This window comes from Leptosomus discolor, chromosome 13 (assembly GCF_034619465.1).
Source record: "Leptosomus discolor isolate bLepDis1 chromosome 13, bLepDis1.hap2, whole genome shotgun sequence".
Taxonomy (NCBI): domain Eukaryota; kingdom Metazoa; phylum Chordata; class Aves; order Leptosomiformes; family Leptosomidae; genus Leptosomus; species Leptosomus discolor.
The window spans coordinates 13,288,920-13,577,277 of record NC_141403.1 but is presented as its reverse complement, the minus strand read 5'-3'; the positions used below and the strand labels follow the sequence as shown (position 1 = coordinate 13,577,277).

The 288,358-nt window shown below is 42.1% G+C and overlaps 4 protein-coding genes across 9 annotated transcripts; 2 read left to right on the top strand and 2 right to left on the bottom strand.

Moving 5' to 3' along the window:
• The first annotated feature begins 87,785 nt into the window (after positions 1–87,785).
• LOC104340930 (low-density lipoprotein receptor class A domain-containing protein 4) lies at positions 87,786–163,765 on the top strand. 6 transcript variants are annotated; one of them, XM_086472615.1, is made up of 13 exons: positions 91,435–91,589; positions 111,178–111,197; positions 118,727–118,736; positions 144,101–144,334; positions 146,548–146,680; positions 148,166–148,288; positions 149,596–149,711; positions 151,615–151,796; positions 152,400–152,564; positions 153,652–153,769; positions 157,221–157,322; positions 159,839–159,872; positions 161,780–163,765. In XM_086472615.1, the coding sequence occupies exons 1-13, from the start codon at positions 91,485–91,487 to the stop codon at positions 161,815–161,817; spliced, it is 1,380 nt and encodes a 459-aa protein (XP_086328741.1). In that variant the 5' UTR covers positions 91,435–91,484; the 3' UTR covers positions 161,818–163,765. The 6 variants fall into 6 exon arrangements, with proteins under 6 accessions (XP_086328744.1, XP_086328742.1, XP_086328743.1 ...); XM_086472613.1 differs by lacking the exons at positions 91,435–91,589; positions 111,178–111,197; positions 118,727–118,736 and adding an exon at positions 143,201–143,230 and having other exon boundaries at positions 144,058–144,334; XM_086472618.1 differs by lacking the exons at positions 111,178–111,197; positions 118,727–118,736; positions 144,101–144,334; ... (7 more) ...; positions 159,839–159,872; positions 161,780–163,765 and adding exons at positions 87,786–87,818; positions 102,608–102,661; positions 103,922–104,598.
• MIMS1 (mitochondrial inner membrane scaffold 1) lies at positions 124,020–131,329 on the bottom strand. The gene is made up of 4 exons (XM_009961019.2): positions 131,275–131,329; positions 129,579–130,039; positions 127,128–127,239; positions 124,020–125,848 (listed from the first exon to the last, which is right to left on the bottom strand). The coding sequence occupies exons 2-4, from the start codon at positions 130,013–130,015 to the stop codon at positions 125,615–125,617; spliced, it is 783 nt and encodes a 260-aa protein (XP_009959321.1). The 5' UTR covers positions 130,016–130,039; positions 131,275–131,329; the 3' UTR covers positions 124,020–125,614.
• Positions 163,766–195,881: 32,116 nt separating the features above from the next.
• MC5R (melanocortin 5 receptor) lies at positions 195,882–197,919 on the top strand. The gene is made up of 2 exons (XM_009960090.2): positions 195,882–195,897; positions 196,718–197,919. The coding sequence occupies exon 2, from the start codon at positions 196,800–196,802 to the stop codon at positions 197,775–197,777; it is 978 nt and encodes a 325-aa protein (XP_009958392.1). The 5' UTR covers positions 195,882–195,897; positions 196,718–196,799; the 3' UTR covers positions 197,778–197,919.
• Positions 197,920–233,772: 35,853 nt separating this feature from the next.
• On the bottom strand, positions 233,773–234,732 carry MC2R (melanocortin 2 receptor). Its single transcript, XM_009951577.2, has one exon. The coding sequence runs from the start codon at positions 234,730–234,732 to the stop codon at positions 233,773–233,775; it is 960 nt and encodes a 319-aa protein (XP_009949879.2).
• Positions 234,733–288,358: the final 53,626 nt, after the last annotated feature.

Genomic DNA, 288,358 nt, shown 5'->3' with positions numbered 1-288,358 from the left:
ATGTGGTTATATTAAGCAGATGATGCCTATCTTCAACTGAAAGGGGTTCGGTTTGGTTTGGGTTGGGTTGGGTTTTTTAAGATGGCAGTTACAGTAAAGTGCAGTGCAGGTGGCTCAGCTGCAGAGGTGAGACGAGCCAGGTCTGGATAACGGTGCTCCTGTTGGAGAGTGCCTGGGTTGTCCTAAAGGTTCTCTCTCCAGAGCTGTCTGGTCTTACTCCTTGCTTCTCTCCAGACTGAAGAGAGAGGCTGCGTAACTTAGGTGTAACTGTCCTGAGTAGTAATGTAGGGTGGATTGGATTGGGTTGGGATTTTTTGGTTTTGAGGCAAAGCTGCTGTTTGCAGTGATGGAGCTTACTCAGGCTTGAAATCAGCATAAGCCCTGCTGGACAAATAGTACCTACGATGTTCCTGCTGCAGTGTTCAACCAGGCTCTATGCTGATGGCGATTACCAGGCAGATGTCTGCTCCGCATAAAACTTTAGTCCCTGTACTGATCTGACATAGATTTTAATTATATTTTATAGGAGGGCGGCATGCCTATGCCATTTTGGAAATGTTGCGGTCCTCTTCTTAGACTTATAGCTACTTGTTATATCATAAAATACATGCCCTAAAACGAGTGCCAGCACAGTGAAATCTCCTTGAAGAATGTTTTAGGGGCAGACACATAATTTGAGCTGATAACCATGGATGGTTGTGATGATTAAAATATCCCTGAAGGTTAGAATCTGTCTTATTGATTATACTGGGCAGTGTTTCTGGGTAGCGATGCCAGTTTGAATGGTAGTTGGACGCAAATGATTCTTCTCTTAATGTTTTATAAGCAGAGCTTTTTTGAAAAGTGGTGGTTATGTGGGCTGTTGGGTTTTGGTTTTGGTTTTCTTTGATAGGACTGGGTTTGTTTTCTCTGTCCTTTGCACTGTGTCTGGAATTCAAACTAGAATGAGAATGTAATAAAAATCATACTTGGTCAATGACTTTGAAGTAAAGAAGGAAAAACTGCTGAATTTTTAGTGTGATGGGTTTTCTTGGGTTTTGGAGGGGTTTTGAGGGTTTTTTAACCTGAAACACCAGCTTCTCTTATCTATTTCTCTTCTCTGATTCAGGAAGGGAGTACTTTACCCTCAAGCACACCCAAAGTCCCTCAGGTCCTAACGGTTTTTGTCCATTCCCTTTTCTCTTTCTTGTTACCTAAGGAAATGAAGTGATTTGGCTGGTTCAACCATTCTTTGCTTTTAGCATTTCCATAGCTGCTGGCCAACTACCTCAGGTTTTTAAGGTTAATTTGTCTTCACTCTTCAAGACAACTGGCAGGGATGTGGGAAGGATGTGGGATGTGGCAAGCAGTCTGCCAGCTTTCTTAAAGCTGCAATAACAGAACCCAGCATAATCTTGAAGGTCTTACTGCTGCCTTCCCTCTGCTGCGGTACAGGAAGGTTTTGGGGGCCTAAGAGGGTGAAATGTCTCGCAGAGATTTGTGTTAACCCAGGAGAAGAACGCTGTTTTGAAGGAATCCATTTTATTTTAATGTTGCTCTGCATTTCTGAGTTTGGTTAATATGGTAACTCATATGAATAATGTATAGATATAGCACACCGTTTATGACCACCTGTACGCAGTGGTTTGTAATACAGCTAGTAAGGAAGAGAAGCTCCTAGACATGCAGTAGAAGAATGCTGTTCATTAAGAAGTCATTGGGGACAAGTAGTTTAATGCTTCCAAGTAGCCAAGGCAGTTGCATATACACAGTGAGATACATAATGAAGATTAAGCCATTTAGTGTTAATTAAACTGAAGGTAACAGTTATATATGGTAGCAAAGAATGTTTTGGATGCTTTTGCCCATGTAGAAGCCGTTGTATCAACTTCACAGAATTTAGGGCCTGAAGGACTTAATTAGGTTGTCTAATTTGAGGGTCTAAAAGGCCTTGGAATTTCATTTGTATGCCCTCCATAATATTGACCTCAGGTGTTTTAATTCAGATTAAATTATTGCATGCCACATCCAGACAAAAAGATCAGAATAGAGCTCACACCAAAAGTTTCAAGATGCCCATCTGGATAAGCTGGGATATAGGCTTGAACCCTGTGATTCACACACTATGCTAAAAAAGAAAGCAAAAGTGTTGTTAGACATCTGCAGGAGAATTCCTGTGGAGTTCCAGATCTGGGGAGGTGCTGCCAGCATAATGAGGTACAGCCAAATACCACCCACTAGGTTGGGCACTGAAGAAGTAAAATTCTCTGTATTGCCATGAAATATCATTCCATCCTATCCAGTGGCTCTTGCTGTGCCATAGCACTTTGGGGGACTGCTCCAGTTTGCAGAAGAAAATAAAGCTGGGATGCACAGCAGGGGAAAACCGTATTCCTAGTGGCTGAAGTTCTGAAGTGTGGTTGTCATTGTTGCCTTACACAGAACGGTAAGTATTAGTAGCAGCTGGGTGCGGTACTGTTAATTATCTGCCTTTGGTTTAACACAATAAGAGACTGAATGGGGGGGACTCATGGGTTCAGGGGTCAGAACTGATCACTGTAATTATTCCAGTTGACCCTCCTTGTTAGAGTTAGCCATTTAGTTTTTCCTGTAAATTAGTTGGAAGCATATTTTTCAGAGAGAAATACAGTTTTCAAGACTCCGTGTGATGGTGAGTCTACCACCTGGCAACCTGTTCCAGTGTTTAATTACCCACACTGCTAGAAAATTGAGTCTTAATTCATGGTAGTTCATTTATTCTAGATAATAAAGCCTTTGGGGCTCTCTGTCCTTTTAGTAAGTGTTTTTACAGTGCCTAGCACAAAAGGATCTCTGACTCCTGATGGGAGCCTAGGTGCCACCAGAATGCTCAAATAGCGTGTTAACTGGGAAAAGTAGACTGTGTTTCTGTTTACTCAGTCTTAAAGAATGTAAGATTAAGGAGTTAGGTTTCTTGGTGCAGTGACTTCTTTTTCTTCCTTCATATTTCTCCTCCTTATCTTATAGACTATATGGTGGTATTTTCAGTAAGGGAATGAGTGTTGTTTTTCACTTCTGTTGTTTTCTGGGGCTGGCACTAAAAATGTTCCCCTTTTTCAATTTGTCAACTGCATTGACAAATTACCCTTTGGCAAGGAATGCAGCACAGTAATCTTGGAGTATAACTTTTCTGTCAGTCTGGCTTCCTTTATTTCTGCCAAGGGTATTGCTGGGAAACTTGGAGGTATGGCTATGTATTTTTGAAATTACGCTAATAAAAATGTTGATCCGTGCACAGAAAAAGTGTTTCAGAATAAAAGCCCTGGTCAGGCAAAAGAATAGTTAAAGTCTGGGGGAAGTGTACAAGGTGACTACATTTTTGCCTGATTTGGGGGCTGCTGAAATATTATCTCATATAGGTTGGGACTAAAAAGGTGTTAGGTTTTTTGAATCAGCTGCTAGTGGCTCCAACAGGCTCTTGAAAAGCCAGGGATTAGTCAGATGGAGGAATGTCTTGGCCAAAACTCTTTTCTCTGGCTAAACCTGCTGTCTTGGCAGCACCACGTTGTATTCTTACAAAAGCTGCTGTGGAAGCCTGAGGTCAATGCAAGATTTCTTTATGAGTATTGGATCCTCCTGTGACGACTTAAAAGTAGATTAAGAGCTCCTTTCTACTCTGGAATGTAATGGCAAATATGGGCCATTTCTGGGACATTTTGTTTGTTTTGTGAACCTGTTTCTCCAGATTCCATTTTGTTTATCCAATCAGTACAAATGACTCCTTGACAAGGTTCCAAATTCTTGACAAGGTAGGTGGTTTTGTCTGTCATGCATTATAGAGAAGGACTGATGGCTCCAAACAATAGACATGTTGTTCCCATCTCAAGATGTCAAGTGCAAGCATCTTTCAGCTGTGATTACTGGCATGCTGTCTTTAGTTCCATCTGAGATCTCTTAATCTTTCCTATGTTGGGAGGACAGCTCACAACAAAACATTACCTAGCAACAAAAATACCTCAGGTCGATTCAGGGAAAGCAGCAGAAGAGTTGTTATTAATCATGCTGAGATGATGCATTGTGGTTTAAAAAATTGGAAAGGAAAGGCCAGATTAAATATTGACATTTACTGTATTCCAACTGTGTTAGCTTTCACTTTGGCTGACATGAAAACATATATTCACTGAAAATGGGAAATAAAACCCCTTGTCTATGTTCTCCTGGATATCCTAAAGTGAAGGCGGTGGGGGGGAGGGGAGGGAAGATCTGTTGCTTGGGAATGTTGCAGATGCAGCCTTCCAAATCTGAGAGGCTGAAAGGACTTCGGTTCTGGTCCTCAGGGGTACTGGAGTTTGAGCGTCAAGATTATGGGGTAGACTATATTCAATGGAAACCATTTTATTTTAAATGAAAAATTTAATGACCTCACTGTGTTAAAGAATGGTTTAATAAACAGGTATCATAGTAGTGAAAGACCTGAGACTTACCAGCAGCCTACAATGTCCTGTATTTAAAGAGTAAATTTCAGTGCATTTCCAGCAGATGAAAGCCTGACTTTGTTCTAGCCATCTCTGCTCAATGGCAGTAACTTCACAAGGCGAAGTCAGACCTTAGTATAACAGTTCTCCTTGATCTTCATGTCATCTGCCAAATTCCACTAAAGATTCTAGAGAAAGGATGGTATCATGAGCCGTTACTGAAAATGTAGATAGTCTATAACCATATAGGAAAGAAATGTGGTTAGAAATGAGGAAGGTAGCGTTGTATGCAGAGGTATTTTGATGGTAAACTGTACTGTTCTGGAAAGGCTGGGGAACTTTCCACTCGGCTGTTTCTCTTAGAGATGGTAATTTGGAACCAGTCCGTGCATTGCGGCGTGGGTAGTGTGAGCAAACAGTGTCACGAGTGGACACGGGTGGGTGGTTGAAATCGTAATTCACATTTTTCCTTCATATGATCTTCACTGAGCTGAAATGGTGCCAAATCAGTCAGTCTGGTTTTGCTGAAGCCATTATTTTCCTGGTGGTAGCTTTTCACTGTGGCCATCATTTGCTACATGCTTTATGTGCGGGCGGTGAGTGAGGAGGAGCACACAGATCTGTGAAAGGATGAGCGAAACAGGAGAAAGGGCTGAAATAATCTAGTATTAATTTCTATCACAGCTTTTAAATTAATTGATTAGTGCAAGGAAAAGATATTCAAGGCATTACTGTCAAAGTCCTTTTGAAAACTAAAGCTCCATGTTGACAAAAACATACTGCATGGTTTTTTACTGGTTTCAGTAAACAAATGTCTTGTATTCCTCAGCCTAAGAAACAACTTTAGACTCTCTACTTCCAGTTCATCTTTTGGAGAGAGCCTTGTTTTACAGCCCGTGTGTGCAAACTACAAGAGTTTAAGCAGGAAAAAAAAGAAAAATTATTCTCTGGAGGGTTAAATTGCTGGGGGATGATGTAGGCTGGTGTAAAGTTTTGAAGAGATGCATACAATGTTCTTGTCAGGGTTTTTTTTAAGCTGTTGCTCTATCCTTGTAAGTAGTTGAAAAATGTCTTTCCTCCAGTAATAGCCATAGTTTGTAGGTAATGGCTTGTCAGAAACACTGTTGGTTCATAAAGATTAGCTATGTGAAAATGTCTGCAATGCTTTTTCTTGCTTGTCTGCTACCCAGAGGGTGCGACAGAGGAACACGAAAGAGGGTTGGGAGTACATGGCGAGGAAGCAGTCAAGGCATTTTCTTTAGGAAGTAATCATAGAATCACAGATCTGGATTGAAAGGGACCTTGAAGACCTTCCAGCTCCAACCCCTGCCATGGGCAGGGACACCTTCCACCAGACCAGGTTGCTCCCAGCCCCATCCAGCCTGGCCTTGAGCACTGCCAGGAAGGGGGCAGCCACAGCTGCTCTGGGCAGCCTGTGCCAGTGTCTCACCACCCTCACAGGGAAGAATTTCTTCCTAATATCTGACCTAAATCTCCCCTCTTTCAGTTTGAAACCGTTACCCCTCATCCCATCACTACCCTCCCTGATCAAGAGTCCCTCCCCACCTCTCCTGCAGCCCCTTTCAGCACTGAAGGCCGCTCTAAGGTCTCCCCAGAGCCTTCTCTTCCCCAGGCTGAACACCCCCAACTCTCTCAGCCTGTCCTCACAGGGAGCTGCTGCAGCCCCTGAGCATCTTCCTGGCCTCCTCTGGACCCGCTCGAGCAGGTCTGTGTCTGTCTTGTGCTGGGAGCCCCAGAGCTGGACGCAGCCCTGCAGGGGGGTCTCACTAGAGCAGAGCAGAGGGGCAGAATCCCCTCCCTTGACCTGCTGGCCATGCTGCAGTTTTCTTGCTTTTGCAAAACCTCAGCATTAACCAAAACATGTGGCTTTAGGTGAAGGACGTAATTAGGTAATATCTTGTATTTGGTGTTTGAAATTGCTACAAAGTTATCTAACAAATTAAGAAACAATTTGAATTTTGGACTTTTTGTGCTAACATCAGTGGGAATTGAACAATGTCTCAATGCTTTGAAAAGCAACAGGCCAATCTTGATGCAGGTTTTCTCATGTGTCTCCAGACTTTGATGTAGTCTGGTTTGCAGTTGCTGGTGCAAAATCGCTGTTGAAGATTGAGTGAGAAGCTAAGCTGTACAGGAGTGTGAACCACAAAGCAGGTAAGGTGTAAGCTTGCTGAGAAACACAGTTTAGAGCTAACTCGATCATGTCACAAATTTCTGTCAAACTTGGTAAATAATTTTTTTGGGAAGTATTTTAGTATTTCAGTTTTTAAGTTGTCAAAACATTTTATTTCAGTATTTTTTTAAATTCTAAATTTCACATATTTTTTACAAGACAACTTATGTTGGAGAAAATGTAAGTACTAAATGGGGAAAAAAAATAGCTTTGTTATTCACTTAATTACTATCCTCAACTGCCCAATTTCTGTTTGAGTCAAAGGGAGCCAAATATTCTTTAGTCCTGTGGTTATGATGCACAATTAGAACATGGCAAATAAGAAATATTTCAATTACACAGAAGCTTTTTTGCTCTCAGGAAAAGATCCATCAACCTGGTTTTCAGTGATTTGATTTCAGGAAAGCCATGGTTTCTTCCCCTTTTCTCTTCTTCCTGCATTGCTACTGTAACAGGTTGGGGGAGGAAGGAGGTTTGGCAGCCAGCAGGAGTAAGAGCGCTTGTCACCACTTGAGGGGACTTGGGCGAATTTCTTCAGCAGATTGGAGGAAACAGTGAAAAAAAGTTCACATCAGCCTAGAGGTATATGTGAGATTTGCCGAGTGAGTTTTGTGGTAGATGCCCTCAGTACACCCTGTTGTCAAAATCAACTTGAGTTTGGTTTTATTTTTTAAAAGAGATTCTCCCTGTGCCCTCGCTGTATCCACCAGACCTCCCTTTCCAGTTATCAAAACCTTTGCTCGGTAGTGACAAAGTGGCCCAATCCCCTTTCTCCAGCTGCAGAGTGCTGCTGTGAGTTCCCACCAGTGGCAAAGAGGAGAGAGGTTTCTTTCCTGCATCCTAAAGGCATGTGTCTGCCATCTCATCTGATTGTCACAGCTGCTCCAGCGATCACAGAGACCTAACCGCGGCTTTCCTGCTCCGGCTGCTTGCACCCATAATACGCCACATATTAGTGTCACAGAGAATCTGGCGTATGCACCAATCTGCCCTGCTCTCTTTTCTCTGCTTGGCAGGACACCGCAAGGGCAACATTTTGGCTCAAGCTTGGCCTGTCCTGGTGCAGATTGTGTACTCTACAGAGCTGGTTTGTGGCTGGGGCGCTACTTTCTCCCTGTTTTTTTAAGTTATACAAAGCTGCTATCGTTCTATTAAAAAATAACATCTGAAACACTCATTGAAACATGTTCTTTTGTTGACATAGTTGTGAAAATTTATTGAAAGAGCCTGGGCATCCTTGGGAAGGCCAAGTGTTGCAACAGGAATCTTGTCGCAACTGCAGCTTCTTTTTATTTTGTCATTGGACTTTGTCTCCAGAGTAGAAACTGAACGTGGCTAAATCTCTGCTAAGAACCTCTTGAGGGAGCTTTCATACAGAAGGAGAGAATGAGTGACTCAAGGGCACAAGACAGAGGTATCATCAACCTGTCAGGGTACTGGCACTCAAAAGCAGCTGTCCTTGATTACTGTGTATTAGTGACATCATTGCTTAAAATTGGACTTGCTAAAAATAAGTCCAGTATTTTAAAGTGCAATTATCCCTTGTAAAAGATGCTAACTTGAGGGACCCAGAGATGAGAACTTGTTTTGTTGGGTTTTTTTGGCAGCAGCTAGAAGCACGTGAAGACGTGTGTTAGCACTTTGATATACAGTGCAATCTGGTAATGTCCAATACTTGGATGCCATTACTATTTTGCAGCAGGCATATCCAGCCTTCCTTTAAACAGACACATTTTTCTGCTACAAAATACTGGAAAATCATTGTAATGTGTCATCTGTCAAATCCATGCTGGTCTTTTTTTTGCCAGGGCATGGCCTCAGTTGAATATGCAATATGAGAACGTATTCCTATAAGGAAAAGCAGCATGCAGAGCGCATCCATTGTCTTTGTCTTGTCAGCCCGAGTAGATGAGACTTGCTGGGCAAAGAGTCTGGTTTCTTGATCTCAGTAATACCAAGACTACAGATTTCGTTTTAGCTGTGCTTTTCTTCATAGTGAGGGGAGATTTTTTTTTTTCATTACAAATTGGATTTCTGTGCCTGCCCATCCCAAACACTGAAAATGGGCTTCTTTCTTCATGCTCTGGCTTGCAGTCAGCTTGAGAATAGTCACCACGTTCTTGCCAGAGTCATGTTCCTTTCTAGTTCTGACAAAGGTCTCTAGATCATTTTCTGTCTCAGGTTTGTCAGATATCACTGGTATCCGGTGCACGTGAGAGGAAGGAAGGCACACCTCACTTTGGACAGACAGTTTGCATAAGTTTCCTCAATTTCAGTTCTCCTTGCTGTTTGCCGTAAAGAGGTCTCTAGAAGAAACCATGACACCTTCTGCCTCTCCTCTTCATGCAGATTTTAGTCTTTCTCTACATAAAATGTTCCTTTCATGTTTTTGAATTGCTGGTAGTGATGAACCAGAAACAAATTTGTAGTGTAATTGTGATGCCTGAGCAGTTTCTTCAGGAGAAACTACAAAGAACTTGATTGAAATACGTGTATGTAGTCAGAGTGGGTAATTCTCTATTATGTCTGCCCTGAACTGGTTGAACCCCAAGGAAGCCAGTATACTACTTTCATGTGGTAGACCATGTATTTTAAATATTAAATCCAGTGCAAGGAGTGGTTATGGTGGAACCAAATGGAACAACACAGTTTGAAAAGACAACATGTCCTGAAGCATGAAGGAAAGAAGTGAAGAGCTGGAGTGCAGTCTTCTGTGTGTGGATGCTGATCACAAGTGGTAACAGATATTAAACTGAAATGCTCATCTATATACTGGTATCAAAGGGAAAAGAATGAACACAAACATATCCTCACCCTCTTTGATGCTATACGATTTAAAATACGTGCTGACATTCAGGAGATGAAAGGTGAGACAAGGAAAAAAGTGGTTTTAATGCAAGAGATTTGCTAGCAGTTTTCAAAGATTTTGTTCAGTTTTAATAGAGAAGATTGTTTTAACCACGTTTTGAACAGAAGAAAATGACCGTGTTTGATTTTACCCAACATTCATACAATTGTGCACAACAACCAAATATAAATGAGTATTTTGAAAGGCAGGGTGCAGACATCTGCATGTGAGACCTGAAATGGGGACTTGCAAAGTGGTTCTGACCAGGGCACCAATTGCAGTGTGAGCCTTTCCCACAGCTGGAGCTTACAGACCCCTTAGAGGAGAGGGATGTTCAGCCTGAGCTCCCTGCTCTCAGTCTTTCTAGACTGGACAAGTTTGCATGCAACTGTCTTAGACCATGGTACCTTCAAAAGTGTGATCGTACCCATTATGCTGAGAAAACTGAAGATTTAAAGAAATTAATATGGATAGTATTTAGGTGGTTGGAATCTGCTCTTCTGGAGAGAACTCGTGAAAAAGGAGGAAAATACCACTTTGTATTTATATTTGAAGCTTCTAAAATTGAATAAAGGCAACATTAAGATTTTGAATGTTTCTGTATTTGCCAGAACTAAATTTTTGCCCTTGTCTCTGTTTCTAAGCAAGTATGAGCCTACAATGAGCCCTGTTGTATCCTCAGGATATTGTTTTCAAGTAGACTAAAGCTCAAAAGCAAGTGATCCAGAAAGTGAAAATTTAGTATATTGGGTAAAGTTTGGGGGAATTAATTTTTTTTAAGGCATAGATAGTTGTTCTAACTGATAATGAAAGAAGAGAGTGATTAAGGCAAGATTAAGGGGAAATCCTTGTTTGCAGCCCTATCCTCAGACCATAAGTCCATGTCCTGCTTTGCTGTGAAACCTCCCCCCCCCCCCCGACTCTTTGCCCATTTTGGAGCCACCATGTCATGGAGACATTCGTTCATGCAGGATTGTTCCATTTCCCTCTTGATGCTGTTCACAGGCTCTCGAGCTCCTGACTTACTTTGAACATCTCTTAAGTTTTAGGCCTCTGGCTGTGTTTGTGAAGCTCTGAGATGGACAGGCAGACTTGCACTTCTCTTTATGTTTTCATTTTGACATTTCAGGATCTTTTCTGCTTGGGAGGAGAGCGAAGAGGGTGAAAAGACCCCTCTGCTTATTTCCTTGGCAGTGTTTTGTGAGAAGTTTTGTTTGATGTTTGGGGATTTTGTTCATTTCTGAAAGTTTGTAGAAGAGATGGCTGTATTAATACACAGATAAAGCAGTGCCTGAATAAGAAGCACTTGTGGTTGACCATGGTATTGCAGTACTGAATGGAAGGTGGGTTTTGTGGTACAATGAGGGAAAAAACTATTCTGTGAGTGGAAAAGGGGATCTAATACTACATAATGGAGTAGAGAAGATAAGTGAGCAGACAAATTCCTGGTCCTTCAGTAAAGAAGATGAAAGGACAACGTGGAGGCAGCGATGAGTGTGGGGAGGAGTGTGAGGGGGGAGACCAGTGCTGCAGCACGGAGGCAGCCTCACCTGGAGCCCTGTGCCCTCTCCATTCTCAGCATTAGCAGGTAAACTCATGCATATTCATAGTGATAGAAATAATAACAATAATGAAAATTGGTAACAAAATCAAATTAATGTGGTCTCCTGCAGCAGAAATATTTACCCGATGTGTCCTGCCAGTTACAGAGATTGGCATTAAACCTAGACATTACCTCATCTTCCTGGGCAGACAGCCTATTTCTATGCTAAGCAAGTCTGCAGGAGTGAACAACTGAATACCTGCCTGATTAGCTGTGCAGCAGCAGATCCTGGTTAGAAGTGATTTCCCTTAGCGCTTTCTCTCTCTTTTGCTCAGCTGCTTGCTCTCTGGAAGGTTTGTCACCGTGCATTATCAAACTATGTTTTTCATTTTGAAGGACACGTTGCAGGGGAGGTTGGCCAGACAGGTGGGCTAGTGTAAATGCTGAACCAAATCAGAAAGGTCAAGAACAGAAGCAAAAAAGTAAAGTCTGTATATATGTGTGTGTATATCCCTCCCCATCTCTGCATGTGTCAGTGCCAGCTAGGTGAAACTGGATTAATGAGGAAGGGAAAGATAAGTGCTAAGAGGATTGCACTATAAAAGGAGATTTTGGGTTTTGAGAATAGATGAGGGTTTCTTTATGAAAACTTTAATTGGCTACCTTAGATCATTTCTTTAGCTTTGTTCCTGGGTGGCAAATCATAAGCTTCCTGCTGGGTGTAAAATCATAGCATAATTATGACAGTTGGCCTGTGTAGAGTGTCTTCTATCGCAGACTCCCTGCATGCTGTATGTTCCTTAAAAAATTAAGCCTCATAATGTATTTCAGACAAGTAGTCTGACAAGTAGTAATAAAAATAGTAATAGGAAAAAAACAAAGCGGAGGAAAAAAAATCTCTGACAACAGTTGATTTTGTTGCAGCACCTTTAAAAGAGCATCATACTATCCACCTGCTTTGCTGCTGCTACTGTTTTTTCCATAGCAGGGTTCAAGGAGTCCAGGATATAGTATCACTGTTACTGATTTGTTGAAGTCCTCACAGTAATGCCTTTGTGCATACAAGAGCTGTGGATGTCCCTAGGTCACCCCTCTACCACGGTGTTGCACACCAGTCATTTCCCATGTATACATCTATTAACCTTTTAAAGCTGTATGAAGCTGCTCCCCCCCCCCCCCCCCCCCATAGTATCATAGAATAGTTTGGGTTGGAAGGGCCCTTTAGAGGTCATCTAGTCCAGCCCCCCTGCAGTGAGCCACCTTCGTGCTTATTCTTCATTTGGCTCCATGGCTTACATTATGAGGAAGACATGGAGAAAAGTCACAGTGAAATAAAGCCTCTTGTTCTTCTGTTTTGGTGTTCATAAATCCAGTCATTCCGCACAACGATAGTATTTATACAGTAGATTTCTCATCCGTTTTGAACAGTGGATGTATTTCTAAACTGCAGCCTACTCAGCTGTTGAAAATGATGAGGAACTACCTTATGGAGAAAAGGCCACAATTGATCGGCATCTTCCACCTTCTGCCCTGCCAAAACACACGTGGCTTCTACTGGACCCGTTCTACCGGCTGGCCAGGCTCTGGAAGTAACTTTTCTCCTCACAGTTACTGGTCCTAATTCTGAGAAAGCGTATTGCTAAAACATGCATCACTCTCCTGGAAATGGCATGGGGAGTGGAGATATAGTCCTGCACCAGCAGACCTGCGTAACAGCTCGGTTATTTTCCAGGAGGGGAGTTTTCTGTTGGCAAACAGCAGGAAATTGCTGTCTCCTGATGTCTTAAAGAGGAGAAAATCCTTTCAAAATAAATCCTGTGTCTTATAACAGCTGTGATAAAGACACTATAAAAACACAGAACTGGACACTGATTCTCCACTGTCTAATTACTGGTAGAGCTGAATGTTTTAATTTGTAAGGCTATCATTTTGGTTAAGTGGCAGTTGATATTTCTGACAGAAATGTTAAATAAAGCTCACAAAGGAGTAGGGATCCAGATGCTCAACCTTGCTTATGAGGATTTTGTCATTGTTTTCATTAAATTCATTGCAACAGTAGCACCATCTTACAGTAAGGTTTTAAGAGGCAGTAGTAAGAGATGCCATCAGCAAAAAAGGAAGCCGTGTCCTGACATTCCTCAAAGGAACAGCAGGAGCTTATGGCCCTCTGGAGCAGAGAAGGAAAAAGATGTTTGCTTGGTGTCATAAACTATGTCAAAGTTCTGCATTTCATCAAGAAATCTGAGGGAGGTCTCTGACCTAATTGGGGTTTTTTCCTCAGCAATATGAAAGATAATCAAATTCTACATCATTCCTGTATTTACAATACTGCATAGTCAAAAAACGGACTCTCCGCTTGCTCTAGTGATTTGGCCTAGTTTGGTGTAGTCAGAAGACCTTGAACACATTTCAGACAGGTTATTTAAGTGGTAAACAATTCGCAAAGTCAGATTGTCCTCTTTATGAAAGGACAAGTAGACCACAGAGATATTTCTGGATATTAATTTGTAGCTAAATTATAAAAGTCACTGGGCTTCTTGATTTAAGAATTAAATCTTTCATAGCATTGGGGCCAACTAGTGTGGTGGAAGATCGATCTGCCTAAGTTACCAAAGTATACAAGCATTAGCTTGTCAGATAGGAGAAGTGCTGGTACTCCAAACATGAGTTTGAAGGAGTCATCTCCATAGCCCTTGTGCCTGCAGGCAGGAATGACTAACGTAAGAAGAAAAAAGTAGCTCATTTCTAAAATAAAGTGGCATTTTCCATTCTGTCATCTGCAGATGAGAAGAATGGACATTGGGTTATGACACTGCTCTCTAAATTTTTCTCAAGGGAAAACAGAAGCGGAGCATAATCTTCATTTTTTTTCAGAATATTTCCTCACTTAAGGCAACAGCAAGAATATCATTGCTTAAGATGTGACAGAAAATATTATGTTGTTTCAGTAGTCATGTGCAGTGCCAGCACAGCCTGTGCTGCTTTTTGGCCAGTGACCGTGCAAGAGTGAACAAAATTTTTTTTCAGTGTGTCCCTAATTAAATTTTCCTTTTAAATCCCAGGGCTCAGACAAAAAAATGTGTAAGCCATTGGTTACAACACTCCTCTTTAGCACGCGTTTTTGCTTCTGCTCAAGAAAGAGAAGCATCTAGAAGTTGTCCTGTGGCTTTTCTTTTGACCTGACAATTTACATCTCCATCTAAATTGGAAATGTAGCAGGTTGCTAACAGGGAGGTATGGTAGATTCCAGAATACTTTTATCTTATCAGCAGTCTTTGCCTGCGTCAACATGACAGAGCAGTGCTGGCACTGTATACCTGGTGCCAAATGAAGTTACTTCCTCTTTAATATATATTCTTAATGGCCTTGAACTCCCAGATCCATTGAATGAATGGTGTGAACTCTGCATTAAGCAGCTGTATCCTTTCACATGATGATTATAGACTCCTGAGCCTCCACCCCTGCCCTGGACTGTGAGCTCTCTCAATTTTCTTGACTTAGATTTTTTTCTTTTATTTTACCAATACCTTACAAATTCAATGATCTCACTCCATGATATTTACCCTAGGATGTGATGCCATTAAAACCTAACAGCTCTCCTGTTTTAGTTACATAGAGGGGTAAAATACAGATCAGTCAATAAATAAGGAACCGATAAAGAAAGTGCAGAGCTTGCTTTTTTTTTTTTTAATAGCAGTTGTCAAATGGATAGGCAACACAACTTCAGTTCTTTAGCTGCTGTTGATGTCCACCGATCAGCAGTTCAGATCATACACTGCTTCGGATATTGGTAGTCTTGATTTTGCCAGCTCCTTATTGTTTTCGTGATAAAATTGCAACTGCAAATAAACAAAGTCTCTTCTCTTGGTCCATTACATTAGAACACAAAATGAAAATGTTTCCTGTATGCCCTTTGTAAGAGAAGAGGAGATTTTGTATATTGTTGAATGGCATAAATTTATATATTGTCATGTGTTTTGCAGACAGAAGTGGAATAGGCAGAGCTCAGATCTGAGAAGAGACTGCTGAGTCTCTGCTTACCACGCTCTGCCAGCAGCATCCAGATCTCTAGGGGGCTGCAGGAGGCAGGATCCTCACCCTAAGTTTTCAGCTGATTCAGCTGCTGAAGTGCTGTTTGGGGTGGGAGGGTGCAGCATTGCCCACAGTGCACTCTGTGCTCGGCAGTGTTGTTTGTGGTCCAGCACAGACAGGGAGCAAGTGTTGGAAGGCTCCTCCAGCAGCAGGGAGAGGTGCTCGGCTGCTCTTCTGGGGGACAGGGCTACTGCGCTTACATCCCCACTGAGCCAGGAGCTCTGGCCGACTTTCATTCTCCACAAAGCTCAAACTACTTTTTTAGCAGAGTGCGGTGTTTACCAGAGGCTGCTAAGCTCTGGATATTTTCCTCTGCTAATGTTACAGACACTTAGAAGTAAATGAGAATTACTATGTACTAAAACCCTTTCAAAACATTTCTTCCCTGCTTAAAGTTCCCAAAGAAATACAGCTTCAGTGACTGTGAACACTCTGTGTGTGTGCACATGAACACATGTGCATGTAGTTGTTCATTTCCCAGTTTGCCTGCCTACTTCTCGCCCCTCCACAAGAACTTTGGAACCAAGACTTCCCCAAAAGAGGAACAGATCTTAGAGATATGATGGTTTCTTCAAAAGCAAAAAGCAGGTGAAAGAGAAAGACCTTATTAGTGAGCCCATTGAATGAAATGGGCAGGGAGAGCCCAGTGCCTAGTCAACACCAGAGTCTGTGTGAGAAAGGGATGGTATGGATGCTTCAGCTACTGGAAGAAGTACTTCTTTAGTGCTTGCATCTTACTATACATCAGCAATCCAGCCAGAAAGCTCTGGGAAATCAGATGTCATTACATCTGCTGTTCACAGCCCCATGTGTGATTTTAACATTTCTTTTGAAGAACATGTAGAGTGAAGGAATACTGCTGTGTTGGTGTCTTCAGAGTTGTACGCTCTCCAATAGCAAAGCAATTTGTGTAATAGCCACGTAGGCTTGCCTGCACATTTCATCAAAGCTCTTCAGCAAGGTAGAGTTGCTGTTGCCTGCAAAAGCTCAAAGGTACTTCGACTTTCATATCCATTTACTTCTTGGCTTTGCGAAACAGCCAGGAAAGGAACTTGCCAAGTTGAATGAGTTGTCACGGGCCATGTGGTGGTCACCTTTGCTCCAGGAGCTAGACTGGGACCTCAGATTCCTTGAACATAAGCCAAAAAGTCTTCAAGGTGGCTAGTGATTTCAGTTATTACCAGTTAAAGATGGATTGAATTGGCAATTTAGCAACAGAAGACTGTATTCTGGCCGCTTTGGTTTTGGGGGCAGGAGGAGGGGGGAGTGATGTGAGAGTCCAATGGTCCTTTTTTCTTACTAAGGCATTTCAGATGTAGTTCTGGTGACCTGATTTTCAATTCACAAGATCTATTTTCAGTTTTTCTTTTTGTTCATATTCCTGTATCTTGCAGTTAAAAACAAAGATTGGGTTTTTAAGTAACTCAGATACTGAAGGACAGTAGGTTAAAGTTATGTTAGTAAGTTTTTTTCTTAAGCTTTAAAAATTGGCAGAAAGGATGGCTAGATAAATTATGTTATGGTACTGAATATAGAGTTTTATTGAAATGGTTTTGCGATATCCTATGTGCTTAGATACACTATAGAGAGAACAAAAAGTATGTACTAAATGCTGTAGCTTTTACTCACCATTAAGGTGGGGTGTTAGTACATGTAAGAATTTGTATGGGGTTTTAGGATCTGTTTTTCATTTTGGTTACCATATTAGAGAATTCTGAAAGCCCGATTTAGTTACTGAAACATGCTTAGTTTTGGCTCTAACCAAAGGTGGGCAATATTTTTCAATAGTAGTAAGAATGTGGCATAAAAGAAGAGGCATCAGCCTTAGGGAATTTTCCTCTGCTAAAGGGCTGCTCAAAATGTTGATTTTATTTTTCTCACTGAGTTCAAGTCTGATGATTCACGACATTACTTGGGCTGTATTTTCTGATATTCTTGAAAGATGCCATGGAATGTACCTTGAGAGACGCTTAAAAATAGTTTAAATTGAATTAAGAAGTAGATGTTGAGTGGGAGATTAAGTAAGGAGAAGAACATAGTTTCATAGAAAGTCTTTTGATTTATGGAAAATTAAAAAGTAATAATTTGCAGAATCTTACAAGTGTTCATATTTCTCGGCCTGCTCACAGTGTGTATCTGTCTCCATGTACACACAGCTGTGTATGGAATGCCCTCCATGGCTATCTTTGCTCAAATAAAACACTGTTTGCTTACAAGAAGATTTAATGAATTCCCCAAAGACCAGGGTCGTACAGTTTAGCATCAGTGGAAGATGAAACTGCTTCCTGTTTTTTTTCTGGATTGTGCAGTGTTTGAGAATAGGTAAGAGAGCTTGTGTGCTGCTAGGAACGTTGTGAAAAGCACGTGTGAATAGATACAGGTATGTGCATGTGTTTCAGTTGTCATACATACCTGTGACTCTGAGTATCTGTGTGAATAAGAGTCACTTCCAGTCTTCTGAGATTTTTGGATCTCAGGCCAAGAGTTTTTATGCACCTTGACCTTGTGCAAGTCGTTGCTCTTTACATGAGTAACAGAGCAGATATACAAACAAACGATGTGTGGAATGTGACTGTTTAACAAGTATAAGTTGAAACATCTTCTTATCTTGAAGCTCTTAATATAATTCACAAGTAGCAATTTAACTACCATGATACCACTGTCAAAGTGGGGTTGACATCATATCGCTCCCTGGTTTTTTAAACAGCAGATGGAGCGAGACATGAAGAGGTTGTATGCGTTTTCCTCTGTTCTGCAGGTAATCATCATTAAAGTTGGTCTCCAGAGCTTTTAACTCGAAAACCATTAGAAAATTATTATTAGACCATTATTAATGCATGCACTTACTGGATTCAGCTGTGAACACTGTTATGTGTTCATCGGCGTTAATGTAATGTTGAAATCCAGTTAGGTAAAGCTTTAGTGCCTGAATAGGGAAAGATTGCATAGAGGGAAAGGTGAAATGCCACGTCATACTGGCACGCTGCTTTCCCACCCGGCTTCTGACTTAGCACATTTACTTAATTGAAGGAGCGCATCTTGAATTTACTGTCAAAATGCCTGTGCTTCTCTTTATACAAAGACAGTGGTGCGTGATCATGCATATGAAATTGAAAATGTGTGGCTAGATGGCCAGTTTGGTTCACATTGCCTGCATTTCAGTCATTTCAGGTTTGAATACCAGATCTTAAAACTCCTTTGATGCTCTTTGGAACGGAAAAAAGTCTCCTGGCAAAAAATCTGAAAGGCTGCACTCTACAAGTACAATTAACAGAAGCATCAGACTGGGGGAAAAAACCCCAAACATAAATATTCTGCTTCTGAAAACAGAAAACTGGTGCCATTACTTTAGGGCCAAACTGTTGAGACTGCAGCCCCGAGTGTTTGTGCATGATACTGTGTGTGGCTGTTCAGAGCACCCATGTCTTGCAAATACTTTTCTTCAGTTTGTTAAGTGTGTTTTAGGCTCTGAAAGTCTCAGGCATGAGGAGGCAGGGGGAGAGGGAGCAGAGAAAAATGATTGTAACAGGTATTAAAATTTGCACCTTTTTTTTGCTCAAAGCTGAACAAAGACACCGTACAAATCACCAAGTGCCGGAGTGTTAGAAAGAAAGCATTCATGCTACCAAAAGTATAATAAAATTTGATGACTAAAGCAGTAAAATGGTGAATTATCCTTATTGCTGAAGTTCCAGGGAAGGATAGAAGTTGTGTTTGATAACAGACCTTTATATCCTTGCCTTTTTATTTGCTCATCAGAGCAATACTGCACAAATATTATGTCACTTAAGGCACAACATTGTACATGCTAGTCTGCGGTCACCCACGGAATCTAGGTGATGCATCATTTCTCTCACTATTCTGTAGTCTCTGTCATAACTACATGCCAGGTGAAAAGCATCTTAGCACTGAAAGCAATCCAGGAAGGTTAGATGCATCATGAATGGTGAAGACGATTTCCGGTACTTTCATCATTGATGGACTGGAAGCATTTCCCTTCTCAGAAGGAAAGAGAACAGAATGCGTCAGAGGCATTTTGTGGCCGGATTTTATAGTTCTAACAATATCTAGTTTTTGAGTCATAGTAAGATACGTGACTTTAGGGAGGTTGAGGGACAACTCACCTCCCTTTGTACTATCACAAGGATTGTGCTAGCACATGTCCAGAGGTGTGACTTCTAAACTATAGATTAGTAAAACAGGGGAGAGATGATAAGATGTGAGTCTATAAATAACAGATTAAGTCTAAACATTTTTTCTGATATTTTCTTGGTTGAAATGTTTGTTCACATGTGCCTGGCTGTTCCAAATTTACTTTTTTATTTGTTATTAATTAATTGATTATTTGCTGAGAAGATGGTAGTAAAAACAGCCATTAAAATGAAATTTTGAAATCACTGGACAATGATGCTGGTATACATCAATGTTATATATGTGCGTACAGATGAATGGCTGAGATTCTGTTGAGTCTGGCAGTTACTATATCTATTCTCACTGTGTCTGCCCATTCAGGTTTCAATTATCCAGTTTTTTTCACAGAGAAAAAAAAACTTCATTACCGGGTAGAACCAGGTGTGTGTAAGACGTTTCTGTCTGGATATGCGGGTGTGCAGTCCTGGTGTTGGTAACTCATCATTTCCAAATGGGTTTCAAGGACTGTTCTGAAGTCCCAGACCTGACATGCTATTTAGTGCAGGCTCATCGGAGCTAGTAAGAGCATAACCCCATGGCACCTCTGCTGGGGACAAGGTGTCTGGGTGGGTCAGGGTTGGTGGTCAGGTCTCCTGCTGGCCTTCAGACAATGGCAGACACAAGTGTTGGAGAAGACACAGGGTAAAGACAGAAGCATCATCAAAAGCAAAACCAGAGTCAATGTGTCGTGCAGCAATGTGTAGTCTGCGACGATGAGTGTGTGAGGCATTGAGGGAAGAGACCAGTGCAGATGTCGGGCTTCGAGCAGGGTCTACAAGAAGTGCAGGATTTTGTGCTGAGCAGGATTTCCTTCTTTGCATGGGCCCCTCGTCAGCTTGTTAGTTCCTCTTGCAGGAGGCAGTCAGTCAAGGCTGGTTCCTAATAATTTTCAGGAGTGGCCAAATTGCAGAACCTCCGAGGAGCCAGCAGCTGATGACCCCTCCCGAGTCACTGCAGGGGCAGTGCCAGTGCCTTGCTGGTTATTGTGAGACCAGACATTTCCTGTAAGCAACGATCAAGAGGCAGCTGGGGATGGTTGGTGGTTGGTATCTAATGTCACTGACAGTATCCCTTTGCCAGAAAAGTGTTTGATGCCAGTTCAGGGAGATCAGCTTCTCCAGAAGCGACGTGTGTAGGTACCAGCTCTCAGATTGGCAGTGCCAGCCTGATGGAAACACTCTCAGTTCCTGGGCATTTGACACTCCCGCGAAGTTACAGGCTTTTGCAAATCTATATCAATAAGCAGTATGATATGGATGAATTGTTTAAAAAAATGTTTGTTGAGTTTCTTTGAAGTTGTTGTTAATACCTGAAACCATAAAGATGCGAGTTTCTGCTAGGAAATTGAGGGCTTAAATTCTTCATATAATGTTAGAAACAAATCTGCAAAAAGAGAAATGCAGTAAATCACATCAGGAACACTTCAGTGACTGTTAGTTAGGACCTTTCAGGTATAAATCAGCTGTGGAAGCCGAGCAGCAGTTCAGCACTGCGTTCCCTTCTAGGGCACTCTTTTCCCAGGAATGCCCAGGGAGCTCCTGGCTATTGCCAGGTGGAAATGAAGCATCAATCAGTCTCCTGAGCTCCGTCAAATTTCGCGTGTAAGTTACGGCACTGCAGATTTGTTCAGATGACGCCTGTTAGTAAGCAAATGAAATGTTTGTTAAACTGGTTTGGTATTAAGTTGGCACATGCAAAAAGTTCCTTGGAATGTTAATTTCCTATTTTGGGTTTCCTTTCCTGTCTAGGAAGGTAACTGAACTGCAGTTCTACCTAGTTATCCTGCATGATAAACTCCTTTTTTTTTTTTAAAAAAAAAAATTCTTGGCTTTCCAGCATTATACAGACCATTTACGTTAAAAAATCAATACTCTTAAAGTGTGAGGGAGTGGCGATTACAGCATCTTCTGCCTCCACCTTTAATTCTGAGGTGTTGCCTTTGGTCAAGGGAAGCTCTGTACTGAGAATGAATGCTGATAATTAGCACAGTTTCTATTCTGTCATCTGAAAGAGTAGATACCAAAGAATTCATCTGGTTAACACTTTACTGCCTCTTAATTATATATGGTGCTCAGCCTCAGCCTTAAAAAAAGGGGGGGGGGGAAATAGCATCACACAGTTTTTTGACCACTTTTACTATGCATATACACTTAGCATGATGTAGTTATTTTCATGGATGACTTCCTTCTTGACATACTCTCTTTCTATAAAGAATGCTGTGAATTTAGTTTGAATAAAGGAGCTTCACTACCCCCACCCTCCATAAGCGTTTCCTGGGGTTGTTATGGTTTTATGTGGGTTTGGAGGGGAGGGGTGGGGGGTGGGGGATACATGGCATCCCTGAAGAAGAGAATTAAGGTCTTTCTATTTGTCAGCCGTGCATTTCCACAGCCTTTAAACATACAGATTTCACGTCAAACTTGGTCTCTAAATTTCTGTGCTTTCTAAAGGTGCTGCTATTTACAGTGCCTTAGAATCGTCTTCATTTCTTTTTTTTTTTTTTTCCTTTCTCTTAAGCTGTGGTTGTGTTCTCTCGACCTTAACTCTAAGTCAAATGTCTTTCGTTTGGAGAATGATGCTATATTAGAAATGCATCTGATGCATATATTATGAAAGCTAAATGGTTGGGGAGAGGAAGAGGGGCAAAGTGTGTATATATATGTCATTACAATCATTTACAAAATGCTTTGCTTTGAAAATCTAAACCTTAGTCAAATGTAGGTTGTGTAATCATCTTTTGATTTTTCCAAGATCTTATCCTGTAGGTTTTCTACTATACAGAAAATAGAGACTCCCAAAAGAAGTGTAAAGTAGCTTTGTGTATGTGTATGAATTTTTTTTTTTCTGTTTAAATTAGTTGTCTTTAAAAGTTAGAAGTGCCCAATACACTTTATTAGATCACTGAGAATCTTGGCACTGCTTATTCTGTATTTGAGAAAAAAAGAGTTTTATTAAAGCCACATCTTCTGGGTTTGGGGTTGCTTAGTAGGTAAAACTATTAATGGTGGTATGTGAAGACCTCTTGAGGAGAAAGGGAGCACAGGTCTGTGTTACCTGTCCGTGGGCTGTTGAGCTCTCTCTGATTTGGCAGCCAGAGCTGCATTTTGTCTGTTGTGATGCATGCTTATACCCAAACGTGTCTTACCTTTCTGTAGGGGTACTGCTGTCTGGTTTTGGAAGTAGAAAAAGGACAAAAGATATAAAAGCTTGCGGTTTCATGTTTTTAATACAGTTTTTACTATTTTCTCAGGCAGCTACTTTCTTTATATTGTATTTAATCAGCATGGCTTTTTATTTCCTAATCGATCTCAGTATGTTTCTTTCAGTCTTTAGGCTGTTGCAGTGCTACGCTGTAAGTACCCAAATTGCACTGCAACATGGTTTCAGCACCACAAACTCCAGTTATTTCTCTTAATATAATTTTTGTCTATGTAATGCATTAGATTTTTTTTGTATTTGTTCATCTTTCCTGTCCTCACATCTACCTGCATGAGGCTCTGCTCAGATACATCTTGGGGTTTTCTTCTTCTAAGGCAATTACTGTCTGTGCCATTCTCACCATATCCCGGGACTCGGGTATCTTCAGGCAGTGTGGTGAAGACAGGGAGAAGCTGTGGTTTCAGTACTCCAGCTCTCTTTAGCTGACAGAGTATGTTTTGAGGAGTTTTTTCTTCTGCTGCATGTTAAAGCAGACTTGAGGCTTGTATGTGTTTCAAGGCTGGACAAATAAGTAGGGAGCTGTAATTGTTTTTCTGACCCTCCTTCCCGCTGAACCAAGCAGAAATTCTACAGCGAAGTGAATCTGACCCATTATTTTGAATAGTAATGTTAATTGTACCTCATCATCCATTACCTAATTCAGGTCATGCTTTATTTTGCTCAGTTTAAATTATCATTCAGATTTGGTTAACCCAGGAATGCAGAGCAGTGACATTAAATACTTCGTTAATTTGAAGATCTTCAGATTCAGCAAATCGACTTTTAAATATCAGTAACAGAATGATGGAGTGGCTACAGCGTTCTTTCAGCATTGAATAATTTTTATAGACTTGATTGCTCATATTAATGCCTTTTTGGTATATTTCTTCTTGTTTGTTCCCAGGAGAAACTTCAAGTTGAAATAATGGAGTGAGCAATATTTGCAAGTGCCTTAAATGGTAGAGAAATAGAGCCATTTCACAAACAGATTTTTATTTTTTTTTTTTTTTTGCATTTGCATATCCAAAAGCATACGTGCAGTTAAATAACTGTGCATATCCTTCAGGAGTTTTTAAAAGTTCTTTCACTCCACCCAGTCAGAAACCCTTTTGGTGCAACCAGCGACTCTTCCATAATGTACAATGGATCCCCCACTTCCTCTGTCAAACAAGACATGATTTTACATTTGCATTTGCTTTCTTGCAGGTAATGTGGTATTAAAGCTCTCCCATACTTTAACATAGCCCTTCAATGCAAACTGGGCTATAACATTAGATGACCGTTCTTGCAGTGATTGCTCTGCCTAAATTCTTGCCGTTTATCTGTTATTGGTGGCATCTCATTGCCTTTCTGGGAGTCTCTGTCTATCAGAGAACTGATAGCTTTACGAGGGGGATTGCAAAAACTTGTTTTGCTCCATTTCCTGAAATGCTGCCTGTTAGATTGGACCCACCTGGTCTTGATGGGCTTTATCGAATTTGGATGGTAACCCATCATCCCCTGGCATCTTGCCAGCCCTGAAGGATTTGATAGCTTTGCTGGTTTTCATCTTGTACAGGGCTTTGCGCTTCATTGCTAATAGCTGCTATGTCAGGTCCATTCTGGAAGATAACGCTGGCAGATTAGAGTTATTATCATAATCAGATGTGTATGATTTGGGAGTGGGAGGGGGGGAAACCCCTGTAAACTGCTGACTCTATGAAGAGTTTCAGCAAATTTCTCATCTGCAAGTGAAGTACTTCTGTTGGCCTAGTGTGGTTTATGCTGAGCTGATGATAATTTTCTTGCTTGCTCCTCACACTAACTCTGCTTAGTGTATGTTAGAACTTTTTGGTAAAATGACAGGTTAATACTTCATCCTGGCAGAGTGCTATGGTAGTGTGTGCTTGGTGTCTCTTTTTTAACAGGAACGCTCTATGGATGTCTCAAAACTCCCAAATACTCTCCCTGCAGTAGTCTTAGAGCTGTCTGTCTGAGATGAATCTTGTGTTTCACTTACGAATATACAAATTGTTGAGGTCTGTACAGGGGGAGTTAGGTGGAACTTAATGGCTGGTGTAGACTGAATTGAAATTGGGAATCTATGTGGTGAACCCTGCAAACCCACAGATCCTGATGGGTAGGTGAAGTAACCAAGCCAAGTCCATTTTAGCACCCAGGCTCATCATCAGCCTTCTTCTTTTCCTTCTGGCACTTGTTTTCTCTTTTTCAGCTGGCTGTTGGGAAATGTTGTGGCCAGTGCAGCAGGAGGTGGCCCCTGTGCTGTCACTTGGCTATGCATTGCTCAGAAATAGCACACCCTGTTTCACTCCATTGTGCAGAGGTAGCTGGTAAAGTAAAAAAATTTTGAGGAATTGAGGTCTCTCTTGGATTCATTTACCACTGAAATGAAATGGATGCAACAGCGCAAATCAACAGAACTATTAGCATGAGAGAGACGATCTGAGTCAGGCCCTGAAGCCTGAGGACAGAGCCCGGCTCGTTTCAGTGATGCCCAGTGACAGGACTAGGGGCAATGGGCACACACTGAAACACAGGAGGTTCCCTCTGAACATCAGGAACCCTTTTTCACTGTGAGGGTGACCGAGCACTGGCACACGTTGCCCAGGGAGGTTGTGGAGTCTCCATCCTTGGAGATACTCAGAAGCCACCTGGACATGGTCCTGGGCAACTGGCTCTGGGTGGCCCTGCCTGCACAGGGGGGCTGGACCAGATGCCCTCCAGAGGTCCCTCCCAACCTCAGCCACGCTCTGAGTCTGTGATCCATGGAATATGGCATGCCAGGATGCACGATAATGATTACTCACTTACTCACAAACTTGATTTTTAAATATTAAACCTGAAGTCCAAACTTAGAAATACTAATGTCTTCTGATTTCTGTTTCCATGCAGTGTACCTGTAGCTCATGCAGCTACTGCACTTAGAACAACATGGTCAAGTTGATACATAGTATGGGTCTGAATAAAAGTGAAGGAATGTAGAAGTTACATCAAAACAACCCTTTATTTGCAATAAGTAGCCTCCTTTTAATAGGAGCTCCTATTAAGCTTCTGAATTCTCTGTTTCGTCTATATGGTTGTTTTGCTGTCTTTCAGCAATAATTAATTAGGTAGCTGAGCTTTCCTTTAGAAAACAATGGAATTTTTTCACATTAAGCCAATAGCAAGGAAATGCTGCAGAATGTCACAAGAGCCTCAGAAGACAACTTTGTTTGGTTTGGGGATAGAGAATGTGGAACTACACACAGCTGCAAGAAGAGTCTGAGAAGAGTCTCAGACAAATTAGATTTTTTTTCAAAACATCTTCTGTTTCTATCCACCTTCTCATCTAGCTAAAATTCAGTTTCATGTTTCAACTACTGCCGTGTACTTTTCTCTTGCCCTGACAAATGCAGTCTTGCTCATATCCATGGCAAATGCTCCTGCAAAGATTGTTGTCCCGGCTTGTCACTGAAGCTGGTGATGAATGTTGGCATCACTGGTTGATCAGAGGCAGGAGCTGATATTTCAGTGAGAAATGAGATATGATAGGTAGGAAATGAATAGGTCTTGAAAGCAAAGGCAAGCAATTTATGTGCTAGAGGTTTTGTTATAGAGGAAGGGGAATGGAATTGGTGGAAGGATTAGAAGAGAAGACTGTCATGGGCAAACTTTCCTTAGCTTTTTGCTTTCAACGCCGATGCTCTTTCTTGAAAGCTCCTGTAAACATCCTGTGGGCACTCCCAGTATCCTTCTCAGAAGTCTCCCTTGCTGTTGTGTCTGTAGAAATGTGGCAATGATGACGTTAGGGTATTATTCTGACTTACACCACCCGGTAGTTTCCTTGCACTCTCAGTCTCTTGTACGTAAATTCATCTGCTTGTGCCTTCTCATAGAGAAGGGAGCCTTTGCTAGCAGCCCTCTCTGCCACAAGGCTTATTCATCACACTTTGGATACTGTTAACCACTATCTAATGACCAACACCTCCAATCCTGTGCCTACATGTTTGCCTAGTGACCCAGCCTTAAAATTAACGGAATGGCGTCTTGCCCCAGTAAATCTTGCCCCAGTCCAGCAGTCCCTACCAACCCTTTGTTTGGCGGTTTGTTGCAAATTCTGGACCTCCCTTTTCTGATCAGTCTCTGCAGCCTTTTCCTTAGCCATAACCCCTGCAGTACAGCCATCTGTCTAGCTCAATGATACTTTTTTCTTTGTAAATCCCTCTCCGTCCCTTGTGGGTCATGTAAATCATTTAGCACGCTGCTTGTACAGCTCTTTCATAAGCATATAAAGGAAGATGAAAGATGGAGATTTGAGTACACAGTAGAGTCAATGAATGCAGGAGGAGGGGGTGTGCAATGAGGCAGTGTGACTAGGTTATGGATAAGGAATACTGGAGTATTCTCTCACCCAGATAAAGACAATCTCAGCTACCTGTGTGGCAGATTAAGAGGAATCAGGAATATTAGAGCTTTCTGCCCCTGCAGAGCCACTTCTGGCTCGAAATTTTTTTAGCTCGCAGGCATCACTGTATAGGAATAGCTGAACTCTTCTCCAGACTGTTTCAATGGTGCGGTCACTTGTCATCAGCACTGAGCTAGCTCGTACACACTGGTGGCCATTGGGCTGACTGCATGTGGGAGGACATGGGTATTAGTGCACCAAACTCCTCGAGCTCTGGCACCTTGTAGGCACAGAGGCTCAGCTCAGGGCTGGCCTCTGCCTGAACCGAGCCACCCTCTCCCTTGGTTTGCACCGTAGTGTCCCGAAGGGCTTACACTCTGCAGGAGCTGATAAGCTGTGGTAGCCCAGCATGGTCCATGTGGTGTGCTCCACCTTCTCACTGTGAGTTTAGGGGGACCCTCTTTTGTGCATGTCAGAGCCGTGGGGTGTCATGCTCCCACTGGGAGCTTGTCCCATCGCTGGAGAGGTGGCGAGCACTTGTTGCGCTTTCATTCAGTGCGGCTGGGACTGGTCCTGTGTTCGTGTTACAGAGATGAATACTCTTCCTGGAACATCCTTGGCCCAACCAAACAGCTGGATGAGAGGGAGAATGCTCCCTAATTGTCCATAAGTGAACTATTCCGGTTTTCGAGGAATGTTTAAGGGAAAAAAAAATAAATTAAGTGCTCCCTATTAAGCTTCAGCTTGATTTCTCATCATGATTGACTTAAACCCAGAAGTTAGACACTTAATATTCTTGCTGAGTTTTTAACTGTGGTAACTCTGAACAGCCTTCTGATCTGTACAGATGTCGTCATACGCTTTGTGAAATTCTTACCCTCAGCAGCCCGTAACAGCCAATTCTACCATCATCTGCATATTGCAGGGAAAAGTGTTTCCTTTTATGAAAGTAGTCAACACTAATTCTCAAGGCCTGGTGAGCCAAGGTTTAGATTTGATCAAGTTGCAAATTGCTCAGTGTCAGGGTTTGTAGAGACTGCAGAGTCCTAGAATGGCATGGCTCTGTGCACCTAGAATAAAGACACATGCTTATATGATATATTTTGTGCCTACAATAGTGAACAAGTACTAATCCTCACAATATATGGACAGGCAGGAGACCCCTCTGGTTTGAATCTGTGAAGCTGAGGAAGGGTGGCGGGAATTAGCAGAACATGCAAGAGAGCTCTGCCTTTCAGCTAGGGTTGTTGGTCTGTTAAATGATGTGGCCAGATTTCAAATCAGAGGGCTCTTGTTCAAAACCATGCAAAACAACTGACTCAAGCTATTTCACCAAGAATTGTTTCTAATTATTAATGACCTATTGAATATTTTAGATGGACAAAACTATATGGTTGGAAGTAAAGTTGATTGAAAGAGTTAAATAAAGAAAAAGCCCCTTATCCTGACTGCGAAAGTTTCACCTAAGATGTTAGGACAGCCTGTTGTTTCAGATTAGTTGGTGCAGTAGAAGGCACACTCAGCTTTGTTACAGAAGAGGAGGATTAGTGTAATGTTCCTCCTGACTTTCATGATTCTGTAGCAACTATGACACACTCAGTTATTTTGGGTTTAAAATGTTGTAAACAGTAAGGCTTGAAACATTCTTGTTGACAGCATAACATGGAACGGAATAAAATCTGTTGCATCAGGGAGGTCCTAGTATAGCAGTGTGGATGTTAACCTAAACTATATATGACATAAGGTCTCTTCTTACTAGACGATTGAATCATTGTCTAGGATATGCTAAAATTCCTTTGATACTTTACTGACAAAATTGACTCTTGACAATTATGCTGAAGAATTAATTTGATACCATTATCTCTTAAGTTATGGCATGCTTAATTTTGTCTGTGTAGCTCAGACTAAAAGGAGTTGTGGATGTGTTATGGGAGCTGAAACTACATGCTGAGTTAGGACATGATCTGTGCCTGGGAAGCACGGCTGAGTCCTGTGGGAAGGCTAGGAAGCAGAGTAGTCCTTAAATATTCCTTTGACTTGAGCCTAATTTTCATAGATGGAATATGTTTTACTGAGCATTTTGAAGGGCTTTGCAGTTGAGATACAGTTTTCCTTTTTTGATATTCTGTTGAATATTGAGGAACCTTTTATCTTTTGCTCCTGGCTGAAGGTACTTTAGATAATGCTGTGAATAGAGTGCGTGCCGATCCATAATGAAATTTCCAAGTGCAATTTATGTCAGGCACACTGCTTTGACCTTTCTGTTTTGTTTTTGTAGGAGATGTGCAACAGCAGCGTCTAATCTTCCTCTTTCTAAAGTCAGAGCCTGTTTGGTGAGATTTTCAAAATATTCCAATCTGATAAATCTATCTGACAAGATTTATGAACCTGTTAATATTCCTTAAATTAACTCAAGACATCCCATCATCTTGATAATTATGCTTACACAATGTCATGTTGTCCATTAATTTGATTTCATATCTAGCTACACACAGTCTTTGAAAAGTTTTATGCAACACATGCGTTTGTTTACTTTTATCTGTAGTATTGAGCTACTTACCTGAAAATTGTTTTCAGGCTTAATCTGTTCTTGGTAAGGCATGACATGTCTGTGTGTACCGTGTGTGACTGCACCATGTTCTGTCCTACCTCTGCCTCGTCTTCACTGTTCTGCAGCCCAGGGCAGAGATGTGACTCTTCAGGAAATACTAGAGGGTAGCACATTCCTCTGGGGATATTGTGTATATAGAGATGTTGGTAACTGTCAGCTTCAAATAGCACATACAGTCTTCTAGTAAACAAACGTTAATCACCAACAAACCGCAGATTCTGTAAAACAGCGAGTAATATTTATTTGGTGTGTTACAAGCACGTTTTAAATAAAGGCCCTGAGTGAAAAATATTTTGATACACACACAGACTTACCCCTATTTTGCTGTTAAATATTTACATTTATATGCAAGGCTTCACCGTGGTAGTATATATCTCAGCAGGCACATATAAATACATTCCATGCAGTGATTTATCACTCTATACACTGTTATTGCATAAGTGTACACTATTCAAGTAACAAGTCAGCCTGACTTCAGAGCTTAAGTGTGGCACCATCCCAGTTCTTCCAAATGCCTACAGACTCCAGTAAACTGACAATTTATCTGGTGTCTCCACAGTGGAAATTTCTCCGTCCTCAATCAGCGGCTGACTCGATCAGTTGCTAGAGAAGCAAAAACATCTTCCAAAAGCCTTACTAAGCTGCGCTCGAACAGCAGATGCATCTCTGCAGCCTGGGCAAAGCAACTGTCAGCTCTGCAGAAGCTGCTGCAAACCGCTGCATCTGCAACCTTCCCTCCAGCCCTGTCCAGCTCCGCTCTCACAGGACAACGGGGTATGGCCCATGACAAGGATTGCCCAGAGTATCATCCGCCAAAGCTTTGGAAATAGTTAGCAACACCAGCACGAGGCGGCAGCTGCCTCACACAGGTTTTTAGGGGCACGAGCCCTTCTTAACTGAGCCGCTCCGCTTTGCTCACCACAGGACAGGCGGGTGAAAGGTCAGCTTAAATCCCTCTGCTCCTTCCTGCTCGCTTCTCCCTGCCAAAGTCTGGGCCTTGCTGTTGGGCGCGGGGCTGACATCCACATGCGTGCAGGCGTCATTTTAAGGAAAACATCTGTGTTTCCCTCTAAACCATTTAAATGTACAGTCACTTGGATGAGGAAGGCTGGGCTGGCTAACCTTCTGCTTTGTGGTCATGGTCTAGAGGTGTGTTGGGCCAGTGCAACTGGCTTTTGGAAAGCTTAATGCAGTTTCAATGGCAGCTGTGCTCCATTCCCTGAAGCTTGCTTTCTGTTTGTTTGTTTCTAGCACCGGCAGAACACATTTTAGTCTGAATGAACAGAAGCAGTGCAGAGCTTAGCAGGTCTATGAGGAATCCTAGGTATATTAAAAATGGGACTTTGACCAAAATCTAGAAAAATACGGACTACAAGTCTCCTGTGAGTTGCCTGGCTGGCTTTCCGCCTCTAAAATATTTCCACACTGCAAGTTTAGCAGGGATAAACAGGCATTGGTTGGGAGTCTCCAGGAATTCTTTGTGTAACTATTTTTAATTTCCATCTTAGATAGAAAAAGTGTGGGTTTTGTTGTTAACAGCATTTGGCATGATATCAGCTTTAAAGAGAAGCTGCTTCAGAGAGAAGGGGACTGTGAAAAGAATATACCTATCTGTGTCTAATAGAGGTAAGCAGACGCCCTTCTTGCAGGAAAAAGATTGTTTTCCTTCCTCTGTGGTGATTTGCCAAACGGGCCGGATGGGAAGACCTTCTCTGCCCTGTCTCTGGTGTGGCTCTCGCCAGTAGTTCAGCTGCTCTCTTGGCTGGAGGTGCTTGTGGCAATGATACCCTGACAAAACACTGTTGACTCAAATCAGACCAGCCTTCTCCCTGTAAAAGCAAAACTTCCAAGTGAGAAATAGGTCTGATTGCTTTAATCTCTTCGTGTCTTCCTCTTTGCTTTCCCTTTTAAATTAAAGCACATATCTTGATTTTCTGCATACTTGGAAATTAAAATCTGAAGGGGGGGGGCGGGTGGAGAAATAATGATGAAGGAAGAGATAAATGTAGCAAAGGTGGAAGTGATAGTTTATTCATGGTGTTACATCTCTGTTATCTTGATCTGGCCTATTTCAAGACTGCTTTTTTCCCATCTAAGCTCCTTTGATGAGTGTTGATAGTTCTCTCCCACTGCTGTGGCCGTGGCCTGATCCTCTCGCCCCACTTCCCTTACAGTCAACATCCACAGGATGTATATTATAATTTGTGTGGATGGAAGTAGAAGCAGCAAAAAATAACCTTCCCTGGCATAGCAGGCAAACCATCCATCTGTTCTCCACCAGCTCCCACAACTTCTGTTTCTGAAGTGGCTGCACCTATTTTGCAGCTGACTGCCAGGCTTCCAGCTATCGTGCTGGAATCAACAACCCGGAGATCCTCTTCCACTTTTTATTACCTTTCCTTCCAGGAATGGCTCCATAAGCCCAACATATTTCTGGAGTTCTGCTGGGTTTCATTATTACCCTTTGATTTAGAGAAGTGTGAGAGTTGTTTTGTTTTGTTGAGGGACTTTTAAAGGCAAGGTAATGTGGAGATAGCTTTCTGTTCTTGCTGCCAGTTTTCTCGTGCTGTTGAGGAATTCATGTATGTTTAGTTTTGAGGCAGGGTTTGTTGGTTTTTTTTCATCTCTCTGATACTGCTAACACCAACTATTAAATAAAGTTGTGAGCCAGTCTGTCAAAATCATGATTAGCTTAAAGATCACGAGCCTTTAATAAACAGGTTGTTTTCTGAAGGCTTCGCAGCCTACTTGGTCTTTTCTGCGTGACCTCTGCTGGAGGTCTTCTTTAATGGGAGCTGATTCCAAGCTAATCACCTTTTTTCAAAAGCTACGACTTTCAGTAGAGCATCAAGAGACTTGCAATAAAATTGCAAGGGTTGGCAATGCTGACCCTTTTATGCTGTGAGCTTTACAGTATTTTAGGTGGTTTTGTGAGACGTTTACAGTGGCACTTCCCCCCCGCCCCCCCTTAGCTGCCTCGTTTGAAGCAGTTCACACAGCTTGCAACATGGCTCTGTTAAGGTTCACGGAGACTCCAGCTTCTTTCCTATGTGACCCAGACGTTCTGTCCCCTGAAATGTGCCAGACAGACAAGAGGTTACTTTGGGAAATAGTTTGCACTTTTCCCAGACTCTGCTGCTCAGCTTCTGTAACAAATATGTTGCTGAGGTAACGTCAGTGTGGATAGTTATTTGTACATCTTTTCCAAAAGCCCAATGTCTAAGCTAATAAAATCAAGAAACTTTGTCGCAAACTCTTTTTTTTTTTCCCAGGTTTCCTTCTGTCACTGCTTTAGGAGCATTTATTGAGACTGTTTCACAACATAAAGCGTCCTTTGAAGCAGAACCAAGGGACTTCCTTGCCCATGTACAGAGAATTTGCTTGAAGGGTTTCAGGCAGTAGCAAAGCGCATTGCTTTTTTTGCACCGGAGCATGGTTGTATTTCCTCTCACTTGCATTGGTAATAGTGGTAGTTACTAGACAAATGCCATTTAAAATGATGCTGCTCTTTTTTAAGGCACTTTCCCCCCTCCTTATCAAATTGTAACAAAATCTTTTCTTTCCAGGTGTCTTTTTCTCAGTCACAATGTGACAATAATGATTGCAAGATTCATTCCTCTTTGCATGGAGTTTTCAGGCTGTGTTAAACATTTACAGTAGTACAAGTTATTCTGCTGTAGTTCATTATAATGTCCTTTAGGAGGCTTGGGTTTGTGTCAATAGTTGAGCCTACAGAAAACTCTTAACAAAAACTGAGGCAAGTGTAAGAGTTGCAGTGATGTTCCTCTCAGGAGACTTTTTTCCTAAACCGAGGTGGAACTGGAGATGAATCAGGTTATTCCCAGTCCATTGGATCTTACATGCCCCACCAGAGCCTCATGCAGGGAGCTGCTGCCTGCCCCAAAGCGCCTGGCTCATCCTTGCTTGGTGGGCTTTCCACTTCAAGCAGGTCCTTACAAGCGTCAGCAGAGGCGAGCAGAGACTGCTTCTGTAGCCTGACAGATAAGCTCAGGGAGGCCCAAGGTCAAGTATTTTCTTCAAATCCAACAGAGATAGTTTTCCATACTCCAGGTAAATGCTCTCTGTTTTGGAAGGAGCTCATGTTAGCTTTCTCTGATCATCCTTTGCTCCCCCCCAGTCATTTACTTCTGCTTAAAGGAAGAACATTTCTCTGGGTTTGATAGTGATTTATTGTTGTTAAAAACTTAGCGCCTCTTACATGCTCTGCAATTAGGAGTAGGAACAGAAACTCTAGAAACTGGAGTGCTGTGCAATAGTAGAAACTGTGAAAAAAGGCAAGGTAGAACAGACAGCAAGTCATAAAATGGCCAGGCAGCCTGTGTGCTGCTCAGCTGCGCAGAAGCCTTCAGTCTTTGCCTCAAAGCGTTGAAATGAAAAACAAACAAACAAACAAAAACCCCCAAAACAAAACAAAAAAACAAAGGGAGGAATGGAGCAAGGGAGAGAAACAGAGAGAGAAAATGAAGTGACTTTCTTTCAAACTGCCTGAGCACTAATGCCAGAACCTCCCTACCTGATGCAGCCACCCTGACTTTAACCCTGCCCTGTGTCCTGCGCCATACCCGAGCTGTATACTTAAACTGAAAAGTACATTTGTACACAGCCAAACCCATGATTTTCCCAGTGACGCAGCACACCACATAAACTGGTGTCTCCTTTGTTAGTCATTTCTTATGTGTCCTTGGCGGGATGGTCCTGGCTGAAATACAGTGTTAATATGTTCCCAGTGAGTCCTCCTTACCCTAGCTGGAGGTGGAGTTGAAATGGCAGGCAGAGGTACGCCAGCTCTTCCCCTGCCTATTCTGTTTTTTCAGAAATTTAATTTAAGGTGCAGTCAACATTTGGGATGAATGTGAGACATTCAGCAACAGTAAAGGCCTGGCCTTGGTTTAATATAACCAGAGACGACGACAGACTGGTCTCAGGAGCAATGAGGCAGTGGGGCTTGCATCACCAGCACTCTTGGCTTGCATCAAATCTCTCCTAGACACGTCCCCTTAAGGACTCTTCTTCCCAGCAGCAGGTTACATGTTTACCAAAGACTGTAATTGGTTTCATTTTATACAAATTCAATGCGACTCTGATGAATTGCAAATTTGTTGAAGCACCAGGTACCCTGATGCTGTAAAGAAACATAATTTAATTTTTAATTCAAGTTTCATTCAAGAACACTTTTTTTAATATTTCAGGTTGATTTTTTTGTCTGGTTTTTTATTCGTTTAGTTTTTAAGTTGGAAGCTGCCTCAGCATGTTATATATGCTACTGTAGTGGCATTTCTTAGCTAAGCTCAGGGGAAATTTTAGAGGTTGCTGCCTCCTGAGAGCGTAACTCAGTAAGACAGTGGCCTCGTTGGTGAAGTCAGTGCAAGAGCCTTCTGGCTCTGTGCATCTGCCTGCCGCCACTGAGGTTTTGGCAGTATGACTGTTGGCAGGGCCGAACTGCTGAGCCATCACTGAAAATATCTGTGTGGAAGAACAATGCTACAGGAGAAAGAAGTCCTGAATATTGTTACGCTGGATCAATTCAACAATGTGTTTTGTCGGATGGTGGCATAAACAGTTGTGGTGGCTAGCTGTGGTGTGAGTCCAGGTGAGTGGGACCCTTTAAACCTCAGCTCAGTGCCAGAGCCAGCAGTTTGTCAAATGCCACATGCCTGCTACTCAGGCATTTGCGTTAGTGTAAGTGCTAGAGGTGGGAGTGTGTTATGGAAATACCATAAGCCAACCAAGACACAATTACAGGCTCCCGTGACTTCCATCAGTTGTCCTGTATTCCCCAAGTTAAAGTTTTCATGTTAAAATAAGTAAATGTTAAATTAATCAGACTGATTACTGCATTCAGTTTCAGAAAGACGGGTAGCTGCTGGTATTTGTGGATCACTGATTCATCTGGGAGATGCAGGGTGGGTACGTCCCTTGGGAAAAGAGGCATTTCAGTTGTGTCCTTTAAAGCCTTTCTTCTCTTCAAATACACTTGTAACAAAAACACTTTCTGAAAGGTATTCAGTGGTTGTTGAAAGCAGAAGATGTCTTTATGCTGCAGGTTGTTATATGTATTTACAGCCTTTTTTGGGAGCTCAGTGGGAACTATGCTGTTGTTATTTATTGGTCTGCTCAACAGCTGCTGTTTGAAATTAAAGAAAATCTATTGCCATGATTTGCAAAAACGTTATAGATGTCTTGTGTTACGATGAGTTATAAGAGGTAATTTGAGTGAAGCCCAACACGTGTAGACCTCTGTAGTGTGTCAGGAGAAAACATGTAGTTTGCAATATTCAGATAATCAATATGAATGGATCTTAAGTTTCTTAAGATATAAAAGTAGTCTTGTTTGAGTGGATTTCTCATTTTCCTTTGTGATTTCTCAGGTCTGGCCAAAGGGACTGAAGACTCTGGTTTCACCTTTAAGTCAATGGTGGTGACTTCAGCTGGTACCTTCCAGCCACTCTTTCTTGCCCTGAGCTGTGCAAATACAGGTGTTTTCCACTATTGTGAACAATTTCCAGGAACTTACCTGGCAGAAAAATAATTTGGCAAAAAAAGCAAAGAGCACTAGAGCCAGTACTGATCCATACATGCACCCAGTAATTTAAGCAAGCGCTTCCCCGGATTCCCGGTCCTCTGGCAGCTTGCAGTTCTCAGTCAATTCTTTCAGGTTCATCTTTGAAAGAAAGAAAGAAAAGAAGTTGGCAAAAAAAAAAGAGTTGTATGTGAGTCTCGCTGACCGCAGGCAGTATGCAATATGGGAAGCCCTATGAAAAAAGAAAGACCTGCTCCCGAATGCCTGCTTATGTTCCCTCACCGCAGCAGCAACCCTTTGGCACTTTGTCCACTCTTTTCTGTTCACTGGGAGCCTTGCTGCTGGGAACCTTGCTCTCTGCTTTTTGATTTCTCTCCTCTGAAGTGGCCAGAGAGGCAAAGAGCACCTTCAGGTGACTGGTTACTTGCCCAGCATAGACTTGGTGTCCGAACTAGAAAGAGTAGTTTGCCAGCAACTCTTTCCTGTGGGTATGTTCATCTGAAAGGACAGTCCTTGCAGTTATTGATGGGTGCAACTGTCGTTCACATCCAGGACGTTCCCGCTCGGTCTGGTGACTGTAGTGCCAAGGTCATGGCACACAGCATTTCTGAAAAATGAAGAATGTTGAATAAAGAAAAGTACATAACAAGAAGCAGAATTTGTAGGTTACACAGGCAGCTAGCCAGATTATAATGTGTGTGAGAATGTGTGTGTAATTATGTTGTTTCAAAAGATGAGCTAGGTCTGTAGGGCAGGGACTTTCCTTGCATCATATTTAATTTTATTCTCCACACAAAAATATATTGTTGGAATTCATTCAGCATCTTCAGTGATATTTTAGTTTTCTATTGCATGTAAAGATTAATTAATAGTGGGACAATGGAAGTCTTTTTCTGCTATGTTTGGTACTGATCCTTGTCAGTGGGACACTGTGCTTGGTTTTAGTTCCCTTGCTTTGAGAGAAACAAAATTCAAGGAGAGAAAGTTCTGAATGATAAGAGAATTCGAACAGGTAACCACAGAGAAAAGATTGAAAAAAATGGCTTGCTTAGTCTATAAAAAAGGAGACCAGAAGGGACATAAGTCTTTGATATGCAAAATGTCAGTACTGAAGTGACAGTGATCAATGGCTTGCCATAATTTCCAGAGGAAGCAAAGAAATCCATCTAATCTGCCACACAGGTGATTTAGGCTAGAAGTCTGTAAGACCTTTCCATTGCTGAGATGGTGAAACATCGTCAGTGGCTACCTGAGGGTTACTCAATGCAGTGTCCTCACTAGAGGTGCGAACAGCTTAGATAATCATCATTCGTAGGCAATCTGATGCGCTTGATCTTACCTTAGAGTAGCGGGTCAGACTAGTTAATCTCTGAATTCTTCAGGCCCATATTTCTGTGTTTTTATCCATGAATAAAAAACCCTACAGCACCCCGTGGCTAAAACAGAGGACTTTTGTTAGATCACTGTCTGCTTTCCGTGTCTAATTTTATCTGTCTGCACTTGGTCTTGCTGTACCTCCAGCCACATGTTCTTCCCCACTTCCTTGTGACAGTTCTCCTACAGCTGCGTGGTGACCTACACTGCAATGCTGACCCAACAGGAAAGCAACCCCGTAAGAGAGATCAGTTTAATGAAATTTATTCAACTCATGTAGAGTTTATTAGATATAATGCTAACACTTGTAGTAGTGATAGGTCATACTTACGTACTCTGTCAGGAATGTTGACTAGTGGACAATTCAGGATACAGAATCAAGTCTTCTGAAATTCTCTTCAGGTCTAACAATGACTTGGGCATGTCACTTAACAATTTTCTCATGTTTCCTCATCTGCAAAATAAAAATACTTGTCTAACTTGCAAGAACTGTTGTACAGCACTTAGAATTAAATTTCAAGATGGGGTGAAAGTCTGAAAATACTGTATTTTTTTTAAAGGTCAAAACAGCATTTTCTGATAATTGTGGTACAAAATTAACTTGAGCTGGCACAATTTCTTATCTCTGTACACCAAAGTAATTTGTCTCCTGTGAATGTAGAAGGTAGAGTCAGGGAATCTACTCCAAGAGGAATTTCTTAGACATTTATCACATTGAGTGCAGCTTCTATTTTCTCTTTTTTTTTTCTCACCGTATGAGAGGATTAATATTTTCCCAGCTGTTTTTGCCTGCACTCTGGAGCAGTTTATGGTCAAAATTCATTGAATACTATGGAAAGGCTGCAAAGATTTGAACATTTCAGAAATGCAAGCCATAATCAGGGGACTGTGATCACGCTGTCTTTCTCTTGCCCAGAGAACTGGAGAGTTCAGAGCTGCATGAGCAGTAAACACACTGTGTCATCCCTCCTTAGGCTCTAGCAACAACAAGAAAGCCCTGATTGGCGGTTTTGGCACATTTTCCTGAAACCTCGTTGGTGTAGAACCTGCTAAGCCAAAGCAGTAAACAGCTTTTGATCCTCTGTAGCTCCAATGGGAACAAAAGTCTGGAATACAAACACAAGTTCAGGTTGGTTTTAGGAGCAACGCTTGGCAGCCCAAGCAGAAAAGTGTTGTGCTTCTCTGGTGGTGTGCTGGTAGGGTCTGTCCTGTAAATATGTCTGACAAAGTGTAGGCTTCCTCCTGGACCACCAGTGTATTTTATATGGATGATAGAGTGTGGTCCCCTAGGGGTTTTGAAACACAAAGGAGTCAGGTTGCCCCTCATATCTAAACACTCGTGTCAGATGCAGCAGTAAATACGAAGCTGCTCTCAGTGGCTACCCGGCCTCTAACTATAAACTTGTACGATGCGTTACCTGTGGTTTGGCCAGCATGGTGCAGACATCCTGGATTATAACTTGAAGCTGACGCTGCTCAAGACTTCACTGGAATTTTGCTGTTTGATTCTTCCTTAAGTTAATATCCAATTTATGGTGCGTTGTCGTTGCTGGATTACAGTTACCAGCTTTTGCAGTCTTCCTCTATAGTCATGCATCGATTTGCATTTTCTTTAAAACCTGCCTTCCAAGGCTACTGATTACAGAAATACTTAAGAATTTTGGTCTCGCTGTAAAGAAGGTTAATTTCCAGTTGCAAAGAAAAGCTTAAACGCATGATCCCTCAAGGCTTTGAAACTAGATAAAATTAAAGAAAAAAGATGTAGGAATCTTTAAGCTTTCCTGATATAAGGGCTGCTATAATTTCTGAATAGTTTAAAGTGGTAATTCATGTTATGTTGATTGATTCCATATAATACTCATTCGTTAAATATCTGTCTGTGTGTTTACCTGTGTTTTTATTCAGTGCCACCTTCAAGACCCAAAATGAATGACTCCAGGCTCTGGATATTTTTTTCCATTAATGACAGTATATTCAAACATAGGCAAAAATACTAATAACAAAAAGCTTTTTTACTTCCTGATCTTATTGATAATATGTCTAAGTACACTGCTAACTTTTTTGCTGTCCTTAGATTCTCTGAATAATATGTTTAAATGTAATTAGTAGGCTGCTTACCCCTACTTCGCATTCTCTCCTGAAAGATGCTAACCAGAATGAGTTGTTAGTGTAATCTCCCTAACTTCACATCTGTGCTGTGTATCAATAAAGTCTTACCTCATAACTGTTCTTGAAATACAGCTGAACCCCATCTGGATTTTCCGGTTAGCTCTTTCCATTTATGGTGAGCACTAGGAAACCCAGCGAGAACTCTGCAAGACTGCGGGGAGAGAGGACTAGCTCCCAGATAGACCCAATGCACAGTTCTAAGGTTTTCCTACAGAATTTTGTTAATAAAAGGTTTGCCAACTTTGAACTAATGAGAAATAAATGCAGCTTCAAAAGTCATTGACCAGCCTAAGTAAACTCAGTCAAAAACTTCATGGTTTTGATAAACTATAGTTCAGTTGACAGCTGCTCTTCTTATCAGGAGTTCTGATATAACCATTTTTGGAAATTTTCTCTTTGGGAGAGAAATCAGAAAGTTTTATTACATGTAATGAACTTACAAACATCAAAAGGCAATATTAATTCTAAATTAGTTTAATTTAGCAGCACCTTTTTGTTAGTTATTTTGTGACTACATTGATATGCCATTGTTAACTTGACGATCTTTATGCAAGCAAACTTTCCTGTTTTTAAAAGGGAAAAAAAAAAAAGGTGATTGTTCCTGTGTAGCTGTATTTCTTACCAGGCAAGTGCAAATGTGGTAGTGCAGCAATACAGCTATCCAGCTTTTAATGCAAGGTCTCTAGACAATACTTCACTACAGGGTGTAGACATGCTGTTAGAGGATCATGTTTCCATAAAACAACAGCAGCTTAAGTTAGTACATTACGTTTGCTAAAACACGTTTGCTTCCACAGCTTAATCTTGTTTTCATTGGATACAATGAAATACTTTATCATTCAAATAACAAAGTGTGTCAGCAAGTAATTGTATTTGCAAATTTCAGGCCGTAATTATGTGAGCATATGCAAAATTACGGGCAGGGAAAGGGTAACTCAGTTAAGATAAGACTGAAAATTTGGCTTATTATATATACATGCTTTTTGAAACAGAGAGGGAGAGGCAACACTTTCCCTGGAAAGAAAGAAGTCAGTATGGTACTGGCATTGCTCTTTAATGTACTTTGCCAGTATAAAGGACTACTTTTTTTTATATTATTTTAATCCTTTTCCAATTAAAGTTTTCTTTTTGTGACAGTGACAGAAATTATTTGAGAACAAATTGAGAAATAAGAGCTGTAATGATATTACGGCTTTTCTTCTGCTTAGAAATTAATGTTTAACAGTTGACGTGAAGAGGCTGGAAAATAAGTAAAAAAAACCTCAAAAGCAAGAAAATAACCTCACCTCTCAACCTCTCGTTAGTATTCAAGTGAATCTATAGCATAGGACCTTTGTCATACAGCTTTTTACGGAAATAGTGAGTTAGTAGCAGACCCTTCGCACACTCCCCCAGCACAGTAGGAAGGTAGATTTAGGGGAATGCTCCGCAAGTGCAGACAGGAATAAAACCATCTCTTCCCCCAGATCTCAGAATGTACATTTCTGATCTGAAAAAAATGGTGCTTTATTTTTAGGATGAAAGAGGTCACTTTTCGAAACACAAAAGCCCCTTTCTTCCTTCAGTCTTTTCTGTCCCGACCACAAGCCCCCTACCCAAAGCTGCACTGCTGTTCAAGGTAAAGGGAGAGGGATGCCATTCCCCCAGGGGTCTGGTTGGTTCTGCCTCAGAGTGGGTCGGAGGGACTGTTTCCAAGGGACTGGAAGCTGCTTTGCCCTCAGGCCTCCCCACGCCAGCTCCGCACTGCTCCTGGCCGGGAGCTAGTGGCTGAGCTGAAATTTCTAACTCTGGCTCCGTGCTCAGTAGCACTAGTTATGCGCTGGGTGGTCAGTTTGGGTCTATTTTTAGGGTGTGAATAAGGATTACGTTTTTCAGCTGTCTACACCTTTTGTGTAACACCAGACTTCTTTCCCCATTTACAGTCTGAGCAGACTGGGAAACGTGAGTGGAAAAGGTTTCTGAAATCTGTGGTTTCTTAACATCGGAATGGTAAGGTTTGGTTTAGGTTGCAAGGCAATCTGACACAGAAGACTCACTTATTGCACATTAAGTCTCTGGAGTTTAATTTTATTTGCATGCCACATTCCTTAGAGCAAATAAAAAGTGCAAGTTTTGAATCGGTTTAGATGGATTTTTCCCAAACCTCAACAAAATCTGTGATCTCTTTGTTCATAACTCGCTTTGTTAAATTCCATACTTGGACTATGCATGATGATTGTCACTGCACTTCTCACAGCTCTGTTACGTCTACATACATAGTTTATTCTGTCAAAGATGTTTTTTCTCATCCTGGCTTGTTAGTGCAGTAAACAATTGTCACCGTTATGGCAAACTGTTTTGTAAAGGGTTATCTATTGTGACAGCCTCAATCTTTACCTACTTCTCTGGTGAAACATCCAAAAAATAGTCTTTGTATTTGAATGTGTATTTTACGTATTGCACTGCACAGGAGTGATGTGTTTGTTTTGATTCTAGTATAGTACATTTTGACTTCCATCTGGTTCCCTGACGATATTTAGCCCGATTCTCTGCTGTGCTACTCATGCTGCTCCTCTGTTACTTCTCCGTTACGAATACATCCTGAGATTGCAGCCTGTTACAGAAGGCACAGTGCACACATATACAGAAAGGCTCTGTTGGCCTGAAAAGGTTGCAGTCTAAAAATGAGCTTGATGATGTCTAGACAAGACTGTAAGTATTTAGTACCTTTACAGTGCTTTGCATCTTCAAAGCACTCTGCAAACATTAACTGATTAACATAACTGCGCCATCTGTTTTGATGTTTACATTTTGTGCAGGCGAAATTCCTGCTTTGCTTTATTACCTCTTGCAGGTATGTGGCTGTCATTATTATGGCCCTTTAGAGGATGGTAAAGTCAGGTCCGTGCACGTCTACAGTTAACATTTTGCCTTAAAATTCAAGTCAGTGCCATTGGGGCCCCCCTCTCTGACCTGGCTACGACGGTTGGGGTTATTTCCCTCTGAAATTTCAGCCTCTAGTCTGTAGAAATTGTTGTTCCCATGGCTGCCAGAGGCTGCTGCCTCTCTTGTCGCTTTGCTGCTCAACTTAACCATTTTCTCCCCGGCTGCGGAAAGGCAGGGACGCATCCAGCAGCACGGGAGCTTCTGCGCAGAATGCTCCCAGGTGGGGAGCTGAAATAGCGGCTCGGGCAGACAAAGTGGTAGAAATGATAAAGACAGTGAAAAGAAGGAGAAGCCTTTACTCAGCTTTTGGCAAAAGGTTGTTTTTCTCTCCAACTTCACATGTGGCTACCAGCAATGTCATTTTCTTTCTTCTTTTTCCAACCTGATAATGGAGATTTTGTGTAATTGAGGGGTTGTACTGGTTGAACCAGTGTTAATTTTCCATTTTCGGTTTAAATTTCTTCCTGAAGATTTAGGCAAGTATGTTTTAAGACTTATTTAAACCAAAACACTAGTAGCACTGACAACCATCAGAGCTGAAAAATCTTAAACCAAACCCAAAACCCACTCTTCATTTATGTCTTATTTTTCTTTTCTTTTCAACTCCTTCCCATTTCGACGTTTTGCTGCCTGAGTGGTGTTTCAGGTAGATCTCACAACCTAAAACTACCTTTATTTTCAAGCCACCTGCCACTTCGTTTTGCAGAAGAGCTGTAAAGAAACAGTGCTCTGGTGCCAGCCAGGAGAGACGGGCAATGTTTTGATGCAGGGAAAATTGCAAAGATGCTCCGTGAGAGAAGTGGATTGTAAGAGCTGTGTAGCGAGGCAGTGCGCTGGCAGACTTTTGCGTCAGTAAAGGAGTCATCATTTAAAATCTCAGATTAAGCTCAGATTAAATTGTGCCATGCCATCTTGTGGGAATCGGCCGTGACCAAGAGGAGACGTGGCGGCTGCTAAGCGGTGGGTGAGGGCCTGCTGTAGTTGCACCTCATTTCTGAATCGCTCTGCGCAGAGAGGCAGACATCATGCACGGTCCAAGGAGAAGCTCTTTCACAAACTCGATGTCTGGCATAGTTCACACCATGGTTTTAAGTGTGACCTCAAGGCATTTCAAGGAATATCTTTATAAAGACCATAATGACTGTGCAAGAGACTCGCACAGACAAATTTGCAATTAATAAACCAACAAACTTGGAACATTAGGATATAAATACGCTGAAAAGACAGACTTGGACAGACCTAGATGATGGGTGTGGCTTTCCTTCATGCTGAATATTTTTGCAACATTTTTTTGTTTGTTTGCATACTTGCTTCTGGTAGCGACGTTTTGCTATGCTTGCAGGCTAGGATACAGCAGTGGGAACAAAGCTCTGACAAAATGGAAGCCTTCTTTGTCAGACTATGGCATCAGAAAATCCGATGTCAAATGCCACCGGGCGCTGGCTGGAAGCCTTTACAGAAATGTTGAAAGTTTTGTAAAAGTGTGGCACTGGTTTAGAACAGGACTATATCCTGTAACATCCCTGGGGTGAGGTAAGACAGACGTAGTAACTCCCCTCAAACAGAGCCTCTCACTCGCCAGAGCAAGGCTGGAAGGAGCCAGGCATGGTCCTGAGCAGCCGGCTCTGGGTGGCCCTGCTTGAGCAGGGGGGTTGGATGAGATGACCTCCAGAGGTTCCCCTCCCACTTCCACCCTTCTGTGAGCCTGTGATTCAGAGCCTTCCTCCTATTCCTCCCGTTTCCTCCTGCTGATTTGGTTTCTTTCATGTATATGCTGTAGTCCCTTCAGTAGGTTACTCTGGGAGGGAAGAATATGAAGACAGAGAATTGCAGACATTGTTATGAAATTATGTGAAGCCAATTGTACAAGATGGAGGAGTGCCTCCTATAAACTGCTGAGCACCATTCACTCAGATGGAAGGAATTACGCTGACAGCATGCAGCACTCTGTAGACTATGGCTTCATATAGAGAATCCCACAGCAATCAGAGTGAATTTTGCATCTGACTAACTCGATAGAGATGAATTGTAAGCCTGTCTTCCCTGTGATTGCCCTTATTAGTCCAAACATTTTGCCCTGGCAGAAAAGAACATATTTAACAGCATTTCTATATTCTGTAAAGGAAAATGTTTCATATAATTGATGTAGATACTACAGTCATCCTAGACGTGGTTCTTCCAGCTTTTTACCTCCTTGTTGACCCATATCTCATCTGCCCTTTTAGTCCTAGTCTCTCCTCCACCCCTGATTTTTGGCGGATGAAACTGCAGTATCAGTGTCTTCAGTTAGGCTGTAATGAGGTCTTACATGGGGGTGGGGAACTTTAGATTTTTAAGCAATTTACAAGTAATTTTGGTTTATTCTGTAAAATAATGGTGATATGCAAGCGATGGCCTAACATCTTGCATGAAGAAGAGAGGAGGTCTCTCTTACTGCAGCAATATGACGAAGTTTCTGAAAGTCTGTATAAGATGAAAAATATTTTCATGTAGGCACAGAGGGAAGCACTGTGCAAGCATCTAATTGCAACACTCCCTGCTGACTGTTTTTAATATGTGTTGGTTTTATTAAGGATTCTTAATAAGAAGGTAGGCTTTTGCTTAGGCAAAAGATATAACAGAAATGGCAGTTTCAATTCTCAGGTTATTGAAGTGCATGCAGCTGGGGATCCTGTCTGGATGCAGTAAACTAGGTGAATTTGTCCCATCTGTGAAAAATGGTCATAAATTGATTTTGTGGTCCTGTATTGGCTGACTCACCTTTTGTGTGTGTGTATGGCTCAGTTACATCTTGACGTTTTGGCTGCATGTGTTATATTATGCATTGCATTTAAGGGATAACATTTGCATGACAAACTGTGGATCCATATGGCATGGTGTCTTAACATCCTGTACTTTTATGTATTTTCAAGGAACTGTGTCTAAGGAGGTGAGGAGGGGATCTGCTGGTGACTTCTCACTACAAGTGACTTTTCTTGAAAATGCTACCAGCAGACACAAAACGGTCATGGCTCCATCCTAATCAGGATGCAATATAAAAATGACGTAACTTTGTGTACTGATGTATGGTAGCCATACGCCATTTATCCCACTAAAGAGATTCATTTCGTAGCTTTGCAGAGAAAGAGGCACACTTTCTTCTAGCATGGGCAGAATCCAGATTTACAAGTCTGTAATAATGTGACATTTCTGGTTGGGGAGAAGTTACTGTAGATCGTTATTAGCTGTTTCAGCAACTCCTCCTGACCTCTTCAGAGTTCCAGCCCAACTCTGGCCAGGTCTGTGGTAACCTGAAGCTGTGGCTTTACCAAGGATAGTAACTAGTAATGAAATAATTTTACGCTCTTTAGTACTTAGCTCAAACAGTTGTTAGGGGCATGCATGAAGCAAGACGTAGTACTATACAGATGTATCAGCTCTCACTTTAAATGACTTTTAAAATGCATTCTTGGCTTTGTCTTCGTAATTAATGTTTCTATCCCCACACGTGGCTTGGAAACCTTTATACTGGGCTACATGATGACTGACTTGTTCTACACAAATCTCATAGTTCAATTCTCACAACAGGCTAAATATTTCGCTTAAGGTAATTACCTGACTTCAAAGGAACTTTCATAGAAAAGTAATAATATAAAAAAGAGCCTATACGCTATAAATAGGGTATGAAATTCCACATTAAAGATGTGTGTATATTACAGGAATCTTCAGAGCAGTGTGAAATATAATTAGGGCCTTCTACTGAGGCATAAAATTCTCAGTAATACGTGCTAATCTTATTTGCTTGGAATGAGGGGGAATATACCTATCAAGACATCTTTTGAAATATTTGAATTCTTCACATCTGGGTTTCCAGTCTTACTTGTCTGACTTGATATCTTCTTCCTTGTCATTTTTCCATCCTGCAAGGTTTATTTGTGAATAAGCTTTCTCCTCTAGACAGGCAAAATAGGAAGCGTGAACTTTCAGTGGGACAATTAGAATTTTAGTGAAACATAAAACGTTTTTTTAAGAAAAGAGAGGAAGAAGAAGTAAAGAAAGTAAGTTAACGTGTGATTAAGCTATGTGCTCTTCAGAGGGTGTGTTGATTGCCCAAGAGGTCACGCTGTAGTTGAAGGCAAGCCAGGTCCTTCCAAATAGAGCCATTGTTGTTAAGGCCTGTCGTCTTCACCATCTCATTCTTCCTACAAATAGAATTCTGTTGGAAAAGAGTATTTTTAATTAACATACAGCTTTTCTGAGGAAAATATGTTCTATTTATGTCCTCGCTTCCCTGTTCTTTCCCCATTCCACAACTAAAGTGTTTGTCCAGAGTACACCTGCAGAAATAATGCTTTCATGGAAGGTATTGATTTGGTGCATAAGGGTTAATATGTTTATCTCACGATTACTGCAGAAATGGTCTGCTCCCAGTATTGGCCATGCAGGCAGCTTGACAATACAGCAAAGTATTGCTTTTGTCCATAACAGGAATATTTCTGGTCTTTGATCTCTGGAATTTAAAGCATCACTTTCTGCTTGGAAGGTATCGTTACTATTAACGTTGCAGAGATGGACAAACTGAGACAGCGAGCGCCAGTGACTCATCCAGCAAATTACTGATGTAGGGAGGAAGGGACCAAGCTGTCCTGTCCCTGCAGTTTCCAACTGGTGCCGTGTCTGACTCGGCTGACTGAATGGACAGTGGTTTGGAGCAGCACTGTTTTGGGTATGGTTATGTATCGAGACTTCCAAAAGGTAGTTACCCGGCAGAATACGGAGTTTGTCACCTTGCTGTTGTTTCAGTGGGAGAGAGAGAACTTGTATGTACATGGCAATGAAAACCAGAAGTTTACGCCTGTCTTGTGATTTTACCTAGAGTAAAACCAAAACCAAGTTACCTGAATTACCGTTTTACATTAGTTCCTAGTTAGTTTTCATCCTTCTATTGCTGGTTAGACTTTCGCTGTTCTGGTACAGTGTAAAGGGTTCTGAAATGTTCCTCAAGCTTTGCTTGCCGCAGCCAGTTGCCATTGGTCATCATCTCTGTATCTTGCTGCTAAATAAAATCAAATAAAGTCAAAATACACTCACTATTTTCCTAATAACACATTCTGTGTAAGTAGTAGTTCCAGGTGTCAGTAGCAGTACACGTAGGTGAGGGGGAGAGTGGCCTCACTCCAGTGACGTCTCTGTTACAACATGGCAAAGCTCTGTGAAATATTTTTCTGTTGAAAAAAGGATTTGCAATCTAATGTTCTGCCATGTTGACTGTAAAAATGTCTAGAAATCTGGAAGCTTCCAGGAGGAGACCGGGCTGATTCCCTCCCATCATGCTTGCAAGCAGTGCTGTGACCTCTGGGGACCTGCGTTTGCAGGGCTCCCCAGAGTCTCACCTGGGCACCTCCCCTGGGGGGCTGCGTTGGAGCAGGAGGGCTCACAAGTTTGAGGTTCTGTGGCACTTCTGGGGCACCCCAGAATTCCTGAAGGGTAGCCCATAGCCCAGGGAGTGATTATGGGGACACGGCTTCTCCCTGCTCTGCCTTCCCTGAAGTCAAGAAAGCTGATTTATTTTGAAAACTCCAGAGGGAAGCCCTGTCATGAACACTGGTGTTTCCAGAAACCTACTCCTAGTACCACCAAAGATACAGTTTTAAAAATCTGGAATGACTCAAAAAAGAGGGGCAGGGGGTGTGTGTTTGTTTGGGGGGAATTTTTTTTAAGATTTTTTTTTAAATAGAAACTTGGATTCCAGAACTGCATGAAACTGGACTGAATTTTTGATAAGGAAAAGTGTATCCATGCTTATTAGGTGGTGTTATGAGATCCTATTTTCAGGTTGCCCGTTACTCCAGTTGACAAGAAATACGAATTTAACAAGGGACCATTATTTTTTAACTTCAAAAAAATTTCCTTAAATCTGGTGCCAGCAAGCTTAAGATGCAGAGGGACCTTTGCAAATAAATTGTTTTTTATTATTTAGCTGAAGGAAAGTAGGATGATTGGGACCATTCAGGTGTGTTTTCAAGTTCCTCCAAAATTTTTTCCTTCTGACTTAACAGAACAAAATCAGGAAAAAAAGTAATAGGTTGATATCGTACAGACATAATAAATTAGGTCCCGTAGCTGTTTTAATTTAGGAGGATTCTTCTATCCCTGCATCACCGTTGCATTGTTTACTGGGGAAAGAAGACACAGTAATAAACAAACACAAAGACTAACGGCTAGTGACCGCCTGCATATCACTTAGCAACATCAATATTTTTGTGCACAAATAAAGGTCTCCTGCACACTGCCTGCTGCAAGTATGTGTGCATGCGTGTGTGTGTGTGCGCGTGTGCCTCTGTAGCATTGACCTTGTACGCAGAGAGATCAGTTTGTCCGTGATTGGTCACTCCTTAATTTGGATGTCTAGACATTTCAGCCCGCACGAGCGAAAGGCAGACATCTAAAGACGTGAGAAGAGATTCTAAGGGACACCAGGACCTTAAAATAATTCTCCCGACAAACTGCAGATGTATTTTGTTCATTTTAAAAATATATGGTGTAAGTGATTGAACGGAACACATGACTGAAGGCCTTATTTTTTATTATCGCTATTAATTAATGTGCTTCTTGGATGTTTTCATGGCTGTGCTATAAATAGGTAAAGCTTCCTTAAAGGTTATCTGCAAGTGTGAGAGAGTTAATATTATGATTGGTCTGCTGGCTGGGAATGTGTTTTCTTCATTTGCTGAGAACCAGAATCTTTAGAAAATAAATGAACTATGTTTAAATGAACTACCAAATCTTAACTTACACTGTTAAAACTACAGTCAGGAATGTCATCTCCCAGAATCTCCAGATGAATAGGAAATTATTGTCCACCATCTGCGTTTTATTCAAAACCTCCCTGAGTGCGAGTGAATGTGTTTATATCCCCACGTAGGAAGGGCTCAGTTCTGCCAAATGCTGAGAGCTCTCAATTCCCACTGATGCCGCTGGGCATTTGAATGTTTCCAGGGCATTAGCCCTATGTTTGCAAAACAGTGGCATGCACATACATTGACAATGGCCCAAATTTTCAGCTGCTCTTTAAATACGTGTATAAATGGGGCAAATGATCACCCACATCATTTGCATGGATGGCTGTGTTTGGGATATTAGATCTTTGTACAGTGAATGAAAATTTGCTTTTTGGGAAAAACATTTAAATTGAGGACGATGTATCTATTACCTTAAGAATATTTTTCTGTAATAATAAGATCTGGAATGTGACAGAGCTTGAGGGAGCTATTAATATCCTTTGGAAATCTATTTTAGTTTTCTTTGGTTTTAATCCTTTCAGTCATAAATCCCAGAAAACAGCAACTGGTGCTTGAAGAGCAACCAGCGTTCAGAAGCAGGCACTCTGCAGCACTGCAGCAACAAATTCTTTTGAAAACAGTATGGAAATGGTTTGATTTCAGTACGGGTGTATTCTGTCCCATGTCAGAGGACTCCCATGTGGGAATGACTGTGGCAGCATCACAGAAACTTCTGTAGCCAGTATGGATGTGTCTGTATTACAGGCTGTGCTGGTATAAACTATTTAGGTAAGAATCACCCCTGTAATGGAATCAAGGGTACTTGCACAGAAACAACAGACCCCTCTGGTAAATCCATCCCATTTTTAGAGGCAGGCCACAATTACTGTCTATTCCTTCCCCTCTCCCTTCAACAGAGTTTCTCTCTATGCAAATACATTCAGACCCTAGACCTGGTCTAACTTGCATTGCTGATGGAGCTTCTCCTGGAGCACCAGGAGCGCATGTGAAAACACGGAAGAAAGTGGGGGTTTTAGAAAATACTCCTAAAACGCTCTTAGAGAGCAAACTGTACTTTTACATCAAGGTAAAACGAACAGCAGTGGGGTCCTCCGTAATCAGCTTGCCCTTTTTTATGGGCTAGCATGTTAAAAAGTTGTATTTGCAGCATTGCCTGCTAGTTCTTGCGATTTTATTGTATATTCCACAGTTTTCTGCAGGTTTCAACTCTGAGGGTCTAGTGATTATCTGAGCATCTCAGCTTTAATCGTAACGCATAGCGACAAGGAAATTAATGCAGAAAACCCCCTCAGTCAGACATTACAGAAAGGGAGCGTAGTATCTGTTTTAAACAAAACTGATTCCTCCCACACTCCTTCTCTTACTGATTTCCTGCCCACTCTCACACCCCCATGCTCTTAAGCTCTGAGATGTGTGCCCGAGAAGTGATCTGGCCAGGATCAGTTGTGCGCACCTGGAGGACAGGGGACATCACCCACCAGGTTCTCACCACGTCTCTTGGCTTCTGCCTCTGCGGTGCCCTATTTTTGGGGTAGATCTTCTCTATCCTTTGGTTATCAAGCACGTTATTATGGCGTGTCCTTTCACTTCTCAGTCTTGCTTACCTCAGCCTAGGTGAATCAGTTTGCTGCCTCTTTCCTGGGTTTTCCCGCTGCGGGTGTCTTTGCAGGCCGCCTACTCCTGATGCAAACACCACATTCCTCCTTACCTGTCTGACTGCTGTCACTTGTGTCCATGGTTATCAAAATGGTTTGGGGTTTTTTCATAACTTTGCTCTATTGGCTTCCCCAGTGCTTTTACCCACAGACATTTCTGTTCATACGTTCCTCTGACCAGTCTTAGTATTTCTGCTACAAATGCTGCAAAACAGCAAACACAAGATTCTAAGGGGAAGTATTTTAAACTGTGACTTAAAGAAGTACAAATTAAGATACCAATTGAAAAATAAATTGCATTTAATGTTTTTGTAATGTGGTGATTTTATATCTGACTGTCATTTGGGTTTGTCATATCCATAATTTGGGTTGCCCATATTACAGCTAAACCAGGCCAACCAGGACATTTTAAAACATCACATTTTCTTGTAGCGTAGACATATTTTCACAAACAGTCCAGCCATGGCTAAGGGTCACTGTAGGTCCAACACAATTCAGATGCTGCTGCTTTTGGGAGAATCTTAGAGCTCACCGGCCCTGAAAACGATACATGAAGATTACTCATTTACTGGCCGTATTGGCAAAACTGTTTGAGCGGTTGCTGCCTTGTGCAGTCGCTTTGCTCCCATTCCTCTGTTGCCTCCTGTGCTTTGCTGGGGCTCAAGAATTGAGCATCATTTTTCTGATTCAGTTCGGTGTGTGGCTGCTCAAAGGTTTCTACCACTACAGCAGAATGGGTATGGCAAGACAGGGAATACCTAGAAGCTGCTCATCACTCTGTCCTGGGATTTTCTTATGTATGTCTCTGGGTGCATTACATCAAGAAGGAAGTACTGAATACCTAGCCAGCTCCCGTAATGCAATACCCTAATATTCGTAAGCTTCCATTAAGGTCACTTGTTTTGAATCTTTGGAGGCATATTGCTAGGCATTATCCTGTCCTCTAAGATGCTGGTGCTGAAATATGAACTGATGGAAATTTGAACAAATTGTATTTTCTGAATGATTTACATGGGTTTATGTACAATTCGACCAGCCGTATTACTTAGCTTGGTTAACCTGGGCATGTAACGGAGCTGGTTTTCTACCTGGTCATTTGTACGTTCCCATTTGTTAAAGTTATATTTTATGCTAGCAGATACTTAACTTCTGCATGCATTTAGTAAATATGTAACATGTTTTCCCCTATCAGGTCCTTTGACAAGGTATTATCTAAATGAGCTCTACAGAATTGTTTTAATTCCAATTCCTCCCTATTTTTTTTCTTCTTGTCTGTAGTGTTCCCAGCAGTGCAGTAGCCAGGATTTGATTTCTGTCAGAAATGATACTGCTTCAGTCTCGTCTCTGTGAGTCTCCACAGGGAGGTTAGAGGGTGGTTATCCTCCGGCTGGTCTGGATCTGGTCCAGCATTTGATGAGAATGCAAATCCCCTTGAAAGCAGATACCTTCTCTGCCGTGATACTGCCTCTATGCTCTGTGTGCTTCAGGAAGCTTATGATAAGTTTATATTTGCATTGAAATACTGTTATGTTTTAAAAGGTACCCAATTTTTTGCTCTTCTGAATGTTCCTAGTTCTTTCCTGTTCCCTTTTTAACAAGAGAAAAAAAAAAAAAGAGTAACCATAACATGACTCAGGGCCTTGCCACAGCAGTGTAGAAGATCACTGGTACTGCTTTGTTGGAACAGAAGTTTGATTGTGATGAAGGCTTTTGCTGTAGTTCAGCACATTAATTTTTCCAACCGGGGGAATTCCACATCCTCGTCGTTTTCTAAGGCGCCGAGTGGCAGCGTGAGCTTAAGCAAACTGGGCTTTCTCGACCAACCCTCGCCGTCCGGGTACAGCGGCTTTGGCCAGACGGCCCGGTTTGAACGGCCGAGGCAGCTCTGGGAGCAGACGCAGCGCTGAGTTTCTGGAGCAAGGCAGGGAGGGCCGAGGCCGGTGTCGTGGCCCAGGCTGCCCCTCGCCTCCTCTCGCCGGAGGGCCGGCGAGCCGTGCCTGCCACGCAGGGCCAGCTGCTGCGGGAGGGACCGCGGCCCGCGGGGCACAACGCGGCGGCAGGGGCTGCTCTACGGCGGGGACGGCGCGGGTGGGAAGCCAGATCCCCCGCTCCGCCTCCCGTTCCCGCTCAGCAGCTGCTCCCGCTGAGGCGGGCCGGGCCGGCTCGAAACGCCCCTGCGCGCCCCGGGAAGCCTTCCTGCCCTTCCGCGGCGGAGCAAGTTGACATTAGAACGACTGTAAACCAGCCCCTCTCCCCCGATCCGAGTTGGATCTCGCTCGGGCCGTTCAAAAATAGCCGCTCGCAGCCGGCCTGCCAACGGATTTACGGCCGCGCGCTTGCAGGGCCCAGCTATTTCCGTGCGCGGCGGCCAGCGCGGCTCGCTGACATCATGAGGCGGCTATAAAAACCCGGGGCATCACACCTCCCCGGGCACCAGCCCCTCTGTTGATCGCACTGTTGTCACTCCCTTAACAACCGTCGCCACGTCGCGCCTTCGCGTCCTGACGGCCCGCCCCGCCGCGTCCCCCGTCGCCCACCCCCCCACCCCCCCCCGCCCAGGTCCCCACCCCCGCAGGCTCCTCGGGGCCGGCTGTCATGTGTCCAGAAAAAGCCACCCCCGGCGGGGGCCGGGCCGGGGCTGCGGGGCGCTCCCGCCCTGGCGGGCCGTGGCCGGCAGGTGTCCCCGGCGCCGGGGAGCGGCCTCCCCGCTCGCTGCCGGCCGGTTGGAGGCCCGTCCCGCCGCCCTCGGGCTTCCTCGCCCGGGCGGGCCCGCCGGGTACCCCTGCCCGCTGAGGGCTCCCGCCCTCCTGCTTCCCGCCGGCCGCTCTCTCAAGGGCTGCCTGGTTCAGCCGTGAGGAGATGAAGTTGTTTTCGGGGTTCAGGGAGAGAGGTGGGGGGGCTGAACCGTCACCTTGGAGATAAACAAACATAAATCAAATTCCCGTAATGGTTTAATAAAGAAATTAATTAATGATGTGATTAAAACTTAGATAACTTTTTCATAACTGAACGTGTTGATTAGTCCCTTTCTCACCTACCCACCCCCCCATATCAAAGCCTTCCAACCAGCCCTTCAAAGCTGCCAAAACCTACATGCTTCCCCCCCCCCCCCCCCCTAACCTGAGGGGGAAAGGTAGTGAAAGTCCCCAGCAGCTGAGCCTGCGGTGAGGACCCACTTTCAGCAACCGTCTTCCGTGAGCAGGAGACGACATCCTGTAATCCAAACGGGGGGGGGGGGGTGTGGTGTAAAGAGGAGTGGATGGACATCACCGATGCAAAATGCCGGTGGCATCTGTCCTAGCTTGCCAGATTTCCTTCTTCGTTGTCTGCCAGCGTTGCGTTTCACTATTTATCAGTCACCGCTCAGCGAGGCGTGTTCCTGCTCACCAGGTTGTCCACAGCACCTTCTCATTCCTTCCAAGAGCTGAGCCTTCTCGCACAGGTGTCCTCCAGGACCTGCCTTGTCTCGGTGGTGCCCCAGGTGCTCCTGCCCAGCTAACAGCTACCACTGCAGCCCCTGCCAGCATACAGCAGGGCTGAGCTGGTGGGATGAATGCTACGTTCCTTGCCTTTTGTCACAGTGGGTATTTTCTTCTTGATAGACCTTTCCTAGCTGCAGAACAGATCCTTCACCTCATTGAGACATAGCTCCATTAGGAAAATAGGCTGTGTTTTAAAACGTGACTGCTGATATATTAAAATTAGCCAGATTTTTAGGATTTTTTCTTTTCATGTTTACATTTAGAGTACCTCACATTTTAACACTGCGAGCTGTTCTTTCTCTAATGTCTTGTTCGGTTTTGGAAGACTTTGACACTGTAACTGTGCAGAAGATGTCACGTCGGAGAGTGTCAGCTCAGCTCTAAAGTCAACTATGGCCTAGTTTTTGGAGTAGTCAACAGGAAACATAGTGATGAGCATCTTTGAAAGGGAGCCTCGTACCATAGAAAAATTGTTATTTAAAAAAAAAAAGTGTACATGTTTAAACGCTAGACTGATAGGGTCCATGGCTCTGAGTGTGCCTCGAGCTAGCCGAGAGGCTCAAAAGGTTAGAGACATCATAATAGTTAGTGCAGAGTTGGTGGCATCCCTGTGAGAATTTCTCTGGCACTTACTGTAAAGAGGCACTTGTTTCAGTTCCAGGAGAGATTTAGGTTTTGGTTTTCAACTTTTAGTTATTATCAAAAACTAGAACAATATTTTAAGCCTCTTTTTTCTTTTTTAACAGGAGGGGGAGGGTTTCAACAACTCTTCTTTTTGTGTGTATTGATGTAACCTCCAGAGAGGTTACCGAGGTTAGATTTTTGAACAAGACAGATCTGTAGATGTGTTATTACATATTCAGGGCATGCAAAGTGCTGAGCTCTTTTAAGGCTCAACATTTCTGGATGCTGAGAACTTCTGAAAATGTATGGAAGTACTGTGTGTCATTTAAAAAAAAAAAAAAGAAATGGCAGTCTGAGTAACTGAGAAGATACTACAGCATTCTGCATGGCTTGGGAGAAAGGACAGGCAAGGAGTGAGTGTTGTATATTGAAGGCAAGGAATGCATCGTGCTTATGGCTTCTCCCAAAGTCAGGCTTTTACAACCATGTAGACACAGCCTTGGGGTTTTTTCTTGGTTTTGCCACTTGCTTTCAGCTGGTGCTCAGGACAATGGATTCATCCTGCTGTGCCTCTTTCTCTGCTTGCCCTTTGCCTTTTACATCCACCAAAACTTTAATTAGGTACAGTCGCACGATGTGCGTGGGCTGCATGTGGCACTGCGGAGACTCCTAGGTGCCGTGCTGCTACGTGCAGCGGCACTGGTGTGGCGGTTTCCTTACTTTGATGCCACTGAATTGGAAAAACATTTTCAGCTCTGCATGTGTCTGTGTGGGTTCCGTGTATGTAAAGAGTTATTGTACTAATCACCTTATCTCACAGCTGAAGGACTGCATCAGAAAACCGTTAGAGGTCTGGGTTATTGGGGGTACTGGCACCAGCCATTTTCTGTTGGTTTGCAGTTCTTCAGTCTGCAAACTTAGCAAGTTTTCGTTCTGCTTCATCAGATTTATGTCCAAGATATTTTCGTTGTTATTCAGAAGAATTAATTTTCAGGGAAGAAATCATTCTATCCTTTCCTTTCTCCTTCTCATTTCTGAGGGTGCTGGCTTGTTAATGATCCAAGGTGATGGACGATGCCTCTAATATTGCGATGGTGAGATACTTACCAGACCCTGAACGCGTTCATGCTGAGGGACCATATAACACAGAGAAACCAAGAGTGTAAAGCCAGCTCCTGTGAAAAAATTATTTTTAGGGCATAAGAATAAAAAGGTCTTGTACATACTTTTTCTACAATTGTCTATAAAGTGCTTTTACAGAGAAATAACTATCATGGCCTATCTCTTGGCCAGTGAAAAATGGAGGTATGAGGGCTGGACTGATTTGCGACAGAGGTACACAGAAGAATGGAAGGGACTGGATTGCTTCCAAGCCTCTAGATTTTCTATCCATCACCATACTGGTTGGATCACGTTGCTTCCCACCTGATGTTTTTGTCCCTGGTAAGCTTTGAGTTCAAACTGGTGATGGCTTGTCATACCCTACTGTCACCAGCCTGTTTGTTTGAGGGGACGGAACCCACAACAATGAATGAAAAAATGTTATCTTGAGCCTTTCTTAAATGTCAGTATTCATTCTTAAATAAGCTTGCCCTAACTGGCCTTAGTTCTTCTGTTTTGTGGTGAAAAGAGTATTTAAGTGTATTGAATTTCATGCAGTTTGCTCTAGAGATACATATTAACACATGGTGAGGAGTGAATGCAAGTACACTGTGCTCTTCTGTCTGCCATAACTAATAGTATTATCTAGTTGCCACCTTAATCTCTGTTCCTTCCAATTTCTTTATTTTTAATTTTATGGAACTCATGATGTCCCTGTCATCTCGCCTGTATGACAACCAAACAAACCAGTTTGCCCAATAAGCTTGTAGTATCGGTAACGGTCTTCAATACCAGCACAAAACTTTGAGTGGTTTCCTTTTGTACAGTACATGCTATTTAGATTAGTGCAAAGATTCTGGAAACCTTTCTTTCTTAATTTTGTTAATAGACTTGCTTTCAGTGTAATCTCATCTTGCATCCATCTGAAGCACAATACTGACTAATCTCTTCATTTGCTTAACCTGTTTACTAAACCTGGAGTTTCCCAGAGTGCCGAGGATAACACACGAAGGTGACTCAGGTGCAGTTTAAGAATATAGAGCAGCCTGGAAAAAAGGGCTCGAGAATAGCAAGTAGGAGTTATTTACAGCAATTTAAGCTAATCTGTCTGACTGTGTGTGGAAGCTGAATAGAGAGCCCTCACATGAGGGGGCAGTGATATTCAGCATGGGAGCAGTGAGTGAGCTCTGCAAGAAGAGATCTAATACGCCTTTCCTCTGGTGGCCTTCCTTTTGAAGCAAATGTCACTAAAATATGGAACACCAACCACATGAAATTCCCTGAAAGCTTTTGTGTAGTTTTACACACCGTAAAAAGGCAAGGGCTTGCACCTCTCCCTTTTTTTGTAGACAATATTAACCTTTTTTTTTTTCCATAGCTTTATTGCTGCTCAAGATTTATGGTGTTCCGATATCACGTTAGTGAACAGACTGAACTCGAGGACCTGTATTTTAAGTTATTTACAGGTATCTCAAAATTTACTTTTGGGGATGAGAATGTCCTTCCCATATCCAGAAATAAATTACTTCTGGAAAGGGAAATAAACATCTATTTGACTGTGTTAATGCATTGATCTTAAATAGTCTGTCTTTCCCCTGCAGAATGTTTTTTTTCAACTATTTTTTTGAACTAATCTTACTCAGAAACTTAGTTCTCAGAACAAGAAGGACTGCAGAGCTTTGGCATTTGTAAAAGATATGGTTATGAAATAATAAAAACATGGGGTTTTTAAAAGAATTTTCTGTTATATTTACTGTTGATTTTCCTAGTTTCAGAAAACTCCTGCTTCATCTCCCATTGCTGATTTTGTACATATGGATTTTATAATGCAGGATGAAAGCATTAGCAATGTTCACGTGCTTTTGCATTTTTTGTTAATGTTTTAGTTACCATCAATTTCTCCAATCAGACCATGCCATTAACATTTCTCCTATTCAATGCTTAATGGGAATCAGGGTTGAGGTTTCACATGCAACAACCGTATTGTTCTTTGTTCCTGGTTCTGCGTCTGTGTGTGTAACTCACACACACACACATCCTTTTAAAATCTGTGATTACCACTGTTAAATTTTCCTGGAAAAGTGTTCAGAAGGTGAGAGAAAGTCCATGACAAAATGATGAGGGTACAGCCCACACAACTGAATGTCTTGATGCAGAGGGCTTCTTTCTTTGAGCAGACACGCGGTGTCCATCACAAGTACTATCAGCACTTGGGCAGCTCACGTAAATGTTGCATTTCACTGAAACACAGTGATACAGTACTGAAGAGGAAACGTTTTCAGCTTCATTTAATTGTCAGTAATTTTTTTTGTTCTTTGACTGGCTTGCCTTGGTAGCCCGACAGTACCTTTTCTGTCCCCTCAGAATTTTCTGTGCTGTGAGCTGTGCCTTTACAAACGATTTGAACTTGTGGAAGTGGCAGGGGCAACTTTTGGAAACATGTAGCTGCCAAGTTTGCTGTGATGTGATCTTAAAATAGACCAGACTGGGAAAAGAGGGGAGGACTGTCACCAAGTGCCGCTCCGCATGTCAGGACTGTTTTTGCTTGATCTATATCGGCTGGTGAAGTCCTTTGTGAGCAGAAGAAAGAGCCTCACCCCCACCCATTTCCTCTTTTCAGGCTATTTTGGGCTCGCTGTGAAGTTCTCAGTGTACTTTCTCAGCCAGAGCAGCTTTGTGAGCTCCTTCTGGTAAATCACATTCTCGGGGGGGGGGGGGGGGGGGGCGGGGGGAAGGACTGCAAGGGGAAGACAGGAATTTGTCTTTAAACAAGTTGGGTTTTTTTTTCCCTTTGTGTGTGCATGAGTTCAAGAAAATATTCACTATCCCACTACAAGTCGTGGAAGTTTCCAGTATAATTTGTTTGACCAAGTTTACCTAGATAGCTTTCATTCATGCTAGCAGGTGGTATTGACATTTTCTCTTTTGTGTTTTAAGGAGGCATTAAATTTAATTAAGAGCTAGTCCCAGAAAGAGGCATTAGGATCTAAAGGAATTTGTGGAATATTCGAGCTGAGTATTCTTACTAGTTCATGGTTGAAAAATGCCACTGCCTGCCTAAACATACATTACTGATCAATTTCTGTAGGCAATGAGGCAATAGCCTAATTATTTTTTTTTTTTCTCTCTGAAGTTTACACGAGAATAACTCAGTTGTTTTCAGGGAGGTTTTCATTGACTCTTAACGACTATAGGATAAATCAGAATTGGAGTCTCCAATTTTCCATGTGGACGTAAAGAGTTCTCTCCCTAGTTGTCCATTTTCCCAGAAAAACATCTAGAGCAGAAAAGGAAATTCTGAAAGAAAATGTGGAAGTGTGGGAGAACGCACTCTCAGATTTCTCTGCATAGAAAAATCAGGATAATACAAAACATACACAGGTAAAAGGAGAAAAAGAGAATGGGGGAAGGGTTTGAAGGGTTTTATCATGTTTGGTTGGGGATTTTTGGTGTTTTTTGCAGAACTGCACAGTCCTGCAGTTCAAGTGCTCAAGACTGTTACAACTTGAACCTACCATAGGCTGAGCAGTTTAGAGGAGAAAGGATTTGTCCTCATTGCAAAATTTTCTCTGTGATATCATGAATACTAGCTTAATCCTAGGGAATGTTTGGTTGAAAGGTTACAAGTGGTTAAATATAAGCATTTTCCAGAGAACCCATGAAAAAAGTCCTCTTTGTGAATGGAAAAAAATGACTGATTTGATTTTTTTTTCTGATCTCATTAAGTTTAAAATTCAAGAACAAACCAGGAAGAGATTATTTGGATCTTCCTGCATCATAATAAATTATCATAACAACAACAAAAAAAGACTTGCATTCAGTATCTGAAAAATTCTTTGAAGTTTGCCTTTGGGAAAAATGCTCCTTGTGCAGTCACGGTGAGGTCAATTGACGGTTCCTGGCTTCTCAGCATGGACTGATACATTATTATTTTGCATTGTAAACACGTCAGTCTTTGAGTTTGTGCATACCCCAGACAGGTACTTTTTGCTACCATTTTAAAAAGGAATGGGTATTCTCCAGAAGAATCGGTTGTCTTTGCCCCCAAAGTATAGTTTCACTATTGAGAAATAGTCTCAATGCCTCAAGTATCTTTTGTGTTAAATTAGACCTGAAGTTCTTGGGGGAGACTTGAGAAGGAAAGGACTTGGTAATTTTGAAGTTCTGTATGACTTATTCTTGGGTTTGTTTGGTCTGCATCAAAATCCTAAGTAAAAGTCTGGGCTTTACTGTTAACACATGAGAATGATTTGCAGGTGTAAACTTGGAGTCAGTCTTGATAGCACTGTGTTCTCCTGGTACTTCTATCTCATCCTGTCTTTTCCCTGAGCTGAGCAGCATCTTACTGTTTTCATGGCAGTGGCAGCTCCTTAAGCTCTCTTGCTGGTTCTTCCATCACCTGGTGGGCTAGCGCAGTGCATATTGCTACTGTTTTTCTCAGAAATACATCCTTGAGTCTCACTCACTTCTCTGTGCACCAAACCCAAAGTACGCTTTCTTCAGCCATCGCTACCTTTCTCATAAAGGTCCAGGATACCGACTTGCTAATTTTTTTCCCTAAAATTCGTAAAGCTTTAGCAGGAACCCAGAAGGCTGGGAGGGGTGGGCAGAACAGTCCAGCCTAGGTTTCCAAGCCTGACTGCCCCAACATAACTTGTAGTTTTCCTGTTTGTCTGGTAGGACTAGACTTGGAGTCAAATGTATTCTATTTAAGTTGTCTCAAAGCTTGCTGCACTGTTGTTGTGGGGTTTTTTGTTAGTTTAACTCCTTGCTGCTGAAAATATCTCCTGCAACCTCCCGCCTCTCACTTCTGGTATCAAAAAATTTAAATAAATGTCATTTTCATTTTGGTGTGGTGATGTAATTCATTAGAGGCCAATCCAGAGACCTTCATGGGTGTGTTTTGGGGAGCCCAGGCTCAAATTCCTGTAAAAATCATACGTGAAATAGTTCTGTGTGAATATTTCTCTGTAGGCAGCTTGTTTTATGATGGTGGGTCATGGAGAAGGCTGGCTGTCGGGGCTGGGTACACAGGAGGAAACGCGTGGGGTTTCTTTCTGGGGGTGGGGGAAGCATTTCCACCCTGGTGAGCCCAGCACCGACAGCCCAGCCCATCCCATGCCGCTTTATGAGGAAGGTTATTGTAAGCAGCCAAAGTGTAGAGGGTCATAAATTCTGGGATGCATCGACATCTTAGTCGGTGCCAGTCTGCGAGCAGGAACTTTTCTCAGCCAAGCACGCTTCCAGGTGGCCGGGGACAAGACAGGGCTGTGTGTTTACAGCCCCGACAGCCTGTTGCTAGAGCTTGCTACCGCTGCGCAATAGCCCTTGGTTGTAGTAGCTGGGTCGTGACATTGGCGTAAGATACTTGACGCAGCTGGGCCACGCCAGTGCCAGATATGAGTCCCGTGGTATGAGCTGACCCAGCTGCACTGAAAGTCTCATTCTTTTCTCTGTCTTTTTTTTTTTTTAACCAACAATACAAAATGAGGGTTTTGGCTAATACGCTCTTGCAGCCACATGCATAAAATACATACACATTAAGCAAACACAATTCTCTTTCTTTCCTTTTTTTTTTTTTTAAAGCATTGTAAGGGTTTCTTCTTAAACATCTGCAGTTGTCCAAGCTGCATATCTTGCTCTCCAAAAGGCAGAAAGTGTGGTTAAAAAAAAAAGAAGTGTGTTTGTATGTGGAGAGAGAGAGAGGGATAAATAAAACATATCCCTGTTTTCTATTTCAGTTCTGCTTAGGGAAGAGCAGTTTTCAGTATTGAAATAATGCAAGCTGAACATTTTTCTAATGAGCATCATTTTATTTGGGTCTGAAATACTGAAATAGTGCACATTACACAGGTCAGCAACTAAAGCCCAATTACATACTTATTTGTAAATTGTCCGATTGCAAAGGGGCAGCAGTCAGCTTTTCTTGCCCAATCTAGGGTGTCTCATAGGTATATATTTATGATTCCTACACCAGCTTCATAAGCATAAAAGGAGATCCAAGTCTCTTAGTTGCCTTGAGGGTTTTCTAGATTGGGAGCGGACTTTGTTTCCCAAGTTTGTCTCTAATCCAATAAAGAGCTTTAAAGTGTTACTATAAAAGAGTAGATATAAAAATGTAATTAATGAAATAATGGATAATGCTGACAAACAAGTGAGGAAACAGTTTTTTAAATCTTCAGTCATGGCAGTCTGAATCAGGATTTAGCTCAGAGCAAATTGCCATTCGGAAGCATCAAAAATAATTTGCCAAGACATTAAAAAAAAAAGTTGCTTAAAATAGTGATGTTAAGAAAAATCAACAAATGACATCAAACCAAGAAAAACTTCCAGTTCTTTTTGTTTGTTTACTGGCTTATTTTTTCCTCTTGGGAAACTCTGAAGCCGGATTTTCAAGCTATCCTCTGCAATAATGGGAACCCAGAAAGGTTAGTTTTTAAATGAAAGCCAGGTTCCTCAAGAAGAAACATGACTCCAGGAACTGGGGCTTTAAGAAACAGAGCAAATGCTGTAGCATTTGAGATGGCTTTGTTGACTTTTGACTTTCCCACAGGCCAGAAGAGCCATGGCCCTTGACAAACAAGGATGACGGTGCATGGCTTCCACCAAGATCCACTTGCGAATAGCCCAGTGTTGGGAGCTGTAGGTGCAGAATGCTGTGTGTTATCAGTCCCCAGCTGGGCGGTGACAGAGAGCTTTGAGGGGCAGCACGTAATAACGGCGAGAAGGCACGAGAGGCCAAGGACTGCACGCCGGGCTGCGTGGTTCCAGTTTGTCCCTGTTTTCTAATAGAGCATGGAGCGATGTGAGAAGCGAAGGGTGGAGCTGAGTGCTTGCATGAGTAACATCTGCAGGACTGGGCCTGATCCTCTTCCCACTGAAATCAACAGGCATCTTGCCAGCCCCAGCACTGGGACCAGGATCTGTGCCAACAAAGAAAAGGGAAACGAATTAGGCTCTTTCTGTGGCCTGCTCAAGGAGAAAGTATTGGGGGGGAAGCACAAACAGGTGAAAATAAATACTAGTAAAATAGATGCTTTTGCTAATACCCATAGAGCCCCATTTTGTAAGCAATGTCTTTAGCTCTGCCAGTTTTCCTTCAGACGTGCAGGAAGCTTGGCACCTGGTTGGAGGAGTCAGTCTCTGGGTTTGGAGGTGTGGGACATGAAGAACAGGAAGAGGAGATAGACGGCCACTGGCGTTTCTGTGGTGGGGTTGCCGTGAGGGCAAGGGAACATGTTTTTCTCGGCTTGGGAATGTTGTGTTGCAGCTTTAAAAAATTTGGAAATACCATCCTCATGACCTGGATCTTTTCCCTAAGCTTTTTGTTTCTTTCCTTCTTTTTATTATAACTAATCTTATTTCTAAATACCAATTTTTTTTCCCCCAAGGAATTTAGTAGGTAATGGCATCTTTACCTCTTTCACTACCCCAGTTAAGTTTTTGAGGTGGTTTTTCATTTCTGAAGAGGCTTTTTTGGGTTGTGTGTTTAAGTATGGTAAATTAGAGTAGAAATAGGTCAACCGATTAGTAACTCCTGGTTTGCCTTTAAAAGCAAATCACATTAAAAATTATTCTTCATATTTCTCAGTGTATGTGCCAGCTATGTGTAATTTTAGTTTGTGGTAGCAGCAGTGGGTCATTTGGGGCAAGGGCAAACAAACGCTCTGGAATCAGAAGTGAGAGCAGAGTAAAGAAAATGACGAAAGCACATTATTTCCTAAAAAAATTGAGTGCTCCAGTGAGGTTTCAGGAATCCTGCGTGTAGGACAGTTGCAGTTTTGGACATAGTGTGTTTGGAAAATTGCTTACCTTGGTAGCGCAAGCATAACTCATTGACTGATTTGAGAACTTTTATGTTTAAATTAAGTAAAGAGAAAGTTTTCCTATCCATTGTTTTGTCACTGTCAGCTTCCGGTCTGTAAGCAGAACTGTTCCAGTGGTGGCACATCTGAAAACATGTTTTTATATTACCTGGAGAGTTTTTCAGGTATCAAGTCAGCTCATGATGAGAATACCATAATTTGTCTTAAAGCAAACTCAAGGGGAAAATGTGTGTACTTGGCATTCCTCAGACTATAAAGCTCCTCCAGCACTGTTAGTTTTGGGTAATCTTAAATGTCACAACGTGCTTTTCCAAAATTGACCACAATGATTGCGTTGAACTTTTGAGAGACAAGTTTCGTTCATAAGGGAAAGATTATCAGTTACTTCTTTGCTATACTTCTAAAAATTGCCTGACGAGTATTTCTGAACTGGTTGGAGACCTCCTTTAAACTCATCATACTCTGAAGTTCTCTTAGTTAATGACTGCAGCTTAGTCTGCAGTAGAAAATGGTACATCAGCGAGGGCTGCACGTAAATCACTCTCCTAACCCGTTCAGCTGTGCCAGCAGAAACTGGAAGGTAGGTGAATTTTTTTAAAAAAAAAAAAAAAAAAGTTATTTTGCTGGTGTAGCTTTTTTCTTCCAAGAGACAGGTTTAAACTATACTATCTGAGGGTTTCTTTGCTCATGTAGGGGTAAGAGAGTTACCTGCATAACTTTATGAACTCCGTTAAGTGCTCTCATGCTAGGAGAAATACTTCCTGTCGCCAGGAGGGCCTGTTTTCAGAAACCCTTGCCGGCCTTACTTAGACCCAAGCAATACTGATTTAATTGTGAATTAGTTTAAGTGAATTCATTTAAGTTAGTGGAGATCCCTCCTTGCCCTGATGACTTAAAGGGCATTTCTTACAGTCAATCTGATCAACAGAATATAAGTTGCAACCTGAACTGGATTCAGTGCTGACCTGGCTTTGGGCACAGCATCAGACAAGGCACCTCCCAGGGCCCCTGTAGCCTGAAGGATTCAGTGGCTCTGGGCAGGGCTGTGCTGGCTCACGGATGATGGTGCAGCATGTGCTGCATGCGCAGGAATGACTTCCATAGCCTTCACAGGTGCTGGCAAGATGATCCAAGAAAATTGCCTGAATGGATGAAAAAAAGATCTTTTGTATCATAGATGCTTTCTGAGTGCCCAGATCTCTCTTTGGCCTCATCTGGTGGTCACTATGGTTCCCCTGCACTTTGCCATCCCTGGCAGGTTTCAAAGGTGCAGGGCTAGCAGTAACAGCACTGTTAAACTCTTGTGTCATTATGGTTCCTGTTGTTTTTCTGATGTTGTGTCTTTGACGTGCAGCAGTGCATGCCATGTAGAACAGCTGTGGTCCGTCTACCATCCCTCCCTTGCACTCAGTAATCTCAATGAGTTAGCAGTGTGAAGGAAAATGGCACAAAATTTCCCAGGTCCTCTTTCAGTGTCAGAAGATTTTATTTTTAGGATCTTTTTCTTCTCTGTGGCACAGAGGTGATCGTCCACATGGATTTGCTGAGCATGGTCATAGAGGGTTACAAAAGAGATCTCTCATCTTCTGCTTCGTTGTCACTGTGCTGGCACCACTTATGTTCCCAACAGTGTGGTGCCTCTCTGATTTCCTGTCTCTACATGCCAGATCATGGGAGCTAGACAGTCAGCAGCGCTGTACTGGGGCGGGAGCCAAAGAAGAGGAGCAAAAGACATGAGCAAAATTCTTTCCTTGAGTGAAGCTCTGCACTAGGGGTCTTAGGTTATTGACTTGGAATGACTGACCCAAGTCTTTCTAGCAATTTGAAGGTGGAGCTTGTAACTGGAAGCCCTCCTGTCCCTTCTTTTTTACACTATCCTATTCCACTGCTGCCATTTGAGATGGGTTTAAATTCTGTGGAGTCTGCAGGCTGTGAAGAAAATCCTGGAACTCCTGTCTTGCTGTCCCAGTGCTCCACCATGCACTCAGATTTCCCATTTTGTTTGCCAACTCATTCTGAGACTGAAACCAATGTAAAGACACAGCTTGTTCCACGTGAACACTCAGATCCTGCAGGGAAAAGTTCTGCAAAGCAATCTGAATGGTAACAGGAACGATGGTTTATTTTTGGACTTCAAAAGGCACTCAGTAGTAATTTGGAGACTATGAAAGTCTGGAATTGATAGCACTGAACTAGCAATAGCCACGCAAGATTCTCGGCAGAGTTGCAGTTCTGGTCAGCTGGAACCTCGTGTAAGCTGGAAAAACAAACCATGGTGTAGGTATTGCTCAAAGTGCCTCACAGTGGCAGATTTTCAGTTTTGTTAATGGAACAGACTTGAGAGAGAGAGCTAGTTGTGCTGCCCGCTGGTTTTGAAACTCCCTTTACAAGATGACCAGCCGCTACAGGGAGCTGCTTTCCAGCTAGCATGGCACAGGCAGACTGCCCTGTTTCCAGTGCTCATCCTAGAGGTTTTTTCCAGATCCTGCCCATTCCCCACAGGTCTGCTTTAATTGCTGACATTCTTGCTGGCCTTTTGTCCAAGGACTGGCAGACTCTCACCAGGTCTCTCATCTCAAATCCATCAGAGGAGTAGCAAAACCCATCTCGCTCACAGGGACCATTCCATCCTTTCTTTTGTGACCTGACTTAAACTAAGGTTTTCAGTATTGAAGACTGGTTAGCGATTTTTTTAATGGCATGGTGATGCTTGTCTGAGAATAGGTTCATAGTTATGCTCCTTATGATCCAAACCAGACAGAAACATGGGTCTATGTGCATCTGTTTGGGATAGTAGGCCGTAGAGCTTTTGGTTCATTTGGTTTTGAGTGGTATGGTTGGTTTTGGTTTACTTTGAGATGTCGCTTGAAAGGAGATTTGTCCTAATTTAACAATAATCCATGATCTGGAGGCAAATGTAAGTTTGATGATGCCCTAGTGTTTATCGAACGATTAGGTTTTTGATTTAGATTTGGATTTTTGACAGGTCTTTCATGTGATAGGATCTGTGCTTTGAGGCTGCACTCTTTGCAAAACTGAGAATGAAGTAGCTCTACAGGGTTTAAGATAAATCAGTCTCTTTTTCCTCTTGCCTCCCACGGTGAGTTTGCTCCCATGGTGGTTGCATAAGGCAACCCAGCTGAGCAAAGCCTCAATAAAAGAGTAGAAGCTTGCTACTTGCTTTCTGTCAACTTGCCACACTCCTTCTGTACATGCTGCTCTACACCAGTTGCAGATTACCACAGTAAATAGCTTCCAAAACCCCAGCAGTCGTCTCTCCTGTATGCCTTTGCTTGTTAGCAAGGCCGAAAGGCTTTTGTGCTATTGCAGCACAGCTCTTCCAGCAATACTGCATAGTAGAAACCCGTTTATTATCCGTGTCCCTTCTGATACTTTGATAGCCTTGGCTGGTCGTACGTTTCTGCTCCTGGAAAAGGAGTGAATTGGATATCTGGAAATGTGAGCAATCATAAGCTTGGAGTTGGGCAGCCTCACTTGAGGCATTTCCACTGAGTGCCAAACTCAAGTCTTGGAAGTCTTTGGGAGGAAACTGGATATCCTTTGCTGGAAATGCATGTGGAAATCCAAGGCAGCATTATTTTTCCAGGATACTGGATACAAGTAGGCCATCAGAATATGGAACTTTTCAGCAGTCCTCATTTACCTTATGGTCAGAGCATGCACCCTGTAGGACTGGAAATCGAGACCATACTTTAACAGGTTGTAAATGAGCAGGTTTTAGGCAATTTGAATCCAGTGGTGTGCAAGGCTCACTGCATCGGTGACGTGATCCCTCTACCAAGTAGAAGCAGCTCCTCCATTATATGGGGTGCGAGTTTCCTGCTGTCTCACTGGAGATAGGAGGGAGGATAGCAGGACAGCCTGACTTGCAAAGAGCTACTTTTTTTGCTATGTTTCTACATTGTTTGCTCCATCTGAGCTAGTGAAGTACCTGTTTTATAGTGGCGGGTACAGCATGAGCCTACGCTGGCATGCTTTAGCTACCTTCCTACATACTTGCTTTCATCCAAGTTGTATAGTATGAGGAAAGACTTGGCATTGTCTTCCTGACTTACCAAATCTTGTATTAGTCATGTCTTTGGGAGATGGTGGCAGTTCTTCACCTCCTACACATAGCCTAGATACAGTCTTTTATTTGTCTCAATATGGATCCAAAAAAAAAAATCCTAATTCTTCGGCTTCTTTAACTGCACATGGAAATAATTAATAAATGTTGCAGTTTTGTTTGTCTGATGAGAACAGTAGCCTATGCTATCAATGGTATTTTTTGCTTCCCTTCCCCCTCTTGCTGTTGCGTAGGGCGAATTGCATCACTTTTAATAAGATTAGAGCTATTTGCATTTTAAGGTGTTCAGGGTATTAGCTGGCGGTGTGTCAGTTTAGTCTGTCTGAGCTGGCTTTGGTCACCTCCCATAAAGGTTAGAGAGTTCAAAAATATTGTGCCTTGTTGAACTGAGAGTCTAGACATGTCTGGAGAGATCCTTAGTTTTCAGGGTTTGTCTAAGCTTTGTTTCAATAGGGGTGTGAAACCTACCAAAAATGACAAGTTAACACAAAGGTTTTTAAGTCATTTGAGTACTGTGTGGGTGAAAAGTGCCTGTATCTGTACTCTTAGTCAAGGAACAGTAAAAGGGCACACATTAAAAAAATGAAGAGCACTGTCAAGCAAATAAAAGGCCCTTTATTCATGTGTAGAAATGGAGAAGGAGTTTGGGGTTGCTCCTGGCTTTACTGTAGAAACTTAGGTGTGCCGTTCAGACCTTGGCATGCCAGGCTGTAGTGCTCTGTCTGCATTCGCCCGAGCTATGCAACCTTTCCTGGCGGTGAGCCAGGCAGCAGCCTTCCCTGAGGCTTCAGGAATGAAAGAAAAGAGCAATGAATATGCAAAGTATTATTCCTGCAGGACTGCACACTTTGCCACCTCAGGAGGCCCAGCTGACTGTGGTGGCCCCATGCTCCGTGCAGCCGTGGCCATCCGTCTGTCCTGCTCAGGTGCATTCCCTGTGTGCCCCCTTTCTATTCAAGAGGACTTTCTCTGAAGACCTCCAGTTCTCTGCCTTGTAAAGGCCTGTTCCCTTTTCTCCTCCTATCCCAGTGAACCTCCTTTGCCCTTTGAGGGGGAAAAAAGCTTGTTGTCCAAGAAGATGGCTTTCAGGGGAAGGTGTCGAAACAAGAAGCTCCTAGAACTGCTCCTATACCAAAAGCTCTCTTGTATCATGGAGAGTTTATTGGGTCTTAACAGAAGTTGGACAGTTGCCTGAGCCTTGGCAGATGCTGCTGTGTATTGTGTACTATCTGGAGGAGTCCCTGTATGCTGGGACCACATCTTACCTGGTGCAGGTACTCTGAAGCAGTGGTTGAAGTAGGAATGCTTAAGGATATGCCACAGAGACTGCTTTTGCGGTTGCTGACAGATGGACAAAACACTTGAGTTACACACTCTTTTTTTTTTTCCCCAAAAAGCTTGCAGTTTCTTGACTAGCAGATGAAGTAGCCTGGGAAAAGGACAAAGGAACAGTAACATAAGCAAAATATCCTTCTTAAGGTTTCCTAGAGAGGAATTAATGCAGAACAGGAGCTATTTGCTTCTGCAGGTTTCTACAGGCAAATTATATTCTTGACCACTCTTCAGTTCTCATGATAGTTGAAATATTTTAAAGCTCCCATTCCTGGAACAGTATAAATAAGAATGTCAAGTTTCATTAAAAAAATATAGTAAAGCATGTTTCTAGCCTTCCTGGCTGCAGCCTAAATCTTTGAAGTACACCCTTAGTAAACTGAAATGTTTCTAAACAACAGAAAACAATGGAGACATGGGGGTTTTTTAGTCTTGGGATTAACTTCAAGTGGGCAATACTAGAGTTGTCAAACCTTCATGATCAGCAGTGCTAAAGGCTCTTGAAGGCTTTAACCACCTCAGCAGTTATGTTTAATTTGAAGTGTGGAGAAGGAGAATAGCCAGTTTATTTCCCTAGTTATTTAGGCACCATTGGTGATGTATTTGTGGGTTTGTATATTTAATACAGGCTTTGATGTTTTCTCTTATGCATCTTTTTATTATATAAATAATGTCCTTGTTTCTTAGTGTTTGTTGTTAGTGTGTGCAGATACATTCCTCTTTTGTTTCACTCTTCCCTAGTGACCTGTTACATTTAGTTATAGGATATGCAGAAAGGAAATAATTAGACTAACTTTGATCTGCCCTTGACATTGCGCAGCACTTTTAAAGCACTGTAGGAGAGGAACAGTAAGTTTGTTTCTGCTCTCCTCAGCAACAAAGCACAGAGTGAATTTAGGCATTGTAAATTATTGTCTTACAGTAGCCTAAAGAGCCACTTTTAAACAATTGAGTTGTAGATGGAGACTTTTCTTTCCAGCACGGTGATGCTGCAGATAGGGCAGTGGTGTGCCAGGAGCTCCTGAACTGTGAAATCAGAAGAGACCGTTAGATCATCACTTCTGAGCACCTGCATGGGTGCCTGTTTCATCTCACCCGCTTACTTTCATATAGTCCCTCACCTTAATTTAGGGGTTTTTCCGCACTTGCTTACATTGAAGCTTAGTTTGTCATTGATTCGTTTCTGTGTACCTCTGTGGCTTTTGCTTTTTATTTTTTTTCTTTCTTTTTTTCATTTTGGCATTCTCCTTGGCACTGCAGGAGCAAATTATTTAAGGCTCCCTGCTCCAAGCAGCTCTGGGGGAAAAAAAAAAGAATCTGCCAGAAGTTATTTGAAGTGGGCTGTAAAATTTGTTACGGGAAAACCAGGTATAGCTTTCTGTTCCTGGTCTCCACAGTCTGGAAGCAAAGCAAAGTTTGGGTGATATAGAACAAAAATTAAGCAGCTTTGAGATTTGTTTTTTCCTGCTGCTGGTGGTAGAGAGTCTTGGGTAGCAAGGCCACAGCATTTGAAATGTGTGTCCATCTAGTTTGTTTGCTTTTGTTTGAGTTGAACCTTTCAGATTGCCTTTTTTGTGTTTTTTAAACCTTTATTTCCCAGTGTGTCCTGTTTTTTGAGACACCAAAAATACTAAAAGATAGGTAATAGGAAGATAGGAAACAGCTTTATTTCTGTTAGTATCTGGACCTTGATTTCACAGTTTCTTTTACTGCTCAGAAAAAAAGAGCAGAGGGCATTTGGAATACAGAAAATACAATGGGTGCTAATTTCTCCTGCTACTCACCTTAGTCTGGCTGTGCATTTCCTGCGTGTGGCTTGGGGGGAGATTGCCCTAGTGCAACAGAAAATGGTCTTGGTGATTCAGTAGATGGTCCCTGATACATGGGAAATAACATTTGCTGTCAAAATCCTAAAAAGGCTTCCTTGGGGGTGGTGAGGGTTTTTTTTTGGCTAGGCAGCTGTTGAGCTAAGAATACCCAGAATTTTGTATGGTGGATGTGAGCATTTTACTCCTTGATTTCACCTCCTGTTTCATAAGCAATTCATCTTTTTTGTCATAGTTCCAGACCTCAAGATCGTGGATGTACGGACTGTCTTTTTTTAAATGATGCAGTGCTCAGGCCGCTGCAATTGTGATTCTTGATTGGAGGATCTTTTTGCTCCTGTAATACAAATAAATGGTGAGAATGAACAAATGTTACCAGGACGTTGTTTAACAAGAATGGATGAAATGTGAAACCAAGGTCTTTGTAGACCCTCACAATTAAAAATCCCACTGTATAATTTGTATTATTTTTGTTATTATTTTTATTTGGATTATCTATTATTGCTATTGAGTGATGGTTTCCAGTTCAGTTGAAGTATTTTTGTTCCTTTTATCTATTAGCTGTGTGTACTTCCTGCCCAAAGCCATCGTGTTGTTGCTTTAAGATGACAACATCCCCTGTGCTGTACCCCAGAGCTAGATGCAGTAGTGCCTTCACACACTTCACACTATTATGATGCTAAATTATTGAAGTTTTTCAAGAGGCATTTAGTCCTCTGCTGAAAGAGGATTCAAATGTGTACAGCAGTGGTGGTTACTACTCAATGTATGTTTGTCCGTAAATGCATATGAAAGGTAGAGATGTTAATTTTAGTTTCACTGAGTCTACCAGGCTGGAAACGTATGTATCTCTCTGTTGTGCTTTGCCTCTAGCAGCTTTTAGAATCACAAATGCACATTTTTAATGACTAAATGTAACATTAACAGAGAGCCATTCTGCCCCAGTTGTTTTATCAGAGAATGGACTTGCTAGAGACTACTTTTAAGTAGCCACATCTGTCTAAACAAGGTTTTCCCCTTCCCCCTGAAAAAAAGATATCAAAAAGCAAAGAAAATGAGATTATTCATTTCTGTGCAAGCTTTGGAGTGGCAGCTGGAATGTGAAGTAAAAGGAAGAGGCCATGTAATGGCTGCATGGAAGACCCTTTACTCCAGAAGCTGGTATTTTTGCTCAGCCCTACCACAGGTGGGCAGGAGGCTGTATGGTCCCCCCTGGGGCTGGGACCCAACAGTCATGTCAGGATCGGTAACCTGCTGCATTCTCTGCGCACAGCTGTGGGAAACACCAGCAGAGGTGGAATACTGTAAAGGGTGAAGGGGCACCATTAGGTTATTATACTTTCTTCCAGTTTTTAAATAAAGGAATTATTTAAGGAAAATTAAGGAAATTAACAGTGAAACAAAAATGTTTTGGAAAGCCACCATAGCCTTTCTCTCCATTTTCCATTTCTTAGTTCCCTAAACACGGGATGTCGCTTTGCTGGACATGGGGGCTGGGAGCGCAGGCTTGGCTTGGCTTGGCTTGGCTTGGCTTGGCTTGGCTTGGCTTGCCTGAGTGAGGGATCGTCCCTTCTTTGTCCCACCTGTGCCAGCAGGTTGGGAGGTCTTTGCTGGGTGAGGCATCCTGCCGGCTCCCTGGAAGGAAGGCTTTCTGGGGGAGGTCAGGGCTTTCACACTGGTGTACCCTCTGACCGGGCTCATGTGGAGAAGGGAAGAGACCAAGGGTGAGAGGCAGCACAACCGTTTCTAAGGGTGTGACCTTAAAGGAAGAGGAGTTGGAAAAGCCAAAGATAAAGACAGCCCAGAACATCCTTAAGGCTGCCAAGCCTAAAATTAGACGCAGGCTAGGCTTTGTTTTCCTCGCAGGCTCACATGCCACACGCGTCTTCCCCCAGTTGGCCTACTCTGCAAGGACGGCGAGTGCTGACACTGAGGAGCACTTGACTCCCCGGGAATAGGTTTCTTGTGATTTTCTATACTCCGTGTCATCACACGATGGGAGCTGCTGTCACATGCGGGCACGCGCGGTGGGGCCCCGCTGACAGCAGCTGTCCTGGGACTGTTGCTATTGACGGCTAAAGCGTTGTTGACTGCAGGGAGGATCAGAATTATTAGTGGTGACCAGATGAGATATTCAGTGCGGAGTGGACGTCAGGAGTCCATGTACACGACACAGTTCACTGTGTCACTTACACAGGGGTTTGGAATAATGGCAGTGGACCAGGAATAGGCAGCAGAGGGATGCTGGGTGCCATACCCCACACATGTGTTGTAACCCTTCCCTCAGAGCCTGTTGCTGACATTTTTGAGTAGCGCCTATTAACAGTTAGGCCCAAAAAAATCCACTTTTGCCAGATGAAAGAAAAAAAAAAAAAAAGACGTTTGAGCATAGCTTGGCCATTCTGAGTGGGCCAAAACAATGTTAAAAGATTATACTTGGGGCTGCAATTCTGTGCAAATACAGTTTGATTCTCATGTCAGTTCGTTAACATGAAGTAGCGTGACTGTATAGTCACTCCTGTTTCAGATGGAGTATCTGTTAAGCAGACATGCTGTTAAATCAGGCTTACTCTGTGAGCTCTGAAACAGGCTATCCTGATTTTATTCAGAATTTGCTTATGCCACTTAGGTGGCACAAAAGCCTGTTAGATACGTGCTTGTCTGGAAGCCCTGCAACTGAGCAAGAGCCTTTCTGATCTGTTTGCCAGGTTGCTACCAACTCTGTGAGACTTGGGCAGTTTTAGAGGGGAGGAGTACAGGTAAACCAACTGCAGTGGTACTTTTGGCTTCTCTGCTAGCTGCCATGTGAGGGACTGATCGGCCCAGGACATTTCAAGAACACAGAATTTGTTTTTTCATTTAGCTTCTCCCTGTCCTGTCCTTCTGTTTCCTCTGGCTGCTTAGGGAAAGCAGTGGTTTTACAGCTGCCTTCTTTAATCCCCTTTGACTGGACTGCAATTTTAGCTGAGCGGTACCTACATTATAGGGAGGGAGAAGCACTGAGTATAATGCTGCACTAAGGGTTTTACAGTTGTCTCTCTGCTTGCTGCATAGCCAGGATAAGTCATAACCGCTTCTCCAAATCCCTGTGAGTTTTTCTTCAAAATGAAGTGATTAACTTCTGCTGTAAACTTCCCCTTGTCTAGGGCATCCAGGCCTTGTGCTGAGCTTGACAGCATTCGAGATCTCCTGCCCACATAGACTATTAGGTTCTGCTTATCCTTCGTTTCCACTGCCTGGTGAAATATTAGATAACGGAGAAAGAGCTTATCTTACATGCGTCTGAACTGACAAATATGGCAGCCTTTCAGTAAAAAGGCTAATGCAGACGAGGCCTTTTTCCTGGCTAGAATAAGAATGAGGCCGGCGCTTGTCTTCTGCCACTGACAATGGTCAGATGTGTGCGGCATGATTTCCATAGCATCCAGACAGTCAGAGCACCTAGTATCTACCTGTCTAGTCAATACGTCAGCTTTGCTAGAGCGGGGAGCTGAAGTTTGTCATTGAGGCGGGTTTCTAATGCAGCAGAATGGATCTTTCAGGCGTACTCCAGGGTAAACATTGTAAGCTGCACAAATTTATTTACCAGCAGTGACAAATAACTGTGTCAGTCACTTTTGTTTTCTTCCCTAAATAAGATGCTCTCTGTAAATGCCCTTATGGATTTAATTTTTGTAGCTTTAAGCAGGGAGGAGGGGAAAAGGGGAGGATTTCTTGCCGTTTGAACAGGTTAATATTAGTGTTTATTTCCCTCTGTGTTTCTGCACATGAAAAATCAGGTTCAGTTTGGACTCTTTAATCTTAAAAGGTCTTTTCCAACATAAATGATTCTATGATTCTAATAACCTTCAGAGGGACCCATTTCGAGTTTTAACAATCTGAGGGTAGCAGCTGAGAAACATGGTCCTGGTATGAGTTTAGCTTAAGAGCATAGCTGAGAAACAAGTCTTTCCTATGCCGAGGCTACCTGGGGAGGGAAGAGGAGCGGGAGGGAGGGGGCTGCTTTGCCCATAGGGTTCTGAGCAAGGCCTGTTACTCGTTTCAGAAGTTTCTTGGCTCATCTCAGGCATAGAGCTGTGCTTGAAGCTTTAACACTTCCATATTGAGAAAGAATACTCACCGTTATAATGTGGCACATTTCTGCGTTGCATTCATACAGATATTTTGGGAAATTGTTTTCCCAGCCGTAAATCCTAAACTGTACATTCACTGTCGAATTCTCAGCCACTAGTGAAAACCCCAAGTGTCTGCCAGCCCGTAAAGCTGGAGATTTAGTGGGAGAAACCGATAACCTTTTTAGAAATGAAGGAGTAGAAGTTAATGGGTGGCTCACTGCAGTACGGCAGAACTCAAGTGTGCTCTGAATGGAGGAAGTAGAAAGAGTTGTCAGTTGGGCAAGCCAGACACACCTAGACAGCATCCTGAGCTGCTGCCAACCCACATGGGGTTTTTGGACCGTTTCCAGGCTTTGTTCCTGAAAATAAATTGTTCAAGATGGGAAACTTTGAAGATTGCATTGACCAGTGAGCCATGCCTCTGGGTGTGAGCTTTGAGAGAGAAAACTCAGGCTTTGGATTTGGGCTAGAGGCTCACAGAGAAAAAGCTGTGATCAAAGTTTAACCTACATTTCATTTGTTTGCAGGAGGTGATCTGCAATTTTTTTTTTTCTTCCTTATAGATGGGATTTATTCTGACCTCAGAAATCGAGAAATGGACATCAATCTGATGATTTAGTTAGCTATTGACTTGCTTTGTAGCTGCAATTCATATAAAACGATCACCTCTGTATCTGTTTCATAGGAGCAGCCTGTGAAGAAATTAAGTAACATCTACAAAACATTCTTAATATGTAAAACAATGGATATATGCTAACTATTACGTTATTTATTTAATGCTTTGATAGCCATGTTGCAAAACAAATGAGGAGGTGGGGATATCTTTTGGAACAGAATATACTGCAGCGCCTGCCTTGATCTGCATTAGACATCTGCACTGTGAAGTACAAGTGATGCTGAAAGATGCACTGAGAAAACAAATGGGTTACAGTACTGTCGTGTTAGAAATGACAAAATGTGTAGGCAATAGAGAAACTAAAACTACTTCAGTTTCAGGCAGAATTGTAAAGTATTAACTGAAGAAATATAGCAGAAGAGATAAAATAGGAACATTTTGGAAACTGGGACTGAGTTCTTTATGTGACAGAAATTCACACTGTGCTAAAAAAGAAAAGTGATTTATTTTTTTTTAGCAGAAAAACAGACCTGCAAAATTTTGCAATTTAACACTGGGAACCACAACTCTTAACCCCTAAAAGTAGAAAAAAAATCAAAACAAAAAACCACCTTCCTGAAAATTTTCTGAGGCGTTCAGGTTTAAGCTGGCTTTGAAGAATACACGTACAATGAACAAAAAGTCCTAGTCTGAGCTTTCAGAGCAAGAAATACTAGAGGACATGAAGGAAAAATGCCAGAGTCCTTTTAAATTCAAAATGTCTAAACTGCCTGCCCAAAAAAGGATAGATTTAAGCTGAGAGCCGGTTTGGGTTGTATGACAGATTCATGTTCCTTATATGCACAACCTTGGCTTGAGCAATTCCCTTCTTCCTGTCTTCTGTGTGTCAAACAGAAACCAGATACATTGACAGCAAGGTAAAGGTATTTGACATGTCTAAAGAACCAGGATGAGTGCTGGAAAGGGTATGCCTTTTCTAATTAATTTAGCAAAACTGTGCTAATAGGATGGCATGCAGCTGCCAAGGCAGGACATACAGCAGGTAAGGTATCAGCAGCCACTCAGCCTCGCTGTCCTTAGCGTCATACAGCGACGTGTCTCGGACTTCATCCATGAGCCACCTGTGATGGGTGCACTGAGATTTCTCTTGTGAGACCCTTTTGTGTACCTACCGCAGCCAGGGGATCGGATCCCTGAGAAGAGAGGTGGGCTGGGAAGCTTTTGCTGTAGGGTGTAAACTTTGTGAGGGAAGTAAGTGCAAGTTTGGGCTGTGCTTGGAGAAATCGGAGTGGGGCGAGATGTCCGGGGAGTGCATGCTGCCCTGCCTGCGGGCAGGGGCTGAGCAGCCAGGTCTTTGCCACATGCCATAGGCAGTCTGTATGCGTGGTCCTCAGGGTCTGGTGTGCCCGGACATAGTGGACGGGAGAGGGGGTGTGCGTGTGCATGTGGGTGTTCAATGAAGTCCGGGGCGCGGCGTGTTGGGGAGGCTGAGGTCCCGTGTGCAGGTGGCCGGCACACGCCTCCGGTGTCAGATGCACTCCAGACCCCACATGCTCGCCGAATATGCGCTGCGCTGGCAAACTGCGCGCTCTCACGAGTCGTTCGTCTGGGACTTCTGAATGGCAAAAAGCCTGGTCTGAGCTGCTGTGCGGATCAGGAGGCCAGGCGTCCTGAAATCCTGGTCAAATCCCCTTAGCGCTTCTGGTAAATCTGCAACTGGGATTTACCATTGTGACAGCACATCCTAAGTGTGGTAAAAATAGCCTGTCTCCCAGCATTGCAAACCTGACTCACGTCCCACAGTTAATGGGTGAGCAGTCAAGGCTGTTTCTGCAATTGTTGCACGAATGCATGAAGCAGTCCCAGTGGCAGGGGACCGCAAAGCTGCATTGTAAACCATTTACCTGTCTCAGACCGATTCTCTGCAGGTTTGGCTTTTTTTTTTTTTTTTTCTTTTGATCAGAAGTATGTCAGAGACCCCTAATCTCAGGCCAAAAGGGATGATGGCGAGACCTCTCTGCCCTTTGCTTCTCCAGAAGGCTGCATCTGTCCCACTCTTGCATGGAGACAGCCTGGAAGGTGTGCTGTGCGGGCAGTGTCCCTTCCTAGGCTGGGCGGAAAGCACAGCCCTCTCCCTGGAGGCTGTGTAACAGAATCACAGGATCAGAGAATGGCAGGGATTGGAAGGGACCTCTGGAGATCATCTACCCCCCTGCTAAAGCAGGATCACCTAGAGCAGGTTGCACAGGATCACATCCAGGCAGGTTTGAGTATCTCCAGGGAAGGAGACTCCACAACCTCCCTGAGCAGCCTGTTCCCAGTGCTCTGTCACCCTCAGAGTAAAGAAGTTTTTCCTCATGTTCAGTATCAGTACAACTTGTTTTTATTTGGTTTTAACCCTTTACCTTAATCCTAATGAAAACCAAGATTTTTATTAAAAATTAGGGCCACAACAAGTTTGAAGCAGCTAAAGTGGAGAAGTGAGAGGGAGTGAATGTGCTTTTCCCACCCACTCATGTGTGCATGCACACACGGGAGTGCATGGTTTCTCTGTAACTCTGAAAACAAGCATCTTACTCTCAAAACTTGCTCTCCAACAAAGAAATGCACCCAGAAAGTCTTGCCCCACCCAAATGGGGTGTAATGGTGTCTCTTTATTGAGCTACACAAAAATGCTACCGGTGAGTCAGTACAGTGTCAGATGTACAGTTGTACAGAGTGGGAACATAGGATGAAGTAGTTTGAAATGCAGCCTCCCGTCCAAAAATACCAGCCAACCAACTGTAAGATACATTAGCTGTCAGTTCCCAATGTGTCTGGTGAGATTTCAAGCAAATTTTGGTTTTTGCTGTCACACGCATGATTGCAGCTGCTTGGGGACAGCCTCTTGCTCATTGGGAAAGGGCACCCGTCCCATTCGCCACTGGGCAGATTTTGAAAATGCACCTTTGTGGCTTAGGTGCTCACATGTCATCTTCAAAAGTGGCTTAGCAGCCCCAGTTTCATACGGTACTGGTATCAGACAGTGTGTGAAGACTGAAGTGAGTGTGTCTGTGCTCTGTGGAAGCACTGTGTAGGTGCTGCTGTGTGAGAGAGACAAGAGTGGGGACAGGCAGGGAGAGCTGAAGGGACTTCCCTTAGGTCACTAGCAGGTCTGTGGAAGAGCTGGGGAGAGAAGCTGAATCTCAGTCTGATCTCCTGGCTAGACCATGCATCTCCTTAAACATCTCCTATGCCATACATTTGGGGTAGTCTTCGTTGTTCTGTATGCAGGGTCATTTTTCCTTTTTTTGTCAGTCTCTGAAGTCCTCCTATGAGACACTTCAAGTTTAATTGTACCCTACCTGATTCAGTATGATGCTGGTAGTACAGGGAACAAAAAGGATTGAGGAGCAGTGTTAGAAAGCACCTCTCAGCCCTTACTGAGACCCCACCTCTGTCCTGGAGTCTGTTCAGAAACAGCCGTCCCTCCCGACTGCCTGGGCTCAGTAACATCACAGCCACCGAGCAGCAGGACCCTGCTACTCCATGTATGAAGCAGCACTGCATTGCTTGTATCATTAGGCTGCTGGTTTTGTTTCCGACTCTTGTTTTCGACCCTGAAATGACAGTGACATTGGAACTGCCTGGAGGTACAAGAGTTACCCAGCCTTACGCAGGGTTCAAGAGGTTGGTGGCCTTCACAGTGAATGGTCCAGCTGCCTTCCTATCGTATGTGCAATGTCTCAGAAGCGGCTTGAGTTTGTAGATACCATGAATTCTGCTGGAAACAAGAATACTGTCATTGCATTGGGTGGGATTGGCCTCATTTTATGTAAAGTAGATGCGGATTTAAGCTTCGTATCGAGTTGCTAGGGTGCTGTCCATCAAGTGACGTTTGGAAATCGTTTTTTAGAAGCTATGCCAGTTTTGACATGCTGCTTTAATATTTTTCTGGCTGCAATAGGGCAAGACATAGAAATCTTATGTTGTCATCACACAGAGCTGTGAAGCGTTCTTTTTTTTTTTTTTTGCTTTCTCTCTCTTGCACTCTGTCATATGGAAACCAGATCAAGATTATGAAGTTATTGCCCACAAACTGTGATCTTTTTTCTCTTTTGTGGTGGGAACTGACAAGTCAGTGATGGCTTGGTGCTGTTGGTACTAGCTGTTCGTGCTGCACGCATTTGTATGTATCGGGAAGTGCCGAACTTGGCGTGCTTCTCAGTTGGCGTACAGGCTGGTGAAACGTCAGATTTTTTAATTGTGATAAAGTTCATGAAAGAAAAAATTATGGCAGATGTTTCCTTTTGTCAGAGCTGCACTGAATCATTAAAATGTGATATGATGTACTATGAACGAGTCAGTGTAAACACCATCCCTGTGAACATGTCAAAAGACTGAAGAACGTAGACCATTCATGGTAATGTTAAAAACCACGTGGTCTGAATGCTGTATTACCAAGCTTTTCTCTTTAAATGCAGAGCATGAATCTTATGAATTTTTATTGCCTTTATACGAAATGAAAAGATAACATGTTCTGCCTTGGTAAAAATAACCTGGTAGCTTCTGCTACATGGTTGTCATTTTGCTGGTGGTTTACTCAGAGGTCTGCTTTTCACAGGCAGCAGTGCGGTATCTGATTCCCATTGAGCGCTGAGCTCGCTCGCCTAATTCCCACTTTTCTAGAGGATGTATTTTTGTGAAGTCTTACTCCTTTGCCAGTCTGAAGGAAGCGGCAGAAATGCTGCTGCTTGCCGAGGAATGCCTATGATGATGCGTTAAAACCGGCTCCTGATAAGTGGTTATGGAAGAATTGCAGGAAGCATTCGACGACCAACACTCTCTGTGGGCTTTCTCTCCCGTCTCTCCTCAAATCTCCTACGTGAGGATTATTGTCTACACACTCACTTAGGCCATTAGTCAGGAAAGAAGTGCTTTAGAAACTTCCTGATGCTTCCCCGTGAGCCGAGTACATTATATCTGCAGTTATTCTCACTCTTGCTGGCCTAAGAAGTCTTGATTAGATTCTGATTCTTACTTCCAGTGTTGTCAGTTCTCAAGATTTTACCATAAATTAAGTGGTTTTCATAATGCTTCAGCTGCTGGAATCAAGGCAGTTGAATACCTTCATTTTGACATAAAGGTCAAAGAAACACTGGAAAGATGGGATTGCAGTGTATCCCAAAGTGTTGTTTTATGCCACTCTTCTGATTTCTGATTTGAGGGAGCCTGACTTAACAGTTTTGGAATGCTGGGGACTGGGAATAAAATGCTCTGTTATATCATAAAGTGGGTTATAAACTGTAGCAAATCCAAATCATTTTGCATGTCAAAAATCTCAATCCCCATCTCTTTTGGGGGTGCACTGCAAGTGAGGTGAATGTGTTTTGCAGACCAATTTAAATACTCTTAAACTGTGGCACCCTTCCCCAGATGAGATCAATTACATTGATTTATTGGGGAAAATCTGTGTTTGTGTGCATGGACATACATGAATTGTATACGAACACTGTGTTTTGTTTTAAGCAGGGCTGCAGAAGCCAGAAGTCACAAACTCAGTAAAAGTTGCTAATGGTAAAGCATCTATAGTTCTTGCACCGTGGCAATTTGTGGAAATGCAGTGCACTTTTTTAAATCAGCGTGAAGTTTTTACACCTCTCTTGCACCATAGGAACTTAATCCATCCTGAAACCTCATTAGAAGCTGTGCCATTGTATCCTGAGGCAGATCTGAAGTTTGTGTGAGTCACTGATTTGCGATGAAGCTGAAGGAAACGGAGCCTACAATTCTTAAGAAAGAAGCCGCCCATTCAGGATGCATTTACACAGCTCCTTTTGTATAAATCATTAGTGCTGTAAACTATCCATTATTGTGAGGAGAAGAAATTTAACAATGCAAATAAACCAAAACACTAACACTGTGGCAGAGCAATTTTATGCTTGATTGTAATGTTTAATGGCATGTTCTCATAAAGAGATTTTCCCATCCTTCAGACCTATCATTTCTGTGACTCACTTGATTTCCAATGGCTTGGACATCCCCCATTTTATTCCTAGAGTTGTTTTCTCTAGAGCAGTTTCTGTAGACGTGCTGCAGCATGGGGTTGTCCAGGGTTAATTTCCCTTATGATTACACATCCAGACAGCATGTGTGTAAATGCTTCAAGACAAATGATAAAAAAACTGTAGGATAAAAGAAAACAAAGAAAATTCCTTTGTTTTGCTCGTAGATCTGTTTTCACTGTCAATGTGTTTCTCTTACTCACTTTCAAATGTTAATACCAGCTTATATTGGCATTGTCGTTCCTTAAAAGCATTATTTTTCTGTCATCACTGACCTCATTGCATGACTGCATTATGTTGCTTCCCTTTCTCCCGCATATCTCTTTCGATACTTTTTCCAGGTTTCTCTCTTCATCCTTTACTTTCATGTCCTAGTCAGCACCATCAGTGAGGCAGAGCTTCCTATCTCTAAACCAGATGATTATATTAATGTCATAAATAAAATACAGCTCTTCACATTCTACTTGTATTTTTAGTACCTTACTGTAATCCTGGTTCTGCTTCCCCTTCTTATCTCCATTCTGTGTCTTGCCCTTAGGTTTCTTAAAAAAGAAGACCAGGGTTGCTGGGTTTTCTTGTGATCTTGAAAGGTTTCTGCACTGTCCAGCTTTTTGAAGTCTTCTGTACATCTTAGTCAGAAAGTACTAAAATATCTTGATAATCTGTTAATCTGCAGTCAAGTGCCCATTGTTTTCTTTTCCTGGCTGCCAGGGAGTTTGTTGGCAATTGAGATTTACGGAGTGAATAATCCACTTGGCAGGAGACTCTCTGTAGCTCCAAAGTGTGTTCTTTAGTGGAAGAACGAACATTCCTTTTTGTGTGTAAAATACCGCTAATAGCTTATTTAGCAACCTATATTTCTACAACTTTCAGGTTTGTGTTGGAGGTGGATTCTTGCATATGCATAGATTCTAGCACCCATGCTAATTCTGTCTCTCATTTCACTTTCATCTGTTCCTATGGTAGGATAACGCATGATGTGATCTCAGCTTTTCAATGTGGTCTTTAATGCATCTCTTCTAGCTCCTGTTTGAATGGGCTAAAAAAAAATATTAATAACGAGGGATGATTCTTCCCTGTAGTTGCTGGGAATTGCCTGGAAACCATGGGGAGCTTAGGCAGGGGAGTCATGCTGCAACCACTGAGACTCCAGAGTCCAGTACCAGGTACTCATTGCAGTTACTGCTGGGAGAACTCTGAATAACAGCAGAATTTAAAAAATACATTATCTTTCTTACTTGCTTTTTCTCTTACTTAAATGGCTCATTTTTATGACCACTGATTAGATTTGAGCTCAAAATAAGCCAAAAGCTATGGAATATGATCAAAATGAAGGATGGAAGGGGTTGCAGTATTTTCAGTGCAGCTGATTTTGTTCACAGGTTTTTAATACAACTAAATGGAGGATTGAATTAGTCAATGATTAAGACAAGCGGAAGCCACTGTGTAACAGTGTTCAGCATAAGGGGTACCTGCGTGAAATCGTGGTTCTGTAGCCATCCGGTTGCTTTGTCCCTTTAGGGGTATTTTTGTGGTCCAAGTAGCCTGGGCTGATTATCACCCTCAGATTTACAGCTGCCTTTCCCTGCCCAGAATTTCTCATTCCTTATGCATCAGCAGCAGGCAATCCTGTACCTGTTTTTCAGCAGTGGCAGGGGAGCATCGAAGTTACCAGCAGTGTAATCTCCAGGGTAAACAGGGCCAGCGTATCATGCTCACTGTACCATTTAACCCCCCCCGCTGGAGGAGATGACTGTAAATTGCCTGTGCCGAGCTGGCATTTGAGGACTAATAGAACTGCAGTGGAGGTAACTCATGAGTAGATTTTCTCACTTGCCAGTGAAAACAGAGCTAGGGCTAGTCAGGTCTGAAATTGTGATTACTTTTAAAACAGCATGTTACAAATCAGTGTCCCAGACTGAACCCTCCTTCCAGCGCAAGAAGACAAACCACCGCACACATGGCCAGCACATGGACCATGCAGGCTGTGCAACTAACTATGCATACGAAGGACCGCTTTGTTTTTCACAGAAACGAGGTTTAGAGGGAGCTCTTTAACTGAAGATTGCAAAGGGTGATTTTTAAAAAAAGAAAAAGAGAGAGAAATCAATTTCACAATCCTTCCTATTAATGCAGAGTAAAGAACAGCCATTCCTCAGTATCTTCTTCTGACATACTTAACCTATAAACTCCAGATTTAACTGAAAAGGCGAAAATTTACCCCAGGAGGTGGCAGTTTGAAAGGTGGGGGCATAGGGCATTCGGTGTGTGCATCTGCGGTCGCTTGAAGCCCATCCAGGTGCAGACGCTCACCCAAAAGGAGATGGTCCTCGTCCCCTGCTCTGTCCCTCAGTGACCATTTCCCACCTCCTTTGTTTGTGTTGGTGTCAGCATTCACCCAACGAGCAAATTTGACTTGTTCCCCTGGGAGCAGAGACCTGGTCTGGCTTGTCTGTGCCTTCGCCAAGGCCGGCACAAGGCAGGCTCCCACGGCCTCTAGCTTGATATGGAGCTGGGATTGCAGCAGCCAGCGATTATCCAGGTAGTCCCAAAGACCCGTGGGGCTGCTGTGCACAGCTCCCCCACGACGGGCATGTGTCACCCCAACATGGCTTTGACCATGAAGCATTGTTCTGGTGCTGCCTGGAAGGGGCTCGTGAAGACATGTGGCCCTGCGTGATGTGTTGAGGGTTGTAGACTTGCCTCAGATGGTTTTCTGGTTGTAGACTTGCCTCAGATGGTTTTCTGGGCTGAAGTTAGGCGCGTGGCTCTGAGCTGTGTCACAGGGCAGGGAGGGGGAAGCACCTCCATACACCCCCCTGCGTCCAGGTTCCCCAGGTGAGGGACCCCAAGGGGCTGACTGCAGGCAGGTCGAAAGATCCCCTTATTTTCCAGTTTCAAGACTGTGGTTTTTCTCTTCCTCTTCAGAGTAAGGGCTGGCCAAGAGCCTGCCCACAGCCAGTACTGTCTTTAGAGAAGCAGAGAAAAAAGTGGCTACATAGCGGAAATGGGAAACTGCTACTGGGGGAGAAGCATCTGTGCCGTTTTGGTCACCAAAGCATGACCGTGTTTTCTTACATCTAAGAGATTAACATCTTTACTATTAGTAAAACAAAAAATCAGGTATTGTTCTTGCGGGTTCCAGAATGAGTTGTTTTCCCAGTCAAGAATGAGGAGACAGATCAGCAAATGCATCCTTTATAAAATTTTACCTCCATGTCACCAAGTTTAACTAGCCCTTGGCTTTATCCTCAATCTGCTAGACTTGCAGAGGCTTTTGGAGGAGCATTACAACTCGGTGTGCCAAAGCCTGCTTAGAGAGCTTCAACCCTGTGACCAGAGCAGCCACGGATTGCGGTGCAGCCTGCTACTGGGAGGGCAATTTTAGAAGGAAGCCAGTCCCCCAGCCTTGTTGACAAAGCAGCTTTTATGGCCTATCTGGCACTTGCTGCGCAATTGTTCAGCCCCTGAAGAGCTGGATTCACATTAAAAACTTGATGATAAATTCTTAATAAATAGGTGATGAGCCAAATACTGTTCTGAAGATGTTCTTGAGGATGCCTGTCAGGTGCATTGCTTGTGGATACAGCTGTCTGTAACCATTCTGCAGTCATTGTGCCTGCACTTGTGTAATAATGTTAAACAAATTTTGGTGGGTAGGGAAGTAGTGGGCTAGAGAGGGAGTAAAGTGTGTAATGTATCAGCCTCTCCATGCGCCGAATCCCCAGTCTTTCCAAAGCAATTGTTTGATGCTGTAGGTTAATGCCCTTCACGAACTGAAAAGACTCTAAACATCCAGGCTTCAATTGTAGGAGACCAAAGTAAAGGAGCAGTGTTAATACTGATACATTAATTTTATTTTGTTTTCTGCTTACAGTCTTTAAACTACACTTATCTGAAACCAGCTTCTCATTTTAAACATGGGGTTCGGGAATGATATATGTGGGTCAATCTTTGGCTCAGGAACTTTGTTTTACATTTCAGTCCTTGACAATGGAGCATTTCCAACAGGAAGATAATCGGCCTCAGCAGCAACTCTGTACGCATGAAGTGGGTCATGCCCATACAACAGCCATGTTTGAAAGGACAGTCTTGAATTAATTCTTTTCAAAGTAGTTGAGGAGCGATAAGATTGTAGTTTTGAAGGTGCTCCACATCGGCTGCCTGTACTGAATTATTTCCCTCTGGTGGCAGCGGTGCTGTAGTCAGTTAATACTGTTGCACAAAAGCATTCCATTGATGTATAATTTAGACTCGTTCTGCTCTTCTAGGAACTCTCAAAGGATATTTATTTGCAGTCCACAATCACTGTCCCTCAGCTTGACTGTACCATTTGGATTGGGGCCCTAGACCTTGCAATATCAGGCTAAACATCAACAATGATTTAATAAATCCAGAAAGTGGGGATAGCCTGTAGCCAAACAATAGGGCCCTGCTGTGCGCAGTGGAGATATATATATATGTATATATCTATATCCATATATATCTCTATATCGGAATGTGTCTTTCTAATATTTTAAACCCCCTGAGTCTTCCTGGTGCTGCCTTGATGGGTAACGGCAAGCAGGCCCACTTCTTTCAGCCTCCTTCTCCTCCTGGCTTTTGCTCCATGACTTAAGAGTCAAGGGATCCTTTTTGTCGAGTCTGGCCCATGGGGTTGGTGGATCTGAAAAGTGTGGGGAGCAGTGGGTCCATCACCATGGTCAGCCCCAGAGCGTGTCCCGGGGGCTAGGACCGTTGCGGCCGTGCTGTGAGGGGGAGCAGTGCTGGCGTGGGGCTGTGCTGAGCCGGCCCTCCTGCTGGCAGTGGGACGTGGAGTCTGGCCGGCAGTGCGGCCCAGCTCCTCTGCCTTCTGCAGCTCCCAGCACCTGGCAAAGTGCGGGCCAGGGGGTGAACCCACTTTTCCTGCTCACATAGGCATGCACCGGTCTTACCCGGCGCTTTGGGCGTGCTACCATCATCCAGAGGTGCCTCGGAACGTGGGGAGGGCTTGGCCGTGTTGGCGAAGCAGGTGCAGGAGGAACATCCCGGGAGTCGAGGGGCACAGCGCTACGAGGGCCCTGGTGCTAACGGGGCTTCCCGGCGCGGCGGGGCCTCCCGCGGGGCTGTGCTGCTCCTGGGAGCCGCAGCGGTGGGGTCAGCCTCCGAGTCCCCGCTGCTGGCCTCCGTTGTGGTGCTCCGACTGCCGGTACCGGCCGCGACTGGGATGAGGAGCCGACCCGCCCGAAAAACGGCCAGGCCAGGAGGGTTGGGCGGGCAGTGGGGCCGGCGGGTAAGCGGGCGCGGCCGGAGCGGGGGTTTGCCGAAGAGCACATGGGACGCACGCGGAGCCCGAGTCTCAGGATCGCCGGTGTTTCCCGTTCCCTTCCCCGCGCCTGAGGCCGTGGCCGTTATCCTTTCTGGCGGTGAATGTTCGGCGTCTCCCTCACGTTTTATCCCGCCCCCCGCCCCGACTCTCCCTAAACCACAGCATCGCAGCCGTGCAGCCCGCGAGCGTTTCCGTGGTCGCTGTCGCTGCGCCTGCGGCGCGGGAAGGAGGCCGGGGGCGACGTTCTCCTGCCGGTGCCCTTCCCGGCGGGCGGCAGCGGGGCGGAGGCGGAGCGCGGCCGGTTCAACCCTGCGGCGGGCCTCGCTCCCCCCCCCCCTCCGCGGCTCCGCGCTGGGGCTGCCGGCGACGGGGCGGGGCGGGGCGCGGGCACGTGCGAGGGGGCGGGGTCGGTGGCAGCGGCGCAGGCGCGGCGGGCCGGGGCAGGCGGAAGAGCCGGGGCGCCCCGAGCGCCCGCCGGGCCGGGCCGGGCTTAAAGAGCGGCGGGGCGGCGGCGCGGGTAAGCTACGCTCCTTCCCCCTGCCCTGCCAGGCCCTGCGGCGGGGCCCGGGGAGCAGCGGGGCGCCGCGGGGTTCGGTCTGTCCTGGTTTTGCTCCCGCCGGTTAAATTTTTTTTTAATTTATGTTTTTATTATTCTTTTTTTAATCCGTTTTGCCGCAGACAAAGCCCGGCGTCGCCCCGCCGGCGGGAGCCCACAGGCGTCTCTCGTGTCCGTGGGTCCGTGCGTGCGCGCACACGCGCGGCTGGGGGCACGGCGGGCCGAGAGCGGCCGGGGCTGGCCCTGCCCGGCCCTGCCCGCCCGCTGGCCCCGCTCCGCCGCGCTGGTCCTCGGTAGCTGTGGTGGGAGCGCCGGGGCTGGGCCCTGCCGGTGCGCTGGGGAGAGGGGCGGGCGGGCGGACGGAGAGGCGGGAGGCTGCGGGTCCGTCCCCGCGTAGGGCCGAGCGGGCAGCCCCAGGAGCGGTGTCCCCTCGCTGGATGGAGGCCGGGACTGCGGGTGATGCGGTGCTCGCCGCGGGGGCTGGCGGAGCGGCTTGAGCCCCCCGTCCGCCGGCGGCGAGCATGTCCAGTGAGCGGCTTAACAGGACAGCGGTGAAGGATGCGCGGTTAAAAGACCTGTTGTTGGAAAGAGGTACCCGAGTGCGTGTCCGGTGTGTCTGCGCGGCTCGGGCTGCTGCGAGCTCGGCCCCCGCCTTACCGGAGCGAAACCCCGCCGGCAGCCTGCGGAGCCGCGGGTGCGGGGGCTCTCCGGGCCTGGGGCAGCCGGGCTGCCCGGGAGGGTGCAGGGGTACGGTCCAGGCGCTTTCGCTTGGGTGGCTGGTGGTAGGGTTATAAACGGTTTCTCTTTCTTCATACTCTTCTGTGAAGGTGTTTGCACACACTGGATAGCTGCCTCTTTCGTGTTGTGCGTGTACCTTGGAAAATATTCCCCTGGGAAAAAACGCGCTATAAATATTATTTCCTGTGTGCAAAGAAGCAGGTATATGCGAGTGTGACAGAGAGATCTGGGAAGGTAAAAACATGTAATTTCCCGAAGCTCTCTCCAGTCTCTTTCGTAGTTAATTTATAGGACCGGTGGACAGGAGGAAGGTGGCGCTGCGGTAGCAAGGGCCCTCGGTGCCTGGCATGCGTGGGGCAGGAGACGAGGGGGGCTGGAGGGACCTAGTGTGTGTCAGCACCCTCAGAAGCTGTCCAAATTGCCTTGAGCAGTGCCGGTATATAGAGGCGGCTGCTGCTGCTCTTGTGTCTTTGCCTTTTCCTGTCTAATGAGTAGCAGGAGGGCCAGGCAGGAGGAAGAAGAGATTAAAAATTACCTTTCCCTTTCCTTGCCTTCCACTTCCCAGTGAGGAAATCCTCTTGAACATCAGTAGTTTTGTTGCGGTTTAGTGTTTGTGATGTAAAGCTGGACTTGGGAAATCCTGTGTGCTGTAGTTTTCATTTTCTTTATTGTATGGCCATGTTTTAGTCAAACGCTTCCAAATGATTTCCCCCCCCCCCCAAGGGAAATGCTCACAGATCCAATCGTTTACTTTTAAAGGAGAGGTGCCATCCCGTGCCACTGAAATGCTGGGCCTTGGTAAACTTGGAAGACTCTGCCCTTGGCAGATAGAGAAGTAACATGTCATTCCAGTGATCTTTGCATTCTAGGAAAGCCTGAATCAACATTGCTTGTTTTGCATGTTGCCCTTTAGCAGCAGTCTCTCAATTTCCTGTCTAAAGTATTACATGGACCCCAAAAAAAAAAATGTTTTGGGTAAAGAAACCCTCTAGTCCTCAGTAGCCGCAGAATGTGAATTGCAGCAGTTATCAACAGTGTCAAGTCTGTATTCTTTGCTTATGAGCCAAGAAAACCTGACTTTCCACTTAAACATGGTTTTGGTGGGTTTATTTTTTAATTAATTCTGTGCTTCCTGCTTTTTTGATCTTTTGGTGCTTACATCATTAGCTTTAAATAACTCGAGAGGAAAAAAAACAGATTGCTGCGCTGCGTATGGGATTGATAGCAAAAGCAGAGCAAAGCACTGACTAATCAAATTTTTTGAAAACGTTGGTGGCCTAATGATGACTGGATGATGCTTAACAGCAAAGCGAAATTAAATGATAGATGTATTGTTGCCCTTTATTCTTTCCTTAGCCTTAAATAGGTGAGATGATCACGGAACCTCAGCACTTCGATGGTGGTGTGCCCGTGCCTGCTCATGGCAAAGAGCTGGACCTCTGCACCAGCCACCACTGGACACCAGTGCACTTGCAGCTCCTGTTTGCAAGAGATCTTAGAATAATGAAACAGCCTTGGGTTTGCTTTAGTCCCACCGCAGGTCGCTTTGGGTTTTATGTGTGAACAGCATTTTTCTAGCTCAGCTTCATGTTGTGTTTGCATAAGCGTAGCGCTGTTACGCAGAAGGCTGAGGATGACTACAAATGAAAGATAAGGGGGGGGAAAGTGTGTTTTCTCTGATGCTTGCTTTGTCTTTTTATTTTTGTATTTTGTTATCTTTCCTCATTGGCTTTTTAAAACAGAAATTTAATATTGGTTCCCCAAAATTCATGTTTTGGTGCCCAAAAGTAGTGCTGTTTTTGGAAAGTGCTAAAACTGAGCAACTTGTGCTGCTGCTTTGCTTTTTTTCTACCAGCCTAGCAACCAAGACCTCCTCCCATTAACTGGGGTTGTCTTTCAAGATGAGAGCATCCCCTGTGAGCAATGCAGTTTCCATAGAAATATCAGCAACTGTGTAACTCCAAAGGGCAATTTCTCCCCTTATGTTGCTCATCTTTGCTGCTCCAATATAGCCAAAAGGGTTCAAGAGTGACTCATTTCTAAATATACTTAATATTTGTGGTACAGGCAGAGATTCAGATAAGACGACGGGCTCTGATGGAGTTCGTCGTAATTGTATCTCTTGCAACAGCCGAGGCCTCGGTTTCATTTTTAACTGTAGTGGAACATACCTTGGTTTAGAGTACCGGGTCATTTTTTAGATTCTTACCTGAATGGAAATGTCATGGAAAAATTAATTTTACTCTAGTTGGAGAGAAGTGATTGAAAAAGACATTGCTTGTAGATCCAATGGGGAAAAAAGTTTATTTTCCACTTGATTTAGGTAGCTTCCGTGCTTTTTGGCTGATTAAAAAAAAATAATAACGTAAGGTTAGTTTACTAGATAGTGTCCTGATTCCACGGCCTCTGCATCGAAGCTTATGGAGCCCTCTGGACTCTATTGGGATTGCAGATGGCTATTAAAATAGGGTGGGTTTTGTATCTGTGTGTGTCTGGGTTTTTTTTTTCCCCCAGCGAAATTGTTGTATTATCCAAAAGGCTTGTCTGTGGTGTTTATGCTGAAGAATTTGCATGCGAAGGCTGCAGAGGCTGATCACTGAGAAGTTTCTTAGCTTTGACCTGCAGCCATTCGTACCAATTGACTGGCACTGCCAAAAAAATGAATAATTTTTATACTTCTTAGAACAATTATTTTCTTTGCAAAACTTTGTGAAATGAACAGCAGTGAACATCTTACTCCAGATCAGTCTTGATGAAATACTGGAGGGTTTTCAGGTTATTGTTTTGATGGATAACATTCTCTGTGTGATTGACATATTTTTCTCTTTTTTTGTTTTAGCTGAACTGGAGTTTGTTCAAATCATCATTATAATTGTGGTTATAACTGTTATGGTGGTAGTGATCATCTGCTTGTTGAACCATTACAAACTCTCAACACGCTCCTTTATCAACCGACAGAGCCAAAGCAGAAGACAGGAAGAAACTTTGCAGACGGTGAGTATGAGCCCCGTGCACTAAATTCCTTTTCCTTGTGCTGTCTGGGTCTGCAGGGAGGCCTCCTGAGGAGTCCAGGCAACTCTTGGAAAAACTTCTGATGTCACTGTTAGTACTCCCTATGGTTCTTAGGTCTTTTGCTGAGGTGGTATTTGTCAGTAGAAGAAAATTGGAGCATAAATGTAAGATATACTGGCTTTATTTTTAGACCCTGCTATGTTTTATGTACCATATTTTCATTTTGCATTTGGAGGTTCAGATGTGATGTCCTGTTTGCTGCTGCTGTAGTTTGAAGGCGAGTCGAGAGGGAATGAATGGAGATCACCTGGGATATGAAGATGTGAAATACACGTCGTGACTTTCCATATATTTACTAGTATCCCAGAGTTCTATTGCTATTACAGTTTTGTGAAGCTGCAGTAACCGTTTGCTGGATCCAAAACACTGGTCCAGTAGCAGCCCAGGAAAATGTAATGTTTGTTTCGCCGAAACAGCAAGAAAATACTAGGAAAATTATTGCTCCAAGGACCTGGAGTGGTTAACGTGTTGTTACAGAGCCAAAGGCTTAAAACCAAATCTCAGTGGAGGCTTGTAAAGGCTGTCCCTCGTCAACCCAGCAGTGAATGGGCACTTAACTTACCTTGGCAGCCAGGAGTTTGCTGGGTGGGATGTGCTGCCCCCTTGTGAGGGTTAACCACAGAGTGTCCCTGACCTTGGGACATCCACTCAAGCCTGCAGTGCCAGTAGTATCCTCTGGTGTTGCAGGGAGGTCCTTTTTCTGATGTGCTTTTGGATGTCCTCTCAGTGTGGTGCCCTTGGCCTCTTCGATTGCGATGGCCAAAGGGCCATTTGTGAGGGTAGCAGTTTGATGCATTGAATTCCTGGCAACAGCGTTGGCTTCACAGCTGGTGTGAAAGTTGTCTGTAACCGTAACTGGAAGGTGTGGTCCTGTAATGGTATATACCAGTCGTAAGTCCACAGTCTCACCTTTCTTTCCATCCCGGTCCTGTGTTTCCTCCTTCTCTGTGCGCCTTGGGGAGCTCCAAGGTCTTGTCAAGAGGCCTGAGGGGGCTGACCAGGCTGACCAGTTAGATTTCAACCAGATCAGCGAGGGAAGTACCTGGGCAGGGATGCCGTGGTCCAGCCTGGCAGTTGGCAGCTCACCCCTGAAAGGCAGCTGTAAAATGTGATGAGTGCAGGGTCCCCAAAGCTCTCGCTTAGCCAGTCACACCCTTTTGCTGGGGTGAACAGCTCTTACCTTGGAGGCTCTGCAGGGAGGAAAGGAGCTGCCCCCTCAAGGGGAGGTTGCCTCATTCCCTCACACTTTGGTAGCGCAGGAGTATTTAACCCTAATTTGGTTACAGGTGAAACTGGAACTTGTCAAACCTTAACGTTGTGGACTTCAGGGCTGGAAAAATTGGCTAGATTAATTTGAGTGTTGCTTTGAAATGGATGCTGTAATTCAAGAATCACACTTCTGTCTGGAAAACGTTAGCTATAATTGCTACAAGTACCTAAAATGAAATAATTTGAGATAAAGGAAATGCATTTTCATCTTCACAAATCATCTAAAATTGCAGTAAGCTGCCAGGTGCGTGAAGTAACCCAATTATTTCCTTTGTATAGTTCGTTAGTATTATCAGAGGCAGTGGTGCCTTTTCTCTTGGAAGCAAGGGAGGATACGTCACCTTCCTGTGAAGATGTGCAATTTGACAGTGGGCACTTGAGAGCTGCTTTAGTATCCAGCACTGCTCTGAAATGATTTTTAAAACACTGACTCAGTTTCAGTTTGATGGCACCTTTGTAATTAATGATAATCGTAACCAAGTGAGCACTTCATGGGAAGTGACAGTGTGTTGGCAAGGACTGGTTATGATTTCTTCTGAAAACTCTCTGGTGTAGGTTTGACATCACTATTACTCATCTGGATTTCTGATAAGCTAAAGCTGTTCTTAAAAGAAGGTCATACTGGTGGGAAACAGGACTTTGGAGGTCTCCGAGGTCGGAAGTCAAATATGTTTGAATTTTCTATTGTCTCAGGTGTTAGAAGGAAATGCTGATGGGAACTGGCTGAGAAGCAGGGTGCGGTGCATGAGAGTAGGGAAACTAAAGCGTTGGCTCTGATGTGAGACTGGAAATGACCAGTCTGTTCTCATTGTCAACTGCAGAATGAGTTGCACAAGGTAAATAGATGGCATGAGAACTGAGATGCAGGTTAGATTATACACTTTTAAAACGTACTTATTTTTAACTAGGCAGGCCTTGTGTGTCTGTGCTACTGATAAGTGGATACTGTTCCAAGGGAATGTGAGTTTTTTGTTGTTGTTTTTTAATGGTATATAAACTCTGAACACAGATTTAAATGTTTATTAAATGCTAGTGTCTGAAGAAAATACCATTCTGACTCAGGCATTCTGTTGGTGGAGAAAAATTAATGGAAATAGAGGAAATTCAGCAGTATTTCTTAAAAGAAAATAGTAAATTAATTGACTGTTAGCTAGTTCCTGTAGCGAACAATGAAGTGAAGCCCCCTTCCCTCACATAACTGAGGTAACAGAAGTGTATCAGGAGGCAGAATTCTGCCTTTCCTATTCAGATGGGCCTTTTATTTGTCCTTTTACCTTCAGTTTTCCTTCAAACTTGTCATGTTTCTAGATAATCATGCCTTTTAACAGCTGAGCTGTTTTTTGGCTGAATTGCACAGATTTCTGGCCCCATAAAGACCAACTGTTGAACAGATGATCTCTCTTACTCCAGTTCTTCTAGGAAGTGTAATAGAAATGAACAGATAATTTATCAACTTGTTGCCAACCTGTAAAACTCACAGGGTCAGGCCTCCAAAATAATGAAATAAAAGGTATTTATGGGTTTCTTCTTCTGTCTGTCTGAACTTCCTTCCTGTTAAAAAAAAAAAACCCAAACAAACAAAAACAATAACAAAAAAGGTCTAGGAGTTGAAATTCTCATTGTCTTCCAAGTCCAGAAATTAGAGTACTAAAAAGATGATGAAGTATCACTGGAATAACAAGTGTTAGTAATACTCAAAGGGCAGAAAGGGATGATCCCAGAAAAAACAGTGCTCTTTGACAAGTACATCTTCCAGTCTTTCCCTGGCCTTGGTTTGTTTGGTTCATTACCTTGGTTAGTGTGCTGAGGCCTTAAACAGATCTCAGCTGGGGCAGGACAACCTCTGAGTGCTCAGGAGCACTTGTGCAGCTGTGCTGCCGAGGGTGCTGCCTGCCCTCCCATGGCAAGCCCTGCCCTCTCCTAGTGTGGCTGTTAAAACATTCAAAGCCTGTTTTAACATCAGCAGAAATGGGAGTTTTGGGGTCATAACTGCAAGAGGTGGAACAATGCTGAATGACAGCTGGGTTGGCATGATTGGCAGCCTGAAGTGAGCATGCACAGTACTGCACAGTGTCTGTATTGCAGTGGGTAGAATCTTGAAAGCTTCCCCATGGTGGTGGATCCCTCAGCGGTGTTTGGCTTCACAGCCGGGAGCAAGCCAAGGTTTGCAGAGGATCTGAGGGGGCTGCGGAGGCTGTAGGCTGCGGAGTAGACCAGGAGCATGCCCTGCGAGTGACTGATGTACTACCAGCAGTGCTGGGGGGGGTTGGGGCAGAGCCACGTGGCAGCCTTGAAAGGCACATCCATGTGCAGGGTATGTGTGTCTGATGTCCCAGGGGAGGTGTGTGTTGTGGCGTTGCTCACTGTGCTTTGGGAGGGCAGCATTGCTGGTAATCAGAACCATCCTGTTGGAATGTAGGTAGCTGCAGCCGTGTGGCTGCCTTGGTAGACTGCTGTTTGCTGGGCTAAAACCAAGATAAATCTTGCTTTCTGATGATTAACTCTTAGTGTCATCATCAGTGATTTCCAGGGGGATGTTGAGGGAAAAGAGATTTACTAAGTGACTTATAGGGTGGTACGTAATGAGCTTCTGATGTTCCTAAATTGATTCCTTCTCCCCATCCTGGTGGCTTCTGACTTGGCATCTTTTTCTCTTATAAAGTGGATGTTGAAGGAGTACTAAACACTGACTGCCCCAGGCCTACTGCTGGCGGTAAAGTCCCTGCATCTAATCACACAAGATGCTCTCCCAGACCAGCCCTTGCATCCCAGCACTGAGGGCAGCATTGCTGCTAGGGCTAGTCAGCTTGCATTAGGACTTGCTTTGATAGTGCCCATCTCAAATACCAAGCTCCAGGAGCACAACTGTAAAGATACTGCCCTCCTTGGAATAGCTATTTCAGAATAAAAGGGAGATGTCGGGAGGGTGACAGAAAGTACTCAATAACACTGACAACTCCAGGGATTTGTCAGTGATTTCAAATGTTAGTCTTGCCTCTTGGCCTTTTAAATTATTCCCCACCAGTGTTAGCGTTATTCCTTCTGTTCCCTGCCGGCATCCCTGGCCCACTCATTCTCATTTTCTTACTGATGTGCCAAAGAAAGAAAATCCCAGTGGGAACGAGAACCCAGTCTGTAGCTGGGAGAGAGTGTGAGTGCTGCAGACCACCTTGCTTTGCCCAGCCTTCTGCTTTGCACCAGGCATCAGTTGGCAGGAGCTGGACGTGTGCTGTGCTCTCGTGCTGCCCATGCGAGGGACGTGGGCTCGCCTCTCCCCAGGGTGTGCTGCCAGGAGGGATGGTGTGCGCTGACGGCTGCTCTGTGAAGTCTGCCACCCTAAACACCTTTAATGAAGGCAGGATCATCTAGGAAATCAGTTGGTAGGACTAGAAGTGAGGAGCGCCGGCTTTGGGTGGCACCTGACTCAGTGTGTCACCTTGGGCAAGTTGCTTCATCTCCAAACAAAGGAGGAAGGATAACAGTACTTACTGCCTTCACTTGGATGAAATGAAGATTACCTAGAGTGTTGAAGTGCTGAGGCTGGGGAAATAAAAGTTTTAAAGCATTAAGTAACATAAAATTGCTGTAAGTGTAGGGAGGCAGACTACGTGTGAGAGGTTTGGTGGAAATAATTCTCTCTAGTACTTCTCTTTGGTGGCGTGCACAGCCCTGCCAGACACCGTGACCTTTCCTGCCCTTGGGGAGACTGCTTTGAAAGGAGGGAGCCGTCCTGCTGGAGTCCTTTTGTCATCCTGTTGGGCAGCGCAGTGGTTGGCTTTGCTTGGGTTCGGCAGGGGAAGACGTCGCAGCCTGCCGGGCGGTGGTGGTCTGTGTCCTCCAGGAGCAAGAAGGAAGGGACGAGCCCCTCTGCTTTCCCGGAGCCCTTTGAGCGAGCCCGGCTGTGACATGGTGTAATGTGTCAGTGCCACCTAGGGCCGGGATGGGGACCTGCACTGCCTCCTGAGCTGCCTGGGCGGGGGGGGGGGGGTGGGGGTGGGGGGGGGGTGGTGGTGTCTGTGTGTGTATGGAAAATAATAAAAGTAAAATCTGAGTTTCATCGAGGGGAGAAGACAGACCTTCTTAATGCTTGTCATGCAGTTCAGAAAGTGAAAAACTGACTTTTGTTTCTCAGGAGTTACAATTTCAGGCAGAGTTCTAATTCTCAGAAACCTGAAAGTGGAGAAAAGCTGAAAGTCTCCTTAAGAGTCAGTAAAAAACAAAGAAAAGTTTGGATTATATGGGATTGTTGTGGTTTTGACCCAGCCAGCGACTAAGCACCACATAGCTGCTTGCTCTCAGTGGGAGGGGGGAGAGAATCAGAACAGTAAAAGTGAGAAAACTCATGTGTTGAGATAAAGTCAGGTTAACCGATAAAGCAAAAGCCACGCACACAAGCAAAGCAGAATAAGGAATCCGTTCCCCACCTCCCACAGGCAGGCAGGTGTGCAGCCATCTCCAGGAGAGCTGGGCTCCATCACATGTAGCAGTGACTTGGGAAGACAAACGCCATCACTGCAAACATCCCTCCCTTCCTCCTCCTTCCCCCAGTTCTATATGCTGAGCATGACATCACACAGTCTGGGATATCCCTTTGGTCAACTGGGGTCAGCTGTCCCAGCTGTGTCCCCTCCCAGCTCCTTGTGCATCCCCAGCCCACTCACTGGTGGGGTAGGGTGAGGAGCAGAACAGGCCTTGGCTCTGTGTCAGCGCTGCTCAGCAGTGACTAAACCATCCCTGAGTGACCAACGCTGTTTTCCTCACAAACCCAAAACACAGCCCCACACCAGCTACTATGGAGAAAATTAACTCTACCCCAGCTAAAACCAGCACAGGAATGCTTTTGCTTCATTACAGTTTGAGGAATTTTTCTTACTGAGTGTAAATTTTTACTTGCAATTTATCCTGAGTTAAAAATTCTTCTTCTGGTACGCTTCTCTCCTGCTGTCTGTCAATGTGCTGAAGCTCAGCCGAGGTAGGTGGATGACACTGTGTGCTCCAGGAAGCAGTATTTAAAAATGGCCTCAAAAAGTCATCTTCCTAAACTGTTTAATTCTAGAGGCTGTAAACCTTTGTAAAATACAAATTGGGCAAATTGTCTTAGACTTATCCAGTCTCCTAAGCTCTAAATATTGAGTTAAATAATCATCACTGTAAGATAATTGAGTAATCACCCAGCTGGATTTATTAAATGATGCTGTTATTTTAAAACCTAATCACAAAATCAATTTCTGTAAATTATCATGAAACCCAGGAATGGCAAAGGTCAGCAAAAGACAAAGCTGGATCCCTTCTTGCTTTGGTGTTATTTGTAGGAGCTAGTATTTACCGTGGAGTTTACCATTTACTATCTTTTTTCATTCCAAAACCTAACAATGGTAAAAATTAATACAATATAGGAATGAATGTATAAGCTTTTTCTCCCTGTTACTTTTAAGTATTGAAGCTCATGCCTAAAGATCTTTAGACCCTTTAAGAAGGAGCAAGCTGCAGTTGCTAGCTCTTGAGAACCTGTAAGAAGCAGGTAAATGATATATTGTGCACAGAAAAACATGGGTAGATTGCATTTGCTTGGGTTTAGCCTTTCTTGCATGTACCTGAGAGCTACTTGTACAAATCCCCCGGCATTTGGTGTGAGGGGGCATTGAGCAGGACTGCTGGTGCTGGATTTGCTAGCTAGGAGGAGCCTGTCGGCACGATGCCAGGTGATGCAGTGCTGGGGCTGCGAGCTTGCGCCAGCCCTGGCGGCTGGTTGTGCCTGATTTTGTCTTGCGCTCAGGGTGAGAGGTGGGATGAGAAGTCACTGAGTGAAAAGAAGTTTTTTGTCGTTAGTCCAATCTACCTTGGTATTTTGAATAATAAAGAGAAGCAATATGATGGAATATAAATACAAATGCTGACAGTTCTTACCTGATTTTTACTAGTCTGAGCAAAGGGAAACATTTTAGCTGTCAGATGAAGGTCTGTAAGTAGAGGGACAAGGAGAGAGCAAGAAACAGCACTTGCCCTCAGTGTAAGTCACCCTAGATTGTTCACGGCAGTCCCAGCATGTTATTTCTTACATCTGCGTCTTGGGGGAAAAAAAGTCATGGGGGTATTTTCCTTCTGCAACACTGAGGTTTTTCCTCACTTCTCCTTTCAACTCCTTGCCATCGCCCTAAGAACAGTGGGGTAAGTGGGCACCAACCCTTTGGGTTAGGTTGTGTCTACCCAGTGCAGAGGAGGGAGGACTTCCCTTGAGAAAGGTAGATAGTAAGTCTCCCATGATGGATGCAGTGATTTCAGGAAGTCAGAATGGCTGAAAAGATCAAAATTGTGAAGACAGGGCTGGCACCTGTTTGGATGCAGTTCTCTCATTCCAGGCAGATGCCACCTTCTGTCGAGGAGATGGGCTTTGTCTATAGAAGACAAAGCACAGAAAACCCCTATAGCATTTCAAGGCAAGGTTCAGCAAAGCGCTTCAGTGTGTTACATTTTTATGAATTTCCTCACCTTTCTCTTGGCCTTGGGCTGTTAGCAGGAGGGTGCATCTAAGTAAGCAGTTGCAGACGGACCCGAGCAGAGTCCGGCTTTGCTCTGGGCTGGCAGTTCCCAGGCCAGCCCTGAAGCAGGAGCTGCACAGCTCAGTAGCGAGCTACTGCATCTGGCTGAGGTACCTAATGAAGTATGTGCTGTGTAAAAGGATAGTGTGTGATATTAAGCATAAATGATTTTCCTGTTCTGTTGTATCCCTCAAATACTTATAAATATAAGCCCCATAGAGCCAGTCATAATTAAGCAGTGTCATGTTGTCCTTTGTCTTTCTCTCTCTCTTTTCCTTCTCTCTGTACTCTTCTTCTCATGTTGTCATATTTTCCTCTTAAAGTTTAGGAAGCCCCTCTATGTGTTTGTATTTGTTGCTGCAGGTCAGCATACAGTAAGTTCGTGTCCTAGAAGGATTCAAGGATTACGCTATAGCTGAGTGCAGCAAACCCAGTTGTCCATCAGGTCCTTCCCTTTCTGCTTGCCCCTCTTGCTGTCCATTTTAAGGCTTGTCCATACACTAAGTAAGAGTGTAGTGCCTTTTCCCACTTTGGGCCAGTTAGTCTGAGCTTATTCTAGCGGTCATGAGAAAATCCTCTACTGTGGCACTGGACTGACCATGTATGCATGGTGAGGTTGGTCTGCACATGGTGTGTGAGCGTGATACTTTCCGAGCATGGGCATGCTGAGCACATGCTATCCAGCCATCTGCCTGGGGAGTTCCTCTGGCTCCCGGGATGGAGATCTTGGGGGGGGGGGCTGGCTGCTGCCAAGTGATGTATTCAGCTTGCTGCTCCCTCCAGAGGAAACCTTAGGGAAGGGAGTAGCTACAGGTGGGCTATAGGACACACTGTCACAGAGGCCATGTTGTTGCACATCCCTGCATCCTAAGGATCTCACAGCCTTGGAGCTCAGCTGCATCCCAAGCTGTCTGCCTCCTTGAGTAGTTAGCCCAGAGCAGGGAGAGCCTTGGGCTCCTTTGGTCTTGTCATCTTTGTCCAACTACCCCAGCATCCTGGTCGCACTCTGTGGGGTCCCTGTAGCAGCTGCAATGCCTCCAGGCAGGTGTTTTACTGTACTGGGATTCCGGCATTGGCAGTGGAAGTAACGGGCAACTCCACTCTTCCGACAAGTTGTTTCTGTTCAACATTGCTGGTAGCAGCTCTGTGTGCCCAGGCTCAGCATGGAGTCCTACTCCGTGTCAGCACGGAGTTTTTCTCCATGTGCTGCACCGTCTCCTGTGGCTCTTCTTAATTGCCTGCCTTAGGGGAGATGGGCCCTGGGATGGGAGCTGTCGTTCCCACTTCTACATCGGAAACCCTTTTATAAGGGAGCTTAAGTATCAGGAGTGGTGGGGGTCCATTCTGGGTTGGGTCATGGGTTTTTGCCTTTTTTCCTTTCTTGTGAGCCTGAAACATTAAAGGAGAGACTGAGGCAGTTGCACTAAGCGTAAAGCTACTCAGTATTGTATTTTTCCAACCCTCGCTCAGGAATCTCTGTTGGGCTGTGTATGGCCTGTAGTTCGTGGGCAGTTAATTGAGCGCTTTAGCTTTGACTGGTATGTTTTACTTAACAATTGCAACAGGCTTAGAGTCTGCTGGGTCAGCTGCTGATAATCTGGTTGTCTTTCATTGGGCAAGTACACCCTCAGATATTTCAAAATGAGGGCATCTGGGTGAGGGAGGGGTGGAAAGGAAGGTGGGTACAAGTATGCATGTACAGGTACATATGCAGTTATTCAGCTACAGTTTCTTCTATTGACAGAACCTTATATAGGCACTGAAATACATGAATCTATGTAAGATTTCTCTTTTGTATCAGGCCCTTGCAAATGAGGAAACTTGCAAAGGGAAGTGGTAAATAATTGCAATTGTCAGCCTCCCTCTATCTCTCCTCTCTAAAGCTACAGAAGAGAAGTGATTGACCAGCTTTGTTATTCAAAGCATTTCCCTTAACAGCTGAATCCTGTGGGAGATTCCTCTTAGAGTAGCTTTCCTCTGCGGTGGACTCTCCTGACAAGATCACAGACTGCTTTTGGTCTCTGGGTGTCATGATGAACATCTAGTTAGGTCTATTTTTACATCTGAAATATGTTGAAAGATGCTATACAGAGAAGCAGCAGTACAGTAAGATCTGAAAGTAGTCTACACAGGGTAATGCTTTTGGGGACAGTATGCATTTTCCTTCCTGTTCCTGAAATTTCTTATGTCTATAAAATTGTAAAACTTGAATTGGAACCAAGAAAATATTCATGACTATACAATGTTTTGATGTTTTTTACACCAAGATTGAAATTCTGTGCTTTATACCTGCTCTGGTGAGTCCTTTCCAGCTTCGAAATTTTCCAACAAAATAAATCTATTGCGGTAGTTACTGCTACTCTAAATAGTTAGTTGAGAAGAAAAGTAATGATACACACAGGTTGTTCTTCACACTTTCATTCTGCCCTGAGTGCTGGTACGGTGTCAGAACAGCCTTTCAAGGCATGAGAGAGCAAATACCTGAGAAGGTGGTTGGAGAAGTGGTTGAAGAGGGGAACTGGTGGCTGAAACTTCATCTGCTTAATTACTGTTTATGGTGGGAACTGGGCAACGGACAGTTTTGACCAGAATATACCTGGGTCTAGAGTGTCGCTTCACCGCCGAGGCTGCAGGCACCAGGTTTTGTGGTGAACTGTTTTGTCTCTGGTGTGTAATCAGGATCCTGGCTGGCGGGTCAGCTTCATTGGACCTGCCGACTGTGGCGACGTGGCCTGGTCACGGGCTGGGAGGTGAAGGGTACCCGCTCAGCGCACAAGCACTGAAGTGTCTGCTGTCACCTCTGCGAGGTGCCACGCGCTCATAGCTGTGACCAGCGGTGCCACGCGCTCATAGCTGTGACCAGCTTGACCAGCTTGCTGCGTCCTTGTGGCCCGTGAGGCTGGGTGCTGTGTCTGGTGTCCTGGCACTTGCACAATGGACAAGCTTGACTTGCTTGGGTGCAGAGCTGCTGTTTCCCTGGTTTTGGAAAAAGGGTGGGACATTACTTGTTTATCAGCTTTCTCTAGGTGGAGGCAGCCAGTCCTTAGAAGCTGACTGCTCCTAAAAGTCATGATATTTGAGGTGATGTGATCTATTAATTTTTCTCTTTTGTTGTGTTTTTCTACATTCCAGGAAGGGTGCTTGTGGCCTTCAGAAAGCTCCGTTTCACGCCAGGGTGCTTCAGAGGTACAGAGAGATTTCTTACTATCTTCACCTCTTTCCTGTTACATGTATTTGGCTCCTCTCAAAAACGTGCATCTGTTTAGTAAATAAAACTTTTCGGCATAGACCAAGAGCCAGGTTCATGTGGATATCTGAGCCTGCTTTAAGTCCCATTCTGTAAATGCTTAAGACTTTTTCATTAAAAGAATGACATTCTACCTACCCGACACCTCATCTCCATCCACAGCTCCCTGTATCATAGTAGACATTCACAGGTAAGCAGTGGACGTGTCTCTCATGCAGTGGCTCAGTACTTTGAGTATTCATTGGAATCTGAGAGACCACTTGCTCATCTTCCTGTGTTTTTCCTGGATTTCCAACACATATGCTGTCACCAGTGTCTCCCATCTTCCGGCTAGCACAGATCCCTGGTCTGAGTGATAGTTTGTGGGTGTGTTGCTCCAAGTGGCCCAGCTCACCTGTGTCAAACAATGAATCTTCCTGGTGGCTGAGCTTGTATCTATGAGGCTTGAGGGCTAAAGACCCTGCATGGACCCAAACATAAGAGCAATTTGATAGATCTAGATCTAAGAAGCTGGTGTGTCTCTCTAGATCTGGGGTAGACCAAGTGAGGAGCAATAGCTCTTCCTGACCTTCTCCAGGGCTTAATATACCAGGGACATTTTTTCCACTCGCAATACAGAAGCCTTCCAGGTCCTCCCTGGAGGCTGAACTCTGGCTGAGAACTGAGGGGGAGGAGGACACCTGACCCACTCTGGTGGTGAAGGTATGAGGTATGCCAGGCCTTTACAAAATGTACTAAAATGGCCATCTGAATTCTTTGGTGATGCAGGGTATTACGTTAACTCTGAGTAGGAGGGGGAGGCTCAGGCTGCAGCTGAAATTCAGTGCTGGGACATTTTCGTAGAACTAGTTAGTTGTCAGGTCTAAAGAGAAAGCGTTTGCTATGTACAGAAACAGAATTGTGTTCTCTCAGCTCTGCATGTTTTAATGTCAGAAGGAGCTGTGCAAGGTCTTGGTTTTCCTTCGTGAAGCTGTTCTGTTCTCAAGTGTCTTGTGTTAGATCCTTCCTGCAACTCGTACCTCTTTGTTTTCACATGCACATGTGTGGGAGCACGCGTGCACAGTGTCTGCCGGGTTTCGTCTTCTAAGATAGGTGGCGAAGAGAAGTATTTTCTGGTTTATTGGTTCTTTGTAAACACGGAGCACCCGCGGTGCTTTGCTCGGGCGTGGAGTCACAACGTGTCTCTCTTCCCGTTTCAGATCATGTATGCTCCAAGGTCCAGGGACAGGTTTACCACCCCGTCGTTTATGCAGCGGGACCGTTTCAGTCGCTTCCAGCCCACTTACCCTTACATGCAGCATGAGATTGACCTTCCTCCGACCATCTCCCTCTCTGACGGGGAAGAGCCACCGCCGTACCAAGGCCCGTGCACCCTGCAGCTCCGGGACCCAGAACAGCAGATGGAGCTCAACCGGGAATCTGTCAGGGCACCACCCAACCGAACCATTTTTGATAGCGACTTGATAGACATCTCGATGTACAATGGGGGCCCCTGCCCACCAAGCAGCAATTCGGGCATAAGTGCAACCAACTATAGCAGTAACGGAAGGATGGAAGGACCACCCCCGACGTACAGCGAGGTCATGGGGCATTACCCAGGCTCCTCTTTTTTCCATCACCAGCACAGCAACGTGCCTCCTTCCTCACAGAGGGGGAGCAGACTTCAGTTTCAGCAGAACAATTCAGAGAGCGCAATAGTCCCCAGCAAAGGCCAAGACCGGAAACCAGGAAACCTGGTCTAAGTCACTCGCCCAGGTGCGTTTGAACTGAAGATGAGAGATTCAAGCAGGGCGGTGGAAGAAGACCCCCGTGCTCCGGTGCACAGTGTTGTTACGTTTCACGTGGTACAACTTAGTAAAACCAAACGTGCAAACCAGTTCTTTGTTTCTGATTCCTTTCAGGGGAATTGCATGCAAAGCAGCTTGAAAGAAATACAAACTTCCATTCAGTTTGTCTACGAGCAGTGTTTCAGGGGAAGGGGGGGATATATTATTTTTTTTAATAAACTATTTCAATTATTTAATTCTAAAAGTTAACTTAGCACAGAAATGAGGCTTGTACAGCCTGTTTTATACTCGCTGAATGGCAGAAGGAAGAAGGTGGTTTTACTAGATAAATGGGGGAAGAATTGGCCAGTTTGCTTTTTTTTTTTCTCCTAGGGTGTGGATTTTTTTTTTTTAGTATGAAACAAAATTCCTGTTTTGTGTGCCAAGGTATAAAGTTGAGAGCTTAGATGAATGCAAGGAATTAATTTGTGTTGTGATAAATGTGTTTTACGAAGTTGCACTATCTTAATGTTTTTAAAAAAAATATATATGAGGGAACTGTTTTATGTGAAGTTCTTCTGTATGTTGTCTATTCACCTGTGGAATAATGGTAGAGACCCAAAAGTAATCTGGAGGAGTTCGCCCCCCTCCCCTCGGGTTTGCTAGAAAAAAAAGAGACAGGACTTAGCCTAACATCTTTTGACTTTTACAAATCAAGAAATACAGGGACACTTGTCTTTGCAATAATTTGCATTCAGATAACAGTGCGTCAATGAAGTGTCTTGGAGACCTTTGGATGGAAGAAGGCAAATACAAAATCCCAGCATTTTCTGTCACTTAGGGTTTGGCTGTTTTGCAGTGTAGACTGTTCCGTAAACGGCAAAACGAAATCCCCGATGTGTCAATTTGTGTTAATTCTAACTAAGTGCTGCCATTCTTTTCCTTTTCATAATGCAGTATCACCAGTACTTACAGTTTTAGAGATTGTGTCCTCACTGTAGCCTGAAATGTATTTAGTCACATATCATGACATTATGCAATAAATTGTTTAAAAATGTAAGGTGGTTTTTTCCCCCTGCAATGCTGTTAAAATACGTGAGACTGTTGTGCTTTTCGCTCTCCATTTCATCCTTTAGCTACTGAAGGTTCAGTCCTGGGGATCCATCCTGTTGAAGTGAAGGGGCCTTTGCAGCCGTAACCCCCCGTGCAGTTTCCGCAGCAGTACCGAGAGCGCGCGTCGCAGTGGCACTGGCTTGGGCGGCGTCCCTGGCAGTGACGTGGGAGCACCAGTGACACTCGCTGCAAACCCTTCTGCTCTGGGCCCTGTTGTGGAAACCCTCCTCCGTGCACATCATCCAGCTGGTGCTGGCGGGACTGCGTGCGTGGGTAAAGATGACTCGTGTTGCCTGAGGGTCTGCAAGCCCTCGTTTTGCCGTGCTGGGCTTAGGAGTCGGTGGGAAATGTTGCCTGCCTGTGAAGTGGCATGTGGGGTATCTCTGCCCTGGCTGCTCCTGTGTGGAAGCACACGCAGTGCTGGAAGGCAGTTGGCAGATGGTGGTAGTGGCATCACAAGCACATGAAAAAGCACAACTTGCACTTAAAATGCATTTCAGAAACGGACTTTAAGTAAGAACCTTTAGAGTCTTAGCTTGAATAGTTTCTAATATATATGTGTGTGAGTGTGTCATAGGCCTTTTCACGTTAAGATCTCTCACTTTTTTCTATTTTCTTAGCCTTGTGCTTGGTTGTGGGTAGCAGCCACTGAGTGCCCCCAGGGCGCTGTGGAGGAGTGCCCTGCCTTAGCGCTGGGCCCCATGGCCGGAGGCTGGATTTCTGCAGGACTTCTGTACACCGGGGGCTCTGATAGCTGAAGTGCATCTTTGATCTATGCAGAGTTTTAATGCCAAAACAGTGTGCGTGTCTGCGTGTGTGTTTTATGGCCCTCAGTGTAGATTATTTTCTTCATAAGGTAATTTGGTTTTATTGTAGTTTAGAAAATGTTTGTCTAACTGTTAGTCTGAATGCACAGCCTCATTTGTCTCTGTAATTGTTTTCTGGTCTGAGTCACACTGGTGATGCAGAGTAAAGCTGCCTTTTAATTTATGTATTATTTGAAGGGAGAGAGAGAGAGATTGCATGATGGGATTCACTTATTTTTTTCCCCACTCAGACCCACAGGACAGGTATTTAGGAGATGACTAGGTGGCTGTCAGTCAGCTAGGGCTCTCATCATGTCTGGTTCCTGGGAATAAAAGCTGTGAAGTTAGATTTTTGCAGACAACCTATGAACGTAATTCTTAGTTAAAAACAAACAAAACCAAACCAACAAAAACCAAACAGAAGACAAAACCAGCAAATGTTGGGTTTGGTCTTCAGTGATTTTCGTTGTCCTTCAGAAGTGAGCTTTTAAGCCAGAGCGTGTGTGTGCCTACACAGATACTGTGCTGTTGCCTAAATGGGGATTTCTTAGCCGAGAAGCCTTCAGGCAAGAACAGCTGGAACTCGGGCATCATGGCAGAGCACACCTGACTGGGCCCTGGGCTTGGGCCGGTTGAGTACCAACTTCTGTCCATGCACAGATCTCAGTGAAGTGAGCCTTGAAGTTGCCTTCAAAGTCACCTCTTGGGAACACGCTTTCTTTGAAGACAGCCCTTTGCTGTCTTCTGCCGTCTCTGCATGCCAGTGGATTTACACTCTTCCTATTAACCTTGTCCAGTACGATGTGTGCACTGTTGTCTCTTAATTTTTCTTGACTGAGGAAATTTTTCTTTGCGTGGAAAATGTAACCTGTTCCAGTTCTGTAGAAAAGATTTATTTAAAAACAGCTTAGTACTTGCTCACCTTATGGTTGCATTTCCTCTTGCATCTTCACCTTCTCATCGTATTCTGCTGTCCAAAGCTAGTGTGCAGCCAGGATGCCTGTCAGCTCTGATGGTGTAGTCACCTGTTGCTTGCTATAGCCGAGCTTGCAATCTGCCACTTTGGTTTTGGGGCCTCTTAGAGGAGTAAATATGGTATTTTCTGACGAACGTTCATGATCTCCGATGGGAGTGCTGTCAAGAGTATAACGTTGCAACAGCATGTGTTTTTCCGTTTTTTTCCTTTGTTGCAGTGAGAGAAAGTATGCCCTTGCTAACAGAAGAGAATGGTGAAAGAAGGAATATCAGAATTAGATAGCACTGTCAGTCTTCACAGACTTAGGAACTGGCGATGTCTGAAGATAGGTAATTCAATGGAGCGTTTATGGAAAACTCCCTTTGAAAATATCCAGAAGTAATAACTGTATTCACAGCCACCCAAATGAAGCTTTGTCAATTATAAAAGATTTCTGCAAACATTTTAGAGTTAATCATGTAGATTATACCTCTGTATCGGTGTTTTGGTTTATGTTTATCATGCACAAAACCCACATAATATATGTGTGTGGAGTTTTATGTGTGATGGTTCATACAGCCTGAATTCTGGTTGCATCTCCTGGCCTTTGCCCAGTAATCCATCTTCCCAAAATTCAGTCCAATGATGTCCCCACTTTATAAATTTTAAAGTTAAAAGATTCTTTTTTAAATGTACCTTTAAGAAATAAAGCATTATGACCTCTGTCCTACCGCAAAGGTTAATTTTTCTCTTATGTGGTTTGCCATGGCTCCCTTCTTCATGCTAAATATGCCCCATCTTTGATGTTTCCTATGATCTTGCAGGGCCAGAAAAGGCAGGGGCTTTAGCAACAGAAAAGATGTTTCTCTCCCAGGTTCCTGATGGAGTGCTCGGCGCTTAGCTCTAATTCTGGATGTACATATAGCCTGGTTGTGGTTGGGTCTCATCTCAGTGCTGTACAAGCAGGCTCTGTGTACGTGGTGCTGCTTAAAAGATATGAGGAACAAGGAGACTAGTGCCTAGTCAACGGAGCAATGTTCAGGTCCCTTTCCTGTAGCACGTGGCATGTACAGAATTCACAGTACTTTGGGTAATAGGTTGGTTTTGCCAGGGAGGACCTACTTAAGCTACTCCTAGTCTTGTCACTGATGAATTTGACACTTAACCCAGTCTCAGTCTGCTGTGACTTCATGACAGCGTGCTTTTTCCTTGAAAGTGTGAAAACTCAGATGCATGCCCCACGTACAAGTTCTTGATGGCTAGTGAGGAAGGTGTGTACATTCCCACAGTCGTGGAATCTGCAAGAACCATGGGTCAAGCTGTGCTGCTTTTGGCTTTTTATTATTGCTTGCCCACTTCTCCCACCAGTTTGTCCCAGCTGGAAGCTGTGTCTGTTACCCCAATTCTCTGAATTTTTGTGTTGCAGAAATATGAAAAAGAAAGTGTCGCTGAGATTTTTTTGTTTCACCCTGTGGATGTGGTTCAGGGAAGGGCAGGGAGTGAAATGACATTGTTTCTTTCTGAAAATGCACTTTTTTTGCAATAGGGCAGAAAGCCTTGTCCTGCTGGAGAGCCCATGCATAGGCTGTCTGGAACAGCGCTGTCTGAGGCGGTTTTTAACCCTGCCAGGTAGTGAGATACTGGACCTTAAAACTGCCACTGATCTGTGAGGAATGTTTGGATGGTTTGGAGAAGATTGAGTACTAACCTTTCTCTGACTCTGAGCCCTGAACGCTCATGGTAACTAAGGTAACCTGACTTCATAGGCAAAGAAAAAGGTATGCTGGTGAAGATAGGTGTGCTCCAAAATTGTTTGCTTTTTTTTTTCTTTGCCTTTTTTCCTTTCCCCAAGGATAAACAATAGGCTTGCCTGTACCTTTGAAGGTATTTAGGATTATTCACAGATCTGATCATTTGGTCTGATCATTACCATTGTCATGTCCATGCACATGGGTGTCTGTACGTCCCTGCGTCCACGTTTGTGCCTGTACCCTGCCCCTTGATTGTGTATTAGTTACTGTTCCACAGTCACCTCCCAGAAGTGCTAAATGGCTATATATTGTGCTCTCAGGAACAGTGACAGGTCACTTGTCGAGCAGCTGGAGGCATGAGGAATATTTGCTTTTCAGTCCTGTGAATGTCATGGCCCTGTTTTCATCAGTAGGGCAGTTTCTTGCTGCGCAAATTCTTGCCTGTGGGCTGGTGCGCTAGTTCTTCTTCCATCCAACAGCTCTCTCCTTCTGGGTGAGCTTTGAAAAATCCTCGTGCTTTTGGGACAGCCCTAGTGCAGACCTCACGTATGATGTGCGGAAGGCAATGTTCTTCCTGTACTCCGAGTCTCAGAAGCACGTTCTTTCAAACCTAGCTGATGCTGGGAACCAGGTGATCCATTTGTGCAGTGGGTTCGGTTGAAGGCTGGCTTTTGATTACGTCTTTGCTTTTTAGATAAAGGCTCTTGCAGATAATTTAATTGCACATACCTGTTTTTTTCCCACACTGTGTTGCCTGCTTGCCAACCAGTGTGATTACAGCATTTCTCCTCAGCTAGCCCCAGATGTGTCAGTTGTTTAAACCCCTGGGAAGAGGCACTCTTGCTGAATTGTTTGCGATCCGTTGAGGCCTTTTAGAGCACAAAGTGTCCCGTGCGAGGGCATGCTGAACTTACATAGGTTTCACAATTGGAAGACTCTTCCGTATGTTTCGTTAGGAAATTGAAGTTCAAAGTTTTGAGAGTGGCCCAGCTGCAAGTGTTGGTTGGTAAGATTTTTAGGGTTTTTAATAATATATTGTTTGCCAGTCTGTGCTCGTTAATCAGGGGTGCAAATTACCTTTTGACCCACCTCCGATTGCCATTGCTATGCTGGCAAAAGCCCCATTGGGCACACTTGCACCAGCAAAAAAGTGTTATTTTCTTGGTACAGCTCCGCTTGGGGAATTAGCAGAAGCTGCACTACTACGTTCAGCCCCCAAAAACAGCATCAGCCCTGCAGTGCCTCTTCCCAGTAGGCTCAAGTGTAGGTGAGGGCTCAGTTCCGATGAGTGCTAGTAGGCACCGCAGACACTGGTGTTTCCTTGAAGTCACAGCTAATTGCATGAAATATATTGCAGGGCCGCCAGTGCCAGTTTTGTGACCACTCACTGCATTTCTCCTGCTTTCTAAAGGGAAAACCAAGCACAATTCCATATTGAGAAGTGTTGCAAACTCTCCTGGCTCTTACTTCTGCCTTCCTGTCCTCTCTTCCATTTTTAGACTGAACACGAGCAACCCGGGCATTGCTGGCATCGCTTTCTTGCTGTAGAAGAGCTTACCTTTTTATGGTGGTTAACAATAAAGAAACAAACTCGTAACCTAGATACTCCCTCCTTCCCTCCGACAGCCGTGTGATTTACTGCCAGAGGTGACTCTGTCATTTCTTTGCTATATTGCTGCTGCTGCTGCTTTAAATGGTTTGGTGTGTGAGCTTTCTGAAACAACGTTGGTGTGTGTAGGATCTCATGGGTGACAAAGCTGTCTCTTTCCTTCCTCCTTTCTCTCCTCAGTTTGTGCTTGTCTGTCCACCGTGGTAGGTTTATTAATGAATGATGCACATCCACATTAGATCTAATTTTGAGGAGGTTTGCATGTCAGTAGTTTGTAAGCAACTAAGGTGCCTCATGTTCAGGTCTGAGCAGATAGGAACCCCCTTGCACTTGAGAGGGCCTGATCCAAAGCCCGGTGAAGTTGGTAGGAAAGCTCTTGCCAACTTCAGGGGGCTTTGGATCAGGCCTTACACTCCCACCTTTGTTGTGCCTCACTTAAAATGGTGCTTTTTCAGTTGTCGGTCTTTTTTTCTGGGTTTTGTTGGGTTTTTTTCTTTGTATGGTGCTGTGTATAACTTGAATATATTATGCACATATCCTACCCAATGGGTAGAACAAACAAACATACAGAAACAAATAGATGTTGTTAATACTGTAAGATAATGTATAGATGATACCAATTTTAACACAAAAAAAAAGGCATAGACTTTGTGAATGCCAGCTTCTGTGCTTAGTCCTTTTTTGTAAGAAAATTTGCAAATGAATGCATACAAATGACAAAAAGTCTATGTATTTTATTTTCCTATTAAATATCAATATAATAAGGGAAAAAGTTTGAGCAAATCCTTTTTGACTAGCTGTGTATAGCAATTGGTCGTTTGATGCATCTTTGCTGTGAAGATTTGTTCTTTTTTTTTTTTTAAATGTGTCACTTTAAGAAAAAGGAAAAAAAAACGCAAAACAAACAAAACCTCCGCAGCTTTAACCTTGCAACTGGATGCTTCTGGTATTGGTTGTTGCCTCACTGTTGCTGAGTTGGACCAGTATTAGTTACTACTTCTCCAGCACATACATTATTTATTAGTATCCCTGATTCACCTTTTTTTTTTTAAAAAAAAAAAAAAAAAAAAGAAACAAACTTAGAAATGGGCTAAAACCTTTTGAATCTTTTTATCCACATCCTAGATTTGAAGTGAAGCTCAGACAAGTGGGAACTGACCCAAACCATCCCTGCAAAATCAAAACGAGGCCAACGAGAGTTTCGTGACGGCAGCCAGCCCCTGCCCTGCGCCCGCTGCTGGTAGGCGATCCTGCCACTGCGGCCTGGGTCAGGCTTGGTGCGTGGCTGGGGCTGCCGCTGGCCTTGGGGGGCTGCGGGGCTGCAAGCCGAAGGGTAGGCAAGGAAGCTGCGGTTGGCAGCGAGCTGCATGCAGGGTTTGAGCGTGAGCTGGCAGTCGGCAGCGCTGCCGCTGCTGCATCAGCCTCTGACGGCCGTGGCTTAACCCGCGTTGGTGTTTAAGGTTGTGGAGAAAGGCCTGAGCCTGTTCAGGTGCCAGGTGGGAAGTGAAAGTGCTTCAGCCTTTCAACTTTCTGCCAGGCTCCCTCGGCAGGTCGGTTCTCCCCTGGCGCCTCTGCGCGTGTCTGCCATGGCTGCTCTGGGCGCGGGCTCTTCGGTGAAGCAAATACCTCAGGAAAAATCAGCGTGAAGTTCTAGCGTAGAGAATTGCAGATGCTGTACTTATTTTTCTAAAGTGTTCGTTCTAACTATCCCAGGATGGTAAGTGATGTAAAAGTGTATCGGTCTGAGACAGACTAGTCCTCCCACAGATGGACACCGACTAATCTTTCATAGATACTCATGTCTGTATGTAGCTTTTTTATACTTGTCAGGCTTTAACCACAGATGTAAGGTAGCAACATGTTGAGATATGTTTGAGATGGCGTTTGTGTTTGGTTTTTCAGCTGACTAGCTCAACGCTATGCTAAAACTCAGGGGGCCTTTTCCGGGGCTCAGTGAAGTCAACGGTGAGGCTTCCTCTGGCTTGAGTGGGCTTTCAATGGGGTCCGTCGCGCTCGAGGATGGTGCTGTGGAGCACAGTCCTTCACGACTTCTCTGTCAACCTGAAAATTCAGCTACATGTTTGTCTGTAAATACCTTTTTTAAAAGCCCCCACAGGAGTCCTGTATCTGAATGTTGATCATGGTTGTTTTGGGTTTTTTTTTGTTTTAAAGTGTATGAGTTTTTAATGGCCAGTTCTGCATCATCAAGCCCTCACAGGTAGCTTGTGTCCGTACCTCCATACATCGAGCGGTTTTATCAGTACGCATGTATCATAGGGTACATATTTCATGACTGTCGTTTGTGTACTCATTTATTGTTTGTCAGGGCATAGAGTAGTTGTTTTGGAAGTACGCCTTGCCTGGCCACGTTCACGTTTCTTTTTGCACTGCAGTACCACTTCTGTGCATGAAGGAAGAAAAACAGAAATCCCCAGGCCTTGACTGGGAAGACTCTGTACAGAGCAAACCTACCGCTGGAGGAATCTAGGGTAGGATTTATCATAACAAAACTTGCATATTGAGTGGACCAAACACAAGCATGTCTCCTTTTAGAGGCACTAATTTGCTTTGAAGCTGCAGTGGAAAGAGCAGACTGTCTATTAAGTGTATTCACAGCTGCGTTCACGCTTTTCCGTTTACCACAAAGCACAGCAGACAGCCAAGATTTTAAAAGAAGTATAAGCAGAAGTTATGAGAGCCTCAGGCATCATAGACCTGGACAGCAAAAATAATAATAATTTTTAAAATTTACTTTAATACTCTTTAACAAAGCATTTTTACTTAGAGTACAAAGACTATGTAAGTGTCGACAGGGGTTTTCATTGTATAGCTATCAGCTGCCCAGTGCTGCTGTGCTTGGAGCATTTCATGATGGTATGTACATCAGTCAGGCTGTTACACTTAAAAATAACCATCAAATGCCTGTTTTTAGAGTGTTGACCCTTTCTTTGTTGTTTTTTGCTAGTTATTTTACAGTGTAAAATGCTTTATTGCTGTATGGATTTTTTTTCTGTATTTCCAACATTGTGGCTTTCAAGATCACATTTTCAACACATCTGTTATTTTTGTCCATTTTGTTTCAAGCTATTCTGAAATATGTACAGCACTATCAACAATATTTAATCTTTATTTTAAATTTTATTGTTGTAAAAACAAAGCTATTAAAACCAGTAAGTCTTTTTACAACTGTATTGAAATTTCTCAATAGCTATTCATGTGATGCTATGACAAACCTGGCTTGCTTTAATTTTTTTTAAATTTTATTTTCCTTTTAACACGATTAATTTGTTGCTTATTTTCCACCGTAACTCCCAGTTATATACAGGAAAAGATTTCAACTGTTGTGTATCTGACTCTTTTAATTGAGCAAATGGTGATGTCCTAGTTTTTAGACCTAAGGTCTGTTTATTGCAATACTTTTAAAGGAAGATGTTGCTCTAAGTGCTGTTGTTAGTTTTAAATACAGATTTTATGCTTGTTCTTAATATGCTGTGGTTAAACCATGGCACAAAATTATTAAAAATCATGAAATGCATTTGTCTCCTGTTGAATTTATTTTCTCTTTGAAGTGAAAAAACAAAGACCAACCAAAAAAAAAGGTGGGACACTAGAGTGGCCTTCTGTAAAACAGGTACTGGTCTTTTTCCCATTGGTTTGCTGCTGGCTGTTAGCTGATCACTGAGGAGCCAGAGGGAGGACTCCGTCCTTAGAGCATATGGGAGGGCCATGGGAAAGGGGTGTCTGATGGGGATTTTGTATCAGTGTTCTGACCCTGAGCCTTTGGTGATTAATACGGGGGTGATTTTGGGTGGTCCTGCCTGGCCCCTCTGCCATAGGATGGACTGTAGCAGGAGGCACCTGCCCCTCACCCGCTGTGGTTAAGTCCAGGCGCTTAGTCCAAGCCACTGGTGACTTCAGTTCCTTTGAGACAACCACCCCACTGCCGTCTCATTTAAAGCACTGGGTGTTGGTGGCTGCCTCTGGCCAGACCAGTGCTGGCTGACCAGCCAGGGGATCAGCACCAGCCCCAAATCACCGATTTTCAAAAATCGGTTAAAAAAATGAGATGTGGCTCATGGGAGGGGGCAGCATGACCAGGGGCATGCCGGTATGGGGGGAAGAGAGGGATGATAAGGGTGGTAAGAAACCAGACAGGAGGATCCCGTGACTTGTCTTTGGCAATACGGATCTTTGCAAGGTGGATCAAACTGCCACTGGCTGGTACCTGTCGCTTTGCTGTACTAAAGCTTAACAAAACCAGGGAAGATTTTTTTACAGAGCACTTTCTGTTGAAAGTATAAAGTTTTCTGTTGAAGTATAAAGTGATGATTTACTTAGCGTGATTATTGATGAACTAATTCTCTTGTGTTGTGTATTATACCTGTGGCTGTGCTTGCTGGAGTTTGATCTCTCCTGTTGAGATGCAATGCTTAGAGGCAGGTAGTACTTCAAACCTGGGACTTTCCTACAGGTCTTCCCAAGAAAGAGGGGTCTGCTGCGGCAGCTGCCGTCACAGCCCATTTCTGACACTCTGCTTATGGAGCAGCCTCGGACAGGGACCAGGGGGTGTTCCCCTTGCTGCTGTTCTTTCCAAATGACTTGGTTCTTTAAATGTTACAGTACTTATTTTTGGTTCAAAAACCATTTTATTTTCCTATAACTACCGTGAGTTAGCGCTCCTCCATCTACAGCATTTTAATTCTTCAGTGCTTAGGAAATTGCAAGTTCCTTAGTCCTTAGAAGTGCTCCAAATCTCCAAGCTTCTGCTCCTCCTCTGCTGTCTGAACCCTGAACTCCCTGGAAACTGTGGGGGGTTCTTTTGAGCCTGCTTTGATCTTTTCCTTAATCTGGTTTTAATTGTATTTATATTTGTTTTATAATATGCCATTCTGTTTGATTGTGTTTTAATATCTCTGCCAATGGTTGCAACTCAGAACTCTGCTATAAATGGGATGTCTCCTCTCAGTAGGGTTACTTTTTCCTGTTAAAAGATTAATACAGTGGCTGCTGCAGTCCTGTGAAACCTCTAGGTCTGGCTTCCAGGCTCCCAGCAGTATTGCGTCTCATTACAAACACCCTGTTTTTAACATCCCAAGCCCTTTTCTTCTAAAGACCCCTCTGTAATAAGGCTTCGTTACTTAGACAAAAATTAATTAGGCTTCTCTCATTATCACTGTTTTGATCGGTTGTGCTTTAAATGAGTTCTAATTAAAATGCACATTTTAAAAACCTTACTGCTGAATCCTAGTCGAACAGCTTGCCTCTGCTGTGGCGATGCCCAGCTTTTGTGCCGTTCACATTGTGCCACTTTTACCGAAGCCTAGCGTTGATTAGGATAAAAACTTGCACGATTTTGATTTTTGCTTGTTTTCTGCAGATTTTTTTCCAGACCGACTCAAGTGATGGCTCCTGAGAGTGGGGATTAGAGCTGAGGTAACGAATTGTTTGCATGTGGTAAAACTGATGAGCTGCGTTTCTCAGTATCCTGTATAGTCAGTAACATTACTTGTCCCCAGACTGTTTCAAAACATAAGGGAGAAACTATCTGCTGTACTTGCTACTACCTAACTACCTATTTCTGCTTACCTTAGGTGTTCCCAGAGTCCCTTAAAACACAATATTTAAGTTGGCAGGACTGCAGGATCTGTCCCAGTGATGTCCGTCACGTGCTACACTGGAGGCAGCTTTGCTGGGACGCCAGTGGACTACAGCTAGCAGGGCGCGTGTTGGAGGCTTGCCCCCCTTAATGAAGGGACTAATGTGTAAACCAGAAGCTGCTTACTGTAAGATATTTTGTACTCTTTAATGGTTTCCACAACGAAGCGCATTGCGGGACAGTAGCAGAAAGGTGCTAATACTATTATAAAGATGAGGAAATGCGTTAAGAAGGGCATGGCAGGTCTCAGCACAGTCTATGGTGATGCTAGGAATAAACTTCCCATCGCCACTGTTCTTGGTCCCACTGCCTGCAAGGCGTGGTTTATCCCTGCTCGCTTCTAACGCGCGTGTACCGCTGTCTTGCACGCACGGAGCTGTTTTCCTGCGTTTGGCTGACAGTCGCAGGGGTTTAAGCAAGCAGCCAGAACGTAGCCACCCCTTGTCTGGGGAAAGAAAGCATCTTTTTCGTGGAGGCTAAAATGCCATCCTTGAGCCCGAGAAGCTCCCTTCAATGCCAACACCAGATCACGCCAGATTAATTTAACATTTGCAGACATTACAGTGATTGACAGTTGACTTGAGTGGAAAATTCCAGTTTAATCCCGCTCTGTGTGCCACAGACATGGGCTCAGACAGCTTGACCTACATTTAACCCTGGGCAGCAAGAAACTCTTAGGGGAAAAAGAAGAAAAGTCCTCTTCATCTCAAAGCAGTGAGAATGTTCTAGCTTATTACATGTACCTGCGTATATGCATACATGCGTGACTGTGTTACAACGCTGTGAATTTTTCATAAGCTGAGCCACGTCTGCCCTAGTTGGCTTTACTTGGTGAAGAAGACATATAAGTCAGATATAAAAGCACAAATGTGCTTGCATAGCTGTTCAGGAGGGTTTATGGCAACAGCAAAATGCACAGGAGCGAGCTCTTTCCTGACAATGGGGTTAGGATTGTAAGTGCTATAAAATTTGCTTACGGCTGCAAACTTCAGAGCTCTCAGGGGAAAAAGCTGATGAGCTGCTGACTTTCGCTGCTGTTTTGTCAGGAAAAGCCTAACAGGTAAGACTTGACTGACTGCAGAGTCAGTCTGGTTCCTTTGGCCCCCTTCGCCCTGCAGATCAAAGGCACTGATATTTCCTTCAGCTGTATTTGTTTTGGAGTCACTGGTGCAGTATTAGGTGTCAGAGCTTCTCAGCAAGAGGTGCACTGGCGCACGTTAAAAGCCCTGTGGCTGACTGATAACTGCATTAGCTACTCAATGTGCAAGCCCTCTCACCTTTTTAAACTATGCTGTATATTCTGCTGATATTATACCTGTAGACAGGAAAATACCCATGCTAGCTCCAGCCATATGCTAGGGGAACCAGACATTTTCCAGTACTGTAGAATTATGCTCTGCTGGGAAAATGGTATCAGGTACACAAAAATTGCTATTTGACAGTAACACAGAAAAAATAAAGTGCTTGTCTGTGGTAAAACGGTGCTCAAGTAAATCGTGCAGCTATAGTTTAAGTGCTGCTTGTGCACTGGCAGTTTTACTTTCTTTTTTGTTGAAGCAGATTTGCCGTATGCAGGTACACACTGTGCAGAGACGTGCAAATTGCTTGAACAGGGGACTAGTGCACAGCAATCCAGCAGTACGAAATACACCGCTAGTGACAGTAGACAGAACTTGGAGACCTCCTTACATAAAATTATGGTGCGTTATCTTTATTTTCATGGCTTTTCTAATCTAATCCAGTATAAACACAGGTATTTGGTAAACCGAAGCATTACCCATCAGTTAGCCAAGGCTGAGAAATTTCCCTTCCCCCACTAAAATTATTTCGGAGTGTCTCCTTCTGCATCAAAACACAGCTGCTGCGTCTGGGAGGTGTGCGCAGGTGCCTGCTTTTGGGAGAAAGGTACCCTGAGTGAGCCCTCACGGAGCGCCTGGGTAAAGAGCAGCGCTGTTGGTGTGAATGTGCTGGTGGGAAGCGCTGGTCGGTGCCAGCTGAGGGCACCTGACACCGCTCACTGCAGAGACCAGTAGGCATGAAGGGCAAGTACAGCATCACTTCTTGTAACTTCTCTGTGTTCCTTCAGATCCACATCCTTAGGAGCTCTCTGGCAACTCTTTTGGCATTTATGGGTAAATGCATATGAAAAGATAAGGAAAAAAAAAGCGTGTGGTAAACCTGGAGCTTGTGTATGTAGGGCCTAATCGTGGATCTGCATTTTGTCTCTTGCTTTGAGACTCTATTTGGGAAGACATCAGTAGGCACGAGGGCCAGGTAAAGGCTGAGTTCACACGGAGCCTGTGCTGTCTCTCCATGCCTGCTTTATGGTGCAGAGGCTGCCCAGGCAGCCCTCTAGAGGTCCCAGTACTGGATCTGTTCCACTTCTAGTCACCCAGCAGCACAGTGTTGGTTCAGGTTAGGTGTAGGGTCACAACTGCATTTCAGATGGGTTCAACACAGCATCTCAAGTGGAAATTATGTCAGTTTTATGACTTTATTCTGGTTGCAAGAGAACATAAGACCCTTGATTCACTGTGAGATTAAAAGGAGGAGGACATAGGCTATTTGATTCTGTAATGAGTCAGCCTACCAATGGAGTTGACTCAAAAACTGTAGCATGTTTGAGCAATGTGAGGTCATACTGTATCATACTTGTTTTAGGACAAGAGGAAATGGCCTCAAGTGTGCCAGGGGAGGTTTAGACTGGACATTAGGAACAATTTCTTTACTGACAGAGTGGTCAAACATTGGAACAAGCTGCCCAGGGCAGTGGTGGAGTCACCATCCCACGAGGATGTGATGATGTAGTATTGATGTAGTGCTTCGGGACATGGTTTAGTGGGTGTGGTGGTGGTGGGTTGATGGTTGGACTTGATGATCGTAGAGGTCTCTTCCAACCTCACGATTCTATGATTCTATGTTAGGAAGACATGGCACATGTGATCTGGTACTAAGTGTGCTAAACCTGGATTTAGCCCATCGGTGAACCAACATTATCAAAACAGTGTCTGGCAGCAGTAGCCCTTCAGCTACTCTGTCCACCTAACACAGCAGTGTTGCCACGCCGTTCGTGAGGTACTCCTGGGGGCTGCTGAAGCCCAGGGGCTGCAAATGAGATCTTGCCAGCAGCACCCATTGTTGTCTCCCTGAGCTCATCCGTGTGCTGCGTTCTCAGAGCACTGGGACACAGGGGATGGCCTGAACCTCTGTTTTCCCATATAGGACTGTTCTGTATGGTAATGGAAAAGGTTCAGAGAAACAGGCCTTCACCTTCAGAGGTGGGCACTGTCACAACCACCATTACGCCCATGGCTCTTGGCCAGAGAGCTGCGTTTGCTGCTGCGTCTGCGAGGAGCAAGTGCTCTCTGAGCACTCACAGAGCTGCCCCCCTGCGTCACGAGGATGTCTTCTGTCTGGTGCCTGCAAGTCACTGAGCAGTTTTCAGTTACACCAGTTCTGCACAGAAAAAGTAACAGATTTGCAGACTACTATTTTTTTTGTCCTCCAAACAATACCTTCAGGAAAAAAAAAAAAACAAAAAAAACCCAACCAAAAACAAACCTAAAGAAAAACTTTTTTAAAACAGTGCTGGAGAATTTAAGTGAGGTAGGGTCTCCTTTGCTTGCAGTTTAGTCTCTTTCTGGCCACTTGGTCAGACCCAGAAGCAGCTAGAAATCTTTAATTATGTCTCTTTATGAAACTCTTTCCCTGTTGTATTAGGTCTGGACTTTTTTTTTTCTTTTTTCATTCCTAAACAAGCCTGTGTATTCTTCCATGTTCCCTTCCCTTCTCTGTGATTGTCTAATCAATTCATCAAATTCAAGCCCAAACTTAACACTACATGTCGCCCTGTGGGCTCATGAAATCAAGATGTAGTCTTTCTACTTTAAGGAGATCATCTTCATCAAAATAGCCAGATAATTGCCAGGGGATAATTACAATTCTCCAATTATTATTGTTGCTGGTGGTAAGTGATCAACAAGGACGAATGCAGCGCAATGCTCTAAGCTGACACCCTGAAGGGGACACAAACAGAAAAATGTGTTTCGATTTTGGCTCCAGCCCCATTCTGGGCTGCTGTTTTGGCTCTGGCCTGTTGTTGGGTCACAGCTTTGGCTCCAGCCCTGCTCAGGAGACTGGTGCAACTCCAGCCCCTAGTTGGTCTTCAGCTCTGGTACTAAGGTCAACCTCAACTGGCTCTGGTCCTTGCCGAGGCTGTTATTTTGACCGGTCCCATTAGCAGCCGTCGCTTTGGCTCCAGTCATTGCTCAGGCCATGATTTCAGCTCTGGCCTCATCTTGGACTGAGGCTCCAGCTCCAGCCTGATGCAGGCCTTGACTTTGGTGCCAGCCCACCATGTCAGGTTATGACTTTGGTTCTGGCCCTGTCTTGGGCTGTGATTTTTGACTCTGGATCCTGCTCAGGTTGTAAATTGAGCTCCAGCCCAACATTGGCCTGTAATTTCAGCTCAGCTCCATCTTGGTCTGCAACTTTTGCTCGTGCCTATTTTGGGCCGATACACGGGCTCTGGCCCAATGTTGGTCAGAACTTGCCAAATCTTGGGCTGTTACTTTGCCTTTGGCTGAAATCTTGGGCCATGGCTTCAGCTCTGGCCCCACTGCTAGATTTGACTTCAGCTCTATTCCAATTTCAGGTCATGAGTTCAGCTCCAGACCCATCTCAAGTCTCTGACTCAGGTCTGGCCTAATACTGGGTCACTACTTCAGCTCCAGTGCCTGTTCAGTGTGTGACTTTGGCCAGGGCTTGATAGTAGGTTGTGACTTTGGCTCCAGCACCATGTTGGTCTGTGGCTTCATGTCCAACAGCATCTTTCGTTGTGATTTCGGCTCTGGCCCAATTTTGGGCTGTGACTTCAGCTCCTGCCCTGTCTTGGGCTGCTACTTGCCTCCAACTCAGATCTGGCTCTGGTCCACACTCAGGTGGCTACTGAAGCTCTGCCTGCTATTTGGGCAGCAACGTGGACTCTGGCCCCATCTCTGGCCATGCCTTTGGTTCCAGCCCATCTTGGGTTATGACTTTGTCTCTGACCTCAGGTGGTGGCTGCTGCTCTGGCCTGATACTGGGTTGTGATTTTTGCTTCAGTCCATGTTTGGGCTGTTACTTTGACTCTGGCTCCATCTTCAGCTGCGATTTTGGCTCTGGCCCCATCCTGAGCCACAGCATAGGCTCCAACCACATACTGAGTTGTGATGTTGGCTTTGGCCCTCCGTTGGTTTGCAACTTAGGCTCCAGCCCCACCTTGGGCTGTATTTTCAGGTCTGGCCCCTGCTCAGTTCATGACATCTATTCCAATTCTCTCCTGGGGCCCCAATTTTGGTGCTGATTCCCTGCTCTGATCACAGCACGTACTGTAGACTCATCTTGAGCTGCAACTTTGGCTCAGTTGTGGGCCCTGCTTTTGGTTCCAGCCTGCTCAGGCTTCCACCTCAATGCTGTCCCAATTTCAGGTCCAGCCCCATCTTGCAACTTTGGCTCTTATCCCCACCTGGGGCTACAACTTCAGCTCTGGTGCCAGCTGGGTCTGCTGCTTTGGCTGCAGTTCCCTGCACAGTAGGCTACTGCAGCTCTGGCCCCTTATCTGGGTGATGAATTTGGCTCCAGCCCCGTCTTGAGCCATGACTTTTGCTCTGGCCTGATACTGGGTCACCACTTAAGGCTCCAGCCCTGTACTGAGCTGTGACTTTAGCTCTGGCCATATCTGTGTCTGCAATGTTGTCTCCAGCCTGATATCGGCCCGTGACGTCAGCTCCAGTGCTATGTTGGGCTGTGACTTCACTCCTGCCCCCCCCCCCCCCCCCCCCCCCCCATCAGGAAGTAACTTTGACTCTGGCCCATGCTTGGGCTGCAGCTTTGGCACTGGTGCCAAATCGAGCCTCGGCTTTGTCAAGATGTTGGAGTGAGATTTCAGCTCCTGCCCCATCTGTGGCAGCAGTTTTGGCTCTGGCCTCACCTCAGGTTGCTATTTGGGTTCCAGCCCCATCTTCTTTGGCTCTGAAGAGTGCTTGGGCTAAAACTTTTTGGCTCCTGCCCCTGATAGGGTCATATCTTGGCTCTGGTCCTCATTTGGGCATTATTTTGCCTCCAGCCCCATCTCAGGCTCTTAAATTAGCTCCAGCCAGACTTTGCCACTAGCTCTTGCTCGGGCTGCTACTTCAGCTCTGGGCCATGGCTTCAGCTTGACCTCCTGCTTGAGCGGTCATTTGGGCCCTTACACAGGCTGCATCATCTTCAGCACCATCTTGGGCCACAGCTTCTGGACCAGCTCCTTTTCAGGTTGCTACTTTAGCTTTGGCTCCATCCTGGGATGCAGCTCTGGCTCTAGCCCCAACTCAGGCTGTAACTTTGGCTCCAGGTCCTGCCTGGGCACTACTTCAGCTTCTGCTTGGGCTGCAGCTTCAGTTCCAGCTTCTGCTCTGGCAGGCACTTGGTGCCTTCATGTACCTATATGGGGTGCAGACAATGAGGTGCTCTGCAGTGGCGTTATGGGTGCGGGAGGGAGCAGGCAGAAGTGGGGCAAGTCACCAAAGCAGCAATTTCTCTGCTGCCTGTGTGGTGAAAGATACCTTTGTCCCAGTCTCACCAGATTTCTGAAGGTTTTGCAGAGGTGGAGGCAGCCCCTGCTAGCACATCACCAAAGGGGGGGGGAGACGGGCACTGGCTTCCAGCCACAGGGATCCATCAGGAATGAGAACTGCACCCTACACAGAAATTAAGTTGTAAGAAGTGAGATATGAGGATGAAAATCATCAACTTTATCTTATAGTTAAAGTCACCAAGTGTGGCTGGGTACGTGCTGGGCACCCAGTGGACTGACTGGATCACCCAGGAACTCCCCACCTGATCTCTGCACCACTGGGGCAATGCATTGGTTCCAGATGAGGCTCCCTTGAGACAAGGTCACCAGTACAACCCAGCATCTGATTAATTGTCACAAAGGCTTTTTTCAAAGAAGTCTTGAAGATTTCCCCTCCTGCCCAGCATAGATCCATTCACATAATCATGTGCTTTGTTAACTGACAGGGCGGCTGCCTCAGAAACCCCTCGAGCTGCAAAACTGACCAAACAGTACCCAGGTGAGGCACTTGCCAACAGGCCCTATGAGCTGTTCCTGCAGATGCAGAAATGGCCACAGGACAGACACATAGTTAAGAGAGATCTTTTGTCCTTAGCATGGGTAGAGATGGATCATGTAAGTGCTGGAGTGGTTGCAGGTCAGCTGGACAGAGGGAAGGGCAAGAGATGGGGGTCCCAAAAGGGTGCCTCTGCATAATGAACAAGTTCTAACATGCCTGAGGGGTACAGACCCCTCCCAGGACACCAAGGGGCCCCTGTGCAACCCCTGCCATGTGCAGAGGGATCCTGTGGGCTGCACTGAGAGGTTCCCACATCTGGCCCCAGCCAGCAGGGATGACCATGCAGCAGTACTGGGGCAGACTTGGGGATTTGCAGAGTGCTGCAGGACACGGGCGATGCTGGCTGGGAAAAGGGAAAGCAGAGTGAATGCCAACATCAGAAGAATGTGTGCATAGGGACAGTAAGGAAAAGTACACTACAACAGAAAAAAGAAAAGCCTCTGTTAGCTCTAGTCCTACACTAGTGCTCATCTCAGCAGCATAAGAGTTCACAGAATTATTTTTTAATAATATTTATCAGAAACATGGCACTTCACATCTTCAGGGCACTGAATATACAATGATTATTCCTCACAACATCCCTGTGAGGTAGGCATCAGACTGCAGTTACTATTTGACATGTGGACAGAGGCAGAGAAGTATGTAATCAATCCTGCACAATTAAGCTAATGAAGTTCAACTCACACATGGAGAGGCCCTCAGTGACTGGACTGAAAACACAAGAGCAGGCCAGAGCCAAGGCATTGCCAGCTCTATTCTTTTACTACAGGCCATCACAGGTCCCACTCTTATTGCTTCCCCACATCCCCCTGTAAAACAGCACCTGTTAAACAAGATCCACCTGCAGAGAGTTGCTACAAAGTGAGATCTGTAATAGAAATAGGAAAAACACTTCAATTTAGCCAACATTTGAGTAAAACCATGAGAGTAGTTTGTTTGCCTGCCCAGTCAAATAGAACAGTTTCAACTTTAGTCCTTTATGACATCTCTGAAGCAGCATTGCAGGCTTCAGGTTGAGCAAATACTTATAGCTAAGAAAATCTAGGGGAAAAAAAATGATTGGTAGACTGTGACCACTGTCTCAGAAATTATGCTTATTTTAGTTAAATTGTTTTACTCAAGTCTGAGGGATTCCTGAACAGGAGGAAGAACTTCTGGGTTTAACTCTAACTTTGCATGTATTTAAAAAGCCCCTTAGTATACCAACTTCTCAAGTAAACTTCTCTTTCAGAATTTTTTTCCAAAAATGAAATAGAACAGTTTTGTAAACTTTTAACATAATTTAAAAAATCCTAGGTTTTAATATACAATTACTGATTAATTTCCTTTTATAACTTTATTTCTACTGTAAATCAACTTTAGGAAACAAGTTATACTTGATAGTATGGCTACTGTGATTAACTCCTCTTCCTGTAGCTCCCAGTTGAGATTTCCAAAGAGACACACTGTCCAAGACAAACTCCTAGTCTCCACCTGCAAGCCGTCACAGCTGAAGCCAACGCAGCTGTGACAAATTCATGCAACCCAAGCAGCAAATCCATCGAGTCCTTCATGTGCAGCATCAGTGACAACGGTCTGTCTCCGAGAGGCTGAAGAGGCCTGGCTCCACATACTCTGAAAACATGTTGCCTTCCCAGCAGAGAAACCTTTATTCTCATTTAACAGAAGATTCAGTCTAATGCAATAATGGCTGCGCACTATGATGGAAGAAGAATAAAGTAGTGGCTTTTGAAAGAAACCCATCTTCGGGGGGGGGGGGCAGGCTGTGTAAAAAAAAAAAAAAGAAAAAACCCAAAAAACAGTGAGGGAAGAGTAACTGTTAACATCATTACCAATGGACACATGACCTTCTAATCTGAGATTTGCTTTTTCTTCTGTAAATCGACATTTTGTCACAAACTCTGACCCAGAGAATTTAACCTTGGTGAATGTACAGAATTTTTAAGTCCACAGAGGAACTGTAGTCTCCAGACAAGGGGGAAAAAAAAAAAAAGAAAAAAGCTCGAAAGTGCACTTTGTATATCCTGCCTCACAAAGGGTTAAAGTGCAAAGTTTGATATTTCCAAAAGTTAAGCATCTCTCCTAGTCCTTTATTTTTTTAAATGAAACTTTTTCTTTGGTTTCTTGTATCTTCTCCGTAATTTTATCCTTTGTTTCCTCCATCTTCTCCGTAATTTTATCCTTTGTTTCCTCCATCCTATCTTGTAGATATTCCTTTACTGGTGGTGGTGTGGACATGTAGCCATTCTTACGTAGATATTTAACAGTGATGGATGTTCCTCCCAAAGTCACAGTGTATCTGGCAGGAGTTGCAATCTTCAAGAAACCAAAGAACACACCACATCAATAAACCAGGACAGTATTATCTAGAAAAAGGCATTTTTATAATATTGGCCAGTGTCAGAGACTAAAAAGATCTTCTATTTATAAGGAAATAAGCCAATCTGCAGCGCATCCCCCAGAAATGGACACCTGTTATGTAAAGTATCCTTTTGACAAAACCAGCACAGGCATTAGACTTCCATTTCAGAAGAACCAGCTCCCTGTGCAGCCTGTGGGATGAGCATTAGGGTTCTGAGGATGCAATTCGGAACAGACAGGATGTGAACCCCGAGCCACACAAGCAGAGAGGAAATATGGACATGATGCGCTTTAAATTCTAAAATGTCCTAAAAGAGTATAGGCACCTTTCAGTGCAGAACTAGGACCCACACATAGAAAACCAGAGCTAAGAGGTCAGCTAATCCAAGACACAACAAACCAGATTTGTTACTCCAGACAGACCACCTGCTCTTTCCAGACCTCAAAGATAAAGCCTGCACAATCTTCCCTTTGCAACCTATCCTAGCGCTTCCACAGCTTGAAAGTTTCTTCCCACACTGCCAGATCTCTCAGCTGTAATAAAATCTCTGTATTTAACCACATTTATTTATTGGTGTCTTTTAGGAACAAGAATTGGCAAAAGTAGGGTTTCCATGTTTTGTTTGGGAAAATAACCCCTTTAAATCACAGATAAGCAGCCCATTGCATTTGGAAACAAAACAGATGACCAACACTCAAATACAGTCCTTTGTTTTTGCATGGTCTGACATGCTTCAGGTTTCCCAAATACGGATTGTGCACATTTAAAGCAACAGAGACTGGACCCAAACCTGAATGCAAGTCATTGATTGAAAGGGACAGTGAAAGTACTTGACAATGATGGAGACCTAAGGTAGGAAGACAAGCTAGCAAATCCTCTAGGATAAAAATAACTTTCATCTGGAAATCATGAGGTGTTTAGACTTTACCTCTTTATCCCTGTTAATTACGTCAGGGATACAGAGGAATAACTTAATTGTAATTAAATCTCTGAGGGCAGACAATAGTTCTGCAGCAAACAAAGAAGTTATTTTAGAAATATAGACAGACTCCTTAAAGGGACACAGAGCCCCTATCAACTTGTGTGTGACTTTTTACCACAAAAAGGAATGCTCAAGTATGTGTAACTATCCAAGAGAAAAAAGCATTAGTTCTCTCCACTGCAAACCAACCAACCCTATTTCATTCACCAGGCAAGGTTTAAAGTTTATTTACAAACTGTACTCATACTTACTTTATACAACGCATACGCAGTTAGTGCATTTCCACTCTGGGAATTTTTCAGGATGTCTACTATGCTGCCTGGTAACCCAATCAGCTCTAGGAATGGAACAACATTCACTCCTCTACAAAAGAGAAAAAAATCGGCAACCTGAATTGGAATTTGAAACCTGAACAGTGATTTCCAGTACCATTTCCTTTATTACACAAACCTCCTAATTCGATAGCAGAGTATTTTTTCATCTAAGCAATCTACTGACAGGATTTATATTTCTGTACATATATGCAAATTAATGTTCTTTTCAGCACTGCAAGAGGTGACCCATTCATATTATCCTTGTTGGGCTGAGTAGCTACTAACTTACCTGCGTCCAGTTTATTATGTTTGGAGGTAAGCAGATACAGTGGTAGTAAGACACCAGGCTCCAGTCGTGCAGGTTCAACTTCATGTTCTGTTTTGCTTAAAATTACTTTTTTTTTTTCCTTTTTAAAATTTCAGACTAATCTGCAGCATGCCCAGAAGCACAGAATCCACACTTCAGTGTCCTCCATTCACTTTTAAATACATCAGACAAATGCAATGTGGCAAAAGAGAAGGAAGCAACATGTTACATGGACAAGACTTCAGGGGTTTCGTGCCCAGTTGCTCTACGTTGTCAATACAGGGTGGCAAGATGGGTGGAGGAAGCTCCTATCACAATTTCTTTCTATTTGAAAACCAGCAAAGCTAACTAACACCAGCACCAAAGAAAAAAAAGACAGCCCATCTTTACATTCCAGGAGAAAGCTACATGCAGTTACAGAAGACCCAACTTTCCAATATTTAGAGATGTTGTAGTATTAGTATCAGTATTGATTTCTGCCCAATATTTTAAGCATTCTTCTCTGCATGTGATCACTTTAGCATCAGGAACAGCAACAGGGAGTAATTTACCAGCAGTTCCTAGAAGCTATAATCTACAGGCCTTTCCCCAGAGTAGAAAATGGAGTTAGCCAGATCTGAAAGACAGCATTAACTGTGTTACTTCACAAACTGCCGCTGTTTAGCCTCGTATCATGAGCAGTCATTCTGAAAGTCATTCTTCCACTTCAAGAGGGTGCTGCCCCTGTGGCAGGACAAACTGAAGCTTTGTTATAATTAGTTTCTAGTTAAGTATTTCAGTTGTTTGCATCCGTCAGATACCTATTTTAGCAGCTAACTCAAGTGTTTCAAGAAGAGTAATCTTCACTCAGCCTGAAATGGCTGGATGTAAGCATCATCCTGAATTCAGCCAAAGTAAAATATTTTTATAGCTCAAGACCTTTATTCCTTTGACATGAGCTAAACTTAGAATGACATTTGGATCTATAGCTCCTATAAAGGGCAATTATGCCAGCTGGTTAGAGTAACTAAAACACTCGTGCAGTAAAGGCATTCTGATGTCAAAGCACCATCCTTGCCGCCACCAACTGTGGTGGTTTCATGGAATCACAGAATCATTTTGGTTGGAGAAGACCTTTAAGATCATCAGGTCCAACCATTATCCTAACACTGCCAAGCCCATCGCTAAACTATATCCCTAAGCACCACATCTGCAGGTCTTCTGAACGCCTCCAAGGATGGTGACTCCACCACCTCCCTGGGCAGCCTGTTCCATGCTTTCTACTATGAAATACACAACACTAGCAATCCAGAGATAAACATTTACTCATATTTAGCAAATCTCTTGCAGGTAGATAAAACCTCTTTCATCTGAACTAGCAGCTCATAGCTGATATAGTAGGTTTTTTTCTAAGAAATGCCATTTTCCCCGAACAGTAACTGGCACACACTATAGCTGAAAGAAACTAAATTAGAATACTTAATTTATCTTTTTTTTTTAGCCACACAAATATTTAATTTCCAATTAAAAAGTCTGGCCTACAGTAGCAATTTTGTCAGTGGAGGGCAGGAAAGACAGGAAACAGAAATAAAAAAGGAAAAGATACACATAGCTTGGGAGGAGCTCAGAATGAGGGGAATGACAAAGTCCAATGATGAGGGAGGATTGGGGAGGAAGCAGGGGAGGAAGTGGTGAAATATTCCTCAAGTCCAGTGGCAAAAAAAGAACAGGTCTATAAAGATTACACCTAGCAATTCGTAATCAGGATTCTTAAATCCCTACCTTTACCTTGGGAGAGGTAACACTTTCCATGCTGTTTACATCCAAGCATATTTTGGGGAGATGCACATTGCTTCAAATGTCAGTAACATCTCTGGTACACAGAAATAGCTGCATGGTAATAGTACGTATATGACACTCATGAATCCTATATACACTTTTGATATTAATCTTGTGCTTCGGTTAAATGTGGCCTCATTTCCCTATTACATATAGAGGCACTTTTTAACGTGTAATAATAACAACTTATAGGTCCTTTCACCTGTGAAAGTCAGCCTCAATTCAACAACAGTATTGGGCACTGCAACAAAATACCAACTTACTTCATGGCTGCATAGTAAAAGGATCCAAACCATACAGTGGAAGTCAGAAGATGCACTGGAATCATGACTTTTCCATATTGTTTAAAAGTTTTCTTGAATCTCTGAACGAGACTAATTGATTTGTCTTGCAACGGATCAGGATCTGAAGAAGCTGAGTCCACAGGGCTCTGCTTGGCCGAAGTCAAAGGACCTCTCTCTTCTGGTGCTTTGTGAGGAGTGTCTGCTGGCTGTGATGAAAAAGCACTTTTCCTTGAGGCAAAGCATGCTGTACCTGCATGAAGACATCGTATAGGAGGGTCCAGTGCCAAAATCACTTTGCAGCCAACATCAGATGACACCGACTGTCCTTTTAAGCACTGCAAGATACTAGTGCGAGGCAAAACCAAACATGCCCCATGCACCAGCTGCGATGCAGTATGTAACAGACTCCGCTGCATTTTGACAAAATGTGGCTGAGGTTTCTATAGAGAGGGAACAAGAAGAAATGTGTAAATGAGTGGCATTTCAATAATTGGGTTTCTACTTGCTGCAATGCCACTTGGAATTGTCAAATTTTAAATGGCTTTCTATTCTACTTTAAAAGGTTTTCCTTATCTTGCTTTGCAGAAATTGTTACCTTCTAGAATTGAGCAGATCATTTTAGATCTCACTTCTTTAGCATTCTAAACTAAAATTGCCCCTTCACTTAATACACTCTGTTCCTCACAGCTAAAATGCTCACTCTGCTCTCTAGAAACATTTTTAGATGTTTAGTGCTAACTACAGCTTTTATCTGCATAACCTGGCCCAGTTACTGAGAAGTCATCCTGAAACTTCACTTCTAGTAGCAACTGATAGTTTGAGTGATACTTTGAGCCTACGTAAACATAGTATGAACTAAGTGAAGTGCAATCAAAATTGATTTTTGATGTCAATACATTCTTAGTTTTGGTATAATTTTTCATGTTCTATACCATTTTGAACTAGAAGTTCATACAGTAAAAAACCCCAATAACCATTATTATTAATAATCAATGTTAATAGTAACAAACCTAACCACAACAGCCTGCCAGTATACGTGTGCTAGGAAAAGGGACGGTACTGTTGAATGTCATGTATTAACAGGGGCAAAACTGAACTGCAGTGTCAGAAATACGACAACGCAAAGAATATTTTAAAACTGCAGATAACCAGTTACCTTATGATTTTTGAATACTTAACAGTCACTCCTGAAAGCTCGAAAGAACCATTGAGAGACTCCCCACCAAAAGAAGAAAGGAATTTAGTTTGGCGTGTATAGACATCAAGAAGTCATTTTTCACCCCCAAAATGCATGCTTTGAACTAATAAATGAAATACTCTCTCCTTTCCTTTATACAGTGACTGCAAGTTACAGAACAAATTTCCCTCCCCTCCAAAAAAAGTGCCACTAATTGTTTTTATGTAACAAATGCCAGTTAAGTCAGTTATATCACAACTTTCAAATCCTTCTGATGCTTTTATGTTTTTAATTACCATAATTCTTGAACCAAACTAGACATCATTCAAGTTTAATTGAAACTCCACTGTTATCTTCATGTCTGCTTCCCCTTCACCTATAGCCTTAGATACATTTCAGTCAGGTGTTTTGATAGTGAATTTGTCTAGGTTGCTGAAAATGATCAATACTTATAACGTAGGCAGAAGTTAAAAAAAAAACAAACAAAGCCGTACATACCCTTAATGACTTCCCAGATACGCAACAAGAGAAGTACGATAAGGTTTGTCTCTTCAAAAAGTTGCAACTCTTCCACTAGTTCCCCACCTTTCGGATATGTGTCTTGAACATATTGATGACTCTGCTAAAGTAGAGGAAAGGCACATTTAGAGAAACAGCAACAACAGCAAACTAATATTATGAAGATTTTCGGTTAGCCTGAAACCTTGCTTACTGGAGTTACTGGTATAACTCCCCTTTGGATACCAGCACGCTAAGTGGAGGGTTTTTTCTGCATAACTTAGAAGTTCCACAACTGTGAAATAGTGTCTCCTTCCAAGACAGAAAAGTTCCACAACACGAAAAGTTGGAATATTCCTGCTTATATGTTTTCTAGGTATTTTAATGTTATTGTTGTGCTTGAATTAATTGCGATTACTAGAATTACAATGGTTGATGTGGGGAAAAGGTTGGAGAAATCATTTCAAACTCCCTGGGAGCCTCTACCTTGCATGTGAAGCCAGACACCCACTTTCATCGAACTCCTAACAGGAATTGTTGCATCAACAGGGGAAAAGGGAATTCTCTTCTCTGTGTAAGCAAGCAGTTATTCACTCCTGTTATGAACTCAGTGGGAGCCAAGAAGCACTGCTGCTTATAGAGCAGTAAATCAGCTACAGGTACTGCCTCCCAACGGGTCAGTTTTCTGTAAGAATTCACGGGAAGTAGCAACTGCTTGTAGTATCCTTGGTTTTATGACAAGCAGAGATTCTTGCTGACTTCTTATGTCCAAATGCAAGTTTCTCTAGGCAAGAAGCAGTGAAAATACTCAGCAAAACTCAAGCGTTAAGATGGCACCCTGTCATATACCAACTCCCTTACTGATTTATAGACATTATAACAACAAACTGGAAGAAGACAACTACATTGCTTGCCTATTGCCACTTACACTCCTCTCCTGAGGGATAACACTCTCCACAGAGGACTGTTTTCCCCACTTACTAATAGTACCCAACACTGAGCAACTGCCCTAAGTAAACTTTTACACTATCCAGCCAGCAGACTCAGCAAAGGGTACCCATCCATCTATGGTAAATTGAGAGCTCTTCAGTCAGACTTCTGCTGTTCATCTGTTTCAGTGGACAGTACCCTACTGAAAAATATCTGTTCCAAACAAGCTTTGAAGATTGCCACCGTACAGCATGGGGGAATCCATGCTCGGCACTCTGATTTTGGTTCATTAATGTTACTAACAGGACTCTGCATTCCAACAGCCTTGGCAGGAGACGACTCTTCCATACAGAAGCACAAAGAAACCGAACAAGTAGGTCTGAATTTTCCCATTCTATACAGGGTATATGCAGTAGCATTTCTCAGAACACCATTTCTAGGTTGTGCTGTCCAGCACCTACTGACAGCACAGAAGTAACACTGTGCCACACCTCTCTTTCATTGCAATGGCTGCAGAACATCGGGGTATGAAATGGCTTCCAGGGGGTGAGAATTCTTCATGTGAAGAAGCAATGGGTCACTACTGTAGCTAACATAGTTGTGATTAGTACATGAGATTCAAGACCTCTGCTCACAGCATTACGTGCACCGCTTAAGCCTTAAAAATAGAATGTCACCGATGGCTTTAAGGCAGGGGAACTACAAGACTTGTCCTGCCACTTGTCCTATATCCTCAGATGGACTTGGAACTCATTAACTACAGGGGTTTTCTCCATGATGCAACATATGGCTGGTCAAAGGGAAGGTTCTCTAACCATCTAGGGTAGATCCTGAAAAGGTCCTGAACCTTGTAAGCACAGACAACAGTGTGGTTCTAGCTAATACCACGTGGAACAGCTTACTTTTTGCTTCTCCAATTAAAAAACCCCACCTTTTTGCTAAATGCTTGATATATAAGGAAAGGCTTAGATATGATACTGCTTATATTTGAGAATAAAAGAAAACAGATTTTTCAAAACAAGGTTGGAATTTTCCTAACAATCCTACTGTGTTTCATAGGTACATGTGTTATTTCACTTACGTAAGTGAATAAAGGAGAGACTTTGGAAGTGCCAGTAAGCTGAGAATTACGCTACTCTCCAGCAGCACTACAAGACTAAATGCGGGAAGCATTAGAATGGTTACAGCAGGATGCAGGAAAGGCCAATGAGTAAACCAACAGATTAATATAGCATACACTTTGTAAAATGATTTTAAAGAAGTGAATATTGTTAAAGGGGTGATGGGTGCAGCGGCCGAATTTTAATTACTTGGCTCAACATTGCAAACAAATCTTAAACAGGACAGACAACTCAAAGTGCACAATAAATGTGGTTGGAGGTCCAAAGAAATAGGAAGCTGTAGTTGTTTCATCCCTCTAAGACATGAGATGAATACAGAGGAATCTGTCCTTTAAGATGCACCTAGTGAAAGGAAGTTCCCAGTACTCCATGTACTCAACAGGCAGCAGGAGAAAGTGTGGCAGCCTATGGATTTGAGACACAATTTTATTCTCTAAGTATAATACTTTCCTAAAGAAATCACTGGAGCTATATAAGCTATACAATTGCCCCTGTAACTTTAGATTGTTAAAACCACTCAGATTCTAAGGAAGTCAGGACAGTAACCTAAATATTATCCACAATTGCACCTAGTGACTTTTCAAAAGGTGTTTCTTCAATGTAGTTTGTTTTTTTTTTCCCCCCCCATGCTGTTGCATGATGTTGCAAAGAAAGGACAGAAGCTAGAAGCTTCAGATACCAAGGTGGAAAAGCAGGTGGTCTATAGCATGAGAATTTGGAGTGGGGCAGAAGGTGTTTTAGAGCATCTTAGTTTCTACATTAGCTTTCTCTCAAAAGTGACACAAGGGAAAAAAAAAAAAAAAAAGATGTCTAAGGACAAATATAGCTGTTCTCTGGTGTAAGAATCCCATGTGGTGAGTGAATAGATGCTAGTAGGACAAACTATGCAATGATATACAAACACTTCTGGGATAAGGTCTCCTCAGTGCTGGCACGTTCTGGCTAACTATTTAATAGTATCTCCAGCTAGCTGCAAACTGAGCTGAGATCTTGGCTGTGCAGGACACACTCCTGGTAGGGATTCTTGGACACCCATTTAGTTCCTGACGGTGGGTCTGTCTCATGGCAAGCTATTAAGGAGCCCTGCGACACAAAGGGAGTGCTCTAGTGGCCTCTTGAGGAAAAGTATAGATCAGCTTCTCATTACAGCGCTGGAGGTTTTGTTTAGCAAACTTTGTACTTCTGTTATAATTCAGATCAGCTTTGACATACACCTGGTGTACCGCAGGAGCACCCTATCTCTCACGTTTGCTCTGCTAACTCTTTGCCTCCCAGTGATTACTAGCAAGTAGAGATCAGACTTGCTTTTGTTCCTGAGGACGGTAAAAGTTCAGGAACCTTTAATGTCACAGAGTTGGTCTATGTGACTACCACAAATTCATGGGTGTGCTAATGTTTTATGCCAAAAAGAAACAGGGGATCATTGGAAAACACAGCAGGAATGAGCCAGGCCAATACAGGTACAGCAAAGGCTGCTGTGGATATCTGCTGCTGGAAAGAGAAATCATGCCACAGATGCTGTCAGATGAAACTTTCATCAGGATAATTTGTGTAAAACCAGTTACCAGTTACAATTAACTTTTTTTGAGCTACCAGAGAAATTGAAATACAAGAATGGAGATGGATATAAGATGGTAAAAAATTCAGTTTAAGTTCTTCTGTAAAAGAGGTCAGAAAGCATGAGGGAATTGCGGGTATAGTATATGCAGACTACACTGGTTTATCTTCTCTGTTTTACTAGAAACACTCTGTACACAATATGTAAATATGGATGAATTTAAAGAATTTTACTTGTTCTGTTACTGTTTAAAAAAAGAACATTAATTATACCACAGGAGAGTTCCCAGTGAAAATCCATGAGTTTTTTCCACTCCCAAGGCACCTTTCTAAGAGACCAGAGAATTAATTTACATTCTTGTCATTTTTAGTGTAAAAATCAAGCAAACTTTGAGGGTTCTGTGTTGTATATACAGAAGAATTTTGAACAGACACAAACCAAGTTTTCAGAAATCATTTCCAGCTCACCTTTCAGACTGCATAAAAAGCAAATGCACAGAAATCTCATCCAAACAGCTCAGTTTAATAAAAAACCCCACTACATTTTTACTAAATATAATTAAAAAAAAAAAAATTTGGTTTCAGATTTAAGTTGTTCTTTTCAGATTTAAAGTGTTCTGTTCAACAACTTATTAACAGTATATTAAAAAAAAAGAAAAAGGCACTTTGCCAAGCTAATAAACCAGAATGATGGTGAGACTCCACCTGCAGTGGTGTGCCCAGCTCTGGGGCCCCCAACACAAGACAGACATGGACCCGCTTGAGTGGGTCCACAGGAGGCCACAAAGATGCTCAGGGGCTGGAGCAGCTCCCTGTGAGGACAGGCTGAGAGAGTTGGGGTTGTTCAGCCTGGAGAAGAGAAGGCTCTGGGGAGACCTTAGAGTGGCCTTCAGTGCTGAAAAGGGGCTGGAGGAAAGGTGGGGAGGGTGGTGATGGGTAATATAAAATTTGTTTTACTTTCATAGAATCACAGGATGGTTTGGGTTGGAAGGGACCTTAAAGACCACCCAGTTCCAGCCCCCTGCCATGGGCAGGGACACCTTCCACCAGACCAGATTGCTCCCAGCCCCATCCAGCCTGGCCTTGAGCACTGCCAGGGAGGGGGCAGCTACAGCTGCTCTGGGCAGCCTGTGCCAGGGCCTCACCACCCTCACAGGGAAGAATTTCTTCCTAATATCTGACCTAAATCTCCCCTCTTTCAGTTTGAAACCGTTACCCCTCACCCTATCACTTCCCGCCCTGAGTCCCTCCCCACCCTTCCTGCAGCCCCCTTTCAGCACTGGAAGGTGGCTATAGACATTGTGCTGATATAAGTGGAGACAAGCCAACAGCTTTTTTAGCCTTACTTTACCTACTCCTGTTCTTGCTAAAACAAACTGAGCAAAGTCAAGAAAGTAGAATAAACCCTCACAGGGTCCTTACACAGCAATCTTCACTGCTACAATCTTCTGATACTTAAGTATTACAAAGCACAACAAAAAGTAGCTTTAGGAAGGAATAAAAGAAATAAAATTTCTTGTAGGCATTTATAAAGCCTAAACATTGGATTCGGAAGGTAAATAAAGCAGGAGAACCTAGTGCAACGCCTGTGTGTTGAGTTATAGATCTGGAACGCTAAACAGGAGGCTTAACAGCCGATCTGCACCCAGTCAATATGACAGCGGTATCCCCATTTCCCTCTGTGTTGGAAGGCATTAGGATCTTAGGCTTGCACGCAGCTAAGCGTTACATAAAATTGTGAAAGTTCTCTCTAATTCTTCTAACAGAAAGTATCACGACAATTTGCAGTGCTTTCTGCTCTTCAGAACTATGCGTTCAATAACTGGTGCTAGTCCATCTTTTAGCTTTGTTTTCCTGCTTTGCAGTGCTGAACAGCTACGCTGAGTCCCTTCCTTCAGAAGTTTCCTTCCGCCCTCTACTGAATTTTTACGTAAGTACACCTCTTACACTAGTACTACAGAAGGTCTCTACTCTCGATGATTCCTTACATGTGTAAATTTGCTGGATCATCTTCATCTTCCAGAGCCCCCAAAACAACAGGCACCAGCCAAGGGAATGGAAAAGAACCTGCCTTTTAAAGTGAGATCTGCTTTTATTCTTTGTTCATTTGTCACTCCACAGACACGTCTACAATAAGAGAAGTTATTATTTTAGAAGTTAACTAAGCTTAAAAATAGGCATACACATCTATGCTAAAAAGGCTAAAAAAGCCCTTGGTTAGTTCAAAGCAGGGATTGTACTCGTCTGCTTATTATTTTGCCCTTCTGCACATTTCCTTTCACTTTAAGCTAATGATCAAAATATTTCTCTCTCCTTTCTGTTCCACTGGTATGTAATAACTCTCCTAAGCAACCCCCAATAGCCTCTTTCATCCTTGTATCTCCCAATGTATCATTAGCTCATTCCCCTCAAAACAGTCGTGTTTCTCTGTCAGAGGGTTTTCAACCAGAGGGCCGTTAACATGGAGGTATGTGCAGCAGTGCCGTTTACAAAGCAGTGGGAAGTTTCTACTAAATAACTGAAAGGGGCTGCAAAAGGTAATTCACATAGACTCTTGTCAACAGTTTCCTGCACATGGCTTTGAACTGCTTCAGGAAAAAACCCCACAACTGAACTGGTCAGGGCTTAGGTGCTAAAATACAAACAAACAAATACACAGATCAGATTTCTACGCTTCACTGAAACACTGAGAATCTCTTAGGATCTCCCCTCTCAACAGTTCATTGAACTTCCTTTAGCAGATTCCTCACCTCTTTCAGCTTTCACGGAGCATCTCGAGAGTTCTGACTACTTTTTAACACATGCTGGAAGGCATTAGAAACATGTTTATGTTCAGGGTTCAGTACTTCTTTTATGAACTTCTGCTACCTCTCTTCAGAGTTCAGAGCTGCTGTGAACATCTCCCCTCACTAACAGAGCCATCAATAACAAGGTTGCAGACAAAACTGAACTCTAGCTTGCTCAAGACTTCCTGCTATTCATAATTTGGATTCTAGTAACCAAGCTCATTTTTTAATTCATAATATTTTTGATCACTCAGGACTTAGCTGACATAAAAAATTTAGATTATAATATTTATTTTAAACACCTCTTGGAGTTATAATCAAATATTTATTCCTGAAAGGTCTAATGAAACAACTGGAGACACACTGAAGATACTGTGACTTTCACTCAAATAAATGGTGAGAACCCAAATAAAGTTCAGCCTTTTTGACCAGACCATAGAATAAAAGCTTGGGTATTCAAATACTTTTCTCTTGACTAATTATAAAAGGCATTTAGTAGGAATATGCTTAAACCTGGATCTTAGCATCAACTTTGTACAGCCTTCTGCCTCACCTTGCATTGTGACTACCAAAACTGTTTGTTTTCTAGCCTTGATAAATGCTCTTTTTGCCAGTCTTGTCTCATTGTTCTGTGTCTCTTCCCTCCATAACCCAACCATAATCAACAGTATTAGCTGTAAAAATATTTTAAACGCAAGTTATAGTACGTAACAGTTTTACAAAACACTTAAAACAACAACCCCCACCAAGCAACAAGTCTTTTACCTATCAAATTCACCCCAAGTGCTTCTAAGACTGTCAAAAAACATGCTCAAGGAAAAACTCTGAAACTTTACAATTAGAAACAAAGTAGGAATAAACGTAAACGAGCTCTAAAGTGAAAAAAAACAACTCACCTTCAATAAGAACAGAATTCACAGTGGAAGCATTAGGTTCAAGATTTTTTTCTTTTATTCTCTCACCACATTTATTTTGCATTTTCAAACACTGAAAAGCTGTCATTTTTCCTAGCAAAAGTTACAGAACATTCATTTTTCAGCAAAATTACTGTTGGCAGACATTCCCTTCCAGTATAAATCTTTTCTAAATATTCAAAGTAAGCATGAAATTCTCTGTTGTGAATTCAAACTTGTCCATATAGGGAACTATGTGTAGTATCAATCAGAGTATCTTGAGAAATTATGTGTGAAGAGGCTGATCATAACATTTACAGAACACACTCTCAAAACCACACTCTTCATCCAATTTTTAGCAAATGCTATTCCCCATCTCTACAAATGAATGTGAACTGCTCCTATGAAAGAAGTATTATTTTTATTAAGGTCTTGATACCTGCGTGCATAAACTTTCTTGTCCACTATTCAATTTAATGCCCTATACAGCATCTTTGCATAGAGCATACGATTGCTAGCGTTGACAACCATACAAACAACAAAATTATACCACCTACAAGTGTCCAAACCAGTAACAGGACCCTAACGATGCTCCCGCTCACAGTCTGAAGCAGCAGATTTACTGCATTGCTGCACTCAGGTTGAGAAAGGAATCCTGTGACTGCAATGCTGCAACCTCTGAAAGCACACTGCATTCTAGGAGAGGTGATAAACAAAGCCCAAGGCTTGTGTTCAAGCACAGAAACATCCCTGTCAGAAAGTAGTATCCTATGGCCCGAGACAGCAGGAAGCAAAAGATGCCTCTAATTTTAACATTGGCAAAATCAGGTTTTAAGTCCACAAAACACTGAGAGCAAACAGTTACCCAACTGGCACAGGCTGGGGCTAAGCACTACCATTCCAGTTAAAAGGTAAGCGCTCTCATGTTCTACTCAGCTCTTCCACCAGCCACTTTTGGAAGAGAGTTACAGAACAGCTGTAAAGCCACTCACGTATTTTTATTTAGAATCAACAAAAGCCATCAATTTGAAAAAAACTACTGCTGTATTTTATAATTTGTTCATGAGCACTTGACAGTACTAACCCCCATTCCCTCTCCTCATCCCCCTCTGCAAGAACAGACTACACCAGTTCTGGAGAGCTGCAGAGGATCCTCCACTGTGACGCTCTGCAAAGCCACAATCACAGCCACAGGACTTGTTGTTTTGTTTACGTAAGAACTGTTACACATGGTCAAGGTCAATTTTTGGACAAGATCAAATAGCAGATCTATGGAATTAAAATTTACAGCCCTGCTAAGCGGCACTTTCATTTTCTGATGTGCACGAACAGAGAAGACCTAGTTTTACTATTCAGGTGTCTTTGTTTAAATGGAGCCGTGTCATGTCTGGAGACACAACCAAAAAAATTCATTTTTTGTTGAATCATACAATGGAGAGCTAGTTTGAAGAAGATGCAGGGAGAACTGAGTGACTGGAGCTGTTTGGAGGAAACATAAGTGTTCATGAGAACACAGACCATTACCCTTTGCAAAGGTCTAGACAGCAACCAAGCCCTGCTGTGTAATCCCAGCGCCTTGAAGGAGAAATGACTTCTGTCCTGAAGTGCTTGCTGACAGACAGACAAAAGGTGGGATGACTGACACAACCAGGCACACCAACCTGGCCTGCTAACCCCTGGTTAAACAATGATTTCCCTGACAGTTTCGAGCGATACATTCTTGACTTAATATGAACAAAGTACATTGGACTTTACACACCTGTACTGGTACCTTCAAGACCAACGGAATTTTGAAAGGTATCATCACTATATATCGTAAGGCTTTTTTAACTGAATAACAACTTTCTACTCTTACTGTAATTTTATTACAATGACAGGGACATGAAGAATAACCTGTGGTTTTTAGAGGTATCATGATCCAAGACTTAAAAATGAAGAAAGAGTCCTGTAACTTCAGCAGTATTTTTTGTTGCTGTAATTGCCATACTGCACAATTCATTTGTCTGAAGGCTAAGAGACTACTAAAGGTACTTTACAGTCATTAAGAACCCTTGACCCCGAGGTTGATCCTTGATCTAAAGTGATGGAACTAGGTAGTTACCTATCAGAATATCAAGGTAAAATCCTTATGACCACCTTACTGTCCAGGAAGGCTTCAACCATGTTTTGGGCCCAGGCCTAAGTTCTTCTAGTGTTTTTTGTTCTATTCTTAATACTGAAATATTGCTGATTGATGTTGAATTTGCTTAAGCATCTAATTTTCAAACTAAGTTCAGCTTCAACTATCTGGCTGCACAGTGTATCAACACCAACAAGAACTATGTTGGATCTTCTTCGCTATCTGCAAAACTAACTGATTGCAAGGACTGTTCTGGATTCAACCAGCAGTTTTACATTTAAAACAATCAGTGTTCTTTCTGCTTTTGTCATTGAATTTGTTGCGGCCTTATCTGCAAGACCAGGCAGAACTCCCTACAGATCCAGAAATGGGTCAAGATGCAAACCGAGGGCTGGTATCTGAGATAAGGGGACAGCAAGAACTCCCTGTCTTGCAAAAACAGACTTCAGTCTCTTCGTGATGTCTATAAGCATACACACAGAGCTAGGTCAGTTTATCTGGATAGGAGATCATCTACAGCAGGAGGATTACACAGATCCTTTTAAAAACCAAAACCAGATCAAACCTTTTCTTATCAGCTTCTATAGTCTGTGAAGTGGATCTTAGACAGTCATGCTAGACAAATCTTCACCTTCTTACATTCCTTACGTACTCTTTTTTAACAGTCTGAATTTGACTACTTGATTTCTGCCATGTGCAAGCCACCTGCTACCTACCTACCCAAATCATCAAATGATTTCTTTTCCTCCCTGATGGAAGTGCTCTTCTCACGCAGCGAGTGCAATTCAGTAATGCTGCCACAGAGGCCAGTCATAGCCCTTGTACCTCAAACAGTCCTTGAACAGAAAAGGAGATAAACACATGCTGTCAGCCCTATAGGAGGAGATGGATGGTGGGGACACATTATCCTCTGTGCATGCATGTCCCACACAGAAGCAGCTGCAAGTCATACAAGCTAGTGGACAGGCGGTAAGACACATTCCAAACGAGGAACCTGCTTCCCATCTCTCCCAGTAGCAAAGCTTTGGCAAATCATTTTATGTTTATACTTGTTACAGCAACAACATCTTGGGGTTTAGGTAAATTGAGGAACACTTCCAGTTTAAGAATTAGTTTTGGTAAGGAATTCTAGGACACTTCATGTACTACTGTCCAAGTGAACGTTTTCCCTTTTAGACCAGCTTGTGGAAGGGATCTCAGAAATGGTCATAAGTGAGGCTGAACATGCAGTTTGTAATAACCTGACATAAATCCACGTTTGACTTAAAAGCCTTAATAAAAATTCTTATGACTTCTCAGTCTGACTCCCTGGATAACTCTCACCATCAATTACCAGAAGCAGACGACTAAGGAGAACCCTAACTCTATGCAAGTGTGCCAAGAGGGCTGTGTCTCGTTCAGCTGAATGCTGCCTCCTATATGGATTCAGAGACCTCCAAAGCTTGTTCATAGAAAATGTAAGAGAGAAAAAGTGCTGAAAGTTCAAGACGAGCAAGAAAACACAATTTTACCAGCAAACAGATAAGAGGAGCAAAACCAGATTTCTCGGTTTTGAGATTCTCCTACTGAGAAAAGCCAGCCCTTTGCTCCTATTTGCCACGTGCCACAAGCGAGTCACCAAAAACCGCGCAGAACATTTCTTAGGCATTTCTCATATTTGTACAGCCACTTTTAAGGGGTCTAAAAAGTCAAGACAAGTGCAGAACCAGCTGTTCCAGGAGAGAAACACCTGAAGAAGCCGAACCCAACGGCCCTTTACGGTACAGCCGTCAGAGACTCGCGGCCGACATTTTTCACGCCAGGAAGAACGGCCTCGGAGTCTGCAGAAGAGAAGGCGCCCAGAAGGAAGGGCCGGAGCCCCGAGCAGCCGTTTCGCCCCAGCGCTCCTGCGCGGGCCAGCCACCAGAGGCCGCGGGTCCGCTAGCCCAGTCCCCCGGGGCCGCGGCGGCAAGCACGGCCGGGGGCGGCGGCGCCCCTGCGCGGAGCGGGAGCCCGCCCGACGGCGGGGGAGCCGGCCCGCCGCCCCCCGCGCTCCCCCCACCCAGGGGGGGGCTCCAGGAGGCGCCCGCCCCCCCGCTTCGCCCGCTCCCGGGCAGCGGCCCCTCCCCCCAGGCCGCGCCAAGCGGGTACCTTGTGGCCGAGCCACCGCTCCTCCTCACGGGCCCCGAGCCATGGAGACACACCGGGCGGCGGCTGACCAACGGCGACCGCTGCCGCGCGCGCCGCTCCCGTCACCTCCCCCGCCCCGCCTCGCGCGCGCGGCAGGGCAACGTGCAGCAGCGCCCGTCCCCACCATCACCTTGAGGCCTGGCGGGGCCGACTGGGCAGGCGCGCGCCCCCACCCCCTCGCGCGGCCTTCTGGGGCTCGTAGTGTTCTCCTTCCCCGAGCCCTGCCCGGGCGCGGGGCCCAGTCACGTTTTAAGCGTGCGCAGTGCCGCGTTCCTGACCCCCCCCCCCCCCCCCGACTTTCCCGGATGTGACGCTGCCGGTCTCACCGCCGCTCCGTGGGTGCGTCACTTCCGCAAACAGGATGGCGGAGTGCTGGGCTGGGTGAGTGCCGCACGCCTTGCGGGGCGGCCCGCCGGCGGGGACGTGGGGCCAGGTGGGCGGGCGGGCGGCACGCGGCGAGCCCCGCCGCGCGCTGGGAGGCGGGTCCCGGGCTCTCGGCCTCGCGGGCAGCCGGGGGGGGCGGGGCCGGGCTGCCGCCGCCGCGCACGGGAGGCTGTGCTGCGCCACCGGCCGTCGCCAATCGCCTGCGACCGCGCCGGGGATTGTGGGCGGCGGCGCGGCGGCGCGCGCTTCGCCCGTCGCGGTGGCGGGCCGGGCCTCGGCGGGCTCCGGGCCCCTCAGAAGCGGCCGCGGGCGGCGGCCTGTCCGCGGGAGCGCCCCGCCGGGGGGCCCGTCCCTGCCGGCCGCGGCCCCTGCTCCGCTGGCGGCCCGGGCTCTCCCGCTTTCCCTCCGAGGGAGCCGCCCCCTCCAGCTTTCCCTCCGAGGGAGCCGCCCCCTAGGCACCCGGTTGCCATCGCTGGTTACGAAGTGCCCGTCGCTTCCAAATTCAGGCCTTAAACGCATCCGGTGAGTTGCAGGGCGGGGATCCGCCGGGAGCGCGGGTGAGGCTGCTCTGCACCATCCCGCTCGGAGGGCCTGTTCCGAGGGAAGCCCCGCTGGTCTCGGCGCAGCGGCTACTCCCCGAACGTGGCTGGGGCGGGAGGCTCCCGCCTGGGCGCGGCAGGCCTGTTTTCCTGGCGGGCCGCGGGCTCAGAGGAGGAGTTGCCCAACTTCCTCCTACAGGCCTTGTCTAAAAGTAGCTGCCCCGTGTCCTGGTGAAGTGGAATTCAGCACTCAGAATAGTTGGTGGCTTCTTTCCCCCCTCGTAGGTTTCTGTTCTGATCAATGGACAAGGAGACAAACCTGTCAAAGATGGCTGATTTAACCAAGGAAGAGGAGCAGGAGGTAGAGAAGAGTTTGGATGAAGAAGTGGAGAAAATGCCTCGGTCTTCAGAGGCAGATTCAGGTCTTGGTCAGGAAGGCGACAGTTCGACTTCAGGCACAGTGTGCCCCGCTGACAGTGAAGATGAAGTCGATGGTGGTAACCAGGATGGCAGAGCCAAGAGGAAGAATGTAGATCCTGGGGACGAACCTCCTAAGAAATTAGTGAGTATCGTTTATTTTGAGCTCCGTTCAAACCCCTATTTCAAAGCCTTAGCTCAAGACGAGATTGAAAGTATTTGTGCTAAACATCCCTGAACCAGCACAAAAAGGCAAATGTCAATGTCTGTGGGCAGCTTCCTGGCAGACCAGCGGGTGTGGAAGTTCTGCTGGGCTTAATGGGAGAGAGAGGGGCTGGTGGTGAGGAGGTTGGAATCTGCTCTCGGCACGTGCTTAGCCGAAGGCTGTTGTTCCGCCGGCTGTGTGGGGGTGGTCCGGTAGCGTCGTGCGGGTCTTGAGTTCGTGTTTTGTGTGTTGTTACCCTGTGTGTTAGTACAGCTCTCTGGTCATGGGAGGTTCTTCCGTGAGAGAATATCCTTCATGTCCTTTAATTACTGTCTAACTTAGAAATTGTCCTCAATGTCCTTTAATTACTGTGTAATTAAGAAAAATCTACAAACCACATCCTCTGTGATATAGTGTCAGTACGATTTGTTGGCAAAGTGAAGTACTGAAAGATTTACAGATGGTTTGGTTTGGTTTTGTTGGGTTTTTTAAGACTGCAAGAGTAGTAGAAAATATTTGTCCAGTTAAGTGGGAGGGTGAAAAGGGTCATGTTTTGCATGATGCTGTCCTTTGTTACGTATGAGCTTGTGGAAATCAACGCTGTAATATCCAGCCCTGTTTTGACCTTTTGGGGTATTTAAGTATAATTTGAAAATGTCTTTGACCTAATATTTTGTTTCTCTGATTGGTATTTTTCCAGGATGTTGATTTATGACTAAGCAATCTGGTAAAAGAAAAGTTGCCCTTTGTTGTGGTAGCAACATTATTAACCCTTTCACCCTTTTAGTAAGGTTTAGATGGACAAGAAATACGTTTTTGCGTAGCCTAAGGGTGCCAAGAGGTGATTGCCCCGAGCGCAGCTGCTGACGTCTGGATGTGGCTGCTGGTGACTGTTTGCAGCTGTGCCTGCAGCAGCTGAGGCCTGTGGGTGGACTGTATGAGCCTGTCCCCCACACGTGCCAAAGTCAGCCATTCTAGCTTGCATCACCATCAGTGGCCATTCCGGGAGCTGTCTGTGCTTACCCTAAAAAAGGCTAGAAATGGTCAAAATACTGATAGTGTCAGTCACCCAAGTGTGGTAATAAACAGATGATGGGGGCATAGAGATTTGGACAAGTATGTCTGTGTTCATCCTGAAGGATACCAAAATGACATGAAACGTTCAAGCATTTGTATAGCGTATTAAAATCGGTCAAACCTTCTTGTCCCTTGGGGGACTGCCCTTTGAATAATGAGATGTCGTGGACGTTGCCTTTTGTAGTCAGCTGTTGGGAATGCTTTTAGTTGTGAATTCATACTGGCTGGGGCTTCGTACCACGCTTATGGGTTTTAACTGAAAATCCTTCATTCTGGTTTGTACCCTCACTTCAGACACTTCTATGCTTCACAGATCTTGTTGGGTCTCCATGTTCTGTTACTTCCTATTTTATTTATCATTTATTTTAATTTCATATGTATAATTGAAGATTATTTTCAAGGTGAAGAAATGTTAGGAGCGTTATGTCTGGGTGTAGGCTCCTCTGTGTCTCAGGGGACAGGAATCTCTTGGAGTATTTACAGTTAAGGCTGAACCAGAGGCATTTATGCAGCGAACTGTTAGGTATTAAATGGATACGTGGTCACATCCTCGTTCCCTTACCACAGTCTGTTTAAAGCCCTGGCAGTGGGATCATCCCTTAGGGCTTTGTGCGGCATCAGCCAGTTGGCTTTTTGGTTAAATTGGCGGTTTGTGCGCTTCTGTGGGATGTAAACACTGAATTTCTGAAACAGGATTTTTGGAGAAGCTTAAAATTTCTTGAGAAGGAACTTCTTTGATCCGAATCTTAAGGGCAATGAAACAGATTCTCCAAGAGTGGGAGAGAACGGCGAGTTCAGTGTTTCTGTGAAGGAAAGATGCTGGGCGTCAGCCATCAGAAATTACTTGGACCGACTGAAAAGGGCATTAAATGTTCAAGGGAGTTGTCTCTTTGATAACTGAAGTACTGACCTCAGTACCAGGACAGGTGTGGGGAATGTTTTTGTGTACGTAATGGTGTGCTCTTCATAGTGCTAGGTGTTTACTTTCTGAAATCCTTGAAGTGAACTCTGGATTAAGTGAAAAAAGAGTAAAAAGAATTCACTGCTTGGGTCTGTTCCTTCCCTTGTTTCTGCAGCGTGCGATAGGCCACGGGCAGGCTGTGGCTGCACATTATAATGAACTGCAAGAAGTTGGATTGGAAAAACGTAGCCAGTCTCGCATATTCTACCTCCGAAACTTTAATAATTGGACAAAGAGCGTCCTCATTGGTAAGCTTCATTAATCGACTTTAATAACATGTGACTCGTTGTTGTAACAAAATGTAACTTTTTTTTCTGCTTTCTGATGTTGATTATGACACTTTTTCTCTTAATACATAGTAAGATTTCCAAGTACAATAAAATATCTATATTTAATTTTATTTTGAATCTCTGTGGTAGTGTTTTATGTTGTTGCAGTGCCACATGTATGCTAAAGTTTTAAAGATCAAGTGACCTGCAAACTAGAAAAAGTTCATGCTGGAAACTGCTCTTCATGACATTTTTAAAGAGAAAGGTGCAGCTTTAAATTGTAAAGAATCTATCTGTTCTTGCTAGATTGAGCTGTTCGTGTTATTTAAATCCGTCTCAAATAATTTCCTAGCCGTTTTCCCAAAGCAGTCTGTCCTCAGGTCTCAATTAACCAATTCTGTGGGAAACTTGAACTCATAAATATTTTCTATATTATCCATAGTCAACAGTTTAAAAGATTAGAACTTAGAAGATGTAGTTCTTTAAGAGTCATCAGCTTTTTATAAAGGCAAAGTCTGCTGTCCAACAAATGAATTCCAAAGTGAGGAAACAAAACCTTAGACACCTGCAAACAAAGAGGAGCGTTATCAGCACAGCAGCACGGATTTATGAAGAGGGATCTGTGCCAGGAGGTGTTGGCCCTGTTTGTCTTAGCATGCTGCATTTTGTTGTCTGTATCAGAGCAGGTAGAAGCGATGTTGAGGTTTGTATAAAGCTGTTTTTGAAGCCTGTCTGGAAGCCTTGCAGTCACGATGGATTTCAGCAGTGCGACGTTACAGCAGTCGTATCCAAACGCGCTTCGTGTCTCTGACTGTGCAGGGAAGTTGCTGCCCTGCTGCTGTGTTTTACATAACATGCCAACATCAGTCAGAGCAGAGGTAATCTAGACAGAGTGGAGATAGAGGAGAAAATGAAACTGGTCTGAGTAGGGTAAAAGACAGCAGACGAGTAGCAAATGTTACTGCAAGGCCTGGGGGAGTGAATGGAAAACATTGGGCTTTTGTAAGGCCACAGTGAGGAAACATTGTGGCTGATGCATTTAATTGGCTTTTGCTCTTCTGCAAAAGGCTTTCCCGTACTTTCAAACAACATCTGTCTTCATTGTGATGGAGTGAAAGGGAGCTCTGTGCCCCTGCTCATGCACAGGGTGGTGGTTCAGCGATTTGCAGTTTTGCCTTTGTCTGCCAGGGAAACAGTGCAGAGCCCCAGTCGTGTTATGGGCAAAGCCCATTAAGCACAGAAGGTATTAATTATCTTCTCCATAATTTTAAAAGTTTGTGCTTCCTTTCATCATTAGTGGTTTCTGGAAAAAGAGATCGAAGTCCGTAATGTTAAGAACACTTACAGGCAAAGTAAACTCTGAGATGTTTTAAAATTCTGAAACCCTTTTGGTCCTTAGGCTTCTCTGCACAAACCACGCGAGTTACAGACCTGTGTATGCATCCTGTCTTTTTGTTTTTCTAGGTGAATTTATAGACCGGGTACGACAGAAAAAGAATGATATAACTGTTTTGGATCTAGGATGTGGCAAAGGTGGAGACTTACTGAAATGGAAAAAAGGCAGAATTAAAAAACTTGTCTGTACTGGTAAGAGGACACAATAACTTTGCAGGGGAAGTACATCAGTGTTCTAGGGGAAAACCAAGCTCAAAGGTCTTTTATTATGTTCTCTTTTAGTAAGCCCAAGAATGCAAAGATACACCTTCTGTTGAAAAGTCTTATTTTGTCCTTTAACCTGAAGACATCAACTTGATTGCCAGCATAAATATAAGAACCATTGATTTTCCATGTAATTAGCTTTCAGCTCAACTTGTAAATAAAAACTAGTATCACGAGAGAAACATGCAGTTGCCACAGATTAAGCAAAATATGGTACTGGGAGAATGACTGTATTTTATGTCTTTTCTCTCCCACATCTAATCTCTTGTAGTATTTTTAACTGTTCTGAAATCACACACAGAAGAGTTGTGTTTAAATTACAAATAAACCCGACAGTTTTGTGACAAAAAATGGTCTTGGGTGTTATAGTCAACTAAAGATTTTCAAGCTCAGAAAGCGGGAGAGCTGAAAGCTGATTAAAAGAATCTTTTGTTTAAATAGGTTGTGTAGATGTTGGGAGGGAGATACTGTCTTCCCCTTTCCCAAAAAGCATCCCAAGGGTAATCAAAGGAAGTATTACTTTTGAATTTAATTAGATACTAAAATTTCATAAATTCCTGTAGTGGGAATTACTTTGGGTATTCTACATTTTACAGTTCTTTCTTGCCTTTTTCACTCTGCAGTCTTCAAATACAGTTGATTTACTTACAAAGTTCTTAAATGAATTTATTGTGTATTGTTAGTTTTAAAATTTGTGCAGACTTATTCAGTGAAACTCAATGCCTGAGAGAGGAACAATCTTAAAAAGAAAATTAAAAAAACTTTCCCATGATGCAGGATATCAGTGTGTATCAGAAATAATCGCATTTCAACATCTTGTGTATTTGTAAGAAGGTGAAGAGCTTTCAGTGCTGTTCGAGAAACCCTGGTAGCTGAACTGTTTTAGCTGATGCATAGTAGACACTTAATGCTGACAGCACTTAGTATCAATCACCTCATATCCATCACCTGAAATTTTGGAGGCTTGCTTTGCACATTTGAGGATGGGAGCTTTCTGAAATCTTCAGATTACAGCTTTTGTTTGAAGACTGAAAATGACAAAGAGCTACAATCCCAAACACTTCCTGCAAGTTAAATTTCTTTTCTACAAATTGGAAATAAAAGTGTTTGTTCCCCTCAAAGTGTAACTGAAAATAATCTTTTATCCCTGCCATAGTGGATCTGCTGTGTTCCAGTAATCATTCAAGTTCATTTCTTGGTTTTTTTCTTTTTTGAATTTCTCTCTCCATATATAGATATTGCTGACATTTCTGTGCAACAGTGCAAGCAGCGATATGAAGACATGAAAGCCCGGTGTCGTTATAATGAGCACATTTTTGATGCAGAATTTCTACAAGCAGATAGTACAAAGGTACAATTCCTATGCTTTGTGATATTTTGGAGATTCAACGTTCTTTTGTTAAGTATAGGAGTGAAGGTAGTGCTGTAATATTTTTGGGCACGTATATTTTTAAGGTCAGGTTGTTGTACTGTCAGGAGAATTGGCCTTATGAGTTTCTGCAAAGTTGCGTAAGGTGTAGTTAAATGTGTTTTGTCACAGTTTTACAGTGTAACGTTCTTGAAGCCTGAATGTCTTTTTCAGATAATGAATCTGGTGCTTTCAGTTTCTTTCGCACGACAAGGGGAAGGGATTGGCTACTTATCTCTGGAGTTCTGGCAGCCAGCATGGGATGTTGGAAACTAGTGTGGTGAATGTGTTCTTGTGCTGGAATGAATAAGGGACATTTTCTGATTTGACCTGTAAATTTTGTTTATCCCAGTATTTTTTTTCTAGCAGCATTTTAATTGCTGTAATATGTATCTTCAGGCTTAGGAGACAGTCTTGTAACCAACACTGCTTTTGCTTCCTGGAAATGTAGGCTGAGTGTGCCCTGCTGATGCAGGCTGAGGGACAGAGCCTACCTGGTTCCAGCGGATCTGTGGAAAGGCTGAACCTGTTCTTCCTAGCCTTGCAGGAAGGGTGGTTTGTTTGGATTCTTGTTGCCTCTCCCTCTTCTGAGCAGTACAGTCTGTTGCAGGTTCCAGGTCGTGTCTCTTGGCTCAAAATTGCAGTCAGGGGAGAGAGGAGAGAGCCTTGGCCAGGAAAGAAAGGGATATTTTCGTGTTGCTATTACAGCTCAGTCTTATATGCACCTGTATTTTCTGTTGCATGCTCTGTTCTGTCTGTGCATGCACACAAAGATTCATCTGCCTGACTTTGTAACTCTATCACCGCTGTTATGTACAGTGCAGAGTCTCATTCTAACAGTTTGTCTAATTCTGCCTGCCTCTGTTTCTCAGTTTTCTGTATCTCTCTTTCTCAAAATATGGAGAGGGGAGTAAATGAACAGATAAAATTGCTACGGGTATGTGAGTGTCTGTTTTTGTCCTGCCGTGTACAGAGCGTTGATAGTACGTGGCGTGAGCTGGTGTAGTCTGGGAATGAGTGGGTGGATCGCAAGTCTGTGAGAGAAGAGAAACACAGGTAGAATCGTTAAGTATGAAATATTTTAAGTACAGAATGCATATTGTGGGCCTAGGGGAGAACTTGTATGCTCCTGTGTTATTTATAGTGGCTGTCATGTAAAAGAAGCCTAAGCAAGAAGAGTTAGAGAACTGCTGAGTACAGAGTCAAACTGTGGCAAGCTTTAACTTGACAAATTTCTAGGGCTCCACGTTCTTCAGAGTTACCGGTTACTTGGTCTGAGGTGGGGAGGAGTATGTTGTTACACGTGTATGTACATGTGTGAGAATACGGACAAATACAACCTGGTGGGCAGTGCAAATTGCCATATTTAAAACAAGCCCTGCTCTCAGTTGTAAGGTTAATGGGTCAGCTCTCATTGCGGAGAGTTAGTAAATTGAAAAATTGTTTTATTATAATAATTGTTTCCGGCTGAACAGTGGCCAGTTATAAACCCTCATCAACAGAATATCTCTGTAAACTACTGGATAACTAACCTTGGGTTTTGGCCTTTCAGGTGTAGTGGTGTTACGTGACAACATGAAAAGAATTTGAGGACATGATGACTTTGAAATGCATGTGTGTGTGTTCTTGTTGTTCCCAAATGTTGTATGTGGTTTTCTGTGTAGCAGAGGACTCTTTCTTACTCTTACCTTTCTCATTTTGTTCTTGTTGAACTCGTGAAGGAATGGGGGCTGAAAAGGAAAACTTTGAAGAATTATGGGAGTAGCATATTTGTTGGAAGATTTGAGTGAATCATGCTTGATTCTGTAGCTTTTGTTAGACATTTTTTCTTATTAATCTGTTTCAGGATCTCTTGTCTTCCAAATACAATGATCCAGATATGCGCTTTGACATTTGCAGCTGTCAATTTGTTTATCATTACTCATTTGAGACGTATGAGCAGGCTGACATGATGCTTAAAAATGCTTGTGGGAACCTCGCTCCTGGAGGATATTTCATTGGCACAACTCCAAATAGCTTTGAACTTGTGTAAGTGCTTCTCTATTCTATTAGTCTTTCAAAAGTCTGTAAATCATTGTTAAGTGATAGTCATTCTTACAGTGCTCTAGTGTGTTTGTGCAAACAAAAGCAAGTTTTTTGTAACAATTTTGGATTCTAGTCAGGAAAATCTCACTCATGAAACTTGACTCAAACAGTTGAATCTGTACTAATCCTTGTCTCTTGCACCCCTGGCTCTTCTGTATAGCGTACAGATCTTCATACATAAACCCTCTGTAGCAACTTAAGTAGTGGCAAAATAGCACCAGACTGGGGAATAACTGTCAGGGTTTTGCTGAGGTTATTCCAAGAAGCCTGGCTTGTCCATGTAGGGTGTCTCTGGGCTAAAGGTTAATTTTCTAGGTCCATTTAGTCCTTGGTATGTTGTCTAGGAATGATAAACTATTAAAACCTCTGTATGCTACTTGTTTGCATTTTGTGGTTTCATTGCCTCATTAGATAAAGGAGGTGGGAAACTACAGGGATCACTGAATGATGCAGTACTGGGAGAAACACTTTTAGGCCTCTTACGCATAGTTTTCTCTGCCTGTTAAATTAAAACCTGGTCATTTAATGTCTATTTATATCTCATAGAAAGCGACTTGAAGCTTCAGAAACAAATTCATTTGGGAATGACGTGTACAGTGTAAAATTTGAGAAGAAGGGAGAGTATCCCTTGTTTGGCTGCAAGTATGATTTCCACCTGGAAGAAGTGGTTGATGTCCCTGAGTTCTTGGTTTACTTTCCGTTACTGGAAGAGTAAGTTAAGTTTTGAATTCATTATACAATAAAAGTTGTGAAACCGCTGTTTAGTTTGTGTGTCATTGCATAATATTCTCAGTTCTTATTTTTTTTGTCGTTGTTGCTCCAAATGTGAAGGTTTCTTGCATTTCTATCCACAGCTGTAATCTGTCCATTGCGCTCAGTTGAAGGTGCTCTGGTCAGAGGCTGTGAAGACTGAAACTAGGTCTTGCACGAGGATGTCTGTATCTGATACGTTGGCTCTGTCAGCAAACCCTTAGTGCTGTCAACTTTTTCTTCTTTAATCTAAACATTTGGGGGATTTCATTCCACCTTTCTTTAGTCCTTCAGCAAGCCTTCTTTTATATCCTCTTCCTCATAGTGCCTCTTTCTTGACTTCTCCAACTTTCTTTGGATGTTTGTAGGATTTTTTCCTACGATGTATTTTTTCTTCCTCTAAATCTTTTTCACCTGTGAGCACACATTTTGCTGTTACCTCTGTGCAAATTCAGGTTTGCCTTTCCCAGCCTGTCTGCTGAGGTACAGACAAATGTTTCCATGTTGGGGTTTTTCCTGCCATTCAGGCCCAGTATGGTTATTAAACAATATTAAGCTTTCCCTTCAAACCTGTGCATTTTTACACACTTCATTTGTAGTTCTCTATGAAAAATACCAGCATCTGCCACTGACATCTGTACTTCAGTGTTGTATGACCATATAATTGAGATGTAAGGCACTAAATCTAGCAGAAAGAGGTTCTCTAAATATATCCGTAACATCTGACATGGCGGGGTGATGGTACTGCGGGGAAAATAGCATAGGCTATCTGGAAGTTGAAATGGAACTTCTGTCTGTTGGGAGAAGAGATGTTTTTTCTATCAAAATGTTTGTAAATTAATTCTGTTCAAGTTTTGTTGTCCTAGTTAAAGTACAGTTTGTAATGGTAGTACAGTTTTTGTCATCTAAATGTCTTTACTGAAAAAAAGTAGAAAGAATGTAATCCTAGTGAATGCCATAAGATGTCACTGTGGCTTAAAATTTTTCCTTTGAAAATAAAACTACAGTAATTTTGTGGCTTCCCTAATTAAGCTTATTATTTTGACAGAATGGCGAAGAAGCATGGGATGAAATTAGTCTACAAAATGACATTTCGGGAATTCTATGAAGAAAAAGTCAAGAATGAAGAGCATAAAATGCTGTTAAGGAGAATGCAGGCCTTGGAGGTAAATATGGAGTTAACTTATTTCATTTAAATAGCGTTTCACATCTTGTTAAGTATTTGTGCAATAATTGAAATTCCTGTTGGGAACATTGTGCAATTCGTTAAGGGCTACCAAGAGAAGAGCCAAACTCCTGTGGCTGAAAGTGCAACTGTGGTGGGTTGACCTTGACTGGCTGCCAGACACCCACCAAGCTGCTCTCTCATTACCTCTTCTCAACAGGATGGGGGGAGAAAAGAAGAAGAAAGCTTGTGGCTGGAGATAGAGACAGGGAGATGGCTTAGCAATTACCATCATGGGCAAAAAGGTCTAAACTTGGAGAAGATTAATTTAATTTATTGCAGAAAAAAGAAGAGTAGGATGGTGAGAAGCAAAGACAAACCTAAAACCACTTTCTCCCCACCCACTGCTTGTTCCCAGGCTCAACTTCACTCCCTTACTCCTGACCTTTCTACCTCCTCTCCCCACCCCGCAGCGCTGGGGTACGGGGAATGGGGGTTGTGTTCAGTCGTAACACTTTGTCTCAGCCTCTCCTTCCTCCCCACGCTTTTCCAGCGTGGGTCCCTCCAATGGGACACAGTCCCTCACAGGCTGCTCCAGTGTGCGCTCTCTCCATGTGGTACAGTCCTTCAGGAACAGACTGCTCCAGCATGTGTTGGTTCCTCATGGGGTTGCAGCTTCTGCCAGAAAACCTGCTCCTCCCTAGTTGGGCTCCTTGTCACGAACCACAGCTCCTGCCAGGAGCTCGCTTCTGTTTGGGTTCTCCACAGGCTGCAGCGTCCTTCAGGGCATGTCCACCTGCTGCGGTGTGGGCATCTCCTCCACTGTGGTCCGCTGTGGGCTGCAGGGGGACAACCTGCATCACCATGCTCTTCTCTAGGGGCTGCAGGGGAGTCCCTTTTCTGGTGCCTGGAGCACCACCTCACCCTCTTCCTTCTCTGGCCTTGGTGTCTGTCTGCAGTGGTTTCACTCTTCTCTCACAGCTGTTGTGCAGGTTTTTTTGCACTTTCTTCAATACGCTTTCCCAGAGGCACCCCAGTTGTGGCTGAGGGGCTCAGCCGTGCCCTGCGGTGGCTCTGGAGCTGGTGGAACCAGCAGTGTCTGGCATGGGATGGCCCCGGCCTCTCCTCACAGAGGCCACCTCTGCAGCCCACTGCTGCTGTCACCTGGGCACCAGCGCCCAATAGTGTGATTCAGTTTTGTAGATAAAATTTTAATGTTGAGGCAAGTTTTTGTTTTTATTAAATAGTAAGCAGAAGCACAAGGATCACGCCTGGTGTCAGACAGTGATAACTGTAAATCCATTCCGTCCTCGGCCAAGGGAGGCTGAAAGTTGCGTCTTTTTGCAAGCAGTATCGATTGAAAAGGCAAAGTAATCTCTGCAGGAATAAAAGGACAGGCTGTGTTTGTAGGAGATGATGATACTTACTGGTAACTGAGCCTATGATTTTGCGCAACATTTTGCTTTTTTATCCTCAAGCTCTTGTCCTGGATGACTTTAGCAGCTTCAGAGAAGCTTTTCAATGCCATCTCAGAGGCTTTGGTTTTACTCACAGTTCTCTGTGCTTCCCTCCTCCCTCAAACAGTGGAATTTTTCAGCATAAACCTGTCAAGTATTTGGTGACTTACTAAACTGAGTCACATGGGCTGCAAGCAGAGCGTGGTGACACAGCCTTTGACATACCAGCTTCATTCTTAGAAAAGTGAGAGTTGTCTTAAATTGTGGCCACTTACAATTGAGGACTGCACTGTAGAGTACAGGCCATTATGCAGTAATTAGGATCCTTAATAAGTACTTATGAGTTTTGAAAAATCAGTTGTATACTTCTGTTACAGCCCCTCTGTGTTATTGAAACATTTTAAGCATTCTGCTTGAAATCTTACAGTTGCTCATTTCTTTAATACTTCTGCTTAAGAGATGCTGGTTTGTTCAGTTGCTGTTCTAAAAGAGGGTATAACTGGGTAATACTCACAATGAGCTGTATACAGAGGATACTTTCTATAGTTACTCTCTTTCCTCTGCTTTGGAGACATAAGGGTAAAAGTTAAGTTATAAATCCTGGGTGTTGGATTTTCTGGGTGACTATATTTAGCCCGTATCTGGGGCTAAACTATAGCAACTGCTTTATCACCCAGTGACCCCCTCCCCAGCTGGAAAGGGGAATCGGGAAAAGGAGAGGAGACCTGTAGCTTGAAGTGAAAACAGATTTAATGAAACTGCACTAGTGCCAACAAAATGTCTACCAAGTTATACTCTGTCCAGCGAATGTGCGGTGGTCACAGCCAACAGGAGAGCTGTCCTCAGGAGCTGGGAGAGGAGAACCCCGCCCTGTCCTCAGCAAACTTCCCCATTTTATCATGAGCGTGAGGTTTATGGTACAGGATACCCCTGTGAGCCAGTTTGTGTCAGCTGCTGTCATGGCTTGGGGCTGGGCCAGCCACTGATGAATGACAGATGCTCTCTATTGATGCTATCCCTTCCTGGGAGGGGAGAGAGAGTAAGGGAGAGAGGCTTAGGGATTGGAAAAGAAAACTAAAACAGCTTTAATGAAACAGTAATAAGAAAAGATAAATAATATTAATAAGAAAATAAAATATATGCAAATATACATGAGACCAATACTGAACCCAACCCCCCTGATGGCCATATGTCACCAGTGACGCTGCAGGGCTGGCACTGGGGCAGTCCCAGGCTGGACTTGGCAGCAGATGGGATTCAGGAATGCACAGATCAGGATGGAAGACAGGAGAAGGGATGCAGTCCTCCTTGGATGTTGGCCATGGAAGAACTTAACCCTCGTGATCCCTCAGCTTTATACTGAACATGACATGTATGGGATGGAATACTCTGCTGGTCAGGTTTGGGTCACTGCCTGGCTCGCTCCTCTCTGTGGGTGCGGCCTTTCGCTTCACTCTGACCCTTTTCCGCTTCCAGCGCCTCAGCACAGGGTACAGAATTCAGCAGTGACCTTGGCTGATGTAGCAGCCAGTGTAAGCAAGAGCGTTTCTGCATACCATTCCTTGGTGGTAACTATAAACATCAAGCGTTATCACTGCTAGAGACAGGCTGGAAAAACGTGCTGTTGATTTCAGAAAGTGCAGTTACTTAGAAGAGACTTAACTGAAAAGTAAAACCACTAAACAGAATTACACTGTTTTAGCTCAGACCAGGACAGATGCCCTGGCTGTTGCCCCTCCTAGCCCGAGTATCTGGTCAGCCTGAAACTGCCAATGGCCTGCGTGCCATGGCTGGACTCTCAGGCCAGGGCACTGGGAATTAGGGAATATCAGACCTGATCTTATAGGTGCTATAAAGGAGAGATCAAAATTTAAGATCCTCTTAATAATTATTGACCTCTGTTCTGGGCTATGTTGTGATGAACCCTTGACTGATGTGATTAATGTGTCTTACTGCACAATTAATATTTTTCTTATTTTTTTCTATGTTCTCCAGCCATATTCTACATTTGGTGATTCCAGGCTTGTTTCTGATAAACCTGACGATTATGAGCATGCAAAAGAGTTCATCAAAGATGGCAAGGCAAAGTTACCATTGGTAAGTTCCTTCTCACTTCACTAGAGCAAATGGTGTCTAAAATTGAGGTCCTCATCTTTGGGACATGTAGTGTCTTCTTCATTTGAACTGCAGTGAAATTGGTATGAATGTCTCTGTGCATGTGAAAAATTGTAGAGCTGCAGGGCTGAGGAGTTTATCTAATCTCTACCCCGTTCTCAAAGAATCAAATTCACTTAAAAGTTCTTAATAGCTACCAAATTAACAATGCAAAAGGGAAAGGATATTTTGCCATCTTCCTTGGCAGCAGTTCTAACATAACTCTTCTTAATTTGAAGAATTTTCTCCTGTTTCTGGGTCTTCACACTACTGATTTAAGCTCTAGTTTTCTTCTTTTAGTCCTCTGACAGGAGAGTTGAAAGCTTTCTTTATAATCCTCTATGTATTTGAAATCTTGAGCGCTGTTTTTCTGTTGTCTTTTTGGGTGAAGAAGATCCGCCTCCCTTCTCAGCTGATTTTATTAAAGTTCTGTAAATGCAACTTTTTTTAAATCTGCTATGCCGCCTTTTTTTTGTTTTTAACAGAGCTCCTAAAATTAAACTAGTCCTATGTGCATAAAACTAAATCCATATATTTCCGCCCTTGATTTTATTAGATATGATCACTCTGTTCATATTTCGGAACAAAAAGAAACTTAGTCTGCTATCTTGTCACATATTTTTCTGCATTTCTTCTGTTTTGGCACCTTGATTTATGACTTCAGAAATAAAGGAATACTGAACCATCTTTAGTGGAGGTTGTATTAGATTTTTGGATCACTGGGCCAATTAAGTCTGTTTTGTGTTTCTAGTCCTGTCTTCTAATGCACATGCTACCTTTCTGAGCTTGCTGTCTTTCTGATGTTTTTATAAAGGGCTTTTCTTTCTTCCATTCTCCTAGCAGTGTGTGACGACGTTGGAGTTGTCTGCAGCTGGTCCCCTCCCAGCCTTTCATTCTTGTGTGTTGGTCTTGGAGCTGGATGCAGGATGGACAGGAGCCTGCACAGCTCCTGCTCCTGGGAAGCGAGCAGAAGGACAGGCAATGTCCGCTGTCATTTTTTTCCCAGGAACTGCTGCCATTTGGCTCCTGCCTCTCCATCTGTAGCTAGGCCAGCTATTCAGGGTAGCATATAGCTGTGTATTTGCTTCTGTCTGTGCATTTAGGGAGTCAGGCTGGATGGAAACCGTGCAAAGGCTTGGTTTAACCCAGCTGTTCATGCTGAATGGTTCCTGATAAGCAATGTTGTCTCTTTCAGTCTGAACTTTAGGTCTTTTTTTATGTGTTGAAGGCTCTTTCACAAGAAAGAACGAAAATTGGAGACTGGTTTGAGTAAAGATTGTAGTGTTCATAAAATCATATGCAGTTACTGATAGGTGGCATCCTATTTCATTGTCGTAGAAATAGCATGAGGCTAGTCAGCTTGAATTTCTTCTGCTTGGATTTTTCTTTTTTTAATCATTAATTTATCTACCATTCACGTTCTGAATTCTTGAATTCATGTTCTGAATTCTTGAATTCATGTTCTGAATTCTTGAATTCATGTTCTGAATTCTTGAAGATGTATTCCTTTACTGTGTGTATAAAAACATCATGAGTGAAAAGAAACCTGCTGTCTGTATTTGAAATCTAAACATTTTAGAAAGAAAAATGCTTCTTTTAGGAAATAAGCTTAAGGTGGTGAGTGGTCAGGTCAGATCAAAGACCTCTTTTGACAGGTGCTGTGTCACCTGGCAAAGAAGTCGTCTGCTTGAACAAGCCTTTTTTCACTACTGTTTTAAAAGAGGAATCATTTGGTCAGGATTGGTCAGTGGGTAGCATATGGGGGAATCAAGCCCCCAGTGAGGACTCAGTGGAAGGGGACGGAGTAGGCAGAGCAGAAAACCAGCTTGGTGTTCCCTCATGCTTCTTAATTAGCAGGGTGAATGGCAACAGCTTTTTACTTGTGCGCTTGACCTGCTGTCATCCGAAAGGCTGAGCTCGGCCTAGGCTGGAAGGCAGGCTGTTTTTTTGCAGTGTGTGAGCTGGGTTGGGTGTTAGTCTCTTGCAAATAGAGATTTTGTGGGCTGCAGGGGGGTGGTAGGTGGAGGCAGGAAACATTCCTGGGGAAGGTGGCAGCACCAGGATACAGGGCCTCTTCGTGACTTCACACTAGTGGTGGGCATCTTGGGCTGGAGAGCAGCCTGAGCCAGGTCAGGTCACACTGAGGGTCATGCACCCGGCGTGCTCGGCATTGCAGAGGCATCCAGCCCAGCTGGCTGTTGGCCCACTCTCCTGTACCTGTGTAATTTAGGTGTGTTCTGTTGTCTGGGGTGCTCCAAGTCCCCGTCGTCCTTGTTGTTCGAGTTACAAGGATCTGTGGTCTATGGTAATGCTCTTCTAGTTCCTGAATAGCCAGCCAGTGCGGGGGGTTTAGAAACTGGTCTGTGAAAAAGATGGATTCTCCTGAGTTAAATCAGTGTTTTATTGTATCCTCATTTTTTGTTGAAACTGTATTTTTGTGCTTTTTTGTCCCCTTCTAGGGAACCTTGAGTAAATCTGAATGGGAAGCAACCAGTAAGTATTGTTTTGAAAACTCAGTATTGACTGGATGACTGCTATGGAAAGTGTGTAAAATAGCCTGTTGGTTATGGAAGGAAATCCAAATTTTAAATATAACAAGATTTTATGATCTGTGTTATTCGGATGCCTGTGTATAGATTATGTATCTCAAGAAACTGGGAGGGAAATGCATAAAATAGCTTGAAATTTTGCTTTGTTTAAGTAGCTTCTAGCATGCAAACTTTTGGGCTAAAATAGCTTGGGGGAGCCTTACTTAGGATGTATGAAAAGAGGATGCCAGTGTTAAAGGATTATTTTGCTGGTGTTAGAGGATTAAATACTATTGTTCTGTTTGGTACACTTGGACATTGTACTGTTACCAGTCAACTAGAAAACAAACTCTAGTTGGCACATACATTCATCAAAAATATTCTGGTTTGGGAAGACAGGGACTGAAGCTGTACTCTTTGCCTGTAGTGATACATGTTTCGGGAAGAAGCAGCTAAAGCGTGGGTGGTGAAGAGGTATTTGAATGTTTTATAAGAGAAAGAGAAAAAAATCTATGCCTCAGACACCAAAAAGGATACACTATTATTAAAAAATACATTTTGAAATTTGTGCGTGTTCCATGGAAAACTTCTGACATCAGGTTTTTCCAATGTTGAGTTTAATAAAACTCGGATATGAGAATTCTAAGGCTAAAAATTGATTCTTGGAGAGATTGTTACTTAATTCTGTGTAACTGCAGCCAACCAGTATTTGCATTTTTGCAGACCATTGTACTGGTTGCGTTAGTGGTTTGAAAAAACAAACGAAAAATGCTGTTCAGTTCACAAGTGGAAAAAATCTCTAGTTAAGCTTTTTACTTCCTTAAATTATTGTCTGATTTTTAAAGGTGTGAATCATAAGGTAGACATTAGTTCCAATGTAGAATTATTATGTAGAATATGTATAAGTATTATGTAAACTATTAATCTAATTGAGGGGGGCTTTTTCTACCTTTAAAAGTTCTGTGATGACTGTGTTTTTGAAGTAGTCTCTCTTTTCAGAGAGATTTGGAGTACAGAGCTTCTGATAGGTAGGGTATAAGCACAGCTTACTCGTTACATGGAACTTCACTTTGCTTTATTGCTGAGGAATATGTGATAGCCTTGTCTTGAAAGATTTGCAATGTAGCTGTGGCACCTCATCTGTTAAAATAAAAGCTAAGTTCAAGTGGAAATCCATAAATGTTTAATTAGACTCATGGTCTCAAGAAACTGTTTTATCTGCCTGGTATGAAGCATAAGAACATCTGACATAGCTGGCATTGATTATGTGCCAAGTGAGAGTTTCCCAAGGGTGCTGGTGTGGACTGTATCAGTATTCATTTCTAGAGTCATACTGTTCTGGAGTTGAGAAAATGTTGTCTAGTGTTTGTAAATATTTCTTCTTTGTCTGTGATGATTTAAAAGAGCAAAATTAATAATTTTGTTCCATAAATTTATTCACTTTTTAGTTAAAAATGAAGTTGGTCATTTCACCCCCAATTGTCCGTTACTGCGCGTATGAAGGAGTCTTTAAACTTAGCTGTGTATGACTTTTTATGCACCAGTGAATGTTAATTATGTGTAGGATTGTATGGTAATTTATGAATTCCATTCACATTTCAGTAATGTTGTTAACTGAAGTTAGTGTTGCCCAGGTCAGCAGTATTCAAAATACTTTGCTTTTGTGCATTCTTAGTTCTGCTGTGAAAACATGTCAAAAGGATGCTGGAATCGAGTGCTACAATTACTCATTGGGAAACCATAGCATTTCTTGTAATTTCAGTAATCTCTAAGAGGTTTTTTTGGGCAGAGTATCAACCTGTTTACATTTTGAGAACTTAGTCAAGTTGCCAAGGAAGTTGAAACTTTAAATACTCCTATTTTCTTTTTTAGGCATTTACTTGGTATTTGCATTTGAGAAGCAACTGTGAAACTTCACGTAATGGATGCAGCAAGAGGAGATCATATCCTTGTGCAAATTGGAATGGTCAGAAATCCATTGTGGCAACTATTTTTTTATTTTTTATTTTTTAATTATCAGAAGTGTGCAGGACACTACCAAAAACTAGAGCAAGCTCATGATTCTGAGTTACATTGCCTGTCTGTGACAGATGGACTTGTGTGTGTATATATAAGAAAGATTCTGAACCAGTGTTTTTAAGCATTTGTAAGCAATCTGCATGCTCTCAAAACTCACGTTGAACCTGAGACAACTTTGTAAGAAACAGATGTTTTGTTAGTAGAAGTATGTTCACGATTACAAGCCTGACCCTGCACTTTCCTGAAATGGATGGAAAAATGACTGTTGGCTTTGATGGTGCAGAATGAGGGCCTAAATACTGTACTGCAGAGCTCAAGTTAATTCATAGTGAGATATATTCAGACATATAGGGTATGTCTACATTGCATGCAGAGTTAAGTGACAAATAATACCTGAGTCGGTTTGAGTACCTCTGGGCTCTGCTCAAGCCTGCGGTGTAAATCTACCTTAGTGCTATTCACGGTGTAGTTTAGGTGGTAAAGTCCCATGGTGTTCTTGTTTTTCATGCTTGCTGATACGTAGTGTCACTTCGTGGTGCTTTCAAGATTAAACGAGTTTGTTCTGTACCAAACTGCTTTGAAAGAACTGAATTTCTAAAGTTTTAAATCCTCACGGCCTTTTTCCAAATATGACTGTGTGGTAATCAGTAACAGCTGCTGAACTTAGATTAACAAACATTTTCTATTGTATTAAAGTCTCTCCTGATTTTTTTTTGGTAGTTTTAATGTCTCCTGAAACTTATTAGACAGATCTTAGGATGTGTTTCTTATTTGTTTCATAAAATTCCAAATGGGCTTGGCAGAAGGATGAGTTATTGGTGGTGATGGGGACCTCATTGCAGTCCTTAAGGCGTTAAGAACATAGTCACGTACTGGATCATGAACCAGAAGGGGAGCCTGTAAAACATTGGAGGATACTAGAAGTTCGCTCTTGGCAGAAGGATGAGTTATTGGTGGTGATGGGGACCTCATTGCAGTCCTTAAGGCGTTAAGAACATAGTCATGTACTGGATCATGAACCAGAAGGGGAGCCTGTAAAACATTGGAGGATACTAGAAGTTCGCTCTGGGAGGGAAGGCAGCGTATGCGTGTACACATCCTGGTACATGTGGATAACCATCCCCAAATTAGAGCCAAGTATTGCGTTCGGGAATGTAATCTAATGATATCAGTAGGCAGAACTGTGCCTAACTACCATCCTAACTGCCTGTCAGTCTCTTAGAGGTGGCTTAGGGATTTCTGACATGAGTTTGCTCTGCTTTCCACATGCTTGTAGCCACCCACTACGTGGGAGGGCAAGTACTTCATGTTTTTCTCTCCCTTCTTGGGCTAACAGTAGCTGTTGGCTGCTGTTGGCTGGTATAGTTTACATAGAGGTGAAATGATGAAATGTTGATGATACGTATTTTGAAAAGCTACAGTAAACCTAGGAGAGAACATTTCTGTTGCAGAGTTGAGCATTCGAATTATTTGAGTTTGTAGTTGTGTTGCCTTTCCCCTGTAATTAGGTCATGCTCTTTCCCCCCATGACTCCTGGGGTTTTTTGTGGGTTTTTTTTTGTTGTGGAGAACAACACCTATAATCTTCACCAAAGCAGCAGAATCACAGTCAGTTCTGCTGCTGAAATTGAGAAAACAAGACTTACTCCTGTCTGCTAGAATTAGTACTCATGACATTAGCTGAAAAAATGCGGACGCTTTAGAAGAGCTGAAATGTTTCGTTGAAATTTGTATGCGTCAAAGCTAGTTCTGTTAGAATTCTTGTATTAAATTTCATTTGAAAGTATGTTGTTATGCTATTTTTGGAAGAAATCAGAATAATAAAAAGAGGGGAAATACAGTGGAGTGTCTTTCCTCTTTTAAGCAAATCTCAGCATATCACATAATTGCATAATGGTTGGGGTTGGAAGGGACCTCTGGAGGTCAGCTGGTCCAAGCCCCCTGATCAAGCAGGTTCACCCATAACCAGTTGCCCAGGACCATGTCCAGGCAGCTTCTGAATATCTCCAAGGATGGAGACTCCACAACCTCCCTGGGCAGCCTGTGCCAGTGCTTGGTCACCCTCACAGTGAAAAAGTGTTTCCTGATGTTCAGAGGGAACCTCCTGTGTTTCAGTGTGTGCCCATTGCCCCTGGTCCTCTCACTGGGCACTGAAAAGAGTCTGGCTCCATCTTTATACCCTCCCTTCAGGTATTTGTACTTAAGATTACTGCCCTGAGCCTTCTCTTCTCTATGCTAAGCAGCCTCAGCCTTCCCAGCCTTTCCTCATATGAGAGATGCTCCAGGATTTTGAACACAGTTGGACCCAGTATTGACCCCTGAGGTATGCTCTTAGTTAGTGGCCTCCAACTAGGCTTTGTTCCACTGATCACCGCTCTGGGACCAGCTACTCCGCTGAAAAACTGTTTTGCACTTACTTTACATAAATTCCTTGCCTCAGGAAACACCTCAGTTCTCCATGAAAGTTGATGTATGAAAATCCTGTTTTAACTAATTGGTTAATATGTTCAAAAGGACAATGCTTCATACGTACAATTTTGTGTTGATAGTCAAGCCAAACATCAGCCCTTTCTATTTAAGATGGATTCAGTGCTGATGAAAGACACATTTGCCAAGGTAAGGGTGGAAGACTTGCTCAAAGGAAAGTACTTGGCTGCTAGTGGCAATTTGTCCTAACTTTTTTTTCTCCCATCTTTCTTTGCTGTTGACAGAAGGAGCTATGTATTTTGTTTCCTTGTGCTGTAGCTGAGGTTATGAGGCAACACAGTGGCCCAAGCACTGTTGGTATAGGTAAGTTTCGCGTGAGGTTTAGAATATTCTGCAACATGACAGCAAAAATAACGACATGAAATACTGTATTTGTGCAGGATATGTGTCATGCTTCAGTGCGTTCCTGTTGTGTCACTGCTATATTGTTCGGGTTTGCTTTTGTGAATTACACACCAGTGTGGTAGAAATTGCTGCAAAGTACTTAAACGTGTGCTGTGTTTTGTGCTTAAGTTTTAAGCAAATGCTTAAGGAGGCGTATTGCCTGGTACAAAGTATTTGATTGACTTAAGAAGTTAGACTTGCTGCAAATCTTACACGTGCTCCTGTTACAACATTTGAATAGTTTAATTTACATAATGAACATCTCAGTCCTTTGACTAAAAGTGTTTTCCTTTTGAGGCATAGTCTAGTTTATAAAGCACTCTCTCTTTTAGTATCTGTTTTTATTAAAAGAGTAATTATATGCTGTATTCTGATTGCCAAACTGTGTTTGTAAAGACTTTGAAAACAGTTAATTTAGGGAATATTAAGCTGGGTAGCAATAAATTTAAAACATCTGCAGAGTAATCAAGGGGCTGGTAATAAATCCACTTTTGCAATCCACTTATTGCTGAAGTAATAATGCTTCTGGAGGGAGAAATGGCTTGTCTAATATCAAGCAGGATTAACAGTAGTCTTGTAATCTCTGACCCCAGTGTTCCTTTGTATGCTCCAAATGAGAGCCTCTGTCTGTATGGAAGTGAGGGGATGGATGCCTGCATTGTCGCTTGTGGATGCAAATAAATGTCCTGATTTTTCAGTAGTGTGAAGCACAAAAATCAGGTCATCTGAGTGGCGAAAGACATGGAGACAAGTGTTTGAGTGGTTTTTGAACAGGAAACCTCATTTGAGATTTAAAGAAAAGAGTGAAGTGTGAATCCTTCTGCTGATGACATTATGAATACTGTGTACTGAACTAAAAACTGGTAATACAGTTTAGTTTTTTGCAACTTCAGTGAGTAGCATTTTACATGGATATGCTAGTGCTGGTGGAATGGCTTTCCCTTATAGCATACCCCTACTACCATCACAGATTTGTGTACTGCCTTGAATGTTTCTGTTACTTAGAGATGTAAGGCAGAACAAAGCGAGCCTGATAAATTAGATTTTGATAAGTTAAAGTCTTTCTGATGGTGCATAAATACCATTTTAATGGAGGCTGTCATCCTTTCTTCATGTTATTAAAGCTGGTTCTCAATATTATCATCTTCTTATTTGTTTTAATGTGTCTCCCAGCAACTGAAATTCACTTTAAGGGTAAGGTATTTGAACATTTAAAGTCTGACTGATCTTAATCGTTGAAGCCCAAGGAAAGGAAAGGATATTCTTTTGGTTCCCAGGGCACATTGTTTCAGTAGGCAGCTTCCTAAGAGTTGTGCTCACTCTCTGGGTCGTACAGTCTTGTCTGAATTCATACAAGTTGTGTTTCTGACACAGTCTGATAGAAGGGTGTGCTTTTGCTCACCCTTAATTAATCACTAATTGCAATTAAACTGGAAATTTACCACTCTTAGCAGTGGAATGAACATCACCATGGGATTCAGAGTAACAATGTTCACGTTTTCTGGAGCCATATTTTCTCACTTCTGCCTTGGTGCTTGGCTCTTCTTAACTTTTATGGCTTTGTCATAGTCTTGGAATGAGACTACTCAGCTGATGACTTACTAGCTCACAACCAGTAACAGCTTCCTTCTCAGTTTGCACTCATTTCTTCTAACTTGACAGTGGTGGAATTGTTCTGATTTAGGCACAGGAATAGTCTTTGTTGGTTTAAAACTACAAAAAAACCTACATGAAATAATAAACACAGACAGCCTTGGTTTATATATAAAATACAGCTTTTCAATTGCTAGTTTTCATAGTCCTAGGAAACTGCTCTGTGGAATAGTAATTTTCTGGTAGCAGAATTATTCTGAATTCTTTGGACCAAGTAGTCAATTTTCTTCCTTCAGTTCCCTTGCTTTTGACACTTGCCAGTGCACTTCTGTGCAACAGACAGCTGGAACATGAGCTTGCTTCTTTATAGAAGAGCTGTGAGTGAGCTGAACAAATAACAATAATTACAGGGTTGGAAATTGTTGGCTTCCTTGCATAATTAATAAAACATTCAATTAAATGTTTCTTCAGCTAGAAGAAAATCACTGCTTCCTCTTAACAACAGCCTTGAGGAAAAACCGGGCTCCCTTAAGAGTGTGTAGGGCCCCCTGCATCTTGAATATAATGGTTTAGACTGGTGGACCTCTTAGAAACTGGGGGATCTGGGCTGACCGCTGTGAGTCTGAGCCCATAGGAGGCTTTTGGGCAAAACGTAGGACCCCAACTGTGATAACCAAGGGGCCGATTATGTAGTGTACAGTTTGTCTAATGCCTATTTGAAGTGGTGTTTGTACAAGATGTAACACAATCTGAAATGAAGGTGCAGTCCTAAGGCTGCCCTAAAGACATACCTGCCAGTGGTTAGGTTAAACCTGTCCTTTTGCTTCTGGGTTCTATCACTTGCTTGTGGTTTGATAGCACTTTCATGCTAGATGCTGTCCAGACAGGTAGAGAAGAGTTTATCTTCTGAAGAACAGTCTTTGAATCAGAAGACAATGGTTTTCTATGCTGCCCTACCTGAATAGACCTTTGCCTTCAATAGTACTATGGTTTTGTGCCTGAATAGGGATGATTTGATGTTTCATTGTAATTTTGTAAGAATATTTTGGCCATTTCATAGAGTCACAGAATGGTTTGAGCTGGAAGGGACCTTAAAGACCATCCAGTTCCAACCCCCTGCCGTGGGCAGGGACACCTTCCACCAGACCAGGTTGCTCCCAGCCCCATCCAGCCTGGCCTTGAACACTGTCAGGGAAGGGGCAGCCACAGCTGCTCTGGGTAACCTCTACCTTTGTCTCACCACCCTCACAGAGAAGAATTTCTTCCTAATATCTAATCTCAATCTCTCTTCTTTTGTCTTAGAGCTGTTACACCTTGTCCTTTCACTACAAGCCATGGTAAAAAGTCAGTAAGGTCTCCCTGGAGCCTTCTGCAGGCTAAAGAAATTCAAGCAGCAATATTTTATTGTATATTGGTATTTAAAACCATCCAAAATTAGTGTAGTAAAACCTGGCTGTTTGTCATAGTTCTTGCCACCACACGACTACATCGTTGCCCAACAGCCTATTACAACAATAAAATATGTGCATTAGCCCATGAGACCAGGATTTTAAATACAGCAGCTGTTAGCCAAACATCTGAGACAGGAGGATGCAGAGAAAGGAAAGAGACCCTACCAAATGGTCTAAGACTACCTAGGACACTTAATGGATGCAATAACCCATTTATTTCTGGATTATAATTTATTATATAAAGTGCATGTTACTTATATCCATTTTTCCATCTTTGAAATATTTTTCTTGTTTTTGCTGTACTTTCATCCTGCCAGAATACAAATTATAAAATCACTGTTGTTTTGTGAAATCAGTCTGGTGATGGAGATGGGTGGTTGTTTTCCTAATCACTAGCAACGTATTAGAAAAAAAAAGAAGCAAAAAGTGCGAGTTTTGTTTTTCCTTTTCAGAGGTTTCTCTTGACTCCTAAGGTAAATAGAAATGAAATGTGCAATTTGGCCGCTGCCTTCAGTGTTCTCATATGCCAAGCAAATGTATCAAGATGAAACAATGGAGTTTTACAGGAAACCACTTTTAAAACACTGGCTAAAATGTTCTTTTATTGGCTGACTGTCACCTACAGCTGGCCTAACAGAAGAAGTCAGTGTATAAAACTACTTTCTTCTATTCTGACATTACTTTTGTAGTACAATTTTTAATTCTAGTCATCATTCCTCCTGTTGATTTGTGCTAACTCCGAAGATGCCTTAGGTGCATTAGCCCAGAGCATCCGCAGTGTCTGTGCCCCTATGCATGAGTCACAGCTTGAGTCTGCTGCAGGATTTTTTGGCTCAGCAACTAATTTCATTGGGTTTTGCTTTAAAAATGGATTGTATGGAGTAGGGCAGCACACCTTACGATAAACAGAAGAGCAGATGAAAGGATTTTTTGTATTTCCTGTATTTCCTTTTCCCCTGTTGTTCTCTGTTCTGCTATCAAATGCTATGCTGAAAGAGTGTTTTTCGTATTTCCTGTGGGAGTTGATCAGCTCAATTATTGTAACTGAGACTTTTATAGTGACAATATTTTGGGGAGAAGAACACTTATTAATAAAATGCGTTATTCAGCTTTGCAGGATTTCCTTCAATCTGTAGTGTAGAATCACTGCCCATTTCTTTGTTTTATTTGAAATGAATCTCAGCCAGTGTTGGTCACTGCCTTAAATAACCAGTTTCTGTTATATGAAACATTTCCATATCATGTGTGAAAACACCATGGGTCCTCCAGCACAAATAAGATTTTGATGGATATATGCATTACAAAGCAATGTAAATGTTCTGGGTCTAGCAGGCGAGGACTTGTCCATAAATTGTCCACAGTGGGGAAAACATAACATTCTGCTTGTGGGTTCAAGGCCAGAAGCGGTTCATGGAACAGAGAACATGCCCTCGTTGTGCTTTCCTTAGCAATTTCTATTTTCAATTGATGCCTTAAATCAGGTGAATATTATCTTTCATCCTTTCTTGAAGATGTGCTTGTCTCCATACAGTATCTGTGGTTTTGCTTGTTTTCTCCTCTCACAGCTGCCCTTTTCTAGCAGCAGTCTAGCAGTTATACGCTGAAGCATGTCTTATAAAAAGAAAAATGAATCTTTCCCAGATGTGGTACCTTTCAGTCATTTGGTGGGCTGAACCTCCTATGTGGGCATGGAAGTAAATCCTGATTGATCTAGGGTGTTAATATTGCCCACTTCACCCAGTATAAAGATGGCTGTGTTCAGTGTGGTGGAGAAAAACTAATTCGTAGTCAGGATTTCTGTGTTCAGCTAGTGGGGCTAACCGCATTTCTCCTCAGCCTAAATGGAAAATGGCATATACTCCCTGTAGGTTGTAGTAATTTTTATTTATTTCAGTAATAAACCAACCTGGGTAATCTTGACTTTGCACTTACACAGTAAAGTATTTGTTTTACTTCTGCCACCTTGAAACTCTTTTTAGATTTAAGCGTGTTAGATCTAAAAACATCATCCAGTTTGATCAACTAAGGTGATGATGTTCATGTAGATAGCAATGACAGAGTTCCTTGTAGATCATTCACTAAGACCACATGGAGCTCAACCTTGTGCTGTGAGGCAAAACTTCATTCTGCTGTCTGGCTTGCTTGTCCCAGGATTATACAAAGGGCTAGTAATAAAAACGTCTTAGGTTTCTAAAACTGGACTGAGGAGGAGTTTTAAGTATTTGGATTTCAAATGATAACTCCCCCAAACCTGCTCAGCAGACTCCAAATTCCTGTAGGAACCTCATCTTCCCCTTTTTTCCTCTTCTCTTTTTTTTGCTTCCCCCAAGTTTAAGTGCAATTTTGCCTCTTCTGTGGTGGAGTCCTTGAGAGTCAGTCCTGATCCAGTGGGTTTACTCACACTATGTTCAGCAGAGTAAGTACCACCTCGAAGAGTCTGTTTTTCAGGTGGGCTTCATTGCCACCACTTTCTGCAAAGTGAAGTGACAGCAAGAGAGCTAGGGTAGAGGGGCCAATATGGAAGCAGAGCATGTTAGTTTGTATTTGTAGTACAAAATTTATGTAACTCCGCCTGAATTGTAATTTTTCTTCTAGTCACTGGAATCAGCAAGTAGGAGCTAAGAGGGAGAATAGCTCAAATTAGTGTGAACATTTACGAACAAATCAAATAAGCAATAACAGAAGTTCCCAGACTCTTGTTTACTTATGCTTAATAAAGTGTGAGATAATGAGTTAGGATAGATTGCTTATTAACCGGGAACAGCTTAGTCAAGGGGATGTGTTGTCATGAACGACCAGAATGAAGTATAGGTGTCTAAAAATGTCAGGTCTAAGCTGAAGCCAAAGCTGAGACTAGTTTGTAATCATTTTTGTATTATGCAGTGAATAGTTTTTACAAGCAGGTGACATGCCATTCAGGCCCACTGTAATTAAAGAATGCTAATGAGATATGCCAGGCAATTCTCTGCTGGGCAATTATACCAAGTCATACAGTGATGTAAGGCAGGCAGTAGAATGAATGCAAGGTAGACCTGCAGACCACCACCAAAAGCTCAGGAGTCTGGGAAATGCTGAGCTAATACAACTGCATGAATAAGTAGTTGAATTCTGGTATCTGTTGATATACTGATAGATGCAAAAACCTACAAAGTGACTCAGCAAAGGCTCTGGGCGATATTGCACACACAAATTTTTCTGGTCTCCTGGCTAGATGACTTGGACAGAAACTGGTTTGTAGACAGCAACATGGGTACTCTGTAGTGTTTTAGCACTGTCAGAGAAACACTTAAAAGCTGTTTGGTTCACTTTCAACTGCTGGTTGTCTGCTGCTACAGATATAACGTAACACCTTTTCTGCCTGTACCAAACATCGGTAGTTGGTAGATCCGTGTTGGGTTTTGTCTTAATTGTCCTCTTCCTGTGCATTCAGTTGCATTCGTAGCCAGTACTGATGTGATAGTGAGTCTGTAAAATTTCATGCAAGTCTTTGCTAGAATGAGTTTCTCTCAGGTCCAGTTCTCCACAGAACATAATTACAGCATGCCTTTGTTCTCATTTTCCCAAGGCTGTAGGTTTCTGACATAGTTCTTTGGATGATGCTTATACAGAGAGTCAGGCCAAGAAAGTCCTTCTTCAGCCCAAGTGTTCTAGCCTTTGACCAGAGCATTCCTTGCTCAAATCTGCATTAAAAAGAGCTGGCAAACCATGTCCTGTGTAGCTAGTCAGAAATAGGAGCAGAGCAGGGAAGGGAAAAATGAATTCACCAAAAATGTAATTCATACTTTCCACTAAATTTTATTCCCAGTCCTCCTCTAAGTTCTTTTATTTATTTCCAGAGGCCAGAAAGGTAAAGAGGAAATGATCAGTAATTTAAAAAGAAATTTTGTTATGAATTATGAATCTATTTAGTTGATGAACATTTCTATTAAATGAAGGACATAAAATATTTATAGTTGTTATTCAGCTTGGGAAAAATTAAATCCAGGGGAGGTGCTTCAGGGAGCACAAGCTACTCCAGGTACAACTCAAGATAATGTGCAGATTTCCAGCTGGTTACTGAAAAGTGGAGTGACTGCAACAGGATCTTCTCTGCCTGGAGGCTTGCTGATCATCCGAAAGGCAATTCCTTATTTAGGCAAGACATCCTCAAATGGCAGAAGTGAAGGCAGCAGGATCGTTTTGAAATAATGGGAGAGGGTGTTTTCTTCCTGTTTGGTATATGACTTTCTCTGTAGTCTAAGACTTGCAGGCAGCATTTCTCATGCGAGATGGTGACAGTCATGAGAGTTGTGTGGAGCAAAAATAGACACATGCCCAACGTCACTGTTGTGCCTGGTGCTCAACACCATAGAAAAATACGGTCAAGCTACAGTTTTCTTGAGGGAAAGGGTGTAAGCCTGTAGGTATTTTTGCAGTAGATCTATGCCACTAGAGGTCCGTTTACTTGCAGTCCTAAAAGCGTGACAACTGTGAACGTACTTTTCTTGAACTTTGTGCGTCCGTTTATACTTGAGCCACCTCACGCTTGCTGAAAAGCCTTTGGCTAGCACATGCTATTGGGATGAAAATCCACATGAAACTGAGATCAAGCTTCAGTCTGACTTCCACTGTCGTCAGAGGGAGTTTTCCCACAGTCTTTTATAACTTGCCCCTATTTTGCTGAGGGTGTCCCTCAGCTATGCAGGAGAATCTGGATATGTCCACATTGGGTGCGTTGTGCCTGGATCCAAACTGAAAACATATACTTCGAAAGGTTCGTTTTACGTAGCTAGCCATCTTTTAAAAGTCAGTGGTCCCTTGCCTTGCTGGGGGAAGGGTGGAAAGCACTGACTTTCTTTTCAATTGCTAGAAACCAAATGGTACCTCAACACTTGGAAACTGTTTCCTTAAATCATGTGGGAACTTCAGGCACATTCAGAAGCAGAATTTGCCAGGAGCTGTAATTCAGAGACAAACCCATTAGAGACACACGTAAATTACAGCCTGATGGAGGAAAAGAAGTCAAACATAAAATAACTGAGATATTTCCTTAATCACATTACAGCATTGACGTAACTGGAAGGATACAGTGACAACATGGTAGTAGGTTTTATTAGTAGATGACACGTTGGCTGTTACAGCCATTAAAATAACTTCCAATGTATCTTTAAATTCTGCTTTTTGCATTAACCTTTTGCATCTGGTGATACAATTATTTTTGGCTATCCTCATTACTTGAAAACGTGTCAGCATTTTTCAAGTGTAAATCGCCAGGGCAATCCAGGTTTCATATGGTACCTGTTCTGGAGGATAGTTCATTCAAAAGGCTGCAAGTACTCGCGTTTGGAGTTTTCCCTTTCCCTCGCATAGGAACAGCAGCACTGTGTGTACTGTATATTTAGGTTTGTGTATGTCTATGCTGTTTTATTGTGAGCGCAGTAGTTTTTAATGTAATAATGTAAAAACTTTTTTAAGGCAAGAATCCCCTATCTTCTTTAACACCTGTCGTAAGCTCACAAAATAGCAGGGGCTGGGAATTTCCAAGGAGGCTGCAGGGAGCTGGGATCTGGCTTTGGTTCAAAAGAAATTACAGTTTTTTGTCCCTAGCCTTTCTAGTCTCCTTTTAAAATTTTAACTTCTGTTTTCAGTAGGGTCCAGGGTGGAAAATACTGTGAAAAAAAAAATTTTTTTTTTACAGACTTCTGGGAAGCAGAAGTAGATGGCAATTGGGGCTCATTCATATGTGATGTTTAGAAGTGTCATTGCCCTTTCCAGTGTCTGGTGCTACCAAAGAAAGGCGTGTGAAATACTCATGCAATCAAGGCTTCTTGTGCTGGAGGGGGCCTATTTTTGCTACCCTAAGTGTGTTTGGCTTGTTAGTGGAAGCACTATACTTTCTTCCTGGAGGGAGGTTGTCAATCCAAGGAAGTGGTTCATAGTTGTCACCTTTTTTTTGCATCAACCTGCACAATTATTCCTTCAAACTACTTCACAGTTCGACTTGTTCGTTGGTGTTGATTTTGCACAGATGGGCTGTAATCAGAATCCAGGCTCATCATATGCTCGTATTTATTCTGAGCAGCCTGGTGGTTACGCAGATGTGAATGTCGAACACACTCTTTGTCCTTTTTTGGCACTTGCTTTTGTCCCTTGGCTGAGTGGTGCCACATGCGGGAAAGACGTTTTGTCAGTGTCTTAGCGGAGGAAAAACCAGCAATGCTTCACCCAGGAGCATCGTGATGTACTGTGTTCTTTTTTTGTTCAGCCCCCTCTTTGCCAGCTCAAGACCAAGGTCAGGTTTCCCCATAGCAGTGTTGCATCGAAGATTGCACTGCCCACGTCCGAGACAGTGGCTGCATTGTCCTAAGGCAGGGTAACTTCTTGTCTCCAGAGTTGCTCTGACAGAAAACGCTGAGCAATCCAGAGCACTAGCAGGGGCTGCATACTTTTCCGAGGGTCAAGATTGCTGATTAAGTGAGGGGGGAAAACTCCTTGCAAACTGGTGTATAGTCTTGCACGGGGCTAATGCCCCTCCTAGCAAAAGTTAGGCGCTCTGTTATCATTCACATAATTTAATGCTTTTCTTTGCCTTTTTTTTCCGTACAGGCTTTGTTTTCTGAGAGTGACTACATATCCACCTGCAGAGTTTTAGACTTTTATCTGTGGTCCCCCTCTTAAACCTGAATTAATAGCTACAAGCGTATAGTTGTCCCTTGATGTCAGAAAAAGGAAAGGGACAGGGTGCTGGAGAAAGGATATGCACTCAAAGAGCAATGTCTGATTTGCCTGCCTGCTTTCCCTTTGGGATGACCCACCAATGGAGCAGAAGCATCACTGAGTCTTTTGTCTATGCTGGTACAGAAGATGGTGGTCAAAAGGTAACAGTGAGGTGTGAAAACAGTAAATACAGGCAGGAAAAGCAGAAATTGGCTTTTCAGCCCAGGGTGTTTCTGCCAGGCTCCCGTGTTTTTACAGAGATAGAGGTAATTTTTTGACTGCCCTGCGTCACAGTGAACACCAGTGCTCTGGCTGAGTATGTCTGAACAAATGTAGGAAAAGGGACAGTGTCCATATTACTCAGCATAGCCATATATTTTCTTCTGCTTTACTGCGAATCTCAAACTTCTTTTCATGCATTTCTTTGCCTGCATCTGATTTTAAAGGGTTGCAATAGAAAGCAGATTAACTTCAGAGTAAACATGACCTGTCTGTTAACAAGAATCTGCAGCAGGTTGGTGGTAGCAGAACAGGTTGGGATGTATATTCTTCTGATGTGGCAGTGTCATAATGTTTAGCAGTTGCTTTGGTTTACCCTGCCTGACTGGGGCTGCTTATTGCCATGTGACTTTTTTCAGTGAGATGAGCCATCTTGTCCTTCGTGGGTAGCTTTCTTTGGGAGAGCTGTTGTAGCTGGTAAGTCACCCTATGAGAAATTTCAGTCATCACAAATAAAAGGCAACACTTTCCTTGGTGGAGAAGTGGGAGGAGATGAGAAGATATTCTGCAGATCTGGGCACTATGTGACTTTTACTGGTGCCTTATATACCAAAAATACCACCTTTAAAGCTTTATATGTTGGTGGAAACTTTGAAGATCGTATTGCACTTAGGATTTAATCTGATATTTTGTGTAGTTGCTGAGTTGGACTTAGCATAGGACAACTACTGAAAGAATAACGAGTGACTGAGATTGGCTTCTGTAGCAATTTGGTCCATTAAACCCTCTCTACTACTCATTACTGCCCAGGAAATATCTTCTGCTTCAATTAGTACGGCGTAATAATATACTGGCTGTGGTGATTGTTTTTCTGCAGCAACTAGTGGCCCTGTAACATATATTACAGCCCTTGGAACCCTGTCAAATATATTCAGAATAAAGAAACAATACTACCTGCACAAGCTGAAGGCAAATTGCTCTTATTCTCTTGCTGAAGAAAGGCAAAAAGTAGCTCATCGTTACAGACCAATTTTACCATTTTTATCACAACGGGTAAGTACGTGGGCTGTTACATTAATGAGAGGATATATATGAAGTAAGAGGTGTTATTCAGTGTGCCTGAAGGTTTGGCTATAAACAGACTAAACCACCCACTGCTTCAAGTGTTTTTCATATAAGAAGTCCTCATATGCCTCACATTGGCTGGTTGGAGTGTTTTACTAGGAAATACAAGTGGAGGGTGGACGGCAGTGTCCGGCTGCACAAGAATGTGAAGAGGTGAAATATAAGGACAGTACCTATGGATATGGTACAGAGTATACTGTTGCCCCTCCAGTTTGAAAGTATCATCATGGAGAGTGCAGAGGAGTTGCGATTTTTTTGTGTGTGTGTTTGTTACTTCCACGTTGTGACTGCTTCATTCACACGTGGTGAGTTGGATACCTTGGCTGCCAGCCTTACGATGCCAGCAATGAAAGCCTCATTGTCTTATAGACTCTTTACATCTCTCAAGTGATAGTAAAAATCATGTAGGACAAGGTAGCTGACGTGTGCTTTTGCCTCATCGTCAGAGTATGTCCTCGATTAGACCATACAGTGGTATAAATTGCGTTGCAAAAGCATAGTTGAAGCCATCTTCAGGATCTTAGGTGACAATGCAGGAACCCAATACTTCAGTGTAAAACCATTCAATATATTAACTGGACTTCAGGCCAAGTTTCCAGGTGAGTAAGCTGACAGTGAGATCAGTAAAGTGGGATCAGCTGTTCTTTCTATTGTTCAGTTCTGAGGGAGGAGCTTATAAGACTTGTTCTACACTGCCAGGATCCTAACACTGAGCTAGTCCTCCTTATTCACCAAAAAGGCCCAGAATGTCCTATTTATTTCCTTGACAAGGGTAGTAGCAATCAGATTCTTTGTCTTAAATGTCTTCCAAGCCAGTACTTTAATAGAAGGCACCTTCTTGGCTCCTTTTCAGGTATTTTTGCATATCTAATGTATAATTGTTCCTTCTTTATGGTGTGTGTGTTTCTGCCTCAGAGCAGACATGCAGCTGCAGTCTGGATCTGTCTGCGTATTGTCAGAAGCAACGTGTCTTGGAATAGAGGCTAGATTTCAACATGGCACGTTTACCTGGTTCTTTGTTTAACCTAACCGAAGAGTACTTCTGAGGCACCACCCATCCACCAAGACATTTCTTTCAAACATTGAAAAGAGTTCTGTAAATCTGTGATGACTTCTTCAATTCCAGGAATTTTACTTGAAGACCATCACAGACAAGGTAAAGTTCATTGTCTTTACGTCTTCAAGTAATACACATTAATCTCTGAATTAAAGTGTAATAAAAGCTAATCATTTTGATTTTTCTTAAAGGTGGAAATGCAGTGCCTGGTTGTACAGTTAGGCTGCAGTATTAAAGCATTGTAATACGTATCCTATGTATTAAGTATTTTCCAAGTACAATGCTGTAATGCTTTAAGAATTCTAAATTATTTTACTATAATCCCTCTTCTACATAGGCTGAACTCGGGGGGGGGGGGGGGGGGCATTAATTTACTATTCATTATAAAAGAGTTAGCTTCGTTGCCATCAGCATAGATGCCAAAAATAATAGGTAGAATAGCACAAATAGTACCTAGATGAACTAGTACTATCAAAGTCTATAGGAACACTGGAGAAATCAAATATGGAAAGTACTTGTACAGGGTCTGGCTGGGATGGAGCTTATATCAGCCGTATGGTGCCGTGCTTTGTGTTGGAGGCTACAATAGTGTTGATAACGCACCAGTGTTTTGGCTGCTGCTGAGCAGTGCTCGCACAGTGTCAAAGCTGTCTCTCCAAGTCACTCCTGCCAAAGGCCAGTAGGCTGGGGGTGGGCAAGAGGTTGGGAGGGGGCACAGCTGGGACAGCTGACCCCACTGACCGAGTGGATATCCCATACAGTATAATGTTGTGCTCAGCAGTAAAAGCTGGGGAAAAGAAGGAGGAAGGGAAGGACGCTTGTGGTTATGGTGTTTGTCTTCACAAGTAATCATTATCTGTGCTGGGGGCCCTGCTTTCCTGGAGGAGGCTGAACATCTGCCTGCTGATGGGAAGCAGTGAACAAATTGCTGGTTTTGCTTTGCCTGTGTGCCACACTTTTGCTTTCCTTATTAAACTGTCATTATCTTGATCCACGAGTCTTTTCACCTTGCTTATATTTTCTCCTAATCTCGTGGCAGAGGGGAGTGCGAGCAGCAGGGTGGGTGTTTGGTTGCTGGCCAGGGTCAACCCACTACAATATAATAAATCTGAATTTTAAATAATGCTAAAAGATGTGATTTTTTTTTTTTTTAAAGATGACCTGTTCAGCAGTCCTTGGTTACAAGGTCCCTTGCAGCTAGACATGCAAAGTCTTCCTTAAAATATCCTGCATGTAATAATGAGTATATAAATTCACTCTCATTGGCTGCTAAAATGAATTCTATGCACTAATATTTGAACATTGGTGAGTACCACGCAACAAAAGTAACATGGTAGTAACACAGGCAAGTTTAGAGGTTGATGATCCCGTTCCTCCTGATGGCAAAACAATAAGTTATAGGGCTATAGGAAAGATTATTACTGGTGGTTACCTTTGTGTTATGTATTTGTGCTCCATCTACTGAGTAAGCAACACAATGGGGTCTTTTACAGCTTCTGCAGTCTTGTCTTCTCTCAAGTACATGTGATCATTACAATGGTCTACTTCATCACAAATACACAGCATCATTTTTTGCCTCCTTGAGACCCAAGTAAACACTTGTGTTAAATATTAAAGATTCTGTTTATCACTGCATTGTTTTAAGTTTCAAAATTTAGTGGCTGCACAATTAGTGTGACCAAGTGACAGAGCTGGAGTGCAGCATGATTGTGACTCTAGGTTTTGTGCAGGCAATTAACAGTGGATGGGGAAGGTGCTAATTACGGTAGCCGGTTGCAATGCACTACCTAGTTGTTTGCCTTTGCTAAGTTGGATCTGTCAGGGGGTCCTTAGAGAAGAACCTAGATATTTTTTTGGCAATTGGGCAGTGTGAGCTCAGTGCTAGCTTCAGTGGAGTAGGCAGTTCTGTAGCAAATTCATCCCTGGTACCACTTCACTCATTGGTCTTCCAACTTCAGCAATAGAAATGCAATATTCAGTATTCCTTATTTGCAGTTTTCTGGCCAGTCTGGGATAACTTTTTATTTAATTTTGTGTTTATTACATGTCCAGAAAGGGAAAAAAAAAAGGCAACTAAGAGGAAAAAAAGAAGAGAAAAAAGAAGCAGCCATTTTCTTTCATGTTTATATAGTCATTAGAAAATACCATGAGAAAATAATTGAATTGTGTAATCTAAAAAGGATTTGAGGAAGAAAATCTGTATTACCTCTGCAACATCAGTAAAACAACCTACCATTGAAGAGAATATCTGATTTTACACTTCCACAGTGCAATGATGGCAGCCACATGTACACAAGGATATCAAACCCTAAATCACCAATATGGTTTTGAGCAACTCCACAACTGATAGGCAAGGCAACTTCCAGTAACTTCTGTAGGTAAAATAACTGCTGTGGTTACTTTTAATAACAGCAAAGAAACAGGAAGAGGGAAAGGGATGAATTTCTGGACAAGGCTCTGCTCACACCTGAGTCACACCAGCCTGTTCAGTGCAACATTGAGCTCCCATCTGTCATTGAATCTGTTCCTTGAAACTTTCACAATTTCCTAATCTGTGGTCAAAATGTCCTTGAAGAGAAAAAGTAATTTTAGAAAACAAATTGTTTTGAACTACTTAAGGCCAAATTTACCATTATGTGCTTTAAAGATAGAGTGCTCCTGTGAAAAGCTGGAGGCTGGAATTTTCATTAAAATGATACCCTGTTAATATTCTGAGAGCTCCCAGTGCTTTCTCTGAAATCAATCAGTATTTCTGCATGTGAGGATAGGTCACTGTGCCTTCTCTGCCAGTAACAGTTGAACTAGGCATATTATTAAGTAATAATTTAAGGTAAGTGTATTCAGAAATATGTCTATCTTACATTGCTCATCAAAGTTTGCCTTGAAGACTTCCAAATTTTCTTTTACTTGATTTTAATGGTAAAATCCCAATGTGACTTTTATAGCTGTAGAAGATAACAGATTACTTTAATCTTGTAGTCTTAAATATCATAGGTTTTCTCCTGACAGCAAATGGTAGAACTTCACCTAATGGGAAGCTTGGAATTTGCAAAATACTGTTAGATTATTGAACTTACTGCGAAGAAAAAAGCCTGCTCATCTTATGGATCAAGCAGAGGGCACTGGCTTCCCAAATCCTAATTGAAAAAGAAACCGTTCATAAAGTAACTTTTTAATTTGGACCAATGAAGGAAAACTGGGCGTAGTGGAATGTATTTATATGGCTTCCTTTAACTTCTCACCCTTGCCAGAGAAAGGCAAGTCTAGCCTATAGCATTGGATGGTATAGTGGGTGATATAGCCTCGCTGTCCCTCTGCCCTGTCCTGTTCTTGAACAGGCACTGAGATGAAAATCTACTCCTCAGTGGGCTTCAACTCCTGCATGGCTCTTACATAGTGACCTAATCTGGCATGAACAAGTCTGGTGCTACAGGAGATGTCAAAACCTTTGGCTGCCAGCAAGAAGCTCTTGAAAGAAGTGTTTGCTATCGAAGATAGAGATGTAGGTAAGGAAACTTATGCTACTGTGGTTGCCCTACACCCGTCCATCCAAACCTAGCAGCATGTTTCGTGTCTTCATACTTCTTACTGTAGGAGCTGCAGGTTTTGGTCACCAGGGCATCCTGTGCTAGCAAAATAGCTGCTGGAATTTCCTTCTGCTTGGGTAACATTTCATTGCAAAGGCTGATCTCTGATCCTTGCACCAAAAGCTAATCTTTGGACACTGTTCATCTGAAGTCCATTATCTGACTGTCATCAAGGTGACTGCAGCTATACCACTGCTTCAGAACAAATACCCATCCTATAATCAAAGAAAACTTGGTAGGCTCTTTTCAAGCAAAAAACATTAAAACAAGTCTGGAACAAATAAAGGTTGTCCTTTGCAAGCCTTTTCAAAGCTATGTAAGGGAAGCATATGGAGTAGAAAGCTTGAAATCAAACCATGGTTGTGAATGCATGGGTTGTTCTTTGTTCTTAATAGTAATATTGGCTTTTTCTGCAAACAACAAGTCAAGTGCAGTTAGTACTAAAAGAAAAAGTTCACACAAAAATGTATTTAGATATAGCAGTTTATTTCGGGGAAAACGCCAGAGCACAGCATCTCCAAAAAAGCAAAAGGATGGGCTATTTTAATCAACATTTCAGCATCAGGCCTAAAAGAAGGTTTCTGTACCCTTTAACAAGGGCAGAGAGTGTCTTGCTGACATATTGCGCTGCCTTTTTTCAGACAGCAAATAGAAATAGGATGAACAAATATATAATTTCTTGTCTAAAAGGTTGTGTCTGAGCATCCAAATGCTCAGTTTCACTCAGGGCTTCTCTACAGACAGCAGCTGTTTTGCATTTGTGCAACCAGTTACATGAAAAATGTACAGCTTCTCACTGGAGGAGTAGCTGTGCTGTTACAGCCCATTTACAGATGCAAAAAGGCAAACGTTATACATGGAAACATCTCTACCCATTCCAGTACAACAAGGTGTGCTGGGCAAAACTATCCTAGTAAAGCTGTCACACTTCTAATAGATATATCTTTTCTAAACTAGATGAAGAAAGTTGAACTGGAGTTTGATCTTCATGTCATGATTGTGTGCATTTCCAGCCTTCAAGGCTCTGAAATATTATTTTCAGCTTGGCATTCCTGGTCTCGCTCCTGCCCTGCCAGCATCGCTCACTTGACGAGTGATGCCCTGGGTCCTGTTATGGGAAGGGAAGCTAGAGCTTATCCTTTTGACTGTTGCACTGTCTGACATATTTTCTGTCACTGAAACAGTGGGGTTGCTGTAGGTGAAATAAATACAGCATCAGGCTGAAATTGAACCCTGTAAATATGGCCTTAAGGAATGTGTTGAAAGAGATGCTTACCAATTATTGAAGAGCCTCGAGGCCCAAGCCCTCGCTCAGGGCAGCGGTGCCTCCACCGCAGGTCCACTCAGAGGCCGGGGCTTCAACCCAAGCCTCCCATTTCCCAAGGAATAAGACTTGTTCATCTGACTACAGGACTGCTGTCAGAGGCGCTTTTTTTGTTGAAGCTACACCGAAGTGAGCTCTTGAGCTGGAAAAGGATCAAACAAGTAAGCCATGATTTCTGAACAGCAGCTGGTCATTAGGAGCCTCCTCAGAGAGGAGAAGCTGGTATTTTTGACTTTGTTCCCTGGACAAAGTGTTTTATAGTTGTTGGATTAGAAACAGCAACAAAACTCAGAGCACTCAACTCTTCTTCCTCTTGAATAAGTATATGGTCTTTCAGGCAGCTAAATGCTGTGGTTGGGTCTGGGTCAGGAGAGGAGGAAGACGGGTATCATTACCATCCTTCTGTTCAGGGCAGCCACCTTGTTGCCTTCATCTACTAATTGGCTCCCTCAGCTAAGTACATTTTTTTCTGAGCTAGCTCACCCCCTTGATAATCATGCTGTGCTTCGGTAAATACAAAAACATTTGCTATGCATCTGTATTCCTAACAGATTTAGTTTGTTAGCACACACGTCAACAAGTAAAGTCAGTCGTAGTTATTTTTTTTGTATGTGAAAAACTTTTAAGTTAGAACAGTTTTGATTTCTCAGGCTGTGGTTTGGCACAGATTTCCTTCGGCAGCTCTGCTGGCTGCAACAGTTTCTGTCTGCCACTGGCCGCTTGAACTGCACAGGTCTGTCTGTGAATATGTAGACCTAGAGCCCAAATTTAGCAGAAGAACAACCAACCTCTTAAGAGGCTACTTTTTTTCAACTTGGAACTCTTCCCTGATCGGTTTTGTCATACGGCTTCCAAGTGTTCCTGCTGGCATGGCAGGTGTGGAGGCCAGGCTGGGAACTAAAGGCTGCTTAAAGGGCTATAATTGTGGAAATAAATGCATTTCCACTCGTGCCATACTGTGCATGCATCTTTCATGGTTTTGTTTTCCAGTGTTCATTTGCAAATGATAATTTTCAGGTAACTTCAGATAACTTTAGTTCTGCCAAAGAAATAGGAAAGATGCAAACCCTCCCCAAACCAAACAAAAACCCAATCTCCCCCAGCCCACACCTCCCATTATATTTTCATAACACTAGGCTGGAAAATATATAGGGCAAGATTTTCTAAAATGTGTGCCTGGAGTTAGCTTTTAAGTCAATAATTAATGACCCAAACATATGTCCTGAATTTCAAAAGTAATGAAAATTTATTCTGGAATGTCTTTGGAAAAAAACTAATTCAATGATTGAGTAGGACAACCTCAAGAAACACGAATAATCAATTAAGAATAAAATAAAAAATGGACTGACAGAATAGGAAGAAAATTTTTTAGACAGGGCTAAAATATTATGATCCAATGTATTTTGGTTTTATTGACTGTGTAGTGGACACACATTCACATGGAAAAAGCCTTATTATCACGATTGCAAATAGTTGGCATGCTAGCCTGCAATGTTAAAACTATCAGGGCCTCAACTGTAAGGGATGTAGGAGCTGAAGTTTGACATGGCAGTAAAGTTAACATTCTGATTCTCTGTTAGAAATCTGGCTGTGCTGCAAAGCTTTGGTGCAATACAGGCTCATTCAGCTGGTTCAAATTTCTTGAAACAATTTTGATGGGTTAAGTTGATACTGGCATGCTTATGGCAGTGCATGAATTGCCTGTCCACCCCATTCTAACTCCATGTCAGGTCAGGCTTTGATCATCCTGTGGCAGGGCATAAACTCAACATTGTGTGCTAAATCCAGCACAAACCTTCAAGATAAAAATATCTCTTCCACTGAATCAGATGTCCTGAACTTTTTCTTGCTGCATCCTCCAACTTGTAGGAACGTGTCCTCATAAGAAATTCCCATGGCCTTCTGTCAGTCTCTGGCACTTTACAACCTCTCTATGTTAATCTCAAAATAATGTAAAAAGACTTTTAAAAGAAGCATTTTTTTACTGGCAAATTTACTGTATTTTAGGAAGTTCCTAATGAAGATGAAGAGATGGAAATTTCATTAGTTGATTAAATTGTCTTTCTTATATTCTATAATAATATTAAAATTTCATTTGCCTTTGTATTTTAATAGATTGTATTATTTATAGCTGAGAAACACTGCAATTTTTTCCTAGTCTTGTCCAGTCTACTGAGAATAAACTTTTATAAATCTGAAAAAACCCCTGCCTTACTTTTTCATTTTCTCATTATTAGTGTTACCACATTAGTAGCAGTTGTTATTTTTAACTCTCAGCACCAAAACCAGTACTTGGTTGCAAACCTCGAATTAACTGAACTTATAATGTCAAATAATTGATTTTCTCTAGTTTGCTTCTCACTCTGTATGAAGACAAAGTTCCAACTGTCCTACTGCTGAGGCTGAATTCAGGTTGTATTGAGAAGTATACTTTGTGTTTCCTGTGTACAGAAGTGATGGTGTCATTGAGCTTGACAATGTCAGTACCGCAGGTCAATATTAATTCTGTTACTAAAATTGAGATGTATGCTAATCGAGTGCATTTCTTTCTCGTTACTGGAAATTGGGCTCCTTTTGTTTCATCCTATTCTTTGAATAAGAGCCTGTGAACTTGCTCTGCCTGCAAATTTATTCTCTGGAGAAAAGTCAGGAGGCTTGCAGTTTCTTTTTGTTCTGATTCTTCTAATTGATCTGAAACTTTGGATTAACTTGTTTGTCCTTTTCTCTTGAATAAAAAATATTTGCATATATATAAGCTGACTACACTGCTACTACTTTCCCTCAAGCCAAAGTTAATTCTTTGCTGCTGCTTTGTGCATTCGTAAGTAGGTGTTCAGATCTTAGTGGAACTTTTCATATGAGCTAGTCATTGACAGACCAGGATGTATCAACAAAAATATACTTGATTTTGAGAATCAGAGCCACGTTGCGTAGCTGCATGACATTACTGGCATTAATGGAGTTGTACCAACAAGTGCAATCATTGCTGTTTGAAGTTCTGTAGCATCATTGGTGGTGGCTCTCTACGTCTGTGGGAGAGTACAAAGTATTGCACAGTCACTAGAACTAGAGGGCCATGGTGGTTTTGTGGTACCAAACTGCTGCTCCATCAATGTGTCTTATATGGACATGTGGAGCAGGAAGTCCTGTCACACTGGCATTCTGCTGCAAGGTCTACACAACTGCATCTTCCCTCCTGACTCCCCAGTGTTTCTCTTCAAGAGAATGCTCAAGCTATTCTGCCTGTCAGCCCTGGAGACTGTGAAGGCTGGCAACTCAAATACAGATTCACAAGAAAAATCTAATTTGATTTTTCCTTAAGATTAAAGTTTCATTTTTTCCCCCAGAAGTTTGAAGTGTCTGTTTGTCATCTGCCAAATGGAAATATTTCAATCTCAGCTTTCAACTAGCTGTAGAGTCTGAAGTGCATTTTAGGCATTCAGCATCTTTAATAAGCACGAAGGTCACTTTTTCAAAGACTAAGCTTTTCACCACTTCGAAGGCTGTGATGTTTAGGCAGCATTGACCTCCACGCTGCAATAATTGAGGAGCTCACCAAGAGGAAGTAAGAAAGATTGTAGATGCCAAGCAATTTTTTTCTTTTTATTTATCAGCAATTAGAGATGTCATGAAGAAATATAATTCAGTTGAGAAACCATGGCATAGTCCAGCTTAGCTCTTGCAGAAATTGATTTCCCAATCGATCCAATAGCAACTAATTTCTTGGAGACACAAGTCTGCCATCCCTCTTAGCCTGAATGATTAACTCATGCACTGGGCTTTCTGGGTTATTTTCATTAGAATCAGGGCTTGCTCTAGAGACTGCCCTCTCTCTGAAATCATACAGGGTTTATTTGGTTGTTTTTTTGGGATGTGTTCTGGTTTTGTCTGGGATAGAGTTCATTTTCTTCCCAGTAGCTGGTGCAGTGCTGTGTTCTGGATTTAGTGTGAGCGTAGCACTGATAACACTGATGTTTTAGTTGCTATTAAGCAGGGCTTATCCTAAGTCAAGGACTTTTCAGTTTCCCCTGCTCTGCCAGCGAGGGGGTGCACAAGAGGCTTGGGGGGAGCATGGCCAGGATAGCTGGCCCAAACCAGCCAGAGGGATATTCCACATCATAGAACGTCACGCCCGGGCTAAAACTGGGGGTCATTGGCTGGGGAGGCAGATCGCTGCTGGGGCATCGGTCAGTGGGTGGTGAGCGATTGCGCTGTGCATCAATTGTCTTTTCTTGCAATTTATTTTATTATTTTTCGTTATTAAACCATTCTTATCTCCACCCACAAGTTTTGTGGGTTTTTTTTCAATTCTCCTCCCCATCCCACCGGGAGGGGGGAGGAGTGAGCAGACGGCTGGCTGCGTGGTGTTTAGTTGCTGGCTGGAGTTAAACCATGACAGGGTGGGGAAAAAAAAAAAAAAAAGGAAAAGGAAGAAAGGGGTTTTATGGTTCACATTTCAAAACCTGCCAAAAAGAAGTTATCTTCTGCTTTTCTTTTATAACCAGGCACTTTGTAAGTCCAGGAAAGCCAGGAAGCTGCAGCTTACTGGCTGCCTCACCAAACCAGTAAGACAAGAATTTTCTCGGGTTCTGCTTCACCGTTAATACTGCCTTAGAGACTAAATACAGCCTGCTTTCGTGAGGGATTAACGGTGCTTGAAATTTTAAATGCCGTGAATCTGGGGGTTCATGAGAGTCACTTGATTTTTGTATGTTGGCAAACATCTTGTAATCGAGGACAATGCTTTAGTGTAAATTGATTAAAGTTCTCACTGGTACAATTGAATGCACTGGTTACTTCAGTGTAGAAGACAATATTCTGCTTTCAGACATGATGCTGGACTTCTATCCTTTCTGCAGATCTGTTGGCTTTTAGATAACATCATTTGCCTTTTTAATTATGACATCTTTGGTTTCAGCCACATTTTCACTCCTTAGCAGGTGAATGCTTGAAAAGGAGTAATTCCTACTCCTGAAAGAATGTTGCTTGTGTTTTTTTTTTTTTCAGGAAACAGTGATTGAAAAAACATCCTGACATTAAAAAAAAGATACTGTATATTGCAAGCCTGTGTTGTAAGAAAGCTCAGAAAAAGTAGTGCAGTGAGGGCTTGACAGAAAAAAATGATTTCTTGGCTAAATTGTTATTATTTAATTCTCATTTCTGTTGCATTCGGACACCTCATTAAATAGGAAATAACTGCATTTTTTGCCAGCCTGAACAGAGAGTGAAGAAAGAACCTGTATATCAGTAGAGACCTTAGATTAGCACTGAAAACTACTTTTAAAGAGAGAAATGTTGATATCACTGTCATAGTGTTCTTGAAATTTGCCTGGGTAACATGTATAGTCATATGTATTGAATCAGAGATATTCACACCTGCCTAGATAGGAACTGCATGCACACATTGCTGCACCTGCAATTTTGCGTGTGTAGCAGTGTCTTTGTGGGTATAGTGAATTAATGATTATTCTCACTGTACATCTTCTCTAGGTTGCCCTTCATCTTCTTTATCTTTCCATACCCATGCTGGGCTAAAATACCAACACCTGACTACAGAGACAACACAAGACAGAGGGACACTGAGTTGTCTTGGCTTTCTTCTCAAACCCAGCAGCCAGCCCACGATGGGGAGAGCAGTGCTCCCAGGGCAAGGTTTGTGCTGGGCACCTGTGTTTATCTGGCAGGAGGGAAGAGGGAAGTGAGCAACTGTTCAAGGGATCTCTTTAGACCAGAAGTTTATAAACCCCCAGAAATCATATCTTTTTCACTCGTTCTGAGGGTTATGTGGCTTTTTATACTTAAACGGATATGCAGGAAACTCCCAGGGAAGGATGACTTAAGCACAGTGCATTGGGTTTAGCAGGTTTGCTGTTTGCTAGTGGTCTATAGTCTCCTGGGTTTTATCTGTTAATGTAAATGTAATGGTGTGCTCAGACACTCTGTGCAGTGCCTGTTTGTACATGAATTTTTTCACATTCATTTCATGAGGAAGATGCAAGCTCTAAATCAGGGAGCTCACAACTTTGATGAAAGTTAAGGAATGGTGGAGTTAAGCTGCAATAGAAGCTGGAGCTGGACCATGAGGGTAGACAGCACAAAAGCAAATCCCAAATTTTAGAAATGGTCTGTTTCTTGGGAATGTGTGAAGCTTTATTGTAGGGCAGAAGAACAGTGTCTGTGTTTCTGATCAGGTAGGGAGGTTTAAGATTCAATGTCTGGGCCATGTGCTAGTGACGCAGGTGAGAGCAACAGTGGATGCGTGGCTGGCCTGTTCAAACCGGCCCTTAAAATGGCCTTTTCCCTGTTTCTTGAGCCCAGGGAAGCAGTTGGTAGGCCGTCATCACAGGGCAGGCCTGTTAAAATCAGAGTGCCCCACATTGGTCCCAAATAAAACGAAACGAGTCTTAAGCTCGGCTAGTTAGATCAAGAAGAGTACAAATGAAGTCAGCTGGTTCTTGCTGGGAACAGATGTTGGAGCACACCTTCAGTAGTCCCTGCAGCAGAATGATCTGTTTGTGAACATCTTTCTCCAGTGGACTGGAGAATAGCACATGTGACACCGATCTACAAGAAAGGCTGAAAGGAGGATCCGGGAAACTACAGACCTGTCAGTCTGACCTCGATGCCAGGGAAGGTCGTGGAGCAGATCATCTTGATGCTGTCACGAGTCATTTACAGAACAGCCAGGTGATCGGGCCCAGTCAGCCTCAGTTTATGAAAGGCAGGTCCTGCTTGACTAACCTGATCTCCTTCTGTGACAAGATGACCTGCCGGATGGATGAGGGAAAGTCTGTGGGTGTTGTTTACCTCGACCTCCGTAAAGCCCTCGACACTGTTTCCCATGGAATTCCAGTGAAGAAACGGGCTGCTCATGGCTTGGATGAGCACACGCTCTGCTGGGTGAAACACTGGCTGGACAGCCAGGCCCAGAGAGTGGTGATCAGTGGGGTTAAATCCAGGTGGTGGCCGGTCAAAAGGGGTGTTCTGCAGGGGTCAGTGCCAGGGGAACTTCTGTTTAACATACTTATCAATGATCTCCATGAAGGGATAGAATGCACCCTTAGTAAGTTTGCAGACCACACCAAGTTAGGTGGGAGTGTTGATCTGCTCAAGGGTAGGGAGGCTCTGCAGAGGGACTTGGACAGGCTGGTTCGATGGGCCAAGGCCAACTTGTGTGAGCTTCAACAAGGCCAAATGCTGGGTCCTGCCCTTGGGTCACACCAACCCCACGCAGTGCTACAGGCTTGGGGATGAGCGGCTGGAAAGCTGCCCGGCAGAAAAGGACCTGGGGGTGGTGGCTGACAAGTGGCTGAATATGAGTCAGCAGTGTGCCCAGGTGGCCAAAAAAGCCAATGGCATCCTGGCTTGTATTGGGACTAGTGTGGCCAGCAGGAGTAGGGAGGTGATCGTCCCTCTGTACTCGGCCTTGGTGAGGCCACACCTCGAGTACTGTGTTCAGTTCCGGGCACCTCAATACAAGACAGACATTGAGGTGCTGGAGAGAGTGCAGAGAAGGGCAGCAAAGCTGGTGAAAGGCCTGGAGAATAAGTCTTATGAAGAGCAGCTGAGGGAACTGGGGCTATTTAGTCTTGAGAAAAGGAGGCTGAAGGGAGACCTTACTGCTCTCTACAACTACCTGGGAGGACACTGTAGAGAGGTGGGTGCAGGTCTCTTCTCACAGGTGATTCATGATAGAACAAGAGGGAACGGACTCAAGCTGCACCAGGGTAGGCTTAGGCTAGACATTAGGAAAAATTATTTCACTAAAAGGGTTGTCAGACATTGGAACAGGCTGCCCAGGGAGCTGGTTGAGTCACCATCCCTTAATGTGTTCAAAGGTCCTTTAGATGTGGTGCTTGGAGTTAGGGTATAGGGGTGTACTTGGTACAGTAGAGTTGATGGTTGGACTTGGTGATCTCAAAGGTCTTTTCCAACCTGAATGATTCTATGATCTATTGGTAAATGGGTAACTGGAAGGTCCACCTGGCAGCTAATGTGTGCATAGCACTGGTGTTACAAACTGGGCTGGAAAAATGTGGAACCCTAAGGGTGAATTGGCAGTTGAACTAGGTGATTGTTGAAGGCCCCTTCCAACTGAACTATTCTATTCTATTCTATTCTTATTATCTAGGGCTTTTGTGCTCAATATTAAAATATACTTACTGAAGATTGTGTATTATACATCAGCTTTCACTGAATTGCCTGTGATCACTCTAACAAAGCTAAAACATTCAAACATCAAATCTCACTGAGGAGCTGAATTATACAACAAATTAGCAGCATTTTATAAAAAAAAAGAGATTCTTGTGTACAAGCATTTAATGAAACAAATGAACAATGTGCTCTTAATATTTGCCTTTGCCATACTGCAAGATAAGCTTGCAGAAATAAGACATGGAATGTCTTAAAATATGTAGTTAAAGTAACACTTTTAATGACTTATTTTTGATAATTGTACTAATGGATAAAGACATATTAAATCTTCTTTGTGGTCTAGTAAAAAATACTTTCTGTTGTAGAAAGTAGTATCCAACAAGAACCTGCTATGTGTTTTGGTTTTGGTTTGTTTTAATTATTATTTTCCAGTCTGTTTCTCCATTATTGAATTACCCCTCCTTTTGGTCAGAAAGTTTCTATGGTCTTTCACTGGTCATCTGGGCTTTGTGAATCTGCAGCTGGTGCTTCTGTGTGATTCACCAGGTCTGTACTGCTGACCCATGCTCTTGCAAAATGTTAGGGGATGATTCATTACTGGAATTGGCTCCCAATAGGAGGCACATAAAAATGATGGTTACTAAACCTCTTATTAACCTTTTACAGTTTAGGGGGCTAGTTACGATGTTGCCAGGTCTGCGTTATCAAATGTCTTTTTAAAATGCCTTTTATACTGTATTGCATCTTCCTTGGCTTTCTACTAGGACGCAAGAAGCACCACCAATAGGTACTAACTGAACATAGCCAGAGATTGTCTCAAACCATTTTGACGGACTCAGATGAAAGGGTTGATGGTCAGAAGTGCTAGTGCAGTCGTATTAAGCATGGCTGATCCTACCCTTTGACAGGGCACAGTTTACGTGATATTTTGGTGTCTTTTTTTAGTCTTGCTTTTCTGTGATTGTTCCCACAAAAAACATGTAAATGTTGATTTGAAGATTAGGGCTACAATGTAAAAGAAGGTATTCACTATACTGCTGCTTACTGCAAAGCCTAACTTTTAAGCTTTCAGCTGTCCCCTGGGCAGGGGAGAGGACTGAACTAAAAAGGATCTATCACCACTTCATCCAGCTTTTTTATTTAAGGACAGGAAGTATTGGTGCCTTTTATTTTTTGTCTTGATTAATTACCTGTCTTTATTAAGGGCTAACTGGATAGTAATGCTGAGGAGGTAACAGCGGGGACCTTGATGGGGCTCAGCCAAAACTACTCAGCACAGAGGTCAAGAGAAATAGTTTTCTCAGTCTGAGAAGTTAGAGAACATTTGTTATGTGATTCAAATGTAGAGAAGGCTATGTTCTTCACTTTTGGTGATCTGTGGGCTGTTTCTTAGAGCAATCTACAAACGGTCTGCTGTGGCTGTGAAACACTACGCTAATGACAGCATAGGCAAGGAGTAGATAGAAGAGATATTTTTGTAAATAAACCAAGAGTACACTGGAATTAAATTGCTTGAATGTATTAGCACTAGACAAGTTGGGCAGATTTGTATTAGTAAAACTCTCCTCTGAACTTGTTAACATTAGCACAGATTAATACCGACGCATCTGGGTGTATTGAGCTCTTACAGAAACTTCTTCAGGGGCACATCGTACTCTGCATATGCATTCACTGATAAAATCAGTATCCTGTATCCTGCTGTCATGAAGGTGACATGCGATTCCCTCATGGTTTTGACATGATTTGACCCATTTGACATGGGTCAGGGTAGTCATGGCCTCTGCTGTCCTGGTGGACATTCTGGGTGACAGGGAGTTTTGGCGTGATCACTGGAGGTGCTGGTGGCAGGCAGGGCCTGGGTGTTTCTGCCAGTGACGCTGTCTCAGCTCCCACTCTGGTCACTGATGAAGCCTGTTAGGCAAGCCACTGGCATGGCTTTCTGCTCTCTCTCACCATTTCACGATGGAAAGAAATGGCATGGGACCAAAACGGGCCCTGATGTGTCTTTCTCTGCTGGAATCACATTTTACTTCTTTCTTATGGTCACCAATGTCTTTCTGGGACAATTTCAATCTTTTTTTCCTGGAGCCCAAAGGAAACTCTTGGTGAGTTCAGTGGAATAGGGACTTCAAGCAGTTAGCATTTTCCTTACACCAGGTAAGATATTACATGAAGTACAGAACAAAACAGCTTTTCCAAAAGACACATTTTAGCATCCCTTTTGGGATGACCGTGGACCTCAGGAATACTCCCAAGGGCTCCAGATCTAGGCTCCTTGGTGTATAATCCAGCTGTGCTTGTTTCTGGGCTGCAGGAAGACCTGTGCACCCATGTCCCAAGCCCCCCAGTTCAACCTCTCTTCTTCTTTCCATCTGTGGAAAGAAAATGGTGGTTTGATAAAAGGACAGGGACTTCAGTGTGTTCCTCAGGGTGACTGCTCTGTGTGCACTCAGGGGGATCAGGTCCTGTGCTCTGTCAGCACAGCCCAATAGCTAAATACCAACACAGCCTTTGCAGTGCATGAAGTACTGTTTGCCCACACTGGCAGTCCAGGCATGATCTTTGTGGTCTTGGAAAACACTGAGCGCCAGCCTGTCTGTAGAGACAGAGAATTTATTTAACTGAACAAACAATGGAGCCAAACACCAAGATCATGAATATCTGAAAGATCAGCCTATTGAGTCAGGAGTCCTCCAGCTGGAAGATGAAGCCACTCTTGGATTCTTCCCAAGAGAATCCAAAGATCTGCTCCCATATCCCTTACAACTCTCATAACTCACAAGCACGCAACCATTCACTGCTAACTGGGTGTCCCTTCAGTTACTTGCTTGTCAAACTATAATGCTTATAGCTGCTTGCTGCAGCAATGTAACGATAAAACTCTCTTTTTTGGGGGGAAAAAAAAAAGTATTTTTTTTTATTTCATCCTCTAACATAAACAAACTACATCTATATCATTACCCCAGTTTCCAGGCAGGTAATTTTTCTGCAAGCTTTGTAAACAAGGGAGATTCTTTGTCTAGCATAGACACTTGTAGGAGGGTTTACACTTGCAGTGTCTGGCTTGTGGAAGAAGAATCAGAAAGCTGATTCATAATTTGTATGAGAGACCTGGCATTGCTCTAAGGAATAATAGCACACCACCCAGTCTGATGCGTGATTTATTTCTGGAAATCAGCTGGTCTACTGAGTCCTGCCAGGTAGAGTGAGAACTTTTGTAAAGGCAGCTAAGCTGGTCTGCAAAGAAAGAACTTTATTAAACTGAATATACAGAGGAATTTGTAAATGGAAAGATAGACAGAATTTAAAAAATATAGTGTAATAAATGAAAAAAATAGGATAGTGGACAAGAAATAATTTGAAGTGAAGAGATCAACATTTGCACAGTTCTTGCTAGATATAAGAACACTGAAGTAAAATTTTACTTTTAGGTATATGATTTCCAGGATCTGCAACAGGAAAATCAAAAACTGCACAAAAGATAACCAAGCTAAGTTAACTAAAGATAACCTAGGAGAACTAAAACATGCCTTACATTAAACAACTGAAAGAGAACTGCAGATGGGCACCCTCTGTTCTTTTCTTTTGGGCATAGCAAAGAACTATGAGCTCAGATTTGGCACACAGACAGATGAGATACAGCAGCCAGTGTTGCTGTTCACTAGCTGGCATTATCTGCTCAGACCTAACAGCTGCACTTGAGCATAGTTTGCTACCTCTAGTTTGTAATCTAAATTCTCTTCCTGGTAGTGGTGAGAAGGGACATGCAAAATTAATCTCTGGACTGTAACTGCATAATGCTAGAGGAGCCATTTTACTCGCATGAATAAAAATGCTTTTCACTTTCTCCTTTGGTGCAGGCACTATTTGTACAGAAGAACATTTCATCCAACAGCCTGGGTCTTTCAGCAGCCCTAGAGTGAAGCTAGTAGTAACAATAGAGGAAGATTCTGTCGAATATAATAATTAGAAATACGGATTTAACTGTATTATAACAATAAACTCTATCTGAACACTGAAAACACAGAAGTGGCACAGGACACAGCAACAAAGTTTGTGTTCATTGGTGGAGATTCTTTAAGAAAAATGTTACAGGTTAAAACTAAGGGTTCAGTATTGGGACCGGAGCTATTTAATATCTTTGTCAGTGACATGGACAGTGGCATTGAGAGCACCCTCAGCAAGTTTGCCACAAGACCAAGCTGTGTGCTGAGGTCAACATACTGGTGGGAAGGGAGGCCATCCAGAGGGATGTGGACAGGCTGGAGAGGTGGGCCTTACAAAATTTAACAAGGCCAAGTGCAAGGTCCTGCACTTGGGTTGGGACAATCCCAAGCACAGATACAGGCTGGACAACAATTGGATTAAGAGAGCAGCCCTGAGGAGAAGGACTTGGGGGTGCTGGTGGTTGAAAAACTGAACATGACCCAGCAACGTGCGCTTGCAGCCCACAAAGCCAATGGCATCCTGGGCTGCATCCAGAGCAGCGTGGCCAGCAGGTCGAGGGAGGGGATTCTGCCCCTCTGCTCTGCTCTGGTGAGACCCCACTTGCAGGGCTGCATACAGCTCTGGGGCCCCCAGAGTAAGAAAGACACGGATCTGTTAGAATGAGTCCAGAGAAGGTTCATGAAGATGCTCAGGGGCTGGAGCAGCTCCCCTGTGAGGACAGACTGAGAGAGTTGGGGGTGTTCAGCCGGGAGGAGAGAAGGCTCCGGGGAGACCTTAGAGCGGCCTTCAGTGCTGAAAGGGGGCTGCAGGAGAGGTGGGGAGGGACTCTTGATCAGGGAGGGCAGTGATAGGGCGAGGGGTAATGGTTTCAAACTGAAAGAGGGGAGATTCAGTTTAGATCTTAGGAAGAAATTCCTCACTGTGAGGGTGGTGAGACACTGTGAGACACTGACACAGGCTGCCCAGAGCAGCTGTGGCTGCCCCCTCCCTGGCAGTGCTCAAGGCCAGGCTGGATGGGGCTGGGAGCAACCTGGTCTGGTGGAAGGTGTCCCTGCCCATGGCAGGGGGTTGGAACTGGGTGGTCTTTAAGGTCCCTTCCAGCCCTAACCATTCTGTGATTCTATGAATTCATATCCATCTTGGGAAGCCTTGCTCCCAGCATGATGCTCTGTGTACTTCTTCTACGTCTGCATAGAAATCTCTAGTCTAGCAAGGGGACCATTTATTTATTCTATTTTTTTTTCACACAAATTACTTGAGTTACATCTTCTGTTAGTGGTGTAATGGCCTTGACTGTACGTTCTCTGAGTTTGTAATGATGTGGTTCTTATTCTTGCAAAATTATAGCTGTGAATAGAAGATAAATGTTTATAACAGTAATAAGCCTCCCACTTCAATAAAAGTCTTCTGCTCCCACCTCTTTTGGAGTACTATTGCAGTATGGACTTACTGTCAGTGAGTACTAGCAACAGCAGAAAAAACAAAAAATAAATGTTTTTGGAAAGCAGCACGTCTAGTGCATTTTCCCCTTTAATATTATAAAAAGCTCGTAATGAATTTTAGATCAGAATCACTGTTCCGTTAGAAAGACAAGAGAAGACCACTAGGTGGTGGTAAAAAACCAAACCTTTGCTAACAAAACCTATGAAAAGAGAAGTTCAGAGGGGCAAAGAAGGGGAGGAGGAGCCAGAGTTTGAGTACTGAAGACATTATTGCTTGGGGTCTATAAAAAGGCAGTTGCACAGTAAGTAATTTATACGTGGTCAGGCTTGACTCTATGGATTTATTCATTCCTTTTCCTTTATTTTTGTCATCTATTCCCACCAAGGAGAACCCAGCCCCAGATGTCGGCGAGGAGGGGGGGGCTGAAACTTCTGCTGCATGGAGGAAAGGTTGCAGGCGATGAAAAAAAGGAAGAGCAACTGAAGGAGCAGCTCTGGTAAATAGGTACGGTTAATTCTTGATTGCAAATAAAAGGTTACTTTTAAAAACTGAAAATGATTTATCTTGATATGCTTTGAATTTTATTTGCAACAAGTCACTGACAATCAGCTTTAAGTGCTCCTCTTACAAAGAATGTGATGGCTTACAACTTGCCCTGAATATTGTCATTATCAAAAGAGCACTGAATAAAATACTCACAATCTGGAACAGAAAACTTGTTTTTATGACAGGATTCCACCCATACCGATTCTGTAACATAAGTGTATCCTGAAATGTGTGGATTTGCCTTAGTTAGGTGTTTAATACTGTACTCTTAATTGAGCATGTTAGTAGTGCACAGATAAGCTGTTTATAACACAGTTCATGCGAACTTAAGAAGTACTAAGGTCAGGAAAGCATTTAAATATTTCACTGATAATGTTCAGGTTTTGTGGCAATAATTCAAACTTATATATATAGTATTCAAATGAGCAGGTTCTGCTGAACCTAATACTATACTCTCCTGCATTTCTGGGGTCTGAGAATTGAGACTTTGAAAAGTTTGTTGTTTGGTGTTCAGCATAATTTCCAGGACATTGTGCTCACTTCTGGGGGACTGAATAGAATAAACAAAACTATGAATGAAGAGTGCATGAATCTCTTTGTTAGTTTCTGGTTTTAATTTCCCAGTAATTTCCTGAGCCAATTGGAGGTTGATTTAGAATCAGTAGAGGAATGTAGTGTGGAAAAGACAGGATGTGTACAAGCTAAATTAAATAGAAATGGGTGATATTTGTTTTGTCAACTACCGCCTGCTCTCGTCAAGCTGTATTTTTTTTGGCAGGGTCTTTTGCCTTTTGGAAAATGCATTTACTGCACCCCTTGGCAAGTCCCTCAGAAAGAACAGAACGTGTTTGCTTCCAGAGATGAACATGTCCTCTCAACTATATGTTTCTGAATTAAACCTGAGTGCCTTTGGTAGCAACTTCACTGTGCCTGCTGTCAAGAGCAAGTCATCGCCATGTGAGCAAGTGGTCATTGCAGCTGAGGTGTTCCTAACTCTGGGCATTGTAAGCCTCCTTGAAAATATTTTAGTTATATGTGCAATAGTTAAGAACAAGAACTTGCATTCACCCATGTATTTTTTTGTTTGCAGTTTAGCAGTGGCTGACATGCTGGTTAGTGTGTCTAATGCTTGGGAGACAATAACGATATACTTAATAAACAATAGACACATAATTATGGAAGATGCCTTTGTCCGTCATATAGACAATGTCTTTGATTCAATGATCTGCATATCTGTGGTGGCTTCCATGTGCAGTTTGCTGGCTATAGCAGTAGACAGATATATCACTATCTTCTATGCCCTGCGTTATCACAACATCATGACAGTGAAAAGATCAGGGCTTATTATTGCATGCATCTGGACCTTTTGCACGGGCTGTGGCATTATCTTCATTCTTTATTATGAATCAAATTACGTCATCATTTGTCTCATCACTATGTTTTTTACCATGTTGTTCCTCATGGTCTCGCTGTACATCCATATGTTCCTCCTGGCTCGTACTCATGTGAAGAAAATAGCTGCTTTGCCTGGGTACAACTCTGTCCGTCAGAGAACCAGCATGAAAGGAGCCATCACTCTGACTATGCTTCTTGGCATCTTCATTGTTTGCTGGGCTCCATTCTTTCTTCATCTCATCCTGATGATCTCCTGCCCTCAAAACCTCTACTGTGTTTGCTTCATGTCCCACTTTAACATGTACCTCATTCTGATTATGTGTAACTCAGTGATTGACCCCTTGATTTATGCCTTTCGTAGCCAGGAAATGAGGAAGACCTTCAAAGAGATAATTTGTTGCTATAGCCTGAGAATGGTCTGTGGGTTATCAAACAAGTATTAAGAAAACCAAATCAAACCAAGCAAGAGAATGGAAATGCAACATCTTGCTGTGTCTTGTGATTCTGTTGAAATGCCTATGGAACATCTTTCTTCATTCAGCTGTCACGACTTTTTCAGAAATCAGAAATAATTTTTTAATATGTGATTTTACATTTCTTTCCCTCCACACACTGGTGGTAGGAGCTACTCAGTGCATCTGTATTACAGGGAGAAAGAATTTAATCTCGTTTACCCTACTGAAGACTGGATCTTATAAGAGGATTGTACAGGGAAAGCCTTATTTTTCTTTCTCCTAAAGGCAACGAGTGTGACCTGGCATGCAAATGAGCCCATCAGCCTGTCAGTGTGTGTTTCTGTTGATATTCTTTGTCTCTCTAGATACAGCATGGCTTATTTTGATGCCCGGAATTAATAGGTTTTTGGCTCTTTCCTTCTGAAGACATATCATCAGAGAAGTAGCTCCAATTATCAGGGTTCACATCCCTTGCTCAACAGTTATAACCGATATATATGCACGTATCAGTGGTCTTGTGTTCCAGTCATGAGTGTTACTGTCATAAAATATGTATTAAGTGGACAATGTTACCATGAGATTTTCCATGTTGAATACACTATGCTGTCATAACTGACTACGTGCGGTCTTCTCACTGTGGGGTAAGATGTACCATAGGCAGATTTTAAGGCTTAATTTGAAGACTGAGCTGATTCTAGTTTGTCTGGTTTATTTATTCACCAGGGCTAGGGAAGTAAAGGGTACATGACTTCTAGATAGCCACTAGTTTCCCTAGTGAGTGGCTGCCTTTATATAGACATTACAAAAGCATTTCAGCTAGGAGCAGCTTTTGTTATGGGAGGAAGCCGTCCTGTAGATTGCATGTTTCAAGCTGGGAGAGAAAAAACAAGTTTGATGATCAGAAGGCAATGGCAAAACACGGCTTTCAAAACCTCAGGCATATGTAGCTATAACAGAGACTTCTGAGTTTTGCTTCCCAAACAAACAGTATTTATTTTTATTGAGAAGATTCTAAGGTGAAACCTTCTGCCTTTTGTGTAAGCAATTTGCATCTATTCATGCTCTCGTTAACATGCTGTTCTGTGACAGCTGTGTAATGTGCAAAATATTGGATTTATCACAAATGAAGGAAGTGAAACTGTGGCATTGATTTCTTGATGCCAATGGACGGTATGTATCTTGCACTGAGATATAAGCTAGGAAATTATTTCAAGCAGTGGTACCGTACTGACTAGATATCAGAAAATATCTTGGAAAAATGAATTATTTCTTCTGAAAAGCTGAAAGGATAACTCATGTTATACTTGGTTTAGGGATGCTCTAAAACTATTGTCAACAGAAGGACTATGATTGATTCAATGGCCTTAAGTTATACCTCAAGGTGAAAGTTCTGATCAACTGTTAGGAGAGCTTTTTTTACCATAAGAGTGGTCAAATGTGGGAACAGGTGCCCAGTGGTTGTGCAATCTCCATCCTTGGCTGGACACAGGCGTGAACAATCTGCTCTGAGTTGAAACCTGACTCTTACTTTGATGTTGTCGTTTTGATGATTAGGAATAGATGACCTCCACAGGTCCCTTCCAACCCAAGTTATACTGTGATTCTGTGAAACAATTTGTGTATTATGATAAATTTATCCTTTTTTTTCCCCCTCCTAATTTAATCTCTTGTGTAAGAAGAATTGTAAAAGATTCTCCTTCACACATTTAGAAATATAGCATACTTTGTGTCTTCATTTGCTTTGGAGGTCTCTGGCAGGATAAGTAGGGTGCATCTTCAGCATCAGAGTGATACCTCTTGTCTGCTGCACCTTAAAAAAATATACACTGCCTCCAGGTTGCACATGTCTCCCTCTGATATGAGCAGGAATGTTATTATCATTGGAGACACCTTATTATGTTGACTGTAAATATAATGGTTATATCAGTGCAGAAGGTGCTGGAATCGTCCTTCAGCTATATCTGGAAACAGAATTTCAGAGGTATGTTTGTGGCCAGTAGTGAGAATCTTGCCTTGTTTCAGTCCGCCTCTTAACCCTATCCATAAACAGCACCTAAGAGTGGGCTTTTACTACTATGAATGTAAATAGCAAAAGGAGACAGTTCAATTGCACAGTGAAAGGCACCAGCTGATGTTGTAAATAAATCATTAAATCTTCACTGGGTATTGCAAATAATATTAAGCATAATTGTAAATCAACAAAGAGGAAGCCAAAACTGTAATAGCTTTGGGTGTTTTCTTGAATCGTACACTACATTTTTGTTGGAAGTTTATTTGATGTATAAACACAGACATATGAAGAAACAATTAAACTGCACTGCTGGAAACTCCGCTATTGTTGGTTATTCATTGCAATGTGTTTGCTAACCTCATAGATTACTCACAGAGGGAATATAGCATACAGGCTTTCACTTCTCAATTTAAAGAGATGCCTTATTAAGAAATGCATTCTGAAAGAGCGTTACAGACGAATAAAATGTATTTATGTTCGTACCTATGTCCCTCTAGGTGTCAGCATCACATCCTCATTATAAACTTCACAGGTGGGAACCTAAAACAGCTTAAGAGGGAAATGAAAGTATTTTCAAGAACAGGCTGGAACACTTCCTGCAAAAAAAAAGGCTGTTTATGCTATAGGAATGCACAGAAAACACATGTCTCTGAGGCCATGAGATGTTTTAATCTGTTTCTTTCTCCTGTTTAGCTGCAGAATAAGAGCAAAATTTACCATGCTTTTACTTCTACCAGCACTTGGAAAACACTAAGTAGTCTGATAGATTGGGACCAGCAAGCATTGTAAATATGAAATTTGCTGTTAAAGGACAGTCATGAAAAAATTAGCTGCTACGCTGTCATTGCACCATGTCCCCAAAGCTAATGATACTACTCTTGCTTACACTGTCAGTCATTTACGGCTTGGTATCACTTATTGGAAAGAAGCTCAAATCACATTATTTCTGTCCCGCAGCTCTGAACCGAATTTCTATTGCCCACTGCTGCTTTGATGACTGGACACTTCACTGCTTCTGACCTGTGTGTCACTATTTTAAAGTTTTTAATGAGAAATTATTCTGAACTCACTCCTGTTGTAGATGGGGTCAACTTCTATAAACTCATCTCTGTTTTAAGTAGATAAGTAAGAGCAGAGAGAATACTGAAAAAAACCCCTACCCAACATTTCTAGCTGCACCAGAACTTCATCTAGTGAAGCAGAAGACTGGATTCTTTAGTCTACAATTATGCAAAAGGTGGTTCACGGTAGGCAAGCATCTCTGTCTCCAGATTACATTGAAGTACTTGATATGTTGCTCTGAGTTTTTTTGCTTCAGTAGATTAAAGTAGAAGGTTGATTTTTGCAAATGATGGCATTGCCTGGATAATCCCATACCCAGCATGCTTCTACACTAGCATTGGGAAAATCGGAATCTTTTCTCCAGGCCAAGGCCACAATAAGCTACCAGGAAGTACCAGTTTTCCAAGAGCCTTAGTGTCTTCTGTAACACAAAACAGTCATAACAGAATGGAACAAAGAGGTTGTTTGTGATCCTAGGCTTTATGATCCTGCTTCCCAAATGTGTACGAGTCTGTCACAAAGGTTCTAACTACTGAGTCCTACCACCTCTGGGTCTGGGCTGGGAGGGAATATTGCTCTACAACCTACAGGCCTGCAACTTTTGTGCAACCTGTGTCCAACTCCCTTTTGAAAGCAGGTTGCACATTCCTGTTTTCTAAGAGGAAAAGCATCTCTGAAAGGCTCTGTGGAGCCTTCAGTTGCGTTTTTCAGGAATGCTGTGCAAAGCAAGTGCAGAAACCACAGGAATTTCCTGCAGACATGAACTTTAAGAAGGCAGAAAAAGTTTATACATCTGTGGGAAAGCAACCAGCTCCCTCACACAGTCTGTTCTTTGAAATCTCAAAGGACTCTGTTTTGTCTCCAAAGCCTTGTTGGGGATTCTCCTGCCTCTCTTGCAGTAAAGCCTTCTTCTGTTGCTGCTTAGCTTCTTGCACAGAAGACCAGCTTGTGGTGACCACTGCTGTGTTTGGGGATTGCAATGGATGGTCCCAGTCTTCAGCTGTGTTTTTTTGCCTGCACAGTGCCCTTCCTGTTAGGTATGGTGGCTGAATAAGATATGGAAACATGGATGGGGAAATGGGAATCCTCACATCAGGGATGGAGAGTTACGCAGGCTGCAGTGGAGCTGTCTGCGTAGGTCTCTGTGCTAGGTTATATCCATGTGAGATGCTCTCCCTCCTTTTCTAATTTTATCATGTATTACAACCTGAGATGCATGCATCTTGGATCCAGCTGGTTTTTCATACAGGACAGAAAAGGAGAATCTGAGGTGTGTATGTGTATGTCTATACTTACATTCATACCTACAGGTGTGTGTACTTACTCCAAAATATAGAGTACAATCACAAACGACATCAACAAACGAAATGTATGCAAGAATGTATAGTTTCTTTTCCCCTAACCTTTCTGCTCTTTGTCATCCAGTTATTTGTTACACTGCTTTCCAATTTGCAGCTTGTTTCTGACATATTTCCTCAACCTATAAACAAACCAGCAGTCAAAAACTAGCTTTTTGCACCCTGAGCTTTTGAAAATGACAGTGAATGACTGTGACAGGACAAATAGTTCCCTTAGCACCTGCCACACTGCCTAGTAAAATTTAAATTCTTAAGGTACTTAAGAACTATCCCTAGAACACTTTCTTCTTGAGCTGTTTGCCTAAAACCCCCTAAGAACTGGTTGTACTGAGTATTCAAAGTGAAGGGTTTCCATCAAAATAAAGAGCAGCTGTTTAGGGGAATTATACAAAGTCTGGACATGTGCACGGTAATCCTCTGGATACCCTTACAGCTTCCAGCAAGCTATGGTTTAGGGACTTCTTGGGCAGGACGTTATATTTACAGTGTTGTGACTGATAGCTCTCAATGAATGTTTCTTAGAAGAATTTACCTAATCACTTTTGGATCTCATTATACTCATCTGCCACATCTTGTGACAGTAAATTTCACAGTTTAGATAAGCTGTGTGGAAAAATGATTTTTTTTTTTTTTTTTCTCTTTTAAAACATCTGCTTGGAAGTTTTCTTCAATGCCCCTGAATCCTTAAATTGTAAAGAAGATAAATAACTGGTCCCTGTTCATTTTCCTAGGTCTATAAGGGTTATAAGAATGTCACTTGTGCAGCTACCTCCAGATGGTGATTCGTCACTCCTCTCCTTTCAATTAGTCTGGTTTTACACATGATTAAAACAAGACAAGAATTTGAACTCTAAGCCTTCTGTGCTGGCTCGAGATGATTTTCAAAGGCACCAAATGAACTTTTTTGATGCCCTGTTGCATAAATTCCCTAATTAACAGCAACAAAACAAAACAAAAACCCACAAAGAAAGTAAGATTAATTTTTCTTTCTAGTTTGCCAGTTTTTAACAGGACACAGTTACTTTTGGCAAGCAATAAGTGGAGTTTGCTGGTAAATTAGCTTTTTCATTGGCTTTTGTGTCTTGCACAGAAACTTCGTGCCTACATCACCCACCCAGAAAAAAAAATTACCCTAGAAATACCTATCATCTTTGTATTATGCCTTTTGTTTGTCAGAGCTTTGCTCTGAACTGCTTTCTGGAAAACTTTGCATGGATTTTTGCATCAGGACCTAAATCCCTGAATTTCTATATCCCCTAGACCTTATTATTATTTCTGCTTCACAGGTTCCTTGTGCTTTTTAAAGTCAGGGGCATCTGTCCATGATTGTCTTCTTTCAAAGGGTATCAGGAAATACTCCTGTACTTTAACTTTATTTTACATCTATAGCAATATAGATTTAATTATTATACTAATAATATAATTGTTAGTAGTGCAAACATTGACCTCAGCTCAGAGATACATCACTGAAACCAAGAGTGGCTCTTTCCTGGAGATTTTTCCCAGAAGACATAAAGAGCCCTGACTATAACAAGGAGAGGAGATTCCTGCTTTCTGCTCATACAGAGGCAGAGAAGTGGTGGAGCTTGGGGAAGAAAGCATTTTAAATCTGTTAAGTTCACACTTCACTTTACAGGGAATGAATTGCCTTTTCCTGCTGTGAGGACTGGGCTGTATGAAAAAATGTCCTGGTAGACAAAAATGTGCCAAAATCAGTTTTAAAAGACGAAAGTCAGTGAGTTCTGGAAACTTGACGAAAAGCCTGTGTGCAAGACTGTCACCAGGTGTGACTGAATCCCATTCCACTGAAGTGCCTTGTAAGACATCTTCTCCACACAAAGACATATAGTAGCAATTCAGGATGAGGTAGTTCTCTAGCTCCTTCCTCCCCAGAAAAGAAAATAACTGTATTTTAAATGTTAGTGGAAAATAAGTCTGTCCACAACTACATTTATTTCTCATGTTCCTCAGATTGAGAACATGCCAGCTGTCCACAGTGGGCCCCAGGATCCAGTGCTCTGACTGGGGTTCTCTGAAAAGTCAGCTCGTAAGGAACCTGCTTAACTCACTTGGGAAAGGTAAGTTAAACCTTCAACTTCTCCTGGGCTTAAATGCCCTGCTTGGTAATCACAGTTTGTAAAGCAGGTGCTTAAAAAGCCCTGCAGAGGCAAGAGATGAATTTCAAGTGCCGTTCCAATGACAGTTCATGTCCCTGCATAAAGTGCATAAATAATGAAGAAGTAGGAGGTAAGTCCCTGAATGAAGTCCTGGTCTTTCATCTTACAGTGAAGCTGCTAAATATCCAGATTTTCACTTTGAAAAGGGACATTGGTGCAGCCACCTCTGAATCTGGAAGGTGGCTTTTAGAAGGAAAACTTTGTGAATAAAAAAAAAAATGGTATTTGGTGTGTGGCCTGCTGTTTTAGTTACGCTCTTGGAAAGTCTGACTGTCCCTCTGGCGAAAAAAAGTGGATAAACAACTTTTCAGTTGATTTTGACTGCACTTATTTTTAAGATGGTATCTGCAGTCTGTAGCCCTTAGTGCTTCTGTTGCTCGAAGCAGAGGTGCTCATGTTCCAGAAAACTGGAAGGTGTAAGGACTTTAGGTACAAAAATGACAGGTGGATTTAGGCTCCCAGGTCCTCATTCAGCTCCTTGGTTGTGTTGGCCACATGCCTGGCGCTTCAGTCATATGCAATTAATAACTGAGCATAGCCATGGCAGTTTAAGCAATACTCTGGAACTGTATTTAGAGCAGGGGATATTGAAAGCATGTCCAGCTTAATTGGAAGGGAATGGAAGAAAGGAAAACCACCCTAGAGCTACCTCACGGCAGACAGCCCTGGCATACGGACAAGCAGGGGATCAAAGGCCTATTGCACAATGTAATGAGTAAATAGATGACAAGTACAACATTAGCTCTGGTGGACCTTTAGAGGGGAAGGCAGGCGATACAAGGAACACCGTGTGTATTTCAGATGACCTTTCATTGAAAATGTCAGTTAGAAGATTGTACTGAATTTATAAAGAGGGTAATAAATAACTGGACTGAATAATGAAAGGTTTAATGCTCAGGGAAAAACTGGAATGAAGATACAGGGAGGCAGGATGCCTGGAATTACTCGTACTTTAAAACTTTCTGAATTCATTATGGCCAGTGAAGTGCCAGCTTTTTTAGTGCTGAGAAAAAAAAAGCAGTTAATGACAAGAATATTGCTAATTATAATGAAAAAAATCTGTGGTGAACTAGCAGAGTTGATAGAAGACGGGCCCTTTGAAGGCTGCTCCCAGACCTTGTCCTTAGTTACCACTGCCTGCAGTAGGTCCCCTCAACCCACACTCCAGCCCTGGGAGATGGGTGTCTGTGGGGCCCTGACAGTCATGTGCTTTAAAAGAGATATAATAAGACTTCTCCACAGAGAAATAAGGAGGTATTTAACCATCTCCAAATTGATTTTTGCCTTGTTTTGTTCTGCAGTTTACCTTTCTATGATATTTATGATCTTTCAGCTTGACTGGTTAAAACAACTTCTGAACAGAGCTAATTAAGCAGATATTTAGAATTCACTAGCATCTCCCTTCTGACAGCCTCAAAGTATTTTGCAAACACTAACGAATGAAATCTCAAACCATTGATGCAAGATCGCTTGCAGAAGCATAGCATCACCCTGAATTTGAAGGTGGAGAGCTAAAAATGAGTTATTTTTGAAAGCAGAGCTCTAAAATACTGATTTCATCCCTTTGCAGTTAAGTAGCACTTCTCTGAATTCACTCCACAATCTGAACACTGGGGCTTCAACACACCAAAAAGACATCCACAGCATAACATGAGGTGGTAGGATAGTCCCAAGCTTAGTTTCATCCTGTACCAGATATGAGAAAAAGTTATGCTCTGTGCTGTGGTACCAGCCGTGATTTCGGAGTCTCCGCTGGGCTGCAAGGGCAGGCAGGGCATTTCCTGCTCTCAAAAAATGCATTTCCAGCCCTGACTGTTCCTCCTGTTCTCTGGAGCCCAGACGCAATGAGAGCACAGGAGGAAGTATTCGTACCAGGGCAGTGTTTGCTGGTGAGGTTGCTCCCTCAGGGGATAAAGACATTGGGGTGTATTCCCTTCCCCCCCCCCCCCCCCCCCCCCCCAGTTTCTGTGCTGTGGCTAGTGGCCTGTGAGCGGCATCTTTGTAACAGGTTCAGAATCTCTTTGCAATGTGAAAAACTCCGAAGCAGGAACTATGATTACTGCAATGAATGGACCTTGAATAAATAAATACATTGCTAAAACATAGGCTAAGGATAGGGAGTGGGACGCCTTGACTTGCAGGACGTGAAAGTGTCTGGAGCCTTTTCAAACCTGTTTGAGAGCACTTTGCACACTAGCAAGCCGTCCTAATGCACCCTTAGTCCTCTGAAATGCTTGTACTGCTTAGGACTGTCCTGATAACAAGCGAAATACAATCCATTTTCTTTCTTAATTAACTGAAACAGTCACAGTCAAAAGGATTTAAAGTCTTAAGGATGTCATATTCATTTCTACTGACTTGAGTGCCAGCAATAGGCTTAGCAGATAGGGAATGTAAGGTTTTATTAGACTGGCATTGGTTTTCTAATAAGCCAGGCCACAGGGGAAGCACACTTTAGAAGTTATGCTCGATGGGTTTCTGCATTTTCCTACAGATGTTTTAGTTTAACTGTACTTTTAATGTAATATCTGCTTTCATTTATATGATATATATCTCATAAATACTTTTCAGACATGGAAAATTTTAAGTCAGAGGAGGGATATCACTAGTACAAAGATATAGAAAAGTACCTCTAGACTGAAGTGACCGACATAATTCAACTCGACAAACTATCGATTCTTAAACTTAATTTTGCCATGGGAATTCCTACCAGATACTCTGATATGAATGTTTACATCCACCTTCTTTCAGTTTTGGCCTTTATTGCGGGGCTTAGTATTTTCAGAGCAAAGTATGCTTGGCCTGTAGCTCAAGGTCTTAGGAAGGATGCTGTTGGTAATCTGAAAAGTTATTTGTTGTACAAATGCTTTTGCAAAACCACAAACAAGGCAGACAGTGACACAAAGCTTGTGTCAAATTCTCCTTGCTATTTTCTGAGGCAATCAGAAAATTATCTGTAAAAAGTAGGAAGTTTGAATACAAAATGCCATTTCTTGCTCTTGAAATGTGCAAATACATGGAAACTAAGTGGAGATTTGTTAATGACATCCACAGTTTTAAGCTAATATTTTGCTACAGCTTTAGGTATTTATAAAACCAATGGAAGTGATTTTTATTCTATAGACATTTTTCTTGTGTAGGGTAGGAGTCACTGAAAAATCTTTTCTACTTTTCTACTAAGGCACATTTGACTCCCAATTTATTGGGGGCACTAGGGTAATATATTGCTGGTTAGCTGTCAGTGACTCTCTACTGCTGTTTTGTGTTGCTTTTGCTGCAGATGAGGCAGTTTTCGTTTGCACTTATAATTGTTTTCTTTGCAGTTTTACTATTTCATCAGTCTACTGCTCCAATCTAGTAGCATTATGGGTTCACTGAGAACTTCTTCCATAAGTAACCCTGGACTTCTGTAGCAGCTAGTGATAAGTGCTGCTCTTGCCTTCTGCAGGAACACATTCCTGTGCACTGCAGAAACAGACTAAATTTAAAATTCATTCATACTGTGGGGAAAAGAAAATCAGTGATGGATGAAAACAAGTGCAACTTTTAAAAACACCTTAGTTTTACTAAGGCTGCTGTCTTCGATTACTCACCCTATATGTAGCCATCTGGTCTAAAATCCTTTCAGTCTATCTGCAGTCAGATGGTTTGAGGGCATTTTTTTCAGTTTGCATGTTTTCCTTTGAAAAGATCTGTGGTTGACTGGCACCTGCTGTTCATTAACTTCATGGCAGCATTCTTGATTTAGTCTCCAGTTCAAGCAAGTACGTAATAACAGGCTTCTCATTACAAGTGCAAACTCTCTTTCTGAAATCTGGAGGCCTGCCTACTTGATGACTCTGCGGTAAGAGAGCGGTGCTAGAGAGCCTACAACTAGGCCCAATATCCCCGCAGAACAAAAGAAAATATTGCACAAGGACTGACTTGATGCTCCCAGGTAATCTGGCCACCTAAATATGGTGATGTGTTTTGGCAAAGTCTAACACTAACAGCAGTGTCAGTGCTTGTTATATTTCCCATAGACCTGGTGCCAGCTTGTTTGGAGCTTCTTCACGCGTCTCTGCACTGTTGCCCAATGCAAGGGGTAGATGTACCCTGAGAAATTGCTTAGTTGGATCATTGTCTCCATGTTCTGTACTTGACAAATTCAAAGGCCTAATGATATTAAATAACACATCATGTAATTTATTTTTGCAAAGTGTCATTAATCTCTGCCCCTTCTTCATACAGTGTGCATATTTCATCTTGGAGCTAAAATGAAGCAAGAAAACACAAGTGAAGGGACTCTATAGATACTATCAATGGAGCACATTTTTCACCAGACGTGTGCAAATGTAACTTCATGCCTGGTGCCACTGTTGTATTAACATAATAAATTGAGAGGCTGTGGAAACTATTGTGTCTAGAACTTGCTGAAACTGAGTTAATAGTAAGGAATTAATACATCAGTCATCATGATGCAGAAGTTGCAGGATGAGACTTTTATAGTCTTTATTATGAAAGTCAGATTGGTGGATTGTGTTAATCTGTTCTGGTCTTAAAATTCTGAATTAAGTTTAATGGACAGTTAGCAAATATTCAGGTCTCTTTCCCAAGGAAGGTAACGAACAGTGATAACCTTGTTCTTCTTAAGGGGTAAATTAATGTGATCCAAAAGCAGTTTGCCTACATTTATAAATGTGGAGGCTTGTGCTAGAAGCTTTCATGAGACCAGGTTAAGAACATCAGAACTACATGAAATTTAACTCAAGGATTGAATCAGAAATCACAGGACAAGTGAACAGCCTGAACTGTGAAGTAGCTTTGTACAAAATTTTGCTTCAAGAGAGAAAGCTTGATGGAATAATTAATTGATAAAAAGACAGAAAGAAGAATTAAGCTCATGGAATAATTTATATTACAATTAATTTATACAGATTTAGCCGTGACATTACACATTTAATTCATCACTTAATTTCCTGGAATTGTTTAACCTTATTTGAATCAACTGTGATTAACCTTATTTAGTTTCACATTGATTATGGTTACTGCATCTCTAATCATCCAGAGCTTTGGTTATTTGTGTGGTTTTGCTGCCTCCAAAATATTTACTACAGGTAGCAATGAATTACAAAATTTGGAGGAGATAAAATGCAAGGGAATAGTAAAAATCACCTTAAACTCATTCCTGTCAATGTTAATTTTTAAATTTCCACAAGTAAATGATGAGCTGTCATCTTAGACATCCATTCAAACACCAGGATGATAAACTCTGTAAATAAAATTGTAAAGGATGAATGATAGAATAATTCCTAATTGGGATGGGAGAACTTCTTTGGGATAAATTTAGAAATAAGTAAAAGTGCTTAATTATGAGTTCTAGAGCAGTTATGAAGTTTCAAGTTTGTATTTAACATTTAACTGTATCTGAAATTCCTCTTTAATACTAATATCTATGATGTCTGGATATTGTTTTAGTAACCCCACAATCTAGTTGGTTAAGAATTATTTTCAAACAGATGTCTTTACTTGCTAGTGCTTGTATAGTGCAAATTTGCTTCGATTTTTTTTTTTAGGTCCTATTAAAACTTGTTTGAACTCTCCTGATGCAGACTGTTTTACCCATTTCTCTATCTGCAGAGCAGGGATTGCAGGGCCATTAGGAGTTACTAACACCTTGACTTTTTGAGGCTTTGGCACAGGGAGGAGCAGTGAGGGGTGGTGTGATACAAAGACTCTGGCTAAGAAGTTGATTAGCAGATGTATAAATAAGATCATGAATCCTTATGCAGAAGGCAAGGTGTTTGGAAGGAAGACACATATTGCAGATGTTCTCTGATGGTACATATATTTTCTTCTAGGCAAGATGAAAGACAGGGAGAACTTTAAAGGGCCTGATTAATTGCCAGTTATATCAATGGTAGTAAGATGATCTCCATTTTACGTACACCATTATGTAACTCTGGTGGGTTGACCCTGGCTGGATGCCAGGTGCCCACCAAAGCCACTCTGTCACCCCACTCCTCAGCTGGACGGGGGAAAGAAAATATAATGACAGGCTTGTGGGTCGAGATAAGGGCAGGGAGATCACTCAGCAACTACCATCATGGGCAAAATAGACTCGACTCGGGGAAATAGTTTATTACAAACTAATATCAGAGTAGGATAACAAGAAATAAAACCAAATCTTAGAACACCTTCCCCCACCCCTCATTTCTTCCTGGGCTTAACTTTACTCTCAACTTTCTCTACCTTTTCCCCCAGAGCAGTGCAGGGAGATGGGGAACGGGGTTTGCGGCCAGTTCATCACACGCTGTCTCTGCCGCTCCTTCCTCCTCAGGGGAAGGACTCCTCACACTCTTTCCCTGCTCCAGTGTGGGGTCTCTCCCATGGCAGAGAGTCCTCCACAAACTTCTCCAACATGAGTCCTTCCCAGGGGCTGCAGTTCTTCACGAACTGCTCCAGCGTGTGTCCCTTCCACAGGGTGCCGTCCTTCAGGAACAGACGGCTCCAGCGCGTGTCCCCTACAAGGTCACAGGTCCTGCCAGCAAACCTGCTCCAGCCTGGGCTCATCTCTCCACAGGGCCACAGGTCCTGCCAGGAGCCTGCCCAATGTGGGCTTCCCATGGGGTCACAGCCTTCTTTGGGCACACCCACCTGCTCTGGTGTGGGCTCCTCCATTGGATGCAGGTGGGTATCTGCTCCACCGTTAATCTCCATGGGCTGCAGGGGGACAGCCTGCCTCACCATGGTCTTCACCATAGGCTTCAGGGGAATCTCTGCTCCAGCACCTGAGGCACCTTCTCCCCCTCCTCCTGCACTGACCTGGGTGTCTGCAGTGTTGGTTCTCTCACATGTTCACACTCCTCTCTCTCTGGCTGCTGTTGCACAGTAACTGTTACTTTCTTAAACACGTTACCCCAGAGGCGCTACCACCGTTGCTGATGGGCTAGGCCTTGGCCAGTGGTGGGTCCATCTTGGAGCCGGCTGGCATTGGCTCTGTTGGACACAGGGGAAGCTTCTAGCAGCTTCTCACAGAAGCTGCCTCTTTAGCCCCCCCCTGGCTACCAAACCTTGACAGAGAAACCCAATGCGATAACCTATGATTAGTTAACAAAATAAAATCCAGTCATTACTGAGGACTCTGGAGATATTCTTCCCCCCATATGACTGTTTCTTGCAAATTCTTTCTATAATGTTAAAATATTCTGATTCAGATTTTTTTCTCCTAATGGACTTAAAAAAAGAATGAATGAAAAAAACCATTATGCCTCAGCCTTTTTTCTCAAACTAAAAGTAAGTGGAAATGCAGTAAATGCAGTGTAGGAATTCCCCAAAGACAGTCTCATCTCTAGGATGCCATTAGACATAAAATACTCATCTTAATACAACTACAGAATTCCTAGGAGTGCAATGGGCTTTTGAAATGAAGGGAGAGCTGGAGGCAGACTATTTGAATCATGTTGAGGGTGACTTCACATTGTGTATTTTTCTACTTATTTCAGTTGAACAACTTGTGGGCCAATCGTATATGAATCGGGATTTCTCGCCTCCTTTGTGGCCTAGACTGAAAGTTGCAGCCTGGCCATAGGGGGAATAAAGGCACCTGCACAACTGCAAGACAAAGGAAGAACCTGTCATTGAGTTTTCTCTCTTGTTCCAGTCATCTCATATTCGTGCATTCTCCTCATGTGAGGGAGAAGGGAATGAGAAGCACTGTCCTCTTTCTTAGTGTGAGACACTGTGGGAAGTCATTTTGCCCAGTTATGACCAAGCAACTAGCTCAAGAGCACTGAGCTGAACATGTCATCCCATTGCTCCCCTTTATCCATCTAGTGTCACCAGTCTAACTGGCCTGGAAACTGGGATCAGGATTAGGATATAATAAAGATATGTTAGTATATGTTATAACCGCAATCCTCACCCTCCTGCTTTATGTAATATAAACACAGTGCCATTCATACATGAACCATCATCATGTATGAACCAACGCAGGGATAGGATTAGTTGGGACTTAAGGTTTTAGTATATTTCAATTAATAATTAGAAAACTTTCATGACTGGAGGAAAAAAAATACAAACTTTGCTCCTGCCTCTGCCAGCCTCTTCTGCTACAGCAGGCTCACAATTTAGTTAAAACAATGATATTGTTTTACACAAACTTGTTTAGCAGCTTTTTTTCACCTCTAAGGTTTGTGGTTTTGTCTATGGTGTTGCCTTCTTGCTTTACAAGTAATTTGTGGGATTAAGGCAGTGTAGGGGCATAACAGTTTGTGGAAGTACTTGCGGGGTACAGAAAGGAATTACACAGGGTTGTGTGCCAGCTAAACAGAATGGCGATGCCACAGCAGGCATGGCTGAATGTCACAGTGACAGCTTCTGAGAGACTCCCAGGACACAGGACTTTATAAAAAAAAGGCGTCCGCAGGTAACTGGTGACAAGACGTTTATGATCATAGAGCTGGCGCCTGACATCCCTTGCTCCTCTTCATGGTCTGAACTGACCTCACTTTTCTCTCATCCTGAGAAAGGAAACAGCATGCTCTGCCCATCCACCAGTTTCATGACTAAGCTTATTTTTGTATCGTGTCTACTGCTGCGCTATTTGGGATGTCAGTGTCTTTGAGACCTTGACCACAGAGCCCTTTCTTGTGTATTCTAGTGGTTCCGAGATGAACCCAGCCATGCCTGTGATAGCCATGGGCCATGCTAGAACGGTTTTTTCACCTCTGATAATGTACTTAAGTTGTTCTTCTTATTCTCCTAAACTAGATTTGCTGTGGATGCTCCTGAAGCCCTCACAGAGTCAATTGCAGTTACTTCAAAATTAGCGTAGGCAGAATAGAGCTGATATATATATATTAAAAAAAAATTTCCCAAGGTGTAGCTGCTGCTATTACCTGATTTACTGCTATCACCTGATTTACTTTGAAGAGTTTTCCCCCCAGCTTGCAGGATTTGTCTGCCACCTGCTTCATGGTGTATTCCTCATTGGGACAGGATGAAGTCTTCCATTCAAACCACAGCTGAATGAATATCCATAGGAGGACAAACACAATTTATGAGATTTTTAAGGTTCTGAAATTTGCTGTGTTTTGTAACCCATTTTCGTGAAATGTGACTTTCATATTTAGATCTCAGGCTCTACCTGACATTTTCTCTGGGCTTCTGAAGTGGCCAGGGATCCCTTGGTTTCAGATGCATTCCCCTACAAAAGCCCAGTGAAGCTAACACACTTTTACAGGATGATTTGGCTTTGGCAGTATAGGACAGTACTGGCACCACAGAATTCTTTCTCAAAAAAAGGGTAAAAAGTGATCATATAGGATATTTTCCATTATATTATCAGCTTCAAATGTACGTTTATGAAGCTTCATTGTTTTTTAAAATGGAAGGCGTGATTTTGTCCAATTTCTTCCTGATGATACTTGGGTGGTCTTTTCATTAAATTTTTTGGGGGAAGAAAAAAATTTAAAAAGAATTGAAAAGGAAACTGAAAGAATTGTTTTATTTGGTTTCAAAGGGAGTCGGTTTTGGTTGTTTTTGTTTGAAATAAAACTTAAAATTTTGAGGGGCTAAAAGTTCCTGATATTTTCTCTGAAAACACTTCCTGGCTTTTCACCATCCAGTTATTTCCTCTGTAGCTAGCCAAATGACTTCAGTCCCATGAAGCAGCTTGCTCATTCATGAGCTGAAATTATATTGCTGTAACTGATCCTATGTTTTGACAAGCACTTTCATAATGGAAAAGCTTTATTTACCTCAGAATAGTCACCGAAACATCTGAACAACAGCTAACAAAAGGAAAAACCATTGTGGATCTTTTCTTCTTAGAGACTGGAGCTCTGGACTTGAGTGCTCATTTTCCATACCCAATTGAATTGATCCAAAATGCTAGAGAGAGGGGCTCACATCTGCCATGTTGAGTTATTTTCTTATGTAATTACCTGGAATAAAACATTCCCAGTAACTGTCTTACATGCTGAAAGCGATACGTGTGAACCTTTTGAAGATACAGGGGTTTCTCTGTGTACGTCTACAACGTCTCTTCTTGTAGGAGCACAAATGGGGAAGTTCTGTTTATCTGCAAATGCATTTAAAATGATGTTACCACTGAAGGAACACAGTCTTGTGTTATCTTTTTCTTAGAAAAATCTTAAATGACAAGATCTATGAAGCCAGTTAGGAGTAATTTTTAAATTACTCCAAAGCTTTTTAGATTTAAAGGAATGGATTTCAAATATTTTTATGTATTCAAGCTTATCATTTGCTATCTTCTTATACATTAGTTGAGAGACGATGCTACGTGACTTTTCACTTTTTTGTTGTTACAAAGGAGGAAGCTAGGAGATTTTTTTTCTGAGAGATGGATTATGCAATAAAGATCAATCTTTCTTTAAAGACTGGAAATAGTATCAAAACATGAAACGTATGTTTCTTTTGAATAATTCTGCTTCAGTGAGTAGCTAATACCTGTTAAATAACTCCCAAGAGGATGCATAACACACAGTTTCCTACAAATAGGAACTTTGAAAAGGAATGCTGCTCCAGTGGAATATGGTAAGACTTCAGATAGTTGTAGGACTATCTGCTAGATGGGGTTCATGCTGTGAACTTCTGCCAATGTACTGTAACTCACATTTGCAAAAATACGCTTTGTTCTAGTGTTGATCCTGCTAGATTGCCTGAACTGTATTAATGTCAAGTCTCTTAAGGGTCATGGGAAAAAGATGTCAGTATTTAATTCTCTTCTGTATGAGCATCTGAGTGTCTTGCCTCAGAAACATCAGCTTCTTTCATTTGACAAGCGAAGAAGTATAGGCCCTTGACTGTTCCGCATGTCCCAGCTAAAAGTGCGATACAGTAGGGGGAGCCAAAACAGGAATATACATCCTGCTGCTCTACTTTCACTTAGTGAGGTTTTGTGCAAATTCGCTTCACGTAAGTGTTGGTTCTGTAAAGCAGAGGGAAAAATCAGAACAAAAGAAGTAACCAAGTGTTTTCCATGTAAAGAAAAGGGATATTGGCTCTCTCCTGTATAATGCATTCTTGAGGAAGCATCCATTTACAACAATATATTTATGTGTAAAAGAATGGTAAGAACAAAAATACAAACCTCCAAAAATTCTATATACAAAGTCAATCTTATTTCTCCCCCTTTCTGAGTTTATTTTAAGATATTTTACTGCTGTAGTTGGTACCTTGTACAATTGTACTCCATAGTAGTACAGTATATACTAAAAATACACGTGAAAAGTCCTTAGATAACTTAGAATTTTGAAGTTCCATCTTTATAAGCAAAGACGGAGCCAAATTCTGGATGGAAAGTTAAGGGCACATTTTCTCACGTTATCTCTTCCTGCAGTGTGGCTTAGGTATTTAATGAGACCAAAGATTCATATGGTGCTACTCTTGTTTTCTCATTTCAGCTTTACTGATAGTAATTGGTTTGTTTCTTTCTTTTTTGGGTTTTTTGTTTAAATTGGTCATACTTCCTATAGCTGAAGTGAATATAATTTCCTTATGCTGATGTACTGGTTTGGCTGGGTTAGAGTTAGTTTTCTTCTTAGTAGCTCGTATGGTGTTATGTTTTGTGTTGATAACAGGCGTGTTTTAGTTATTGCTGAGCAGTGCTTACACAACAAGACCTGTTCTGCTCCTCACCCCACCCCACCAGCGAGTGGGCTGGGGGTGCACAAGGAGCTGGGAGGGGACACAGCCGGGACAGGTGACCCCAACCGACCAAAGGGATATCCCAGACCCTATGACGTTGTGCTCAGCGACAAAAAGCTCAAGGAAAGGAGGAGGAAGGGGGGACATTTGGAGCGATGGTGTCTGTCATCCCAAACAGCCATTACATGTGATGGAGTCCTGCTTTCCTGGAGATGGCTGAACAGCTGCCTGCTGATGGGAAGAGGTGAACGAATCCCTGGTTTTGCTTTGCTTGTGCAAGTGGCTTTTGCTTCACCTGTTAACCTTTCTATCTCAACCCACAACTTTTCGTGTTTTCACACTTAGATTCTCTCCCCCATACCACTAAGGGTGAGTGAGCAAGCTGTGGGGCTGAGCTGCTGGCTGTAATTAATCCACAAGAACTGACAACTTAGAACAGAACAGGACTGACTCATAACTTGCAGAGTTGGAAAAGTGTTTTGTAGAAAATACAGTCTTGCCCTTCTACTTAAAAACCTGTGGTGCATGAGCTACAGGTGTCACTATGGTCCTCTGAAGATGTTATTCCAAATAAAACTCTGTGAAATAATAACTTCCTAAAGCAAATTATGCTGCTGTAGGTCTAAATATTGCAGGGCACTGAGAGTACATCTCTGCAAAACTCTGCCAAACTCTCTGGCTCTTTGTAGCATTCTGTGTCAGAAAAAGTTTCTGTTGTCCACAAAGTCTTTGTTGTGCACCTGGAGGTAAGGAGATTATACAGGCACAGAAATAAGTAGAGATAAAGCTGAATACAACGTAACTGCAACAAGACTAAAATAGTGAGAGAGGCACTTCACATCTTGCAAATGACCTGTGTTATTTTGACAGTATGGCACTGGAGTTCATTCAGACTTTGCATTCCTGCTTGTTCTGTTGGCAAGGTGAAAGAAAAGGAAGAAACTTCCCTCAAGCAGTTTTGATCTGCTTGAGCAACCCAAGTGACAGAGAGCTCTGTGATGAAAGGTGAAATTGTCGAAGATGATTCAAGAATGTCAGGGAGAAGTAGAGAAGTTAATGAGTTGACTGGGATGACAACTTTTGTGGAAGGAGAGAGGGGACATCATAAATGAACTATCTCCCTTTCTTACTTCTCTCCTTTTAATTGTCCTGTTATGACAAGGTCAATGAAGATTATATACTTACAATATCTGAACCCTCCATATTTTAAAAAGTAAGTTATATTTTTATGAAGAAATCTATGTCAAGCATAGCTGCTGGTAGCATCTCAGCACATGCTGACAGACTGACTTGTTTTTCTATTTTTTGCAACAGGTGCTGTCTTTGCAAGGTTTGTTATCACAACTCTACAGTGGTTATTGTTGCTGAAGTGTTTTTGTGAAAGCTATTGACAATTTAGGGGCATTTAAAGCTTACTAGCTCATCACTGAAAAATAGTTTTACTATCTCCTGGCTGCTTTACTGCTACAGCATGTTAGATCTCGGTGCTCTTTCAGTATGCAGTTCCCTGGATCGTTCTTGTTTGTGTCACTGGTGATTTCATGGTAATGGCTCCTATCCCGTTGCTACCAATCTTCCTTTATCAACCTCAGGCTCCTTTCATGGCTCATGGTTTCTTCTGCATGAAACAAATCTGAAGGTTTTTCTAGGTCCTCCTGGTTTGATTCAGTGAGCCAGCACTTTAATGACTTTATCCACAGTTGCTGTCAGGCTACTGCCAGCACTGCCCTGACTGTAGCCAATCTGAACTTGAATTCTCCACATGTGAATGCCACAGTTTCAGACCTTTTCTTGAAAGTGAAGCCAATAATCCTAAGCTGACATTTCCCTTCCCTTCCCTTCCCTTCCCTTCCCTTCCCTTCCCTTCCCTTCCCTTCCCTTCCCTTCCCTTCCCTTCCCTTCCCTTCCCTTCCCTTCCCTTCCCTTCCCTTCCCTTCCCTTCCCTTCCCTTCCCTTCCCTTCCCTTCCCTTCCCTTCCCTTCCCTTCCCTTCCCTTCCCTTCCCTTCCCTTCCCTTCCCTTCCCTTCCCTTCCCTTCCCTTCCCTTCCCTTCCCTTCCCTTCCCTTCCCTTCCCTTCCCTTCCCTTCCCTTCCCTTCCCTTCCCTTCCCTTCCCTTCCCTTCCCTTCCCTTCCCTTCCCTTCCCTTCCCTTCCCTTCCCTTCCCTTCCCTTCCCTTCCCTTCCCTTCCCTTCCCTTCCCTTCCCTTCCCTTCCCTTCCCTTCCCTTCCCTTCCCTTCCCTTCCCTTCCCTTCCCTTCCCTTCCCTTCCCTTCCTTCCAAGCAGACTTACCTAACAAACAGTCCTGTCATCACATTAGGCATACAAAGAAGCAGGGATCCTAAATCTGCCAGTGAAGTCACTGAGACCTCAGCTTACACGGACAGAGACTTCTGAGGTCAGTATTTGTACTGCAGCAGCAGGTAGTACCAACATGTATTAACTTTTCTGGGGGAAACGAAAATGAGTGGAGGAGTGAGCTGTGCATCAGCTACAGGTGAGAGGAGGTTGTTTGTGTTCCTCTTTCCAGCAGTCTCAGGAGAGCCAGTATCAGGATTCTTTTTCTGATTCCCCAGTACGCCTTGACAGGCAGCTCAGCTTTAAAAAAGTGCAAGACTTCTTCAAGCAGTTTAAAAAAAAGCACAGAATTAATGAAGGACTTCTATTAGAAGCCTAAAAGGTGTAAGTTCTGGAGGGAAACATTGTGGATACATAAAGCATCAGACTCCTGGAATGACATAGTCATGCACTGGTAGATGACAAGTTGGGGAAGAAAGTCTGCATGGGAAGGTTTTTCCTTTCTTAGACAGCATACTCCCTTTTCTTCCCTACTGCTGTGGACGGGAGAGTGCTATAACTTTTTCCACATGTAGACCAGGTGTTGTAGGCAAGTAATTCTGGTTTTATGTGCTGAGGTACTACCTAAAACCACTTATCAATTGGAGTATAGTTAAGCAGAATGTCTGGACTTGTATCTATGGCCAATGTCATTCCACATGTGAGTGCACATGGACAGCTACTGCTTGGAGAGCTGCTGGTGACGTGAATTCCTTATGATCTAGAGGACATTGTAAGATTATCCTAAGTCGTTTGTCTAGAAGATTCAAAACAGAAAATAGAATGATCACAAAGAATTAAGATACTGTGCATTGCTGTTGCTCTGGGCTTTACTCTGAGCTTGTCTTTGTATGCAAGAAAGAGTGGACTTATATGGAAACATTCTTGCTGTATTACACAGATCCACTACGCTGACAAGTCTGTCCACAGGGAAAGGAGCCATCTCTCTCAGCAGGAAACACTTCCTTGTCTCCCATTGTGCAAATATTTGGGAAGGTCAGGGAGCTTGATTTTACCCTCATGGCACCAGCTGGGAGAAGATCTCACTGGTAAACACATGGCTAAGAGCCAGAGGAATAGGCAATGGTTGGGGTGTAGTGTCTGGGCTGGGGTCGCACATATATCTTGCCAGGTCTTTAAATGTAGTTTCCCAGTGGCTCAAGAATGACTTCAGGCATCAAAGCTGGAGCGATTGGTGAGTGGGAGCTTAGGCCTGTACGTTGAAATTCCACTTGTGCTGAAAGAATATGTCCCTTTAAGAGCATTAGGAGTGGGAAGAAATGTGACTGCAAACACAGATCTGAAAGCACAATACATTATCTTTGTTCATGCTGTTGTCCCTAAACGAAACAGACCTTCTAATGAGAAAGCTGGTCATCAGCCAGCAGCAAGATACTGTGCCAAACGCAATTCCAGGGTGAAATACGTGACATTCCCAGCTGCCTGCTTACTAGTTTTCCTTTGCTGTCAACTCTCTGGAGCTCACCGCATGTATTTATTTTATGGCCTAGAAACACACTCTGTCTGTGAATCCTCAATTAATCACTGTAATTATAATAATAAAAGAAGCTGAAACATGCTTCCCTGAAACACAGATACTTATCTCTGGCTGGGTAAGGGACTAATTAGTAACTGTTCACTTCGGCTTTCTGCAATTTTAGTTGTTTGTTGTTTGGGGTTTTTCTTTTTGGCAGCACTGTTAGGTTTGTTTTTTCTACTCTCTTTCAAAATGTTTAGTTATGCAACTACTAGAGATGGAAAGAACTGTGGTTACCAACCTTTGTCCCCAAGATAGCTGCCTTCAAATTATCGAAATGTCCTTTCCCAGTTCCATTTATCATCTCAAGTAATATTTATAGATTTCTAGCTCCTGAAGAAAGTATAGATTTTGGACAGGTTCTGTTTGAAAGACTTTAGTTTACTGTAAGCTTTTAAAAATAAAATCAATAGATGTTTTTTGCAAGAAAAAGTATTTCCTTGCAGAATGCTATTTTAATTAGCTGGGAAAAGACAAATTTATACATAAGAAGATTAATCCGTGAAGTGCTTTTTGAGCAGTTTTAAATTTTATTAACACTGTTTGTCAAAACAGGAGTTACAGTGGCTGGGAAAGCAATGAAAAATACTATGAATACAGCTGCCATGGTAATAATGATGGTGTGAGTACTTAGATTCAATCTGACATGACTAGGCAGGGAAGTAGCTTTTTACTTCAATCAATATAGCAAAAAGGAAGTGAAGAACTTCTTGTTTTCTGAGAGCCTTTGACTTAAGTAGATTTAATAAAATTTTCTGTGAAAGATAAAGAAAATTTCTTCCCTAGATGAGATCTTCTGCTGATGTCACACATCTGTTAATAAATCAGACTGGCATATATCTTTTGGAAGGGAAAACATTACCCTCTTTAATGGAGATTCCATTACTGTTCCTGTATTAATTACTGCGATTAATTTTCTCTCTGTAAGAGATACAAGATTTTGATCAGTAGAGTTTTCAGAGGTCAGGCAAAATGATAACTTGTCTGCAAAATGTTCTAGGAATTTCTTTAAGTAATTGTTTCATTTGCTTTACATCAAGAAGTGTCATGGTTGAATGCATAAAATTATACTGTGTTTACTTCAAAAATATTTGCTTTTTCCATCCAGAGAAACAAATGTTTTTAAAACCAATGGCTGCAGTAACTGTGAAACTGTCCTCTCTGTAAAAGAGACGAATAGATGTAGCAAGCCACTTTCTGACAAATAAAGAGCTGTGCCATATAAGACATAGCTTTATATTTCCATTTTAAGAAATTTTGGACCTTTCCTTGGACTGCAATTCTGTCTTTGGCACTAACATGAAAGCTGTCTTCATTAGTATAGTAATTCACTACATTCACAGAATCCTTGTAAATAAAAGCTGTGGCTACAACTACTGGTAAGAAGATTCTGACTCTACAGTTACACATTCATTTTTTTCCCAGCAGTTGGATCAATAGTTCTTTTGATTTTTTAGAGGTTTCCCTTTGCCATTAAGGTTTCGAACTTCATCAGTGCTGTAGATGGCAACACAAATTCCGTTTTTTGTTTCTGCTTCATTGTATACTAAAGACAAGGACATGAAGTTCTCATCTCCCCTAGAAACCACCATCCCTAAATGTCCGTTTGCTAGTGAGAAATAGTCCTTGTCCTTTGTGCTTTGATCATATTGGCCTTATTATTCAGACTATTTCTGTTTGTCCTTCCCAAAAACGTATTTTTTTCTTACCAGTCAGCTTCTGTCTCTGAGGCTTTTGTACTGCTTTATTGAGTGACTAACTTTACTTCTGAAGTGGAAAAATAGTGATGCAACATTATTATCTATTTATCTATCCTTTTCTTTATTCATCTGACAAGTGATACGTGTTGGTGATCTAAATGCTAACAGCTCATCAAACACATCTAAACCTCCTGATCAGAATTTTTGGGTGGCTACTGTTAATTTTGTTAATCTTCCTATTTTTTCCACATATACAAACAGCTCTGTGGAACTTCATGCAATGTCAGACATATGCACAGACTGCTGACAGCCAAAAATATGTGTATTGAAAACTCAGTCAGTCTTATGCAGACAAACCTGTGAGATGACTAGAGAAATGTCAAAGAGTCACCCAGTATTTCTTTTCAGTTGTTTTCAGGCTGGGTAGTGCTCACTCGCTGTAAATGAAGGCAAGAAGACTGTTCTCTCTAATGGGCTCCTTTGAGAGCCTCTGTTTAGACCAGATTCTGCATGGGAGTGTTTCCCTCTGGCTCTTCCAACTGCCCCTCTGCAGCAGCACAGCATCTTGTGACCTCTCTGAGGGACCTAAAGACATATTTGTGTAATTCTTTTAGAGGAAACTTGTGCAACCCACTGGGAACTATAGTTGGGAAAGACATTTTTCCTAGAACAAAAAGGGTAGTCAACGACAGGCATCTGTATACAGATCCAAAGGTCATAGGCTGCAAAGCTAAGGATAGACTTAACCAAGTCGAGCATGCAGTCTTTGTCGGATCTTTCTCTTGTCCTGATGGGTTGTCAACTTCTCATTTCCTTATGTCCTAAAAAAAGTCTACTTGTGTTTCTTCTCCCTGATGTTTGCTCTAACACAAGTTATTGGTGGATGGGTGAAGCTTTTCTTTGTTTCAGACTCTTTTTCTCAGCTGTTGCTCTCTCAGCCTTGGGGGTTGGTACAATTGTATTATAAGCGTATGAAATTGTGGTTTTGGTAATGCACTACTTGTCAAATGGTCTATAAAACATGCCAAAGATAATACATGAACTTTAAGTCAGCTGCGGACAGACGGCTGAATCTCAAACATGTGCAGAGGCGTTTGAAACCTAAACAGTAGGATGTGGCCAGGGAGTGGAGAGGAAGCAATGCTGGCTGAAGTGTGGGTACAGCCTTCCATATATTATGGTTAATATGCTCCCATGGAAACATATATTTGAAAGCTTATTTCAAGTATCTGTTCTTTACTCTCACCACTATGCTTTGCTACAGCAGTTTTCCCCTGAAGGGATGCTAGTATTCCTTAAAGGAAGCTAGTGTACTGGCTGTTAAATTCTGCACAGTAAATCCACCAGTCTTAATAGATCTCTTTGGTAAAAATAGGAGAGTCAAAAAAACCAAGAATCAGAACAATCTTATTAGAAAGCCCCTGTGATTTAAACAGGGGCCAAAATCCCATAAACAATCACACAAAGGTCAATCTACACCACTGAGTACTAAAACTAATGAATTCCCTGCTCTGTTTATTGTAGGGATGATTTTTCTACCTTTACCTTCCTTCCTGCAGGGATGAACTGTGTTTGGGTTTTGACTGCCAGTTTCTTCCCTCCCTGGAGTATCAGCCTGTGGCTCACCTCCTGTTTCCTTAACCTCCCTCTTAGACATAGAAGCTGGCTGCATTCTGGCCTTTATTTCCAGATAGAGTCTTTCTTGTCCAGCTAATCGCGATTTTGTCTTTTACTTTCATATACTAATTCACTTAAAGAACAATATTTTTCAGCTGCAGAGACCTACTTGTATGTGTGTGTGGTGACAGCATAGAGTTCATAGTTCTTGGTGTCCTTCAGCTACAGTGGTGAGGGTGGGACGAAATGTTGTATAGCTATTCCCTTTAATAGGGCTCAGATATTACTCTGGGGCCACTATTACTCTGGCCCACCTTGGCTGTTATGGAGGAAAGCATGAGGGAGCTTCTACCTCTGTTACAAGAACGTTTCCTCCACATGGTCAAAATATGTCCTCTAGAATTTTCAATGTGTTTATTACTTAATCAGAGGACCTTCCCTCTAGCTAATATTGTAATAAACTTGAGTGTTGTCATTCAAAAAAATACCTTGAGGTGAGCAGTCAATGAGAGTAATACTAAGGCTTAATCTTGCAACTGGTTGAAAAAAGTGGTGAGTGGATCATAAGAAGAGGTGTGAAGATTTAGCAGCAAATGTCTTGAAAATGCACTCTATGATTTTTGAAAAAGTGGTTTTTAAAGGGCAGCAAAATGTCTCTAGTGTTGACGGATTACAGAAAATATAGACTAGAATATCCTTCAAAAGCCAAATATATCTAAAATCAGTGTGCACTTCAGGTAATTCACAGGTTGCTAGGCTTTAAGCAGAAGTGTTAGAATTGAATTCCTTTTTTACCACTACTGAATTATTTACTGTTTTAAATTTAATTGATTATATTCTTTAGGCCTTTCTCATTTCTTATTGCTTGAATATTGTGACAAGGAACTCTTTTGCAACCTGCAGAGTCTTGGGCACAGTGGTCTTGACAGTTTTCTCTTGATAATTACGACGCTGTTTCTGCTGTTGCTGGAAAACACTACTAAAATGAAGAAGTAAGTTTCTTTGCCTTTTCTTTCTCTTAAGGTTCCATTCACTGGAAACTCCTTTGCTCTGTGTCGCCTACCCTGTAACTCCAGCCACCTGCCTGCCAGCAGCTACCGTGTTTTGCTGCAGAGGTTTGTGCACTTTGGAGACTGTGGATTCTCCTACCCTTACCCACTTTCAGAACCTGAGGTGCTAGCAAACGTCAGATTTCTCTTCTGTGGGAAAGGCCCCTTCTCCCCACCGCCATCCTGCCATGTTGTACTAACAAAGCTCTGCTCCAGGAACCTAAGCTCACAGGCAAGACAATCTGCCTTGCAGTCTGTTGTGGAGAAGTTGGTAATGGGTCAGGAGCAAAAACCAGCCCAAGTATGCCTTTTCAGGACTTATTAAACAGACCTGAGCACAGATATCTGTTCAGGAGATTCACCAATGGACAACAGAGTGTGGCTCAGCTTGAAATTAGTGTGAGAAAAATTAAACTGATGTAAAACCATTTTCATTTCCATATAGCTTCATCTGTGACCCAGAAGTATTGATACAAAAGTATCATTAACAGAACAGATGCATTTTTGAACTGCCAAATGCTATTTCTGACTCTTATTCTAGGCATTTGTTCCAAAACATTGCCACTTGGTAAGGCATATTCCTTCTGGGGGAGCCTTTGTCACAAATATAGCCAGAAGGGCTGGCAGAGCAGACTTACTTAATTCAGAAAACCTTTTGTTTCCACCTCATTTCCTGCCGTGTCCTTTCAGAGGGGCATTTTCCAAACCCTTAAACTGAAAGTCTGGGCTTTTACAAAGCTAACTGCAGGCAATACGAGATCATTTAGTAAACTTATCTGTCTTCTTTAGGGGACAACTTCTCCATTACAGTCTTAGTGTAATACAGAGGGCATCTTAACAAAAATGACACTCTCTAACTGTTCTAAACCAGATCTTTCTTGTAATCAGGAGGAGGCAGGCTTGCTATCACTTTTCAGAGATTTGCTTTGCAGGTGAGCTTGCCATTGGGAACTGGGCTATGAAGTATATTTTTCATTCTCTTTTTTGGATGGTTCATGCTCCACAGTTTGCATAGGCCAAACAGCTGCTACTGAGCTCTGATTCTGCAGAGAGCATGTTGGGAAAAGGAGCTAAATTGTCACTGTCCACTTCTTCTGCACACAGGAGAGAAGACTCTGGAGAGCTAAGTTAAACCCCCCCCCCCATACCCCCCTCCCCCCGCCCGCTTCTTTCACAGCTGCTGTGCAGAGTTTTTGCTCTTTCTTAAACACATTTTCACAGAGGTGCCGTCGACTTGTCTGAGGAGCTCAGCTGCGCCCTGCGGTAAGCCTGTTGGAGCGGAGTGGAACCGTCTGTGTTTGGCACAGGGCAGCACCGGCCTCTTCTCACAGAGGTAACCCTGCGGCCCCTGCTGCTGGCACCTGGGCACTTGTCCCTGATACATCAATATCAAACAGAAAATGAAAAAAAAAAACCCGATTATTGGCTGTTACTGCAAATCAAGAATAAAGCCCTGTTCTGGACATCTCTGGTCCTTTCACTCATCTCTCAACATCGCTTCGCTTCATCTGACCCTGAATGCTACTTTCTTCATTTCTGATTCTCTTTCAGGTCTGCACATTTCTTTCCAGCAGTGCAAGATGAGTATGTCCTCTCCACACATTTCTTTCTTTTCCATGCTGTCCTACCCATTCCTTGAAATTACTCTTTTTTTTCCCTGCCCTCTTTCCTCCTACCCTGACCCTGGCTTCACTGGCAACATTTCCAGCTTGGGAGCCCAAGGAGTCCTCTGCCTGATGAGCTTTCCTGTGCCACCGATACTCCTGAGCCGTGCAGACAAAGCCTTCAGTAAAGACCCCTATGTATAGAAAAAGGCTGAACAATTGATTTAGTTCATTTAACATCATTGTTTTAAAAAACGACTATTCTTCAGTGACCTTTTTCCTTGTGCCTGTTTCCAGCCTTCTAACAACCCCTAGTGCCAGGTCCTCTAACGGGAAGCCGTCCCAGTCTCAACCCCTTATTAACCAGCCAGCTCTCACTTGCATGACTGTGCTTTTTTTCATCTGCCTGCTCATCCAGGAGCCAGCAGCTGCCTCTTATCCAAATTCCCACCTCTTTCATAGGCTTTCCTGTGATCTGAGGAAGCTAAGCACAGACGGGAGACCCGAGGCCTCCATCAGTTCCTCTCAGCTTGCCCTCTGACACGGACCACCGGGCTGAAGCACTTTTTTCTCTCTTCCTTTTTTCCTCATTGCACAGACTGGCAGTTAAGACAAATTTAGCTGTCACACCAGATGATGTGATTACCCAAATTGCTTGGCTGTGGTTTCATTTCTCAAGTAAAAAAAGACCGTAAGACTGAAATGGTACAACAGTGAAGCAGATTCTGTAGATCGTTCTTTAAAATTCAGGTGATAGCTCAAATGTATATTTGGCATGGTGGATAATATAAATGAATTTTGAAAGTGAGAAGCTGCAGGAGTGTCTGAGACTGGGAAGCTAGTTTTGAATTAGAAGACATCTACCCTAGGCTTTCAATGCCACCAAATACTGAGACCAAATTTAAACCATCAGGAAGGGACAATTAGCCAGAATAACTTATGTGATAGGCTTTTAAAGGGGCTGAAGAGATTTCTTGCTGGCTTTAGAGACTGTATTAAGCTACACAAAGTCATGCTGACACCGAGGCTCCTTGCAGAGCTGAATGCTCTCTTGCTATGCTGCAGAGGTTCCTGTGTGGTTTCAGGCTCTGTGAAAGTGGCTCTTCTCAACTAGCAGGTTATAGTCCGGGCGCTGTAGGGGCCAGTGGCTATGGGGCTCTTCTGGGGCCCATCAAGGCAGGGCCTGGCAGCCAGTGCTCGTCCCACCACTCTGGACAGAAACAGGGCAGGCCCAGCCCTGGGAACCTCCCAGGGGACAGGGACAGGCTGAGGCCAGGCAGTGAGCTGAGCCCGTGGGGAGGCCCAGCTCGGTGGGGCCCATGGCCGGGCAGGGCAGGGCTGTGGGGAGCTGGGGACCGGCCCTGATGCCGTGTCACTGGGGCAGGGGCTGAGGGCCCCAGGGGGCTGCCATGGTGTCCTGGGCCATAGGCAGGGTTGGGGGAGCCCCAGGGGTGCGCAGGGGCAGTCGGGGCTGGGAGGGTCTCAGGGCCATGACACTGAAATGAGTTGTTAAGCCGTAAAGCTGCATACAGTGCAGCCTACCTTTTTGTTCTGGAAACCTCTCTGTACAGCAGAACGGACCGAGGGGTTGTTTGGGTATCCATGTAAACCACGCCTCTGACTTAGTGCAGCTGAGCTGCCAATACCAGAGTCCAGGCAGGCCGTGTGCTCCATCTCCACCACCCTCAGTCAGGCTGTCAGAGGGCGTGAAGTTTCCAGTGCAGTCAGTGACCGGTCTCGTTCGCAAACTGTTTTTGACCTTTCTTCAGAAGTTCATATGAAGCTTAGGCGCAACTGTCAAAGGACTGAAGTTCTAATAAATGGTAACATAAAGGTGTTGCTGAAGCAATGGAATGCAGAGTAACAAACCCATCTCATGGTGTTAATGTAAAAAAAAGCTATGGAAAGCAACAATTTTAATTATTCATCAGGCATTTATACTCTAGCTGGGTTATCCGGAACTACTTGATAGCTAGTGGTCACTCATTAGACTATGTGTAGCAGTTTCATAGCATGATCTTTGTGTTATAGCAGTATTTTTGGGGGGGATTTGCAGACATAAGAAAAGTGCTTTCAAGTGGACATGGAAAGTTTTCTTAAATGGTCACTCTTGTTTCTCCAAAACTGTACTGTAAGTCATCCTCTTTGAATCAGAAGCTTACAACCTGTCTTCTGTAAAACTGACACTTCAAACAAAGCTGTATCAAAGAGCTATCAAATGATGGGCACATAACATCTTCATAGACAGCTATCTGCTGTAATTGCCTTGAAAGAATGAAAAAAAACCAGACCCTGTTCCTACTTGAGGAATGGGTTCTTTCGAATAAATGTGTCATTTGAAGAGTTTAGTTCAAATCTGACTCAAAAAAATGTTTTTTAAAAGTATCAGCTTGAAATTTACATGTTTAGTACTGAAACAAAAGGAGGGACATTCCAAGCCTCCAATGGTAAACCAAATCCAAAAAAATCAACTAAATCAATAAGGTTGTGAACAGAATTGCAATTTAGTACTATTACAAGCAGCATTAGGTCTCACAATAAATAGATACTTTAAGATCCTTTCATTATTTTCCTTGCCTGTAATTTTAGCTGCCCCTATATTAAGTATATTGCTTGAGATTTTTAAAAAGAGAAGGCTAACATTTACCTCAACTCATATTGTAAACAAATACTATAAATAAGTATTGGTTGCCTTTGACAGAGCTCTGCACTTCAAGTCAAACTTCTTTTTCAGTTACTTAAATATCATTTGAAAAACTGAAATTTTGTTTATCTGATAGGAGTCCAAGACGTTTATTTTTCTGAAGGTCTTGCCCACGACCATAATTCAGGGAAAAAAGATTTTTCTCATATAAATAAACTCTAAACTGTATTTTCTCACAAATAAACTCTTGCTATTTTCTGAACAAATTCGAACTTCATTGCAAGTCTGTCCCCCACTGGAATACCAACTGCTTCTGTGGAATTAATTCCCCTAAGTGCCTTTATCAGATTTGTTCGCTTTGTTCCTGAACATGAAGTTCAGTTCAAAACAACAGAAACAGAGGAGGTGCTTTTCATCTTCTGTTTTGCAGTAAAGTGACTGGGAAATGTGTGTTGCCACAGGCATATGAAGTTCTTTGGGCCCTTCGAAATGAAATATTTGGAAGTGTAGCCTATGATTTTCAAGGGACTGGATTTTCCTTCTAGGCTTATGAGCTTCTGGGATGACCCAAGATGAACTTGTTTCTCCCAAAGCTAAGCTACAGTTCTGCATCCCAAACACTTGCAGTATGAAGCTGGGCAGATGAAGTGATGATACAAAATTTGGAGCTTCCATACCACTTGCTTTCTAAGGCTCCTCACTGAGGTGGGAGGCTAGGTGCAGCTCGGTAAGGATTCCAGATGAAAACTCGATGACAACAGAGTGTCTTTAAGCAGGCATTCTTTATTGCAGCGCTGGGCAGCACCAGCGATCGTTCCACCATGAGTGCTCCAACAGGTTAGCAAAACACATCAGTTTGTATACACAAAAATTATACATATTCATCAGATTTCCTCAGAACGGCAGTCTTACAGTGATGAGTTCCTGGAATTCAGTTACATAGTCCAAGCATGCGCAATAAAATTAGGATTAGGGTCTTTTTACCCTCCGGTGGTCATTCATAGTCTTCCTCATGCTGTCCTCTAGTTGAATCCTCCTTCTTGAGCATAAGCCAGGGTGCCTTTTGTGATGCAACCTTTTGTAACAATCAGTAGTGTAGATGTTTACTAGGCTCCTTAGAGTCTGGAGCTTTGTCTCCTTGATGTCTGCCTGGTATGTATAGCTTTGAGGGGGCTCCTGGGTTCCTGCAGTTTCTGTACATACCTTTCACCAGCAAACAGGCTATGCAGGGTTTTACGATCCAAAGTTTCTCAACCCCTAATTCAAATGTTATCAAAACTAAAATTCATACAGAATTAGAAATTTCACTTCATCAGAGAAATCCCAAAGTCTGAGAAAAATGTTGACTGTTTTGTATTAATAAATCAGAATAAAGTTTCAGGAGTGACTTCAGTACAATATAAGGAAGGCTTCACAAATCATGGCTTAAAGAAACTGTTTAAAGAAGAACATAGAGGAATATATGGAGACATTAGTACGTGAAACAGAAAGACTTACTTGCCTGGAGACTGCACAACAGCTGAAATGCAAGCCAAACTTACAGCCAATTAGGAGATGACGTATGGAGATTTACCCGTGGGCTGAAATGGAACAAATGCCGGCAGACTTAAAAAAGAAAATCCTCCTGGAAGCTTTTTTATTCAGCAGTATTTTGTGCTCTTCCTAACTCTGCCTCTCCAGAAAGGAAACATTTTCAAAAGAATGCTCCATTTCATCATAACTAGTGCAAACTAAAAAAAAGAAATGGTTTTATATGTCTGTTTTGAATTTTGTATTGACTTTTTTATATAACCCTTAGGCTCAGCCTGAGATCTAATATTGCGTTGCAGATTTCAGCTGAATTGCAAATGCATAGGATCTGCATTTCTTGCAAATTTACACAACACGGCATGGCAAATTCAGCTTTTTCCCAACCTTGCTGGCTGTCTGCGTATTAGACACAGCCTCTAACAGTAACAGCCAAGTTTCTACCACCAGTTTAAAGTTGTAACTTCATGAGTCTAGGTGTTGCTCACGCATCATGACATGAACAAATGTTTTGGGATGTTGTTCTGAGTGCATCCACAGATGCGGCTACAACGAATAGGCTGTTAGTTCCCAGTAACATCAGGTGGGAACCAGTTCTGGACACTGCTTGGATCTCAGGGCAATCTGAGATCCAGTGTCAGTAACTGCAGTTTCAAGTCAAAAAAAGCAATGTGGGATAAAATTTGCCAAAAATTTGCTGCATAAGTGTTGACTAGTTGTTTTAACAAGCTGAATAGAAAAAAAATCTCACTGGACCATAACCTACATAACCACATCTGCTCCATGTTTTGCAAGTAAACGGTGGCTGGAGGCTTGGGGATGGTGCTGGGAAAGACAGTGGAACAGCCTGGGAAGGTGTGCACAGAAGCTGGGTTACTGGAGGACAGTTTGCTCTGCCCTTGAAGCGGGGCCAAGAGAAACGGGATCAAACGTGTGCTTGTAGGATGGATTTTGTGTCTTAAGTACTTATCTCAGGTGCCTTTAGTGTCTTAGGTCGATGGAGAGGTTGAGGCATGGGTAATGAAAAGGAGCGAGTGAGCCCAGCTGCTTTGTGAGCAGTTTGTGCCCCACACAGCCTGTCTGAGGGTTCCTGATGTAGGTCTGGGACCATGGCAGTAGAGTGCCACCTTTCCCAGCCATTTCTTGAGGCTGCAGCATAGGCAGGGCAGTGGGGAAGCCCGTAAGACAGGCTGGACATCTGGGATGAGGGTGGGAATGGTGCTTTGTCCAACATCTGTGCCTCTGGTCACGCTCCTCTTAGCATGCACTGGAGGTCAGGCTTTGTGGCGAGGTAGGAGCCCATGTCCTTGTAGCAAAGCAAAGTGCTGGCAGTGCAGAGATGAGAGCTGGTCTCTGGCTCCCAGGTCTGTGACTGACCACCCCGCCACCTCGTTCCCCTGGGACTGGGACTGCTGTGAGGAATGTTGGCACCAGCCAGTTCCTGATACTCTTGTGTAGCTGAGGGCAGTGAGGTCTAAGTTGTCCTGTTTCCTTCACACCAAGCCACACCTGCCTCAGGACTACCCTGACACGTTCTGGTGTCGTAGAAGAAAGCAGTAGCTGGTGGCCCCATCCGGGGCCTGCTGTATCCATGGCCAAGTCCACCCCCAGCCTGGGCTCTCACATTTGCCCCTTTCCTAGCCCTAACTGCCAGTGTCTCCACAAGACGAGGAGCCCTGGGCAAAGGACTTTATACAGATTTTCAATGATACGTTTTACTGCTGAATTTTGGATTTTGACACGAGTCTGTCTTGAATATTCCTCTTTGCAGTGCTAAATGTATAGTGTTTTCTTTAATGATTACTTCTCCATGTTTAGAAGTTATGTGCTTAACTTTTTATTATATGTTTTTTACTAAAATTTACATTTGGAGAGCTAAGCCTGAACATGGAGACTTTGCATCTGTGGTGTTAGAGCGGACTTCCTTACAAGATGCAGTGACTTCTAACACAGTGGAGGCTACTTAGGTCTGTTTTAGGGAAATGGTTGTAAAATAAAGTTTTAAGGGAAGATGCGTTTAGTAGATATTTTATGTTTGTTTGCAGAGTTAACGCAAGAGCTGCCTAAATCACAATTTTCTGTCCAAAGTTTTTTATAATTTTGAAGCTCATCAGCTGTGTGCATGGGGTATTATGGTGCTGTAGGTCTTTTGTTTTGCCTTGTCTTTAATATTGTGTATATTTTTTTTTTTCAGATCTAACAGTAATTTCTTGCTCTGCAGCTTTACATTTGTTCTGCTATTGATAGAAGGAAAAAACTCTCATTAAAATAAATGTATTATTATATCTGAACTCACTACTGAACTTGCATTTTATAGATAAACTTTTCTCATTTAAGATATTTTCTTTGCTCAGTTCTGTAGACGCTTTCAGGTTTATTGTCACTTTCTTATATCTTTATCTGTAAGTCTGAGTCCACCTGACTATGTATGGTTTGGTCCTTATTCCATGTATCTTGAAATTCATGCTTTTCTTAGTGTTTTGTTGGAGTAAATTCTTCTATTTATCTACGAATTCTCATAGATTTTTATCTTTTCCTCTCCTTTGTGTTCCAGTCGTGCCTTGGCTTTCTCAGTTTCACTGCTCTCTCTTACTAAATATTCTGTCTTTTTGGCACAGCTGAATAAATCCACTGAATTGTTGTGATGTTAATTCCTCACCATATGGTCTGGAATGCTTAGGGGTTTTTTGGTGTTGAAAACTATTTTGCCTTAAAGTTCTATGAGTTTTGTGTCATTTTGGCAGGAACAATTCAAAATTTTTAAATTACAATCTGCTTTGTAGCATCCAGACTGGCTAGCTGATTCCTTATCCAGGTGGCTGACTTCCTTGGAGGTCTTTGAATTTTCTCTCTGGTATTTTATTTTTTGAATTCTTTCTTGTTATGTGTTTAGAACATCATGCTCAATCAAAGTTCTTTTACTATCTGTGAAGATTATTATTTTATTAAAGCAAACTGGCCCAGGGACATCCAATGGGGAGCTGGTAAGCTCAGCAATTCCCTTTGCTAGTCCAGACCTGGCTTTGGGTTTTTAAAATAAAAAACCTGTCATTGCTGCCACAACAACTTTATGTTGGGAAAAACTCTTCAGTCACTAAAAATAGCTTTTAAACCAAAATATTTTCTTCTCTTGGACTCACACTCCAAAAGTTACATTTGAAACTTAGAGAACAGTAACTGCACGATTTTAAGGAGACTAGACATTAAAGAAGAGTAATGAATTCACTTTTTCAGCAAAATCTAGTTCTATGTCCATATTTTCTACTTTATCATCGACTTTTATATAAATATGCAGTTTAGAAACAAACGGTCATTTTGATTGTGATTTAAACAACAGGAAGTAGTGTACGCCTTAAATTGAAATTACTGGTACAAAATGTATTGACATAAACTGATCTGTGGGGTAATGCAATACTTGCAGCAGAAGATTCACATCAAATTTTTTCCAGAATGACCAAAGATTGTTAGGACACAGTTTTTTTTTTTACTTGCATGAAAATTGTTGGCAGAATTAATTTAATCAGTAATATTTCTGGAGGTCTAGTTGACAAATATTTTGTGCATGCTTAGTTTTTATGCGTTCTTTGGTAGCTGTCTGAAAATCACTGGCAGTATCCTACAAGCACAGTATTACTCTGGGCATAACTCTGCAAGTTGTTGCACAGCATCCCACAGGTGTGCTCCTATAATTTTCATTTCTTCATGAAGAGTTTACCAGTTCCAGTTTGACCTGGTACAGCAGAACATCTTCTTAAATGTACTCCTTAATTCTGGGCTTCGGAATGCAAAAATCATAGGGTCGATGATAGCATTGCACATTATGAGTGTCCCATTCACATGGAAAATCGACATGTAGCAGGCACAGTAAGGGTTATGTGGACAAAACCTTGCTAAGAGGATGTGAAGAACAAAGGGAGCCCAACAGCAAAGGAAAACTCCAAGGAAAATAGTCAGTGTAATGGCTCCTTTCATGTTTGTTCTCTGATGGACTGTGCTGGTGGGCAGTGAGGCGATCTTTTTAGCATGAGATCGAGCCAGGAGGAACATATGGACATAAAGACACAGTATAAAAAACATCATTAAAGGGAACAGGATGGTGAAGGGAATGACTGTTGCTGCTTCATAGGAGAAGAGGGCAATGGCAATGCTACTGCCAGCACAGAACGTCCAAATGATTGCCAAGATAACCAAGGCCCTTCTTAGTGTCATGATATTATGATACCGCAAAGCATAGAAGATAGTGATGTATCTGTCTGCTGCAATAGCTAACAAGCTGAAAATTGACCCCAGTAAAGACAGAATGAACATGGAATCCATGGCATCATCCAGCTTTTTCTCAAAGTCCCCACGACGTGTCAAGTACCCCATTTTGCACAAGATGATGAAGATATTCTCCAGAGTTTTGTACAAGCTACCTAACATGTCTGAAATGGCTAAACTGCAAATGAAGAAGTACATGGGCAAGTGCAAATTCCTATTTCTAACAACAGCAATAAGGACAAGCAGATTTTCGAGTATTCCAGCAGCAGCAACAGTGAAAAAAACTTCCTCTGGCACCACAACCTGGGTGCAATCAGTGATATTTAAGGAGAAATCACTTATATTTTCAAAGGAAGAAATGCTTTTGTGCCCTAAGTGTTTGACTAGGTTGGAAGGTCTCTCAGTGCTCATTTCTTCTAATCGTGGAAAAATTCTGGATTGCTGTTTCTGAGGGTTGGCTTTATTCTGAAGCTGGCCTGCCAGTCAGACCATTCTTCTTTTAATGAAGGCTTTATCCTTCATCTGGAGCGATTTACGACTTAACTGAAATGTTTTGAATTTCTCCTACAATAAAACATGCAGAAACATAAATATCAAGAAGAAATTTACCACACAGATACAGCAAAAATAGATATTTAAAATATCACCTATTGCAATTGAATGAACATATATCACCATCAGAGAGAGGCAAAGCTGGTTTGGATAAAATAAGAGCTGCTTCAGGCTTCACTGAGCCTTAGAGGAAAACAAAGTGTAAATGCTCTTTTACCTTCAAAGCAGTTTTAAAAAATATGTGTAATTTTCTTTACCAATGACCATTCCACCATTTACTGAAACTCATCTGACAGGCTTCAAGAGTTTGGCAATCTTTACTGGACCAGCTGTTTGCTTTGAGAAAGCCTGGCATTTCTCACAAGATTTGTGTTATTATTAGACACAACGAGACCAATGCCAAGATAAACTGTTGTCCAGGACAGTAATGTGTTTACCACCACACTGTTGATGGTGAAATAAAATGCCCTTGATTTAGGTATTTGTAAATATTGATATTTCTCTGAGGCATGTTAAATACTAGTGGGAGGCTTCCTTCTCATGTAAATTGAAACCATCTTTCGGTTTGATGAACATATTTCTAATGCAGATCCAAAATATAATCTTTTCTTGGCCATATTTAACAACTTTCTAAAAGACCAAATGTTTATTTCAGCATCAAAATGATGTTTTTCTTTCTTCATAATGATCCTGATCTAAACTACATCAAAGCATGCAGGAATCTTCCTAAAGTATTAGGCCTTTTAGGTTTTCAATTAATGCATAAAAGGTGGTGATATTAATTTAGCTTAGCTGTTACCCATAAACAATAAGACCCACCTGCAATTTTTATAGTCCCATTTGTGAAACGGAGATGCAGCTGCTGTTTGGAATGTCCTCCTTTTTAAAGAACAGATATATTCTCCCTCTGTTCTTAAACGCAAACCACCTTTTAGTTGTTTGGCATTTTCATACAAGTAAGACTTAAAATACTTTGGACGTTTGTTCATAGTCAGGATTGCCAAATGCCATAATAGACTCTATTACTGTTCCAAAGGGAGAAGTTAAAATTTTTTATTACTTTGTATACAAACAATGTCCTCTGCAAGTGTCAGTGGGTATCTGTGATCAGGACAGTAAGACTGCTGCTTGAATATGATTAGCCTAAATGCAGGTGAATGTGTTTGGCCACTTTTCAATGGAAAACAATTTTCTGACTTGTGTTTGCTAATGTTATCTGCTGGGATGGCCAGTAAGGTGCTACTTGTGGTGAAGAATGCTGAGACTTGGACCACTAGCCATCACAAATTCAATTGAAACAGGCTGACTTAAGAGAATGCATTCAAAAGAGTATTCATACTTATCTGAAAACAAAGGTTGTGTACTGGAATAACTGAACTGTATTGCACTGCAGTACATGTGGACATTCCCAAAGACAATTAGGTGAACATCTGTCAGTATTTGAAGGAAGGAGTTGCTAACAAGAATAAGAGACTCAGCAATGTCTTTGTAATTCTCACTTAGAGCTACTGTCATAGTTAAGTTTTGTGATTTCTAATCTAGCAATCTGTTTGACAACTTAATTTTCACTCTTAATAGAAAGTCAACATGGACACTTCAGACAAAGCCTCATTTCAATGGCAAAAATGTATTTGTTAGATCGCTGTTCTCTGAGAACTGTTTTTCAATATGTTCCTTTGCTGATATAGTCATATTGCTGAACTAATCTGCCTGACAAACATGAAGGTTCCTTCACTGAAAACGTAGAGTATTATACATGACATGATATATCACATCTGCTGCTTATAATTTCACAGTAACCTCATGTTATGTACAGCAGATGGTTAGAACAGATATCTTATAAGGGCTTTAGAGCAGTTACAGTAAACTGAATGGTTACATTATACCACTTAATGTTGTTTTCAAACAATTAATAGAAATCCAGAAAAGTACGTTTTTATTTCAGAGATTCTTCTTTCAGCATGTATCTATGACTATCACACACTTTTATTAGGGTTCCATCAAGGATATCGCCAATTATCTACTTTTCTGATGCTTCAGTGTGGTGCAGTCCTATTTCTCTCTCAGACCTCCCAGACAAAAAAGTCTGTGTATACAGCATTGTACACAGGTAGTAAATCCAGTGCTTGAGCTATACAATACACATTATATCATACTTCTGCAGTAAATCCCACATTCACGGGATTGTTTCACTGCTACAGGTCTACCAGGTGGTGTACATAAAGTAGTTTAACACTTCTAAGCAGTGTAGGACAGACAGGCTGCACATGGAATGTAAAGCTGTTGTGAACACGATGAGTAACCTTGGCAAGTCCTAAAAGCTATTGGGACAAGGAAGGCACCTAGGAGCTTGGGTGCATACTTCTGCTGGCTAAAGAAATTAGAGCCAAGATCGTTTCACACAAAGGTATAAATAGTCATCGGGTGAAAAAAAATTTACCCTCCTGTGTTGTTTGCACTACCAGAGGCTGCCTCGATGCAACAGATTTCCTCTCTGCTGTCAATACCTTGCCAGTTTTCTTCACCATTTTATTGTTCAGATAAAGGGCTCATGCCACTCACCAACAGCAGCCCCTGAAAGACCTCAGATTTATCTTTTGCAGGTATCTGCAAAATCAACATTTCACAGCTAGTGTTTACATGTCAGAATTGCTAAAAATAGAACACAACAGTTTAAGAATAAAAAAGTTCTTTATAAACTGCAATAATCTTTTCCTACAATGGCTGAACTATTTGGATTTTGGCTTTCTGAGGTCGTTCACGGTCTAAACCCAAGTAGGTGTAAATGTGTAAAACAGTCAAAAAAGCAACAAATGACAAAAAAAGACCCTTTAAGTTTGAAACTCATTTGCAAAAGTAGCTATATCACAAATACTGCAAACCCCTCAACCTATTATTTTTCATGTTTAAATTAGGTCCTGGAGGGAGAAATCAACAGCTCATTAACACAAGCTATTCAGAAACATTATCTAGAAAGAGGCAGAGTCCTGACACGGTATAATGGGCAATGAGCTGATGGCGATAGTGAAGTTACTAAAAAATGCATACATTTGTGATATTGTCAGCAATTTCTATTCAATTTGTAGTTATCTAAAGCAAGATGAAGCAGGAAACTGGAAGACTGGAAGCAAGGACCAGAAACTATACTGACAATATTGTACAAACTTTGGAAATAAAAAGAATTCAGATTACCTGTTGGTTCACCATGATTATAGTTTGGCTTTTTACAACACACTGACACTTGCAGAGCACCTTTGCACTGGTATATGTTACACAGCTAAAAGCCAGCCCTCGTACTTCAGCTTGTGAGAAGGCTGAGGACTCCTCCGTGGATGCTGAGAGGTCCCAGCACTGTGCAGGATTAACCTTGGACAAAAAGCATAGTTCTCTCCCGTGTGCCCAATGCCTGTTGATTACAATAATTGAATTTTCTCTACAGTAGAAATGCAACGGCTTAGCACCTGAAAAATCTGGGAGTAATAGGTCTGCACTTTATTTATTTATTTTTTAATTGGATGAAAACTTATTCATCAAATAAAAAACCCAACATATTTCTCTCAATCCCCATGTTAAATAAACTGGCCTGGTCAGCTGTACTAGCAATAAAAGTAATTTCAGCTCTGAACCATAATGAAAAGATATAGTAAAGAAATTATATACCTTAAATACTGTATAATTTCCTAGGGTTTTATTGCATCTATTATATTTTTTACTAGAAAAACATGCCTCCTTTTATTGGATACACCCCAAGCTGTATTTGCTCTCTAAACAGCAGTCTGAAAGGGTTGTGAGTGTGAGTAGTCTCTCCTGCTTTTGGACTGCACAAACCAGCTGAGATAACTAGGCAATTGTGTAGATGCAGTGATTTGTTTCCAGAACAACAAAATGTATTAATTTGCTGTCCTTCTATGTGTATATATATTAAACCCCATAATTTAGTAGGAATGAAAAAGAAGGGTTTTGTCTTTCAGGCGCAGTATACGCAGTATACTTCACAATCCATTCCGTATATACAGAGCTACTTATTTGTCACTTGAAATACCATGACATTTGCTCAATCCAAAGAAGTCTCTAATGTATTACAAACGCCTTCTGATGTCATTATCTCCAGCATTTCATCCCCAAAGCTATCCAGTGTATAAACTCTCATTGGTTTAACTAAAAGCACCTCAAGAATCAGGGCACCTGGTTCAGCTTGGATCTCCTAAAACTTGGGTCATCGTGGAACATTAACCCCTTGTGGAGGTGTTGGACAAGCTGTGTGTGACTAGTTATGGTGCCTGGTGCTGCTTAGGATGATCTGCTTTTTCGGGAATCGACAGCAAACGCCCCATGGACGGGACCTGTATACTCTTTCAGTCTCTTCCAGTCAAGCTGTTACAATTTTGTATAAAAATACGTTTGATAAAAAACTATGGACAATTACCTCTTCTCTTCTTTCCAGCTTTTCCATATGTACCAAACATTTAAGAAGAGAACAAGCCACTTAAAAACGTCGATGTGGAGGCTTAGTTTTTAAGGCTGTAAAACAAGTGAAAGGATAACTTTTTAAATTATTTTTCTTTCTTTATTTTTTTTCTTCAGTAGATAAGCAACAGCTTTCATGGAGACAAAGAGGAGTGGACCTGTTAGAAGAAGGTAAGCTATGAGGACAGGCTGTTCCCTACACTTTCTAATGGGCATTTCTTTTTGTCTACCAGCTGGGATTAGCCCCGAACGAGCAAGTATGTGAGAACGGACACATAGAGCCTGATTCTGCCTTGCCCTGCACATTGTGTAGTTCTTTACAGATGTTAACAGCGAGTCGGAGGAATTACTCTGCTATATTTGCCGAATCCTAAGGGCTCTGTTAGCTTGCAAGTTGCCTGCTCTACCTTCACTAGCTTTTCTGGTCATAGCTAAAGTGAATATCGCTGGCTGTCTCAGGGTACCTAAAATATCTTACTGATTTCTAGGTTGACTGTGATTAAGGTACCTCAACATGGCCTATATAAAAAAACCCAAAACAAACAGAAAGCTCTCTGTTTGATGAAAAGTAGGAGCTCACATGAAATATCTTCAGCTGCAATTGTTAAACTCGAGAAGGAAACAGTTTCCTCAGATGGTCTGGATCTTAAATCCCTTGCCATTTATTAAACAAAACCAAATAGCACTGGAAGTTGCTACTTAACTTCAGTGGCACCACAGTTCTTTAATAATGTATAAATATTGCTCCTTTTTGAACCAAGCTGTGAAATGAAACTTGGAACGTTGTTTTTTTCCTGTGTGGAGGAGAGCTGTCCAGCAACTTTGTGAGATGTTATGGTGTCACAGCAAGCCCTGAGCCAGCTTACCAGCTCACCATGACGAAAGGCACATTTCCAGCTCTCCCTTCCCAGCTGCACTTCTCTCTGCTCCTGCCCTCTCACTCCTGTTGTCTCCCTTGAGCCTATCCAACCCTTTTATTCCCTAAATAACAATAGCAATTATTAGTGTGTGTATATCACATTTTTCTCCTTACACCATGGTGTGCACTGAAAATGGGGTATGCTGGTAGTGCTAACTGGTGCGGGGGCTGCAGCTGCCATGTGAGGTAGCTGCAAGAGTCCATGCACAGCAGCTTACTCAGGATGAACTATCCCTAACTTTGTGAGCTCTTTGTTAATAACTACATTTCTACCAGCGCCAACACCATGCTGTTTCCATCCAGCTCGGACATCCCTACCAGCATAACAATCTCGGTACAAACCGCAGCATGAGTAGTTCCGTGGTTGTGGAACTTGGATGTCATGGTTCCACCTCCGCAAGGGCTGAGTAACCAGGTCCTGCCTCTTAGGAAACTATTCAAGACCTTAAGGGCCCTTCCTTTGGGAATTCTTCTGAAAGTATTGGTATTTCCCAGCAGTAACTGAGAGGGCAAAAAAGTGTTCATTTGATAACATTTTTTCATGCAAAATTAAAAAAATGTCTAAAAGGCATTTCATGTTACAGACTTTGTTCAGCAATACTAAACAAAACAGCAGTTGTGACGGCAAAAGAACGACAGCATTAACTTCCATCCTGTTCCGAGTGTGAACAGTCTCAGTTGCTTGCTTTAGGTCTAACAGAAAGATCTCTTTCCAGGGAAGGTCTTTCAGAAACATGACTTTCCCCTGCTTACTGCTGAAGTTACATGATAGAAAAAAGTACTGTGCACTCAGAGAACAGTGAGATAGCTGGACTCTGTGCTTATTTTTCACTGTTCAGTTGCTGAAACCTCTGTCTTCTCACCTAAGTAAACATATGTCATATGAAAAACTAATTTAACACAGAATATGTTAATTGTGGTGTTGGTATACACACAGTCCTTTTCCTTCTACGTCTTTTTTTTTTTTTTTCCCATTCTTTAAAATTACAGTCTAGGTAAAACAATGTCAAATACAGGTATGCAAAAATGATGATGAAAAACTATGATACTGTGATACCTGGTGCTTCATCTTACCAGTTGAAATTTTATGGACAACTGCAATTAATATCCATAATCTATTAGATCATTTATTCTTTTGCTTTGATCTCCCTCTAGTGTTCAACAAAGTAGGGTTAGCTGGGTATTGACTGATTACAGCTATTCTGCTTCCTCACATGTGTGGACCCTGTGTAACATTATGTAGCTTAACCTCAAGTTCATGAACTGGCATCAAACCTAGATAAATGCTTGTTGTATAAGGGTGTTCACTGCCACATATCTTGGAGATTTACTGCATCAGAATAATGAATAGAGATTCCGTATGATTTCAACGTCTACTACTTCCTTAGAAATAACTTCACACTGATAGAGACAGTACTTTTTGAAGAAAACAGCAGAAAGACAAAAAAAGGAACGTGGATATGTATACAAGATAAATACAGAAAAAATATTGTATCTAAAGCCATACATACACCAATGGGGATAATTACTAGCAAAATATTTCTTACATGATTGTAACTGTGACTTCCTTATAAACAGCATTTCTAGAGTGAAATTAGGCTGCAAATCACCCTTGCTGAAATTTTAAATATCAGATATATGTGTATATGTTGAAGAGAATTCTATATACTCTTTTCCTGACTTTGGAAACTGTATATAAAGAACTTTCTGACCAGATCAGAAACTGGACAGACTGGAGGTCTTGCAAAGAATACAGATGAAGAAAATCTGAAAGACGGATTTATTTCTTATGGATACCTCTTTTTTTTTTTTTTCCCTTAGATCAGTGTTGAAATTACACAAATATATGTTTGTTTTATGAATAAGGAAAAACGTCACTTTCAGGAAAGACTTCCTCATTTGTATTTAAGGTTAGGTATATCCAATACGCCATGGTTTTGTTGCCAACAGCAAAAAATGCACTAAAGCATCTACTCTGTGCAGAAACTTACTGGCCAGGACTAAGTCTCTCTATCTGATGCTAGTGTAGATTCATTCAAAACATGCACAGCCCAGGGTATTTCAGCAGAGATAACGAAAGGAAGGAAAGTAAAAATGATTAAGAATAGATGTCAGAGTTCTCAAGATACTTTAAAAAATCTTTGGAACAGCAGAGAGAAAAAGAAATTATTTGGGATGTCTATGAATGAAGTGACAAGAACCACTAAAATGACAGTGAGAAAAATAAACTAAAGCTGAAAAGCCAGGAAACAATTTATTAACTCCTCGTGGCAGTATCATTTTTCACATAAAGTTGCCGAGACTGTAAGATACGCTGTTATCTCAAGAACTAAAATAAATTGCATAAAGCGTTAGAGGTTATATAAAAACACTTCTCTTGTCATGAGGGAATACCTGCAAAGTCAGTAGTGAAATAACCTTCTTCATATCACGTGTGTGGACAGTTTATTGAAAATGAGTACTCCATAGAGAGAAAAATTAGAATTTGTAGAAAATCAAGGGCTGTAAATGCACTAGTGCACTAGGAACTGGTATTTTCTTCTCCATAAAGCTGCTGTTTCATTGAAAGTTGTGATACATTAAGAAATATAATCAGTCTATTGTAATTTGTAACAACATAATCTACCTAAGGAAAGAAAAACTCCTGCTGTGCCTGGTGCAGGTAATTGCTTTGGAAGTGATGTATTTACACCCTTTGGTCAAATCCTTCACTGTAGTAGAACGGTCTCAAGCCATTGGAGTGACTTGGTGACAAGCTACAATGATCAATGCCTACTAGATACATATTTCTTTATTAAGATTGTAGTAGGCTGATTCATGGTTTTTTGAAACAGTAGTTAGAATGCTCCAGACTTCATAGTCTGCTTTTATTACACTATTCTTTCTTATTTGCTTCCAGTATAAATTAATTTTAAGCCTATGTATAGCTGTAACTTTCTGCAAGGAATGAAAAATAGTAGTGAATTTGAATACAGGACAAATAGTTCTCTGGGATCATTGTAAAAATCAATCAAGAGGCCTTCAAGTGACATTTCTGAGGCCGCTGCTCTGTTATCCTTTCCAGTAAATCATTAAGTTTGCCAGTAATAGTACCATGACAGAAATGTTGCTATCAACAAGCATCAAGGAAATCTTTTCAGAAAAGCATTAACCATTTCTTGAGAAAGAAGTTCTCTGTTTCTGCTCTAAAGAAAGCAACCCTCCTAGGTGTTTTTTTAGGCCACCCATATTTTTCTTGGGTTGTCATTTCCCCAGTAGTTCCAAAAACCCCCAATAGTTAAAGTAGATGGAACAACTAGAATAATATTTTATATTTTTAAATGACAGAAAATGAGGAAGTGGATTTACAGTGCATCCCCTGTCTTGTAAACCCAGGTATGTCTTATTAAAAAAAAATGAATGAAAGATATAGGATCTTCTTTATTGGGACCTACTTAAATATATTGCTGTGCTTTTTGTCTCACCATTGAACTAATATATTTACATCTCGTTATGCTAGAAAGTGAAAATAGTGGAAAGACAATGATTAAAAAATTAATTTAACAGATGGTTAAATTCAGGGTGAAGAAAACACTTTTTCGAGATGTGTATTTTCAGAGCCATCTTCATGCCCATCTGTTTGGGAGGGAGAAATAATGATTAGGAAAACAAATGTGGGAAGAATCAAACCTAAATTCTGCAAGCCCATAAAAATCTGCTTGTATTTGGAGTAGTGGCCACATAAAGCTTTAGTCTGGTTGCATGTCGGCATCCATTGCAGGCACGGCTTCTGCTACAGGCAGAAGTAACCAAAGTGTCATTGAGAAGGTGTGCTGTCATCCAACCCCACCCTTGCAGAGATGTGGGAGATTTATGAAGATACCCCAAATTAGGTCATTCTAGTTTGTTATTTCCATCCGTTAGGATCTGGAGCCCTATGGCAATGGTGCTGTGGTAAAACATGTATTTCCATTCCTGCATAAATATCACAGAATGACATACATATGTATGTGTGTGCGTGCGCTGTCATTTGGCTTCTAGTGTAAAAAAAGTAACAAGGAGACTCGGAGAATAGATGTTAGCTGAGGTATCTACAACAACGTGTGTTAAATATAGGCATTTACTCTGCCGCAATTTTCCTTGAGTTTGTCTCCTTCAAAGACAGAGATCTCTGCTGTCCTCTGCCTTCCTTTGCTGTGTGCTGCAGACTGACACAGCGTTAAGTCTCTAAGAGTACTGGCAGTTAGAGTGCACCAAACGGCACAGTCTTCTGTCAGTTATAGTCCTGAAAATCTGCAATAATATCAGGTAGATCGATGGAATTGCTCGATATTTACATGAGAGCATGTGAGAGCAGAATTTGGTCTCCTTGCAGCAGAGTCAATGCTACAAAGCTGTACCTGGCAGGAGGAGCCCTCCTTGCGTAATTTCCAGTCCAGATCCAGAAGAGACTCACTGATGACCAGTTAGAAAGTGTCTGAGAGATGTGTGACCTCTGGCTGGTGCAGTGAAAAACCTGAGCTGAAGCAGGCAAAGCAGTATTGACAAGGTAAGAATCGTTTCAGTAGAAGCTTTCCTCCTATATAGCTTAACTTCTTAAACTTCATAAAAGAGTCATAAAACCCCTGCCAAAATTTTGCTTTAGAGAAAAATGATTGCAAGATGAAAAATTTCAGGGAACATTAGAAATATGGCACTTCATTCCACAAATAACATTGCATCTTTCACTACTTTCTCTAAGCAGGTTTTCTGAGCTGTAGATATATTTAGTAAACCTCCACTTACCTGCTAGTGAAACAACTTGTGAGTCAGTGCGCTGGTAACTCTGGGGGCAAGATTACTTATAAAGGAAATCAAGCCAACATAGTCTTTGCGTAAAGGAAAGACTGGAACATCTAAATCAAAGAGAATGACAGTGGTCTCATCGGCATAACCTTGAATTAGGGCCATTTCAGAATAAATCATCCACTGCCTCTGAAAACATAAGGAAAAAAAGATGTCCAGTCAAAGGGAAAATATTCTCTGTTTCAGCAGGATTACCCTTTCAGCTATTCCTGATCCTTATAAACTCCCCCCCTGAATATTTAGCAGACTGTAAATCAAGGAGTCTATTCACAAAAAGACCACGGTCCATATCATAACTAGTGTTTAAAGTGTCAGGTAGACGAGATGTCTTAGGATGTTCGCTGCCCATCAAGATGATTGTCACTGTGTTTGTTTTTCAACTTAAGGCCTCTACTAAAGACAAAACTGGCAGCTGAATTGGAAAGTTAATGAGGTAAAGAGAACTCAGCAGCACCAAAGTCCAGCGTTCTAGTCTGGATAAATTTAAGTGATAATTACGGAGAACTGTAATGCAGGTCATGAAGGCAAAAAATGTACTGAAATGTAAAAATATTTCATGAAGAGGTGGTAGTCTCTGTTACTGAAAGAAATAAGGAGGAATAGCATAAGTTAGTTACCTTAGGGAAAGATTTCACTTTTGAATCTATTAAATAGCATTTAAATGGCAATGCACCAAAGCAGAATCACATTCTTAACAGTATAAACTGAGAAAATTTATTTGGTTCCATGGAACCAAACAAAAGCTCAAGCCTACTACAGAATGGAGGGTGAGTTTGGGCGCAGGAACAGAGGATTTAATTTATCTATGTGAAGAAGTACTGGTGAAAACACAAACCCTAGCAGTTTGACAGCTCCCGTGAGAATCATTTGGGTTGCTGGCACATAATAATTGGAGGGGAAAAGGCTTAGCAACCCATTTGAGGGGAGAGGACCTAAAGAAGCAAAAATCTTTAGAAAATGGAAGGTGTGTCCATCATATTCGAGCGCATTTCAGATTTCCAAGGAGGGAAAAAATGCCTCACTCTTACACTCCATCCTCAAATGCACACAGGTTTTGTCTTTTCTTTTGAACTTCTGTTTCTTTAGACCAGCTGGACCTGCTGAGTGCCATTATGATACACAAAGATAATTAACTGTAAAAGTGTGTGTTGTGGAAGACTAGGACACAGTGGAGACAACCGATGTCACAGAAGCGCAGAACTTTTTTACTCTTTGTTTTTGTCTGTCTTGGTATTTGAATAACCTCGTTCAAATATACCTGGTCATGGTCCTTGTTTTTGAGCACCACCTTCAAGGGCACTCATTCTGTGTGGTATCAGGCAGAACCTACTGCCTTACGAATTCAGGTTATTTACACTGCTTTGGACCTCAAGACACTCACTAGGTGCCTTGGAAATTAATTCTGAAAGGCCTTAACCTCTTCTTGTGCTTTGGTTTCTGTTCTACAATAAGAGTACAATACACAGACTAACAGTGTATTGTGTGCAAAAAAAAAAAAGTCTGTACCATAAGATGTAATAAATAACGAACACAGGAAAAAGTCTGCAAATTTGTGCTTACATTTTATTTTGGTTGCAGAGAAAATAAACACACTGGAGGCACAGAGGCCTTTCGCTCAGCATTAGGCAACAAATAAGTTTCTATCAGGTCTGAATTGAGACTGAAATAGAGAGTCAGAATTCATGATAACAATGTTTTGGGCCCTGTACTGTACAAAAGTTCGATTTTTAGTTTTATTTAAGTCTAGAGAGTCAGAAGGTACCTGCTGTCAACAAGAGAGTAGTATATTGATTTCATTGAATTCTAACAATTTACTAGATTATTAAAAAGAATTGGGGACATAATTCGCCCTATGATCATGTTATTATCTTAAAACTTTAGAGCAGAAGGGCAGAAAGCCCTCAGAGAAGTCTTCTTCAGGTTACATTATCCTCGCACTCTAGTATGTCTCTACTAATATTTCAAATATCTGTGTTCAGATGTAATGTGAATGTTACTCCTACCAGCCCAACAGAGCTGGGGCTGGAGGTTTCCAAGGGACAGCATCGTGCCTTTGGTTCGAACTGCAGCTAACAAAACTCAGCCTCCAGGAGGCACATGAAGTACAAAGCTGCAGCAGTAAAGGAAGTTGGGCTGCATTCACTGTACTTTTTACCTGGCTGCAGAGACTCTCTGCTTCTCAGCAGAGATGTAGGATGCTGTGGTTAAATGCGCAGTGAATGTCTGAGGAAGTACAATAGTAAGAAATAGGAAGGCTAGTATTCAGAGATTTATTCCAGCAGGTACTGTGAGCACTTAGAGAGGGGATCAGAGGTGAAAAATAAATTAAAATGCCGCTTAACAAACCTGAGCAGAAAACATTATAATTTTAGGCAGATCAGTTCTTCTAATGTTACTGCATTATTTTTCTGTTTGGTTTTCTGAAAGGAAGGTATGTGAAGATGAAACGAAATGTCAGAGAGGGGGCCAAGACTTATTTAATATTTTGTGAATAAAATACTACTGTGTAAAAAGCACATAGATGTACTATGTTGAATTACACTGAAAAAGCAGATATAATTGCACGTCATAAATCAAAAAAAATTGAATCCCTATTAGCTCACTACATAAAATTTATTATTTCTATTTATTGAGCCATGAAAGCAGTAGACAATTCTAGTTTGAAGCTTGAGAATGCAAAGAAATTAGAGAAAAACATTATCACTTGACAAACTTAAAATGATTTTGTCAGTTCCATGCTTACAAAACTGTAGAAAATTTAATACTCATATTGTGTATATTTTCATCCCACTGTGTTTCAATTCTGAAAAGCACACCAGGAAATAAACAGTATTTTCACAACATGTGAAGAGAGAAAGAGATTTAGAAGCTGTAGCGGTAAAGAGCTCTGTAAATAGTCCAGGCTTTCAAGGAGGAGTCATGATCAATAAAGTTGACTAGAAGATGAGTACATGAAAACTGGGACTTCAGATGGGCCAAGAAAAACACAAATACTATTTCCAAAGTATATAAAACTTTTCCATCCAGTAGACAGGGAATATATCAACTGTAGTTTATTAGCTATATTAAATACTAAAGTCTCAGATTCTGTAGCCAGCACCTTTAGCAAAACAAGTAAGCAAAAGCTAGCTGTCTTCATCAGTGGATCTAGCCTGCCATTTGATTCTTGCTTAAAACCAGACCTGTTATGTCAGATTTTCCTTCCACGCCATGCTTAGTATGTTATGCAAATTTGGAACTTTTCAGAAAAGGCAACTATCAGGCTACTCTATCATCAAAAATCAAACAATCATCTTTTGGGTACAGATGGCTAGAGAAACCATTAGCAGGAGCAGAGGATTTTCTTAAGTAGAACACAGCCTAATCGTGATTGATAAATCAAGAATATCGGAATATTTGCATCTTTATTACTAGCAATCCAGTATATGCACAAAGATGTTGCTCATTCCTTTTCAGTGACTTTGCAAATATGGAGTATGATAGAAAATTAAGTTTAAGGGAATTTCTGGAGGCACACTGGTAATGAATTCATCCCTGTGGCAGTGCCAGATGGTCAAACAAAGCTCCAACAAGAAAGGATTCAGCCAACTTTTTCAGACGTTGGCATGTTTTACCTTGCACACTGAAATATAGCAAGTGTGATGATAACAGCTGGTACTAAAATGCCAGCAGAAAAATTTTTCGATGTATTGGGGTAGATAGAGAAGCCCAGGGTACAACACTGATGTACTCCTCTCTCCAGGCTTCATGTCTTGCTTGGTTTTCAGCACCTCACAGCTGAACACTGTTGAGCATAAATGTTTGGTTACGGTGCCAAACCCCTGGGAAACTTGATTTGTCATTGATCAAAAATGCTTGCAGTAATGTCAAAAGTAGTGTTGTTATTTTCTTGCACTAAATAGTTATATCTAGTGTATTGGAGTGAGAGGAAAAAGTAGGAGGAGAGCTGGAGACTTCCCAGCTGGTGTGCCCCTGCTTGATGAGGAATGGGAAAAGGGCGTAGTCATGAACCAGCAGCCTGCAGGGGGGTGGGGTGGTTGCCATGCCACCTCACCAGGGCAGGCTGGAAAGAGTAGTAAAAGAAGGCGGGAGGAGGTAAGGATGGCTATGTGACCGTGGTCTCCTTCGGACTTTAAATTAGAGACCTAGTTTTCTGATCCTCTTATGGTCCTCTGAGGGTAAGAGCAGTCAGTCTCCAGTGTGAGCCCATATGGAGAGCTGCAGCTAATTTTGTCAGCCCAAATGTCACAAGAGTGCGCTGATGATCTAAATGGCTTTTTGTTTCAGATGCCTTGTGTGTGCATTAACGAAAATTCTTGCAATAGGACTTTTTTGTCCACTTCAATTTTTCTAAAAGGAATTGTGTATGAAATGTTGTTAAAGCCTAGAATAGCATAACTAAGGAGTGCGTTTGACTCAGTACATGTAAGGGTTAACTGCAGTTGCATGGTCTACTTTAATGTCAACATTTGCTAATTTTTAAATACTTTGATTTGGTATTTTTTGCGTCATGTTGCTACAAGAATTTTAGGTATAATATTGCTATTCAATGTGAAATGTTAGAAAAGTTTTAAAAGGAAAACTGGCTTTGCTTTCACCCTAAGAGATGGTTTTCGGGCACATAGCGTAGTGGCCAGGCACCATTGCTCACCTACTGGTATTCAAGGTGACCGAAAATTTTTCTGTAAATGTTCAGTACACTCAATGGATAGTACATCAGGAGAATTTAGTCATCGTGTAAAAAGTACTTTAATTCATTCTAAAGTGTGAATAGGAATTGTCAAAAGGAGTCTATTTTTATTAAGTGTGATTAGCTGTCTAGGATCATCCTTGTTTTTTTCTTTCCTAATTACTGTTTGTTTTCCCTGGATTCCCTCTTTATGGAGCTTTCGGGGGCTATTCTAACCAAACAAAACCTAGTGGAAATCTTTGTTGAGTATTTTCCATATGACTATCCAGTATAAAAATGCTATATAATTATTTTCACCTGCAAAGAGCAAGTACTGTGATGCATAACAACAGGCTTCTCAATTCATGAATTTCTTTCTATCAAGAACTTTATTTCCATGATTGTCTCCCATTTCTTTAAATTACTTCACTTTGCTTTTGCTTTTTCTTACTAATTTTGCTTTTGGAGTACTGTCAACAAAGTAATTGATCTTGATGTAGTTTTCAATGAAAGCTATTTTAATTGATACAATTGCCTTTAAAAAATAAACATAAACTTAACTTTACATTACACTTAGATAAATGACAACATTTGCATGTAGTTTGCATTATACTTGTTAAAAAGTAATTGTAAATGTGGTAAAGAACTTAAAGAGATTCATTATTATTATGAACTTAAAACCAACAAAGCCTTCAAGATATATACAATTTAGAGGATTTTTTTTTGACAGGTCTAGTCTTTCAAAGTTTAGGAGGAGCTAATACCGTAGAAGGGAAGTATCTAGGACTTTGCATTCTCCTCTTCCAGAACCTCCTACGAGGCAGGATTACTTTCCTCTTTTCTTTCTAGCCTTGTTTATGATAAGCATTGCTAACGGCAGGCTGTGGCACAGTTAGGTATCTTTTGACCCGAGGTGTTCCTTGGGATAGCTTTCTTATCATTCACTGTCTGATGGGGAAGCTGTGTTTTATTGCTTAACTGTAAAACGTGCATCACATTAAGTACAGCAAAATGATGTTTCATATAAGGGGATAATCTGTTGAGTGTATCTTCTAGTTTGCTATTGACAAACAGAAATTTCATGTTTAGCTAGTGCAGCTAATTTTAAAAACAAACTTATAAACTTCCAAATAATTTGCATAGGATTACTACCAAAGTAACATGAGAAGTTTCTTGATTTGAAATTTAATATTTTATTTTACTTTCTATTTCTCAATTAAAAAAAAAATTCTCTAAAGAAACCTGAACGTCTAAATAAAGTTGCGTACCTTCATGCTTTCTCTCTGGTAGGAGCCTTTCACACTAATCTAACAAATAAAAATATGGAAAGGAATAAGGGTAATGACAGGGTTAAGTATCACTAAAAGACTCTACACTTTCAAGACAGTAAAACAATTTGTCAATTTATCGAAATCTTTAGCTGATAATTCAGTGATTGAGCAGTTACTTCAGCTATTTTACTTTTCTTCTTACCTATCTTGCTCTCAGAAAAATCTTGAGCCCAGGAGACTTCAGTGCGGCTGTCTGAGAGCAAAAGCAGGAGTATGTCTGTCTGGTACTGAGCAGGAGGTGTGAAGGGGAAGAATCTAATGCTTTGTTAAAGCAGGCTGAAATTCTCCTTTTGTTTTTACTGCTTCCTCTTCCTTCTGTGCAGAGGGCTGGTGACGGAGTATATGAAGACTTCATGTCAGGATAAGACAGCATCCCTACAATCGTAGGTTTGTAACTGCAGTTAACCTGACCACTTGTCCTACCTTTTGTTCTATAAAATGCTTATTTTTCTTTATACTGGAAGCTTTGAGTTAAGCTGAATGGGAGGGACAACTTTAGAGAAAGTAGTACTGAAATTCAAAGTATGAACCTCTTAGTGTTGAAACACTTGTAATTCAGTGACTGGGTAAGTGGAAGAGGGTACCCTAGAATGTCAAAGACAGCCCATGCAATTTTTCTATCACTTAAACCCCAAAAGACAGACATGTGAAGGTTTTATTACTGCTGAAAGGTGTAAATCTACTTTTTCTGATGACCATTAAATATCATAGAACCATAGTATCATTCAGGTTGGAAAAGAACTTTGAGATCACCAAGTCCAACCATCAACTCTACCGTACCAAGTACACCCCTATAACCTAACTCCAAGCACCACATCTAAAGGACCTTTGAACACATTAAGGGATGGTGACTCAACCAGCTCCCTGGGCAGCCTGTTCCAATGTCTGACAACCCTTTTAGTGAAATAATTTTTCCTAATGTCTAGCCTAAGCCTACCCTGGTGCAGCTTGAGTCCATTCCCTCTTGTTCTATCATGAATCACCTGTGAGAAGAGACCTGCACCCACCTCTCTACAGTGTCCTCCCAGGTAGTTGTAGAGAGCAATAAGGTCTCCCTTCAGCCTCCTTTTCTCAAGACTAAATAGCCCCAGTTCCCTCAGCTGCTCTTCATAAGACTTATTCTCCAGGCCTTTCACCAGCTTTGCTGCCCTTCTCTGCACTCTCTCCAGCAACTCAATGTCTGTCTTGTATTGAGGTGCCCAGAACTGCATACAGTACTCAAGGTGTGGCCTCACCAAGGCCGAGTACAGGGGGAGGATCACCTCCCTACTCCTGCTGGCCACACTAGTCCCAATACAAGCCAGGATGCCATTGGCTTTTTTGGCCACCTGGGCACACTGCTGACTCATATTCAGCCACTTGTCAGCCACCACCCCCAGGTCCTTTTCTGCCAGGCAGCTTTCCAGCTGCTCATCCCCAGCCTGTAGCACTGCATTGGGATGTTGTGACCCAAGGGCAGGACCCAGCATTTGGCCTTGTTGAAGCTCACACAGTTGGCCTTAGCCCATCGATCCAGCCTGTCCAAGTCCTCCCTACCATCGAGCAGATCGACACTCCCACCTATCTCAGTGTCATCTGCAAACTTACTGAGGGAGTCCAGATCATTGATAAAGATATTAAAGAGAACTGGCCCCAGCACTGAGCCCTGGCGAACATCTCTTGTGACTGGCCACCAGCTTGATCGAACACCATTCACCACAACTCTTTAGGCTTGGCCATCCAGCCATTTTTTCACCCAGTGAAGAGTATGCCTGTCCAAGCCATGAGCAGCCAGTTTCTCCAGGAGGATGCAGTGGGAAACTGTCAAAGGCTTTACTAAAGTCTAGATAGGCAATGTCCACAGCCTTTCGCTCATCCACTAAGCGGGTCATCTTGTCATAGGAGGACATCAAGTTAGCCAAGCAGGACCTGCCTTCCATAAACCCATCCTGACTGGGCCTGATCACCTTATTGTCCTGTACCTGCCGCATGATGGCACTCAAGATGATCTGCTCCATAACCTTTTCCAACACCAAGGTCAGGCTGACAGGCCTGCAGTTCTCCAGATCCTCCTTCCAGCCTTTATTGTAAATGGGTGTCACATTTGCTGACCTCCAGTCAACTGGGACCTCCCCAGTTAGCCAGGACTGCCGATAAATGATGGAAGGTGGCTTGGTGAGCACTTCCACCAGCTCGCCCAGTACCCTTGGGTGGATCCTATCCAGCCCCATAGACTTGTGTGTGTCTAAGTGGTGTAGCGGGTTGCTAACTGTTTCCCCTTGGATTTGGGGAATTTTTTTAATCGACATCTTTTTTGTTCTTACATTTCCTTTCTAGCTTTAGGAATCTGGTGATTTTTTAAAGCATTGTTTGTGTACTTTTCATATTCTGTTTAATGTGAAATCATTACTGTCTAAAATAACATAGTTAACGTTTTTGACATTCAAAGAACAGAGATAACCAGTATAAGAGCTTTCTCTCTTGCTTTTTCTCTTTCAAGACATTCATATTCAGCTTTTGTTTTAGGCTCATTAAGGAAACTGAAGGAAAAGAACATTTCTTCAGGCATTTGTAGTTTGTTTGGTTTTTTTTCTGTTGACTATTAATTAGTCTATAGCATGCTTTTATTGAATGCTTCATTAGTTTAGTGTGACAGAAAATCAACAAAGACTTGCATTTTGTTCTCAATCTGGTTTATATCTACCTGCCTATTATTCCAACTAAACACATTTTCTGTAAACAATGATTTGTTATCTATTATGTATAATTGAAAAGCCTCTTATATTGTTCATTTGTCATTCTTAGCTGTACATAGGTATCGAGACTTGGAGCAAGAATTTGACAGTGTTTGCATTGGTAAATTGAACTTTTTGTACTTGTACTAATCTTCATAATTGGCATTTAGGCTCAGTAGGGAATAAAAGAAAGAAAAAGCGAGAGATTCTGCTTTCCCCTCCTTTTAAAAATTCTTCCTTGAATCCTAAAGCTAGAGGGTAGTTGTCTTGGTAGGAGGTGGGGGCTGTGGAGCTTGCAGAACTTTGACTTTTACTTTTTGGTACTGTTTAATTTGTGTAATATATTCACATATGAAAACAAATCAGTAATGAAGGTACATAAAAGAATAGGTTTGCAGCGCTAAGCTTCATCAAGATAAGAAGGTAGTGTAAGAAGACAATGGAAAGCAAACAAAGAAGACATTAGCTTAGCCTCTATTGCCCCAGTGTCTAAGCACATGTACCACCATGACGTTTATCTGCACAGTACCCTTGAGGTAGAAAACAGTTTTGACTCATTTTTCCTGGTTGCCTCTGCCAATGGGTAATTGGAGAAGCTGAAAAGGGCCTATGTACAGTAAAATAAAAGCTCCTCAGAGCTAGTTTTAGACTAACTATCAATGTTAGCTCAGGTGTTGTGAACAGCAAGAGTTGCACAGAACTCTGCTGGAAAGTGGTTTTGCATGGGCAGCTGAACAGCTAGACTGCTTCACCATACCCTGCTGCTGCTCACTTACAGATTGCTTTCATGAGCCAGTATGTACTGACTTCAGTACTGGCTCCCCCCTGCTGCCAGGTCCCAGGGCAGAGCCACAGCAAAAGCACTACTTTCTGGAGTTTATTTGACTACCTTCCTGTCTAAGACTACAACGAGTACTGTATGAAGGAGATGGGAGGATGACTATACAGAAGTTTTCACTACTAACCACAGATGCTTCTGGTGGGGTCCGTCAGCTGGTCAGGCAGAGAACAGTCACCTCGGTGGCACTGAACTCTGTGAGGGGATGCAAGGATTTGCCAACAGTGAGCTCAGGTGAAAACAAAGGTCCAGCTAGTGAAGTATTTTGTTTGCAGCAGTTACCATTGGTGGATGCCTCAAGAACATGGCTTCAGCTGTTTCAATTCACTGAATTTTCTTCTGGGTATTCAGTAAGATTGAGTTGTTTGTGGTTTTGGTTTTTTTTTAATGTGATTGTCTGGCCTCCCTTCATGCTCATGTAAACTTTTAGCCTTCAAAGTATCCTTTTGCAATGAGTTCCTCAGGTTTATGACCCGTGGGATTTTTTTTCTGTGGGAAGGACATCCTGCTATTATTTGCAAGCTGTGTGGCTCCTATTTTCATTTTATGAAGGACAAGTCAGGTTTTGGTGGGGAAGGAAGACAGGGAAAAGACATATTGAAATATATAGCCATGTTTTTCCTATTAGATGATGTCTTGGATCAGGTCAATTCTCTTCCTCTACTGAACAATGAGCTTTTTTGTGTGTCAGTCGCATGCATTATGCATTATGCGTTTTAAAATTTTTTTCCTCAGAGCTAAGGGGCTGGACCTTTTGTCTGATTTGGGATTTATGCCCAGGAATATCTTCTTCTCTATAACTTCAGCATAACTTTTCCATGGGTTTCAAATTTTTAAGCTGCTTAAGCCTCCAGGAATTTTGTATTATTTAAGCTTCCAGGAATAAATGAAACTGAAGTTTAAACAAATACAGAGCCTATAATTGATTTCTAATCCAAATATCCTTGCCTATAGATTGATGGTATGAAAGACGATGCACATATCTACAGTAATCGTTCAAAAATGTAGGCAACATGCTCTGGCCTCCTTTCCCCACCTAGAGGTCTTTGAAGTTCTGTCACACTCAGTTATGGAGTGCAGGATCGTTATATCTCTGTGCATGGTTTCTTTTTAGCATCTCTGCCCTCTGGCTCCTGCAAACAGCTCATTGCTTTCGATTTTAAGCCCTTTCTGCTAAATTACCTCCTCGCTGTGCAGTTTTCTATATCTTCTGTCAAGGGATTTACCTTCCTATCTTGTAGTCTTATAACTTGCAGGCACTTTTCTTTGGTGTGGTTTGGTGTTGTTGGTATATTTTGTTGACTAAGGGGTTTCTTCCATTTAAGTGCAAAATTGTCAAGGTTTAATGAATATTGTTGTTTATGGTCTCTCAGAATCCCTTGGAACTGCATTCTAAATGTAATTAAAAAGCCGCAAAGAAAGCAAATATTGGAAACATGGGGATTCTTGATTTTTAGTCTGGCTGTTACATATAATGAGTTGTCAATACTAAGCAATTTATAGGTGACAAAGGGAAAAATGTTCCAGATCATTACAGATGTCTGTATTTATAAAGTACAGTGAAGCGAAGATCCTGTATCAGGTAAGATCACTGCAATTGGTGAGAAGGTCTCAAGGAATGATTTTTGAACAAAGCCACCATTGAACAGGGCCATGGCAGCCGGCGCAATTCCTGTTAAGTTGCCTGTTGGAGTCCTAGGCAGTTTGCAAGGCAGAGTCAGAACGATAAATTGCCTTGACAGATCTGCACTGAAATGTGGTCCAGTCAAACTCCATATGTGTTGATACCTCACAGTATTTCCAGTAACAATGGCTCTGGAAATAGAATTTCTTTCATTTTTTTTCACCGCAACCTTCCTGAAACTTCCATGAATGAGGAAGCCAGGTTTTGAATACAACTTGCTCTGCAGGCCAATCTTTCATATCTATTCTCTACGAGACAAGACCTAAACGTTTCCTGTATCCACAGCTGGGACAGTTCCCTGAAAGTAGAGTCTGACTTTTTAACTTCTGTTATATTTTTGTCTGGCTTACCACTGGAGTGGAACAGAAGAAGAGATGAGGACTTCATATTTCTCAGCAGGACACCATTACTGCTGCAGTCCTTTTCTTCTCAGACTCTTCCTGTATTTTCAGCCACCAAGCCAAATAAATGGGCCAGAAGGGAGATCTGGCTGTTGCCAGCCTCTCTCTCGATTCCACCAATGGGCAGTGCAACCGAATCACCCTAAGTGAACATAAGCACTTGGGGTTTTCTCCGCAGTCCATTCGTTGCAATACAGTGTGTAGGCAGAGTGCACACAGACTGTGCTGGTGAGAGGGGTCTGCCATAGACACGATCTAGCTATGGAAGCACGGCACAGGTCAGCTCTGATCTTAAAGTTGTTGAATTGAACACTTCTTAAGAAAAAATCAGTTGAAAAAAGATTTTTGCCATCAGCATTGTTATGTGCAATGGTTAAAATTGAAACAGTTTGATATACTTCCAAGAAAGAGAAGAAGGAAAACATCTGTAACAATCACGTTGACCTGGAGAGATAACACAGAATTCCTGCACTTTGACTGTAAGGCTTGATATTTAATGTTTTGTATCACAGTTAAAGAATGCCAACCCTTTTACCATTTAAATCAGAAAATGTTTTTATTCAGCAAGCTATGTGTGCTTTAACTTTTCTTGTTATCCCATTACAGTTCAGCTCTGCTAAAGAGCTATATTTGCTCCCAGTAGAGCTCAAAATAGCTTGCTTTTTATTCTGAAAGAGTAACTACATTAAGCCTGGAAGATGGAAATGTTCAGAAAGTGAAATAATAAAAAAAAAGATATTTGTACAGTTTGACACATCCAGTGTACAGATTACGAAATTATTTCTATTTAGAGTATTGACAATAAGGCAGGCACACTAATTTGCTTATGGAATACAAAGCTAATGACAGAAATTTCAAAATATGGCAACCATGAACAGTCCATAATTAATCAAAATGTTATTTAACTCTGAACTTTGAAATAATTTTACTTATCACCTTTTAGGATAATGATATGGCAAAAAGAAGAGTGACTGCATTTTGCCATCTGTGAGAGATTCATGTTCCTGCAAATGGTTGTGCATGGCTATAAATACATCTGTGTGTAATTGTGGTACTGGAGCCATGCTAAAAAAGGGAGTCAAAGGAGTTATTTTATTTTCCCACTAAGAGGGGTCTGTGCTAGATGAGGAAATACAGCAAGAAAGAGCTTAAAAAAAGAAGTGAAATATACAGTCATTGTGCTAACAAAATGAAGATTATCTCAAAAAAATTCCTATAGGTTGTGCGCATTTTCTTTTCTGTTTATAAACCTCTCTGCTTTGTAAAAGCAGCATGGCAAAGGGCATTGTTGTGCACGCAGAATATTGAACAAATACAAAGGTTTCATAAGCTGTCCGTGCTTTGTGGTTTTTCTTTTGTAAGAACTGTTGTATGCAAACTCTAAGGCACCACCGATACTAAACTGAAAAAGTGGAGATAAATCTTGTCACACCTACAAACTAGTCAGGTTCTCTTCAGAACCCTTGCTGTCCCTGGAATAGACACCCATAGCAGAGGTGCAGGGCTTGGTCCATAAGCCTCAAAACCTGTAGTTTGCAAATATGACTGAAAATTTGGCACACAGTGCTACATGTAAGCATTACTTTCCAAACTGTGTCAAGTATTTGCTGGAATACGCAATTTCTAAAGGTATGTGCGAGGTATTTTTTTAACTGCAGGCTACTAACAAAGAGTTGAGCTTATAGAACAATGTACACTAGATTGTAGTTCATTTATTCAGAGTACAAGAGAGATGGTTCAAGGGTGATCTGAACATAGCTTACAGAAACCCAAGTAGCAGCTTCAAAACAGAGTTTTAAACATCCGACCTAAGTAAAAAGGCCCAAAGTTGAAGACGGCTGTATTCAGATTCCCTATTTTTTATATAGTTAACAATAGCAACAATGTGTAAGGGTAAAGTAGTGACAGTTTAAGTCAAGATGGTGCTCTAAAACAAAAATTCTTGTTTAAGCACAAATAACTAGAATTGAAAGAACAGTGAATGTATAGCATGTCTATGGCCTGTATTGTGTGGGGTGCCAGAATGCACGGCCATCGCAACACAGCTTGCTACCTATTGCTATTGTTACACAGTTACTAGCTATTGCTCCAATCAGTGATATTAACCATAAACACCATACCACAGAGGTATTTAGCTTCTGATTTCGATGTAAATGAGAGCCTGGGTGCATCCCACTCAAAAAACATTCCAGCATCAGAGTGCTCTGCGGGCACTGTTCATCACGGGCATTTCTTAAAGAGCAGCAACTTCGGTGATATACAGAACTAGCTAGGTGTTGCTCCGCAGTGCTAACAGAATAACAGAATCACAGACTGTTAGGGGTTGGAAGGGACCTCGAAAGATCATCTAGTCCACCCCCCCCACCCCGCCAGAGCAGGACCACCTAGAGTAGGTCACACAGGAGCGTGTCCAGGCGAGTTTTGAATGTCTCCAGAGAAGGAGACTCCACAACCTCTCTGGGCAGCCTCTTCCAGTGCTCTGTCACCCTCACAGGGAAAAAGCTTTTCCTTATGTTAATGTGGAACCTCCCATGCTCCACCTTACACCTGTTGCTCCTTGTTCCGTCATTGGCCGTCACCGAGAAGAGTCCGGCTCCATCCTCCTGATATACATATTTACACATTTATAACCATCAATGAGGTCACCCCTCAGTCTCGTCTTTTCCAAGCTCAAGAGACCCAGCTCCCTCAGCCTTTCATCATAGGGGAGATGTTCCACTCCCTTAATCACCTTTGTGGCTCTGTGCTGGACTCTTTCCAGCAGTTCCCCATCCTTCTTGAACTGAGGGGCCCAGAAGTGGACACACTATTCCAGACGGGGTCTCACCAGGGCAGAGGAGAGGGGGAGGAGAACCTCTCTCAACATACTGACCACACCCCTCCTAATACAGGCCAGGATGCCGCTGGCCTTCTTGGCCACGAGGGCACATTGCTGGCTCATGGTCATCCTGCTACCCACCAGGACCCCCAGGTCCCTTTCCCCTACGCTACTCTCCAACAGCTCAGTCCCCAACCTAAACTGGTACATGGGATTGTTCTTTCCCAGATGCAAGACTCTACACTTGCCCTTGTCGTATTCCATTAAATTTCTCCCTGCCCAGCTCTACCAACTCACAGCAATTAAAAAACATGTTCTCCAAAACACCTGGCAGCTTTTTAATACGATGCACTAAAAAAGATACTTTACAGGGACAGTTTATAATGGCCACATGCTGGGATAAATCTTTTGGCTTTTCTCAGGGGAATTCTGTTCGTATAACAACTCGCAGTACTTTCTTTTTTTCCTCCTTAAGTGCAGGAAAAAGACTAGTTCACAAGAATATTTGCAGTAGGCCCTTTAATGTGAAATAAATCTTTCAGTTGACTACTTCTACCGCTATAGTCATTTTTACACATTTTACTTTAATTATTAAGAAAAGACTAATTATTACTCTTCTTATTCCCTAAATCTCTGCTTTAGGTAAAGGATACCGAATTATATTAATATTCATGTTACAAATATATTAGATGTTTCCAACCCAGTTGAATTTGAGATTGCTTTTTTTCTTGTTATCCATCCCTCTGAAAGGTAGATTTCTGAGGGATTTTTTTTTTCATGTCACATTAATGTCTGCTCTTACAAACATTGCAATTCCCCAAAGTACTAATTTGTGAATACATAATCATTTTGGGCTTTTGAAATTGTTACTTTGATGAAGAAAGATTCGTACATCACTTTTAAATGTCTTATTTTGACTTCGCTGGTCTCTAAACTGTTTCTCGAGCAATCTGGTAGCATTTGTGGAAAATGGCAAGACTGGATCACAACAGATAGTGAAGTGCAGTGGCTTCATTCTGTCACAAATTGAGATGCATGTGTGCAGTGCTTTATGTGTGAAAAGTGTTTTTTTTAAGTTTTCTGGTACTTAAGCATTTCTAGTGCAAGTAAACTACTTCCAGCCCTTCTTGGGATTGATTATTAATTACTTTATGGGTGGAAGTCACAGTATTATTAGTGACTGCATGGGTTAACTCTGGAAGATTCAGCAAGAAAAGGGGGCTGCATTTCACATTAGTTCTTATGCAGATCTGGAGAGCTGGGGAATTTTTCTGTGCTGCAGTAAATGGAAACAACTAAATAGCTACATGGGGAGTGGTTACTGATAATACTAGCTTTCTGCCCTCTCCATTACACTCTTGCTTCTTTGTTATCGATGTCAGAGTTTCCCTTCTGATTGTGTCTTTGAATTGTGGTATTTGTTTAATCAAACACTTGTGTCTAAATGGATTTATGTGCTGATTAAAGAGACTGTCCCCTTGATCATCTTCTGTTGTTGCAGGGGGAGGCATGCAAAAAAGAGATCTCTACAATGTTGTGGATAATATGGACAGAGGAGGCATACACTTTTTTCTAAATGCTTTTTTTTTGTTCAGTACAAGTTTTGCTTTGCGGTTTGCATCTTTTTTGCCTTCTATTCCTTTTTTCCCTTCAAAACCTGAAAGCCAGAATGGTCCAACTGCCTGTGTATCAGGCTCTAGCTGGTACGTGAGATGTGATCACAGGCAGAAACAGGCTCACCCTCTCTCTGCATTTCGATTTTGTTCTCAATAGGAAGCAATAGGGGTACACTAGCTGGGTGCAGAATGTAAGCTGACAGCCTCGGTTTGCAGTTGATTTGCAGGTGGTTGAATGGAAGAAGCTATGCATGCTGCAGCCTGTGGAGGACCCCGTGACACCACAGCTGGACATGCCCTGAAGGAAGATGCAGCTCTTTGAGGCCCCACACAGGATCAGGCTCCTGGCAGGAGCTATGGCGTCTGGGGCACCCGTGCTGGAGCAGTCTGTTCCTGAAGGACTGTACTCCATGCTGGACCATGCTGGGCCAGTTCTTGAAGAACTGCAGCCTGTGGGAAGGACCTATACTGGAGGGCAGAGACAGAGTGAATACAAGCCACATTCCCCATCCCCCTGCACCACTCAGGCTGGAGGAGGAGGTTAGAAGAGTCAGTAATGAAGGAGTGAAGTTGAGTCTGGGAAGAAGAGCGGGTGAAATAACAAAATCAAAGAGTCGTAGAATACCAGGTTGGAAGGCACCTCAAGGATCATCTGGTCCAACCTAGTGGAGGGGAAGGCGCTTTTAATTTTGCTTCTATTTCTCACTGTTTCTCACTATTACAACTGTTACAACTAAATGGCAGCAAATTAAATTGATCTTCCCCAAGTTGAATCTGTTTTGCTGGTGTTAATTGGTGAGTGACCTTCCTGTCCTTGTGTCAACCCACGAGATTTTCATCTTATTTTCTCCCCTGTCCTGTTGAGGAGGGGGATGGAGAGTGGCTGGGTGGGCACCTGCCATCCAAGGCCACCCCTCATGCTTGGTGAGGGCAGCCTGGAGTACTGCCAGTCCCACTAAACCGGGTGATGTTGGCCACAGTCATCCTTGTGCAAACAGATGCAAGGGTTGTGCAGCTAGGGGCACCTCAGCTTGACTTCTCCCAGCTGTGGCTTGGTGACTCGAAAGAGCTTCCAGATCTTGATAAGGTCCTAGGTAAATACTGATAGCTCAAATAAATCATAAGGGAAACTTCTGAAATTGATGGTAAGAGCAGACGGTCATCTCAGAAATCCTCAGAAGTCCACAAGATGCAAGCCAGCACACCGTGTGCCACGCTGCCTGCACTGTGATGAACCTTTGCACGTGTCGGATGTGGGAGATATTGACTTCCAGGGGCTGTGTGCTCCTTTGAAATCACAGTGACATTTGTACTTAATTTGTCTTGTTGAAAGTATACATATGAAATTGGCCTCACACCAACCATGGATAACATCCTGTACATGCAGCTGACATTGAGAGATGAAAATGAGCAGGTTATTTTGGAATTTGTTTATTTTTCTGTGTACATTTTTTCCCCCCTGTGAAGTGGTATTCGATCACAAATTACTTTGCTCAAATCACCTAGTAGGAGCTCCAAAATCTCTAGAATTAAGCAACACTTGATCACTGCTTCTAAGAATATTGGTATTGCCTGAACCAAGACACAGTAAAAAGGATCTTTGGAGGAGTGAGAGATGGTGTGTAATTTATCTGTCTCTTGATATTGCAATGCATTAAATTGATCCTACTAATTTCAGTTTGTGAATGGGTTTGCGTTTGTCATGAGTTTATATAGAATAAGGAGAAAAAAAAAAAGTTGTTTCATCATCTGTCTGTTATGTAGTATAATGGTAAAATATTTCTTCAAATGACAATGATTGCTAAATATGCCAGGGTAAACTATATCCTGTCTTGTACAAGCCATGCTTCACTTAGTTTTTTTTTGTTTTGTTTTTATTTTTTCTCTTTTTTTGGACTGTTTATGCAGTGTAAAATCATTATTATCATATATACTGATGTTTTTGTGGTTTTGGCACCCCAAAACATTCATTATTCATTTTAAAACTATATTTAAAGGTAAACTAATAATGATTCGAAGTTCATAGGAGGGCATCAAGCCCCCTGAAGCACTTGAAAGTCACAATATATGTGATAGGGTTAAAAAATTAGAAGGTGTACTAACTAGCAACATAATCATAAAGAAAATATGCTTGCCCCCATTTGTCATCACTAACAGGAGAACACATTATCTCTGATTATGACTCAAGTAAGGAGAAGAGAGGTTTTAATGTTAAACTGCAATGAGTAAAAATGTTGTTAAACAATATCATCAGAGTTTATGAAGTCCTGAACGATGCAGTGATCTATTGGAGTAATTTATAGTAACATCAGGATTACAAATAAAGAAAAAATGATGACGTTTTGGGCTAGGCCTGTTTCTGTGAGGTTCTGCTCACAGCATATTACTTTCTTTCTTTCTTTTTTTTTTTTTTTCCCGTCAGGAAAGTTCCAGAACAGTTTCCTGCAGGTTATGCAAATCAAGACAACTATGACTTGATCACTAGTTCAGATCCATAATTCTAAGTCAGAAATAATAGGAGATATCTTCTGCTTGCAGGTGGATGGCCAGCCACTTGATTATGTGACGTTCATTAGATCCATGTGGTTTACTTGCCTGAAGTGGAATGAAGATGCTGACAGAAGAGGCTTAGAGAAAATCCACATAAAAATTCTAACAGGTTGCCAAATTATTTTTCCTATGAGGAAGGGGGTCTCCTGTGTCTTATCTGAAAAATGTCTAACTTTGTTGTGTCAATTAATCCCCACCACCTCCCTCGAACTTTGCTGCTGGTTAGCTGAACTGTTAACTCCTGCTCCACTGGGTGCTGCAGATTCCTGCTGTAAACAGTTATCACTGCCCTGAAGGCTGAGGCAGCTGAATCGGTAGAATAGACTGTTTCAGTTGGAAAGGGCCCACAACGATCATCTAGTCCAACTGCCTGACCAATCCAGGGATGACCAAAAGTTAAAGCACATTGTTAAGGGCACTGTCCAAACACCTCAAACACTGACAGACCTGGGCCATCAACCACCCCTCTAGGAAGCCAGTTCCAGTGTTTGACCACCCTCTCAGTAAAGAAATGCTTCCTAATGTCCAGTCTGAACCTCCCCTGATGCAGCTTGAAGCCATTCCCACACATCACATCACTGGATCCCAGGGGGAAGATCTCAACACCTCCCTCTCCGCATCCCCTCCTCAGGAAGGTGCAGAGAGCACTGAGGTCTCCCCTCAGCCTCCTTCTCTCCCAACTAGACAAGCCCAAAACCCCCAGCCACTCCCCACAGGCCATGCCTGCCAGCCCTTTCACTAGCTTTGTTGTTTTCCTCTGGACACATTCAAGGACCTTCACATCCTTCTTAAACAGTGGGGCCCAGCACTGCACACAATAGCAATCTAATGGTATTGGGTCCTGTCCCTGAAAACCTTGCAATCTTTTCTAAATTTATTATTAATTCCACAAATTGTTGATTAAATACTTCTCGGAATTAGTGCAATGACGTCAACTGCTGGAGAGAAACGACAAACTAGACAAGATCTTCTGGTATGATTTAAAAAAGCACTGGTTCTGCTTTTTGTTTTGGATGACAATGTTATCCACTCAACCCATCATGTCTCAAAAGTGAAAAGAGAGCAGATTAATATCCTGGCCCAAGTCCCTAGATGCTGTTTTCCTTCCCTTAGGAATAAACCTGGGCTTTGATATCACTGCTTTTATTACAAGGTCTAGCTGGTTGTCATTCTCCAGCTGTTCCCAGCTTGAGGAATTAGAAGCTGTCAATTGACTGGAAGAATTTTTCTTTGAGATCTGTTACTTTGCTTCAAGCCTGAAAGAAATCTTGAAATTTTCAATATTCTCCTGCCAGGCAGAGGATGTTGTAAAAGAGGGAAAAAACATGTCTGTTAGAGAGTGGCTGTTGTGGCTTGGGTTTTTTTGAAGATGTTCCTGCTGAGGAATGATCAGAAATGAAAAAGTAGAATGTATCCTGACCCTATAAACTATTAATTCCACTGGTACGTCTTTTCAGAATAGCCCTTAAAATATAACCTAGCCCAAGTTTGACAAGTGTCATTCTAAATCTGAAGCTGGGGAAGGGCATGAAGGGAACCAGTTGCCTAAAGAGAGATGTCTAGTATCATTCCAGGTGGTGGTGGTGTAAGGTATCCCTCAGGTCCCCAGTTATAACTCCAAAAGGAAGCAGACTGCTGTAGGTCTTGTGTCATATCCATCAGATGTTGCATGTACCTGACGGGGTCTCAGATGACAGGAAGCACCCATGTTTAGGCAGCTGATTCATGCACTGAGATGCTTAAGTCCACTTAGGGGTATCTAAAGAGCTATTTAGCTCATCCCAACAAACACAGCTCCCTTTGGCCAGCTGAACATCACTCTAGGATACGTCAGACTAGCCACTGACCGTAGTGGAAATGCAGGCACGTTGCTTGTATGTGGATACCAAGCTGCAACTTGAAATATCAGAATCTGGAGCTAAAAATCTATGGTGAGCACATATACAGAGTGTCTCCCATTGCAATCACTTTGGCTGAGTCGCCTGCTCTCCATCCCTTGGATAGGTTCACACACATCTTATCCCTGCTTTTGCTGCTGGCTCTGTGAACAGGCACACACAGAGCTTCAAGCAGGCTGCTATGCCTGACCTAGTCTGACACTTCCACTCCCGCTGGTTCAGCAGCTGAGAATCCTGTTACTCCTGAGATAACTTGAAGTGGCCTTTGACCTAAAGAGCCTGTTCCTCTAGTAATAAGGGAAGAAATGGCTTGAGCGAAGCCTGGTAAAGCAAATGAACTTATTTCCATATTCACAGCAGTTTATCAGTGTTGATGCATTTTCAGGGGCTGATTTGTCTGAAATGACAGTAGCTCCACACGAATAAGTTCTGCAGACAATGCACTTAGGGTTGAAGTAATACCTCACGGCCTGAGCTAATTAATCCCTGTCCAGCCTCTTCATTTCTCTACTCCTACTGGTTCTGATGCTCACCTGCTGTGCCAAACTCATTCAGCTAACTACACTGGCAGGAAACAAACATAACAATTAAAAATTAGTATCTTTATGCTAAATTAGGGAAATGATTCTGCTCAGCAAAATAGCTACTTAACATCTGAGCCAGCACAGTGCGAGGAGGGGAGTGGGGTCCTGTGACTGGTGGAGACGAAGGGCAGGGAGGATGTGAAGTAGGACATCAGCTGGGCTGCTGTGTGCTATGTCTCCTCAGAGGATCCACTGGATTTTTTTTTTTTTTTATTCTAGTTAATTTTAGTCAGGTACTAGTTAGAATAGCTAACATACACCCTGCAGTTTTTCAGGTTACAATTACCCATTCATTATTCTGGCACTAAGATCCCTGTTACGATTTCCTTTGTTGTCAATCTGTCCCTTAGAAAATCCGTCCCTAATTGTGTGCTCTTACTAGAAGTGATAAAGCGGACATGTACAGGAGAAGAGAAATGCTGATATTTTAGGTGTCATAGTAAATACCATTTTTTTGTGACATTTCTTGCCACAAATTTCATGTTGAAGAGGGTGATAGGGTGGAGGTTTTCTGTAACATGGGAAAACGGGTTATCTCTATGAGCAAAGAATAAACGTAAGAATACAGCAAAGTAATTTTTCTTTTAGTATTTTGTACGTATCTATTTGATTTCTATGCAAGTGAGAATATAATTAGGCCATAGTTGTTTATTTAAAATGTGAAAAAAAATGGACGGAAAACGCTTCCCAGTAGCTTCACTGTATCCCAAAAAAGTACCTTACATAGACAGAGGCAAGGTTCACCTGCAGCTGTAGATGGTGCTGGGGTTTTTATTCCATAGGAAAACAACTTCAGAATGATATTAACTATTTTAACTAAGTATTAAATATGGAGACATTAACTAAAAAAAAGATTCAGGAGAGGTGTTTTGAAACAAAAAAGCCCTTCATTTTCTTAAAAATCACACATATAGGGTTTTTTTGTAACAAGGAAAATTAGTTTCCATTAGTGTCTCTGACTCGTCTTTATATATATTTTTTCTTTTTTAAAATACCCTTTAAGAACCCAGCTCAGAGCTTATCTATGTTATAAAATATTGATTGTATAGTTACACTGAACTTAATATACTTCTAATAGAGAAGACGCTTGTACCCAATAAAGGAGTTCTTTCTGCAGGAAAATTAAATTACCTACCCGAATGACACAACCTGTCAGGCACAGATTGTGTGTACAAAGGATGGTTCTCCCTGATTTAGATTCACACACATATAACAGCAAAAGTTTGTAGTCTAGATTGGTGTTATTCAAATGAACAGTGCCACCTTCAATCAGAAATCTTGTGGAGTGGGGTATTATAATTTTTCACCATGTACAGGCAGCAAGAAAACAGTTTCTTCCTCTTTAAAAGATGTAGTTACAGACTGCTTTTATTAATATTGAATCAAACATGGTCAGCAAACACTTCCCCTCAGCAACACAAAATGAACACACCCATTTCACAGAAAGATTTTGTGACTTAACCTCAGCAATCTACACCACATTAACACTCTCTGCATAATTTCTGCTAAAATTACCTCTGAGTTGATTTCACACATAGAAGACGAAGTCTGTACTTACTATTAATAAAATAACAGAACAAAAACAATAACAAAACACCTCCTATGGAGCGAATTCTGTTCTGTGCTTTAGGCATGACAGAAATGTAAATCAGTATCTTCCATAGGACACATTTTTGGGTATATTCTCTTTAGCTAGGACTAGCAGAAAATTCTATTTATCTTCTTTGTGAATATTTTTCAAAGATGTAGCTAGAAATATGGTGCTAACAGGACATGAAACCAGAGTATGGCTCTGGCCATTTTATCCTTCCAGCAAGTTTAAAGGAAACAGGTGTTAAGCATAATGAAGTCATATTTTCCAGAGATGTCTTAGGTTTTCTGAGAAACTGCTTTCCTTCTCATTTAAGTTGCAAATGTCCAGCATTGGCATCATAGCAATTGTAGAAGAAGACTTACTGGAAAAAAATAAGTGCAACCATGTTGGATAGCAATGGTCATAAGGAAAAGTTTGAAGAACCTGGTTTTGTTTTCTTTTTTTTTGTTTTTGTAGTACTGGTGAGGGTGTTGGGCACTTCTTCTCTGGGTAAGTGTGGTCTTAACAAGTCTTTGCAACCCAGCATGTCCTGTGAAACATGATCTCAAATCCTGTTTTTACTTGAGTCTAGCCAAGCCCCCTGCATTGAAACTAAATGGAAACATCTGATTGTTTCTTTTTTTTTTTTTTCCCCAATGACATTCCCATAACATCACAGCACTGAAGAAATCAGCCTTGAAGAGTTTTTGTCACATCATTTAAATCAAATATATGTAAATATGCTACTGAAATTATCTATGTGTACTGCCTCACAGCATGCAGTTTCGAGGCTGTTCACAGAATTAAACAAAAACTACTGAAAGTGTGAAGAGACATCTTCTCCTGCAAAACAAAATAGTTGAATCTCACAGGATTTTGCTTGTCAGGGAAAACAATTTCCCTGGGATGTTATTTCATCTGTTCTAAATGATGCTTCCCACTTTTACTGTGATTAACTACAGAATAAAATTTAAGAAGTTTATCTGTTTGAAGAAAGATCCTGTGATCTATCTGACATGTAATGAGACTGTTCAGATGCAGATGACTGTTTTCAGGCCCATTATAAGAATGTTTGGAGTGTCAGCCAAGCCAAGTACTTCCAGCCTCTCAGGGATTGATTTTAGTGATTTTTTTTTTTTCCAAACAGCTTCTTGATATTTTAATTATATGACATATTATATAGAAGTACATAGCAAATTTTATTATCTCCTGTGTTTTACTTGATGCGTATTTTGATTTCAGGAATAGATGCAGCAGGGAACCTGAAGTTTCCAAGAAAATGACATTCCATTGAAAAAAAATCTATAGAAATATTGTCGCAGCCAATAAACCTAAATCTAAAAAATAGAACAGAAACAGATGTGGGAAGTAAGCTCATTTTTACCGTTAAACCAAACCAAATCTGAGAGAGACAGTTTCTTTTCTGTTGTGTATTCATTTTTCATTGCCTTGTCCCGCCTCTTTCACAGAGCTTCTGCTGCTGATTGCAGACATCGAATGGATCTGCATTCGACTTGGGATAATCAAGCTTAGCCCTTCTGCAATCAGTTCACCTTTCCAGCACTATGTTTAGCTTCAAGCATTTTGCTAATTTTTTTTTTGCCCTGCATTTGCTGCAGGGTCCCTACACCAATGCCTCCTCCTCCCTCTTTGGGGGAAAAGAAAGATTTTATACCGATCTGCTGCACCCAGTGCATAAATAATTACATGTGGAAGCAAAGCAAATTTCACATGGCAGTAGATTGGTGACACTAGGAACATAATTAGTGCTGCAGATGACTGTGAAGATTGAGACTGCTCAGCTCCTTTGTTGCAACTAATACTTCATAGTATTATTCATTATATGGTCTGTTTCTTGCATTTTGTTTGCATGAGCTGGAAGAGAGAGAAGTAGCTGTAAATTAAAGGATTGAAGATAAGGTGGAGAATCTCACCACTACATTGTTTTTATTGCTCCAGCCTAATTTGTATGGCAATTTATGTTCAATTTGTATTATCTGAAGAAATTTATATTATCTGAAGTAGATAGTGGTTTTAGCTCTAATATCAGTGGAAGCAGAGATACAGTGTCAAGGAAGTTGACCAAAAAAAAAAAAAATCACGTAGAATCATAGAATCATTCAGGATGGAAAAGCACATCATAGTAAAGCACATTGTGACTTTTGTCCTAAGGCTGCTCAGTGGTCTCTGCGAATGAGTGCTTTGGCTCTGAATGAATCCAGAAGCTGCCTGTGTTACAAAATCACCATATGTAGACATACGACCACTGATAGTAGATACATTACAGGGAAAACAGAGGGAGATAACAAAGAGACAGAATGAGCACATAATGTTAGAGGGATAATGAAGATCAGAACCAGGAAATTTTGGATCACTGCTGTGTGGAATGGCAGATTTATGTCTCAATACAGGGCAACTGTGGAGGACCGGTCTGCAGAAGAGAAGTGGACTGGAGGTAATTGCTTCTGGTTCCTGTTTATGAGAGTGTGGATCTTTGCATATCCTCATGCAAGGTGCCTGGCTGGCCCCTTCTGTTAGAAGTGCTAAGGCCCATTCCCTTCACCCCACTTGAGTCTCCTCTAATACTTTTCACATGATACAACCTTCACTCAGACCTGTTCCTCTGGACGCAAGTATCCAATCTGATATCACCAAACCTTTAATTTTAAGCACATTGCCCCTCTGTCAAGTTGTCCCTCAAAATATTTATGTGTTGCTTTAAGAACTACTGTATACATTCCTAGAAATTACGCCCTGTAAAGAAGGTATGAATGAAGAGACTGGTGTTTTTTTAGGCTGACTGTGACTTTGCTATGTGATATGTTATCTGCAGGTATCAGAATTTTTTTAAAAAGTGATTCATTATTGTCCTGGTTTGGGTTAAACAGAACTAATTCTATTTTAGTGCTTTAACTTTCTGGTTAAGTCTCCTCTAACTAACGGCACTTTCTGAAACAGAAGCATTTTTTTCCAGACAGTGACTGCTCCCAGCAGTGACAAGGCCTGAAGTTTACAGTCAGTACCAAGGAACGAGACGAGAGAGGCCCTCGCTTAGAGTTGTTTTTGTAGTGACTAAGGTCACTGCTAAATCTTGTACTGCGTGTTGGGGTGCCGAGAGTGAAAAGGGTCACAAGCACAAAAAAGGGTCACACCTGCAGGGAGGATCGAACCGGACAGGTGACCCAAACCTGACCAACAGAGTGTTCCATCCCATGTATGTCATATTCAATATAAAGCTGAGAGATCACGAGGGTCAAGCTCTCTTCTTCACTGGCCGACATCTGAGGAGGACTCTGTCTGTCCTTCTGTCATCGATCCTGATCCGTGCATCCCTGAATCCAGTGCTTGAGTCCAGCTCCTGCAGCCCGTCCCTGTCTGCTGCCCAGTCCAGCCTGGGACTGCCCCAGTGCCAGCCCTGCAGCATGGTGGTGACGTATCGTCATCAGGGTGGGGGAATTGGGTTCAGTATTGGTATTGTATCTATTTGTACATATTGTATATGTTTCATTATTCCCTTATTATTATATTTTCTTTTATTGTTATTGTTTCATTAAAGCTGTTTTAGCTTTCTTTTCCAAACCATAAAGTCTCTCTCCCCTGTTCTCTCTCCCTTTCCCTTCTGGGAGTGGGAGAGGGGTTACTAGAGAGCATCTGCCATTCATTGGTGGCCGGCCCAGCTCAAACCGTGGCAATTATGAATTCTGCATGAGTTCCTGCTAATTTAAACCCCTCCTCAGTAGCCAGAAGTATGCTTTAACATGGGAAGATGATTGGGAGTGTTTTCTTGTCTGACTCGGGGGAAATCTCTCTGGGCAGAAGCTCTTCTCTTACATATCTAGAAACACGGGATATTCTGGGATTCTTGACCTGTCAGAGGTAAAACGAGAAAGACAAATCTCAGGCCCTGTCTCAGGGCTTTTACAGATTATTCATGACTAAAAGTTACTTAGTGCTGGTTCTGCTCAGAAGTTGGATGGGTGTCAGCTAATTTTTTCTTGCTTCCTTCAGTACTGGAAAGATTTAAGTTTGACTTTATGAGATTTCCCTTTCAGGATATAACAAAACATCAGAAAAATAAATGTAGGTTCTACAATTTGTGATTGCAGTGAAGAAAATTTACCTTTTCTTAGCAGTGACAGTATGATAGATACAGATCACATAATGTAAATCCACAAATTAGGTTCTAAGTCACAAACTCCAAGGGAAACTCGTTGTTCAAATATACAATGTCCAGTCTAATGGAGTGCCAGATTTTGAACATGGTACTTAGATACTCCCACAATGCAACTAACAGTAACGTCTTCATAATAGACAACACAAAAGTATTGTGGGAAATGACATGAGTTTTAAATAAAATCTATACTAATCTCAATAATGTTTCATCATGTATTAACATTTGTAGTGCACTTGGTACTTTATAAATATTAAAAAATTAAAATCTCACTTTCATCTGCCTAGTAGCTTTGAGTATTGTTTTGCAAACTTCATTTGCCAGAATAAGCTCAATTGTATACTGACTAATTCAGACATGAGGGGAAAGCGCATAATGAAAACACTTTTACTTCTTTAAAAAAAACAACTCAAAACAAAACCCAATATAACTCCCAACTAGCTAGAAGTATCTGCTTATGTCACTTTGACTCCCTTTTATCTTTTGAAATAACAGCCAACATCTTATGATAAAGGACATCTAAGCCAGCCATATGCGGGTGTTTGTGTATGCAAGACTATATTGCGCATGCTATATATGCTTCAGCAGCACAAGTGACTACTGTACTTCGTGAGAGGAGTTTCACAAAATTTGTTTCCACTGGACTACATTTTGCAATAACGGTTTTGTAGCACAAGTGGCACACACAAGGAAAGAAATAAGACAGCAGAATCCAGTGCGGTGGCTATAAAACTTTTTTCAGTTCTTTTTAGCTCCTATTTTCTTTTTTGTCTTCTTCCTTTACATTGAGTTCTTAGACTGGTGGTGAATACTGATTATTTGCAGTGATGACAGTCATTGCATTTTATTTGGGCTGGGTAATGTTCTTTTTTCGTCACAGTCCTGAGTTGGAAGGACAGTGTCTTCCTTGCATAGCAAGATATTTTTAATCTGACGCTAATGGTAAAGGAACTAACGTTCATGAATACTTATTTAATTCTTCCTCTGTGATGCAGGCTGATAGCTCTATGTGAATGTATCCCTGTAATACTGAATGTCTTGGAAAATGACCAGAGGGTGTCCAGGGGGTCTGAATTTGAGACTCATCTCAGGGATTTAACAATATATTGCTTGATGCAAGAGAAATTTTTCCATCTCAAATAAAGATCAACTCTATATGAAAGTAAATGAATGACTTCGCTAACACTCTTTACACTGTCAGGGGTTAAAAACTTTAGTTTTACACACCACTAATGTGTAGGTAATTATTGTAGGTGTTCCATATAGGACATACAAAAATTTCTTAGAACTTTGCAAAAAAACTTGTGCTGCCCTGGAATGAGAGGTCTCCTAGCACAAATACCCTGTTTTCTTTAGTGACACAAGTTGTGTTAAAGCACTGCTCTTGACTTTAAAAATAAGAGCAGATTTCTATTTCCTAAGAATTTATTTGCACTATTTCAGTTTTTGACTGTGGGATGTTACAATTCATGGACATCTGAAACATGTGAAAATGCACTTAGCTAATATTGTGCGCAACTGGCATGACATAAGAATACTAGATAACTCTGCCTTTTATAAATAATAGCACATCATTTAGACCTTAGGAGAGCTGTGGCATTCACTGCAGGTGTGAAATATATAAACCTCACTCAGTACTTTTACCGTTATATAATTTTTTTATATTTGTTGTTATGATTTTATATTTGTTGTTGTTATTGTTACTATTACTACTACTGCTACAACATCGATTATTCTGCCTGGGAATCTAAATCTGATTATTGATATTAAAGCTTTCATTTTAAATATTGATAACACTGTCAAGATGGAATCAGCTTGATAAACTGATAAAGTTGGCTGCAATTATTTCCTGCAGGATGAGACAGTCTTCTTGAGCTATAAGCCATGAAATGGAGAAAACATGACTTGTCTTATTCCAGTTTTCAGTGACGTGAGAAATGCCTTCAAAGATTAATTCTTCGAGGATCAGTGTGTTTGAATGAACATCGTAATTCCACTTTTTCATAGGGCCTACCTTCTCTAATATCTTTTCTTTGCTCATTGAGAGGGATTTTTTTTTTTTTGGATAATCTGCTTTTGTCCCAAGATTTTTAATAAAATATTTAAACTCTTCCTCACTTTTTTGGAATTGGCAATTGCTGAAACAAAATTGCTGAAAACAAAAAGGCACGGTAGTCTTCTAATTATTAGCAGTTGCACTGTTGATAATATGCCCATTGGTATAATAACTTTCAAAACCACTTATTTAAAGGTGAGTAAATATTTATCTAGAGGATTTTCTCTCTTTCTCTCTAGAGAAGAATTGGATTAATTATTTAGACTAGATCTCTAATTTAACCCCTACCCCAGTTGATCACAAGATACTTGGTTGAAATGATTGAGATATTGATGTGAAGGGTTATGAACTACAACAATTATTAATTCTAAAAGCTAAGGTAGATTCAAAATCTAAAATGTTAATGAAAGCAGAAACATTAACAGTTTACCATTTAGTTTCATACAAAATTAGATTACATTCTTTTACTTCACTGATACACAGTGTTTCTATGCTAAGTTGCCAGAGTGTTGAAGACATGAACAAAATTTTTGAAAATACACCTTTCAATAAATGCCAAGATAGTATAAATGGACTAAGATAACAACTACTGTGAAAAATAACTTGGATGCTGCTATCATGGGATGAATTGTCTGTAGGATTAATTTTCCTATTCCATCCATGTGGAGTCTATGAGTGGATCATCTTTCTTTGATTTATTCCTAGTTTGAAACTGTAATTTTTATGCTGCAGGATCTTCAGTGACTAGATCTTTGCCATTGTAAACAATGCAGTTCTTGTTGTTGGACCTGAACAATGGGTGATGGTTGTTCCTGTATGCCACCTTGCAGACTTGCGGGAGCAGGACCCGCTCTTGTCACTCCCAGTCTGGGGGCCAAAATGACTCTTCTGAAGGTGCTAGCTGGGAATGCCCTACAGAAATTGTCTAAAATAACATCTTTTAAATTATTGCAAAATTTCCCAAGCTTTTTAGCAGGAACAGTGCAAAGATAGCTCAAAAGGAGCGCTGATCCCCAAAGAAGGAAATCCACTCAAAAAGCTAGAAATTCTTAGAGGTAGAAAAAGGGCAAGGTTTTGCCTATGCATTTGAATAAGCACAGGGCATTTTCTAGTGTCTCCTAAAATTCTGCAGAAATTCAAGTGAAAGCTGAAGAGTATTCACATGTACAAAATACAAACATATATAGCATTTTAACTCAGGCATGCACAATGCCGTTGAGTATCATTATATTTATTTTTCTACTCATTCAGAAATCGCTTCTGGCAAATACTCAGTACCCGAGCTTGCAATAAAATTCAGAATAACTATTGCCTGCTATATTCTCTTAGGAAGGACAACAATTAAGTGATTCATAACATGATTTCTGACGAAAAATGACTTTTCAGAGAAATACACACATTTACTGGGAAAATAAAATATTTTTAAGATTTTAAGTTTTTCATTCTTGTTCATGCTTTCTCTCTCTCTCCCTCCCCACAACCCCCTTCGGAAATTGCTGAAAGAACTGTGCAAAATGGTTATCAGCCAAGAGTAGGTTAAAATTATCATGCAAACCAATGAATGAAACAATCAATCTGTGATGAAACAATCACAGAAGACAACTGATGCTCTTCTGCTGTCTATTAAATGAACAACCTCTGTGGAAATTTATGAATTAAATAAAAACATTTTAAAATTCCTTTTTAAGAAAGGATAACGCAGCCTACCTCCATTAGCCAGTGCAGATCTACGGCCTTGCCCTGTGTTCCTTTGTCCCCAACTCCATGGATTTGATGTTCTCTAGGAGGATTAATTTTACTATTGGCTGTTCCTACTTTTCAGTCTCTGTCTAAAAGCAGCATTCCAGGGCCGTGAAAGGAAATCTGAGGAAGATCTCAACACAGAAGCCTGGAATCAGGCAGCCAGTGCCTTTGTAGCCACATCACTCTTCACTGGAGAGACTGACTGTCTATGGCAGGGCCTCCAGCCGTCTTCAGAAATTTTTGGATCAGCCATAGGAGTACAAAGATTATGAACCCATGTAATCTACATAGCACCATGGGGTATAGCAAAGCTTCATGAACTCTTTTGTTTCCACATTATCCTTCCAAACTGAAATAGGCAGAATGTAAACACCAGTTTATTTTTTTTCATTTTAAATTAGTGAGTGTTTTTCTCTTTTTGTTCGTTGGTTAAAATGTTAAATAAAACTCATTTTTTCCGTAGTCCCTGAGGCATTTCCAGCTAAACGATTCAGCGATTCACTGACGAATCAGTATGCATTTGCAGTTCCAAACTGGCATTCAGTCCTTTCAGCAGGCTTCATAGAAGAGCCATTTAAAAATGATTTTTCTAGATAGAGAGAATGAGTCAATGTATTTCATAGTTTACTGGTTTTAAGATACTGTGGGCCAAGCTCAGTCATCAGCATTGCTGCTAAAATGGGGAAAACGTGTGTGTTTGGTGAATTTTTCACTGTCTACACGATTTCATATAAGAACAGTTTGCCCTGTTACTTGTATAATCTCTAACGTTTTTTCTAGAAATGCACACCCAATAGTGCTAAAGATTTTCCATTATTGTTTCTGTTTAATTAACTAAATTTGAATATCTCTTTGATGTTTATGCATATTCTCCAATTATATCTCCTAGCACTTCACTGAAAAATGGTGGAAGTTAAATTTATCATATCTATGTTAGCTCTTTTTAAGCTCTTTTTAATGTATATTTTTCTCATTTTTCTGTGTCAGTTTTACGGCTCCTGTAACTTGCCAAAACCAGCTCTCAACAATTCTGTATACTCACTATCAAAGTCCATCTTGATACCATTACCCTCAAAATCTTAGTATAGACAAAAGTGAACAAAACTTATATGGAGTTGAGACATTATTACCAGTTGTAAGTGATTCACAAGACTGCCCTCCCATAGCGACTGTGGCGTGACCGCTGTGATTTGTGTTTGCAGTCTGGGACCTCCTGCCATCACGTGTTTCTGCGCTCCTCTCCACTATGTTGTGTTCTAGAGCTATAGTTCCAGCCATGGCTTCTGTCGATAAACCTGTACTAATACACATTTAGGTAACAGTTACATGACTGACAGAAAATTGATATCACAGCTAAAAAACCTAAATGTTCTCAGGCCAAGACTAGCACAAACAAGTCCTGAGACTTGAGGCATCAAGCCACTACAAAGCATATGGGCCTTAATTAGTTGTATTTCCCAGGCTATGAAGTTAAATTTGTTTGATGATCACTATGTGCTGTAGCCTCCTGTTTCAAGATATCCTTTTAAAAACAGATGTTTTGATACAAAAACAAGTTTCCAAACTTCTCTTGTTCACATTTTCCTGTTTCATTAATCAACAGTGTAACAGAAGAGCCTGAAGCATCATTGTAATTTCTGTTGCTTCTTTCTTAATAAGGTATTTTTAAATTGAGTGTTCATTTATATGTACAGATAGTTCTGAATACTTTTCCTATTTTTCTGAAAAAAACTGTCAAATATTAACTAATAATTTTTCCCCATAGCTTTATTTCTACTACCAGCCTAAGTTTCGTTTAAAAAATGAAACAAAGCTTAGGCTTTATTTCTGCTTAAGTTTTTATGTGTGTACGGTATTGGAATATTTTAATGAAGAAGTCTGAAAGCAATACTTTTTCATTGCAGTTAAAGCAAACATGCATTCTGCTTTTCCATGTAATGTTAATGACACGACAAGTTATCCTTTTTTCTCTCATTAAGAACATTAGGAATGCATGGTATTGCACAGTGAGATTTTTGCGAGGATTAAAGGTATCTTTTCTGACTGATTCAAACTTTGTCTTTTCTGCTAACGGCATGCAGTTCCCTGGGGTGGTTGGAGACCCTGAAAATGCGCAATAGGACATGTTAATGTTTATTCAGTGTTTGCTCAAACAGTGGCAGCTAGCCCAGGAGATTCCTAAGACTAATGATATTATTAATAATAATTCACTATCTCTGGAAGGATTTACTGTCCTATGAGAAAGCAGTAGGAAAGTTAGCCTTTTAAATCAACACTGTGCACAAACAGGTAATGCTGGTATTGCAGACGTGTTGTATCTGATGCTGTCACTGGAAAGTTTGAGCAGAAGTCTGTAGGAAGGAGTCCCTCTTGCCCTGAGTAACATCTCCTGGGATGACAAGAACTGCTTCATTTTCTCAAAAGTGGTGGTGTATGTGTCGGCAGAGCCTTTCCTTGTAACCGTCAGATAACTGCAAAAAACTATGTATGAGCTGCATTTCCAGAATCTCTTTAGTCTATGTGAGAAAAGTAAAATTAAAAAAGTAAAAAAGTACGTAAAATTCTGCATGTGCTCAATCTTTTGGTTACTGAGTTGATTTTACGTGATTACTTACTCTTGGTCTACGTCTGCGGACCTCTGACCCTGCGCAAGAAGGCACGCTGGAAGAGGACCGAGTAAAGGGAGCTGCCATTACTGCATGGTGGCCACCGTGAGGAGAGGCAGGGGCTGCCCCGTGCTGAACGCAGCCTGCTTAACGGCTGAGCACAGCCCCCGTCCTCACCCCCTGCACAGTGCCATGGCGGGGAGGTAAAGCAGCTGGGAATGACGGATATAGGATTAGACATTGATCGATTTGAACCTTAAAATATGCTGCAGCTCCAGTCCCCATTCTGGAGTCATCACATGGTGTAAACGAAGACCATCCTCGGAGTCTGTCACTCTGTATCTACGCTAATAAATTAAGTAGGTGTACAACTGTTTTCTGCTTCTATCATCAAGTAGCATTGAATGACCTGCAATTAATTACTGCTGTTAATTAAGCTTCTTAACCCTGCAAACCAGACTGGTTGACTGGCAATTTTTTGCAACCTTTGCTGTCTCCTCATGAACCGTGCCTGGGAATGGTCTAGGAGGGTGCAAATATGCATGTTCCAAAGTGTGCTAGAGACTGTAATAATAACTAAAACATAGATGACTCAGCTGCAGCATCTGAAGAGGTTTCTTGGCCCCCCTTTGATTATGCCTATATAAGTAATTTTGTACTTCATAATTTTATTACTTCTGTTTTATAGAAGTAATTTAGAGGCAGTTACTGCACTGACACTCCTGTTTAAACTCTTTCTATAGGACTTGCATGTCTGGTGGATTTGCATGTCAGCTTCTGGTAAAGGTCCAGAGTCCATGAATCTTCCCAGGTCTTTCAAATTTAAATGTCAGCCTTCAAGACGCCTCTCTAAGTTTTGAGCACTGTGACTATGGCACTCTTGATTCTTCAGCCCTTGTCATCTGATCAGCAGTGTAGGTTTTTTTGTATGTAAAATACCAGTCTCAAGGTAGTAGCACACAGAAAGGTGCAATTTAAATGACAATCTTAATTTTTTTTTTTTTGACAGGATTAATCTTACACTTCACATATTTATTCCAAATAAATTACGTTTTCCTCTCTGTGTAATTGCACATTACTAACTTCTCAGGGAGGTATTTTATGAAAAGCGTGCTTCTGTTTTTTAAAAAGGACTCCTGTTTACAATCCCTTGTCTGTGCTAGTTGTAATCAAATAAGAAAACTGCTAGGAATTAAATGTCTCATCATGGCGGTATTTAACTTTCAGTATAGCATGGAATTCAGTTCTGCCTAAAAAAAACCCAAATTATAAATGTGAAAAGGTAAAATTTATATTAGTAATAACAGTTATATTCAGTATGCATCTTAGCTGGAAGTAGAGAGTCTTTGTTTTGAAGCTGCTAGTTCTAAGGCTGCTTCTGTCCTCTCCCCAAATTTCAAAGACTGTGGGAAAAGAAAGGCAGCCATTAATCTTTGACACAGGGGAAGAACCATTTCAGCAAGGAAAGTCTTCTACGTGATCATTCTTTGTTCAGTAGGTACTAACTCTACCAATTGTATTTTGGACCAACTTAAACCTTTAAAGATTTCAGTTTTGAAATTCACCCCTGAAATCAGCTAGAATGAATTGGAATGAGTGTGATGCAACCGGTGTCTCAAAAGGATTTAGCTTTAACACAGAAACTGAAGGTCTCGGGTAAGGTACGCTGCTGCAACCTGAATGTCCTGGTGACAGAAGTAGGAAAGGAAGTCTGGAGATACAGGCTTTCAACAGATCTCAGTTCCTTTGTCACGGAAGGTTTTCCTTTCCCTCTTTTATCATTTCCCTTTCAGTGAGAATTGAATCCAACCCTACTACATGGACATCAAAAGGAACTGTGTGATCATGTTCAATGGAACACAATCTTTTAAAGTTTGGTCAGCTCCTTGGATTCAGAGGCTGTGTCAACCTGTATGCTGAAAGGATGCATAGACAATGACTGGGAGCTAGTAGTTTCTTGGCCAGCTTTTTAAAACATTACTCCACTTGCATTACTACTGTAACCTCCAATGCAAAGGCAACCACCCTGTCCTTCTTTGTCTCCATAATCTAGTCCTATCTAGTGAGTGTTATTTTCTATTCTGATAGGAATTGTCTGTTGGGTGACAAGTGGAATAGTCTATGTTGAAGTGTTGTGAAGTAAAGTGTAGATAAAAGACATGTACTTAGGGTCATGGTTTTGGGGTTTTTTTACTACTTGTAATAAAGGGTGCATTTTTAGGAAAACAGGATTAGTCTTTTAAGTCATACCAATCTGTTTATTCTGTCCATGACAGGGGCCAATATTAAAGCTCTCAGCAGAAGACACAAAATTCTTCTCCAAATGTCCAGTTATATGAAATCTTACTCCCAAGAGGGTTTGTCACTACTTTGAAAATGTAGCAATTCTTTCTTTCTTTCTAACATAGGAGAAGAATTAAGAAGCGGTGAAGGGAGGCAGTTCTTCAAAACTTGACAAATAGCTCTTAAACTCAGAGATTTTTTAATCACTTTCAGTGGGAAGTTGAATCAAACCCATGAACTCAACACAATTTCACATTCTTAATGTCTAATTTTCTCATGTTTAACTAAACTCTACAGTTCACAATAATATATCCACCTATGTACTTTAAATTTTTTTCTGGTCCTTTATTAAGTGAAAAAAAATTCTGACTTATGTTTCTGGTACTACTGCTTATTCTATATAAGTTTTTCTTCTCTTCCTTGCGTGTTTCCTCTGTAATCTAAACAACACTAAGCTTTTTTAGTTTATACTACACAGAAATCCTGCCAGTCTTTTTCTCTGAATATTAGATGAACTATTTTTGGTTTTGAACATCTGACTTTGTACTTCAGAATAATTCAGAGGCCAGACACTCTCCTGACGTTGCAAAATGCCATTAGGTAAAAATGATCAAGATTGTGTAGCACCATCTTTTTAGATAACACATGTATTTTGTCACTTCTTGAATATGTACCAGACAGTCACAGATTTCACAGTTTTAAGAGAAAAACAAAGATATGCAGGGAGATGGGTAGCAGAGCAAAGTAAACTCTGTACCGAACAGTAAGAGAAAACTCATATATGTGAAACCAAAACCATTTAAAATGCAAGTGAACTCTTGTTTTTAGCCTTATGAAACTTGTTAATATGGAATATGCCAAACATGACAGAAACCATTTACAGCCAAAATTTCTAATGGTTTAATTTTCAGGCAAACACAGTGGGCCAAATCCTTTAACTGTGCTTAGGAAGGCATTAAATAAACCAGTTAGCTGGAAATGGAATTTAAGAGCACAAGTTCAGAAAAATAGAGCAAGAAAATACCTCACTGGTGCTTACAAAGTCATAAATGCCTAAAGCTTTGTGCAGAGAATTTCCAGGGTATCTACAGTTGTGTTATTGGACTTATTGAACCTGTAGAGCTTCCTTGGCAGGGCTTCTTCAAACTAACTGGTTTGGCATCTTTCTTTGCCTGATTCTTTCAATCTGAGAAGTAAGGTCACTTGGCTGAGGCCAGAGAGTCTCTGAATTATTTCTGTTTTCTGACTGATATTATCCAAGGTAGAAGATACACATTATCTGGGTGAGAATATGGCATCTCCACTAAGTTCTAGTTTTGCAAATTCCTACTTCAACAAATGAGGTGAACAGATCATGCAAGAAAGTTTGGCAGAAACTGTCTTGCTTTTGACATTTCTTATGGGCACATTTTGGTGGTGTAGAGCACCGGTATCCTGAATCCCTAACTGCTTCTTATGCAATATAAGGGAAACTTCAGCCTCTAACTGTACTGCCCAGTGGCTGGGCACAACACTTCCAGCTGCTGCCTGTGTGCTCTCTTCACTGAATGCTGGCCTTGATGTGAGCACAGAAAGTAAGTAGAGAACTGGTCTTCACCAGTCTCCCTCTGTAGACTAATCACTGTGATAAAATTTTCTGAAAAGAGTCAGGACAGTGACAAAGCAGGTAGAAGACAAGATAAAGAAATGACAGTATGGATCTTTGCTTACCAAAACCCTTGCTGCTTCATTTATCAGTCTGTTTGAACAATTCTTGACTCTTCAGGAGAATATTTATTTGAATTTTAAACTGTCATTTCCTGTATGATACTTACCATCCTATTGGCATTGGTGTCTACTCCTGTGCTGCCTTCCTATGTATTTTATTGCTACAAGGTATTTAAGAAATAAATGAATTTGGAAATGTTTTTCTGATTATTCTACCATGTTACAACACTTTTGGCTAAGAAAGAGCGTAAATAATCTACTTTACGTTTTGAGGAAATTATTTCAGAAGAATTAGATATTATGCATCTAACAAAATATTTCTTTCGATAAAAGGGAAAATACATATAGATTTTGATAATTTCTTTCTCTTTAGCATTTTTTTCCTACATCACTCTCTCATCACTTTTGTGGCTGTTATTATCAATTTTCAATTCATCCACTTGCACTACCATTGTGCTAGCCACTAAGTTAATCCATAATAGGACGCCCATCCCTCTATGTTTATTAGCTCACCTACAGAATAATATAAAAGATGCTTCCATCTGCATATCTGATTTTCTCTCACATAATCCTGCAGGATATGGAGAAGCCAGCAACATGGAATCCATAAAGTCCCTTTCCTAATATATCTGTCCCATTACAGGACAGATCTATGAGGCAGATTAATTTTTCATAGTAGCCTGTAAAGCAGCACTAATGAAGTTCATTCTTCAGACGTGTCATTTGTACAGTCTAGATTCTGTTTGCAAGTTCCGATCTTGCTGCCTTTTACCTCGTGCCAAAATATTACATCATTGTAGTTTTGAATCTCAAATGCCTTGCAGCTTTGCAGGCTGTGTAGACTATTAGAAATGACCATCCTAACTTGCATGCAAGCATGGCAAGGTACAAGAAAAGGGAGTCTGTCCTTGTAGATACAGCTTGCTTTTAACAGCAGAGCATGCTTCCCTGTTACTACTCCACAGGTCAAAAGCTGCATTAACGTGCACCACAATGAATCATTTGGAGCTAAAGGGATTTATCCACGTGTAGAGCAGAATTTGATTTGGTGTGTATGTGTTCTACCGCACAGAAGAGACCCAGGCAGACATGATTTACTGCCGCTAATTTTAGAGCTAATTTTGAAAGTTTGGCCCATATACTACATCTATAAATGTTAAATCACAAATGTCAAATGTGTCAGCTCCTTGTTACGAATATTTTAAAGAAATTAAGTAACCACACTATTTTATGCAGTTCCTAATGCTAACTTAATTAAGACTTAAAAGAATTTAGTGAGTTTAACCAGGACCTCTGGAGGCTGAAAAACACATTGTTTAAGCATAAAAATCTTTCTGAAAATGGAGATGGTGGAATATTTGAAGGTTTTAGAGAAAAAAAAACAGAGGGGCATTTAAAGCTGAGATAACAGCATATCCTTTTTCTTCCACTGAAGATATCAGACGTTGGAATATTATTTTTTTGTTTTGATGTTAAGTGATTTTACTCCTATTTTGCGCAAGTACTATTAGATTCTCGGTGGTCCTGGCTCAGTAGCGCTGGTCAAGTAAAGCAAAGTCTCTGTTTCCCTGGTGAAGTAAGCATGAAGGTGGACAGCTACAATAGTATTGGTGTACCAAGCAAACAGATAAATCATGTTAAGTTCTTAATTTCACTCCCTTATTTCCATGAACTAGTCACAACTTACTCCAATTACCTACAGTAGACCTCAAAACGTAGATTAAGGCAAGCCGTATTGAAAGACCTCTAAAACAAATGAAAATAAAAGAAGGAGACGAAAACAATAGGCAGTGTTGATAGAAAGCTTTTCAATACATTGTGTTAAAAAAGAAGTGGGTCTTAAGAGACAAGAAATTATGATGACAACAGGAATATTGCAGATAAACTATGAGAGAAAAAAGATTTATAGTGCATGTGTGCAAATGCATGCATCACTAAAAGTGAATTAACTTAAACTCAAGTTGCCCCAGGGGAGGTTTAGATTGGATATTAGGAAAAAATTCTTTACTGAAAAAGCGGTCAAACATTGGAAGAGGCTGCCCAGGGTAGTGGTGGACTCACCATCCTTGGAATTGTTAAAAAAAACATTTAGATGTGGCACTTCGGGACATGGTTTAGTGGGCGTGGTGGTGTTGGGTTGATGGTTGGACTTGATGATCTTAGAGCTCTTTTCCAACCTTAATGATTCTATGATTCTATGATTTCATGAATATTCAAAGCAGCTTTTCATAATGCTGTGGTTTTCATCTAATACGGAACACATCTGAATGAAAACCATTAAATTCAACATGTGAATCAAGACACCAGCTCTGTTCCCAATTCTGCAGGTCCACCAGAAGCAGCAATAACTTGGATTACGCTATCAGCTTAGTCCTGAACCTAAATTCAAACCAGGGGTCCTTTTCTCATATGAAAACAGAATATACTGAAAAGTGTGTTTCTACTGTAACATTGGCTTGCTTTGTAGTTCTTGCTAACTTTTGAAATCACAGCATTGTGTTACTGTTATCTTTCCACTTTTACTTCCCCTCCCCATCACAGTGAGCCAACCCCGCCACAAGGCTTTTTGGCTTTGCGAGGAAAACGGTGTTGGTCACTCAGGGATGGTTTAGTCGCTGCTGAGCAGTGCTGACACAGATCCAAGGCCTGTTCTGCTCCTCACCCCACCCCACCAGCGAGTGGGCTGGGGGTGTGCAAGGAGCTGGGAGGGGACACAGCCGGGACAGCTGACACCAACCGACCAAAGGGATATCCCAGACTGTGTGATGTCCTGCTCAGCATCTAGAACTGGGGGAAGGAGGAGGAAGGAGGGACATTTGGAGTGATGGCGTTTGTCTTCCCAAGTCACCATTACACATTATGGAGCCCAGCTCTCCTGGAGATGGCTGCACACCTGCCTACCTGTGGGAGGTGGGGAATAAATCCTTTGTTTTGCTTTGCTTGTGCGTGTGGCTTTTGCTTTACCTGTTGTCTTTATCTCAACATATGAGATTTCTCACTTTTACCCTTCCAATTCTCTCCCCCATCCCACTGGCTGCGTGGGGCTGAGCTGCCAGCTGGGGTTAAACCACGACAGAGGGAAAGAAACAAATGCATCCTTCTGCTAAATCTTAGAGTGGGAAGAACGTACGCAGTTTAATAAGCTGAGGCTTTGAACCGAAACCAGAAGAAGGTCAAAAGACTGTTGTCTTAGAAAGATTGAGGAAGTGTTTGTGTAAAGCAGAAGGACTAAGTAAATTGCTTGGAATGCAGCACACATGTTTGGTAAGAAGAAAAGAAGGTACAAACAGAGTTACAAAATTGCATTGAGATAAATATAAAGGCACACCTCTACACTCTGAACTAAGCCTGGTTCTTGAGCCTGTTTTAACACTGAGCCATCCCTGATCCACATCATTTGTCCTCAGATGACTCAGAGGAGCTTTAAACCTCTTTTGGAAGGGTTTTGCACAAACCAGTGTAAGTTTCTTATAGCACATCTAACAAGATATGGCCTAGCTTGATTTTTTTTGAGCAATATCTGAATGATATGACCCTGGGCATTAGCCAGGCTAGCAATCAGCTAGGTGACTGGAAGATATGCAGGACCCTTGAACACAATATAAATTTTCATCAAACTCCCAAATTTGTATTTTCAATCTAGCCAGAATATCACAGAGTTGAATTGAAAGCACTGGTGAAGCAGCCCCACTCCAGCGTCTGACACGTCTCCTCTCTAACTGTAGTAGAGAGAGAGAGGCAGTGTGAAGGAATCCTCAAATCTCAATGCAATTATCCATGAGTGAAAAATTATCGACGCTTAACCTTGTCAACACAGATGTTTGCAATGCATTACAATAGCTTGCTTAGCAATAATTGCATTTTGATCTTTGTAACAAAATTTACATTCCCCACATGAAATAATGAGAATTTGAACGTAATTATTAATTTCAAGTACAAGAACATGATTTTTACCTTGACACTAAAATAGTTAAATTACACTTCAGAGATGAAAAGATATAGTGGTCTTCTTCCTTTAAAAATTTGAGTAGCCTCAAGGTGGATTTGACAAAGTAAACTACTTAAGTACAGGAAAAACAGCACATCCCTTATGACACCAAGACTGTGTGTGGAATGTCTGCCAATACTGTGTTGTTTGGTGGAAGGACATGAGAACTGGCTGTGCTATGGTCTGTCAGGATACATCAGCATTGATAAACAAGCTGTGTATGTTCAGAATACGCAGGACGGCTTTCAATGACTGCTAATGGGATGTGGAGCTCTTCCACTGTTCTCAGTCTGTAACTACTGCTACATTACTTGAAAATAAAAATGGCAAATGAGAATTTGAACATTTTCAAGTGTAAAAGTCCGAGTGAAGGTATTTTCTTAAGATTTTCTGAATCTTGAGCAGGAAGTATGTCTTGATACCAGACTGACTTTCCTGTCTTGGAGTTTTGTCCTTTTCTCTGCGATCTCTGACAGTGTTCATTTTGTCTGTGGCAGTCACTGTCTTCTGCTATGAGCTATCAGGCTGCTGCACTTTTGTGTGCACAAGCCCTTACTTCCACAAAGAAAGAGGACAGGTTGTGTTTTACTTTGTTAATAAACGAGAAATTTAATTGCCACAGGAGAGGTCTTGGCAAAGGCCATGCTGGTGTTAAGAAGCATTCTTAATTTACTTCCCCTGCATGTTTTCACATTCAAGAGTGCTGAATCTGAGCCCGGACCAACCAGCTGTTTCTCTCTGTGTTGTTGCTACAGGCCCTCCTGAGTGCCCTTTCCATCTAGTTCATCCACATCTTTAATAAACATAAGCCTAAGTCTTAATTTTCAGGGACACTGTCTCCTTTGTGTGTTACTGTCATTCTCTCTTTCTCTGCAACTGTATAAGCTATTTTATTGAAAGAATTATCAGCTAGACAATGTTCATATGTTCTTTTACCAATAACTATAAAAAGTAGGTATCTCTTGCTCAGTATGACAGAAACATTGAGACACATTGACACCTAGGAAACACACCTTTTGAAATTGGACTCCGATATCTAGTTATAAATTAAATTTTAAAAAAGCTTAGGATTTTCACATTTGTTCTTAAAATTCATCTGTGTAGAAATACATTGGACTCACAGAAATACACTGACCCAGATCTAGGTTTTCAGTTCAAGCTTGCCTTTAAAATATACAAATGAAAGTTTGCAGAACAGAATAATGACAGTGCAACAGGACGTACCAATTACCTCCCATTATAGGACAGGCAGACGGCTGGCATGGTGCTGCTTGCTATATGTGAAGAGTGTACTTGTGATCCTGTAGAGCACAGATGTGAATTGTCCCTGTCCCTGAGAGCTTACACTGAAACAAAGTAAACTGAGAAAGCCATATGCAAAAACATTTTGAATAATAGAGTTATTAAAATCTCATTGTGGGGGAGGGTATAAGAAAAACCTAGCATGCTAGACTTATGCTGAGTTTTATAAATTCTCATTACCCTTTTTCTTTTGGAAGATATAGTGATGTGTTTCTCATTCACAAGTCCTGAGACGCAATCGAAAACAGCGACAACTCACAGTCATCCACTGTCTTGCTGCTTGGAGAAATCTGCACACACATTAGCAGTAGAAAAGTATTCTTTAAGAATGACTCCTGATGTTTTACTTTCGACTGTGCAGTATCTAATGTAAGTGCTGTCAACAGAAATCTCCTGTCCTTCAACAAAAAGAAAGATAAAATTCATTGATGATTGTACACAGTTACAAACTTAGCATATTTTATGGTATGACATTACGCAGATAATAAATATGCTGGCTTTTACACTGTCGAGAGAGATTTTTCAGAAATGACAAAGGTGGGTATTAAGTACAAACTATTAAATGTCATTAAATAGTCATGGCTTTCATTAAAGTATGATTGAATTAGTAAGATACTTGTAATTGTCCTATCTAGAGGGTTTTATTCCATCTCTAAGCCGTAATTCAGATCCAGAGGAAGACAGATATTTTTTCTTCTTCTGAAAGTGAAAGAAACTTCAAATTTGACAGCGTTAGAATATAC

What these genes read in the sequence shown, in the direction of transcription:
- LOC104340930 (XM_086472615.1), top strand. Translation starts at nt 91,485, where the DNA reads ATGGTGGTAGTGATCATCTGCTTGTTGAACCATTACAAACTCTCAACA. An exon ending in TACTTTCCGTTACTGGAAGA is followed by an intron (nt 152,565 to 153,651) that starts GTAAGTTAAGTT and finishes TTATTTTGACAG; the next exon opens with AATGGCGAAGAAGCATGGGA. An exon ending in GGAGAATGCAGGCCTTGGAG is followed by an intron (nt 153,770 to 157,220) that starts GTAAATATGGAG and finishes TATGTTCTCCAG; the next exon opens with CCATATTCTACATTTGGTGA.
- MIMS1 (XM_009961019.2), bottom strand. Translation starts at nt 130,015, where the DNA reads ATGCAGCGGAGTCTGTTACATACTGCATCGCAGCTGGTGCATGGGGCA. An exon ending in TTTTACTATGCAGCCATGAA is followed by an intron (nt 127,240 to 129,578) that starts GTAAGTTGGTAT and finishes TCTCTTTTGTAG; the next exon opens with AGGAGTGAATGTTGTTCCAT. An exon ending in CTGCGTATGCGTTGTATAAA is followed by an intron (nt 125,849 to 127,127) that starts GTAAGTATGAGT and finishes GGTTTCTTGAAG; the next exon opens with ATTGCAACTCCTGCCAGATA.
- MC5R (XM_009960090.2), top strand. Translation starts at nt 196,800, where the DNA reads ATGAACATGTCCTCTCAACTATATGTTTCTGAATTAAACCTGAGTGCC.
- MC2R (XM_009951577.2), bottom strand. Translation starts at nt 234,732, where the DNA reads ATGAGCACTGAGAGACCTTCCAACCTAGTCAAACACTTAGGGCACAAA.